This window comes from Lepidochelys olivacea (genome assembly GCF_965140295.1).
Source record: "Lepidochelys olivacea isolate rLepOli2 genome assembly, chromosome: 7".
Classification (NCBI taxonomy): Eukaryota; Metazoa; Chordata; order Testudines; family Cheloniidae; genus Lepidochelys; species Lepidochelys olivacea.
Genome location: NC_140417.1, coordinates 6147214 through 6435571, shown reverse-complemented (window position 1 = coordinate 6435571; position 288358 = coordinate 6147214). Strand labels below are relative to the sequence as shown.

General features: G+C 44.6%; 1 protein-coding gene and 1 long non-coding RNA gene across 6 annotated transcripts; one reads left to right on the top strand and one right to left on the bottom strand.

Annotated features, from left to right (window-relative positions):
• Nucleotides 1-133043: 133043 nt before the first annotated feature.
• ADAMTS9 (ADAM metallopeptidase with thrombospondin type 1 motif 9) lies at nucleotides 133044-274444 on the top strand. Of its 5 annotated transcripts, none has more exons than XM_084633186.1 (41): nucleotides 133044-133133; nucleotides 133450-133507; nucleotides 134168-134544; nucleotides 137341-137503; nucleotides 157483-157769; nucleotides 160031-160114; nucleotides 160216-160340; nucleotides 160796-160836; nucleotides 160964-161069; nucleotides 163223-163369; nucleotides 164663-164804; nucleotides 165894-166001; nucleotides 176395-176540; nucleotides 192786-192967; nucleotides 193057-193193; nucleotides 194154-194271; nucleotides 194551-194646; nucleotides 200305-200471; nucleotides 200584-200713; nucleotides 201473-201599; nucleotides 204961-205171; nucleotides 206253-206417; nucleotides 207881-208045; nucleotides 209036-209155; nucleotides 213208-213312; nucleotides 213461-213628; nucleotides 213849-214136; nucleotides 215216-215377; nucleotides 215977-216153; nucleotides 236719-236886; nucleotides 243231-243404; nucleotides 251850-252020; nucleotides 255172-255366; nucleotides 257313-257445; nucleotides 257730-257824; nucleotides 257946-258040; nucleotides 258134-258267; nucleotides 259848-259939; nucleotides 263279-263383; nucleotides 268164-268258; nucleotides 269591-274444. In XM_084633186.1, exons 1-40 carry the CDS (start codon nucleotides 133128-133130, stop codon nucleotides 268251-268253), a joined length of 5760 nt encoding a protein of 1919 aa, XP_084489312.1. In that variant the 5' UTR covers nucleotides 133044-133127; the 3' UTR covers nucleotides 268254-268258; nucleotides 269591-274444. The 5 variants fall into 5 exon arrangements, with proteins under 5 accessions (XP_084489312.1, XP_084489313.1, XP_084489311.1 ...); XM_084633185.1 differs by having other exon boundaries at nucleotides 133055-133226; nucleotides 165897-166001; XM_084633184.1 differs by having other exon boundaries at nucleotides 133055-133226.
• Nucleotides 222214-243341, bottom strand: LOC311523327. Its single transcript, XR_014712315.1, has 3 exons — nucleotides 243210-243341; nucleotides 225609-225790; nucleotides 222214-223734 (listed from the first exon to the last, which is right to left on the bottom strand). It is a non-coding gene; the product is annotated as an uncharacterized lncRNA (long non-coding RNA).
• Nucleotides 274445-288358: the final 13914 nt, after the last annotated feature.

The following is a 288358-nucleotide window of genomic DNA, read 5'->3' as shown; positions in this document are numbered from 1 at the left end:
TTTACACTGTTGGCCTGAAAGGTCATACTTGGTTCCAAGCCTTCCTTTTGTACTGAGACCATTTAAACCAGCCCTGTACAATTAGCCTTGCCTGCCACACCTGGGATGGAAACCCTGAGTTTTCAGGGGAAAGGGTTTCAGACAGAGAAAGTCTGGGAGACCCCCCAGTGGAAAGAGAGACAGAGTATGGATGTGGTGGGGATTTCTGAGAGTTTGATTTCAGGAATGATTTTAGTATGTTAATAAATACAGCCCCAAGGAGGGGTGCACTGCGCCAGAGAAGAGTTTGTTGCGGTAGTTTGATTGAGAGCCCTGAGAAGCGGGGAAATGGAGGCAGGGTGACTGTATATCCACACCTGGCCACAAGGGGGGTGTTTGGGAGCTGGCCTGCTCTGTGACAAAGAATCTGTCCAAATTCCTTGGTTCTGAAGACGTCTCTGTCTCCTCCATTGATACTGATCCCTAGGACTCCATCTTGCCTTTACCCTCTTTGCAAATATTTTGAGGCCCTCAGTGCTGATGCACTTCCAGCTTCTGCACAGGACCCATTCCTCATTGCAGGGATCTGAGGGAGTCCACTTTGGAGTCTGGGAGATGAATGAGTCTTCTGACTCAAGGTCTCTGTGTTGGAGCCTGCCCGCATTCTCCTCCATGCAATCCAGACTGGGCTTTGAGGTTCACTTAGATAGCCTTCATGACAAGGACATTGTAATTTCTAGAGGTTCACTTATCCGATGAAGTGAGCTATAGCTCATGAAAGCTTGTGCTCAAATAAATTGGTTAGTCAGTAAGGTGCCACAAGTCCTCCTTTTCTTTTTGCGAATACAGACTAACACGGCTGCTACTCTGAAACTTTTCCCCTCAGGTTTCTCTAAGAGCTTCTTCTATGCAGCCTCTCAAACTGCCTGGACTGAATCTGTGCAGGTGTCTTTTCCTTATTTCTCTTTCTTTAACCATGGATGATGTGTCCATATTGGCAGGAATCTCCTGTAGCAATTTCATAGTCAGGAGACCATAAGATGCTGACCGAGAAGCCTACTCCTTTAACTCAGTCTTCCATCTTTCCCAAAGGGGCTAAGGTGCAATTGCCACCTTTAGCAGCGTAACCTCTACCTCTTGAGCTACTTCTGGCCAGCATTCACAATGATTATCTCAGAACCATATGAAGAGGAAGCAAGGGATGGTGGCAACCAGTCCTCAGCAGCTGACCACATAGCTCCAGGATTTTCGCTTCCCCTAAGGGATACCATTATGTCTGTATCTGTGCCATCACCTTCTCTCTGCTGGCAGTTTCAGGAGTTACAGATTGAGATGGTACTTTTCAAATATCTTTTGAGCAACAAATACCGAGCAGCAATAAAAGCACACAACACTTACAGTATATATTCCAGCAAGCAGATGCTGCGGTATGAATTAATTTATTAGCCATTTAATATGGCAGCTGAAATGAATCACAGCTAAACTCATGGCCTACATGCATTACCTCAGAAAAGTATTAGTATTCCTGTATATTCGCCCAGGTCTTTATTCATTCGGGCTTTCAGGAATGGAGAAATATGCTTGTGGCTGGTGCAAATGAGTGCAATATAAAGTAATGAGACTATAACATAGTTCCTCTTAAAGTTATATTGTAATTACTTCTGGTCAGTAATTGCTGCCTTTGTGAAGTATTAACCCATGCGCAGTTACAACACACACATGTAACCAGAACTTGTAACTAATCAGCAACACTGACTAACCTTGAGTCTCTATCAAAGACCTAGAGCAAAAGAAATATACAGCATATTAACGTAATAAAATAAACTCCGGTGTGATTTGAGAAAGCTGTTCTGAAAGACAAAGATGTTGTATGTTTCTTTACAGCGCAAAGCATTTAGTGAAAAAACTTGGGAGCTGTTTTGCAGCAATATTCTCAAAGTAGTTAAAGTAACAGAACCAAAACGGTATTTGGTTTTGTTTGTTTGCTTGCTTTTCTCCTTGCAGCTGTCTGAGAAAAGCATCGGCATTCCTAGACTTTTTGAAGATTCCCTGTTATTTCAAACTAGTGCTCCAGAATTAGATGGTTAATTAAAATAATCTTTCCTATGGAAATCTGGAATTTGTCAAGCCTGAGCATGAGGGCGGCTCCCTAGTGGATCTGTTTGCTTCTTTGTTCATTTACACAAGCCCCTTCCCTTTAATCAGACATGTAGATGGATACCTAGAGGAGAGAAAAGGCCTGTAAAAACAACAAAAGTCATTCCTATTGATAGATGAACCTTGCAAGTGTCGGAAATCTGATGCAGATGATCATCTGAGTGTATCTGCACCTGTTTAGATTGGAAATCTCACCAAAAAAACCCCCAACCCTTTTCTTCCTCACTAAGATTTCCAAGGCTTGTTGGTTTCAGATGGGTCACAGATACCATGAGAGAATGGGTTTCATAGGGTTTCTTTCCTTCTGCCAGGAACCAAAAGTGCTCTGTTATACCATAAAAAATTGTTTCATTTGAAAATTAACCACATTTTATAAGCTGAAAAAATAATTCTGGTTTCATTCAGTCCCAATTCTGATAGAAGGGTTGGGTCAAATTATCAGAACTGGTTCACCCATCCCAAATTATTTCAGAGGAAATAGGTTTTGGTAGAATGATGCTGTGGAAATTGACAAGGAATCAACTTCTCTCAGTTATTCCGTGACTCACTGGAACTAAAGGTATGCTTACAATACCTTAAAATAATATAATGACACTGCTGTTACTGGAGAAGAGAGGATTGATTGTTACTGCTGTGACTGGACACAGCTGGTCACCTTCCATCCCATCCCATCCCCCGGTGTCCTGGCAGCTGAAGTTATAATAAAGCCAATCTGGATGAAAACTTGAAATCTACTGGTGACAGAAATATGCAGATTGCTGCTGCTGAGAGTTTGCTGTGGACTTTTATTCAGTGGTCTTTGGATGAAGCCTAGAAAGAGCATGAAATAATTGAAAGATGCCTATTCCTCCCCTCCCTATTGTCACATTAGGAGCATGAATAATGCAACTTTATTGCAGATGGTCTGATAATTTGGGGAGATTTTTGGGGAAGAGAGAAGTTTATTGCAAAGGAGAGTTTAATATGTGACATTGTTTTTTATTTGGCAGCAGTATATTTTTTAAATCTTCCTTAAAAAAAAAAGGTGGGGGTGGGGACACAGGTATATGAGAGAGAGAATTACATTTTATTTGGTCCTAGGTCACTCTGTTGGATTTTCCTTTGGTACCTGGCTGGATTACTAGAGATGACTCAGAACAAGAAATGGAAAAATGAATGTGAGTGACTGTAGTGACTCAAGCAGTCGACATCAGATGTTAATGAATCAATATCCTTTAGCTAGCCACCTACCTACAAAGAAAAATCCTCCCCCAGATCAAATTTAATACAGGGGACCATTGTGAGAAGAGGAACTTCAGAGAGTGATGATATATTTCCTAAAACAATTGAGTGACAATACTGATAATGGGCAACTGATTTTCAAATGTCTACATCTGTTGTCACCATTAGAGACACCGTTGAGGCTACAGCTGTGACCCGTAATGGGACAGATAGAAAATTAACAAATATAAACTTATCGTAATGAGCCTGAGCTAAGTGTGTCAGGTGTGGAGAAATCAGCATTGGCTCTTCAAGGAAAAAAAGATAAACCAATAAATTACATTGAAATCAGTGTAGCACCATTGAAGTCAATGGACGTTTTGCCTATTCAGTCCAGGTGAGGGTCAATCACTACATCTGCATGGATTCCGGCTTCTGTTGTTGTTCATGTCTGTTACACAAATGGTGAAAATTTGAGTTCTCATTTTGCTAACTTCAAAACATTTATTTTGGGAGAATGGAATTGTCCAATGTATCTCAAAATGTTTATTAGATATTTGAAAGCCACTTTATGGCTAGGTGAGAGCATACTTCCACCTGTGGCATTTGTATTTTTATATTCATTCATAGTTAACCTTTGTGTAAGAAGAATGCATTAATTTCTTCTATTGGCAGTGATTCTACTCCTGTTTCTTTTCCTATATCAGATGTTTCTGGTCAAAAACATACTCTGCTGATTAAATTGGTTGTTTTTGCCGACCTCGACTGGGTGCTCAGGGTATGTTACTAGCATCCAACGATCTGTTTAAGGAACACACCCTGCTTGTATTTCCAGATATCATGTTTAATCAGAGACCTTTTTATCTGGTTATTTCCAGAACACAGAGGTGCTTTTAATTTGCAGTAATCTATCTGTGCCAATATTTAGTTACGTAAAATAATAATTCATGGATTTTCCTGGTCAATTGCCACAATCTAATGAAGAACGAACAGGAAAAAACAGTGATGTGTCTTTTAATGATATGGAAATGGGTCTGATTACAGATTTGAAAGTCAAACTGCAAATGAAAATAATTCACTCCACTTTATATTTTTATTTAACAAGAATGACTTTATTTTTCTGGTAGCTGTTACTATGTGTATTACGGTAGCACCTAGGGGTCCCAGCTAAGACCAGGGTTCTAGGCACTGTACACATGTATAGCAAAAGACAGACCATGCCCCAAATTATTTACAATCTAGAGAAAGCGTGGGAGGGGAACCAGAGGCACTGGGTGGAGAAGTGCCTTGCCCAAGTTCACCTAGCAGGTTAGTGGCAAAGCCGGGAGGAGCACACTGGTCTCCTAACTCCCAGTCCAGTGCCATACCCACTAGATCAGTGTTTCTCAACCTTTTTGATACCAGGGACCAGCTTGCTGCCTTCCTAAACTGTGTCAGGGAGATCTCAGGGATCAGTGCTGGTCCACGGACCGGTTGTTGAGAAACATGGCACTAGATCATGCTGCCTTTCAGCTGATTTGGATTACCATTAGCTGTAACCCAGTCTGGAGATGGTAGGCAAATATTATAGCAAAAACTTACTGCTCTTTCTGTTTGGCCCTTCCTATTTCTACATTTTGGAGGACTTTATTTTAATGGAGGCACATCAGGAGCAGAATTGCTTTAAATTCCCTTGTTTTGTAAATCTGTTTTTGTTTTCAAAAGTACTGTAAGGAAAAGCTTGTCCTTCTCCCCCTCCCACCCCTCTTTTTTTATGGTTATGCTTATCAAGGGTCTCTGATTGGCACGCCTGAAATCTGCTAGTTATCCTTAATAGAGGCACAGCACTGGCAACCTCCATTCTGGCATTTCTTAACTTTTGAGTGTGCAACTTTGAAAACTTAATAATGTTATTTTAATGTAGGGGAGCTTTTTGTGTGTATTATGAGTCCTTATTGCCTGTTACACTCATGAATATATGAAAATTATATTTTGCAGTGATCAGGGTAAAGTAGCACCTGCTTTCTCTCAACTAAAGGAGAAAAGGGCTCCCCATTAAACTAGGGGCAGTTTTTAAAAGACACAAAAGGCTGTTAGGGACACAAGTCCCAGTAAATATCAATGGGATATGGGTGCCTATCTGTGCCTATGAAAATCTCCTGCTTAAATCTAAGTCCATACATATTGTCCACAAAATCTGGGTTTACTTTTTCTGTTTTCGTGCCTTTAATTTATACATCAGATTTACATTCTGGGGACTTTGCTGCTCTTGCAGAGACAATGTTACTGAAGCCACAAGTACTTGTGTAGATGTGCTATGCTTTGGCATAATTACGGTCCCACCTTTGTCACTTTTACCTAGCTTGCTCCACAAACAGTCCCCCTGGTTTACTCCCAGAGTAACTATTACTCAGCATGAGGAAGGGTGACACAAGCTTGGAATGTCAGGCCCAATAAAAGACGTTGGATCCGTTTGCTGTGTTTCCCACCCCGTGGAGCAGCTTGAACTGTTGACCTGGACTTTTAATTTCCATGTTTTTCACTGATGTTGTTTAAAATGCTCCCCATTATTGTAAATTCTCACCTATTTGTCACAGAGGGAAAAACTGGAATTAACCAGAGTATTTTGCTTTGTGGCTTCAGTTCCTCATTAGGGGGATTTATGGTCAGGGCCGAGTAAAGCCTCTCTTGAATTATACTGAAGTTCTAATGATAAAAACCTCAGAGAGGTCATGAACGTAGGAGCTTTAATACCTTTTCAGAACCATCTGGCATTAGATTACATGCAGGGAAAGAACAAAATCTGGCAGTAATATTCATCTCCATTAACCTAGAATACAGGCTGATATGATTATAGTGGAGAAAATACTCCCACTCTTTTGACAGAAAAGCTCTTAATAGTTGTGGGCTAAATTGGTTTATAAAATGGTAGACCTCTTGAAACATGGCTTTGCCCTTTTACTGTGTGTTTTTACTTTTGGTTGTCATGGTTTCGTTTATAGGTTTTAAAAATCTTGATAATGAATCTATGCAAAAAACAAATCTCAAACATTGTGAGCGTGAAAGACTGGATTGTAGCTACACACTGCTACATTGCAAAATCCTACATGAAGAGCACAAAGTGAGATGGTAGGATACAGTTACGGTTCCCTATGAGATTCATGTTAAGTTGCACTTCTGCATCTGGTAAAGAATGTGGGTGAAATCCAGGCTCCTCTGAACTCAAAGGCAAAAGTCCTCTGAAGTCCCAATCCAGCAAAGCGCTTAAGCGCGTGCTTAACTTTAACCACATTGACTCACACTTTGACTCCCATGGGACTTACTCCTGTGGGTTATAGTTAAGCGTGTGCATGGGTCCTTTTGCCGAGTTAGTGTGTTAGAGGAAAACATACCAGTAAATGTGCAGACCACTCCTAACATCATAGAGGAGACCAGGGAATAGGGGAGCTGTTGGAGGGCATGAAAAGGGTGAGGACTGGGGAGAAATGCTGTGGGACCCACCCAGGCTGCTAAGCCCAGCATTCTATTGCCCCGTGGGCATACCTAGCAGCACTGAACGTTGCAAGGAGTAAGTTAGGGGCCACCAGTCCAAGAAAGACCTCCTTGGGCCCTCAGAAGCAGTCACTTCCCAGCCTGTTGACGTAACCCAAATCCTTCAGCTCTCAGACTGGAATCTTGGCTATTCTCATCACCCTCTGTGCTGCCCCTGACAGTTTGTTCCACCTGTATCCCACCCCTCCCTAGCCTGGCAACGGCTGCCCAAAAGCTTTGCCCCCATCCTCCCTCTCCTCTCCTCCCTCCTTGGCTTCTCTCCTTTTCTACTCTTATTCCCACACTGTCTGCCCCTTCTTGCCATCCCCTTGGTCACAGCAAACCCAGTGGGGCTGATCCTTTGCTCCTTTATACCCGTTTGATGCTGCTATTACTACATGGATATCTGTGGAGTTACAGCAGCAAGAAACTGCTGGAGTGGAGAATCCAGCCCTGTGTGTGCCCACTTAAAAAAACATTCACTGCTAAGCTTGCATAGTGTATCTACTAATCGTTATAACAAAGGCATACAAAACAGTCCACTTAACTTAAAACCCAGTAGAGGTGTGCATCACTCACTAAGGGCCTGATTCAGCAAAGCACTTAAACACATGTTTAAATCTGTCCCTTTTCATCAGAGTAGGGATGGACAGTTGAATTGGAACCTAAACACCACAGAATCTTGTGGTAACTCACATGCCACTATTTAGAAAAGCTGGACGAGCACAAGTCCATGGAGCCGGATGCGTCGCATCCGAGAGTGCTAAAGGAGTTGGCAGATGTGATTGCAGAGCCATTGGCCATTATCTTTGAAAACTCATGGCGATCGGGGGAGGTCCCGGACGACTGGAAAAAGGCTAATGCCGTGCCCATCTTTAAAAAAGGGAAGAAGGAGGATCCTGGGAACTACAGGCCAGTCAGCCTCACCTCAGTCCCTGGAAAAATCATGGAGCAGGTCCTCAAGGAATCAATTCTGAAGTACTTAGAGGAGAGGAAAGTGATCAGGAACAGTCACCATGGATTCACCAAGGGCAAGTCATGCCTGACTAACCTAATTGCCTTCTATGACGAGACAACTGGCTCTGTGGATGAGGGGAAAGCAGTGGACATGTTGTTCCTTGACTTTAGCAAAGCTTTTGACTCGGTCTCCCACAGTATTCTTGCCAGCAAGTTAAAGAAGTATGGGCTGGATGAATGGACTATAAGGTGGATAGAAAGCTGGCTAGATTGTCGGGCTCAACGGGTAGTGATCAATGGCTCCATGTCTAGTTGGCAGCCGGTATCAAGTGGAGTGCCCCAAGAGTCTGTCCCGGGGCCGGTTTTGTTCAATATCTTCATTAATGTTCTGGAGGTATGGTGTGGATTGCACCTTCAGCAAGTTTGCAGATGACACTAAACTGGGAGGAGAGGTAAATACGCTGGAAGGTAGGGATAGGATACAGAGGGACCTAGACAAATTGGAGGATTGGGCCAAAAGAAATCTGATGGGGTTCAACAAGGATAAGTGCAGGGTCCTGCACTTAGGACGGAAGAACCCAATGCACCGCTACAGACTAGGGACCGAATGGCTAGGCAGCAGTTCTGCAGAAAAGGACCTAGGGATGACAGTGGACGAGAAGCTGGATATGAGTCAACAGTGTGCCCTTGTTGCCAAGAACGCCAATGGCATTTTGGGATGTATAAGGAGGGGCATAGCGAGCAGATCGAGGGACGTGATCATTCCCCTCTATTCAACATTGGTGAGGCCTCATCTGGAGTACTGTGTCCAGTTTTGGGCCCCACACTACAAGAAGGATGTGGATAAATTGGAGAGAGTCCAGCGAAGGGCAACAAAAATGATTAGGGGTCTAGAACACATGACTTATGAGGAGAGGGAGCTGGGATTGTTTAGTCTACAGAAGAGAAGAATGAGGGGGGATTTGATAGCTGCTTTCAACTACCTGAAAGGGGGTTCCAAAGAGGATGGCTCTAGACTGTTCTCAATGGTAGCAGATGACAGAACGAGGAGTAATGGTCTCAAGTTGCAGTGGGGGAGGTTTAGATTGGATATTAGGAAAAACTTTTTCACTATGAGGGTGGTGAAACACTGGAATGCGTTACCTAGGGAGGTGGTAGAATCTCCTTCCTTAGAGGTTTTTAAGGTCAGGCTTGACAAAGCCCTGGCTGGGATGATTTAACTGGGAATTGGTCCTGCTTCGAGCAGGGGGTTGGACTAGATGACCTTCTGGGGTCCCTTCCAACCCTGATATTCTATGATTCTATGAAAACCATTTTCTTTTCCATACTCATATCAGAGCCAAATAGACACCTCAGGCCAAAGTGAGTCTGGTTTTTTTCCCCATAAAATGTGCATGCCCACAAGTTGTCATGTGCAAAACTCCAAAACATGCCTTTGCATGTACAAATGTTCGTGTGCAGTGATCAGTTTGTTTGCTTTTCCAATTTAGGTGTGCAGTGACATGGATCTGTTCACTCTCATCCTTCTTTGCAAGTGGCAATGTCAGTTTCTGTGCACACCCAGATGTGTGTGCAAATTTGAAAAGTGATTTTTTTCTCCCAAAGCCTCTTTGGATATTGGGCCCTGAATGAATGTGATAGCATGATGCTAGCCAATTTATGATCCTTCTATTGGGTGGGAGACCCCGGCCAGATTCCCATCTACTCCATTCCTGCACTTGGTTCAGAGCCAGAGAAGCATGCCACAGCCCTCTCTTTATTCTGGGCCCTTAGAATCAGGCATTCCAACCAATACGCCCTAGCATGGGGTATTGAGAGCAGGGTCGTGTGTTGAGCCCTCACACCAGCACGACGCTGCCCACGGAGGCCCTTGTGTAGTGGGGATTCTCGGGGGCTGTTTCCCCATCCTATAAGGCCCCCGTCAGAGCATTTTTAACGGATCCAAGCCTCACTTGCCACTTCACTTTTGCAGTCCCAATCTACTGTGTGCCAAAACTATCTAAAAAGCAACAACTCCTGTTTCACGTCAGAGGGAAAACCTTCACTGCAGAATGAAGGCGATCGCTGAATCCTGTAAGATGTGGCTCTGGTGCTTGAACTGCCGCATCTGTGGTTATATTTCTGCTTTCTTCTCTGGAATGGTAACTTTTTTCCCCTGACTGATTTATGCTCTGGTTGGAAACCAGAACCCAGGACAGCCTGTTCCCTTGGTCTGTGCTATGACAGTAAATATGCACACGCAGCCATTTGTATCTGGTGCTTTCTATCTACAGAAGGGTTTTTATTATCTTTCTCTAAAGAAGCCGTGAAAGAGAGAGAGCGAGAGAGACTGGCAACAAAAGGAAGTGCTCTAACAGGAACAAGAATGAAAAGGGGCAAAGGGCAGGAAGTTGCTAAGAGACCATGTCAACCGAGAGCAGGGAATTAATGGCCAATATCAAAGTGACGACTGGAAACTGCATGTTTTCCTGCATGCGTTTAGTTACTAAATAAGAACTGCTAATGGAATGCTTCAGCTCCGTTTTAAACTGCATTTCTAATGAGTGGAAAACTCGTTTCCATTTCTTACCTCTCTAACTTTCCTACTTTGTAGAATCAAGTACTGAGCTAATGACAAGTCTTAAACATAGTTGTCATGTTGTAGAAACATAGCTAGCAATGTGAATAAAAGGCAAATAAGTACAGTTAAAAAAACCCCCACACAGAGTGCTATTAAAAGACATAGGAGATTTCAATATCTTTCCATTTAGGTGAAGAGGAGACCTTTACAAAATGACATGTCTGAATTTTATTTTGTAACTAATTGGAAACTGATTTTTTGGTGAAAGCCAGAATTTTCAAAAATGCCCAAGCGAATTAGGCACACCTACTTTATGCCCCATTGAAAATCGCAGTCAAAGTTCTTATTTTCTGACATTATTTTTGCCCATCGTACTCTAGATGCTTTCCAACTTCTGCAAAAGAAGTCATGGCCTCTGTCCCAAAGAGTTTACACTCTAAAAAAGAAAAAGCAAGCGTTCAGCAATAGGAGGGTAGGGGAAAAGGGAACATCAAACAAATAGGATGGCCAGGTGGTCATTAACTTTGTCCTGATCATGCCAAGTTTGCATTGACTCCAGAAAGCAGCTATGAACAGCTTGGTACTGATTTAGGCCCCAGCAGAGACTAAAAATAATTCACACATTCCCTAATGGAACCATAAGCACTGTTGGATAAGTGGGTTTACCTGGCCTTACTTGCACAAGCAAATTTATGATCATGATGACGGTCTTGCTTGTAATCTCTCAAATGACTTTCTCATTCTCCCCATGGCCATTAAGTTATCACCAGAAAGCAGCCTCTTCTATTGAGCAAGAGACTATTTTAATGATATCAAAAGGTGTGGAAGAACACCAGGTGACTGATAAAATCTCATGGCACAGTATGAATACACCTGGAAATGTGCCACTATTTCCATATCCTAGACAGAAATTATCTCAGGCTGAAAGAGATGGAAGTAGATTGATTCCTCTAGGGCAGGTTTCAGAGTAACAGCCGTGTTAGTCTGTATTCGCAAAAAGAAAAGGAGGACTTGTGGCACCTCAGAGACTAACCCATTTATTTGAGCATAAGCTTTCGTGAGCTACAGCTCACTTCATCGGATGCATCCGATGAAGTGAGCTGTAGCTCACGAAAGCTTATGCTCAAATAAATGGGTTAGTCGCTGAGGTGCCACAAGTACTCCTTTTCTCCTCTAGGGCAGTGGTTCTTAACCTATTTATCGTTGTTACCTGTGCAGCAGGTTGAGAACCATAGCATGCCCATCTCCCTCACAGACCCCTATGCCCAGTGCCTCCCACCCAGAGACCCCTCCACAGAATGGAGCAAGGAGTGGAGCCCTGGACAGGGGGACGGGCAGCAGGGACCCCAGACTCTGCTGGGCCGACTGGCAGCCCTGGATCCCACGGGGCCAGCTGGCAGCCCTGGACTTTGCAGGGCCGGGCGACAACCCTGGACCCCACAGGGCCAGCCAGCCAGCAGCCCCAGACTTTGTGGGGCCAGGTGGCAGCCCCGACCCGGGTGGCCAGGAACCTGGACTCCAAGCAGCCTGGTGGCCTTTAGCACACAGCTGGGATGCAGCTGTGTGCTAATTGGGCTGCAGATTGAGAACCGCTGCTCTAGGGGAAGGCTATTGAGCTTAGACACAGGTAACTGGGCATTGCTTTTATTGATAAAGCTTCAGTCCGAATATGCAACGTATCAATATATAGAACAAGCTGCCAAACGAGAGATGGGTGCAAGCAGCGTAAAGGAATTTGAGGCTGTGATGGATAATCATTTAGGGGATACAAATAGATTTCTTTTGATTTATAAAACTATTTATCAAAAAGGGCCTCTCTTAGGCTACCTTGCCACAAGTTAAAATGACCAAACCAAGGGTTCCATTTCATTTCAGCCACCTTTGTGATGCAAAGGGTCTGATAAGCAGTTGAATTTCACCAGCTGAGAATTTCCCAGGAATAATAGAGCGGACACAGACCCAGCTTACCCACGTTCAGCCCTGGTGCAGGGGGCATGTCAGGGCTGGGGAGAAGACGTAAACTGCACTCACCCCCACTTTACAGAGTAGTGTAAGTGGGGCCTTAGTGCAAATGAGACTCACACCCGTCAGCTCAGTGCGTTGGTTAAATGTCAGATTTCTGCCTATATGTGGGTTCCCGATCACTACAACTTGTAAATCAGTCAGTGCCTTACAAATATTTGTCCTGCGTTGTGGTGCAATACACAGCACTGTAGCAAGCTGAACGTTTCTCAGGATCTTCAGATACAGTCTATTAGATGTTGCTACGCCCCTTGGTTTCTTGAATGCAATGCAAACCAGACATAGGCAGGGGCTTGACAGTACAATCACCCCATGTTTGTGATGAACAGCACCCTTAGGTAATTTGCTTTTAAAGTTAAAGCCATCCAAAGCAAAAAGAGAGGGAAAAAAAACCCCAACCCAAACAAAATCCTTCCAGATACCAAGCCCAGCCATAAGCTTGGCTGTGTACTGCATCTGGGAGCAGCTGTGTCAGTGTGCGGCACGTACTGTGTGCTTCTGCAGGACCACACAAGTTTACTGTACTTCGTAAATCCTAGCCTCGCAACAGTGAAGCTTCTGCCAAGTTGTTGGAGATAGTGGCACCCGGGAGGTGTTATGTGAGACGCCATGAGAACCCTATTTGCATTTACTTACACGTATTTGTTTCCCCCCCACATGTGACAAGCAAATTGGATTCCCTATCTCGAGAGTGAGAATGAAGCAAAAGGTTTGCAAGGAGAGTCTGGCAGACTGTGTGACTGAGCACAGAGTTCAGACATGGGCAAGGGATCCCCTTGCTGAGTTATAGCATTACACTAATTTCACTACATTTCAAGGTTTTCAGCCTTTTCCATAAAAACACCACCTCACCCCGAACTCCCTTCTTATCTACCGGGGGTCTAACCTAGCAATATGGAAAGGAGGGGGGCACAATCTCTTGACATCTTTTTGCACCCCGCCCCCTGGGGGCATGACCCCCAGCTTGAGAACCCATGCTTCAGCTATAACAAAACTTCTGCTGAGGTGTATTACCATAGTGCTGGTTATTACACAGGGCATGATAATGAGCTCAGCACGCCCAAAGCCTTGCAAGCATCAACCCATGAATCGGATTGGTGCAGCTGCACAATAGGCGTGAAAAGAAGATGGGGCTAGTTTGGAAGACAAAAATAATCTTGGGGCCCATAGTAATGTAACTACTGAGACTGATGATCACTAGTAAGAGAAGGGATATTGGCAGTGTCGCCACGTAATTACTTTGGAAAGCTTCTCTAAAGGGGCACAACTCCATCAAAGTCAATGGAGCCACACCCATGTACCTCACCTGAGGTTCTGCCCAATTTGTTTACTGTGCAGAAAATGACTGGCCCATGAAGACATGTCTGTTTGATGCTGAAACCACAATGTGGGATAAAGCATTCAAGAGAACCTCCCCCTTATCTAGAGCCTGTTCTTGTAATGCTCCTCCCTGTAAGTTCTGCTTCTGAAAGTTAAACCTCCCTGGGGGCAGCTCTAACATGGACAGCCGACTTTTTCAAAAATGTTTCTAAGTTTTTCATGTAGAATTGATGTGGTTTTGTTCTTTTGAGACGAATTCTACCTTTGATGCTCCCCATCATATCCTAGTCAAATGCCTTTGTCCTCCTCCATGAAATCCAGGGTAGGAAGTAGCCTTTCTGTATAGCTTAGACAAATGGGTCACGTTTGGACACATTGCATTCAAATTAAAAGCGAATCAGATGTCCCTGCATAAAGCATGATTCTATTCTAATGGTCAGGCATATATGGGAGCCTCCTCATTGCATGCATTCTCCATCCACACAATGCTAGATTTTGAAAGAAAGCAAAGGCAGTTTTGCAATTCATCAGGAGATATAATGCAATGTGCATGAGCTAAATTTTTGTTCATCCTCGTCCTTCAGTTTTGCAGCTTTTATAACAGAGCGATTTGTGGGGGAAACGTTACATTTGCCTGAAGTAGTATATCCAAATAAAATAGAAGTATTGTAACCAAATAAAATGTACAAGGTACTATCCATAGCTGTTTCCCTGGCTCGATAACTATGCAAATAGTGAATATTGGCTTGGCTAAAGATGTACACCAGGTCCAGCTTCTGTATTGACTTAATCCCTATTCAGCTTTACTGGAATGAATGGAGTTGCAAGAGGTGTCATCAATGCAGAAGTTGCATCATAGGTTTTTTTACTGTACACTGCATATGCATAGATGCCTTTCATGCAGTGTCCAAAATGTTTCCATTTAACAAGTTGTGTGCCTAGACCAATCGCTTATTTAGGCATATTTTTGATTTAGAAATAGGAGGATGAATATTACCATAGTCAAATATAAACTATAAGACTGTTTTTGTGACTTATGATCACTTGTTTTTAGATATTAGATGAATTAACTCTTTGTAATAATCATTAAACTTAATTGCGGTACTGTGTAATGGCACAAGAACAAATATCAGGAGATTTTAAAGAAGGGCACTTTTTTAGAAGCTTTCATTTTTAATTAGATCAGTAAATGAAACATTTTCCCCCTCTAACTAAGCCAGCTGGTATCTTGCCTATTTGGCACAAACAGGAAATATACATGTCTAGCTTTGCAAGTAAGATGGTGAGTCATTGTTGCAACTTAAAACTTAAGTTTTTAGACAGAGGAACACTGTGTCTTTATATAATAAAAAGTGCTGTTTATACTGCAATATATATTTTATAGTGTTAAACATTAAAGTATGTCTTTAATTAAATTCTTAAAAACTTCCTCTCTGTAAAATAAGTTATTCCATTGTCACTTTTTTAAATGCGCTGTAGAATCTAATGACAGTGTGTTTTTCCATCAGTATTATTTGACCTGTGTACTTTAAAAAGTTAAAGTGGATTGATTCTGCTCCAGATCTTCTCTGTCACATGACCCATGATCAGGGTTCTTGGCAAAACAGTGGTTCAGTATTTATCCTGCACTGGGAAAAAGTAGACTAAGAGGATGATCTAGGATCATCATTTATGGTATTGTTTTTCAACCCCCTCTATAATATAGTAAATTAGACAGTAAGGGGATGTTTCCACTACTAAATTCATTTCACAATTAGAAATCTAGTATTTTTTTTTTCAGATTTCAAGATTTAATCTGCTCATGCGTCCTCTAGCTGTTTAATTAAAGATTTGGTACATTGGCCAAGGAATGTTAAATGGAATTCCCATAAAATAACTGTTGTATGACTAGGCTCCAACCCCAGGTATCTAGAATCAACAGTGCATTTGTCAGAACTGTCTCACAGTTTGCATCAAGCTTACTAAAATACATTAATATGGAAAGTAATAATTCAGCTGATAATGTCTGCAAGAGCAAATCACTTAACATTCATTACTGACCCAGGTCGGGGTCTCAAACTCAATTTACCTTAGGGCCAGTCCCACTCCTCAAATCCTCCCAGTAGGCCAATAATGTCACTCATGCCGCCCCGGCTGACTCTGCCCAGCGACTAGTGATGGTATCGCTGTCCCTCTCCCCTGCAGCCAATGGGGGCTGCGGAGGGTGGCACCTGCAGCAGACAGAGCCGGCAGCAAGGCTGCATGGGTCTCTCCTGCCCGCTCCCCTCCTGCACCCACGCTCGGCCGGCAGTCACAAAGGCTGGATGAAAAACTTAAAAAAAAAGTTTCTGAGGGCCGCACTGGAGGGGTTCTCGGGCCACAGATGGCCCGTGGGCTAGGACTTTGAGACCCCCTGCCCTAGGCTTTGTAGAGCCAAGTCCCAGGCAGTGCTTAGGATTTGGCCCTAAAACATAAGATTTACTAGACAAACGCTCATCCAGGATAGATCAGCTTTTATATAACCAGGTAAGAGGCAAAAATGAGAACTACTTTAGTAGATGCCGTGGATTGAGTCTTTATGGGAAACTGTTAGAATCATGTTGCAATTCAAACACCTAAGGTGTTTGCTTTTTAAACCAGACATCCATTGCAAATATTTATACATGTCTAAACTTACTGCTTTGTGCAAATATGAAATTTCAAAATAGTATTTTAGTTCCAGAATTAATATTTCCTGTTTGTGGCTCATTAAGCAAACAAGCAATTGTTGCGATTACTCCTGTGCTTAAAGTTACGTATGTACGTAAGGACTTTGCTGAATAGGAGCATCTGGCAATACATGTGCGTTGCCAGAGACCATCCAGGGACACAAATATTTCCACTTTTCTCTCCAGCAAAGCACACTTTGCTTTTGTCTATGAGGGCAACATATTCTCAAAAGGGAAAGACCTACGGTTACGCCGTAGACATGATATAGTTTGCAGAGCATTCCTCATGCGGGAGGCAACAGACCGTCAGATACCCATCAGAGAGCATGAGACAGTAGTAGTTCTTGTCTGGCTATAAGACAGATTTCCTGAGGCAGATAGATGACGCCCAGCTTTCTCGCTTTATGTGACATTCTGGCCACAGCTTGCGAGCCGCCGCTTCCAAAATGAGTTCTCTATCTGGAACAATGCAAAATAGCTTTCTTAAAAATAGTCCGGGGTATGTTCATTGCATGAGGCTAGATCCTAACTTTCTAGTCTCCTCTGAGCAACGCGCACCTTGTAGCGGCGTTGCTCTGGCAGCAGACCTGAGAATGAATTGTGACTCGTGGTCACCACTCCTACCCTGCTCCTCAGGTGCTCAAGGGAAGTGAGTAAATTACTTCACCCCTTTTTGGAGAGCAGCTTAATCCCGCCCCGCTACTTTGACTGGAGAGTGAGGTCAGAGCTCCTCACCCTTTCCCCACTTCCTTACCGTGGGGAGTACTGGGTTGTAACCCCACTCCCGCCACTGAAGCCAGAGTCCCAATCTGTGTGGAACCAAGCGAAGGAGTAAGGCCCAGACCCACAAAGTGAGTTGGGTGTTACAATGCTGAGCGTCACAACACCTAACTTTTAGGAGCCTAGAATATCACTGGAACAACACTGGCATCCACAAAGCCTGAGTTAGGTGCCTAGGCTTCCCCTGCACAATGAATGGAGAGAGAGACAGGAGCCTTGGCGTGTGAGCACAAATGCCAGCATGGTAGGTGGGGAACTGCCTGAGCTGGCCACTGGGAGAGGGGTGTGTCATGAGCCCCACCCCTCTCTTGAAGTGAGGCACCTCAGTCCAGGCTGGATGGAGTCCTCGAGCTCAGCAAGCACACCTCAGGTGAGAGCCCCTCGCTGGAGCCAGGCACAGACCCAGAGGGAGTTGATGCCGTCTGCTGGGCTCGCTTATCCTTCAGGCAGCTAAGGCTTTGCACTGGGGAGGGGAGAGTGCTCAGACGTTTAAAGGGGCAGGACATCGCGCTGATTGTCTCTGTTATCCCAGTGGGCAAGGTACTCACCAGGGGCTTGCTGGGTTCAGCTCCCCCTCTGCCCTATGAGGAGAAGGGATTTGAACAGGGATGAAGCAATTCTTAGGTGAGTGATGGAGTGATTCTCCATCTCCAGTATGGAGCAATTCTCCCTCTTTCTCTGGCCCAATCATTTAACTGAAGAACAACTGGTCTGGGCTCCATAGGTCAGACATTTCCACCGATCTTCCCCTGGCTTGTGGCCCACCCTGGGACATAGATGTCTGGACACCAGGAATGAAGCAACAGTGCACACCCCCAGAGGGAGAAATTTAGGCAGTTAGGGGGCTTCTGTAGTGGAAATTTAGGTATCAGGTGAGTTTAGGCACCTATAGGGTTAGGTGGCACCTGAGCAGGGATTCTGTGGATGACCGGGAGGCCTAAAAACAGGACTTAAGCATCTAAATCTGGGGTTAGGTGTCTAAGTACCTTGGTGGATCCAGGTCTATGGGGCTTTATTTCCCTGTAAGGGCAGGGACAACCTAACCGCTCATGAAGAAAAACAAGAATTCCCATTTATTCCCATAGTATGTTCACCGAAGTCAGCAAAGTTCATCACATGCCCTGAGCCTAGCTTACAAAGGATACCTGCTTCCTCCACATTCATTCAATTGTTGTTTTTTTCACGTCAGAAAAATGTCTCTCTTAAGCTTTTCACACTATGTGCTGGGTCTCACAGCAGATCCATGGAAGGGCTTTCTATAGCCTAAGGCCCCTAACCTGTAACTGGATCTATGCAGTGGACTCTTAAGCCTGCTTGGCGCTCCATTGATTTTGCACTAATTGCCTGGGCCCAAAGGCATCCAAATCCCCCATGGTTAGGTGGATCAAATGCTGTGTCACTGAAGCAGGGTCAGCTGTGGTTAAACCATTTCCAGAAGGGATCAGAGCCCGGGTTTCATGGTGGGTTACTAGATAGAAAGAGCATTAGCCACCCTAGAGGACAACATTTGTAAGCTGACTCCTGACTTAAGTGGTCAGATCTGGGGCCTAAAGTTGTACAACAGTTTCCATAGTAACCTGATAAAGTCCACAACCTCATCACTTTCTGAAAGTTTGACCTTTCAGGACTAAAATTGACTCTGCCTGGTGTCTACGTTAAAGTGAATTTTTCAGAAAAACTGAAGGGAAAATCTCTCTAATTAATGTTGACTTAAGGGAGAGTTTAATACCATTATTTTTACCCAGTTTAAGTATAAGCCAAACGTTCTGAAGAGCAAAAATAAGCTAAAATTTTTAACTTGCAACGTGGCATGGACACAGTCCTCATTAAGTACTAATGCCTTTGCAGACACCATGTGGTCACACTTACCTTTGTGCCTGCACATTTACCAATGCAAACTAAACTGCTGTAAGCCTGGTTTAAATCAGATTAGAAGTGTCCACACAGGGCTTTGCATTGGTTTAACTAGATCAGGTTTTTTTTATGTAGACCAGGTAAATTCTTTTTCTTTTTTCCTTTTTTTAAGGAAATTAAATTGAAAAAAATATGCATGTCCAAAGTTTCAAAAGGAGTTAAGAAATGCAAGGATCAGGCTTTCAAGTCAGCCACATTGTTGAATGTTTATAGCAATATCTGCCCTGTTTTTTTTTCCTGGTTAAATGTATAGCACAACGTGCTGTATTGTTTCTCGTAAAATATATAACTAAAATAAACAAAATGAGAAATATGGCCGAGTTAAATTGCTGTTGGAACCTTAATTTTTGCTTTTTCCTGTTTTTTAAACCATTCATTAATGTCAATGCTTATTTGCATTTTATATATTATATAAAAGTGTATTTCTAGTGTAGCTTCATTTGGATATTCTTTAATTTTCAACATAATCTGTTGTGTTGCTGTGCGGTGCTAAACAATTGCCACTAATCAGGTAGTTTAATCTGGATAGTTCAGAGGCTTTTTTATCTGGATAGTTCAGAGGCTTTCTAGTAATTCTACAAAAAAATATAGATAAATAGAATCAGGACAACTTGTCCATTGAGGGTTTCTGGAGACATTTTCAAAGTGCATGTTGATGTTTCTAAATGACCTATGACTGTTTCTTCAGTTTAAGTCCAGTGGGGTTTTCAGTATGATATGCTTTCTTTATTAAAATATTCTTGATAATGTGGTGTTCACCTCCAATGGGCAAGATTTATGTTAACTGCGTTAGGAAAATTCTCCTTTCATGACCTTTCCTCCACTGTGTGGCTTTATCATAATCAAAACAAACAATACCAAAATATTTGACAAGATTAGCAAAACAAACTAGTCTTGTGTTTTTAGGATAACAAATGCAAAATCCTTAATCGGAAACAAAAGTTAGTCAGATCCACTTTAACAGCCATGCCAGGCTAACGATGTCTCCAGCAGAGATGAAACATCAATCAGCAATGAGCCCAAGCCAGTAAATTCAGATATGGACTTGCTCAATATTTTGGGGATTTTAAGGTCAGGGTTTTGGTTTGGTTCATTACTGATGGCTTCAAAGTTGATGAATCCAAAGTTTTTTCAAGTTTGGGTGCTTAGGTCAGAGAACTTTGTTTTGGGCCCATCTCTATTTTTTATTTTGGTGAGAGCTGATCCTCCATATCACGTCTTAAATTTCCAAGTCCAGAGAATGGAAGGAAGATCTCTTCAGGCTCTGATCACCAATCGAATGTCACAGTCTTTCAAAATTAACATTGTAGGGCCAGATCCTCAGCTGCTGTAGCAGCCTAGTACCATTTTTTAAGTCAATTGCAGCTGCAAGCCCCAAGAACATGATGAATTGATAAACTACACTTGAAACTTTCAGAGCATTTAAAAAACCCAAATGCTGTACTTAAGAAAGTGCTGTCAACAACCTGACCGAATCGCCCTCTTTGGATGGGCACTGCTCTGGTGGGAGCCAAGGGATTGATCCCATGTGTGTCTATGCCCCCTGTGGTGGGGTAGTAATTAGTCACTATTTTTTTAAGCTCCGTGTAAGGCCCCTACAGGTTTGGAACCCAGGCCTGCAGAGCGTCTAGGCAGCTGACCCCTCTAGGCTACCACCCAGCAACAGTTGTAACCAATTTGTGCTCCACTTCCCACGACCCACTGTGGACACAGACCATGGGAAGTTCCGCCTCAAGGCTTTGACAGACAGCAGCCCGATGGTTCCTGATTGGCTCCCTACCCTATATAAACCCAAGGGGCATTCCAGGAAGTGTCTAGGCAACAGTGTGGATCTTCTGGAGTTGCCATGACCAGTTCTGCTCCTTGCTCTTGAATTTCTGCTTTGGACTCTGACCCTTGGTATCAACCCTGGCCAGGACCTGACTCTGAACTCCTCTGCTACTCCTAGCCTCAGGTTTACCCCTGCTCTAACCCTTGGCCCTGCATGCCCTTGTTGTGATCTTGACACTCTGCGGGTCCTAGGCACACTCCCAGGGGAATGGACAGGAAAAGCCTGTGTAGAGTTTGTTTAAGGAACCCCTGGATGATGACACTGATGCAAATTGCCTATGTGTTGCCTCACATTACATGATGGAGTGATCATTGGCAAAGTGTGCTGGGCATGGACCATTCACAAACAGTGGGAATGTAGCACGACCTCTGTCCTTCAGGTTGCCAGGAGGTTGGGAGCTGGATAAGCTCTGACTGGGAGTGGATATTGCAGGATCTGTTTATCTTCTGTGTGTACAAAATGGCAGTCCTCAAAAGCTGCTGCAATCTCAGACTAGCTCAAGTGGTTTGGCCCATAATTTGATGTAAACTTTGTCAACGGCATCAGCGGTGAGATGCAAAACAAAGGCAATGCTATCGTATGAAACCTTTCCCCCCAGCCCTCTGGGCAGAAATGGATACTGCTCCCTCTCGCTTGCCAGCTACCCAAATTGTTTTGTAATTGTTTAACTTCATGCTGATGAATGAGTGGTAAAACTGAAACAGAGCTGCAGAACACAGTTCAAACAGCAAGATAAAAGGGCATGTATAATGCATAGATGTTTTCATCCAGGAATGAAATCCAGGGGTACTGACAAATGGGAGAAAAGTTTCCATTTGCAGGAAAAAAAGACAGCACATGGGATAGATAAAGGGGAAAAAATAGAGAAAATCTGGATAGCCACATGACCCCAATGGCTACATGTTGTGTTGCCATGTGGGAAGACTCAGGTAAAGACTCTGGCTTCCTGCACAGTGGAGTGATACAGCTCACTCAGAAGTGCTGGAACAATTTGTGTCGTGGGAGTGCTGAGAGCCATCGAACCAAACTGTAAACCCTGTATATGACGGAAACCACTTCAAGCCTGGGGGGTGCAGCAGCACCCCCACCACCCCTACTTCCAGCACCTATGAGCTCGCGGGAGGAGAGCAGAGACTGCTGGTTTTGCCATTATACACCATTGCTAGAGCCTCTTCTTGTGATGGGACCTCAGCTGGGGAACCAGCTTTTGCACTTGGTCTGAAATAGTCCAGGACTTGTGACCTTCAGAGTATGCTGCAAGTCCCATCTGTTTGCCTGAAGTTTTGAAAAGGGTGTGGCCTAGAGGGAAGTGGATTTCTGGAGACAGAGTTTGCGGGGGCTGGAATTGAAGTTTTGCTGGCTCTTCCTATCCATTTTGCTTTGGGTGACTTATTCTTTTTGAAATGGTGCCAAGGGCACCCGTGGCAGATGGATGCCTCTTTAATGTTGTTATAAATAAATTCTTGCTGAGGAAGGGTGTTAGAATTTGCTGCTTGGAACATGCTGAAGAGCTATTTTCAAACTTAATCCAATTAATATAATGTCTTTGAAGAATGAACAAAGGTGCTGAGTACACAATGGCAGTTCTCGTTGAAGCGCTGCTCTGGAGATATCGCAGATGCAGTGCAGCTATTGGTTCACCTTGTGGTTAGGAATAATAGTTTACAGTGGCTTTTTTGGTCAAGAAGAGGCAAATCCTGCCAGCTTCTGGTTGTGTAGGTCCCAATTTAGCCATCCTCACTCATGCGGCATAGTAGCTCTCCTCGCAGATACTTTGATTTCAATGTGGCTGCTTGTGGCCTATAGGATGATTCACTGGGAGTAAGGCTGGTAGACTCTGACCCATAACCAACACTAGGGGAAAGATCTTAGGATATTTGTGTCATATGACGTTTCACAGTTCACAAAGCTGAAGGCCAGAAAGGACTGTTAGAATATCTATTCTGACCTCCCGAATGAGAGAGGACATTAAATTACTCCCAATTACCTCTGTGGTGAGCCCAGTAACTTGTGCTTGGCTGAAGCATGTCTTCCAGAAAGGCAGCCAGTCTGGATTTGAAGACTTCAAGGGGTGAAGGATCCACCATGTCGTGTTGGTTAACCACCCTCACCGGTAAAAACGGGTGCCTGATTTCTAATGTGAAGCTGTCTGGGTTCACCTTCCAGCCATTGGTTCTTGTTACATTTTTCTCAGCTAGAGTAAAGACTCCTTCGGTACCTGGGGATTTTCTTCCAGCCCTTGTATAATTTATGAGGCTCTCTTCTGCCCTCTCTCCAATTTGGCAACATTCTTTTTAGAGTGTGGCTGGCAGAACTGGATGTGGGACTCCAGTATCAGTCTCGCTGAAGTAAATCGCTTCCCTTCTCCCATTTGCTACTCCATGCATATACCTCCAAGGATTGTTTTAGCCCTTTGTGCCACAGCTTTGCACTAGGAGCTCATACTCAGCTGCTAAATCCTTTTCAGAGTCACTGCTTTCCGGGATACAGTCCCCCATTCGTAGGTATGGCCTGCCTTCCTTATTCCTAGAGGTGTAACTTTTGATTTGGCTGTATTCAAGCACGGTTTGAATGGGCCAAGCTAACCAAGCAATCCAGAGAGTTCTATGCAACTGTCCTGTCATCATCATTATTTACCACTCTGCCAATCTTTTTGTCACCTGCAGATTTTACTAGCAGTGATTTTATTTTTACTTCTAACCAGAGGTTTCTAATAAGCTTTCTGGTTACTAGTCTTTGATCAGGGGTTATAGCTAAGCCATAAGTTCTGTATTCTTCCAGACTATGTTTTAGAAACAGAAAATTTCTTGCAAATCTGATGGCTTAGTTTTTACATTTCTAGTTATTCTCTATTTGTCAGTTGTGTCTTTATCTGTTCCACAGCCTATTGCACAGAGTGTAGCTCTACCTGGATCTGGGGCTGTCCAAGAGGTTATGGAAATTATTCATTGATTTGGTTTATGCACTGTAGCTCTCTTGAAATGGGCTGGTTTAGGAGTTTAATTACAGGAGATTAAATATATGCTAGCTAGGCTACAGTTGAACGTGATACCAATGCTCAGTTAAGCATGGCCCTGCATATGTCAACTTGCCCAGCAGAACCAGGTCCTATTCAGAGTCATCAGTTTTAACAAGGGAACTTTTAGCATGGTGTATTGTGTGGGTAGGGTATTACCCTTCCTGATGTACATGAACAACTTGTGGTGTTACATTAATGGTATTTCAGCACTCGGCTCCTCCACTCTGTTCTTGAAAAGTGCCCAGCTACCAAATAAGGTGGCATTAATACTATACACACAGCAACCCCTGCACACCACATGCTGTTCCATTCTTTTCTCACTAACAATGACCCCGATGCACCCACTCTCCCCCTTAGTGAAGTGCAAGAAATTACTGGAGCTGGTGGAGAAATGCATAAAAAACCCTGAGTTTTCAAAAGAATTCAAAAGCACGCAAAAAATTGCAAATCATTTTCATCAAGGATATAAAAAAAACTCAACCTGCTCAAGCAATAACTGATTTCTCCCCCTCACCCCCTCACCCCCCACAGGTGGCCTGAACTATTAATTGACTCATGATAATCCAGGTACTCTTCACTTTACCTGAAGTCCTGGAGACTTTGGTAATTTGAGAGTGTTGAGAGAAGTAAAGAAAGAGACTAGATGCAGGGAAGGTGCTAGGACAGGAGGGCCAAGTACCTGAAGAGGCTGTCTGCATTTTTGTTGGGGTGCTGTCTTCTCCCTCTTCCTTCAGGGTGATTATAGTCCAAGAACACACACCCAGGAATCAGATTTTGTCATCAAGGGCCATCAATGACTGCAGTAGCTGAAGCAGGGTAGCCCATTAAGGCAGCAGGAAACTGTATAAGTGACATAAAGAGGAGACAAGAGTAAGAGGATGGGTTGGCTAGCCCTAGCCGGTAGGTACTGTCTGGGACTTGGCTAGTCACACTGTTAATGCTGAGAACTCCTGGGATGTAGTTTAGTTGGTTATTGTTGTTCTGGCCTTCCCCCCCAACCTGGAACAAGCATAGACTCAATAAAGAAACTTTAATCTTTACTTAGCTGACTGAAGCACCAGTGTTCTGAGGGTATGTCTACACTGTACATTAAGCCTGGGCCTCTGACTCAGGTTTGAGCTGAAGCCCCGCTTCCATCCACACATACACATCAGTCTGATTCAGGTCAGCAAGCCCTCAGGACCTGGGTTCTATGACCCTGAGATGTGAGTGGGGCAAAATCCGAGTCCTGCTGTGACTGAGGTCCAAGCCCTGTCATTTTTGCAGTGTGGACCCAGCTCAAGCCACAGACCTGAGTCACAAGGTCTGTACAGTGCAGTTATGGATGCATTAGCATGGCTGAGAGACCCAAGTCCAGCAACTGTTTACAATGCAGTGTGGATGCTCAAGTGCAGGATTGGAAACACTAAGTCCACAAATGCGGGTCTCACACACCCAGTTTTACAATGTAGTGTAGACATACCCTAAGTCAACCATCTTATTTAGGCCCTTTGACAGGGATTAGGCACTGTGACTTCTGACCAAATATACCCATTTTGCAGAACAGACAGCGCAGAGGTATTACGTTGCCAGATATTTACCCTTGTTCCATTTCTGCCTCTTTATTTTATTTCAATGCTTGAATTATGGCTACAAGTGGTTGACTTTCCTTCAAACCCGCTTCCCTTGGGGAAAAGTCCTGTAGGATTTAATAGAAAATGCTAGTCTTTGTATGAGGTATGTTTTTAACCATCCTAAAGAGTTTCAGATCCTTTCTATTGAATTAACAAAAACCCAAACAACCACCAAGTAGAAAGTGTATCATGGCCTGTTAAATGATAGGGGCTAGACTGTCATAGCCCAGAGATGACCCATGCCTGCTGATAGTGGGCAGGGGGGAGAGCAGAGAGAGGGCAGCCAGCATCAGCAGTGTTACTGAGCATGCTCAGTCCATGTGGGCATGATCACTACAGCCAAGCTACAAATCTGGGGAGACATGTGACCCCGCATGCCCCCACCCCGCCCCATGCATTACCTCTATCATAGACCTTACTCAGCTGTACGGAGAAATAAGGGGAAGTTCTATCCCTTCCTTACATTGTGGCTCCAACACGAAAAGCTGGCGCGACTCACCTGATATTCCCCACTGTGAGCAAATAGGAAAGGAGGAAGTGGGGAGCCGTAGTTCTGCTTGCTGGCCAACGTCGCAGACTGGCTTCACAGCTGGAAGGAAGCTGCTTCACGGAAACACTAAAAATAGATGTGGCGCCGTGGCCGTGCCGGCAGTGGGAGGGGTTAGCCACCCCAAGTGTGAGCTCGTCCTAGGGACGTACTCTGTGTTTAGCCCCTCCCACCACTCACCCCACCATGGCCACGCTTCTATTTTTAGTGCACTAGCTCAGTCAGAGCTAGCATAGGTATGTCTGCCCAAGCCAGAAATGATACCTTCCGCTCCAAGTGTAGATCCCTCCTGAGAGCAAGAGGAGGAATTGTGACTTAAAGTCACAAGATTCATTCTGTGATCTGCAGTGCAGCTACGCACCACCTCTGCGATAATAGAGACTGTGCCTTTGAGACCTCAGCCTCCCAGACAGACAGTCTGGGCAAAGTACTGAGAAGTTCTTGTTAGGCACAGCCAGCTGATACCAGACAGAATAAAGCTAAGTTCTTGCAAGCAACTTCCACTGATTTCAGTGGCAGTTAGGAGCCTACATACCCTTAAGGATCCTGGCTTCAGTTATCACTGAACACCACAGCCCTTGCTCAGAGCAGACTGTAAAGTTATGACCCAGTCCATAGGTTTTGATAGTGCCTTCTCTGAAGACTCTTGATAGCTCTATTAGTGGCATCCCTCCCATGTTCTGTTGGACCTTTCCACCTCTGAAACTTGGAGAAAAGAGTAAAAAAACTGGTGGGAGCTTTGTAACATACTTTCTACTGTCCCTATTTTCTCTAATTGAGCACCACTTTATTATTTAAGTTTGACATCCCAGTTTCCCTATGTTCCCTAAAACCCACTCCGAATTAGTGCCAGATCCTCAGCAGGCATAAATTGGTGCAACTTCCCTGACTTCAGTAGAGCTGTGCTGATTTACACCTGCTGATGGTTTTTCATCTTTAAAAAATAAATTGGATTCAGTGTGCCATGGGAGCTGACATAGTCTGACACAAATCAGTCCTGGCATTGCACTGGATGAGAAACTGAAGGAACTGATGGCTACTTGCTGCTATTTTCTTTTCTTTTTGCTTTAAACTGGTGCCTCCACTCTCCCGCTTGGTGAAATATTCATGGAGTGCACATGCTGATTTGGAATGTGCATGTGTGCACGCAGGGTTTCTGAATGCAGAGTGTGTGGTTCTCTGGGTTTGTAACTATGAAATCCTGAGCGCTTCCAACAGCTTCCAGCCACTGAACGAACAAATCATTTTAAGAAGCACTGAATCAAATGGTGCCCTTCCAGAGGCCCAGTTTGGAACATCTCCCTTTGTGAGTGAGAGAGCTGTTTCTGGAGACAGTGGTCTTCTTCGGTCACTAGCTAAAATAAAAGCCAACAGAGGTATCCTCCCTGCAGCAGTAAGAGAATTCTTAATGCGGTGAGCTTGTGACTAAAACCAGCATGAGATAGGAGATCACATCCGATGCAAAGTGGTAAGTTAGGAAAGAATGGCTGAGTTTTCCCACATGTGCATTAATCTTCGTGTGTCTCTGTTTGCTCATCTGGTCTTGCTGCCTGGCACCATTCATTCTCTGCACACCTTCACCCAGACTCCTGCTGTCTTCTCTCTGCCTTGCTTAGCTTTCTCCACCCTGTGCTCTAACCTGTGCTTAGAACTGGCCCTGGAATGGGGGAGCTGCAACTCTACACCCTACCTTCCCCCCAGCACTTTCTAGGCTCAGCTGAGAATCGAGCTCAGGGGTTCGTGTGCATTTTATTTTCTAGTAGTTTGGGGCTCAAGCCTGGAAGGCTTGAGGTGATGGGCAACTTCAACTCAGCAGTGACTTTTGTGAGCACACTCCCTATTCCCACGAGTAAATCGCAGGGGCTGTTGGTGTGAGTAAGGATTACACAGATGAGTAAGGTTTGCAGAATTGGACCCAAGTGCTTTTACACAGTCGAGGCCTGAACCAGTGAGGTGCTGAGGATCACGTAAATAAAGGATGCAGGAGCTGATCCATGATTTATACATTTAAGGAGAAGATAATGTCATTACATAATTTTGGGACAGCTGGAAAACAATAGAGATTATAAATGAGCTGGTAAAACCTAATGCCTCCTTTGGAACGATTAGTTTATTGTGCAAATATGTATTGTAGGAGTTACATTCAAACACTGACCCCATGATCCCTGACAGTTTCCTTTAGAGCTTTCACGGTCTGTTATATAGCCATGTATTGAGTCAGTTTTTACACTCTCTATTGATATGCCAAGTATAACTTCCCAAACATAGTTACCACATCTGTGCAGTCGTTGGGTTTAAAAGTTAAACATCCCTGCTGGGTTTTTTTAGATGCCAGCAATGATTAGACATTACCATGGGCTAACAGCTTGTATAATTCAAATTTTTCAGTGCAGCTGCTTGAAATTGACACAAACAGGCTCAAACTTGCCCCACCCCCCACAAAAAATACAAATCAGTTTTTAAAAAATCCATTTTTTTTGCCGCTGTTTAGCCAAACCCTGGAGAACTACTTACTTTGCATTTTTCTCAAATTAATAATAAACGGAAATAACCCCTGGGCAAGGCCCTTGTATAGCCAGAGTCAGTCCAGAACATGTTTCGGGCCAAGTCCTACAAAGCAAGTAGAGCATCTTTCAGGATTGAGCCTTCATGCAGGGACCTTACAAAGCCTTGGCAATACAGCCTGATAATGGATGCCCGGGGCAGATCCCAGCCCTGTAGTATTTTATATACGGCAAGTGGCTTCGCTGTCATATAAAGATTCACTTATAACCGAAGCCCTGATCCTGCAATGCACCTGCAGGTGTGTTGGCACCCAGCGTTGTAAATGTTTCCAGGCAGGGACTGACTCCTGCTATATATCTGCATAGCACCAAGCTGCTGCATTTAGGCATGACTGTATTATACTCATTTAACGTACTATATGGAAATAGTATTTAAAATTCCCATGTTGGATGAAACCTCTTTGGGGCAGTATTGCCCAAGGGATGTGCCTAGAAGGTCTCATTTTTCAGAAGGCTGATTTCACTATCAACTGAAATGTCCCTGCTAAGATGGAAAGAACCCATCTCGCTCTTTCTTTTCAAACTGCAGTGAGCCCCTCTTGGACTCAGCTGCAGAAAAAAAAGGGCTAATATCGAAGACTCTAAATCATTCCTAAAACCAGAGCTCTTCGCTAATCCCAAATTTTAGGGCCTTTCTGGTTTTACCCAAACATCAAAGCTCAAAGATCATTTTGGCGCAGCTAGGAAAATTACAAAGAGACATTACATGGCTGATAATGGACGGGGGTCTTTCACAGGAGTGAATGTTCGGTGGTGAAAATGAAAGTTGATATTATGAACAGTTTGGGACTTGAGACTGTTCCAGCATTCATTTATACCTAGCTGTCCATTTTTTCTATCTACATTTCCTCCGCCCTTCCCCCTCTGGAGAGAGAGAGAGAGAGTCCATCCAGTTTCCCTGGGGAAGACTTGTGTTCTGTGTTTTATTTTTTGTTCCTTCCCCCAATTAACATGTTTCCAGTGCTGGTGAACTTGGCTCCTTTGACACTAGGGAGCGTCTGCTCCATTAGCAACTCTTCATCTCGCATGATATTCATACGTAGGGTAAAGCAGTTCGTCTATATGCATTCTCCCTTTTTATGAGTTCAAATCCCCAAACGCAGAACAGTGCACACATGCAAATGCATGCACACATCACAATTTCTGTGGTGAAATGGAAAACTGGTGACTGACTTTATCACAGTCTCTGAACTAGTCCAAAGGCACCCTAGGAAAAATTGCTTTCTAAAGCTTTCATTTGATTAAATATAAATATATTTTGTAATGTCCGTTTCAATAGCTGATTCTATGAATAGCTTTCTACAAAATAGGATGGTTCTGTATACTAGACAGAGTGTAAGTTGCAACCTGAATAAGCAATGAATAGGATCGTTGGACAGCATGGTCTGATGTATAGAGATTGGGCGTTTTCTCTTGTGTGATCCTGCTCTCACTGATGAGAATTTTACCATTGTCGCCAGCAGGAGAAGGCTGTTGGTGGGACCTGTTTGTGATTGCTGGACCCAACAAGTTACCTAAGCTCAATTGTAAAAAGCGTGTGAAAGTTCATACGATGTTACAGTAACAATAAAAAATGGGGCAAGTTATTTACGACGATGAATGTTATGTGTGCAGGAAAACCAGACAAACTGGATTAGTCCAAACAACCATCATTCAAGGACTATGTGAGATGAAGATAATGTGGGAATGAAGTTACAGCCCTATGGAAAAGGATTGGTGGATGAAATAATGAGGGGATGGGCTGTTCCACCCATCACTCCCTTTTTGGGTCCTTATAGGAAGAGACTTGGGAGTGTGTGTGCAGGGGGTGGATCACAGAAAGAACAGATGGAGAGGAAGAACAGACAGGCTACTGAAGCAAGCTTCGCCATCATGTCTTCCTCCCTTTCCCTCTCCCCCACTGGGACTCAGGGCCTTTGCTGTTCTGATCCTGATAGATGTCGTGACCAAGCCAGAGAGAAGATCCAGATGACATCGCCATGTCTATCTGCTCCAGCTGAATCCCAAATACCTCCTGAGATGAAGCAGCAACAGCTTCAGCTTCAGAGCACCTCTCTTCCCTGGAGGACAGTTATTACCAACTTTGATACCATCTAAGAGACTGTCAAACAAGGGGGTTAAAAGGATTTTTAATGATGTGTTTGCCTTGGGACTAAGCAGGCCAAGGTCTCTGTACCAAACCCTGCACCTTATTTAACACTGTTTAATGTTGGACGGTGGCTGGCTTATGTTAACACTTTTGCCCATTTATCTCAACTAAACTAATACTTGGCCACTAGATTTGCACACAACTTGACTGTGCAACTTTGCACACCCTTTTTTATGTGCAGCCAAAAGCCCAGTTTTGGGCATGCAGTTGGCATTTGCATGAGCAAATTGGATAATAAGGCTGCACTGATTTGCATCTGAACTTACTTTATGACCTGGTAATACTATAAGAGGCATCCAATCTAATCCTTGGGCCTGCATGTGTAGCCTACTGTGCCTTTTGAATACAAAAGTAAAACTATGCTTCCTTCTGTCCCTCATCCCTCTCCCTCTAAGTAAATAAGGCCAGGGTGTTGGAATATAACTCCTCCCCCTTCCAAAAAAGCCAGAGCAAGGAGTCAGGCCTAAAGATCCACAAACTCTGTCTGTGTCAGACCTCAAAGATAACTGATTCCAGAGCCAAGGACGCTCCATTGAGAGGGTCACATCCCTAGTTTCATACGTTCACATATTGGAACTCTTAGCTTGAGGGCCACAGGCTCATCTCTGCTGCAATAGCAGTACAGGCTGAGAGGCAGTCTCCCAGCCACGCCTTAAGCCGTAGGGTTCAGGGCTTGATCCAAACTCCCTTTGAAACCAGATAAGGCTCAGATAGGGGAAGATGTAGCAGTATCAAGTAGGGTCATTAGATACTGACCCCTGTCATGTGCTAGGAGTAACATTTATTTTACTGTGAACAATGTCACTTGACTGTGGCCAGGATCTGCTCCGACCTGCAATCTTGGGTTCTACCCTCTTGCTACACCTGTCCCCCGGCTCCAATCTCTGCCAAACAGGGGGAGAGTTGGTGGCTGGCTCAAATGAGAGAGAGAGAAAGCTGAACACTGTCATAAGACATGCTAGCACAAGGTGTGTTGTGTGCCCTCTGGTGGCTGCTCCACTACAGGATAATAGCCTACTACTGCTACCAGCTAATGGAATTATCCCCTTTAATCAAATGATTGAGCCCTGTGTTATGGTACAGATGGGCCTGGTTTCCACCCATGCAAGGGAGTTGTTTCATGAGCATTTTGAGAACACATGCTATTCTATATTAATGTGCCTTTTTTATGAATAAGTGTCCTTTCCCCCACTTACCTCATTAAGGGTCTAATAACTGCTAGCATATTTTTGGCATATAAAGTTGGCAAGAGTCAAGAATTAAAAAAAAAATGTCTGAACCATTTCAGCCTTGACAATAAAGGCTTTTTCTTTTTTTTTGAAAGCTAAGAGGAGGGGATAAACGCTGTTCTGTAACCTCCAAAAAGTGGGATAATTAACTTTTTTTTACAATACGGAGAAATTAAAAAGCCTATATTTTTTCCAGCAGTGTTTTCTGGAGACCACATAACTGCGTGCCATTGGTGCAGCAGTGCACTAGGATTAGTCATTCGGTTGCTGATGGTTCATTGTTGTCTTCTCAAATTTCTGAGTAAGCAAAAAGCAACGAGGGGAAAACATGAGAATATCTTCGCATCAACCATTTTCCTTCCTTCCCAGTGCCAGCGGCTGTGCAAGAAGCCTGGGTAGGCAGGCGAAGAGTAACTGAAATATCTTGTTCTGGTCACAGGAGAAGGTGCACAGGGCTGAATGTTGATGGTCTTGCTTCGTGCAAAGCTCCCGTTGGTTTCTATGGAACTGCTGCTGGAGTAAAGACTTGCGGGATTCAGAATGGGGCAGCAGAGTCCTTGAAATCAGATAGCCGGTCTGATGCTCCCCGTGCTAGAGAGGGCTTCAGTCCTGCTCCGATCATTTGTGGCAATCCTGGTTTTAATGCATTGGAACAGGGAAGTTTATAGTGTTAGCCATTTACAGGGATGATCCAACCAGGAATCCTGCAGCACAGAAGTAATAGGAACAGGCCATGGAGTGGGCACATTCGAAATGAACTGACTTTCTTTCTCCAAGCAAGTCCATGGGCAGGGGCAGAATCCATTCAGCTGGACAGCAAGCTCTTCAAGGCAGGGACCTCGGGCCCCAGTCACTGTTGTTCGGTGACTTGTCTGCACCAGCACAGATGGCACAGAAAGGTTGCAGAGCAGTCACACTGGCCCCCGCTGGGAACTGCAGGAGTCTCAAAGCTGGCAATGCCCTGCCCTTCCTTCCTTCACCTTCAAGAGGCATTCGAGGGTGGTTAGGTAGCAGGCGTGGGGTCGGAGTGCAATGTTCCACCAGAGCAGTGCAAGCTGCTTTCCCCATCTCTGGACTGGTGGGGCAGGCTGTGTTTATGTGGTTGTCTGCACAGTGCTCTGTGCCACTAAGTACCATGTAAACAACCATAGTAATTCCTAACAGGGGGCCCAGGTCAGCCCCTGGGTAATGCCCTGGAAGCCAGTGGAGTTCCACTGGGCATGAATCCAGGCTTGCAAGTTTTAGTATTTCTTCCATTCACAGTTGGTGGTCTCAGAAACTGTGGGTTAAAAGTTCCCATAACCCTGCACAGAACAGTGGATCTTTCGCTGCCCTCTGACCCTTCTGAACAATGTAGGTATTGCACATTCAGGAGGCCTCTCTTGATCTACTCTACCAACAGAGTTACGGACACCTTGTGAATGGGGGTTGTTCGTAACACTGAAATGCTCATAACTCTGAACAAAATCTTATGGTGGTTCTTCCAAAAGTTTGCAGCTGAACATTGACTTAGTACAGCTTTGAAACTTTACTGTGCAGAAGAAAAATGCTGCTTTCCCTTTCTTTTTAGAAGTTTACTCTTAACCCAGTGCTGACCTGTATTTTTTTTTTTTTTTTTGGTCTCTGCTGCTGCCTGGTTATGCACTTCCAGTTCCAAATGAGGTGTGTGGTTGACCGGTCAGTTCATAACTCTGATTGTTCGTAACTCTGAGGTGCTCCTGTATAATCGGAAAGAGGGGTTGCAACAACAAACGTGTCTAAGATTGGGCTGTGATGTGTTCACTTTTTCTAGGCATGGCATCATAGCTTGGCTGTTGTCAACATGGCTGTTGGCACTTTGGAGATACTGGCAGTGAGAGGGTCAAATTCTGCAGTTACAGTGGGGTAAATTCAGGATGAGTCCATTGACTTTAGTGGAATTACTCCCGATATAGTCTCATCAGGGCTAGCCTCCGACCGAATGGCACCCCAGGGAAGCGTCTTCGGTGCACCCCCTCTCCATTTGTTAAACTTTTAAATACCTTACTGCACCCCAGCCTGATGCCCCCAGGCCGTTGCCTCGGTCGCCTGCCCCTAAATCCGGCCCTGAGCCTCATGTTACTGAAAGCATAATCTGTCCTGGTGTATTTCCAACTCAGACCCATCTCTGAACGCATTAATTCTTTGAAACTGCAACATCTTTCTATACCAGAGTAAATCTCTTGTGACAGGTTGTGAGCTGGTGTCAATTTTGCCTTGATTTAACAATGCATTCTGGGAACGAGTTAAAAGTATGTGGCATCTGGCCTGGGGGACGGAGGAGGGGGAAAACGGGGCAGGAAGAACATTGCTGACGTACTCCCTAGCCAAGCTAGCGTTCAGAACCCACTTCCTAAGACACTTGTATCTATCTCATCAGGAAATGACAGGGGGGTCTGAACAGCCCGCTCAGCTGTGCGCTGTCCCATCCAGGGCCTCCTTTCCTAAAGCAGCTACGGCTTTTTACAGCTACCATAGCCAGAATCAAAGGCGGCCGCTTCCAGCCTTCAGACTTGTCATTTTATTATTCAACTTAAATTAAAAATGTCAAACCAAGCAAAGGTGTCAACCGCTAACGGAAGCTGGAAAGTAACGCCCCACCTTAGCTGCTCCCTCCAAGCCAAGGATTACAGGAAGGGGGGGAAAGGCTGTGGTAAACTTGACAGCCACTCTCCTGGTGCTGGTTTGTGCAAAGGAAAACCATATTAAGTTGACAACGGTAGTGAGACTCAAGCCCTAGTGAGCTGCAAATATTTCTCCTCAGTTTATGTTCAACGAGACCCTCTCCTTGCTCCCCCACGCCCTTCTTTTTTGTGTGCGGTTGCTGCAAAGCCTGGTCATGCCCTGGTTCCATGAAGGAGGGGGGAGACATGTCTGAAATGTGTACAGGCTCTGTTGCCTGGAGACAGGAGGAGGCTCCTCAGGGCAGTGAGCCGAGCCTTTAGCGGCTTCCCATACAGGGAGTCGGACTCCGCAGCATAAGAACAGCTGTGCAGAGCGACAAGGCTGGAGCAGGCCTGCCACCGCACCACTAAGAGGAGGCTAGGATGCCATAGGCCCAGCGCTTATGCATCATAAGTCTAGGCAGAGTAAGCCAGAAAAAAAATGGCCAGAACGCTAGGTTATTGCTGACGGTGGGCAGCTTTACAGCTGGGAAGGTTTGTACAGCGTTGCCAACTCCCATGATTTTCGTGCAAGTCTCCCCCTATGTGGTGGCTTTCTCGAAATCCCAGCTCCTGATTTCAAGTAGTTCTCCTGATGATCACTTTAGATAAGCTATTACCAGCAGGACAGTGGGGTGGGAGGAGGTATTGTTTCATATTCTCTGTGTATATATAAAGCCTGCTGCAGTTTCCACGATATGCATCTGAGGAAGTGAGCTGTAGCTCACGAAAGCTTATGCTCTAATAAATTGGTTAGTCTCTAAGGTGCCACAAGTACTCCTTTTCTTTTTGCGAATACAGACTAACACAGCTGTTACTCTGAAACCTGTCGTGAGAATCTCGACTTTCATTTAAAAAAAAATAAATAAAAAAGAGCGAGTTTCTAGTCTTGGTGGTTGTGGCGAAAAACTTGAAAACATCAACTCTAAAGGCTCAAAACCTGGAAAGTCCATATAAAGAATCCAAAGGATTTATTTTTTCAAAGATATTGTGATTTCGGGAGACCTGGCTCCTGTTGTTTGAAGACTAGGGGTTACCAAGACTGCATTATTTGTACAGCCCTGGAATCAAGGAGGAGCAGTAAAGGCAGCAAAACTCCTAGCTTTCCAAAGGAAAACGTTTTAAGATCACCCTTAAAAATAGGAAGAACAATACTGGTGTAAATGCAATTCAACAGAAAGGAGCCAAGGCTCAGATCCTCAAAGGTATTTAGGTGGCTAACTCCTGGGCATTAGGCATCTATATATCTTTGAGGATCTGGGCCCAACTCCTTGAAAGTTTTGCAGCTAATTACTGCAAGCAGAAAGACATAAAGATTAGCCAAGAGACCAATGAAGAGCGTAGAGTTGGCGCGGGGACATGTATGTGATTAGACTGCGCAAATATGTAGGAACTGCAGTCTTAGGGTTACAGGAATCTCCATTTTGATCTTCCTCTTCGGTGCAGAGGTAGCCAGTGTAATTACCTGTATGAAGGAATGATCTTCAAGAGATTAGCAATGGGGAAAAAATGGTGCAGTTGTGTTTTTAATAGGCACACGCAGGGGGGAATAGCAATTTTGAAGTGTCAGGAGTTTGTTAGGAATCATTTGAAATGGCTGCAATCACTAGCATGATATGCTATTAAGGATGGTACGCAAAGGATCTGTCCCCTTTGAAAATGAAGGCAAAACTCTCATTGACTGAAAAGGGAAGAGGGGGCAACAGCAAATTTTGCTAGGAAATTGTTCTTTTCTTTCTAAATTCTTGTTCGTTAATATCAACTTCCTGCAAACTCCCATGGAGAAGCGATTTTAGCTTTAAAAAAAATTCAGGGCTTTTTTTAGTAGACTCCATTGTCTTGCGTCTTCCTTGTTTTATCAAAGAGATCATTGTTTTGTTATTTTGAGCATTTTTTGTTTGCTGTCTCTTTCATGAGAAATCCTGCATAGTCTGTGTTGCGGACCCTCTCCTGCTCGCCAGGAGTCTGAATTCAGCTTACGGCAAGGTGACTCAGTGCTCCGCTACTATCTGTCAGCTCTGGCAGACTCTGCAATTTCCTTAATCTTCCAATAAGTTTCCTCCCGCAACAACTCTGGGTCCTTTACTGGAAGGTCAAGCAAACCAGAACCTAGAGAAGAAAGTCAACAAATTCTTCTGGTTTCTTAGGATATGACCTTCTTTTCCAGTCTATAGCCATTCTCTGTGGCTGTCACAGTTATGTTCTCAAATTACGTACAAATTCAAAGGAAGTGGCCTTCAAATTAATAGCTTCCTTCATACTGTACTTCCGCTACAACTATAGTGGGTCTAGCGTATTCTGTAACTACTCATGTTGAGTGGTAAATAGATAATTAACTATTTGGACAACTGTAAAAATTTGCCCTTGAAGTATTCACCCAATCTTTGCTGACCACTTGTAGGTCATCCAGGATTTAACCAGCAATAACTCAGGTCCAAGAAAGAACAGCCAATTTCTCTTTTCAATGCATAGTGCCAAATGATGTATGCATGTGCTAGGAGGGAGAAAATGGTACAGAAAGTCCACTAGCATGAGTAGTTACAGCATACACTATGCCTGCTATAGGTGAAGTGAAGTATTAAGGAAACTATTTATTAATTTGAAGGCCATGGTCTTGTAACGTGGATGCATTGAATTATAATATGCAGTGGAGGGAATTTTAGTTTGTTTCCCAATATACTTATTAAAAATTATGTCCAAGTATTTGTTCAGAGCATAAAGACAGTGGGCTCAATTCATTCTACTGGGGCCAGCAGTGGAACCCAGAATTTGCACCCAGGGCAGCGGAAAGTCTGGTGGGAGAGAGGACTGTTGGTATAAGCTGAGCCCAACCTCTGCTTCTCTGGGGAGCAGGAAGCCAGCTGGCACAATCTCTGCACTGGCAGGCCCAGTGCTGGAAGGAGGAGGACAGGGCTGCCAGAGGTATGCTGATTTAGAGCCTCTCCAGGAAGCCCTTCTCTGCTGAACGTTTTCAGATCCCCGGCCAAAACTTCTCCAAGGAGAAGCCCTCAAGGAAGGGCTGGGGCAGTACTACCACTGATCTTCCTGATGGGTGAATTCCTCTCTCATGTGCAGCTGCCTCCGGTGGCATTGGAAGCATGGAGTTGGCAGCACCTTATTCTGCTGGGGGTGAATTGGGCCCTTTGTCATAATAAAGCCAGATCAGATCTGGGAGCATTCGCAACTGTCTGTTCTGGCTGCAGGTGGTGGTGATATTGTGCAATCCGCCGGCTGTTCATATAAACCCAGCACCTGACTTTGTGCTATTACATATTTTTTCTGGGCTGAATAAATTACCACTGGACATCTGTAAAACACATTTGTGTGACTAAAAGGTTGATAAAGACATGATGGGTTAGCTCCAGCTCCCCTCCCGCTTTAGCCCAAGGGTAAATTTCTGTGATGGATCCTCTCCAGTGACTAATGGCATTCCAGAATTAACAAAAGGGGAAAGAAGCATTTCTCTCTGTTTCAGAGTAGCAGCCGTGTTAGTCTGTAGCCGCAAAAAAAACCAGGAGTACTTGTGGCACCTTAGCGACTAACACATTTATTTCAGCAAAAGCTTTCGTGAGCTACAGCTCTGTGTTACCCATTAGTTTCTTGAAGTTTATGCCAAACAAATTCTCTCACTGTTAAAGTTGTTTTGTAAGTGGATATACCTCGGAGAACAAGGCAATTATGAGTGTGGGGAAACTGTCTCCAATGGTTTCCATTTTTATGGCCTTGTATATATCAGTGCAGTACACATTTATTAATAAATGTGCTTTCTGATTGCTAATCCCCATAGGGATGAATTTTTGTTTTCCCTCATTCCCTGTGTCTGCAAAACTTACTCACATGTTTAGTTTATGCACTGCAAATAACCCCATTGATGTCCATTGCACTACTCACATCGTATAACGTTACGCTCTGACATCTTTACAAAATTGGGACCTTATTTTTCAATTTTTAAAAATTGTGTGTAAGTAAAGAAAAGAGAGAATTTTATCCAAAGAATATATAACACATTCTGCTCTCCCTTTCACCAGAGTTAAATCTAGACTCACTCGATGGACGTCAGTGGAGTCACTCTGGTGTAACGGAATGACATCTGATTATGAGGTATCTGCCTAGCATCTGAACAGAAAAATAATACTTTGCCCACATAGATATCTCAGTACTAATGTAAGCTAAATCAAAACACACTGAACTGTGTCCACGCAAAGAGATTTCACGGATATAGTTAAAATTGGCTAATCTGTTAATTTCTTTTCCCATTTAAAAAAAAAAAAACGACCCTCCCATGTATGACCATAATCAAGAAGGGAAGCAGGCATTAGTTGACAAACCAACATGTACCAAGTAGATTTGCTGGCAATGTTTAGACTTTGTCAGTATCTCAAGTATATTTCTGGCATGATACTGTGCTCTATTGGGGTCACTTAAAGTCAGGGATAGAGACCTGGTAGGGAGGGAAGATGGAGGGTAAGATTCAGGCATATTAACTTCTAGGCCAGACCTTTTTTTTTTTTTTTAAATTAATCTGAGATTTGGTTCAATCTGGTCCAGTCCAAAAGAGCAGAGGAAAACAAAACTCTCAAGAAGTATTTTTATGAACCCTCGTGTTAAACCCAGTAGCGGGAGAAGGATTGATGCCACCATAGGCAGGGAATTCAGCCCATCTTTCTCATCAGCGTTTTAACCTTTAATACCCTTCCAGAGTATCTGCGAGTTCCGATTTCTCCAACACTTAGGGAACTACAGTAACCCTGTTAAAACAAAGCACGAATGACATTTTTAGTTACTGACTTTTTGTTCCAGACATGCAGGATTTCCAGCAGTACAAGTTCCTTTCTTGGTTAGAGATGCGAGGGCGGCTGATGCGAAAGAGAGAGAAAGGCAGAGAGTGGAGTTGCTCTAGCTGAGGCAGGAAGGACACTTTTGTTGTTATAATAAGTTATAGCTAATGGGGATTCAGCCAGCTCATCTGTCCTCTAATAGCTCACTTGTTTGGACTCTTCAGCCATGTTTTTGAACGCCTGAAGATTGCCCTTAAAGGGGTCTGTGGCTAGTGCTGAGCTGAGATTGTTAATTGCCAATCAGGTTATATTGAAATACGTGGGGCCAGTATTGCTCCTGTGCTGGCTTTGAGACAGAGGGGAGCCAGTTAAGGGGGTGGGGGACTAGTATCGCTCTGTCACAGGCTAGGGCAGCCTCAGAGATTCCCTAAGCTACATCCATGCTGCACTTAAGATCATTTGTATTTCGGTAATATTGAGACGTCCTTGTCATCGGCCGTACTGAGTTTATGAGGCCCTGCAGGGTGCCAAATCACTGGTGGACAAGTCTGACTTGGCCACACCTCTCCCATTCCTTCCTACTCTGGCCTGTCCTGAACACCCGGTACAGCAAGGCTAGGGTGACCAGATAGCAAGTGTGAAAAATCGGGATGGGGGTTGGGAGTAATAGGCACCTATCTAAGGAAAAGACCCAAATATTGGGACTGTCCCTATAAAATCGGAACATCTGGTCACCCTAAGCAAGACGGTGGCCCTTAGCTGATGGAACACCCTCTGCCTCTGGGGGAAGGGGCCTGCTGCAGGAAGGATATTGCTTGGAGCGGGGGTGGTATCCTCTCTGCTCTACAGTCCCTTTGTGCTAGCTAAGGTGGGGCACAGGGCAATATTGATTTGACCCCTGGAGGCCTGATTCTGTTCTTACGCTGGTACAACTATTGGCTTCAGTCAGCAGTAACTCCACAAACCACTGGGTGTAACGGGGAGCAGAATCAGGCCTTGGATGCCAGTCTCTGTTGCATAGCTGTGAAACACATCTAAAACAATGAGAGCAAAAATAGAGACCAGAAATGTGTAATGTATCCAAGGAACTAAGCAGTGACACACTATATAAAATGTTATTGTTCAACAAACACTGTGTCTAGTAAACTCCATTGACTAGTGTTCAGCAGCTCGGGAACTTGGAAACCCCAATGCCTGCTAAGTAAAGAAACAAAAAGCAGAGCCACATGATGATACCAAGCAGTACAGCTGGTTTTATTTTATAAGATATTTGACTTTCCATATTAAACAAGGCTGCTTAGAGTGTATGAAACACATGGGTTTGGGGAAAAGGTGACCAAAGTTCCAAAATCAAATCTCCCTGGATATGTACAGTCATTAAAAGTAAGGGGTGTCCTTACGCTTCTAACTAGTTACTGTCGCATCAGAGCAGAACCCACCTCACTGGCTAGGGCAGCAGGGAAAGCTGTTATGATTATACCAGTTGCACAGCAAGGCCATGATCCTGAGAAGTGCTGTTAAGAGCCACACTGTGCCATGGACTTAAACCGGAGCTGAGCAGCTCTGAAGGTGCGTCCATAAGGATTCCTTTGGGGAAGGACATTTTGGGCCTGTGAAGTTCAGAACACTTTTATGGACTTCAATGGGAACTGAAGGTACTTAGCACCTTGCAGGATTAAGCCCTTAATCTTATGTAGCAAGCAGAACCGCTCTCCAGTCTTTACCAGTGCACATTGGCCAATGCAACGTGTTCCTGACCATATTCAAAGATCTCTGACCCAATCTCTTCTAGCATACCCCTAGGACACCTCAATAAACGTATACAATGGCTCGAATGAATGCTTCTTGCAGGGCAGATGTTTGAAACTGTCATCTTGTTAGATCTCTGATTCAGTTGCTAATAGCTACAGAAATCCCTGCTACTGGCTTTACCCTTTAGGCCATGCTTTCTTTTTGCATTTTTGGTATATTCGAGTGTCAGAAAACTCCCAAGATTTCTGGACTGCCTCCAGGACTGGATTTGGTCCATTGGCTTCTCAGTGGAAGCAGCTGAGAGTATGAGATCACAGCACTGGTCTACCCATGTTGTCAAAAGCTAGGACGTCACGTTTGGACAGACAAAGTTCAGAGGTGCAACTTCTAGGACTAGTGACGTGTGCGAAGGTGGCACCCTTAGTTATGTTGACAAGTTTGCTAGGAAAAAAAATCTGAATTCACAGGTGCCTCCTTGTTAAACCTGTACACACCCAATGTATCGTTGTGTATTCTGGAAATAGGCCCATGCTGCAAAATTTGGATTCTGTTGCAGCTTTTGTACACTCAGAAGTTTGGCTGTTTGTATGCAGGGGTGTGAGGTTGCCCATTATCCATATAGAGGGCTACTTGAAAAATTCCAGTCCTGCTCCAGTTGAGATTTTGAACAACCGCAAGGTTTGGGGAATGTTTGAATCCAAGGCTTTCGTTTCAAGTCTAGCGCTTCTAAGAATATCAGAATTCACAAAGGATGGATTGAGAATCATACCATTTTAGTCTCCAACCTATTGTTTCCTTCTGGTGACTTTTTCCTCTACGTGCAGCTGCGCTGGCAGCATCTGTCAACAGTTTTAAAAATACCTAAGTGATGTTTTATTGTAGGGGTTTTTTTTTGTCCTGAAAGTAGACCATGATTTTCTCTGGCAAACCCTGCTGTAAGTAGCCTTTGATGATTAACAAACCAATTTAAACAGCAGCAGTTGGCTTAAATTTTTGGAGAATTTTTGGCACACTGAATAGTTATAAGAAGAAAATCTTTTCTGTCTCTTGGACGTAAGTAATAACACATCCTTACAGATGTGGATTAATATGGCAGAGACAAAAATTAATTCCATGGAGAAAGTCTCACATACACAATGCCAATCAGTGTGTTAATTAGGCAGCATTTCTTGGTGCTAGTTTGAATGCTATACCAAAATGATCACAAGCTACTGCAGCAAACAGATTATTATTGATTCTGTGTTTAGAAACCACTGCTCTCCAGATAGCTGTCAACAGATTAAAGCCACAAACAGAACAGCTTGTTCAATAAGGTGAAGACATACGTGAATGACAATTGCTATTAAAACAAGGAATAATGAGTTAATACTTTCAGAAGATTAAATGTATTTTGGTGGTTTAGGAACAGGTGAGAGTGACAAGGTGGGTAATGTAATACTGTTTATTGGACCAACTTCGGTTGTGAAAGAGACAAGCTTTTGAGCTTACACAGAGCTCTTCTTCACTGCATATAGGAATAGTGAGATCAGTCAGACTGTGGGATATTAAGGTAATTATGGCTTGAACATTTGATGCATTTGAGCTAAAACGAGATCACTGCCAGTAAGGGGTGATGTATGTTCAAACAGTATAAAGCATGAGTAATTTCATCAAAGTCAACAGTTACATCTCTTCAGTCAAAACTGACTTCCAATATGAGTTGCCCCTCACCCCCATTAGGCACTCTTGAAAACCCCACCCTCAAAGGCATGTGGGATCAGAATCAGGCCCAGAAAGTATAATGTTGAGTCCATCTTGCTAAGCAAAGAGGACCTAGGAATTCCTTTCCAGTTCTATTGCATATGATGGTCTATATTGGAAGGCCTTCAATTTGTCCTAGGGTAAGCAGATGTCCCGATTTCATAGGGACAGTCCCGATATTTGGGGCTTTTTCTTGTATAGTGTCCTATTACCTTCTGCCCCCGTCCCAATTTTTCACACTTGCTGTCTGGTTGCCCTAATTTGTCCAGGGTACTCGGTATACTGTAATGGGACTTTTTTTTTAAAGCAAAATGTGACTATTATTTGTTTAAAAATTACCTTCATTTATTGACAGAAATACTTCTGTCAGGCCCTTAAAATACTTGCTTTGAAAGTCATGAAAGGCCAAAGAGAGATGCTCACAACCACTGAAAGTACGTGGCCCAGCTCCTCAGCTGGTGCTAATCTGTGGGAATGTGGAGTGGGTGTAGAGAGCTGCCATCTTGTTTTTAGGTGGCAGCTTTTCAACATCCTTCTGCACTCACTCTGCAGGTTACTGCAGGTGGGGCAGGCCCAGAACTTCTGAAAACTAATACCCTAGCCCATTGGCCAACAAAATAAAAGCCCTGTGGAGTTATTAGCCTGAGGTATCCTTCAGGTAATGACAGTAGATTCTGCTTATTAGCAACATGGGTTGCTAGCAAAAAGTTGCCATTATCCGGCAGTTGCTAATAAGCGGAAGGCAGGCTTGTGAGGCAGCAGCCAGGGAAGAAAGCCCTGGCAGCAGCCCTGCAAATCTACCTGAGGAGGGGGGCTCCAGTGGGGTGGGGGGCTCTCTATGGCGTTTAGGGGACCCATGGGGCTGCATCATACTACTTCCTGGACTCTTGTGACTTCAGGGTTCAGCCTGTTCCAGCGCTTCTGTTCCTGGTTGCAGCCCCCCTGGAGGGTGGAGAGCACAGGGAGAGGTACTAGGCAGCTCTGCCCACAACCTCCTTTCTTATCTGATGGCCCCTTACCTCCTGGTAAGTCCCCGTGCACAGGCAGAGACATCCCAGTGCTTCCTTTCCAGGCAGCTGCCTCGTGAACCTCCCTGTATGTGGGGCCTGTATCCCCCCCAAAAGTTGCTAATAAGTGGCCTGCTGCTGTCAAGAGCGGAATCCCGTAATGTTGGAGTTAATGGGAGGGGAGTGGTTCCCAACCATACGTTGCCATGAACCAGAAGTTGCTAATATCAGGACTGCTATTAAGCAGAATCTCCTGTATGTTGCAAAGGAAGGTAGGCAAATATTCACCTCAATTCTAGCACCCTACCCTCCCCCCTCATATCTCCCTAACACCTCATCTGATTTGCTTCCCTTTTGCAGAAGCACTGCATAATGTACTGTACTCCCCTTTAATCCTGCAGTCGAAAACAAGAAATCTCACATCTTTCCCCTCAGCTAATGCCTCATCTGTCAGCGTTGTCTATTCCTGGGTTTTGCAGCAGGAGATCCAAGAACGCTTTGAGGGATGCCTTTGACCATGATGTCACCCTGGGCTCTTAGGATCAGAACTCCCCTTTCAACTGCTTGGCAGGGCGGCTGGTAGGAGTCATTCCCCAAACAGACAGAGACCACAGAAGATCCTAAATGCAGAAATGCTTCTTAGAAAACTAAGACAAAAAACCCATTAAATAAAAATGAGTGTTATAAAAGCAAGTGTAGTTTAACCCAGGCTAGTGGCTTAGCTAGATAAATTCCAGGCTAGTAAATAATTCAGAGAATAAGACTCTTTTGTTCTGCATTCAGCCACGTCTGTTCTTCACCCTCTGATATGAACATCCCAGACTCTTCAGCATTACTCCCTTGTTTTCTCTCTGTCTCCCCCTGCTATCTCCCATTACCTACGCACCATGGCAACAGTTCCCACATCAGTTACCTTGCTTAACTGATTGCCTACCCCTTCCAAGAGACATGAAACTCCCCTCCGTTGTTGTATATCCCTTCCTGCACATGTAGATTGGAGCAATGTTTAATCTAATCATGCCATTCTCCTGTTTGCTTAGGCTGCCCTCCATATACAGTACTCAGGGTGTCATTGTCCAGAGATGTAAGGGCTCTGTCTCACTTCCCCACCTAGTAATCATAAGAACATAAAAATGGCCAAAGCGGGTCAGACCAAAGGTACATCCAGCCCAATATCCTGTCTTCCGACAGTGGCCAGTGCCAGGTGCCCCAGAGGGAGTGAACCTAACAGGTAACGATCAAGTGATCTCTCTCTCCTGCCATCCAGCTCCACCCTCTGACAAACAGAGGCTAGGGACACCATTCCTTACCCATCCAGGCTAATAGCCATTAATGGACTTAACCTCCATGAATTTATCCAGTTCTCTTTTAAACCCTGTTATAGTCCTAGCCTTCTCAACCTCCTCAGGCAAGGAGTTCCACAGGTTGACTGTGCGCTGAGTGAAGAAGAACTTCCTTTTATTTGTTTTAAACCTACTGCCCATTAATTTCATTTGGTGGCCCCTAGTTCTTATATTATGGGAACAAGTAAATAACTTTTCCTTATTCACTTTCTGCGCACCACTCATGATTTTATATACCTCTATCATATCCCTCCTTAGTCTCCTCTTTTTCAAGCGGAAAAGTCCTAGCCCTAATGCCAGTATATCCTTTGAGATGAGGAGACCACATCTGTATGCAGTATTCAAGATGTGGGCATACCATGGATTTATATAAGGGCAATAAGATATTCTCTGTCTTATTCTCTATCCCTTTTTTAATGATTCCTAACATCCCGTTTGCCTTTTTGACTGCCGCTGCACACTGTGTGGACATCTTCAGAGAACTATCCACGATGACTCCAAGATCTCTTTCCTGATTAGTTGTAGCTAAATTAGCCCCCATCATATTGTATGTATAGTTGGGGTTATTTTTTCCAATGTGCATTACTTTACATTTATCCACATTACATTTCATTTGCCATTTTGTTGCCCAATCACTTAGTTTTGTGAGATCTTTTTGAAGTTCTTCCCAGTCTGCTTTGATCTTAACTATCTTGAGCAGTTTACTATCGTCTACAAACTTTGCCACCTCACTGTTTACCCCTTTCTCCAGATCATTTATGAATAAGTTGAATAGGATTGGTCCTAGGACTGACCCTTGGGGAACACCACTAGTTACCCTTCTCCATTCTGAAAATTTACCATTTATTCCTACCCTTTGTGCCCTGTCTTTTAACCAGTTCTCAATCCATGAAAGGATCTTCCCTCTTATCCCATGACAACTTAATTTACGTAAGAGCCTTTGGTGAGGTACCTTGTCAAAGGCTTTCTGGAAATCTAAGTACACTATGTCCACTGGATCCCCCTTGTCCACATGTTTATTGACCCCTTCAAAGAACTCTAATAGATTAGTAAGACATGATTTCCCTTTACAGAAACCATGAGCTGAATTCCAGTACGATGGTATCACACACAAACAAAATTGTTTAGCCTCTCCCTGTCCAATAGATTTTCTTCAAATGTTATGCAATGAGACATCTCTTGCAGGCTATCTGCTCCAAAATTCCCTACACCATTCCCATGATCCATTACTACAGAGACCTGCAAAACACTGGGGATGGATTACACCCTTTTCTTTTTGCTTTAGAAAATCTACAGGTTAAACCTGTTAGGAGTATCTTATTGGCTAAACTGACTACTTGCTTCACTAGGTTAATAGAAGAACTGGCTCAGGAAAAAAATAGGAAATGGTCCAAAACCCAACCCATAATTCAAAAAGAACTGAACGCAAGTTCTTTGTAGGTCTGAAAAAGTCTATATGAACCTTTCCCAAACCCTCCAGAAAGCTCACTTCTGCTCTGAAATCCATCTGAGGGTTCCAGGTGGTCTTGGTTCCTGCTCTGCTAGACTGGCTAGTGTCTTCATATCTCACAAGTTCTGGGACTTCCCTGAGGTCAGAAGAGAAGCAATATATTTGGAAGCAGAGATCATTTAAGGAAGCCCTTGAGACTTTGAGGTTTGACTACAGCAACTGGCCCAAAGCCAGCAGAGAGAGGACCAGACCTGCAGAGACTCCCCAGTGCGACATCACCAAATGTAGCAGAACTGCTGAGCGCCAGAGAGTCTGCTAAGGATCAAAGAAAGACGTGTGGGGTGGAGGAGACAAGCAATATTGGGAAGAGGGAAAAGGAGCTGGTTGAACTGGGAGAGAGATGGGGGGTGGAGGGCAAAAGGGGGACTTTGAATGGGGATTGGGGTGTGCTTTCAAACATGTAGAGCTTGTCTGATCCAAAGCTCTATCACCGCCAAGTGACCCAATGTCTGGTTACCAGATTAAAGAGGATCAAATGTCAAGTTGACCTCATTTAGAAGATAATATGTATGTCTAGGTTTTCAGAAGGGTGGGCATGCAAAAGCAGGTATGCAATTTTGTGCTTAATTTTCACCTGAAGTTCAGCCCAGTTGCACGTACAATCCTGGTAACCGCATAAGCCAATTAAGCATCCAACTTTGGGTGCCAGTTTTGCTCATGCAATTGCACCCACAAACCCTCCTGAATGTCTGCTCCCCTCTGCCCTAGATCACATTGTGTGTTACTGTAAAACGTCTTTCATCAATGCCCCAAAAACACCTTTCAAATAATTTCATCACTCAGTTGACATCCAACCCAATGCCAGTGTTGTGGGGGAGTGGTATTTGTTTCTTTGAGCAATGATCCGAATGACCTTTTTCTCTTACCAATCACTTGAACGTCCCTTCTCAGCTCTGGCATTACGAGGGAAAGGATATGCTAGGGTACCTTATCTGTGTAATGCTCTAACTATGTAGCATCTATTAGCATTAATAGGAGTAGGTGTAATTCTCTGCCCATGGTACACCATGACTAAAATACCACCCTATTGCCTGTGTGGAATGGAGAAAAATGGTGAATACCAGGTTTCTGGAGAATAGATTTGAGCATCTGAAACCTCTTTGATTCTTTGTCATCTGCACTTTCTGAGCCTACTGCCTTGCTTTTTCCAGTGTGTATTCTCTGCAGCATTCATTCTGTGATGCTGGCCCCATTGCATCGTCATTTGTATCTCAAAATAAAGGATCAGTTGGGTATTAAACTGTTGTTTGGAAGCTGATGTTTACACACATTGGTCTTTAAAACGCCAAAGATTCGTTTAGTTCAAAGCTTACACAGCAAATGGTGAATGTTGCTAATTAAGCCCTGTTTTAAAAATCAATATTAAGGCCCTGATTTAGAAAAGTAAATATGCATATGCTTAACACCCACTGACTTCAAGTGGGTGTTAAGCATATGCAACCCTCACGGCCAAATGTAGCGTGCAGTGAACGTCTCGGTTATTTTTCATAACCCAGCAACACTCTGGCCACCTTGACTCAAGCATAACATTTCTGCAGACCCCCAAAAAATCACAGAACACCTGCATGACTTTTTTGGGGGGGGTTATTGAATAGAGCTCTGTGTGCTAGTTTCTCTGTCTCCTCCTCAATGATACTGTCACGGATTAATTGGCACCAACACAGATGTTCACAGCTGTGTTCAAGATGTTGGTGAGTGCACCATGTCAGTCAGGCATGCTATCCCTGAAGAGATTCATTTCTTTCATTCTTTAGGAAGACAGTTTTGTAATATGACCTAATAAAATCTTTCAGCTAGATTTCAGCAAGAAAAAAATACCCATCAGTCTACCGCCATGGCTTAGACTAAGAAAGCCATGCTCGGGCTGCTATTGTTGTTATTTTAACTCTCTGGTGCTGAATTTTTAATCAGACAATCATGAGACAAACCCAGTTACCTAAAGGAAGCACGATGTCTATTAAAAATTACACTTAGGTGGAGTGTCTCATCCATATGTCTCAAAGACCGTTACAATAATGTGTGTGTTGTAACAAAATTATATAAAGGGATCTGTAAAGGCTTGGCCTCGCCCCTGCGGCAACTCCTGCTGGTAGTCGTCAGAAATTAGCTCTTTTCCAGCGGAGTGCCCTCTGCAGGCAGGTGATCTGCCTTACCACTGGCCCCCCGTGTCCCTTTCTCTGAGGTGCTGCCCCCCTTGCAGTACCCCCACACACAAACTCTCAGTTTCTAGGTCTCCTCTCCCAAGGGAACGCCACGCTCTAACCCCACCTCGCCTCAGTCTGGGCTACTGCCAGTCCCCACTTAGGCCCCTATATCGGGGGCAGACTGGAGTGTATACACCACTCATCCCAGGCAAGGGGGTTTGGACCTGCTGCCTCCGCCTACCCATGGGCTGCCCCTCTGCAACCCTGCGCCTATTCAGCCTGAGGCTTTCCAGGCCAGAGCTCCCAGCTCCTCTGGCCCTTCCCCAGCACTGCTTCAATCTAGGTGTCCTGCTCGGCACCTTGTAGCCAGCCCTTCTCCCTCTACAGGTAGAGAGAGAGTGACTGGGCTCCTGGCTCACAGCCTCTTAAAGGGGCCAGCTGGGCCTGATTGAGCTGGCCACAGCTGCGGCTGCTCCCTTAATCCGGCTGGGCTTTTTCCCACAGCTCCAGCCCTTTCCCAGGGCTGGCCTCAGCCTTGTCAGGGCCAGAGCAGGTAACCACCCCACTACAGGATCATTAGTGCCATTTTGCATACGGTTGCCCCCTTTCAAGCACTTAAGCCAACACGACTTTATCTTAAACGTATGCCTGTGTTTAAACGCCTTGCTGAATATGCATGCGCTGAGGGTGAAGCACCACTGCACTACACGTTTCTGCAATGTTCTCGAGGCCTAGTTAGGCTATTTGGTCTTGACCCTGATGGCAGCGGGGTGTGGGTATTGCACAAATTGTCTTGGAAACAACATTTTCTTGCTGTGTAAAATAGTTGGCTGTAAACTGCCCGACGCGTTCCTAGATCGCCGCATCAAGACCCTAATCCTGCAAATTTGTCCCAAGGTGCTGAACTTTCAAGCACGTGGGTAGCGCTCTGGAAGTTAGTGGCGTCTTACTGCTGACTTCAGCAGGAGCAGAGTTGGCCGACCTTGAGTGCTTTTGAAAATTCCACCCAAAACCCATAAAAACGAATCCTTCTCTTCAGCCAGTCAAGTCATAGATCCTCCCCAGACATTTGGATTTTTCAGCTGGTACATTAAATATTATGGTGCTTCCTTGCAGAGGTTGTTCGGGGAGCCTGTATGACATAAGCACAGTTCTGTGTTCTTGCTATATGATCTTCGAAATAAAAACAACACACTCTATCCTGTTTAATGTTCTATTGCCTTACTGTAACACTCCATCTGCTTAGTGTAGTTGCTTTATAGTCATTATAGTCCTTTATCAAGTTACAGAAACAAGTAACCTTCAAATGATGTCTACTCAGACTCCTTTTAAAAAATGACAGGGTAATTTATCTAAGAAATGACAGGGCAATTTGGCTAAGAACACTACCCAGATTCACTTTTGGTTTAGTTAGACAGTCAAACAGAGAGCCAGCCTTCATGATGTATGAAATTTGCACGTTTTGGTGTCCAAACTGAATGACTTCAGCAGCTCATTTAACGAGATGCCACTTAAAAGCATATTACCGGCTTATTCTTGTAGCCTTTCTCTTAAGTGAGAAGGCATTACTTCTGACATTGGTACCATCAGTGTCAACATATGCTCTCTCGCTCTCTGTCAGCAGTTTGAGCTTATTGCAAATAAAATACTGGAAAGCATACGGAATATGGGGGAGCTTGCCCCATCAAGGCAGATTTGCTTAAGTTTAAGTCTGCTGCAGAGTCATGGTTTCTCAAACTCCTCACGTGCTTCAGCTTCACATTCTTTGTTGGAGCCTATTAGAGAAGTATGCGCCATCCTGTCGGCACTCCTTTTTATAATCAGGACTGGTACCTTTCATGCAGCTCTTAGCAATGGCCATGATCCCTAAGTTCCAAGTCTCATTCATGTCTAATTTTATCATGTTCCCCCTTAGTAGCCTGTGATGAAAGTCAACGGTTACTGGAAGTAGGTGAATATACTGCTTCAATCTGTTCCTTGCTAACCATTGGTAAAGAGGTACATCTAGAGTAAATGGAAATATCTGGAAACATGCTCTAATGATCAAGGTCACAGACGCTGCAGAAGAGGCAGAATCGCCATTATTTGCACACTGCACAAAATATTCGAGGAAAATACTTTACAGAACAATTTTAAAAATTACCCTAAAAAAGCCGTGGGTGAAATAGAATGCAGACAGGCAATGGAGAAGGGCTTCCGTAGGAGGAGAGATTAACTTGGTTTCACTGAAGTCAATGGGAGTAGGGTTAGACCACCACAGAGTGCTCTTGAATATTTCTCCCTTACGCTGTATTGTTCTGAGAGGAATTGAACAAGAGGGCACAAACAATGAGTGGTTTAGAGAAGATCAGTCAGCTGCTCCTTTTTACCCTTTCTCATATAGCAAAAACAAGTAGTTTTCCAGTGAAAACAGAACATGTTTGAAAGCTGATGAAAGTAAATATCTATTATGTGACTGATAATTAATCTGTGGAACTCACTGCCACATGACATGGAGACAAAGATCTTAGTAGCAGACAAAAAATGTTAATAGGAATGAATAAATATATTAAGACTATTGAGCTGCAGGCTATAAATCAGCCACTAACTGCATAAGAAATGTCCTTCAGTAGGGTTTGTTATAGGGGGTTTTACTCCTTGCATTGCATCAGGGACAGAATGCTGGAGTAGATTGGATGTTGGCCCAATCTAGAATGGCAATGCTGTTGTTCGTTTGTATTCTGTATTAGCAGGGGGAATAGACAAGATGACTTAACACAGTACATTTTTAGCAAGTTTTCAGGTTCTAAATTCTGTTCTTATTCAAATCAAATTTCAGTCTCTTTGCTCCTGTGATTGGCTTTGAAAGCATTTTCTGTCACTATCACCATTCCCCCTGCCTCAGCGTTTTACCAAGTTAGAGCCGGCTCCTCACCGGGTGTGAATAGCCATAATTCCAGCTGTGGCTCTGGTTTCATACTTACAATCACAGTCCTTATCCTACCCTGAAGCTTAGTGGGGGCTTTGCCGTTAACTCCAATGGAAACAGGAGCAAGGTCCATAATTCTCAGTGACATGTGCATTTGCAGTTCCAACTCCTTGTTCTCTTCCCCTCGGCCCCTCTCCAGCCACCAGAATACTTGGCTCCATTACCCATGGCCTCTCGATTAGGGTTATAGGCAAAAAAGTTTGATTCCCGCCTCCTGTGGGACTGAACTAATACTTCTCCTACATGAACTTTGCCCCTCACAAAAGGGCTCTTTGTATTTAGTCTTTAACCAGCTCTTTGTCTAGGCAGGTATTCAGCCCCGCATGAATAACATGCCACTGCTCTCTGCTGAATCAGTGATTTATTCCTGCCCTGGGTTTCAAGGGGAAGAACAAAATGGCAATTCCCGAGCTATTACAGCTATAATTGGAGGTAATAATATAGATAATTGGGGGAGCGGGAGCAACATTTACTTTGGAAAATGTAAACTGGCCTTAACAGAGACCAAACGAAAGGCTCAGGGCATGGCTTTGCAACTATACCCAGGAGACCCTCTCTTGGAAAAGCGTGTTAAACAATATTTTAATTTAAAAAGTTGAGTGCCTGTGATCGGTCAAAGTGGAGCCCAGGGAGCCGAAAGCACGCTGAAGTTACCGCTAGGAACTTTAGCTGACGCTGGCTAGTTGTGATGGGGTTAAAGGAGAAATGGAGGCTCCTGAACTTGTGTGTGTATTGCTAACCCTCTGGGGCAGGGGTGGCCAGCCTGAGCCTGAGAAGGAGCCAGAATTTACCAATGTACGTTGCCAAAGAGCCACAGTAACACGTCAGCAGCCCCCCCATCAGTCTCCCAGCACCTCCCACCCACCCGCAGCCCTGCCAATCAGCGCCTCCCCCTTCCTCCCTGCACCTCCTGATCAGCTGTTTTGTGGCGTGCAGGAGGCTCGGTGGGGGGGGGGGGAAGGAGTGAGGGCACTGCAGGCTGAGGGGAGGGGGCGGGAAGGGGTGGAGTGGGGGCAGGGCCGGGGGCAGAGTCAGGCATTGAGCAGTGAGCACTCCCGGCACACTGGAAAGTTGACGCCTGTAGCTCCGGCCCCGGAGTCGGTGCCTAGACAAGGAGCCGCACAGTAACCTCTGAAGAGCCGCACGTGGCTCCGGAGCCCCAGGTTGGCCACCCCTGCTCTGGGGGATGGACTCAGAGCTTCTTACCTGTGTCTCGTGGACTGTATGGGCCTAACAGAAAACTCTCCTTTAGCTCCAGAGTCGGGTGAGCAGATAATAAGTGTGAAAAATCGGGACAGAGGGGGTGGGGGGGAGTAATTGGCACCTATATAAGAAAAAGCCCCAAATATCTGGACTGTCCCTATTCCAGAGGGAAGGGGCCTTGCTTCTGCAGCAGGGCGATCTGTGTTCTAGCCCAGCTGTTGCTGCCGTTTGGAGCAGCCATGCTGCAGAGCACAGTTCTGTGTGTGAAGCCCAAGATGGCCGCAGTTTTGTTTTGCTACTTTCATTCCACCTCCCCACCCCCCTCGCCCTACATTTGTTATCCTCAATCAGCCATGGCTGGACTAAGGCAGGAGTATTTTTTTCATCCTGTGTATACTGCCCAGTTGGGAGAAGAGGGGAATAAAATGAAACTGCTTTTACATTGCGTTCTTGTTTCTCTTGCAGAGAGAGCCCTTCTAGACTACCCAGGTGGGGATAGAATATTGTTTCCAAAAGAGCCTCGCTCAGCAGAATTCCCTGTTTCGAAACATAAGTCTTGATTGACTGGAGATAGTGGTAAACCACTAAATGTCGTATACCATATCATTGCATCAGGGTTTGATAGCCTTATCGCCCCGCTTGCTACAGCTGTGTAAATAGCACATAAGAATATCTTTAAAAATACTAGAATGCATAATATTGGGGGGGGGCATGGGAACTCAGGTGACTGCTTAGCCATGGCAATGGCCTTTCGAGCTTTTCCTCTGCATCCCTGAGGGCATTGCATATAGTCTCCCATCACTATGTATTTTAACCACCTCAGCGTTTTAATCCTCAGCCCATCCCTGTGGAACAGAGGAGTGCTATTGTCCCCATTGGAGAGATGGAGAACTGAAGCCAAGAGAGGTTAAGTGATGTGCCTGAGGTCTCACAAGAAGCCTGCAGCTGCACTTGGAATTGACCTCAGGTCTCCTAAATCCCAGGCTAGTGTCCTAACCGCTAGACAATGCTTCCCTTCTTGAAGATAATTTTTATCAATGCAAACTGAGACTGTGATCTCATCGTCTGACTACAGGAGCTGGGGCCCGAAGAATAGGTGCTATATATAAACAGTATCCTCCTTAAAAAGTTTTGTGCCATGAAGCCTACCAAGAGTTTGCTAACAGTGTGCTGAGACCACAGCCCAGCATGCTGACCAATACTCTCTCACTGTTTCCACCTACTCCCGCGTCGGTTTCTGTATCCATGCATTTTTCATCTTGTACTTCGATTGTCAGCTGGTTGGGGCAGGGACTATCTTTTTGTTCTGTTTGTACAGCGCCTAGCGCAGCAGAGTCCTGGTTTGGTCCAGGATTGGGTTTCCTAGGTCTTATGATAATATAAATAGTATCAGAGAGAAACATTATTATTTATTAGTGCCTGTGCCTAAATATGGCCTTATCCATAATTATTTTATCCAGGAAAATGTTTGTGCTATTTATAAAGATGAAGGGGGAGAAAAGGCAACCTTCTATTGGTAGGCCAAACATCACTTCTAAATAAACGTATAATCTTCCTTGCACAAATATAGACACATCTCAGCTGTTCTTCAGCATGCAACTTCCCATCCCAGGAAAGAAATGATGCCTGTCAAAAAAAAAAAAAAACCATTTTCCTGTGCTGCTCAGACACCAAGCTGTAAACCCACCATTGACATTTCTTTTCCTAAAAGCAAAATTAATATTTAAGAAACACCCTTGAACACGCGCGTACACACACAGACACAGACAAACACACACAGACAACTTGCATTTACTTCATCTCACCAGAATGTAAACTGAAGTCAGTCTTTGATGTTACATGCACAGATGTTGTGGCCAAGATCTCCCGTGGCAAACGCTAAACAAAAAGTGACTGAACTGCAGGAAGCTGAGCAGACCACAAACATCCAGCGCTACAGGGATGGCTCAAAGCTGCAATCTACAAAAATGCAATGATCTAACCCAATTCTCCTTAATTAAAGCAGGACTTTCCAAGATATCGCACACAGTTGGGGCTGGCCTCAAATTCTCATTTTAGCTGCAGTTCCTGATCACTGTAAAGGAGCTAATGTACTAACTAGGACCCCTATGCATGCCATTCATAGGCACTGTAGTTTGACACAGAGAAGTCAACAGGGCTCCATGAAGGTGCAATAGTCTGCTTGCCGGCAATGAATTGTGGCACGGGGGCCTTTGATAGAGAGAGACTTAATTGAAAGGCTAAAATGTCGATCACTTGTTTGTGATTGGCATATTTTAGCCCTTATTTCATTACTTCTGTATCTGCGTGAATAACTCCGAGCCAATAATTTACTCAGTTAATTTAGTTCCTGTTGTTATTCTCAGACTGTACAATAAGCAGAGTGCAATGTCCTCAAATTTATTAGCAAAATAGAGTAACTTCAAATTATGTAGACAAAAAGAGAGACAGACAGGCTGTCTCACACACACACTTGGAGTTAATTTCAAGCCTTTCACTATATGCATTTGACATTCAATATCCAAAGTGAGATCTGAATTGGCTAGTTGTGGTTGGTCGCACATACATGATCATCACTTTTATAACTGGGAGAATGACTTGAAGCCATAGATAGAGATTTAAGGAGATGAAGCACAGCTGGTAAGGGAAAAAATGAAAATGTGAACATTCTTCCTCTCTGGGTGAAACAGACCTTGCTTTTCCTCATCTCATTTACACAAAGTGAAGATGGATGAGTGCATAGTCATAGTATGAAAATGTACCCTGCTGTATGGTGCCTTTACATACTTTCAGAGTCCTGTCGGGTTTGGCAATCAGCATCTCCCATTGTGTTAAAGGCAGTTATCCATGCTCCAGACCACTTCTGGGGGGGAATTCTTGAACATCCAAGTTCAAAATCCTTACCACAAGCATGTATGTCAGTAAACTCCATTACTCAGATGTTCACAGAAAGAGCATCTGAAATGTCCAAGTATGGCTAAAACAAACTCCCCTTTAAATTTGAATATATGCTCTTGAACACTATTTTTTTTGCCTTCCATGCTGCTCTTCCTAATCACCTACAATTTCTCATGTATAGTGCAGCTTTGATGTGAAATGCCAGTGTATTGTACGTCCCATACTTACAGTAAGGTCCATATAAGAATAATTACCCTCCATCGTGTGCCAGCATTTTGTAATAGGATTGTACCTTGAAAATTAGGTGGCATTCTCTGTAACTGTCCCAGACTTCAATGTAATGAGCTTCTAAAACCCACAAAGAATCTGGTGCCTACAACTGCACATCCTACTTAAATCATCAACTTCAGGAGACATTAGAAAGTTAAAGCCACTAAGAGGAGGATGTCTACAGTTCTGTTAGAACTTAAGACAAAAATGATGTAAATGGCAATTTGCACAGTTTGTCAAAAGACCTGGTACTGCAGTCAGTGTGTGAACACCAACTTTGGTGATCTTTGGCTGATCATATGTATTTAGTCCTGTAATTGTGCATGTATTTTACGCAGAATTATACTGCTTGGGAGTTAACAAATATGGTCAGATAACCAGGAGTCAATAGAGCAAGGAGACCTACTATGTATTTTATGTATCCTAATATATGTAACTGACCCGCTGTTTTATGCAACTGATAGGAAGCAGTGCACCTACGTGTGCATAAAGGGCAGTAGATTTATCACTTGAAATTAACCCTTCAAGTGGCTTTTATTGTAATAGCAGGAAAGCAGTGTTTTTTTTAACTTGCCTTATTGAAATCATCTGGACATGTGCCACCTAATAAAATGGCAGTAGATGGCTGGTGGACTTCCTGCGAGGAAAAGGGCTGATCAGATATGTACAGACCCTGTCAATAGAAATGAAACACATAACAACGTTCATAATACAATGGGGAATAGGTTGGGTCAGATCTTCAGCTAGTGTGTGATGATTGAGCACCAATCATATCCCTGGGGCTACCCTCATTTATATCAAGCAGAGGATCCGGCCCATGATTTCTAAGGTGGACGCTCGCGTATTTGGAACTAGTTAACTGGATATGAATGAACAGTTTAGCAAAAGAATAGCAGCAAGGTCACCATTTGCCTTTCTCTCCTTGTCAGTGAAATAAGCATCTGTGCGTTATTATGAATGGGATGTCGGGTAGGTCTGCACTGCAGTTGTGGGGTGTGATTGCAGCTTGTGTAGACATCCCTGAGCAAGTTTGAATCTACCTAGCTTGGGTACGGGAGCTGTGGCAGTGGGCAAGTAATTACCCAGGGATCTGGGTGGACTTGTTTAGACTGCCCTGAAATGTGCACTGCTGCAGAGTCATCGCTCTGGGACCCAAGCTAGCTAGATTAAAGCTAGCTGAGGTATATCTGCACAAGCTGCAATCCCACTGAGTACAGGCTAGACATATGGAGTTTTGCCCCCCATCCCCCGCCTGCCCCAGTTTAAGGCAGTGCTAGAGTGCTGTAAATTTCTGCCTTGCCAAACACTAACGCTCCAAATGCACAAGCCTTTAAGTTCCTAACTCCATTTGGCATTGCAATGCGCAGCTGAGCTGTACCCACGCTCCAGGTAAGAAATGAGGAACACTACAGACTGGAAGGACTTGATTCTCTTCACTTCCACTGACTTAAACCAGGAAAAAACTCGCTTTAAGGATACGTCCACACTGAAGTCACAGTGTGAGTGCAGCATGTGTAGACATACTGGAACTAGCTCGGTTGCCGGAGCAGTGAAGCCGCAGCAGCTCATGCTTCAGAGCAAGCTCCACAAGCCCACCCAGAACCCTGAATAATTACTTGCCCACTTCCACTGCTCCTGTGTCAAAGTACCGTTGAGTTTCAGTGAGACCCTGCACTTCACTGTGGAGTGAAGCAATATATAAATACCTGTTCAAAGGTGAGACATAACGCTTTTGTTTTGCATCATTTGGCATTCTTAAAATCAAACTTTGAATACTTTTACTCAGTAACTCCTTGTGTTGTTTTAGCCTACAATGGGAGGAATCTCTCTCTCCCTACTTCATTCGGTCTATCTTCCATAAGAGCCTCTCCGGTGTCCTTGTCACCATAGGATCTGACTGCATTCTAGTCATGCATTAGGCCACATGAGCAACATGTCACAAGCATTTCATTCTCTCCGTCTCGCATCCTCTCACCAGGGGAGAGCTGGATGTGTAGCGTAGTGTTTAGCTTTAAAATGGACACGCTGCTCTGGGTCCTCCCCTGAGGTAAAATGGACTCACAGAAAAGTAGAGACCTGTCCCCATTTTGCGTGACATTTTTTCATAAGCCTGGAGGCACATGGTCAAAATGAAGTGGCCCAGACTTCCCTGAAAACAAAGGTCCCGAAATAAACCAATCCTGTTATGCTGATCATCTCAAGGCATTTTTCCTCTTTGGTTATTTTTTTCTCCTTGTACAAGGTCTCCTTAAGCCAATTTACAAATTCGGTGGTAGTAGTGGGTTGTTCCCCGCCCCCCCAGCCCACCCCCAGCCCACAGCTTTCAGAGGTTTGAGCTGGAGCCAATGTTGCCAAAAATGAGTTTGGAACAACAACTTCCTTTGCCCTTTTCAAACAACTAGTAGCTTTTTAAAATAATCACTTCAGCATTGTTACTTTCTGATCACTCGCCCCTCCTCTCTTTCCTCTCTGCTACCTGGAGGATAGCAGTGAATCGGGTTTCAGACAGAGGAAGAAATACATAGAAGGCCAAAATGAAGATAGTGAGATTGTGAGGAGTCCTGGCGGGAGGACAGACAGAAGATACTGGGGAAAAGTGGTGTCTGGCAATGAGATAACGTGGTCTTGTGGTGTCTGCGATCAGATTGGTTTTGATGAATGACCAGCTTATTTAGTGGTGTCGTTTGTATCCAAATAGGTCCCAGTTAAATAGTGTCTGCTGGTCTGCCGTTCGCTTCTATAGCCCACTCTGAATTTTCAGGCAGAAAAAGCAGCAATTTGCATAGTCCACAAAAGCTTTTTATGGAGAGAGTGGTTTTGCATCGCAAACATTTTTTCTTCTGTTGCAAACAAACAAAGCCTCTTGCTATTATTGATGCTAAAGTGAACAAAAGAAAATGATGCCGTCTTGGTGAAGAACTTTCAGTCCTTTCAAAAGAGGGTAAACTTTAATATATAGTAATCTCCTCTGACAGTTAGGTAGTGGGCCCAATTCTCCACTCCACATATCTATGCCAATTTACACCAGCTCAGGATCTGGCCCCAGGAAGCCAAATTTATTCATTGGAGGTCAGTCTTGACCTGTCAAACATTCACATTTCTACATTAACTTATTCTGCTTTGACATCGCCCGTCCAGATTGACAGGTTGCCTAGGAACCTGGTTATTTAATCAGCACTCCCAATCTAATGCAGCCCACAGAGCTAAAAATATTTTGTACCAGTTTCCCAGTTCTCTTCTACACGTTTTTCCACAAAGGGGAGAAATGAAATTATGCATTTTGTGCCAGATCTGAAGCATGTGTACAGTGGCAACATGCTCTCCTTCCTGCTGGCTCACTTCTACTTAAGACCAAGCAATATTCTCCCTTCAACTACGCCACGAAACACACACAGAAGTTAATGGGTGAATGCAGCTCCAAGTACAGCAGAGCTTCACTGGTTTGTACCAGACGAGGATCTGCCCCAAAGATCTAAGAGTGGATAAGACCGACAAATAGTAATAGATGAGGAAAATACTGAAGACCTTTATCTCATCAGTTGTAGTATTTTTAAAGTCTTCCCCACGTCAATCCCTACCCATCCTTTCACTCTGTCTTGTTGGTCTTCATTCTGTTTCCCCAGACTGCCCCCCTTATCTTTCCTGCTCTGCATATGCTGTAACTGTGGAATTACATGGATATTTTTTATGGTTTCAGCAGGAGTTCCTCATGCCCTCATGTGAATTCCACACATCATTTTTCATATTCTTGAATTCTGGCCACAGGCCTCCGGGTGCCAATATAAATGTCTGATTTTTGCTTTCTAATTGCAGCGAGGGTCCATTTCTGATTTGCGAGTGGTTGGGAGGGGAAGGGGAACAAATTGTTATCCAGATGCAAACTGCAAGCATTGCACATTTTTATATAACTTTGTAAGTATGGCCCTGGGGTCCTATTGACTCGTGTAGGATATTTTAAAAACATCCCTCCAGCACACATGCGAAGAAGAGAAAAGATCTCCAGAGAGTTGTCCACTGACAGTAAAAGCCACAGAAGGATTGTGACAGTTAACTAGAACTGAGTGAAAAAATGCAAAGATTCGGGTTGACCGGCATAGTTCACGAATTTGTGTCAATTTCACCTAACTGTGTTGGTAAAAAAAACCCGTATGTTTTGTTCTGACATTTTTGAAACACAACGCTTGACTTTTTTATTTTAAATGACTGTTTTGAAAATACCTTTAAAAAAAAATATTGAGGAGACAAAAGCTCAGAAATGAAAGGCTATGTTTTGTGTTTGGTCAAACTAAATGTTTTGTGTAATCCAAAATTAATTTTTGTCTTTTTTTCAAATGGCCAGCAAACTAAAGAATCCAGTATTTTCACAGCTCTCCTGTGAATTTCTATATCCAGCCTCATCCATAGTAGGTCTCTTTCACCGTTCTTCCCCAAAAGCTACAGTAGTATCCTGCTCCTGTTCATCACTCTTGCTCTATTCCGGACAATCGAAGGGTTTTGCTGTATTGATGAACTTTGTCAATGACTTGTGCCTTCATGAGAAGAAAGCCAGGATACAGAGGCCTCATTAGCCACTATTGTTGGGAGTTGAAGGTATCAAACTGAGTGAGAGGTGTGGTCTGGTCATCTGAGCACAGAACTAGGTGTCAGGAACACCCAAGTTCTAATCCAGGTTCTGCTATGGGCTCACCATGTGCCCTTCCCTATCTGTAAAACAGGGATCCCACTCAGATGTTGTAATACTTATTTTAAGGATTGTAAAGTGGTGTAAATATATAGATACATATATATACACTCCAATGCAGTGTAATTAATTTAGCTTTGAATGATTACCTCATTACAGGAGACAGCAAAACTGGCATTAGCAGTGCAGCTGAGATGAACTTCCACTGGTATCTAACTCTCAGTTCTGTGTTCTGGGGGCTCACTGTGAGAAGCATGGGATCATGGCACACTTGGCTTATCAGGTATTTCTCTTAAATACATCATTCTTTTTGGCACCATTATCCACTTGACTATTTGTACAGTCTGTCTCCTACATACAAATATATAAAAAACTATTTCTCATTCTTTGTACTGGAGCAGGAGTGAAGGGTACCAGTTGGTGATCATAGTCCTAAGGTGCTAGGCATTGTCTTTCATAAGTGTCTGTTCAATCTTTAAAAAGGCAGCCTGCCTGAAGCACCTTCCTGCAACAGGCTGTGGTGTGACAGGTATGCCTGCCTCAGTTTCCCCACACAGGCAAACAACTCCACTTCAGGCTTTCTTGTCTCAATAATACCCCTCATTGGGGTTGATGTATTACAAGATAGTCCATAACAATTGTCTCAAACATATAGCTTATTTCTCATCCCCATGCAAACAATCAGTAAGATCAGACAACATCTCGTCCCACAACACCCCATGCATCACACTAGTGCTGTTGACTACACCTGGACTCTCTGGCAGTCCTCCCCTGTCCTTGCGCCAGGACAGCCAGCCCAGCTTTTCCAGCTGGAGTGCAACCCTGCTGTTCAGCAGGAACTCCCCACAGTCTCCCTGCTGGGGAGCATCCTTGCAATACCCCCATGTCTTCCACCACACCTGGAAGTCTTAACCGTCCTCTTCCATTCTCCTGCCATGACTGCCACCTGAGCTCTTCCAGCTGGAGTGTAAAGATGACCTCCCAGCAGAGAGGCTATGTAGGTTCCCGCTGGGAAGAGCAGCTCACTTCCCCCTGGCCTTCTCCTGCTTCCTTTGGGGTCCAGCTCTCCAGCCCTGGAGATGTTATCAAGTAAATTCCTCTGCTGCTCCTCCTGCCTTCAGCCCTCTCCAGTCATCCAGCCCTGGCTTGAACACCAGCCAGTAACCCCTCTTGCAGCTCTCCTGCCTTCTCCCAGGAACCACCTTCTACTTCCTCATGGTACTTGCTCCACTGCCCCTGGTCTCTGGCAGCTCTCTCCTGCCCTTCCTGGCTGAACCAGTCTGCTCTGACTCTCTGGGTCTCCCCCTCACTGGGCCTCTCTCTTATCAAGGTCTCTCTCAGCAGGTTCCCCCCTGCCTCCCCTCCCAGAGGATTCCCAGAGAACTTCCTGCTTCTGACCTGTCTCCCTATTCCCATGGGAGAGCCCCACGTCTACTCTCTCTGCCACTCTCCGCAGTGATTTCCAAGCCTGCTTTCCCGCACCAGGTCTCTGGATCACTGGATCTCTTTCCTTCCCTGCTCCAGGCCCAGGTGCCCTCTTTAAAGCCCTCTTAATTGGCCAGATTGGAGTGTACTGGTAAGGCACAGGAGCACGTGACACAACCCTTGCCTCAAGGAGTTCACAAGCTAGATTACAAGGTGACATAACTGGTGGGTGAAACCAGCAAATGAGCAGAGGATGGGAATTAACAACAAAAACAGTAAACAAAAAATGCTGAGTTGGATTGATTTTTACGTTGAATCGCCAAGATCTTCCATCCTGGATCAGCCTGGGCAGGGTCACAGGCTCATGTGGAGCCCCACTGAAGGACTAAATCCTCAGCACAGCACAAAAGTCTGACTATAAATGGCCTATGTTCTGGGGAAGCAAAGATCCAGAAAGGAAAACTCTCCCCACCCTACAGCTGCAGAGGAATAGAGGAAGTGCCTAAGGGTTCTAGATTCCCTCACATTGTGCCATAGTCAACAATCCACCCCTGCCACCCCGTTGTCCTGGGTGCATATCTGCTAGCATGCAGTGCGTCTGTGCAGAGCTCAGCAGGATGTGTGCGTGCGCTCTCCATGAGCTCTCTGCATCTTCCGGCACAGCAGAATTGCACCACATGTTCCCCTATATTTTTGTATGTGCCGTCCTAGGATCTGACCCTGCACCCACCGAAGTCCATCGTAACACTCCCATAGTGTTGGGTCAGAGAGGAGCGGCAAGATTTGGGCTGAAGTGGGCTCTGACACGGAATATATCTCGAGAAACCATCCATGAATCCAAACACTAACCAGCCATAGGTCTAATGTGAGGAAACCTGTCGATGACAACAGAACTGCCCCCAGGCTTATAAACAGAAGTCTCCACTAATCCAGGTCCCAATCCTTCATTGCCTGAAGTCAATGGCAGCAGGAAAAGGGCCTGATTCAGCATTAATGACATGAGAAGTGACACTGGATAAAAATGATCCAGTCGTGTGGTCCTTAGCAAAGCTGTTATCTAAACACATGGTGGGGGGGGGGCTTGTATCTGTTCGTAGCTTTACTCTTTTGAGCCTTTCTGGCTGTCTTGTTTGGGTGTTGCCTGACCTTCTGTTTAATTACAAGGGGAAAAGGGGTGTTTTGGCTGAAACCATAGAGGGAAAGTCTCTGTGTAGTCTACACACATGCTATTTATTGTGTCAAGAGACACCGTGTTCAGATGAAAACATTTTCAAATGCCATGAGGGGCAATCGGCACCACTCGCTGCATTAAGCTGAGCCTTCCAGCTGGCTCCAGAAGTAACCAAATCTCAGTCACTGCTGTGACAGCTGGTTACATTTGGGATGTTCAGCATTCTGCTGCAGGGAGCGGGGCAGGAACAGCTCCTGTTCAGAACAAGGGGGCTTGTTCTGGACGATACTGTGAGCATACACTTAGCTCTGAAGCAGAATGAACGTGTAATCATGGATTTTGGTGTGGGATTGGCTCCTTGAATCCAGTTCTCACTTGCAAGCATCTTTTTGTGTGGTGTCAAATGCATTTTCTGTTTCTAAATTGTTCTTTGCACTCTGTCTCCCATACTTTATAGTGTTGGCTATTTTCTTCTTAGAGATGGGAATTTCAGAGTTCTGAGTCCAAAACTTCTTCATTTCATAGAATGGACTGGAAGGGACCTCAAGAGGTCATGTAGTCCAATCCCCTGCACTCATGGCGGGATTAAGGACAAGTCTATGCTACCACTTAAGCCAACGTAACTTATGTTGCTCAGGAGTGTAAAAGGGCCACTCCCCTGAGTGACGCACGTTACAGAGACCTACGCGCTGTCTACACTGGCATTATGGTGGTGGGAGATGGCAACATGCAGGGAGGGGACCCTACAGCACCAGGTGACCAAGTGGGGCCAGCAAACCCTGGCAAAAATCTGGCTTCACCTCTGCGGGGAGGGAGGGTCTCAGGGCTTCAGCCCCACAGAACGAGCCTGCTGCAGCTGAGGGCTTCAGCCCTGCTCCTGCAGAAGCCAAAAGCCCTGGCAGTCACCTCCCACAGGGCTGGAGCCCCAAGTCCCGTCAAGCACGCCCCAGCTCTCGAACTTCTGAAGATTGTCATATGAGGCTTGGAGAGTCAGTAAGTTTGGCCACCCCAGCTATTTAGGCTAATGCTCTTGGTGGTGGAGGTCTTCAGTTCAGTCCCTATTGGCCAAGGTGGTGACCATCACACGTGCATCTCACCTTCGTTTTGAAAGTTAGGCTCAATTTGCAAATAAAAGTATTGTTGTTCCATGGCAGCCATGTTGGGTGTCCCTTGCATCAGCACTCCCCTCCACCTACAAAACCAAAATGAAACGTTATAAATGTACCTTTCCATTCCCCTCTGCTACACTGTTCACTCTAAGTGTGTCGGAAAGAATGTCGTTGTGTTGCCTGGATCCGTCTGCTGTAAGTCACATTAGACCACAATAGATTTCTGCTTCTTCTTCTCCTGTCTGCCTCCTGTCTCCTCCATGTCCATCCCCCTTGCCTTGCTTTATCTATTTTTGTCACATCGCCTGCCCTCTGATCTCCATTTCTTGGAAAGAAGGTATTTTCCCACCAGGCTTTGCCCAGCATGTAAGTCTGTTAGGCCCTGATCCTGCAAGGAATTCTTTGTGTGTGTGTGCGGGGGATACCAATGAAATCAGGGGGAGCATTACACAAGTGCAAGGTTTCACTCACATGAATCTGATTATGAAGTGAGTTCTGGCTTCCTGGGACAAGGTATAAAGGTACATAGGTGTGTAAGGGGTTCCTGCTGGTCATGTGGGTGATCTGGGAGGAGTTCTAAGGAAAGGGGTAACAAGGAATACTATGCTACTGTAGCGGAACTGGTGGCATCTTCTCTCCTCCCAGGTGGCTGAAGTTGGAAAGGTTCATGAGGTTGTTAGCTGGGACTCTGAGTAGATCCGTTTGTGTTTGGAAATAATGCAAGCCCCGAAGACAAGGATGGGAAGTGACCTACGGTTGGCACTTCATTTGGTGCATCCACTCATCTGGTTAAAGTGCCTCGGCCATTTCTCTGACCGAAGCAAGGGCTTCTCATTAGAACTGGGAGATGCACAATGAGAGTGGCTTGTAGAAAACTAGCTCTGAAGTCAAAAAGGAGCACAGATTTTTTTATTTGTGTCTCTTGTATATATATTTTTAAAGGTAGAGTTGAGGAGCATATTTGTTTGCTATTTCTTTAAGCTGATAACAATCATTCAAAAAGAGTGAAAATTACTTACACATGTTCTGTCCATCTTTGAAGTCTGGATTTCAACATGATGACGACTTTGGATAATAGTTTTCTATTTCTACTGGATTGTTCCTGTTTGACCATGGTACTTATATAGGAATATCACAATCAAAGGTCCTTGGTTGTTGTTGTTCCAGGTAAAATGGTGTGCAAATCTGCTCATTGAACACATCTGATATCCTTTCCCCGCTTCCCCCAGCAAGCCACCATCAGCATTGCAAAGCTGCTTCAATACCACAGCTGAGAACACCAGGCTGGCATAGAATCGACACAGCTGGCTTCTACTCCATTCTTTTCTTCCCCCCACCCAGGACAGGGGCCGTGTCAGGGGTAGGCAGGGCACACGGCAGAATCGCCTTCCAGTGCACTGATTTCCCAGTTACTCTACTGTCTCCGTGCCAGCTGCCCTTGGGATCTGGGGCGTGTAAAGGTGGGCAAGAGCCACTTCGTATCCCCATGCCTGGATCTTTGCCAAATGCAGCTCTGCTTTGCTTGCTGACCTGTGCCTCAATCCCCACGTACCCCATCATTTTATTTCCTCTCCATTCACTTATAATGTCTGCAGTGCACTTCTCCACATTCATCCTGCCTCCCACTCTGCCAGTCTCCTCTGATGCCTCCTGCCTGTTCTCGGGTTGTTCTTAGACAACACACTTCCAGAAATCATTGGAAACTGGTACCAATCCAGCCCAGAGCTTGGCCAGTGCCCTGATCTTCAAATCCTTTAGCTCTCCTGAGAGAGGGCTGCTGACTGTGCCCAATACAGGGTGGTTTTGGCATATGAGCAGATGGCCATGCCTACTGGACAGGAACACTTGATCCTGACCTGGATCCAAATATGCTGAGATAAAAGGCAGGTGTATTGCCCATTGTGCCACCTAGCCAGTTGGAGGTTATTTAGCAAGCATTTGATGAAGAAACAGAAGTTTCTGCTCCCCTGTGGCAGGGCTTTGGCACAAGAACAAAGCAATCTTTTTTAGCTGGCTTTCCTTTCCCCAAAGGAAAAAGGATGGAAATGATGTTTAGGTAACACTTGGGTATTGTACATACATTTGATGAGAGGACAATTAATATCCAGACTCTTTCAAAAAGGCAATTCCTGCTTTAGCTTATATTATAGCTTTAGCTTATCGACAGGTTTCCTCACATTAGACCTATGGCTGGTTAGTGTTTGGATTCATGGATGGTTTCTCGAGATATATTCTGTGTCAGAGTTCACTGGATAGGTAGAGAACGGTCATCTATTAATGTGGCGTTTGCAAATGACTGCTTATTGTTTGCATCCTGGTGGTGTAATTTTATCTGGCCTGAACTTTCCATACAGATTGCATACCTCTGTGGTTATGTATTTGTCTCTACGAGGCTGCCAGATACATACAGCGCAGCATGTGCAATCTGACCTCTACTACAGGCTATACAATTTGTTGTTTTCTAATCTACTCCCAGAGTTAGCATGTCCAACAATAGTGCTTCCAAGAAAGATCTTGCCATGCTCGATATGCCGATTGGACACAATGAAGAGGACACTTTGGCTTGGCTATCTGGCATAACAGTACTTGTGCTGCTGGTAGTGTACTTTTAGACTGTAGTCAACTGGAAATGGGAGTAGATGGGCCCCTATATTGTATTTCGGTAACTCTCATTACACCCGACATCTCGTGATTCTATGTGATAAAGATTTCAGGCTTGAGATGAGTGCAGGTTAATTCTAGATGTGGAGAAAGTAAATAAGGCAGTGTTATTCCCTCCTTCTCATAATACAAGAACTAGGGGTTAATAGGGATGCAAATAACATTTTAAAAAAGTAACTCTTTAAAGTATGAAAATTGTACTGGTTACATGTTTAACCATTAGCCTCCACTGCCACCCCGCGGGCCCGGAGCTCACCTGCTACCCTGCGGAGTGTAAACGTTCACCGGAATACTTTACCGATAAGACTGATACTTATCGGTTAACCGGTTAACATTTTACATCCCTGGGGTCACCAAATGAAATTAATAGGCAGCAGGTTTAAAACAAACAAAAGGAAGTATTTCTTCTCACAACACACAGTCAACCTGTGGAACTCTGTGCCAGAGGATGTTGTGAAGGCCAAGACCATAACAGGGTTCAAAAAAGCACTAGAGAAGTTCATGAAGGATAGGTCCATCAATGGCTATTAGCCAGGTTGGGCAGGAATGGTGTCCCTAGCCTCTGTTTGCCAGAAGCTGGGAATGGGCGACAGGGGATGGATCACTTAATCATTACCTGTTCTGTTCATTCCCTCTGGGGCACCTGGTATTGGCCACTGTCAGAAGACAGGATACGGGGCTAGATGGACCTCTGGTCTGACCCAGTATGGCTGTTCTTATGTAGATGCTACATGGGCTACATTATATAGCCCAACAGCACTGAAATCTGCTGATCGCATAGTGCTAACTTGTTGTCACTTACAATATCATTCAACATGAAACGGCCAATCCTGCAAATCTTTCCTCCCATAGGTAGGCCTATTGAAGCCAATGGGACTAATCTTGTGATCAAGGACTTACAGAATCAAGGTGTGATCCTGTTTCAAAAAGACCTTACAAAGTGGAACCAATACCAACCGAATGAAACCAAGCTATTTGCTAATAATGACTCTCCCTACCCCTACACACCTTCTTATCAATAGACGAAGCAGTTGCTTCTGGACTTGACCTAGAACTGAAGACTTACGCACTACACAACTGATTTCTGGTTTCTTTATGAAGGTGGCGTATCCATACTACCTAGTGAAAAGGGAAACCTTTCCAAATGTACCCTAACAATCCTGCCTAGATTACATTCTGCTTATGAGTAAGGCCAGGATTTCGTCATGGATACAGGTCATGGGCAATGAACAAAAATTCACAGAAGCTGTGATCTGTCCCTAACTTTCACTAAAACACAGCTCTGACAAAATGCAGAGGGAGGAGGATCCAGCACCCTGCCCTGCTGGGGAGCTGGGGGGGGGTGTATCCCCCATCACCTGCGGGGGCAGCTGGGGAGCTGCGGGGCATCCCCCACTGCTCTGCAGGGCTGGGAGCTGGTGGGGCGGGACAGCTGGGTGCTGCGGGGGTCCCCTGATGCTGCACCCCTGGAGGTGCAGAAAGTCATGGAATCCGTGACTTCTCTGACATCCGTAACATACTCGTAGCCCGACTTATGAACAATAGTAATACCATCCTTATTGCAAATGTGTAAAACCGACCATCGTATGCAAGGGCCACATACAACTGGGATTGGAGTTCCAGATAAGAAATCTAGGGGGCAGGTCTATCTAATCTAACCAGGCACTTGCACCATGTTCATCCTTTTCTTGTCTGAGCACTTCAGAGTTACATAGGCAGAACCTGACCGATCTTGCAATCAGATCTGTGTAGTGGGATTCCTGGGTCCGTGTGGAGGCCAGCTCGTTTCCAAGGCAGTCTGCCTGGCTGGAGGAGTTCATCCACATGGATCTGGCAGCAGGATTTGGGGTCACACATGGGATTTGAGCCCTATACATTGATTAACATTTACATCCATTTGTGACTATTCCATTTCTACATGTGTGCACCTCCCATTAACGTTCTCCCCATTAGGTGCCTACTTGGTCCCCATAGCATTTGAGTTTCACAGCCTTTACTCTGTTTATCCTCACAAGACCCCTTTGAGATTGGGAAGTGCTATTATCCCCATTGTACAGGTGAGAGAACAGAGTCTAAGGGTAACATTTTCAAAAATGGCTCAAGTGCCTGAGGACCTTACGTCCTACTTGCTTTCAGGCTCTTAGGACCAGCTCTTAAAGGTATTTTAGCACCTAAATATAACCATAGGTGCCTAGTGGGATTTTCACTAAAGGGAGTTAGGTGGCTAGGGGTTTTTGAAAATACTACTAGATGCTTATCTGCCTCTGTAGGCTACTGACTACCTTTTAAAATGCAGCTCTAAGTCACTTTTGAAAATGAGACTTGGGCTCCTAAGTCACATATGTACTTTTGAAAATGATGCTCCACGTAACTTGCAGAAGGTTGCACGGTCTAGAGCAGGGAATGGAGCCCAAGACTCCCATGTCCCAGGCTACCATGCTGGACCATCCTCCTCTCTCGGGAGTTAAGCATGTCGATGTAAGAAGGAGGAAAAGCATTTTTAGTTTTATGACCCACTTTTATTATAAACTACCTTGCTAGCATAATATTCCAGTTCTAGACACTACTTAACTTTCAGAAAGGCCACTGGTAAAATACTGATCTGAAGAATAAATAAATAACTGGGGAGTGATTCCAGACTTTCAACTACACCAAACCCATCTTGAGCATGTTACATCACATAATTAAGCATCTGTAAATGTGGAAATGTTGCCATATTATTACAAAACTTCTGTAAATATTCATTAAATATTCCAACAACATTGTTTCCTGACATCAAATATGAGGAACTGCTGTTACTAACTCTCTGCTTTGGACTACGATTACTTATGAACGTTTAAGGGGGAAAATGTGGTGTGTTTTTAGGGCCAAATGTAATTTTTAGGGTGTCTCTTTCCTATGATATTTCCCTTACGAGGCTTCTTTGCTCTCCGTAATGTTTTATAGAGGAGCCTCTATTTAAATAAAAGATCCCAACTTTGGGGAAGTCCAGAATCAAATGTAGATATAAACATCTAAACTGGTTGCTCCTTCTCAAAGAGCCAGAAGCCAGTTACTCCTAAACTCTGGGGACGTTCAGCTCTGGATTCTGCATTTACAGCTTGGACCAATGTATCAAGTTCCAAAAGGGCTGCTGTGTTTAACTCGATACAAAATGTCGTCATCACTTAGGCACTATGGTCCAGTGCCTTAGCTATGACCGAGCTGGGCTCACTGCTGCTCAGGAAGGGGCAGCAAAGGAATCATGGCCCATCCAGGTCGGTCACCCCAGTGCACATTAGCACAACCTGAAGGCTGCTACCAAGATTGAGCTGCTGCCTCTGGCCCCCAGGGGTCCCTGAGGTAGCTGGGGATTGTCAGAGTATCAGGCTGCCATGGCCAAGTCCACTTTTCCATGGCTACATCGGGAGCTCTGATGAGGGGGGGCAGCGGAGCTGCTATGGTGGTTCTGTGTTCCTATTTCACAAGGCAAAGTCAGGAGAGGAACGCAGGCAAGTGGAAAGCCTTCGCCTTTTGCTGTGTTATGAAACAGAAAATAATTTCACATGCTTACATTTCTGCTTCTGTTTTTCATATGATCATTAAAAGGGGCTGTCTCTTGGCCACCATATTTGAAATTCTTCATCTCTTGCAAACCACCAGAATTCTTTCCTTGTGCCTTTCACATCTGCATTTTTCTTGCACCCAAAGTACGTATCTACATCTAATCCATGCAGTAGATTCACAAGGAAGGAGGCACATGCGCTCACAAATTTGAAAAGAAAAAAGATAAAGCAGTTTAAATGTTACTAACAGGGTAGGGGAAATGTACAAACCTCAACATTTGTTACATACATTTTATAGCATGAATTTAAATTATTTGAATTATTCTGATTGTTTTATGACACATTCAATTATCCTGCCTCCTGCGATATTTTTGCAAATTAAAGTGAGCTAGTAATTATCCTTTAAGTAATACTAAAGCAGGGTTTAATGGCTCGCATGCACTGTATGCTTCTCAGCATGACTGCGGTTAGTTTTGCTTTGCTGTTGATTATGGTCTAACTCAGTGTGTCGGTAAGTATCGGAAACCAGTGATAAATCTTTCTTAACATAGCTAAGTGGGTGAGACAGAGCTGGGCCAAGTGCTGTGCAAAACTGCACATGTGAGTTTGTTATTCACAGCGTGAAAGGACGTCGATGGATCCTTTAGGATCTCAAGTATCCTGTGATTCATCGTACAATTATGACAGAATAATTTCTCTGCCATAAACAGAAATTTTAATATCTTAAGAACAGACTTAAATTTTGCCATAATGTATAATCCTGAAATTCATACTTTCTCCCACCCCCAGAGACAAGGGAAGTTTTGGTTGAGTAATGGCTGCAAGCCTCTCAATCTTTACTCAGGGGAGTAGCCCCATTGCCTACAGAATCAAGCCTTTCTGCTCCTAGGAACTTCAGTGTTTTCCCACATACTGTTGTGTACTTATGGGTAGGCCCATACTTTGCCCTGTGGTATGTCAGCACAACTCCCATAAATATCAGCCAGGGACTTGAAGTCAATGAGAGTAGCATGCATGCATGTTTCCAATGCAGTCAGGCCCTATGCGAAGCCATTAGCATTAAGAGGGTGCTTTGTGTAATCTGACACGAAGACCTCATTTCCATTGCTAAATTTTATGACAATGAAATACTCAGCTTACTGCAGCACATTAAAACTGTTGTCTTCAGGTGAGATCTTCCAAACAGCTCAGCAAAACAGAAAATCTGCCCATTGGTGTCACAAGGGGAGCTTTTGGGTGAGGAGTGTCTTTCAAAAATCTCCCCTCTACTCCAGGCTGTATTTGCCCCGTTAGTGAGTGCAGAATTTGACCCTTCTTTTATTTAACTGTATAAATATACTCCTTACAAATGACAGTTGCATAATAAATTTTGGTTAAATGAGTTTAAACCTTAATTTTTTTCACTGAACTCTGGATAATTGCTGAATAATATGCATGTATTATCATGGCTCACACTCAAAGGGTCTTTAATTATTTTTTTGCCATCTGAGGAAAGGAAAAGAAGTGCCCAGCTAATAGACAACATGTAATCCGTCTGTGTTTGTTTTAGTGCATCCTGGATTTGTGGAAGATACTGACAAGAGATGTTGCCTGGGGTATATTGACCTTTGTGCACGGAAAGAAGTTACAGCTCACCAGACTAATAGTGTAAAACAAGAGAGCTGCTTGTCTTTAGATTATGACCCGGTCACTTAAAGCATGTGGGAAAAATGTGTTCAGATAAAGGCTACAAAATTGTTAACACTTTTAATTATGTTTAGATTACAGACCATTATACTGCTAGCAGAGCCTAAGTTATTGAAAATCTTATCAGCTGCCATTCAGTGAATGGCCTAGCTAATAATGCACTTTGGTGGAGTCTCTTCATGTATTCATTCATGGTGTTTGTCCATCCATGCAGCCCTAGGAGTATTCTTCTGAAGCATCAGGCTGATCTTAATCCTGACCAACAATAGCTGTTTTATTCAAGTTATTCTTTATCACACAGTACTTAAAGAAATGATTTCCTTGCAATAATTTTCAGAGACGGTGTATGTGGATGAAGACTGAGGGTTTTTTTAAAAAATAGTCATTCTGGGTTCCATCCATTCATCAGTTACATTTTTTTAAAGCAGCTAAAATTGCAGTGATGTGGAATTTTCTTACAATATCATTGTCTGATGATTTAAAAAAAAAATTTAAAATCTTTTGTGTGAAGGCAACAAACGGAGAATGGGAGAAGTATACATAATTTAAATGTACTCTCAACATCAGGTGAAATAAACTAAGCACTTAGTGTAAAGTTATTGAAATTAAAAGGGAAAATGAAAGATGTTCACTTCTTGTGTATAGGTGATTGCTCTTTTATTCAAGTGAACAATGGCTAATATTGCAAAACATCAAGGCTAACCAAAGAGGGATGTGTAATGAAACACTTAACACATCCAGGTCTAACCATAATACCCTATGGAATTCAATTAACTTGGTATCTACAAAGTTTGAGTCAGAGGTTTGGTTTGGTACCCAAAGAAACCATCTGGGGAAAAAAATCACTGCCTGGAGCAGCAGGAAGTTTTTTGTTTTGCCTGCATTAGCATTCAGCATCCCTGCCCACTGTATGGAGAGGACTAAATCCCAGTGATCTGAGAAGGGGAGACCAAGATGGAATGAAAAGGAACTAGGAGAAAAGAGAGGGAATCTTGCAACTGTGCTGTGGACTCTTGTGGAAAACTCTCCATATCTACAAGAAAAGGACCAGCTGTGCACAGATAGAGCTGTATATACCTGGCAAATGCTTGTTTGATATCTTTTTGTTACCTAGCTGCACGCAGATTCTTTGGGGGAGGGTCGGGGGGGGGGGTCCACCCCAGACAGTGTGCAGAACAAGAAGCAACGACCAAACGGTCATCTGGTAATGAAGTTACTTCTAGAACTAGTTAGAAAAGGTTTTCTCCCTCCCCCAGGGGAATTTTTTTGACTTTTTATAACCCCCCCACCCAACTAAAATCTGAAATTTTCAGTTGCCAAAACTCAAAGTTTACTATTTTTTTTCAGTTTTGGTTTTCTAGTGAAAACTGGAAATGTTTAAGGAAAGCAGACACTTTCCACCAAAAAAAAAAAAGAAAAAAGATTTTAGTCAAAAATCTAACTTTTCATTGGAGGGAAAAGTTTCACTGTGAAATTTTGGACCAGCCTTGGCTATTTCCCAGGAGACATGGTGCCTCTTTTAAACATTGTCCAACACTATTTGTGGCAATTCAAGGAAATGGCATCCTTGGCTGATATATATATTTTTTTCTTCTTGCAGGGGCTGTATGCAGAAAATGGGAGGCGGAATGGATGTAGTAACAGTGGAGTACCGGGGCAGAATAGCGCCATGTGGAAATAAATGCAAGCACATACATACACATGATCCTTGCTCTTGATGATCACAGCTCCAGCAGTCTACTCCATACTTAACTTGCATTTTAAGGACACAACCAAAGTCTATGAATTTGCAGGTGCCTGGCAAGTGGCTTACTCTGGCACAAAAATTGGCCAGTGTACATCTCCTAGGAATATCAGAATGGCCATACTGGATCAGACCCAATGGTCCATAGACCCAGTATCTTGTCTTCTGACAGTGGTTGGTGCCAGATGCTTCAGAGGTAATGAACAGAACAGAGAGATATCGAGTCATTCATCCTCTGTCATCCAGTCCCAGCTTCTGGCAGTTAGAAGCTTAGGGATGCATAGAGCATGGGGTTGCATCCCTGACCATCTTGGCCAATAGCCTCGGATGGACCTATCCTCTGGGCATTTATCTAATTCTTCTTTGAGCCCAGGTATGTCTTTGGCCTTCACAACATCCCCTGGCAATGAGTTCCACAGATTGACTGTGCATTGTGTGAAGGAGGACTTCCTTATATTTGTTTTAAATCTGCTGCCTATTAATTTCATTGGGTGCCCCTCGTACTTGTATTATGTGAACGGGTAAATAACACCTCCTTATTCACTTTCTCCACCCGATTCATGATTTCATAGACCTCTGTCATATTCCTCCCCATCCCCACCACCATCTCTTTTCTAAATTGAAAAGTCCCAGTCTCTTTAATCTCTTCTCATATGGAAGTTGTTCCATATCCCTAATCATATTTGTTGCCCTTCTCTGTACTTTTTCAAATTCTAATATATCCTTTTTGAGATGAGATGACCAGATCTGCATGCAGGATTCAAGGTGTGGGCGTACCAGGGATTTATATAGTGGCATTATGATATTTTCTGTCTTATTAACTATCCCCTTTCTAATGGTTCCTAACATTCTATTAGCTTTTTTGACTCCTGCTGCACATTGAGCAAATATTTTCAGAGAACTATCCACAGAATTGAGCCCAATGTCCTATTCAACTCCTGACTCAACCATAATTCTGATTGATGTCATTGGAGCCAATGGGAATTTTGCCTTTGTAAGGAGATCAGGACAAAGCCCCCAGTATTATGGGTGGGGAAAATTTCTGAATTATTTTTCATAGTCCACGCTTGTAAGGTCTTTAAGAGAGACAATTTTATCTTTCCTTTGTGAGCATAAAAGATTAATACAAATGTGTGTCTGAGGAGTATAGATTGCTTTTCCAATGACAATTAATCCACTGGGGCACTTAATCTTGTAGATTACACATGCACAGTTAATCATGTGGATTACATAGATACAGATATTTAATGAATAATGTAATTGGAAAAGTTTTATTGGAGTGTGGCTATTTAAATGACTTTCTACTGCAAATACTGGGCCAAATTCATCTCCTGAGGTAAGATCTCGTCTAGGATTAATGCATCCCATAGTCTTATTGAACAGATTGACTTCAGCCTTTATGCAGTTAACTAGAACATGAAATAGTGACACAAAGATTTTTCTCTCTCAAATACAATTAATTCTGTTTCATTTTCTCTTATCTTTTCATAGATTTATTTCTCTGAAAGGGAAGAACCGGTGAAGAGAGAAAGCACATGGAATGTGGGGACAAAACTATTCTCAACATGAGAAGATTTGGAGGAAAATATTTTTCCATGGGTAAGAGGGTAAATCAACATTGCTTTAATAATCTCTCCCTCCCTCAACCAAATCTGTATTTTAAAGAAAAAATCTTTTTAAAAATGTATATTTTTCTGGTCTCATTTCACCCATGGTGAGAGGACTGTCATTTTCATGTCACCAGAGCTGGGTTGAATTTCACTCTTTTTTTTAATCTGAAGAATATGATCAATTTACCACATCTTCAAACACATTCTTGATTTGCAGAATAATTTTAGTAAGAAAATTTGTGCATGATCAGGTTGTTGTGAGTATTTTTCAAAATGTGAACAGACTGTTTTCAGTTGGTCACATGTTATGTTTTTGTTCAGACTGGGGCCCCACCATGCCTCTTCAGGAAAACAATCAAGCTTAACTTTGACTACAATGGGACTTAAAAACATGCTTAATTTTAAGTACCTGCTTAAGTGCTTCCCCAAATAGGACTGGGTTTAAGCACACCCTGTAATGCTTTTCTGAACTGGGGCCTGGATAAACATAAGTCTTAAAATTAGAGCCCTAATCCTGAAAATATGTAACTTTTATGTAACTTAACTCATGTGTCTAGTGTCACTTACTACAATGGGACTTCTGACATGAGCAGAATTAAATATATGGATAAGTGTTTGTCGGAACAGGGCTTAGAATTTCAAGGCTCTACTCAAATTTTATACATGTAAACCTTGCCTTTCATTAGTATTCTCCCATGTTCACTTAAAAGACGGTGCTTCTGTGAAATTAATAGCAGGAACATTTGTATGTAATATATTCAGAAAACTACACAGTTGAAAAGTGGACTCATTTAAAAGCTAGAATAAGTATTCACAGGAAAACACTATAAAGCTGGGTGAATACTGCAGACTATTTCTGTTTCAACACATTTGTAATAAAAAATATTTTGGTGGGGTCGGGGGAATAGTGTTAACTCACTCTTTTTGGATAAGATATTAACTACGTAGACTGTTTCTTTATTGATTTTGGCATGTTGATTTCTACTTAATACCCACAACGCTTAATTAAATTAGTTATGCTGCTAGCAGGTAGAGTAACAACTGATTAAGATATTTCTGAAATATTTCTCTTCAGTTGTATAACTAAGTCATAAATATTTACATTGCCGTTATCAGTAAAATATATTTTTCTGAAAGTACCAATAACAACTCAATCCCTTAATTAAGATATAAAACAGCTGTTTGATGGCACTTCCAGAAACATTTCCCTTTGACTGATAACGTGAAGAGCAGATAATTTACTTTAGGCACTTTTAAATAATTCTCAAATTTTTTGGAAAGGCGTTTTAAATATGAATCTTATATAAATGCAAATCAGCACTTGCGGTAGTTTTTCCCCAAGATTATAAATGTTGTTGTTTGTTCGCAAGGTCTCAGACTTGTGAATGATTATAATAATGACTGACTTATTATGAGGAGTAACATTTTAAAATGTGTATTGGGGTAGCACCTGAAGGACTCGCTCAGGTTGGGCCTCATTGTACTCGTTGCTGTACAAACACATTGTAACATTTATGGTTGGTCATTTTATAGAACTTTTCACTAAATTCTGTATCCTTTTTTATATCGGCTTGAGTTGGAATGGTCAATTAACTGACCATTGTTTGAGCTTATAACATTTCTAATGGCTGCTGGTATAAACCCTGGAAACCACTTAGTAATTCTTTAACAGCAGTTAATGACCAGTCTCTTAGCTGAGAGCTCAGAGCAAAGCAGGTTAAACTCTTCTGAACTGATTGTTAATCCCAAACCAAGAGATCGATGCTACCATGAACTTCATTCAGCAATTAAAAAATGCAGTGAGATTGGGAATGGCAGGAAAATATGGTCCTTCCATAATTGCCCATGTTCAGTTGTTGTCTATAGTTTGAAAACAAGCAGACTCCAAGTCAAAGCCCCTGCTGCGATTCTAAGTGAATTCTGGTGGAAATTTCTTCTCCGAGACGTTGCCCACTGGCAAAAATAAGAGGCAATATATCTTTAAATGTATTTTGTTTTTACTTGCAGTTATATGAAACATTATTTGCTTTTTTGGATTTATGTTAGCCTAAATTTAATTTTCAGTTACCCATCTGACAAATGAATTTACATGGTCTGGATATCTATTAAGGAAAAAATGTTAATTTCAACTCTTAAGCAGAGTGCTTAGTTTGATTAGGAGCAATGTTTCCCCACTAACTGCTTTACTTTGGGCTATTAGACATAGTTGTACCACAGCCAAGCGCTTCCATGCAGCATCAGGAATTTACTTGGTACATGTGTTCACTCCTCCCTGTGGGATTACCTTTCTCCTACAATCTAGCCTGGAGAGAAACTTATTACTAAAATGACCTTGGCATTCTGTATAATATTTCCTTAATTTATGCTTCTTGGGTTCTTTTGGAATTCAGCTCCAGTGGTGTTGTGTCCAGAACTGTGAGCAAAACCCAACTTTATAGCCACAGAGCTTTTGCATAAAAATCACAATTTATAGAGTTAGCAGTTTAAACAATTATTGGTTGTGTGCCATGATATGGAAGAGAAATTGGTTATCAACTCACTTTGTGTATACAGATCTTTATTACTCTCTTGGTGAGTGTTGATACTATGGAAAGAGGGAAGTTTTTTAAGCTTGGAAATGAATTTGTAATCATGGTTGGTCAAAACATCCAAAAAATGCTGGATACATACACACACACACACATATATATATATATATATTTAATAATATTGACCATTAAAAAAAAAGTCAGTGCAATCATCAGGCTTTATTATGCGATAATAAATAATTTTCTCCAGAGTATAGAGTGGCTGTTATGGAATCATAGTCAACTCTCAAAGCAGAGCTTTTTAGTGCTAGGGGTGAAATCCTGGACTTATTGCAGTCAGTGGCAAAATACCTTTGTCTTCACTATAGCTGTGTTCTTCAAAAGACACGCAGGTTATTATAAAAAGAAAAGGAGGACTTGTGGCACCTTAGAGACTAACCAATTTATTTGAGCATAAGCTTTCGTGAGCTACAGCTCACTTCATCGGATGCATTCAGTGGAAAGTATAGAAGATCTTTTTATACACATAAAGCATGAAAAAATGGGTGTTTACCACTACAAAAGTTTTCTCTCCCCCCACCCCACTCTCCTGCTGGTAATAGCTTATCTAAAGTGATCACTCTCCTTACAATGTGTATGATAATCAAGTTGGGCCATTTCCAGCACAAATCCAGGTTTTCTCTCTATTCAAGCCTAAGTTAATTGTATCCAATTTGCAAATGAATTCCAATTCAACAGTCTTTCGCTGGAGTCTGGTTTTGAAGTTTTTTTGTTGTAATATCGCAACTTTCATGTCTGTAATCGTGTGACCAGAGAGATTGAAGTGTTCTCTGACTGGTTTATGAACGTTATAATTCTTGACATCTGATTTGTGTCCATTTATTCTTTTAAGTAGAGACTGTCCAGTTTGACCAATGTACATGGCAGAGGGGCATTGCTGGCACATGATGGCATATATCACATTGGTAGATGTGCAGGTGAACGAGCCTCTGATAGTGTGGCTGATGTTATTAGGCCCTGTGATGGTGTCCCCTGAATAGATATGTGGGCACAGTTGGCAACGGGCTTTGTTGCAAGGATAGGTTCCTGGGTTAGTGGTTCTGTTGTGTGATTGCTGGTGAGTATTTGCTTCAGGTTAGGGGGCTGTCTGTAGGCAAGGACTGGCCTGTCTCCCAAGATTTGTGAGGTTATTATAGTGGAACTTCACTAATGATACTACAGTCAGTGGGAGTCTTCAATGAGATTTGGTTCAGGCCCAGGAAGATGCAAAAATGTTTTCAAATTAGCAAGTGAGGAGCCAGCCAATGGGAGCTGTGGGGGCGGCGCTTGCAGGCACGGGCAGTGCAAGGAAACCCTCTGCCCCCTCCCCCTCCCAGGGGCTGCAGAGACGTGCCAGCAGGCAGCCGCTTCCCAGAGCAGCGTGGGACCAGGGCAGGCAAGCAGCCTGCCTGAGCTCCACTGCGACACCGACCGGGAGCCGCCTGTGGTAGGCGTCTCCCAGCCGGCCTGCAGCTCGCACCCCCTCCTGTACCCCAATCTCCTGCACCAGCCCAGATCCCCCTCCTGCACCAAACTCCCTCCCAGAGCCCACACCCCTCACCCACTCCCACACCCCAACCCCTTGTCCCAGGCCGGTGAAAGTGAGTGAGGGTGGGGGAGAGCAAGTGGTGGAGGGATGGGGGAATGGAGTGAGCACGGCAGGGCCTCGGGGAAGGAGTGGGGCCTCAGGGAAGGGGGTAGGGTAGTCCTGCATTAATCTTAAATTCAAAAAGTGATATTGTGCGTAAAAAGGTTGGAAATCCTGACAGATTATTTTTATCTTATGTTTAAAATCCTCCAATGACAGGGATTCTATAACCTCCCTTAGAAGACTATTCCTGTGCTTAACTAACCTTTACAGTTAAGTTAGATATTAGGAAAAACTTTCTAAATCTCGCTTGCTGCAGATTAAGCCCATTACTTCTTGTTCCACCTTCATTGGTCATGGGGAACAACGGATCACCATCCTCTTTATAACAGCCCTTAACCTGTTTGAAGACTATTATCAAGTCCCCCTCAGTCTTCTTTACCCAAGACTAAACCTGACCAGTTTTTTTTAAACTTTTCCTCATAGCTCAGGTTTTCTAAATCTTTTTTGTTGTTCTCCCTTGGACTCTCTTCCATTTGTCTACATTTTTCTTAAAGTGATACCCAGAATTGGACACCGTATCCAGTTGAGGCCTCTCCAGTGCTGAGAAGAGCAGGACAATTACCTCCTGTGTCTTACATACGACACCCCTGTTAATACACCCCAGAATGACATCAGTCTTTTTAGCAACTGCATCACATTGTTGGCTCATATTTAATGTGTGAACCACTATAACCCTAGGTCCTTTTCAGCAGTCCTACCTCCTAGCCAGTTGTTCCCCATTTTGTATTTCTATATTTGATTTTTTTCCTTCCTAAGTGAAGTATTTTGTACTGGTCTTTATTGAGTTTAATCTTGTTGATTTCATACCAATTCTCCAATGTATCAAGGTCATTTTGAATATGAATCCTGTCCTCCAAAGTGCTTGTGACACTTCCCAGTGGGGTGTTATCCACAAGCTTTATAAGCATAATCTCCACTCCATCATCCAAGTCACTAATGAAAATATTGAATGGGACCAGACTCAGGACTGACCCCAGTGGGACCCCACTAGAGATGTCCTCCCAATTTGACAGTGAATCATTGATAACTAATCTTTTAGTGCAGTCTTTCAACCATTTATGTGCCCCCTTTATAGTAATTTCACCTAGACTAGATTTCGCTAGGTTGTTTAAGAATATCATGTGGGACTGTGTCAAAAGCCTTACTAAAATCAAGATACAGGACATCTACAGCTTCCACCCACCCACTAGCCAGTAACCCTGTCAAAGAAGAAAATTAGGTTGGTTTGGCATGATTTATTCTTGACTCACCTCAGTCCTTGGAAAAATCATGGAGCAGGTCCTCAAGGAATCCATTTTGAAGCACCTGGAGGAGAGGAAGGTGATCAGGAACAGTCAACATAGATTTACCAAGAGCAAGTATCAGCGGGTAGCCGTGTTAGTCTGTATCCACAAAAACAACAAGGAGTCCGGTGGCACCTCAAAGACTAACAGATTTATTTGAGCATAAGCTATCATGGGTAAAAACCCCACTTCTTAGTGGGGTTTTTACCCATGATAGCTTATGCTCAAATAAATCTGTTAGTCTTTGAGGTGCCACCGGACTCCTTGTTGTTTTTGTTACCAAGGGCAAGTCATGCCTGACCAACCTGATTGCCTTCTATGATGAGATAACTCGCTCTGTGGATATGGGGAAAGCGGTGGATGTGATACACCTTGACTTTAGCAAAGCTTTTGATACGGTCTCCCACAGTATTCTTGCCAGCAAGTTAAAGAAGTACGGATTGGATGGATGGACTATAAGGTGGATAGAAATCTGGCTAGGTCATCACGCTCAATGGATAGTGATCAACAGCTCAATGGCTAGTTGGCAGCCGGTATCAAGTGGAGTGCCCCAGGGGTCGGTCCTGGGGCTGGTTTTGTTCAACATCTTCATTAATGATCTGGATGATAGGATGGATTGCACCCTCAGCAAGTTCACGAATGACACTAAACTGGGCGGAGAGGTAGGTATGCTGGAGGGTAGGGATAGGGTCCAGAGTGATCTAGACAAATTGGAGGATTGGGCCAAAAGAAATCTGATGAGGTTCAACAAGACAATGAGTCCTGCACTTAGGATGGAAGAATCCCATGCACTGCTACAGGCTGGGGACCAACTGGCTAAGCGGCAGTTCTGCAGAAAAGGACCTGGGGATTACAGTGGATGAGAAGCTGGATATGAGTCAGCAGTGTGCCCTTGTTGCCAAGAAGGCCAACGGCATATTGGACTGCGTTAGTAGGAGCATGGCCAGCAGATCACGGGAAGTGCTTATTCTCTTCTGTTCAGCACTGGTGAGGCCACCCCTGGACTATTGTGTCCAGTGTTGGACCCCCCACTACAGAAGGGAAGTGGACAAATTGGAGAGAGTCCAGCGGAGGGTAACAAAAATGATTAGGGGGCTGGGGCACATGACTTCTGAGGAAAGGCTGAGGGAACTGGGCTTATTTAGTCTCTGATTATTTCGTTATTTAGAGCTTTGTTTGCCTGTGTGTGTTGGGGGAGAAATATGTGCCTATACAGATAGAAAATACGTGTTTCCAGTTTGATATTACGTACATTTTTCATGAACAAATGTGAGTACATACATGTGTATGTGCCTTTACTAGTCCTCCACCTTCAGAAAACATGGCCATGAGTGTCTGTGGCATGCAGCGCACATCACTAATTTTATTTTCTCTTTTGCACTGGGAAGGAATTTTATATTCATTTCATACATTCTCATTCACTGCACTGATTACATAAGCTTCTCCTATAACTTAGAGAACTTCTTTTGCTCTCCCCAACTCTGTCACTGCAATTCATGTCATTTAAGTATCAGCTAGTCTGCTATCAGCAAGAAGTAGACGCTTGGGGTTTTGGTGTATCGTTGAGGACTGAATGACAAGACAACAAGAAGACAAAGTGTGCACTTAGGAAAAAAAATGGAGACAATTTAACCTCCAGATTTATCTTCCTATAGTTGCCGTCTCTAAGAACAGCTATGGATGACAAGCCTAATAACAAAACCCTGTGATCCCATTGCCTTTCAACCGAGAGCCTATCCTATTGCATCATCCACCGCCCAGGCGCCAGCTGAAGGAAGAGAAACACCTGGGATTCAAGCGTTGAAAAACCCATTTAAAGGGGAAATCCATGCTCAGATGGTAAAAGGTCCTGGAAAAAGAGCTAGGGAAGCAACTGAAACTAGTAGTGGGGAGGAGCAGACATAACTGGAAACAATACTATCCTAGAGTCATGGGCCATGCGAGAAACCATCCCATTTGTTGTCACCCAGTAGTGTAGTAATATCAGGCTAGATCAGGGGTTCTCAAACTTCATTGCACCGCAGCCCCCTTCTGACAAAATTATTACATGACTCCAGGAGGGGGGACTGAAGCCCGAGCCTGCCTGAGCTCCACCACCCTGGGTAGGGGGTCCAAAGCTGAATCCCAAGAGGTTTCAGCCCTGTGTGAGGGGCCTGTAACCTGAAACCCGCTGCCCAGGCCTGAAGTCCCTGGGCTTTGGTCTCGGGCCCTAGCAAGTCTAAGCCATCCCTGGTGACCTCATTAAAATGGAGTCGTGACCCACTTTGGGGTCACGACCCACAGTTTGAGAACTTCTGGTCTAGATGGCCTCCGAACGCCTCTTACCTAGATACAGAGCAGGCAACGTGAAAGGGAGGGGACTAAAAAGAGCAGCAGTCAATTTTCATTGCAGCCCTGATGTGTTGTGCAAGGTGAAATGAAACAGTAGCCCTGAGAGAGAGCCACCACTGGCCAGCCAGCTCCACAGAGCAGGACCAATGCAGAGCTGATCTGCAGATGTGAGCAAACCAATCGGGAATTTGATGAAAGCAGCTGATTCACGTTAACATGTTCCATGTCTGGCTTCCCCGCCCATAGAAAAGGCCATCCCCTGGCTTCATAAAAGTTGCACGCTGAGGTTAACGCACCGCGCTGGGCAAAATTTTTCAGACAAAGCCTTTTCCAGTGAAAAATGAGGATTTGGTGTCACCAAAATGTTTTGCAAGTTCACGTTGGTGTTTTGGGGGAGGGAGTGAAAAGGCAAAACCTTTAGATTTTTTTGTGTGTGTTTGAAATGACTTTTCATCTTGAAAATTCCTTAATTTTTTAAAAACAAAAACCTTTAATAATAGTCAACGTTTATGAAAGGTTTCATTGGACCTGAAAAGATGTTTTCCCAGAATCACCGGTGAATTTAAAAGTCTGATACTCACGCAGTGCGACGAACATATTCTCTCTTGATAGCTGAGCTGTCGTATTAACATCACCATGGATATCTATTCAAATGAGCCATTGAACGTCCATCTCACCAACCTGAGCGTATCGCCTAGTTTGCCAGCTCTGCCCTACCCAGTCCAGCTTCTCGAAAATGTGCAATTTTTTGTATCGAAAGGCTTTGAACAACAACAAAAAAAGCATTGTTCTTCATCAGCTGCAACTGATAAAACAACCGTTTGTAGTGACGTTTAACGCCAAGTATCTAAACCCTGGATTCATGCTGTCCTGCAGTACTAATATGGAATCAGCACCCTCTGAGACCTGTGTACATGGACGCACACTAAGCCTAAATTTGGCAAGAAGACCACCACCTTTCTGTGCTGAAATCTGTAGCAAACTAAAGAGCTGCATCTGTATGGGGTTCAGACAGAAAACAAGGGGTTTCTCCCCCAATTCAATTATATATTACAGTTTGTGATACTTAAGCCTGTATTTCCAAAAGACCTCAGCAAATGGCTAGAATTTCCAGAAGCATTCATTTCATACATTCCCGTTCCTTTGCCTTTCTGTACCTTTTTAGGTTGCTGCCGAATGATCAGTTTTCTGGAGGATTGGGCGCTGGCATGTCACACAAGTAAGGCTCCCTAGAGCCTCTCTGCCCTCTCCCCTGCTTCTAGCTGGCGAGAGGAGATGAGAGGCTCTTCCACATCTGCTGAGAAGGCGTCGGGGACAACAGTGGCAAGGTTGGAGATGGGGCACAGCGAACTGGGGTGGAAGGTTGGAGCTAACCATAGTGGGAGTTAGAAGGGGTCCTGAGGGGAGAGTAGCCATGTCCTGGCTGCAATGTCCTGTGGTGAAGGAAAGGCCAGACAAGCTCCATTTTGTTTAAATGGATTTCATAGCACCAACAGCGGGGGGAGCACCTGGATATAAGAGTGAGATACACGGGCAATTACTTCCCCCCCCTTTATTTTTGTGTAGCAGTTGTGCGCTATGTCTGCTTTCTGGGAATGCCCCGTCAATATTTCCTGACCAGCTGGTGAAACAAAGCTACTAATTAATAGTGTAGCAAGGCAGTCAGTTTCCTCCACAGTCCATCTATCATGCAGTGCCCCTTTCTGATTTTTTCCACATATGAGACTCACCTGTCCCGGCCAGGACTGTGTTGAGGTTCCCAGTTCCATCCCTAAACTTTAACTCTTTTGGTCTTCAGTGCAATAGACAGTGGAAATCAAATGAGAACGTATTCTTATACTTTAAAATATGTGAAAACTCATGGTCCCTGATCTTAAATTGTATGAGACTAGTTCTGCTGGACCGCTACTTGAGCCTATGCTTCTGAAAGGCTGCATGGACTCGGGGTCAAACGCCCATCTGAGGAGACTTGATGTTTAATGTACAGTTATCAGGATCAAAGTGGTATGTGGAGTAGTTGTTGAAAGTCCATCTTCCAGGAAAGTCTGGGATGCAGCTACTTTATTAGCTGTGATGACTTTTGATATCTCAAGAGGCTAACCCTTCACACCTGACAGGGAAGACTGTCTCCTGAAAAAGTAGAGACAGTTTATCTTGATAAATAACTTGGATACAACACAAAGGCCATTTGCTGGCTACGTACCTGCAATTGTCTGCAGTCAAAAAGGGGTAAGACTAAATTCTGAGTGGGTCTGTCTGTAACCTGATTATGTGCTGCTGATAAAGTTGTAATCAAAGAACTAAAACTCTTTTGAAGTTCAAAGGAACTCTGTGTTCATAAAGATATGTACAACGGATCTGATTATGGCAAATGATCGGAAGGTGTCTCATAATGGCAAATATAACTTGGGTAACACACAATGGGTCAAAGTCTAGGAATGACAGGACTTAATGCTACTTCAGAGTGCCATGGGTTGGAAAAATAGATAATTGGTTCACTCAAGACAATTTCCCCTCCATTGATCAAAAACTTTCTAAAACTGAGTTTAAGATTTGACAGGGGTGAGACGGACACTGTCCTAGGAATAAGGCAAATGCTTTGTGTCGTGACACCACGCTGATTTCTATGAAGGCAGAAAAGTTTCTCTTTATATTTTTTGGTAACAATTTTTCTTTACGAATTTGGCCCAGGCCAGAAAGAACCCTACTCTGTATTTTCACTAGGCTTCATGTTGCATGGTTTTAACTTTGTCCTAGTAGACCTAAATATGAGTATTTGTAAGTTCTCCATGACTGACTGGCTTTCCTTAGAAGGCACATGCTAACCAAGATCATAACCCTGTCTGTCTCTTGAGAGGAGCCGACAGAGGGAGCTGTTATCATAGATCACAAAGTTCAAGGAGTCCTTGCCTTAAGATGAAGGCAAGACTGGTGATTGCATGCCAAGGTCAGTACTGACAGGGCATGTGGGAGTGGATGACAGTGTTTGCAATGGATATAGAAGAACTGAAACAGGCTGGTACCAAAATGCCATACAGCTTAAAGACAGCGAATTATGGTTTTGAGAACTATTTTTGAAGCCCAAATTATGGCTAGGGTGCATTAGAATGGAGAGATCTCACTTGGAAACCATCTGTCAAGGATACCTGCTCAGGGGACAGCTATGATGTGACTATAAGGCCTTGGGGAGCACATGGAGAGGAGCAGACTATGAAGTCTGTTGGGGAGGAGATTGTCTCCTCCTTCATGTTTTCCACAGTGGGGCCCTGACCCTGCTCAGAGCTACTGTAATAATGATCGCAGCCCAAGCGAGAGGGTCACTTGGTGGCATGGGCCTATGGCCAAGAGACCCCAGTAGAGGTGTACTAGGGGAGGGAGGGGCACAAGCTTCACTATTCCAAAGCAGCTTTCGATCACTCCCAGTACCTAGTGAAATCATTATGCCTTTCAAAGGCATAACACCTCCAGGAACTGCCGCAGTCCCTCCCCAGCCCAGCATGACATAATCTTACCCCTAATGTAGGGTGTTCTTTCTCTCTCTCTCTCTCTTCCTTTTCCCTCCCTTCTATGCCAGGGAGTGAGCATTCCAAATCACAGCTAGAAAAGTCGTTTTCCAGAACACTTTGTGCTGCGTCAGAACGTTCGGTGGTTGTTGTTCCTCTGTCAGATTTGCTTGATGGCATTTGAAAAACTGGAATGAGAGGGAGGAACTAATAATCTCCCAAGTTATGAAATTCTGGTTCTGGATTGATTCTACCTAAGGTAAATGTCTGGGGGGGGACATTTTTCATTAAAATGGTGGGCAAGTTAGAACATACTGCTCGTTGTGATTCCCTATGCAGTGACTACAGAATGGTCTACACATCTTTGTAAAATGATAGTAACTGACTGAATCCCAAACCCCAGCTATAGGCTGTCTTTGGATACATGCGCTGTGGAAAAGGCAATATTATGACTGTACATCATCCTAGTCGTCACATGCCTCTGGGTGGCAGGACATATTGGGCCCAGTCTTGTCCTCAGTCTAAATAGGGGAATTATCTGGCCCCCATCACTACAATGTTTGAGTGCCTCACAATCTGTAATGTATTTAACCTCACAAAATCCCTATGAGGCAGGACAGTGTTCTTATCCCCATTTTACAGATGGGAAAACTGAAGCACACAGAGGCTAAGTGACTTGTCAAAGGTCACACAAGAAGTCTGTGATAAAGCAAGGAATTGAACTCAAGTCTCTGGCTAGCTCCCTAACCATTGTACAATCCTTCCTCTCAATGTCAAGTTGCAGGAGAAGTAGAATTTTAATAGCTGACTGTCCCCTAGCTCCAATTTTAATATATTCTTATGTAACCAAAGACTGTATCATAATGCATATGAAGAAGGGGGCCAAATTAAGGTTACACAGGCAACCTTGATTCAGGCATATCCTTACATTTGAGTGCTTGACTTTGCAACCTTGATGTACTTTCACAGAAGAATCACATTACTTTTAACATTTTTTTTTTAAGTAATAGCTGTTGATAAGACCAGGAACCCTCTCTTTTGATTAACAAAATTGCAAAGCAGAGGAATGATATTGCAAAATTTAACTCACGCAGTCTGCCAAAGCGAATGCACTACCTCAGCTAGGCAGGCTTCCAGTGCTGAACGATTTAAAGGTTAACTGACACATGCAAATATATTTTCAATATTAATTTTGGAATGGTTTTCTAGTCACCTGGCTGCTTCCCCCCCTCCCCCCGCTTTCTGCATGTAAACCTGGCATGATTCAAAAAGAGAAGAAAATTGTCAGATTTGTGTGTGTATGTGTGTGTCAATCACAGATTGCTAAGAGCAAACACATCAGTCCAACGCCTGCGCTCAGATACTAGGGGCATGTTCTTGCTTCTCAGAACATAAATACAGAAAGCAATAGGAAAAGTTCAGGTGTATGAATGTTTGAAATATCAAAACACGGTTGAGATTAGTACAGATGTGAGACTAGCTTTTGGTTGAATCCGAACCACAGGCATAATGCGATTGGGTCTGCAAGCCACTCTCACAGCCAACTAAGCACATTGCAAACACACATTGAGGTAAGAGAAGAATTTGGTAGAACAGAAGCAGCCCTGAAAATGTTTAAAACTTGGGGCAAACCTGCCCTTATGGCCCACTCTATGAGCCAGTGTTTGCATGGGCTCAGTCCCACACACAATTCCACGGGAGTCTCTGGGACCTGTCAGCACACATCTTGGTATAAAACTGGCCCTATAACTCTAGGATTTCACATATAGGGTCATTGAAGCCATAAGGGTAGATTTTTCAAAGGCATGACTAGGAATTAGGCATCCAACTTGTATAGATTTTTTTTTTTCAATAAGAATTGGGTAACTACTAACCCTTTGCCTTGGAAAATCCCCCCCAGTATAAACTCCAGTGGGATCAGGATTTGGCACTTCAGTTTCTTTTTCCTACATCCAGCTGATGAACGAATTACACAAGGCTTCCTGAGGCAACTGTCAATCATGCTCTGTATTCCAGCCAGCAGGAGGTGCTGTAAGAAGCTGCGTGCATTGGGTTAAAAAAGGATTGAGGCTAAAATATTCGATCTGCTTGCTGGACCTAAAGGTCAGAGTTGCAGAAAACCACTCTTAAGAATGGTTTGTTTGCCAAATGCTGACAGATGACTGTCCCTTTCCTCAACAACTAAACTCTTGTTTAGCTTTATTTCAAATGTTTACATTTCTGCTGTGATTGCAATAAAAGACCTTTTCTTGCAGCAGCCAACCATCCGAGCACAAGAAAGGCCCCTGTAAAACTGGTCTCTAATCTGTGCTTGTAAAATTCTTTCTTTGAGAGAGGCCACACTAGCCATCCTGTGTTTTGCTTTTGGAAGGAAGTTAAACACCCAGCATTTTAAATTATTTACCTTACAGTTAGATCATCAGGAAGAACAAGCTGACCAGTAGCAAAACCAAAATGGTTAAAATGAATGCCCTGGACTTTGTGACCAAAATTAAGATTTATCTTTAATGTCCTGAGGCTGATTGTAATGCAGCTGTATTGGCAACAGCTTCCAATCACTGCAAGCCAGGACCAGTTGTCTTTGGTTCCCTATTATATACAGGGCTATTTGCTGTAACAGGAAACTGTTACTAATTCACTAGCATATTGAGTCCGCTGTGTGGGCTTGGACCGCATTGTATGTTACCAGGCACAGTGCTTCCTCCTTCTCTTTCTTAGTGCCTTGCCATCCTCCCCTTATTGAGTTATACTCTGTGGTCAGGCGGCCTGACCACCTCCCCAGCCCAGAATTAGCACTGAAGAATGTAGCGTCCGTTTTACTCCGTAGTCTCCATTTGGCTCCTTCCATTCATTTTTTTAAACAAACCCCTTGGGGATCTGTGTGCCTGGCCCGGTATCTTCAGGGGATTGCTCTAGTCTACGTAAGTATGACAAGCTCCATGCTTGTCCCTTCTGTAGGAAAGCCAAGGTTTGGAAGCACTGCTGACTTCTGCATGTTCATTTTCCTTTTCCATCTGTCCTTCTGAGGAATGAGGTGATCTAGCTCTGTGGTGAGAGAGATCTGAAATACAGCCTGGAGAGGGGAGTGGCTGAGGAAAGCTTGTTCTCTTATTTAGCACGTGTAACTATGGCCTTTAGGGCTGGTGCCCGCCCTCCCCCCCGGTCCCCAACCCACTCTCCCGCCCCATCTAATTTATTATCCACAGTACTGAGAGGTCCTTGCTGAGATCGGGACACCATTTGCTGCTACTCACTACACAAACATGTAGTAAATTCCTGGTGCAGCTGAGAAAGGGAGGACAAAGGTGGCGTTAAGCTGTCATTACACCCACTCAATCCTGGGGCTGCAAGATGCTACAATGGCCCTGAGGTCCAGCTTGGAGCAGACTGGGAGCTATACCATGTGGAGACTCCCTCAGGAAGGGGAAACTCTCCACAGTAGAAACAATGCAGCGTTGCTACATAGGCGAGGACGGTTTAGACTGCTGTCTCTTGGGATATGGCTATGCTACAAGCACTGTAGCTGCAGTCTTCAGACACTCGCTAGAGCGACAGAAGGGGTTTTTCTGTTGCTGTCGTAAATCCCACCCCCTCGAGAAGTGGTAGCGAGGTTGACTGAAGAATTCTTCCATCAACCTAGTGGTGTCTATATTAGGGCTTAGACCAGCTTAACTACGTCTCTCCAGGGTGTGAATTTTTCATGCCCCCGAGTGACATAGATGGGTCAACCTCAGTTTCAGGTACAGACCAGGCCTTGAAGATGACACACTTGGACCTCATTTAGGAACAGCCATCTGGAGATGGTACCTCCCATATCTCACTTCCAAGCCCCTGAGTCTCCCACTTGCTCACTCTTGTTTAGGCCTAGATTCCATTACCTGTACTCAGCCTGAAGTCAGTGGAGTGCGGTGTTACTCAACATGAGCAGATTCTGGACCTGCGATTATTCAGAATGATTTCTGGAAACACACACTTTCTAGGTATATGTGGTCCTGCCTCCATGTGTCGGGGGTGGACTAGCCGACTTCCTGAGGTCCCTTCCAGCCCTAGCATTCTATGACTGAGAGAGACTTAATGGGTCAGTCTTGTTCCCCCTGAATATATTTGCTTAGATTCATTTTAAAGGAATTAAAGTCTTCCGTACCCACTTATAAAACAAGCATATGCAGTGTTGCCAAACACAGGATATCGCCTGAGATTCACGGAGAGGGAGCTTTCTAACGATGCTTTCGCCAGTGGCGGTGGAGTTAAGATCTTTTTTAAAGCTATGGCAACAGCAGGAGGACACGTGAACTCTTCTAGTGGGCGTCTTTTAAAACCTAACAGTGCTGACTTTCAAAAAGAAAAAGATTTGGGGTGAGGGCATGCGTAGCATGAGAGCACGACCGTGGCGTGCCATTCAGAACCCCCCACCCCGACTTCTGCGCTCTGCCTTTGAAACTCCCAGCACTTTGCAGGAGCTCCCATTGTATTCCAGCACAGCAGCGTTATTGAATTTTACCTCTTTTCTCCGACCTAAGGGGGGGGGGGAGAAAAACCTCTATGCTCCTTCTCCCCCCCTGGTGTTGACTAAATCATGTGTGAGGGATTAAGGAAGAGCTTGGCTCAGTATTTTAGCTCTCCTCTTGCTACGGGAGCCATTGAGGACGGGTGCTGGCACAGAAAGAAGCGAGACTGTTTAACAGTTGGGCTTTTTTTATCAAGGAAGCTACTATAGGACAGCAAGGGAGGGATGAGGAGTAAAGCAAATGATCCTTAATCCAGATTAGGGTGAGCAGATGTCCCAATTTTATAGGGACAGTCCCGATTTGGGGGTCTTTTTCTTATATAGGCTCCTATTACCGCCCCATGCCCTGTCCTGATTTTTCACATTTGCTGTCTGGTCACCCTAAGCCAAGTAGCTCTTGACACCAATGGCCAGGCCATGTCTCCTTTCTGGGGTCCCAGTTTCCAAGATTCATCGTAAGATTTTAAGCTATTCTTATAAGAAATGTGCCATTTTGGAGATGGAAAATGTTAAAGGAGCCTGTCTACTATGAGGCAATATTAATCCTCCTTACATGCAGATTATTTGCAAGGAAACCTTCTCTCTGATCTGGATTCCCGCCTCTACACATTTTGTGGGGAGGTCTCATCTCCCTATCTCGGTCTTTTTTTCCTTTAAAATCCTTACTCCTATTGCTACTGTCACCAGTCCCCTGACTCAGCGCCTCGGAAAACTCTGCCTTTTGTTGTGGGTGCACTCCGAAGTTCGTGCCTTGAGGGAAGGTGATACTTCCTAAAGTGCTCATTTAGCATAACTGGGTGGGAGGCAGACTAGCTGCCCTGAGAGTGTTTATTAAACTGCCCTGGCAAGAAAGAGAACCACAGAATTGTTCATGTATTATTATCCACATCTGTCAGGTACCCATCGCTGTAGTAACTGAAGAGACTGTAGAGAGCCTAGATTAAGGCAGAAATAACCCATGGGTAGGCAGATGAAAATACATGAGCCTGATTCTGCTCCCTCTGTGGTTTTAACAGCCCCAATGAGGATACTGGCAGTAGCTTAGATGGCAGGGGAAAGCCAGTGCAATATCAGAATCTTGTCGTTTTATTGCTTCTATCAGCACTGTGGTCCTGGTTAGAAGCTATGTACAGGCTGGGAGCACAGGGAAGAGAAATGAGGCCATGTGTCTGGAGCGAATGAGTGCACGGGATGTCTTTGTAAATGCTGAATTGATCACCTTGATTTCCGCAGCTCTTCAGGAGGAAGGGTGGTCCTGGCTGTGGAGTGTGAGTCAGGTGACATGAGTTCAGTTCCTGGCCTTGCCGCCAGGACTGGATTAGAAAATTTTGGGGCCCAGTTCACTATGGAAATTGGGGAGCCCTCATCTCCCCTGGGGTGGGAGTCCCGTGGGACCTTGACCCCAGAAGGAGGATTTCAGTTGGGGGGAGTTACAGAAGAAGCCCACCCCCTCACCCTCTGTGCTTAATTTATAATGAAAGAGGTGCTCAAACTCAGAGGTGCAGGGGCTATGAACTGCCAAGCCTAGAGGTGCTGGACTCATTCAATTTTGGTCCCAGCTCCCTGTCATAATGAGGGTGCCCTGCATGGTGGTGTGACCCCTTGCACCATGGCCTAGGTTACAATACCCAGTGCAGGGAGCCCAGACCCAAACGACAGGAGCCACTTCAACTGGGCCAGGACTTTTTTGTGGTGAACATGGAACAGTGCCACAAAACCCAAGACAACTGGGACTTATGGAGTCAGATCCTGCCCCTGAGTGAGACTGAGGGCCCTGAGGAGGGGTGGGGTTGGAAAGTGAATCTGCTCCACACTCACTGCCCAGTGGCTCCTGGCCCAGCTCCGGCCATTGTCCCTCACCACATGTAGATGGGGTAAAACCTCAGTGTGCCACCACTCAAATTTGGCCCAGCCACCCTTCCATCATAATGGGTCAAACCTGGTTGGGCCTCAAGCTTGGTAGGAGGCCTTGTGTCAGTGCACACGAGTTAATCCGGGCCTGTCTGCCATAGATTTCTTGGGAGAATATGGGAATAAGGTGTTTGAATTCCTCACACTGAGTGTTAAGATCTTAATAATGATATAAAGTTCCCACCATTCTACAAAAGTTTCCCATCATTCATCAGAGTAAAGAGCAGCCTTCATATATGCTTCTTTGGACTTTCAGATGCTTGACACATGATATTTCCTGTATGGAAAAATGGCCTGCTCTGTATAAATAGCATAACAAGGTAACTATTGCACTCAGTGTGACAACCAAGAAAAATACTGAGAGATCAATTTAAACGTTGAGATGGATTCAGAAGACAATGCTGACTTTGTGACACGATCAGATGAATCTCGTCACACAAGACCCTAGCAATGGCAGGAGAGGAAACAATAGTCTCTATCACACACAGATCAGCTAGCCTGGCCATGTTCTTTTTATTTATTCTATGTGCTGGCTAATGACAATACGTCTTTTGTTCTTACACCTGCTGGAGAAGGGAAATGAGCTGATGACGGAGTTTTAGTGGCTTTCCATGGGGCAAATGGGTCAGATTTCTTTTCCCCAGTTTATTGCCGTACATCCGGTTTCATACATGTGCTTTTCAGCCCAAGATACACAGGCTATTCAGAGCCTTGTGTTATCGTATTTTAAAGGACAATAAAGCAAGTCATGAAAATCCCCACTAGGGTGAAATAAGAGGGAAGACACTGCCAGTTGTAAAACAAGCAGCTGTTTAAAGTGAATCCGATTATTTGTGGCATTGCAGGTTTGTGCTGCAGAAATGCATCATGTGTGATGGCGGCAGCACCGAATCTCCTTTGCTTTGGCCTGACGTTTGTGTTTATAATGGCTACGCAAACCATAAAAATGCATGGCCAGGTACCATTCCCTGCTCCGATCGCAATCCCGCTGTTCCATTATCCGTGTTTTATCCCTTCTCTCTCTGAGGGTTACTGCACGGCGTGGACACCGCTGCTATTCATCTGCAGTCATCTTCATGCTGACGCCAAAAGAATGAATGGTGAGATGAAGCTCTTGTAGCACAGCTAACAAACCTTCCTTTGGGAGAATTTAGCGGAATCTGATATTGGGGCAATTCACAAAACTGGCCTGGAGGGACTGAGCATGGGAAAACCCAGAGACAGTCAGCAAGGGCCTTTCCTCTGGGAAATGCCCCATCTTGGGAATCAACCCACTCCTATGATTCCTGGGTGTGAGTCCTACCACCTCCACGGCATTCTCTTCTCTTCTCTGGCTCCTAAGCTGCAAGAGAAAGGTAAGCCCCTGGTTCACTGAAATTTACGAAGTGAGGCAATGAAGATAAGCAGACAGTTGGGTAGCGGAGCCCTTCACGTTTCAGTCTGTGCTGACCATGAAAATTCTATCGCTCATTCCACTTCAAACCAGAGCGGACAAAACACTGTTAAAGGTGTTACCTAGAACAGCCCTGCTTTGGTGGGGCAATGGCTAGATAACCTGATAGGCCTTTCCTATCTCTAACAACCCTGTTACCATGTGCAGTGGCATAACGTGCTGAAGTTTGTGTGGCCACAAGTTCAACACTTTTGGCTTTAAAAACTAAAACAAAAGTGTGAGCATTACAGTCCAGTTTACAATATGCCATAGGGGTTGTACTTCCTGGTGAAAATGCCACAGAGACCATCTGTTCCTTCTTACCCATCCCATTTCCTTCCGTACCAGTGACTGACAGCTCACGTCCTTCTACATAGAAAATCCCAACTACAGAGGACATTTGCAAAGATGAATTAGCACTGCCGTATTAAAAAAGCCTGGCTTCTGATTAGACAAGCTGATGAGCATGTTGGAATGGTGCTGAATACATAATATAAACGATAGGTTGTGACAATTTTTCTTACGTGACCTAACTCCCTCTCCCCGTTTACTTTTGGTTGTGTGGCAAGTGTTGCAGCCAGCAGCCATACTTCATATGAAGGATATATTTAGAAAGAGTTGACAGAGGGTTACTATATGAGATAAGCACATTACAGACATGAGAAATGCTAGAGATGGTTCAAAACAAATCAGTAGAAAGTGTTATGGATGGTTATAAACCATAGTAACAAGTAACCTGTTGGACTTTCTAACAATTGATTAACCACCTAATAAACACCTACTCACCCTTCATAAACAGTATTAAAGGTACATTTATAAAGTGTGACTGAGCCAGCTACTGAAAGGCTAACACATTGTTGGTGTGTTTTCTGGATTTTTATTTCTTTTTGTGGGTACTCCAGGAAGGTTAGGAATTGGGGTCCCAAATCCTCTCTGTTTAGAAAAATGTCAGAAGTCTGACTTTACCTCCAAAGCAAATCAATGGAAAGTCCTGAATTTGCCCTCTTAGGAACAACTATTTCAGGGATTTGAATCCAGTATCTCTCTTACCTACAGGGATGGTCCATTTTGTGTGTTGCTCAATCCATTGCACTGTACTAATATGTTGCATTTCTATTATTGTCAACCAAAGATCTCAAAGACTTTTACCAAAATTAATGAACTTTTCTATGTTACAGATGGAGAAACAAAGGCCTGGCGACTTGCCAAAGGTCTGACAGGAAGTACAGGGCAAAGAGCTGAATAGAACCCAGCCATCTTAATTCCAGGCCCTTGCTTTAACCAGTAGACTACCCTTCCTTGATCTTTCTAATCTGAGCTCTGCTCTACTTTAGTTGCTCACAGTCAGCTAAATAACCAAAGCCATAATTCTTGCTTGCTGATCATAGGAAGAGTACTTTTAGGAGTGACATTCAGACCTCAAAAAGAAAAGGAGGACTTGTGGCACCTTAGAGACTAACCACTTCATTGGATGCTGTAGCTCATGAAAGCTCATGCTCAAATAAATGGGTTAGTCTCTAAGGTGCCACAAGTCCTCCTGTTCTTTTTGCGAATACAGACTCACACGGCTGCGACTCTGAAACCTGTCATTCGGACCTCAATGAATCAACACATCCGGCACAGTAACGTCCTTTCCAGATGTGTCTTGCTTTACACACAGCATTCATCAGAGCCTTATGACCAAAAGGGGCACCGCACTGCTCTATAGAGAGCCCACCCTTAGTTAGTTACCAACTAGATCAGATTCCTCTCCCTTCTAGCTGGTTGGAAAATACTAAATATTTTCTGTGGAAAACCATGAAAAAGAAAAATGTACACTTTTCATGGACATCTTCTGCAGAAATGTTTAGACTTGATGTTTTTAAAAAGTCTCTTTTGCGGCTGAAAAAAAGAAATATTTCAAATCAACTCGAGTTACCACAACATTTTGGAAGAGGGCCTAGAACCACAGGTACCAGGATAACTGGGTACAATAAATTGAAAGAATTGAGTGTATGTAATGTAAGAATGTCCTGGGGTTTTGTGTGTGCCTGTTTGTGTGTGTGGTTTTAGAGCTGACCCTTAACATTTTAACCTTTGACTTGTATCACTTTTTATTGAAAGGGAAAGATCTCCATGGAACCGTGTGAGACACAACCCTGTAATACATGGGTCACTGACACAATGGAGAACAGCAGGTCCTGTCCATTGTATCAATGCAGTGGCCATTGCTTCATGGATTATTATCACAGATCATCGAAGGGGCTGTTACAGGTTTGGAATCTACTGGGCCATTGTGTATCTGGGGAACTTTAACCTGAAGACAGTTGACGCTACAGAGTGCAACAGATTCCTCAGTCATGTCAATTGCAGGATTCTTGTAAAGGGAACACTTCTTCCTGATAAAATCCCTCATCCCAGAGGACACAAACCAGTGTGTATCCCTGTAAAAAGTAACAATGGTCAAAGTTTAGCAACTCCGTTATCTGAGACATATCCCCCAAATTCTCTGGTCTGGAAACTTTGTGGGAACTGACTGGTAAGCTTTCCAGCTAAAGCAGAGCTGTGGGAGAAACTGGTGCAAAATAAGCGGCACCAAGGACCCCGTTGTTGCGACACTTCTGCATCTGACTGGTTCCACTGGATTGCTTGCGTGTAACATTTTGCACATAGGTATTGGCAGGATCATGGGCCAATGGGCCTGTTTTTGATGGCTGGAGCTTCTGCTTTTTGTATCATTTTTTTTAATCAGTGAAAGATTTCAAAACTGCGAATGGAATCTGGATCTCCCTGCCTATCTCAGCACAGCGATAGGCCCAGGGCCGATGCTATCATCCTGCAAAGATTCTGCAGTAGTGGTTCTAGGCCCTCTTTCAAAATATTGATCCATGACTGAGTACACAGTTGTTCACATGATGTACTTCTGATTGGCCGAACCTATACTGGGCGCAAAAGAAAGTCAGCTGCCGTATCCAGAGGGTTGGATATGTTATGTGTTTTTCGCTGAGCCAACTGGAAGAAAAGTACTATGTCTTTCCCAGGATCAGAGCCTGGGTTTCTACTTGCAACTGTTCAGAATGTTGTATGGGGCTTGTCTCTGCCCACAGAGCCTGAGCACTCAGCAGCAGCAAGGAGGGCCTCTGTGGGAGGCACATCTACCTGCTGTCCCTTCCCACCTACATACCCCACCCACTCAAAAAGATCATCCTGGAATAATGTGAGGGGGGCATTACACCTACTTGCTGGGAGCACTTCCTGTGGGAGGAGGCCACATTATCCGCCTTAGATGATACCATCATGTAAAGGTAATAGTGGAGTGTCGGAGGCCGGTCTGTCTTGAGGCCCATTGTCTGGGAGGGGGATTTTGAAGGTCTGGTGAGACTTGGACACGTATGTGGTTCAGATAAGTAGCCAAGCTTTTAGGTGTTCACCCACTCTAAACTCTGACCTTACTGAGATTTTCTTCCTTTTCTTGACTTATTGGGGTTTCCACATTCTTCTTAGACTCTCCTCATAGTGCTGGAAGCAAGACAAGACACATTTAAAAACAAAATGGAGATCGTTATTTCTCTGTTCGCAACAGAGTCGGTGGAAATTGTGGGCATCATGAAGGTAAGTGGCTGTTTGGAGTATGAACTGGCAACTACCTGAGCTCTGGTCTGCTCTCTGAGCTTCTGTTCAGTACAGGGTAGGCTCTGTCTGTACCCCTATTGGTGTGATTCGGTTTTGCTTTTGGATGTATATTTGCAGTGGTGACAAGGGATTTTAGTAATGGAAAAGGTCAAGACGCTGTCTAAGCCCCAAATGAAAGCAGGAGGAAAAAAACCATTTAATGATGTGGGATGGTATTGAAGCTAAAAGTCAATAGTCAGAGCTCCGATCCACACGTCTGCGCTGAGAATTCTCACCCCATGCCCCCCAAGTCAAGAGATGAGTGCAGTAGAAAATTGAGCACTAGCTCAAGATGTCCACTTTGTGTTAAGCAAAGGGCTATGGAGTGTCTATGATGGAATTCCTATGAGACAGGTGGGCTAAGAAGGTCAGCATTTTGTAAGAAGAAGCCGAGTTTAGAGGAAAAAGTATATGCACAGTTGCACACACACCAAACAGCATCTTTAGGAGTGGCAGATAAGCTGGTCTGTTTCCCACCAGGATCTAAAGTATTGATTCTTATGGCAGATCTCTATATCCATACAAAGCCCCATTTAGGTCATTGTAGGATCGGAACCACATTATAGGGCCAAGGCCTGACCAATTTTGTTTTAATTAAAAAAAAAATGTACTTGAAATCAATTGCCCAGAGCAACTAGATAAAATTGTGCTTACATAAAGCAGAGATTTTTACAGTCAAACGGGAGATGTTTACTATTCAGTCTAAGTACTTATTTACCTCATAAATAACCATTTTCCAATCTTAATTTTGTCATCTTACATTTGTTTGCTTTAGTCTGATTTACTTATATTTCCCTGGGAATGTACATATTTTAGAGTAACAATGATGATTCACTCAAGATTCACAGAACAAATGATGTATTGAGTGTATTTGCCACGGCTTTTGAAAATCATCCCAGTGTCCAAAGACTGCTTAAAAAAAGTTTTATTCCTCTTAAATGCTCTCTGCTTGCTGCTGCTAAATGTCATCTGCAAAGCCAGGAAGTCCTACCCTGCCAAATATGCAGGATCCAAGCCAGCAGGATTAAATCCAAATGATATTTGAGCCAGCTTTGGAAAACGAATAGAATTTGTGACCCAGAACTCAGGGAAGTATCTAATGGAGTGGCAAATACAGATGGTCCATATGAAGCTTTCTGGGTAACTTCTAGTTTGACATGTGAAATGTTTTGTGTCACTTAAAATATATAAGTATTTTTGGTACTGATTATTTGGTGAAGTACAGATTGATACAACAGAGAAAAAAGCTGTGAGAATAAGAACTCAGTGCAAGTTAGTTAGGCTTTATACAGCTTTCCGGACTTGTGAGTATAAATGTCAGTGTTCTATAATGTGGACATCAGAGACTTCCTCAATGCAAGCCCAAATCATGTGAAACTTGTGTGGTTTGGAGTCTTCTGGAAAACTCAAAGCTGCTCATGTCCCAGTTTGGGAAGATCAGTCATGGAGGCGGCAAGTCTGTTTGCAGGCTCAGGGCCATAAAGGCAAAACTGGACCTAGCCTGTGGTAAATCTGAAGTTAAACCCAGCCACTTGGGGCGTGCGTTGGTGACTGCTGTGGGTCAAAACCAGAATCAAAGGTTGCATGATTAGTCCCGTTCAGACTAAAACAACCAAGGATTGCAGGGCACTGCTGTGGGATAGAATCAATGGCTGACAAAATTGACTGCTGCTAAATTAACAATAATCACTTGTGTTGCTAAAGCGCTTCGTCTGGCGGCCGGAGACTGCTGCACAAAAATAAAGTGGAACCAGACTATTACAAAGGGTGACAAAAAAGTAAACACATGCATTGCACCCATCCTGGCACAGAATGCGGGGGAGGAGGAGGAATCAGGAAAAAGGAGTGCCTGTCCATGCCTCGCAGGAGGTGGATATTAACAAACACCAGCATTAAGCACCTTGTCTGGAACTGGCGGTGATGGCGTGTTCCTCCCATAAACAAAGCTTCCATTGAAACTGATGGAAGTTGGTCTATATAGATCAGACCTTCAGAAGTGTTCAGTACTTAGCAGCTCCCATTATTACATAAATATTGCCATATCAGATCAGCTCCTGGGTCCATTCGTCTAGTATCCAATCTCTCATTGGTCTGTACCAGATGTTTCAGAGGAAAGTGTAAGAACCCTGCAGTAGATTAGTTTTCATCCTGATCTCGAATAGTGATTGGCTTAAGCTTTGAAGCATGAGATTTAGCACCCCTCCTATTTTCAGTGCAAGCTGCTGGGAAGTAAGCTGTCTTGGAAATCTGGTCTTATCCAACCACAATTGGCCTGTCCAATGGGCTACATTTTCAAAAGTGACTTGTGTTTTTGGGTGCCCAATTTGAAACACCTGACAGGGCCCTGATTTTCAGAAAGTGCTGAATACCCGCCCTCTGAAAATCAGGACTTTTTGAAAGTGTTTCCAGTTGGGCCTCCAAAATCACAAGTCACATCTGAAAATGTAGGCCATAGGGGTCAGTGTAAAGCCCGGTGAAATCAATCAGTCTTTCCTTTAACTTCAGCCAATGAGATGAACCACAGAATGCAGTGACTTCCTGGTACTATTCTCACCTCATTTCTAACTAATTGTTTTTAACCCTAGAAACTGTCCAAAAGTAGGAGGTCAAAATACCAACTTCTCTTTAACCAAAAGCTTCTTATTCTGGTGTCTGTAGCCTCTGTTTGCTGGATGCTGGGAATGAGAGACAGGGGATGGATCACTTGATGATTACCTGTTCTGTTCATTCCCTCTGGGGCACCTGGCACTAGCCACTGTCGGAAGACAGGATACTGGGCTAGATGGACCTTTGGTCAAAGACTCATAGAATATCAGGGTTGGAAGGGACCTCAGGAGGTCATCTAGTCCAACCCCCTGCTCAAAGCAGGACCAATCCCCAACTAAATCATCCCAGCCAGGGCTTTGTCAAGCCTTACCTTAAAAACCTCTAAGGAAGGAGATTCCACCACCTCCCTAGGTAACCCATTCCAGTGCTTTGCCACCTTCCTAGTGAAAAAGTTTTTCCTAATATCCAACCTAAAACCTCCCCCACTGCAACTTGAGACCATTACTTCTCATTCTGTCATCTGGTACCACTGAAAACAGTCTAGATCCATCCTCTTGGAACCCCCTTTCAGGTAGTTGAAAGCAGGTGTCAAATCCCCCCTTATTCTTCTCTTCCTCAGACTAAACAATCCCAGTTCCCTCAGCCTCTCCTCATAAGTTGTACTCCAGCCCCCAACCATTTTTGTTGCCCTCCGCTGGACTCTTTCCAATTTTTCTACATCTTTCCTGTAGTGTGGGGCCCAAAACTGGACACAGTACTCCAGATGAGGCCTCACCAATGCCGAATAGAGGGGAATGATCACATCCCTCAATCTGCTGGCAATGCTCCTAAATATACAGCCCCAAATGCTGTTAGCCTTTTTGGAACAAGGGCACACTGTTGACTCATATCCAGCTTCTCATCCACTGTAACCCCTGCAGAACTGCTGCCTAGCCACTCGGTCCCTAGTCTGTAGCAGTGCATGGGATTCTTCTGTCCTAAGTGCAGGACTCTGCACTTGTCCTTGTTGAATCTTATCAGATTTCTTTTGGTCTGACCCAGTAGGGCTGTTCTTATGTTCTTCTTCAATGCTTAGCTGGACAGTTGGCCATCGCAATCGTTCGCTATTTGGTCCATTCCTTTGCAGCCACAAGGGCTTGTCTAACATCAGAACAGACTTGATGAAACCATGTAATAGGGGGGCTGCCTTTGGGCCGCCTCCATCCTGTGATTGGTGTTATTTTTTCACAGATGTTACCAGACGCCCGGAGAATGGCGTTCACCGGAACATCTTGTGGCATCCTCGCGACGTGTTCGAAAAGCGTAAGACACCATCTGTGGACAATGGCCCCCGTAGTCTATAGACCGGAGTGACTGTAAACATCTGCATTACAAATGAAGTCATTCCACTTTATGCCCAATATACGTCACTGGCATTTTGTGTGGAAACCCTCCAGCTTTGCCCAGACTGAGTGGCACAGTGCCCAAGTTTCACAACCGTAAAACAGTGTGGAGAGGCTACAGCTGGCTGAATAATATTTGTTTGAATAACTTGTATCTGACAAACTTCACAATACTGTACTCTAGTCTAAGCATATAGATTATTTTAAAATCTCCTCCCAGCCCCGATCAGTAAGGTGGCTGCAATTTGATTTAAAAAATCCAGCATTAGTTCAAGGGCGTTGAGCAAAAGCAGTAGCTACGATGGGTCAGATTGCAATTCTCTTGCTTAAGTAGGTGGACAATTTGAGTGCAGGGGACTCCTCAGGCACGTAAGTGCTAACTGGCATGAGTAAGGGGTTCAGAGTCTGGATGCATGGAATATATGGATTTCCTGGAGCTGGGTGGCACCTTCTGTCTCAGATGTGCACAAAGGACTATGAAACAATACATGCCCCTATTTGGTTATTCAACCACGGGCAGTGAGAGAGAGAGAGACTATGTCGTGGATGCTGCTGCTTTGCTGGAGGGTCAGGCTGCCTCTCTGTGGACTGGAAAGCGGAGCAGTCCTATTTGGTAACCCTCTGAAGAGAGGCCATATGCTATCCCCTGAATTCCCTGGGAGGCATGAAGAGAAACTCCTTCCTTCTAGCTATCCAATGGTGAATATGATGTGGCTGCAGGCCCAGGAGTGGAGGAATGGGTTGGGCGGGCTTTCTGGGGGGTTCATGTTCTGAAAGAATAGGCGGGGCTGGTTCCTTGCTAGCTGGGTGGGGAAACCAACTGCTGCTTGGACTGTACAGCCGTGCAGACTGGGCAGGGCCAGTCTGGAAGCAGGGCTTGCAGCGGAGCCAGTCTCTGGGCAATGTAAGGAGCACAGCTGACCTGTTGTCAGCCACCTGGTTGGCTACACCGCCTAATTGGTTGGCAGAGTCAGCAGGCCAGCTCTTAAGCCCAACAGCAGCAGGTCACCCATGGCTTGTTCCCAGCCTTGCTCCAGCCTTGGACTCAGCCTTGCCCCTACCTTGCCTCTCTCCAGGTAACGGGGTGCTGACCCTCGGCTCTGATTCCTGACTTTGGCTCTGGTATCTGGTCTCTGACTCCGGGCTCTTGATTCCTGCTCCAACCAGTAGGCATGTCTGCCTGCGTCCCAGCCACTCACAGAGACACAGATTTCTCTCTGTATCCTTGGTTGTGCTGCTCTCCACTGTCTCAAGGCCTTGCTATATGATAGCACAAGACTTGACAGACTGCATGAGGTTGCTGAAGCTGATCAGCCTGGAAGAAGGCAAACCACTTTTCTCAGCTTTGCCAAGTCAGCCTCTCTTCTTCGGAAAGGCAGCCATGGTGGATGTTTCCGCTTTCCTCACTTGACGAAGGCCGTCAAATTTACAATCCTTTGGAATGCTGTATAGTAGTGTAATGCGACATCTCCTTTCGTGTAAGTACTGCATTCATTCATTCATTCATTCATTCATTCATTCATTCTCCACCCAAACAGAAACCTGGCAGTGACTTCCTCACTGCAGTATTTTTGGATCAGTTATTATATCTGCTGTCAGTCCAGGAAATGTCAGCTTACATCTGGCCTCACTTTTACATGTAACTTAAAAAAAAAAAAACAAAAAAAAAAACCCAGCAATTTTGTTTTGGTGTATTTAACAAATTGATATATCCTCTACTGATGTCAGTGATCACCAAGCCACCAGCTTCATCACCAGGCCCTCTCCTAGCTTTGACCACTGCTTTTGGCGCAGCAGATGCCATGTTAATTGCCAGCAAAGACATCCAGCAAGACATAGCTTGAAAAGGAAAGGGCCAGTGTCTGGATTTCTTGCTGTGTTCTTCATTCAACATTGATTCTGTGGCTTTCATTCTCCTACAGTCTCATTTCTATGCTAACATTGGTGGGCTTGTGTCTGGGAAATAAGAGTTAAGTGGGGTTGCTACTTATTTAAATTTTTCTTTTGTATTTAATGTTCTCTCTTAACCCAGGCTAGGGTGACCAGATGTCCTGATTTTACAGGGACATTCCCGGTTTTTGGGTCTTTTTCTTATATAGGCTCCTATTACCTCCCACACCTCCGTCCCGATTTTTCACATTTGCTTTGTGGTCACCTTAAGCCAGACTATACACAGGAACACAACAATTGCCATACTGGATCATAACCTAGCCTGGTATTTCATTTCTGACCATGGTTGGTACCTTAAGCTTCAGAGGAAAGTACAAGAAATCCTGAATGGACAATTAGGAATAATCTCTCCACAGGGGAAGAGTCTTTCTAACCCCCTATCAATTAGTAGATTGGTTTATTAAACTTGAGGATCTGTATCTCTGACATGCTTTTTTTTTTTAATCTTACCTAAAATGTCTCTGGAGGATGCTGTCATGCTCCTAATTTTCCCCCCATGAAACCTACTTCTCTTTTAGCCTTCACAGGATCTTGTGACAGGGAATCCCACAGAGTAAAAACAGTGGATCATTTAAAAACAGTATTTCTTGACTGGGTAGGAAAGGACTCATTGGTAGCAGCATCTTTCTGCAAAGTCTGATGTCTTAGGTAGCCAATAAAAATATAAAGACAGCATCAACCAATGCCTGAATTAGATTCAAAATATTAGCTGCTTAAAGGGAAGAGGCATTTTCTTTGCAGTCACCAATATTGAATTAATGCCAAATCCCCGAGTTATGCTGGTGGCTTTTCCATTTACTTGAAGTATGTACTTGGTCAAACCACTTGGTAAAATTCTCAAAAGTACTTTAGTGACTTAGGGGCTTACGTACTATTTGACTTTCAATAATTACGCCCAACAGTTTAAAATACAAACTAAAAGAGGCACGTCCGGGCAGAGAGAGAGACCGCTTCAGTTCACTTCTTCAGCCACAATAAATGTTAGGGCCCTTCCACAAACGCAAAACTTGCGTAGGAAAAAACACTCAATTGCCGGTAAAACTCAACCTACTTGGCCTAAAAGTAACTCTGTTTGGGTTTCTTCTCCTTTCAGGGCATAGGTTCCCCCTGTGCCCCCCTGAGACTCTGACAGATGAGAGCAGTTTTAGGTTCTGGCTGTGATTAGATAGAGTCCCATCCATGGAGGCTACTAAGGGAACACGTTGAATCTCCCGAACCACAAGCCCCTGTTAGCCTTGCCCACTTTCTAGGCTGCACCCACCAGCTAAGTCTTAGGCTCATCATCAGAACAGGGCTTCTGCCACTGTCCCCTGCCATTCGCCCCACCAGGGACCCAAGTCCCTGTGAGGCAGGCCCCCGTGTAGTCTTGACTTCAAGACACCACAATATTTTGCAGACTTTTATGTTAACAGGAACAGAGATTTCAATGTGTGTCTTTCTTCTCCTTGTGATTATTTATGCACTTCTGGTTTATTTTCAGCCTCTGTTTATATATTTCCAATTTTGTACTATTTTCATTATTGATGTGCTAAAAATAAGTATTTCCCAAAAGAACATTGTGGAAACATGCTTCTTCAGTTCAAATATCTTCCTCTACGTCTTCATCTGGTTGCTGATGACAAGACTAAGATGTTGAACAACTTGATGAGGCTTCCACAGATGCTTACACTGTCTTTTCCTTCATCTCAATGTAAATCTGGAGAATGGTGGGTTGCCTCTTACAAGAGGTATGAAAATCTTATTTATTTCATTACCCAACAGACAACCTTCAGAACTTTCTGCTCATAATAATCACTTTAAATACAAAAGAAAATTGGTGCAAGAGAAGAAATTCTAGCAAGTATTCTCTTGCCAAATACAATGCTATGCAAGTGTATTTCAGATATGGGGTACAGGTTGGTATACAAACAAAACATATGCTTACAAGATATTTCGGGCATAGCGCAATGTTGTTGTCATCCTAGAACCCAAAAACGGAGCATGTTTTCTACATCAGGTCTGGGCCCAGAATTGTCTTCTGATGACTATTGCTAAGACCACATGTCTCTAGCAGATGCCAGGCTGGTTAGATGGTGGTACCAGAGACGTGAGTCTGTTTTCTAGCTCTAAGAGAGCACTAGACCTTTGTTAGTGAACGCATGCCTAAAAGTGTTAATACTTAGCTACCCTTTCAGCTTTTTGAAACTCTCTGGTCTAACTTTGCACATTAACTTATTTGGAGCATTGGTTTAATAGCCTTTAGGAAATGGATTACAAGGACCTGATCCTACTTATGCACATGCTTAATCGCATCTGTGCAAGCAATCCCGTCCTCCCAATGATACTACTCACTTGTGCAAAGTTAGTCATTTGCAAGACGGGGGCCCAAGTTCTGAAGAAGCTTCCCATTGGAAACAGTAATCCAATGGGCTGCAGGGATCTACCATTTGAGGTGATGCCTAATAACATGAGGACAGTGGTTATGATGATTCTCCATTAGTATGGATCTGTTGGAAAATATTTCATGTGACCTTAGGTCATACAAAAGATCAAATCAATGAGTACCGTTGTGGTTTTGGTATTTATTTTACCCATATTACTGTGGTATCTGAGCACTTCACAATCTTGAATATATTTATCTTGCCCTCACCCCTGTGAGGAATGGAGTTACTACTATCCCCATCTCACAGATGAAGAAATAGACGCATGGAGGCTGAAGGCCAGATTTTCAAAGTTATTTATGTGCTTAAAGACATAGCAAGGCGCCTAGTGGGATTTTCGCAAACACCTAAGTGCCTAATGAATTCCAATTGTCTCGAGTGGGAGTGAAGCACCCAGGCATTTTAAAAATCCCACTAGGTGACTATCTGTATCTTCAGGCACCAAAATACCATTGAAAATCTTTGCCTAGCTGACTTACCTAATGCTACACAGAGAGTCTGCAGCAGAGCAGGGAATATTTTTTTTTTTCTAAGTACCAAGCTCAGGCCCGAACCACCAGACCATCCTTCTTCAGTTGTGGATCTGGTAACAAATGGTAATATCTTAGCCATGGGCAGAATTATTTACTGAGGAAACTTTCAGACTGCTCTGTACCAGGAATCAAAAAGTAAGAAAAGAGAGGCCTGTTAAAATACTTGGTCCACCTCCCCTGCCAAAGCAGGATTATTCCTGAAAGCACTAACCAGTATGAAAACATTTGAAATGGAAGTGATAGATTCTCCCAGAACCTTCTCATTTGCAAATTAATATTTTTAAACACCAAATGTGAGTGTATTTACTTGTTTATCTTTCCAGGAAACCCTCCTCTATTCCTTCCAGGAACTCAGCTGTGACTATCTACTTAGTGAGATGAATTTTTTTTTTTTGCTAAAAACAGGAACTGATCTTTAAAACCTTTATTAATAAACAATTTATATTTTTTGCAGTGAAGTATTCATCCTAACCGACACATTACCATTCACTTCACTGAAGACACCATTTACCTCTGCAGCTGCTATCTCTGGTGGGACTGATTCAAAGCCAAGTGAAGTCAATAGGAGCCTTTCCATTACTTCAATGGCCTTTGGATTGATCCCAATATCTCTTTTTAGTGATAATCCATTGGTCAGTGTATGTTACAGATTCACAGACACACACACGCTGCGCCCGATGCACAGAGGATATGACTCTGTTGTAGCCCATGTTAGCAAGCTGTAGCCGCTCATTGTAGAACCAGTGCTCAATGTCAGGTTTCAGAGTAACAGCCGTGTTAGTCTGCCTTCGCAAAAAGAAAAGGAGTACTTGTGGCACCTTAGAGACTAACCAATTTATTTGAGCATAAGGTGCCACAAGTACTCCTTTTCTTAGTGCTCAATGTGTCAACCAAGATGGCGGCTTTGATGTTTGCTCATATGTGAAGTGAGTCCAGATTCCAGCAACCAGGAGCCTTATTCATCACTGTCCTGAAGCCCCTTTGAAATCACAAGGGGGTCACAGGGCAGATACATGGGCCCTGTGGTGGGAAGTTTACCCCACATCCGCCCCTGAAGCTGTTAAGGTGGCTAGGTGGGCCAATTAACCTAAGCTGCACCTGGAGAAGGAGCCAGGGAGCAATGAGGACTAATTAAAGGATGACACTTACCTGGACAGAAACAGGCAGAGCTTCTAAAAGCCAGGTAGTTGGGGGCAGAAAGGGGCTGAAGGAAGGAGGTTGGCAGTCACTCTCTCTGAGGCTAGGGAATACCCAGAGGAGGATGGAGAAGGAGCCTGACAGGAAATGTAGGAAGCAGTCCAGGGAAACAGCAGCAAGAGGTGGGACAGTGTCGACATTGGCTGCTGGTTGTAGGGTCTCTGGGCTGGATACTGGAGAAGAAGACAGGTCCAGGTTCCCTTACCAGCCATTGGGGAAGTAGCAACCTTGAGGGGAAGTGAATTAAAAGGCTGTCCAGAACAGTTGGTCTAGAGAGACTTTGGTACATGCCACCCTGGAAGGGGAAAACTATAGTGACCTGGCCGGAGGGTCAAGCCACAAAGAGGGAACAGTCAAGTCCTCAGAGAGAGATGGAGTGAGCACCTGCAGGAAGGAGTGTCAGACTGGCAGAGCGAAACTCCAGCTGTGGCCACAAGGAGGTGTTCCAGCAGTGAGTAGAGCACCCTGTGCTGGGCCCCCATAGGGAATAACCCTGCTTCAGGGAGCTTCTGCACTGCCTCGGCAGCAGCCCTAGGTGCAAAGGGGGTTTTGGAGTGGAGAGGGTTTTTGGAAGGGACACATGTCTAGACAGTGTCCAGCCCTGCAGCAGCAGTAGGAGATATGACAAGGAAAAATCAAACCAATCTGAGCAAAGTTAAAATGGAGGCTGAACATTGGCAAATATTTCCTAGCGGTGAGATTACGAGGCTGGGGTGTATCCTGTCCAGGGGAGTGCTGGAAGGCCCATCACCTGAGTCATTTGCAATTAGATTGGACAAAACACTCCAGGATACATTCAAGGCAATAATCCCACACTGGAAGGGCAAGGGCTGGATGACTTCACAGATGCTTCCTATCTCTGGGTTCTGTGCTAGCTGTACCATGAAACACAGAAACGTTTGATTTTCCCTTACTCTCTTGTCTGTTCTGTCATCATCCAGCCTCCTGCTTGCTTCTGTTCTCTCTTCTGTTTCTGTGCCCTCCCACTGTTTGAATACTTCCTTGCTTCTCTTCTCTCACTGGGAAGGGAAGTTTCCCTTTAGGAAGGGGCACAGAAGTTCCTGTCTTCTGGACTAGGCTGCTTCTGTTACTATTAATGTTGCACTATATTATCTAATCGCTACTGCTCAGATTTCTGCCTCATGGCTGAGGGTGCAGAGCGAGCTGTCCTTAAAATATCCTCCTAATCCTTGATCAGCAGCTTTCCCTATATTGCATGGGAGGCTTTATGGAGAACTTCAAGGGGCAGCTCGTGGGTTATTTCTATATCAGCAGACAATAGCCGAGAACTAGCATTCTTTATGCTAATCCCTGTACTCTGATTGGTTTGCCAATTTCACTGTATTTGGATATTATTTTCAATAGGCTGCCGTGCAGAAAACAGTCTCCAGAGCATTTTGGCTCACGCGAGACATTGCTCCCTGCAGGCCTGGTCCTCCAAGGAGCTGTGCCAGGGCCCTCAGATGCCACGGACATGCCTAGTGATTGAGCATGTTTTCCAGGAGATGCAGAGCACTCAGCACAATCAGGCCCCAGCTGTGAAAAGCAAACAAGCGACACGGTGCCAGAATAAACCACGATTGTCTTTTTAGGGCTGTTGGGAGAGGTAAAGACCCCTCCCCATAACAGTGCTGGACTTCCCCTCTAGAGCCACCCAGTGCTGGTCTGCCACCTCACTGACTGGTGAGAGTGATGCAAGGCAATCTCTGTGCACCCGCTGGGACTCAGTTTACCTCTGTAGCATAGCAGCCACCCACTCCACGATACTTTAATCCATGCCAGGATTGAGGGAGACACTGTATTTTGACAATAGACAGCACAGGCCATTTTAGAGAGCTAGAGTGAGGAGGAGAAAGTCTCTCTCTCTCTCTCTCTCTAGGTAGTAGCCTTGATGAAGAATCTGATTTAGATTCATGACAACTGAATTCTCCAGCCCCAGAGTGAGTGACCCAGCTTGTATTCCCTGGCGTTGGCAGGGTTGGCCCCAGACATGTTTTACTCTTTTTTACAACTATGGAGTGAATGTGGGACATCCTGGTAATGAGTATTCAAGATACCACTGCTCTGAGGGGCTCTGACGGTCCATTTCCATAGGGATAACCCGCACTGCATTCCCAGGTTCTCATTCACTGGCCAGCGAAGAGGGCCGGAAGTACTATCTCCAGCGGGAAGGAGAGTAATTTGGGGATGGAGTTAACCTCCTCCTATCGTGATTCACACGCTTGAGAGTCAGCATGGACTGGGCGTCAGGAGTTTTGGGTTCCAGTCCTGACTCCCCCACTGAGCTGCTGTGCGACTTTGGCACAATCACTTCCCTTCTCTGGGCCTGTTTCCCCTCCCACCCTTTATCGGTCTTGTCAGTCTCTTAAGGAGAGGGACTGTCTCTTACTAGCCATTTGTGCCAGGGGATCGGAGTTCTCCGGTCACCCCCGCTGGACTGGAGGACAAATAGTACTATAGCGACTGGACTATAAATACAACTTCCACGGTACCAAACAGATGAGACAGCAGGGGCACAGTATCATTAGCCTGAGAAAAAAGATAAAGGCAACCCAGAATGACAGATGAGGTAAAACTCACCCCTTCTTAAAAGTGACCTGCAAAAAAGGGGGGGGGGGGGAGGTGAATTCTCTGTCTTGATGTTCCAAAAAACACGAGCACCATTTTTTTTCTTTCTTTGCAGGTTACCTTTATTGCCAGACACTCTCAAATAACCCTATGGCACATGTGGAGCGATTAGGGTGAGGGTGAGAAGAGCCTGTGAGGTTTGTTGATCTGAGGGAAACTCAGGCGGATGTTCAGCTAATGTAGAATGGGACTGGTAGTATGTGAAACCAAGCCAGAACTCAGGTGTGCTCTCCTCTTATGCCACACAGAATGGACGGAAGAATCCCAGGGGCACCGCTACTGGCTGGGGACCGACTGGCTAGGCAGCAGTTCTGCAGAAGGGGACCTGGGGATTACAGTGGATGAGAAGCTGGATACGAGTCAGCAGTGTGCCCTTGTTGCCAAGAAGACCAACAGCATACTGGGCTGCATTAGGAGGAGCATAGCCAGCAGATCGAGGGAAATGATTATTCCCCTCTATTCAGCACTGGTGAGGCCACATCTGGAGTATTGTGTCCAGTTTTGGGCCCCGCACTACAGAAAGGATGTGGACAAATTGGAGAAAGTGCAGCGGAGGGCAACAAAAATGATCGGGTGGGGGCACATGACTTACGAGGAGAGGCTGAGGGAACTGGGGTTATTTAGTCTGCAGAAGAGAAGAGTGAGGGGGGATTTGATAGCAGCCTTCAACTACCTGAAGGGGGGTTCCAAAGAGGAAGGAGCTCAGCTGTTCTCAGTGGTGGCAGATGACAGAACAAGGAGCAATGGTCTCAAGTTGCAGTGGGGGAGGTCTCGGTTGGATATTAGGAAACACTATTTCACTAGGAGGGTGGTGAAACTCTGGAATGCGTTACCTAGGGAGGTGGTGGAATCTCCGTCTTTAGAGTTTTTTAAGGCCCAGCTTGACAAAGCCCTGGCAGGGATGATTTAGTTGGTGTTGGTCCTGCTTTGAGCAGGGGTTTGGACTAAATGACCTCTTCTAACCCTAATCTTCTATGATTCTATGATCTGAAATGCAACAGGAATCTAAATAAAATATGGTGTGTATGTGGAATGGGGGTAGGATGGGCAGGCTGATTAGCAGTAGAACAGGGATGAATTTAAGGCATAAATAACAGAACTGTTTGAAAAACCAGTAAAAATGAAAATTTTTGAAAATGTTTCCTGACTTTTGAATTTTGAAAAATTTCAACTAGCTCTACAATATTTGAGTAAAACGTTCAATTTCGTTGCTGAAATTCAAATTTTTGAAGAAAAAGCTAATAGACCAATCAAAATCTGAAAAAATTTCTACCAGCTCTGGCAATATTCTAGAGCTGACCACGGATTTCCTCATAGGAGAAATGTAATTTAAATGTCACATGATGGTGAAAAAATCTAGTGTTGCCAGATTTTATTTGGGGGCAGGGGAGGAGGTACAGATTGAAGAAAGGCCATGGCTAGTTTTCCTTGTGATGCCTCTCTTAAAACAACACAAACCCTCAATCCGATGTCGATGCAATGTTAAGGTTATCAACTGAAAGACAAAAGTCAGGAAATGAGAAAGGCTAAGGTTCTCTTAAGAAAATGAATTTACTCAGTTGGGTATATTTTTGATCGCACATTAGAGTGTTTAAAGGAGGTCTGAAGGATGTGCAATGTGAAAGTTAACATTACTGTGAGAATCTAAACCCTTTTCATTTGATGAGTCTCTCTCTACCTTGTATTATTTTTAACGTTAGTGTTGCACTTTAACCTAGATTTTTAAAAAGAAGTTAATTCATTCTTTAAAAGGCATCTAAAAACAAGACAATAGTGTTAACTTGGGATTGGGGGAAAGGGACAACCTTAGCTCTATGTAGCTATATAGCTCCCTATGTCATATAGAACCTGCTAGCTAGAACACCAGCCCCAGTGTTCCCCATTGTCATGATTTTTTTGCAAGTTCCATTATATTTCCAGGTTTTTTTAAAGCCCCAGCTCTTGGAGTCATGTGACTGTATGATTCACAAATTCTAAGGCCAGATGGGACCTTAGATCATCTACTCTGCCCTCCTGTATAACACAGACCATAGAAATCCCCCAAAATAATTCCTAGAGCAGATCTTTTAGAAAAACATTCAATCTTGATTTAAAATAGTCAAACATGGACAATCTACCATGACCCTTAGTGAATTGTTTCAATGGTTAATTAATCTCCCTGTTAAAAATATATCCCATATTTCCAGTCCGAATTTGTCTAGCTTCAACTTGCAGCCATTGGATCACGCGTAAGGCAAAGATTTAGTCATGGGTATTTTTAGTAAAAGTCATGGACAGGTCATGGGCAATAAACAAAAATTCACGGCCTGTGACCTGTCCATGACTTTTACTATATAAATACCCCTGACTAAAACTTAGCAGCGCCTGGGGCCCCACGAGCTGCTGCTGTGGGGACCCGGGGGCTAATGGCTAGTCCCTGCACTGACCATGGTGGCTGACTGCCCCCCGTCACCCCTGCTCCAAGGCCCTGGGGACCGCTGCTCAGGCTCTTCCTGGGGCCAGGCACTCCAGGACCACAGCTTGGGTGCTTTCCCTGTGCCAGCCACCCGAGCATCGGCCACTACAGCTGGCCCCGGGGCAGCACCCTGAACGGCTGCTCAGGTGCTCCCTGGAGCTGCCCCTGGGACCACCATTCAGGCACTCCCTGGGGCCATCCACCCCAGGACCACCTGACCAGTGTCCGGTGCGGCTTGCCCCGGGGCCACTCTAGCAGCTCCTGGTGTGACTGGCCCCAGGACCAGCTGCTCTGGCGGCCCTGGGGTCAGCCGCACCAGCCACTGCAGCTGCAAAAGTCACGGAGGTTGCGGAAAGTCACAGAGTCTGTGACTTCCATGACCTCAGTGACAGAATCGCAGCCTTAATTAGGCACTACCCTTCTTTGCTAGATTGAAGAGCCCATTATTAAATATTTGTTCCCCAGGTAGGTACTTATTGACTGTAATCAAGTTGCCCCTTAACTAGCTCTTGAAGCTAAATCAATTAATCTCCTTAAGTCTATCCCTGTAAGGAATGCTTTTTTAACCTTTTAAACATGGTCATGGCTCCTCTCTGAACCCTCTCCAATGTATCAAAAATCCTTCTTGACTTGTGGACAACAGCACTGGTTGCAACAGTGCCATATACAGAGGTAAAATAACCTGTCTACTCCTACTCGAGATTCCCCTATTTATGCTTCCCAGGATTGCATTAACTTTTTTGGCCACAGAGTCACACTGGGAGATCATGTTCAGCTGATTATCCACTACAACCCCCAAATCTTTTTCAGAGTCATTGCTCCTCAGGCTAGGCCCCCATCCAGTAAGTATGGCCTACATTCTTTATGCCTAAATGTATGCAATTACATTTCACCGTGTTAAAAAGCCTATTGTTTGCTTGCGCCCAGTTAATGAAGCAATCCAGATTGCTCTGAATCGGTGACCCATCATCTTCATTCTTTACCACTTTCCCAATTTGTGTCATCTGCAAACTTTATCAGTGATTTTATGGTTTCTTCCAGCCAGGTCATACGAGAATCTCAGCCTGCATTTTGTTAGAGAAGTTTCTGGTCCTCACAATTATGAAAAGCTTGAATCCATGAACCCTAAAGACTCAAAATCCCAAAGGCAAATGAAAAGAATCCAACATTATTTTGTAAATCACATGATTTTAATGGCACTGTCTTGGTTTCTGGGGGGCTAACTCATGAACACTTGGAGTTGGCGATGCTGCATCCTTGATTCCCCTTCCATGGTCCTGTCTGGCTCTGGTGACATCATGGGACTACAAGTGTGAGAGAGGATTAGTCGCGAATCTTTGTAGGACTGGCTTCTAAAATGGCAATTGCAGCTGGTGAGTTCAGACACAGAATGGCCCCAATTCAGCAAAGAGCTTAACCGGTGATTGCAACGGAACCTCAGCAGATGCAAGTTCTTCGCTGAATCTTGTATTTGGATTTTACTCTTTTATAACACAAGGCCTGCTGGTGTGTAACAAAGCAAACCTAAACACCATGCACACAGAGGCAGCAAAACTTAGAGGGGGGAAAAAAAAAAGAAAATCCCCTGCTTCTACTGTTCATGCTGTTCTTCTAAACTATTTATAGATAGGTCTACTGTAGCCAGTGTTTGCGTTTGGACTGCTTCTCTGTTCCAGTTCTCAAGGCTTCTCTAAGAGCTGAAAGTACAAGTCAGCTTGACTCCCCCCAGTTTTGAACTAAGGAAGGGGAGGGAACCTGCAATCACCAACCAATTAAAATAGAACTCCTGCAAATGAATAGATGTTCACAAGCTACGCATGATGCCAATTGGGTCCCCCTAATAAATTGCAACTGGGGCAGGAAACTGAGCCCTCTCTCTGGCCTGCCTCTCAATCCTCTTCTCTTCTCATTTTTATTAACTCGACAACAGCCCTAATTTCCTGTGTCCTTTTAAAAGATCACTGTCTGTGCACATCATTTGGGATTTGTGCAGTACTGTGGCCTGTTAAACAATGCAAACCAAACACTTTGTCCCTACGCTTGCCAAGGACCGCTTGGATTGGTTTTTGAGCTGATCTCATGATTATGCTCCCTACAGTCTACATCCAAATAATACATGGCTCCATTTTTCCTCTAGTAAATCCATTACAGAAAGTAACAACCTAGTCAGTGAAGGGTTTTTTTCTGATTAATAGATATTCAGATATCAGAATGGTTGACTTCATCAAAACTTAAAATGTTTTTGACATTTTTTTAAATTCTAGAAAATATTCCCTCTCCTGCCTTTGAATTAATGTTTCAATAGCCTTCTTTTGGCCAAGAGTGCAATCAAATATAGGTAATTAGTATCTACAGCCATGCGGGGGGTGGGGGTGGAGGGGGAATAGTTTAAAAATCATATTAATAAACATTTTAAACCCTCTTAATGGGATTCTGCAGTCTTTAATCACACAGAGAAACATGAGTAGACCAATTTAAGCAGTCTTTGAGTGTGATGTCATTCTGCCTCTGCATGGGGCAAATGAGCCTCAGATAAACACTTTCCAAAAGCCTTTAGGCAAAAGGAGATAATCCTTCATGTACACATGCATGGTTCTTAGTGTCAAAACTTCTTCCTGGAGTTTGCATAGGAGGGCTGGTCAAATCTATCAAGCAGAGAATTTCTGAAAGGTTTGAAACAGACAACCGGGAAAGTGTGGTTTTAAGTCAGGATGAGCAGAACTTAAACGGTCAAACCCAAAAACTGATTTGTATTGATTAGTACTGTCTGAAACTCCTGAATGCACAGACCTGGGCTGGAAACGTTTATTTAAAATAGTGTCATGAAAAAGAATGTTTCCACTTCTATCACTAACACTACTCAGTAATGATAATACGAATACTAGCTCTTGTATGTCGCTTTTCATCAATAGATCTCAAAGCACTTAACAGAGGATGTCAGTATTAAGACCGGTTTCAGACCGCAAGGATTTTAAAGATCAAGGCACTGATTCTCTGGTCCAGTTGAACTATACTTGAGGACCAAGGTGGTCTTAAGTTCCTTAATGACAGGTTTCAGAGTAGCAGCCGTGTTAGTCTGTATCCGCAAAAAGAAAAGGTGGACTTGTGGCACCTTAGAGACTAAATAATTTATGGGAGCATAAGCTTTCGTGAGCTACAGCTCACTTCATCGGATGCAAATAAATCTTAGTTGCCAATGCCTTTTTGATCACATGGCCACTTACCCTTCATTTCAGTTCCTTCTGTGAAGACCTGTTCAGTTGCAGAGCTGGGGCATATTTTTGCTGATCCTGGTGTGTTTAATTATCAGTGTGTGTTACTTTTGTCTGCACTAAAAGCATTCTGGATGCCCTCAAGAAATGGATTTGCTTAGATGCCTTTAGTTCCTTGTGTGGTACTGCCCCTCAGGGATGGTTATGTCATAGAATCATAGATGACCTCGAGAGGTCATCTAGGCCAGTCCCCTGCACTCATGGCAGGACTAAGTATTATCTTCCAGACCATCCCTGACATGTGTCTATTTAACCTGCTCTTAAAAGTCTCCAGTGATGGAGATTCCACAACCTCCCTAGGCAATTTATTCCAGTGCTTAACCACCCTGACCGTTAGGAAGTTTTTCCTAAAGTCCAACCTAAACCTCCCTTGCTGCAATTTAAGCCCATTGCTCATACACCATAGCTGTTACGTTGGCAAACTACCATCCAAGCTCTGCTTGAAATCTAACTTTATCTTTGCAACTTGCCAAGGCAGTAACTATATGGCATTCTTGCTATAGCATCTCTCTCCTAGTTTTTGTGCATTTACCTTCCTTCCATTTAGCTCTTATGACCACTTGTGGGACAATTGCCTTAGACGCAACAATCTTATTAGAGATTCACAGTTAGATTATTATTGTTCTGCCTGTAATTCTCCAAACTGGTGAGCCCAATAAAATATTGTGAGGTGTGTTGTGGTAGTCAAACAATCCTAAGTACAGGTCCTTCAAATCCATCAGGTCTTCTGCTGTTTGCATCAACTTCTGCTAACTTATTTGACTATGCATGGGATGGGTTTGATGTAGTGCACTTAAAATGATGTATCAAGGAGAGTTGCCAAAATGAGTTACTTGTGAACTGGGGATCATTTCTATGTTGACAACACATCTGGAACCCCATAACAAACAAACCGCAATTTACTATGTTTTTTTTCCCCATTGTTACTCAAAGAGTTGTGTGACTGCTCAATTTCTAAAAGTGGTGAGTAGTGTCGTTCAGTCTCACTAGTTATAATTCGATGAGTATAAAAGATGCAAACATTAAAGGGCAGCAGTATGCTCAAGAAAAGTACCCATAACAATGTTTGAATACAACTATTTTGTAGTGTGCTTTTTAATTTTGAGAAAAGCAATATATTATTTTAAAGCACTGGGATTTTAAAAATAAACTTTCTACCAATGTGCTTATTATAGAGCCTAACCATAAACATACTCCTAACATCATGAAAGGATTAATTTGCTTTCATATTTCATCTATTTAGATGGATTAAAAGTATGTTTAAATATCACGTTTTAAACAAGTGATCACTAGTGATTTTTTTGTTAGCTTTCCTTCCTTAAACCAATTTTAGACTGAAGTCATTGTTAATCTATGCCCTTGATGTTTTGTCTCCAGGACTGAATTATATCAGTATTTTGGAAGAAGGAATAAATAAGTGAATTTCTCTGGTACTTTTGCCTGTATGGGCTGCTAAAACTGTAGGGTATTTTTAGAGGGTTTTTTTTTTAATAAGCTCATAATTCCAAAATACCTCCTCAGTGGTTCTACTAGAATTCTGCAATAAAGAAACAAGAGAGAGGTCCAATTGGCACAAATGTGGGAAGTGGTGGAAAAGAGTAAGCACCCACCTTTTCAGGAGCATTAGGAGGCATGTCAGTTGGGTCCCATGTCAGCAAGAATGAGTCAGGGATGTATTTCAGACTGTACAGTGTGCATGTGAATTAGATGGCTTCGAACTATTCCTTACACCTTCCCAAGGAAGGGAAAGCCTTTGAGAACATCTTCCATGCATCAAGGCTGCTGAACTAAAGGATTCAGAGTAGCAGCCGTATTAGTCTGTATCCGCAAAAAGAAAAGGGGTACTTGTGGCACCTTAGAGACTAACCAATTTATTTGAGCATGAGCTTTCGTGAGCTACACGGATCCGACGCAGTGAGCTGTAGCTCATGAAAGCTTATGCTCAAACAAATTGGTTAGTTTCTAAGGTGCCACAAGTCCTCCTTTTCTTTTTGTGAACTACAGGATGTGGGAGAACCAATTCCAGCACCATTTATGGTATTGCTAGGTCTTAAACACCGCATGCATTTCTTGCTCTTGTTCCCTTTCAAAACAAGCTGTAGATTCTCTTTCGACTGGTCTCTGAAGCTGACATTTTATTCAGTTATCCAGTTATATGAACTGGTCGACTCCAACAGCCAGATTTTCCAAAGAATTCCAGCCGCCATTCCAGCCAGAATTTCAAGAACTCATCAGGCGCCAAAAGAAGTGGTCAGATTCTCCAAAAGAGCTCAGCATATGACAGATCTATGGGAGTCCGGAACAATCTGGTTCATGGCTGTATTGTGGGGAAGATAAAATCGTTGCTGTGCTGAGTCAGTGGGCCAAAGTCTCTTCCTGAGAGGCCCCTATCCACAGTTTGGGCATGCAGAATTGGCTTGGCAGGGGATTGATGTACTCAAAGACATTGACAACGCTTCTGCAGAATGTCCATGTGCCAGCTCTGAAAGCATGCGAAGAGCTCGTGTGGTGACATTAAGTGCCACGGGCTGTTCGCCAGTGTGGGAGTCAAGGCCTGATCCAAAGATCACTGAAAAGCAACAGAAGGACTCAGTGGGCTTTGAATCAAGCCCATAGAGAGCTAAGAGTTTCCATGCCTGAAGAACTACTGAGATCTCAGACTGAGCATAGCAGGCTAAGGAGAGATTACTTTTTGATTCACTACAATGGTGTCCTAACGTACTGCAAAAAAAAAAAAAAATGAAAAGGAGGACTTGGGGCACCTTAGAGACTAACCAATTTATCTGAGCGTGAGCTTTCGTGAGCTACAGCTCGCTTCATCGGAAACTGTGCAGTTTCCATGGTATGCATCCGATGAAGTGAGCTGTAGCTCACGAAAGCTCATGCTCAGATAAATTGGTTAGTCTCTAAGGTGCCCCAAGTCCTCCTTTTCTTTTTGCGGATACAGACTAACACGGCTGCTACTCTGAAACCTGTCAAAAAAAATGACACCTTTTTACTATACTTCTCAACATATGCTTAAGAATATACATTTGCTACCCATCTTTCTCTGCTTCCCTCTACACTGAACCCTTTGTCTGTGTGGACGGCTTCAGTAACGGAAATTTAAACCTTCTGTTTACATCTATAAACAAGATAAGGTACAAATTGCTGCAATACAAACTTCCTCCCACTGGCCTTCCACTGACCTCAGCCATAAACCAAAGGGAACCTCTTTTTTTTTTTTTCATATAACTGAAGTAGACTCCAGTCTCCATCCCTAAACAGCAGCTGCCAAATAAGCTTGCTGAATTGTGTGTGGCTGTTTTGTCGCTGCTGTCCCCAAGCACAGGACCTGGGACCACCAGATGCATTGCACTTAGCATAGCAAGAGGCCCCTGCGTTAATAAATGGCAGTGGTAGCCCGACCCGCGTGGTCCTGAAGACACTTTACACTGTAAAGTGAGGCTGATTAAGGACACTCGCCTCAGATGAAAATTTAGTATTTCATGTAACTAGTCAAAAAGCATTTCTACCTTACCGCTGAAAAGGAAAATTAGGTACTTTTAAAGTATTTGTGCAACAAATGATGATGGGTAACTAATGACAGGATTGTGATATGCCTTCTGTTTTTTATATGCATGTTTTTCCCCCTCTCTGAAGATCATTTTTGTCAGATCAGGTGTACTGGCTGCAAACTACATGTTTTTAGCAGGCTGTAAAATAAGCAGAAGTACAATTGGATCAAAGAGAGATCCATGTACTTTACATGGTTTTTAATAGAAGCAGAAGGAAATGTTTACTCTGATCTATGAAAGCGACAGCGTAGGTCCCCCTAGAGCAGAGGTGGGCAAACTACGGCCTGGGGGCCACATCCAGCCCACGGGACCCTCCAGCCCGGCCCTTGAGCTCCTGGGCAGGGAGGCTAGTTTTTCTAAAGGAACATCTGGGTAGAAGGTACAGGAAACAAGGTGTCGGAGAATGAAGTGAGGATGGTGTCAGTGACAAAAATTCCAGAAGCTCTGTCCTTCACAGCCTTTGCTGTAGTGATAGCTGTTTGCAACCCGGGCTCTCACCGGGTATCATCTGCTACAAGACAATCAACCTGATAATTCTGCTCCATGAACAGTGATCTGGAGACAGACGATCACTACGACTCAATCCGGAGCATGGCTTTTGATTTGTCAAATGGTCCTTCTAACACCAGCTGTCAATGGCACATATCTGGGATCGCAACGGGGAAGACTTGTGCAAATACAGGAATCATCTACGCCTTGGTGTAACTTCCGACTGGACAGTCCACTCTGCCTCTTGGAGCTCCCTGTGCACCATAAAGAGGAGCTAATAGGCAACCCTTTCTTCCTGAAAAAAATCCTAGTAGATCATTCAATGCTTCCCTTAATAGCTTGATACCGCCCACTGTGTTGCAAATGATAACGCCTCAGCTTTTTTTAATGGCTCGGCGATGTTTAGAAAGGGTGAATAATCCAGAATAAACAATGGCTAATGGTCTCACGCAGCAGAGTCCATCCCGAGGGCCAAACGTCTTTTCAAAGGTCAAGGGGTTGCAATCAATACCTTAACTATTTCTCTAAGCTCAGGCAGAGCCAGTCGAGTTCCAGTGTTGGTCTCCCTGGAGCTCCCACAGCCCGGCAGGGAAGCAAGGGAGGAAAGAGCCAGAGCTCCTCTCCCTTGCTGTCCTCAGTGATGCACCAGGTGGCCTTCAGGTGAGTTGCTGGAACAGAGAAGGGAAAGTAGTTGTTTGGAGGGCCCGGCTGCAGTGGGAGGCAGGTGGGGAAGCAGCGACCCCTGTAGCAATGAGGCTGATTCAAACACTTCCCCTTTTTTTAATCCTGCTCCCGGAGCCCATTTTTCAGTCATCTCATGTAAACATTCGTAACACAGTTGCCCTTGAGGGCCACGGGTTGGACACTGCTGTTCTAAACTGCAGGTATGGTAGTGGGTTGTTTAAAATTATATTCTTATGGCCTTCTAGGTGATCAGAATACTTCACAAAATGGAATGAGGTATTTAAATAAAAAAAAGATGACCAGGATCCTTATTAGAGAGCGATCCCAATGTCACCTTTTCTCTTGCTGAACTCTGTTCGGCATTGAGCTGTTGGCTATTTAATCTCTGCTTCTTTATGAAGTTACTCGCATTGCAGTTGTGCCTAGGAGCCCTGGACCTGTACCCCACTGTGCTTGGCATTGTACAAACACCGAGCATGTTCTGAGGTAACCTCCTAAGGGAGAGGTGAGCTGATCCCAGTAGCTGGCCACAACTCTTCAACCTGTGTGAAGCAGCTGCCAGAGTTGTGCATGGTTGGGGGATGTGGCTACATGGACCAAGGTCAGCCTTCTCCAGTTGGGAGTTTGGATTGCAGAGGGGACCGTGGGCTGGGAGCTGCTTCTTACAACAGGCCCTCATTGCTGTGTTATGAAATGTCTTAGATAGAAATAATGTAGTAATTAAATACAAGCTCTCTGTGCCTTGATAAGTGCAATGCATGACCATCTGGTTAGTTCTAAGTAACCCTTCATCAGATGACAGCATACCCGTTCCGCAGGGAATATAGAATAGTGCTACATGATAGCTGTTTGGGACAGAGACTTTTTCCTGGGTTTGTACAGCATCTATCATGATGGTCCTGGCCCACAACTGGGGTTCCCAGTGATACTGCACTAAAATAATTAATAACAACACTATATCAGCCTTGTCCAGTAAGTCAACTGATCTATTAACTTCAGAGTAATTTACAAGAGTTATGGTATCTTCACTCCGGCATCTTCTGGATTATTCTTTTTTTAATTTTTCAAAAGCAAAGATCATTGCTTCCTTTGCCTTCACTTCACCATGGCCAACTCTTGGGACTTTGTCGTGAATCTCAGCATGTTGAGGTGTTGTTTTTTGTTTGTTTGTTTTTAAGTAAAGTCCCAGTTACTGGATTAAAGTGATTATAAGCAGCTCTTTATTGCCCCGAGCCCCCGCCTGCATCCAAACTCCCTCCCAGAGCCCACACCCCCTCTCGCGCCCCAACCCCATACCCTGCACCCCCTCCCATACCCCAGCCCCCTGCCAGCCCTGCGCCAACCGGACTATAAACCGGAATTTCAATGAAGATCAGAAATGCCGGATTATAGAGCTTTCCGGCTGGTGAAGTGCCGAATAAAACAGCTTTTACTGGACTACTTTATGCAATGAATAATTCATCTGTGGAACAAACTGCTTCCTGAACAGACTCCTGCAGCAAACTGTCATGTTAGGCTTCATGTATCAGTATGTAATTATAAAACTGTAGGAGGAATATCATGCTAGCCATTCTCTCTTAGGAGAAGGGAAGGAAAAACTCCTCTTTGGCCATTTATTTTTAGAAAACCACCTGAAGGTGTGTGTTTACTTGCTAGCTCTCATGTTTAGGTTAATCAGAACTGACGATACTGATAAATTTTTGCCTCAGAAGAAATAGACCATTATAAATATAAACTCCCTAGGTCCTTTTAATCATGGCAACTGAATGGTCTTCTGTTAAATATTCTTCCAAAGCCATCTGGTACCCTATTTTCATGGCCAAGTATTTGGTAACTTTATTGCTCTAAAAGAAGATTATGCTTTCAATATTTGACCCTGGTTCTCTGGGCTACTCACTCAGACAGACAGACTGACATGTCTCAGCAAACTCCACCTGAGACTGTGGGCTAGTGAAGTGAGTCTGTGTAAGTGCTTCTCCACCACTTTCAACCCAGACCCCAAAATGCCAGTTGGGGTTCCTTGCTGATCTCAGTCCCACAGGCTTTACAGGGGGGCTGCAGCCAGAAGTTACGGCTGGTTTAGGATGGGGGTGTTGTCCATTTCTATCTCCACCCCTCTCTGCTCCACAGGGAGGTGCTGGTTCAAGCTTCAGTGCCCCGGCTGCTTCCCCAGGAGCAGTGTGCGCATAGGAGACATGAGAAGAAGGAGGGAACAGAAGTAGCTGGAGAGGGAGAGAGAAAACTTCCATTGCACCTGTGCAATTTTCCTGGTTTTGTTTTTCTTAACTGAGACAGTCCTGCCCTCATCACTCACCTGCCAGTTGCATCCCGCCATCTGAGGAACACTGGCCCGTTGCTACTGGGGATGAGGGAGGTGTCCAGCTGTAGCTCCTCATACTTAGTTTGAGGAGCAAATCTTAGGAGAATTATTGCTGGTCGGCGCTGCTGTCAGAGGAAGTGTGTGAACCACTGAGGCTGTACCAGCTCACTCCGTTTCACTGTCCCACCAGAAGGCTCCAATTCCCAGGAGGTTCCAGCTACTCTCACCTCTTCTTCCTAGCTTAAACCCTGCTTCAAGCAAGTGTACCTCTTAGGCAAAGCACTTACATAACTGCTTAAGTCCCACTGAAGCCAACGGGATGAAAGCTTACAGTGCCTTGCTGAACAGGGTGGGACTTAAGCGCGTGCATAAATGTTTTCCTGAACCAGGACCTTACAGAGGAAATGTACTTTACTGCCACTGCTTTGGCCACCAAGAAGATGCTCCAGGCTGCAGGTGCCACGTGCTTCTGCAAGGTTGCCCTGTGCCAGAAACTGGCTTTGATGCAGATACATTCAGGCCATGGTAGTTATGCAGTTCCGGTAGGTCTTAGACATGGTGGAGCTCGTGTTCGAATTTTCCCCTCAAAGTCCTTAGCTACTTGGCCTGCCTTTTTAAACATGCGGCTGGATTGTGATGAACTCTAGAGGATGCAACCATCCTGGAGAGAGATGGTTCTTTCAAGCCACTGACCACGTTGGATTTCATTACCCAGGTTCTATTCGCTTGTCTAGGGGAATATTAATAAAACTCCCATGACGCCGTAAAATATCAACAGGAAGGCACGCAAAGGGCTCGATCCCACTGCTACTGATTTTCCAGTGGAAACTGGATTGAGCCTAAAGCATTTACCCTTATTTAGCCATTAGTTGTTTTCTGATCATTTTATAATCAGTGCAGATTTAATAACACTCTGTATGCAGTACAACATGGCAGAAAATTTCCTGAAGGAAGATTTTAACACAATTGAGTAAAATGTGACCCCCTTCTTCAAGTCATGTATGGCATACAAAGAGGCTAGATTGTGGAAGAAGAGTTTTTTGCATGCGTGCTGTATCTTGGTTTTGATTTACAAATAAAACAAAACCCGACTAGCTGTTTCCATTTTATAATCATTGGGGAAGGCCTAGTATTCAGGAAAAGCCTGAAAATGTCACTCAAATAAAAATGTAATGGTTTCATCATACTTGCCACTGACATTGCTTTGTATGTTCAAAGCTACATATGGATGTGAATGTGGGGTGCTGTATTCCAGTAGAATGATCACAGGACTGGGTTATGGCACCATTTTATTGCATGGCCTTGGGCAAGTCAATTGACTGACTTAATTTCCCCATCTGTAAGGCGATGATAATACATGTAATATCTGCCTCACAGGACTGTTGTGAGAATTAGTTTATTTGAACATCAGTTAAGTAATACTGTAAAAGCACATGGCTCTAGGGCAGTGGTTTTCAACCTTTTTTCCATTTCCGGACTCCTAAAAAATTTCAAATGGAGGTTCAGATCCCGTTGGAAATCTTAGACATAGTCTGTGGACCACCCCCCTCCCGGGATCTGCAGACTACATGTTGAAAACCACTGCTCTGGGGTGGAAACACTCTGTACTGGGGCAGTTTCAGCATGCATAAGTTGCCTTCTGGTGTGGAAATAAGGAACATCTGCTATATTTACTCTTAATTTGACGGTATTTTTTGCAAAGGCACCTGGAATGCAGATCAGTGCATAATATCAAAAATCGATAGAAATGTGTTCAGATTCTGCTCAATTTACAGCATGTTAAATACACACTATAAATTAATGCAATGTTTAGTTTGAGGTTTTAATTGCCCAAGAGTCAGGAAATGCAGCATTAAGTGTCCCACGGCAACCTTAATTCTGTCCCATTTCATGGCTGCATTAAAATAGAGTCTGTATGTGCTTTCCACTCCTGAGCTCTGTAGTGTAATGGCAAGATACAGCAGCTATGTCAAACTAAGTACAAACTTTCTGGGAACACAACTAAAGGAGGCATAAGCAAAATAATTAAAATACTGAAAATGTACCTGAAAGCTAACCTTCAAAAGTGAGGGATGGGCCAGCACTGGACCTGCAAAATTAATGATGTTAAGGGCCTGAAGAGAATTCAGAGCAGAATTCAGGCCAGAGAACCTCACCCAATTTCTGCATCAAGCTTATAACGGTTGATCCCGCCTGTCCCACTCTCACCCCCAGCTTATTAGTATCAAGCGATCCTTTAGGCTCCATGAGATAAACAAGCTTCTGCTGAGGGAAAACCTGGAGGTATTAAACACGGTGGCACAGATTGTTCCTGATTGTTTGCAAGGGGGAGGGTGTCGGAGGAACTTCCTTTCTGATCCCTCATGTTCCAGGAAAAGCAGGGACTGCTCCCTCCATGTCCCCTGGGGTGGTGGTGGTGGTGTAAAATAGCCTCTACTAGGAGAAGGACAGAACCAACCTATCACCCTCTTTCATCAGCCCATGCAGCTATCTCATTGTGTAGGTTGCATCATCCTTCTTTACTCGGGGTGTGTGCTTCTGCTACCAGAGGCACAATTCTTGCTGCTAAGAAGAATGGTCTGGACAGAGACTAAAGCTCTGGACTAGTGTTCAGGAGACATGGGTTTGATTTCCAGCTCAGCTACAGCCTTCCTGTGTGACCTTGGGCAAGTCATTTAACCTTTCTGTGTCTCGGTTCCCCATCTGTAAAATGAGTTTAATACTTCCCAGCCTCAGGCAGGTATTGAGGATAAAATCCATTAATGACTGAGCTGCTCAGAAACTACAGTGATTTGAGCCATCTAAGTGCCTAGATTGATAGCCCTTCTTGAGCCAGCATGGCAGCGCACCACACCGGGCACAGGTTAGTCCATTATGTGAGCGAAAGTTTGGAGAACAGTGAATTGAATGGAGAAAGCAGAGGCTGGAATGGCTCCTGCAGAGGAGTTAGACCACAAATTGAAATCCTTTAACCAGTGCACCATCAAAAGCTTTTGCTTGGCAGAGAAATGAAGAGAAGCTTGAAAATTAAGTGCATGCCAAGAACCTGCAGGTGTTCAGCTTCCTGGCCAGGTTGGAAAGGCTCAGATGCTGTAGGATTTTAAATAAAGGCTCTGGCACAATGACTGAAAATACTCTTTGGAGGGATAACCATTTTTGGAGGGAGAAGTTACTGAATTCAGAGAAAAGGGAGAACAGGGGCAATATCTTTGCTAAGACTTTGGAGGACAGATGCGATAGAGAGAATTTAAGATCTGCTATGAAACAAGTAAGCTGGTTAAGGGGAATGAGAGCCTTCCATTCCTGGATTTAAATCTGGCCCCGAGAGGAAGGGAAAAACCTGGCTGCTGCCATTGGTTATCTTGTGGCACCAAGGATCTACCATCAAAGGAAAACATTTTACCTTGTGGGATAAGAGTTTGGGCAAGCAAACTGTTGAGGCAGATAAAAGAAGACAGTGCTGATACAGACAACCAGGACAGCAAAGAACAGAGAGATTAAAGTGATTTAGGATCACAGTCACCCCAACATAGAAAGATAAGACCCAGGAAAGATAGTGAAAATAGAGTTATAAAGCTAGAGGCAAGTTTGGTATCCCCAAGAGTATTGTACTTAAACATACCTTTGTTCCTTGAGATACTGTATTGTCTGTGTGTTGTGATTAAGTGCTCTTTCACTCCCTAAATCAAGCAATTACAGTTTGATTTTTTTGGGCCATCTTTATGTAGGCAAAATTCCCACTGTCACTTTGACAGGAGTTTTGCTTGTGTAGGTTTGGGCCTTTAGTTATTCCTTTGGGTGTCGAGACTTTGCACGCTGTAAGTAGTAACAGATCCTCCCTGATAGGAAAGTGTTTTGCTGAGTTTGTATTGATGGCTTAGTTCCTTCAGATGTTGCATATCTATTCACTTATACTAAGATTTTCCTGCTGTATTTCCCAGTCACCAGCAGAAACTATTCAGAATGATGAACCATATATGACTTATTTGTACATTATCCAAAATGCCAATAAAAATACATTTTAAATAGGCAAATACCACATCTCTCAGAATGAGAGATGAACTTTAATACCATTCTGCATCTGATTGTATAAGGGCTTAAGCACAGAACACAGATCATCATGGGATGATTAACATGTATTGTTTGAACTTTAGTGTTAAATTATTTTGCTTTTTCAAATAACATTGAAATTTAATTCAAAATAATTTATCATCATGGGAGGCATTTCTTGCCTTGAACAGGAAGGGGACTGGAATGGATTAGAACAGCAGTAATGCAAGACTCTGATTTTTAATACTGTTGCTAGAATGTGTGTTAAAATTTTGTCCCTTTGAAATTGTATCCTACAATTTCTAATACTGAAAGTATAAAATAAAGGATTATAAAATTCTCCAAGGGAGCAAATAATTTGCTTTAGTAATGTATGATACAATATTGATTTTTAGCTCCTTTTTTCAGGTCCCTTATTTATTCCTCTTTCCAGTTTTCCTGTCTCCTGCTCAGGTTCTGCAGGAAGTGGGGGCTTATTAATATCTGTTTCAGGAGTGGTTGGCTGAGGTTCTTTGGCCTGCAATGTGCAGGAGGTCAGAGTTGATGATCATGATGGTCCCTTCTGGCCTGAAAAGTCTATGGATCTGTTTATATATGTGTCATAAATATAAAGGGAAGGGTAACCACCTTTCTGTATACAGTGCTATAAAATCCCTCCTGGCCAGAGGCAAAACCCTTTCACCTGTAAAGGGTTAAGAATCTAAGGTAACCTTGCTGGCACCTGACCCAAAATGACCAATGCGGGGACAAGATACTTTCAAATCTGGGGTGGGGGAGACAAAGGGTTCTGTCTGTCTGTGTGATACTTTTGCCGGAAACAGATCAGGAATGCAGCCTTACAACTCCTGTAAAGTTAGTAAGTAATCTAGCTAGAAAATGCGTTAGATTTTTTTTTGTTTGCTTAATGGCTGGTAAAATAAATTGTGCTGGAGGGAATGTATATTCCTGTTTTTGTGTCTTTTTGTAACTTAAGGTTTTGCCTAGAGGGATTCTCTGTTTTGAATCTAATTACCCTGTAAGGTATTTACCATCCTGCTTTTACAGAGGTGATTATTTTACCTTTTCTTTAATTAAAATTCTTCTTTTAAGAACCTGATTGATTTTTCATTGTTCTTAAGATCCAAGGGTTTGGGTCTGTGTTCACCTCTACCAACTGGTGAGGATACTTATCAAGCCTTCCCCAGGAAAGGGGGTGTAGGGTTTGGGGGGATATTTTGGGGAAAGACGTCTCCAAGTGGTCTCTTTCCCTGTTCTTTGTTTAAAACGCTTGGTGGCGGCAGCATACCGTTCAAGGACAAGGCAAAGTTTGTACCTTGGGGAAGTTTTTAACCTCAGGTGGTAAAAATAAGCTTAGGGGGTCTTTCATGCAGGTCCCCACATCTGTACCCTAGAGTTCAGAGTGGGGAAAGAACCCTGACAATATGACTTCACCTTTTCCTCTTAATTTCCAAAGCCTAGATCCTACCATCTCTGCTTCTGTCCCTCCTATAGGTTAAGGCTGAGAGGATGGATGGTTGTGTTGTTAAATAATCTGGACCGGGACTTAGGAAATGTGAGTTCTATTCCCAGCTCTCTGCCATGGATGGCATGACTTGGGCCAAATCATTAAGGGCTTGTCTGCGTGGCGACTTAACACACAGCAACCTATAGTGTGAATCTACAGCCGCTAGTTTGTCATGCTCTAACTGGCTGAGTGGACCCTGCTAGTTCTGCAGTAGGGTTTGACGTACTATTGACAGTAATACAGAAAGTTTAGTGCATGGTAGCAGGGTCCACACAGCCAGTTAGTGCCCTGGAGATTCACATGCTGGCTTGCCGTGCACTGAGTTTCTGTATAGACAAACCCTAGGGGGCCTCCATGCCCCAGTTTCCCACATGCACCCCTGTGTCTTGTTTATGTAGACTGTAAACTCTGAGCTAGGGACTCTCTCTTACTGCGTGTTGTATAGCAGTGTTACTCAACAACTGGTCCAGGGACTGACGCCAGTCCCTGAGATCTCCCTGACAGAGTTTAGGAAAACAGCAAGCCGGTCTCTGGTATCAAAAAGATTGAGAAACAGTGTTTTATAGCACCTAGCCCCAAGGGGTCTTGAACCACTGCTGTAATACAAATAATTCTAGCTACCGACGCAATCTCTGATTAAAGCACTAACAGAACCGTACTCAGCAGGGCACTGCTATGGTCTCTCCCCTTTCGAGCTACACCAAGCACCTCTTCTATTTCACCAACAGCAGCTGGTCCAGTGAGAGTGATTACCTCGCCCACCTTGTCTCTCTCACATCCTACCACCAACTGGGCTATCAGCCTACATCCTCACGGCAACATGGGCAGGTTTCTAGCCAAGTGAAAGCAACGCCCAGGTTTCAGCCTGTAGCCCCAACTGGGCCAGCTAACTTGGGATGAAAGCACCAATAAACTCAGGGCCTAGGGTGACCAGACAGCAAGTGTGAAAAATCAGGACAGGGGATGGGGGGTAATAGGAGCATATATAAGACAAAGCCCCCAAAATCAGGACTGTCTCTATGAAATCGGGACATCTGGTCACCCTATCAGGGCAGGTGTGAGAGCCAAGGGCAATATCCAGTGAAGATATATCCTTTGTTACCTGCCCAGGTAGCACTTCCCTTTGTCCCAAGCTGCTGGCCAAGAGTATTTCTCTCAGCCTGACACAATACCAAGAAAATATATTGTCACTCACCGGCATGGCAGTTTCCTGCAATCACAGGGGGAATTCAGGAAACTCACATGGTGACTGTAACAGGCTGGCCGTGTTTTCCTGACACACCCCACTGGGTTAGCTGTGAAAGGGTTAAGCAGGTTTTGCTGACTCACTGATTGAGCGGACAGGGAAGCCTCAGACAGGGACTCCAGGTAGCGCTGTTTCAGATTCCCTTTTGGTCATAGCCCAGCCCCAGGCGGGGTGACTTTTCAGGCCTCCACAAGTGCGTGGTCCAGTGTGGGGACTCCGCCCCCTTGCAGTGACCCACTTTTGCTAAAAGCCAGGCGAGAACACGCACAAACCGTGGGTTTGCATGGAATGCCAAGTGGGCCCAGCAACTTGAAGTTATTTCAGAATGGTCTGATCTCTTTCCTATTCTGAGGGTTTATTTTAACTTGTTTGTACATGCACAATCAATTAACTGTGGGTACATCCAGATGCATGTTGTATAGGCAATTTACAGAAAGAGGAGCAAATGAGGCAAGGATGCAAGACTGAGGCAATTCAATTCATGAAGAAAACACTCCTGTGACGCTGTTCTGACAAAGGTCTGCATTCTGCTCGTCTGCTATGCCATCAACAATGAAACAAACTGCAGAAAGAATCGCTGTCTTCTAACACCGAACAAGGAACTTTATTAGAACAACAACATTATCCCTAAAAAGAAAAGGAGTAGAAGTGGCACCTTAGAGACTACAGCTCACTTCATCGGATGCATTCAGTGGATTTTTTTTTTCCACTGAATGCATCTGATGAAGTGAGCTGTAGCTCACGAAAGCTCATGCTCAAATAAATTGGTTAGTCTCTAAGGTGCCACAAGTCCTCCTTTTCTTTTTGCGAATACAGACTAACACGGCTGCTACTCTGAAACTTGTCATTATCCTTAAAACCATTCTTCACTGTAGACCTGCCTAGAACATTTCCCAGCCCCAGCTGGACTGGGTGACAGATTTAGAGACACAGCATGCATATCCTTGCAAGGGACAATTTGTTGGTCTTCACATTCATGATGTAAAGTCTGGTGACTTTTGCTCCAAGTTCACAGAGAGTAAAGTAGTTTAAAAGTGCTAGAGAGATCATAAGTAACTTGCCTTTCATTTGATTAGGAGCCTTTAAATCTGACAGTATCTTTCCCCTTCCTGAAATCAGGGGAAAAAAATTAAAGGGACCACCTTAATTTAAATTTGGAGCTCAATTTAAACTAGATTTTTATATAAGGGTATAGATTTTTAAGACCAATGGAAATATTTTGAATTTAAAAAAGAGTCACTGTAATATTTGGCACTGCTGGAAATTAAATGGACTATACACAAACCTGGGGCACATCACTGATTTCAATTATCCTAACTCTGAGAAATGTACAAGAAAACAAACAGCATCAAAAGTGGTAAGTTAATTGAATTTTTAACATTCTTGTGCTTTCAATAAACAAAAGTAAAGCAATGAGTTTGTTTACAAGGACTAGTCGTTGACACTTTCATTTTGCTGTTTTTATTTCTTTTAAAGGGAGAGGTGCTTATTCTCACTCCTTCAAATGCAGTTAATACAGGGTTTCTTTTTCAGATGAACTATTAATCCATGGAGGGATGAACTGATACAAGCCTATCAGAGCTGCAACTATTTTTCAGAAATCTAAAGTAACTAGGTGTAGAAGAACAAATAAGATTTAAGGAATCATTAGATTCTCCTGATCAGCTTTAAGTTGAGAAGGGGGGGGGGGAGTGCACAACAGGGAACAAAGTACAGTGGTAGAGTTTAGTTCACAGTGTGATTCTTGCTGCAGCGTTGAGTTTATTGTAAATCTCTCTCCCTCCTCCCAGGGCAAGGAGTCCTGGCCTAGGTACTGAATCGGACAGGGGTCTTTTCTCCTGGGACACCAGAATCAAAAGCTTCCTTGGAAGGGAAGAAAGTGACATGGGAAGAAAGCAGGGAGGAGCCCTCCTTTCACAGGGGCGGGCTCTGGGCATTTGCTTTGCCGGAGACCGCCCCCCTCCGGTCTGCTGAGCTGGTTCCCAAGAACTCCGAGGGCACCGGCTAGAAAGGGGGGGGGGAGAGGAAAAAGCAGCCCACCAAAAGTGCAGCAGGCTCTTCCCTGTTCCTTCCCGAGCCCCTCTCGCTGCACTATGCTGGTGTGTCCGATCCCCCGTGCGCGATTATTCCTCCTCCTGCTGCTGCTGCTGATCTTCTCTCCGCTGGCCGTTGTGGTCACAGCAGAGCCCAGGGTGAACAAATCGGATGCGAGCGGTTCCCACTTCTAATAAAGTGAAGTTGGGGGGGTGGGGGGGGTGGGGAGCGCTCGGAAGTTTTTCTTCCTCCGAGAAGGAGCCGGGGCGGGGGTGGGGGGTGGAATTAAAAGGGGGGGGGAGGGGGAAGGCTGCTCTCTGCTAAGGCACCACCATGCAGCTAGTGCTGTGGGCGCTGGGATTAGGAACACTCTTTCTGCAGGACCCCTTCAAAGGAGCCACCACAGCACCGAGGAAGCAGAAGCTGCATCCAAGACAAGGTAAGAAAGATGCTTTGGGCGCCCCGAGCTCATTCAGGGGAAGTTTCCAGTTCGTTGGGCTGTTTCTTAGATCTCATTTTAATGGGGGGGGGGGGGGGTTCTACGACCCTGCAGTATCGCTTTCATTGATTTTCTCTTTGCTTGTCGTCAGTTACAAGAACTTTACAAAGTTGTGTGCCTTTCTCAGGCTGTGAAAACACGGTGCACTGGGGCGGGGGGGGCGGGGAAGGTGCCGAAGCAGCTGGACATGGTCTTGTTCTTTTTCCTGAAGCCTTTCTGAAGCTCCTAATAGCCTGAAGTTAGAAGCCCATTTTAAGCGGAGGAAGGGTGCAGGGTTTGGGCAATTGGCACTGGCAGACCCTGGTGGGTTTATAGAAGAGGATTCTTTCTGATGCTGCTGGAGGCAGGGACTGTCCTGTTTTTTGGTGTGTGTTTGTACAGCACCTACCTCCGTGGGGGTCCTGGTCTAGGATTGGGCTCTAGGTGCTCCTGCCATGCATTGATTGGGTTTGTAAGTATGGCTACCTATATCCCTCCCCCCCCCGAAAGTCAGGCCTTGTTGCTTTCATCCAGGATAAGTGTGTGTGAAAAAGCCATGCCCTGCCTGACCTGACAGAGAGCGAGTCTTTACAGGGCATGTGCCTGTGTTACTCTTTGCAGCTCAACTGTTGGAGAAACTACGCGAGTTCGAGATCGTCACTCCCACCCGTGTGAACGAATTCGGAGCCCCCTTTCCCACGCACGTACACTTCAAAAGAAAGAGACGAAGTATTAACTCTGACCCTTGGGCCACCGACGCCCTCTCCTCCTCGGCACACTACAGGCTTTCCGCCTTTGGGGAGCAGTTTCTACTCAACCTCACGGCCCATTCTGGATTTATTGCGCCACTTTTCACGGTCAGCCTCCTCGGAGAACCGGGGGTTAACCAGACCAAGTTTTACACCCAGGAGGCCAGCGACGTTAAGCACTGTTTTTATAGAGGACATGTGAATACCCAGCCCCAGCACACTGCAGTCATCAGCCTGTGTTCAGGGATGGTGAGTGACTTCCCCTCCACCTTCCTTCCTCGCTGCGTCTAGGGATTTTCCAGGTCCGAGCTTGGCCTCTTAAATCCTTATCTCCCAGGTGTTTGTGTTTACACGAAACACCTTGATGCGGAGTCCTCTGCGCCTTTAAAAACTTGCCATGGTTTACCTCCTGTTGCCACACAGCTTCTCTGGCTTAAAGAGGAGTAAAACTCCGCTCCATAGGGAAAGTTTTTTTTGGGGGGGTGTCCAGGAGCTCACTGATTGTCACGTGCCCCGGTCCCCTCTGCTTTCTAAGCCGGGACGATCTTGCCAGGGGCTCTCCCCTGCCAGGGGCTGGGTCTCCGGTTGCAAAGGAGCCAGGGCAGTAACTGAAAGCCCCCGAGTGACAGCGGGATGCGAACCCGGAGCCTCTCCTGGGGCTTCGGGGAGGGGCTGCCCTGCTTTCTGTGAAGGTCACCGGGGGCAGGGACTTTTTCACACGCCGGTGGCCAGGAGCGGAAGCAAGGAGGTGGGGTCACCCCGGGGGCTGCTCACAACACGAGCCGGTGCCTCCTGACCGGACGCCAGCAGCATTTAAGGTGGAGCAAGCCACCCGGGGTCTGGGGGGGGGAGACCCCCGTTCTGCCCCCCCCCCCCGCAATCACACCTCGAGTGAAACCCCCGCAACCCAGGCCTCTCTAGCCCGGTCACCCGACGGGCGAGCGGGCCTGGCTCGCAGGAGTCGCAAAGGTCTGGCCGTCCGCTCTGCCCGCGAGGAGTAGAGCTGGGGGGGGCTCGCAGCCAGGGGCAATTAAGCCGCGTCTGCCCCCGACCTGGAGGGAAGGGCTGCGGGCGCTGGATCCCTGGTGCGGCACCCCCCAAAACCCCGGCAAAGCTTGCAGGTGTTGGGGGGGGGGGTGTCTCCAAACTTCCACTGCTTTCTACACCTGACTCCTTCAGTCCCCGGTCCTGGCAAAACTGCCACCCAGTGCGGGAGGGGGCTTCGGGGGCCAGTCCGCCAAGCTCTGCCACCCCCCCCCCCAATTCAGTGGGAAAGAAGAGAAACCCCAAACCTCCGCAGCAGGCAGCCGGGATCCAGAATACTCACCGGGGCGGCCGAGCTGCGCTGCCCGCTGCTGCCGGGGAGCCCCATTGCAGCCCCCCCCCCCACTTCTGCACTTTCCCAGGGGCTGTGCGCTCCCGGCAGCGTCCCCTGGTTGTTGCCGTGCGGAGTTTGGTGGGCGGAGGCGAAGGAGCCGGGGCGGGAGCTGCAAGGAAGCCCAGCAGCAGTCAGTGCCCTGCCTGCAGCACGGGGCCTGGGGGTGTTTGCACCCTCCCCCCGGCACGCCTGTGAGCCGCTCCCCAGATTGAGATGGGGGGGGATTCAATTCCCCTAAACCCCACCAGCCAAGCGGGCCGCCTCACGCGCTCGCTCTCCCTCCCGTCCCGGGGACGACCTTAAGGAGGTGCAAGGCACTTGGCCAGTCCCGAGCCAGGTCTGCTGGGGATTTAAGGAGGCCGGAGGAGATGGCAAGACGCCTTCTCCATCCTCCCGGCTCCAGCCTGGGGAAGGCGCTGTGGGAGGGAGAAGGCGCCAACACAAACAGCTGTGCAGGAAGCTTGCAAGGGAGGAGGGCTTGTCTGGCTGCTTTCCCCTGAGCTGGGGCTCATTCCCTGGGAGCTGGGCTAAGCCAGGGATGGAGGCGGCTCCAGGAGCATAGGGCAGGAGCCCTGTGGGCATTCTGGGTGCCCTCAGCTTGCCTGGGGGGGAGCTTAGCCATGAGTAGGGAGCCCTGTCCAAGGATGATCCTGATCCGTCTTTGCTGGGGGGGCGGGGGTGACCCGTGGGAGACTGGCCAGGGCGGGAGTTAGTCCAGAGCCCTTGGGCACTGTGTTGATACCTTCCATCTCCTGGGCAGCCTCCACCAACAGCCTTCTCGGTTAAAGGGGTTGCCCAGGGAGAATGGGGTGCAGCTGCTGCCTGCCCCCTTTTGGTCCCGGACCGGCTGCCGCTAGCATACCTGTCCCGGGAGAGGTAGGTGGATGCGCTTTGCGGAAGGCCAGGGTGCATGTGTCTTGCGTGGCCGGCAGCTGATGCTCAGACCTGGGATTGTGCTCAGTTCGCTTGAAGTACCTGCCTCTTGGCAGGAGGTCAGACTAGCTGACCCTTGTGGTCCCTTCTAGCCTTATGGTTCTACGGTTCTACCTTTTTGTCCGATGGTGTACTTTTGCCTGGGAGTGGCATTCCCCATGGCCTGCTCCACAGTCATGTGGGCTAGAAGCTTTGATATCCTCTCATGGGCAGTATCTTCACCAGGTGAGTTCCTCCAAGCTACTGGATGCCACGCTCAGCTTGTCTCTGCTCAGAGTTGTTCTTGGCATATTTTATGTATGAGAAACAGAGAGGGCAGAACATAATAGGGCCCACCTCTGCCCGAAGATGCACTCCAGCATCTCCCATTGAGATCAGGAGTAATTTTGCAAACATCTCTCAAGGAAGAACTGGATCTAATATGTGTCCTCTCTTCACACAGGGCTGAATTCTACTCCTGGTGGGTATTCGTGGTGTAAGTTACTAATCTCCCAAGTTTTAATGGGAATAAAGTGTACAGAGTAAAGTGCTACTCAATGGAGCAGAATTGGGCCCATAGCTTTCAGCCACCGCAGGTGTAGGGGTTGCTTGCCAATCTGAACATGGTTAGAAAGTGTAAATGCCCTAGAAACTTCTGCATGTTACCATGTCCGTTTTATATGGTAATTATGTAGGCCTAGTCTCTAGCATGCTCCCACTGGAAGCTGACCACCTGTCTCTCTCTTCGCTCCCAGCTAGGCACATTCAGGTCTCACGATGGGGACTATTTTGTAGAGCCGCTGCTGTCACCTGATGGACAAGAGTATGAAGAAGAGCACAATAAGCCACATGTGGTCTACAGACACACTGCACCTCAAAAAGACTCACCAGGGGAAAGGCACACTTGTGATACTTCAGGTATTCCTTTGACTACTCCCCATACAGTCACTTCCATGATTCTGCATTGCTGAATTATAAACCATTTACTGTGATATGGGAAAGGACGTTGGCACTGTTTGGGCTAGAAGTAATTGTGGACGTGCAGCGAAGGGGCTGTTGTGAATATCTAGGTGTGGTGCTCTTTGCTTTGGGGATCATTTGCTGCTATTGTTCAGGTGAGGTACATCTTGTCTTTGACTTCTAACTTCAGAAGGTCAACCTTAAGGCCAAATTCTACCACTTCCATTGCCACCGTTGATCCCAATCGTGCCTACTGTGAGGTAAAGTAGTCATCTCTGAGCTCTTGTGCCTTAAACAGCTTCTGTGTCTGTACCACCATACTTTTCTTCCCTCCTAACCATAAGCTCCAAAATACACAATTTTTCCTGCACTTCAGCTGAAACTCATTTGTGCTTTCAACTTGCGTCATCTTGCTTGCAAAAATTCCTTCCATCATGGTCTTTCTAGGCCCCATCTCTCCTTACCTGAATTGGTCCAAAATGCAGTGACTAGTCTCTTCTCCCAACCATTCCTCTTCCTTGGCAGAGGTTACTTAATGTTTTCACTAATTAATTTCTTCTTGGGTCTCCTGTTTTCTCCCCATGTTCGGGCGCCACTCCTTGGCGTACTAAATCTACAGATGCCTCTTGTGTGGTATATTGCAACCTAAACACTGTGGGCATGAATCTGCCAACCATTCTCAGGCTGAGTGGTATGGTTACTCTTCAAGTAGGTGGGGTTACTCATGGAGTAAAGGTATGATTTGATGTGAGTAAAAGCCGCAGAATCTGGCCGCTTGTATGTGTTAGCATGTACACAGTGAAAATCTGCTTTGGACTGTTTTGTGATGCGTTTGTATTGTATTAGTGCTCTACAGAATTACACTGTGTTTTACACTTGTGGCTCATTGAGGGAGGGAGGATGTAGGCAGTGGTTTTGCAATTCAAATGTAAGTCGATATAGTTAGACCTGGTATGTGACACAGTGATTCAAGGAGATGTCCCAAGGCACTGATCAAAGACCAAGATAGATTTCATGGTAATGGAAGCATGGTGGTACACACACGTGTACACACGTTGGGGGGGATAATGGTACATCTCACAAGGCTTTTATTGTTTGTTCTTCCAAGGGTTGCTGCTGGACTATGCCACTCTGGTTTCTCTCTTCCAGCTGTTTCTGCTCCCTTCTTTGAGATCAGATGCAGGAGACTCAGAACAGTTGGAAAGAAACATGGAATCTGGCACAATTCACCAGTAACCCTTGGAGGAACGGACCAGCAGATCATGGAACCCATTGAATCAAAGGTAGACGGAAAGGCCCTGAAAACAATTTAGGGTCTTTCCCTTTGTGCAGTGATCATAAATAGTTCAACCTTCTGACGCATCTAATAGTTTCAGGCCAGGTGTTCGTGCTACACTAGCTTTCTCAAGAAATCAAGCTGTATTATTCTGCTTAATTATCCAGGTCTTTTTCTGTCCTCTGCTAATCTGCTGTGCTTCCCCTTTTCCTTTGCTGCTTGTTCTTTATTGCTCCACACGGTCTGGAAAAAGAGAAGCCCAATAAGTTAAAGCTCTGTCCAAATAATAAGGTTCAAAGGACCCAAAATCGGCAGCATGTTTCTGCCCGTCCCCCATTTCTGGTTCAACAATTTTTAAGTGAATCTTGTGCTGGTGACAGGTGCTGTGTTGTTAACTCTGGACATTGAAATAGCAGCGAAAGCACAGGGTGTATGCACTTCCTTCCACTGGCTCACCCATATTCTTCCACCGCCATCACCTCTAGAGGCAAGAGAGTAGCTCAGATGGCTTCAGGGAGAATGTGAAGCCCAGCAACATTTCTCAAGTTTATCTTTAGGAGTCAGTTTGGAGCCACCTTTGGGCAAACTGCCGCGTTCACATAAGCCGGGGGAAAAGGAAATGATCTCATTAGAATTTATGAGCTCAGTTGCATTGTACCTGAGATCTGTAGATGACATTAAATTTATACTGTGGCTGCAGCCAACATGTGAAAAGTCCATTTGTGCTGCAAGTTAATGGGGAAACCGGAAATCCGCCCAAAGCGGAAATTCAACCCCAGGAAAGACGTAGACCCCAAACCTACAATGAGCGTTGCGTGGGCAGACCCCTTTGCAGGACTGTGGCTTTGTTAAATCTCTCTCTTTTAGAGGCTCTTGCGCCCAGAAACAATTTCCGCATGACAGGCAAGCTGAGGGCACTGTACCCAGCCCCTGCACACTGCACAGCCCCTGCCGTATGCTCCCGGAGCCGCCTCCATCTCTGGCTTAGCCCAGCTCCAAGAGTGTTCTTAGCATAATGAAGTAGTTGTAGACATCTGTCAGCGTCTGCGAAAAGTTTTTCCCCCTGAGGTATGATTGATGGATAAAGTAGGGGCTTTCATTTCCAGCGATCTCCATGAAGCATTTATCATTACTCTTATTAGTTTTCACTTGATCAGGTCAGCTAGGGAATGCAGGCATATTTGTCTTTTGGTTCTGCTACATTTTAATTAGCAGTTTCTTATACAGTAGCTGCGTTTTATGCTTTTTAGATAAATGCAGTATAGGCTCTTGTGACCACGACACAGCTTTTCTGCCATACAGGTTACTGGACTAATGATGTGTGTTATAATAAACTATTGCCCAGGCTTTGCTGTTGTTCAGTGTAGCGAGCTGTTGTAGTTATGCTGAGGTCCTGGGTTATGATGCTGTTAATAGCAGCTTCTCCTTGTTCTTTCACTGTTGGCCTGTCCCATATCCTTCTCTCTGTGTCTTGCTTCCTGCCAGAGTAGATCGGGAGTTAAGAGGGGGACTTTGTACCCTCACTAACCCTTCCCTTCCTTCGGCCATCACAATAGAGTCCCAGAGTTTAAGGTGATCTAGTCTGACCTCCTGTATATCACAGGCCAGCAACACCTCCCAGCACATGCACACTAAACCCCAAAGCCAGAGTGAGACCGAAGTATCACAGCTTTCAGGAGACTAGACTTTTCTGTGCCAGAGAATAGGAGGCACCAGTGTCCAACGCACCCACAATATCAGGGAAATGGTTAAATGAGATCTACCCAGATAATCCTGGCGAGTGACCTACACCAACACGCTGCAGGGGAAGGTGAGAAACCCCCAAAGTCACTGCCAAGTTGACCTGGGGAAAAATGCCTTCCTGACCCACATTTGTTGATCAGTTAGACTCTTGAGCGTCTGAGCAAGGACCAACCAGCCAAGCCCCTGAGAGAGAGAATGCTTGGTGCCAGCTCAGAGCCCATCCCACCCAATGTGTCATCTCCCTCTGAGGCCATTCCTGATGCTTGAGAGGAAGGAGTTAAAAACCCGTACACTAGGGGAAAACATCCCTTCCTGACCCCTGCAGGTGACTGGCTGAAACCCTGAAGCATGAGCTTTCAGAACATAAGACATAAACTGCAAGTGAGCCCCAGGGCTGCCTCCTACCATCCTCCTGTCTTACAGTCGCACTCATATATTTTTGTCCAGCTCTCTATTAAAACTAATAAAGTTGGTTGCCCCCAAAACTCCTATTGGGAGGCTGGTCCAGAACCTCGCTCCTCTGATGGTTAGAAACCTTCTTCTGATTTCCGCCCTGAATTTGTTCATGGCCCACTTATATCCATTTTTTCTTGTGCCAAGCTGTCCTTTAGCTTAAGTAGCCCTTCACCCTCCCTGGTATTTACCCTCTTCCCTCCCCCCACTCCCATGTATTTATAGAGAGCAATTCTATCCTCTCTGATATTTATTTATTTATTTTATTTTGCTAAACAAGCCAAGTTCTTCCACTTTCCTCTCCTAAGATTAGGCCCACCATTCCCCTGATCATTCTATAGGCTGTTTGCTGTGCCTGTTCCAGTTTAAATTCATCTTTCTTGAACATGGGGTGACCTGCTGAGGTTAATTCCTCCACTGATTTATACCCCCCTAGGCTCTGGCACAATAACTAACTAGCTAGACTTGCTTGAACAGCATTTAAAAAATGAAGACTGGCCAGGGTGGATTTTAAATACCACTAGGGGGCGCTGCTTAGACATGCTACCCGTAGTAGCCCTGCTCGCTCTCCCTGCTTCATGCCAGCAGAGTGTTCCCACAAAACTCTCCCCTAGGTCCCGATTAGCGAGGTGGAGATTGAGAGTTTAAAAAAAGGTCATTTTAATTCAAAAAAGGAGACTGCCCACTGAAGGCGGAGAGCTGAGCTTCCTGAGTTCAATGGAGGGAGGGTCTGCCGCTGCTGTCGAAAGGAATGAGAATCAGTATTATAATCACTTGAGAGATCACCCAATGGACTTGATGATAACTGTACGCTCACCAGTGTACACTCGCAGGTCCTAAGGCAAAGAAGTTCTGTAGATTCATAGATTTCGTGGTCAGCGGGGAGCACACTACGACTATCTAGTCATGACACAGGCCGGGAAATCTTACCCATAATTTCTGCATCAAGTGCACAACTTCTGATTGAACAAGAGCATATTGTTTAGAAAAACATCCAGTCTTGATTTAGTCCAGCTATGGGTATTACTTCACGGTCACTATATAAATAAACCAGTTTGGTTCATCTCTCATTCCATTCCCAGAGGGGGTTGGATGAACGTGACTTCTAACATATTCATTTTTTTCCAAACACACCTGTATGCTTGTACACATCACACAAACTAATTAGTTGTGCTTATATCTGTGGCTTTCCCCTTCCAGCCTACTGCCTCTATTGAAATTTTTAATTTCATAGAATATCAGGCTTGGAAGGGACCTCAGGAGGCCATCTAGTCCAACCCCCTGACCAATCCCCAATTTTTTGCCCCAGGTCCCTAAATGGCCCCCTCAAGGATTGAGCTCACAACCCTGGGTTTAGCAGGCCAATGCTCAAACAACCCATATGATTTGTTGCTTTCAGAAAGTGAGGGATAGGAAGCCAACCCCTTCTGTGCTGTAGGGTTCCTTATTTCTCTCCGGTGTTTTCTTTTCATCTTTATCTGTTTTTTGCTGCTTACCTTTCTTTCCTTCTCTCTCTTATATCTCTCCTGAGGTGTGTTTTTGGTCAGTTTTGGTTAATTTATTTCTGATCTTTTGCTAGTATTATCCATTCATGCTTTACAGATTGTCTGAAGCTTTCTGTTATAATTCTACCTATCTGCTATGTTTTGTTTTCTCCATATTGTTCTTGCTTATTATTTAGTCCCGATTTGTCCATTTCTTACAGCTTTTACTACAAACCCCTTGCAACAGTTATATTTTGAATTAGCTGTTTCTGTTCTTTCCTCCTTCGCATCCCAATTGTGTTCTGATATCTATCCTCTTACCACGTGACCTTTCATTATGCTTTTTCTGTTTTCTTTCCAGCTTCACATTTAAAAAAACCCAAAAAATCTTTAGCACAGACTCTCCCAGCTACACCTCGTTTTTCCTTCAATTTGGCATAACAGACTCAGGCTGTGGCTGAAATAGATAAGAAGCTTTTTCTCATTTGTAGGAACAAGGATCAAATGTGAGCACTGGCTGCTGACCCCACTTTCATTGCTAGGATAATAGGCCCCTCCCACTCATTTGCCTGGGGATTGGGAAATAGCTGCACTGGGTTTTGGATGGCAGTCACAAGTCATGTTGAGGGCTAGCTCTGTAATGACATTTGTTAAAGCAGAAGCATCCACCAGGGCAAAACTCTCCGATGAAACAGCGACACTCACCTCATTGGTGTGACACTGATAAGAAGATGATCAGAGTCCTCCCCATCTTGAAAGAGAGCCAGGAAAAGGCCGTCCTGCTATTTGTATTATGGTGGTAAGAAATGAGAGCAGTTCTCAGGTTAGTGCAGGACAGAGGAGCCCTGGGCTGTGGGAGAACAGGCAGAACTTGCTCCAGCAGAGCCCCCTGCAGACACGGACTGATAAGAGGAGGAGAGGAAATACTGTTATGTTGCAACCTTTTCTGCTCAGTTTCCACAACCCTACAAGTCCCCAAGCTTTACTTGCACCAACGCTCCTTAGGAGCCGCTCTCGAGCGTAGAATATTCTAGCACCTCCTGAAAGCGAACGCAAAAGTGTCACAAATGCGAAGTCCCAAATTCTGACCTGCGTATTTCGACTTAACCTTCTAAATTCCTGCTTGGCTGTTTAGCTACAGTGATTCAGCAAACAGAAACGTCACCACTCGACTTGGATAGCTAACTCCCAGAGCACCAAAAAACAAACAAGAACGTTCCGAAGACATTCGCTAGCTCTAGCATCTGAGAACTTCTCATTTGAAAAAGGTGAAATGCAAAGTAACTGTGAATTATTTGCTCATCTCTTCAATAGAGAGGCAGCTTTTGCTGCAGTCATGCTGAGTGTCGTCCTTATCTCATAGGACACTGACGCTTCCCAGACTTCTGGCCCGATGAATGCCTGCAGTTCCCAAAGGTGAAGGCTGTTGAATGTACGGTTATCACATTGATATCGCATAGCTCTATTGGATTCAATCAGTTTATATCATAAGTGGTTCTATACCCTAGTCCACAGAAGTAACCTATTACTGTGTAGACCGAATATTATGTGGATTCTTTTTTTTCCTTGAAAAATGTGTCCTTTTTTGATGATGCCACAAGAGTCATGGTGCAAAATATGACTCGCTGTGCAGCTGACGCACATGACACTGAAATAATCAGTAACATGTCACCGATTCTCAGATACATTCATGAGTAATTTGTAATACATTACACTTTCAAAGTAGCTTTTAACGGTCTGTCCTGCTGAACATAACACTGGAGAGTCACGTAGCGTCCTGGGGCCATTTGTACTCTGGCCTCCACTACCAGATCGCTGTACAATTAAGCCTGGGTTAATTTTGGACCTGATCCTAGATGATGCCAAGCACCTGTAATGTGCCGAGCACCCTCCATTCCCATCATCCATTCTGTTGTAATCTCTCTCCCTGAGATTACTGGTGGCGCTCCCTTGATATGGGCAGGAGTAGCTACAGTCAGGCCATTCCCATGGGCCTGTGACTGCCCCTCCTGAGTCTGCTGGAGCCTGGATTTCTAAAGTTTATGGGCCTGCTGCAAAGCCCATATTTCCTCACAAGCTTATAGGGAGGCTGGGGTTCCACAGGTGAGAGGCTCAGACTGAGGGATGACTAGGTGGGGGCCTTGTCATAGGAGAGGGTAGAGGATCTTCCGTTTCCTTTGTACAGGAGAGACTGTAAACCGGTGTTTGTGCGATGGGAAACTGGGGTCACAATATTTGATTGTAAGATTTTTATGATGGGGTGTGTTCAACTTTAGGATGTGCCTCAGGCTGCGGCTAGCCACCCGATACACACAAAAGGTGTGTGTGTGAAAGAGAAAATTAGTCTCGTATGCCAATGAAAGATCTTTAAATGGACACCTGATTCAGGGTAATGAGATTATATGTGACTTGTTAGAGTCCAAATCTCCCCTTTCCTGGCATCCCCTACCCCTGCCTCCATATCTCAGGATTGTGTCTCTTCCCACAGGATCTTTCCTCATCCCAACCTTACTCATCCCTCTCAATCCCACTCATCCCTGAGGAATCATTCCCATCTCTGCTTCTGTGTTTCTAGCTTGCAGTATTGTTGTGAGTCTCACAATATTGGCTGTGTGTTTTAAAGCCCCAGCTCCTGGAGTCCTGTGACTAGGTGGCAATCTCAGCTTTCCTTTCTTACAGAAGTAAGCTTCTGGCCCTTGTGGCTGTGAAGAAAAGCCTGACGTGAACCCAGAAGGCAAATAAAAACATACCTCCCAATGGTTCTAGTGGCTAAAGCAGGGCGCAGTGTCATTCAAATTTGGCCCAGCTGCCTCTCCGCAGGCAGAAAAAGAGGGGCAGCTGAACCAAACCTGAGTGGTGCCATGACCCTATGCACCAGGTTGCAATACCACTGGGTTTGGGAGCCCTCTCAAATGGGGGTCAGGCCCAACCTGCCCCCTTTTCACAATGCCCCCGCCCAGGTGGCCTGAATGCCGGAAACATTCCCAGCTTCAACTGTGACAAGGGCCACATGGGGGTAAAAGAGGGACAGTCCCGAGAAACTCGGGACTATTGGGAGGTCTATAAAAAGACTCCAACCTTTATTATTTTTAAGCCAACCCCATGACTGTGTAGGGCCTGACTCATGAGTTTTGGCAGGAGTGCCCCAATAATCCCAGACGCTCTCCATTCCCCTGCTGCCTGCTGATTGCAACCTCCTGCTGCCCCGCACTCAGACAGACGCTGGGCCCCTGGGAGCCTAGATTGCTGGAGCCCCGTTACTACTGCAAGCAGCCCTCTGTGTCCCCGAGCAGGCATATGGCTTCTTCTCTGCTCAGCCCACCCACCGCTGCCTCCTTGTGGCTCGAGATTGGAATGACAGCTCAGCAGAGCAAGACCCGGACGGGCAGCCCGGCAGAACTTGAACCCGGCAGGAAGGGCAGGAAAAGGTGCCTGTATCAGGGCAGAGGCATCAGGAAGAGGAGAAATTCGGGGAGGATGGGCCCTTCCTCACGCTCCCAGTGGAAATGCAAAGGAACCAGTTGGTTAATAGCAGGCCCAAGTGAGGGGGAACGAAGGGGGGGGGGGTCGTGGAATAGTAGAATGGCACCTGCGCAGCTTAATTTTACTGGGCAGGTGGAGACAGTTTCTGAAGGGGAGGGAAGCAGCTGAGGGAACAGCCAGAGGCTGCATCAGAGTGCAGCTCAGCAATTGCGTCTCTGCTGGTGGGTCGGGTTGGGCTGGGAGGAGGCAGCTGGGCCCACTGGGCACTGCTCTGTCCCCCGGCTGGGCGGGCACCAGGCTGCTTTCAGGAGCCAGCTGGGCTGAGCTCCCTCCTTTGCCTGCCCACTGGCTCTGAGTGCTGAGCCGGCCCAGGCGAGGGGCCTGAGCTGACTCCCCAGGAAAGATTGAGCCCAGTCCACCTCCCCCTCCCATGAACGAGGTTCCAGTAGGAGAGAGGAGAAGTGGGGGAGGTGACTCAGACCTGGGGGTCTGGTGAGGAGAGGAGGGGGGCACAGCTTGGAGAGGAGGGGAGCTGATGGGGATAGAGGCACAAGGGTCTTTGGAAGGGATGTGGGCGTTCGGGAGCCTTGGGGAGGGGCTTGAGAGAAGATACAAGACATTTGGAAAGGGGAATGATAGAGGGGAGGGATGTGGTATAGACCCTTTTTGTTGGGGAGAGGGATGTCAGCAAATTTGCCCTGTCTGGGGTGGAAGGGGTGGGGGGGACTTGTGGTAATTGTGAAGGTCTATATGCCCCCCCCACACCTCCCGTTTAGCTGGCAGTTAGCCCACTGCCTGCAGGAATCCGCTTGAGTGCGTAAGAATTCATAGCACGGGAATCAAGCATCGTAGACGGGAAGGTGTAACGTTTGCAGGAGCGATATTAAATGTTGTTGTGCTTTGAGCTGTTAACATGCTTGATATGTTTCAAGAAGAAAACCCAGGATTCAGGACCAGCAGGGCAACTGTCCTCAGAGGCAGATGCTTCTGGGTTGGATGTTTCTGATGGTCAGAATATAGTACTGCTTGGTCTTGCCACCCAGCAAAATACCCAGGTGCAGAGACTGAAAAGATCTGAGTGGGACAAAATTAGCCACGCCCATTAACAAGGAGATGAACTTGGGCCGTGAGGTCTTAGTCCTGTACCCAGACATCTCAAGAAACGGCACAGTTCGATATTTCAGTCTGAAACGACTTTTTGTTTCAAAATCCTTGCGCGTGTTATAAAAAAGGTGAAATCGAAACAAAGTTTTTTTTTCAGAATTTTTGCTTTTGTGGAGAATTTAGAAAGTTTCTGGTTTTGTTCCTAATCGGAATAAAGACAAATGTTGAAATCTCCAAATCCTTTGTGAAATGGGATTTCCGTCCTCCGCCCGGCTTTAACATGCCTGTGAATGGTGTGCTGTATTATATGGTTTTGCTGTATGACACTTCTGTCTGCACATACGCTATAAGTTAAATCTGTACATTTTTAGTGAATCCTTTTGCCGTTAAAGACTTTAGATCTAATTTAGCTCTATACACTGCTAAGCAAGCTCAGACTGACTTGTATTTGAACTTTCTTTGGTTTGCTGTGCCAGTAGTAATCAGACAATTATCATTTTTGTCTCGTATGTATGAACGAACGTAGAATGTTATTTTTCACTGGATTCTTATTTGGGTTTGATCATTCATTTCCCGTTTCATTTTTGTTCTTCACTCCCACCCCCCAGTCTATAAATGCTGTTTTCTATATCCTACTGTAGCAATTTACAATTCTCTGGGTCCATAGTCATGGAAGTGGAGTTAACATCCTGTGGAGTTAACATTAATTCTGCCTTTAGGCTTGATTGTCAGAATATGCTACCAAGCAAGCCCCTCACCTCCCCCCTCATTTCACTCCTCCATCTCCAGCTGTCATCCTAGCAGCATAACAAACTTCCATCACCAAAACTAAATTCTGCTCTTGGTTACATTGGTGTAAATCTGGAATAAATCCATTGACTACAGTAACTCCAGATTTACACTGCGGTGTAACAGAGAATTTGCCTTGATGTTATTAAAAGGGAAAGATCTGAGTTTGTCTTCTATGACAGTTCAGTGAATGCCCATCATTTGAATAAGGTAGGATTTTTTGGTTTGCTTAATCCGAATACAGAACACACTGTATTTTCTAGACTGGGACTATAAATACAGCTACTATCCTGTCACCATGCATGTGATTTCTCAGTGGGCTGCGGGAGATCCAAAGGGAAATCTTCAAAAATTACAGTAAAAAAAGTGTGCATGTTTCTTGAAATCTGGGGTGGATGGACGGATGGATGGATCAGGGGGTTAGTAATGGAGTATAGCCTCTTCCATCTATAGGTGGCTGGTTTAGATGCCTCCTAAGATGGCAGTGGCCGATGCTTGTGTTTGTGAAATGAAAGTCCGGGTCTCCCTCTAATTCTGGTATCCACATCACAGAAACCGCAATCAAAAATTCACCCCCTGTTAGCAGCCTCAGAGAGGCAGAGGACTCTGCTGGCATGGAATCTGAACTGTTCCTCTCACTCCAAGCAGTGGCCCCATGAGGTCAGGGTTGAGACACATTTGCAATATTAAAGGAGTACTTGTGGCACCTTAGAGACTAACCAATTTATTTGAGCATGAGCTTTCGTGAGCTACAGCTCACTTCATCGGGTGCATACTGTGGAAACTGCAGAAGACATTATATATATATATATATATTGGTGTGTGTATATGTGTGTATATATATATATATATATATATATATATATATATATATATATAAATGTCTTCTGCAGTTTCCACAGTATGCACCCGATGAAGTGAGCTGTAGCTCACGAAAGCTCATGCTCAAATAAATGGGTTAGTCTCTAAGGTGCCACAAGTCCTCCTTTTCTTTTTGCGAATACAGACTAACACGGCTGTTACTCTGAAACCTGTCATTTGCAATATTGCAAAGCTTGTGCTACTGCTCCCCACCTGTGTACTGTACCTGTGTACTGAGCAGAGAGAGGAGTTTTGTTTTCCTTGTGTTCTCATTAGTACCTTTCATGAACTTCAGTGAAAAGACTCTCTGAAATAATTAGATGGTTTTAAAGGGAGGTAAATAAAAAGAGGATCTAAGGGCTGTTTAAAACACTGCTGTGTTGTTTTGAAGTTCACTGTAAGGGTCTATTCTCCTTTTGTTGCATAATTGTCACTGGTAGCAATTGGATTTAGAACTCCTATTGAGAGTTAGAACAACAGGGTTGGATTCTATAGCCTGTACTCCTAGGTGTGTTTCCAGTGATTTCACTGGGACTTCATGTGAGTGTGGGTAGCATGATCAGCCCTGTATATTGAAACCAAACCACATATACAAAGCCATTCTGCAAGGGTGAATTGACTGTAGCTCTCCCTAACAACCTCAGTTCCAGGGAGTCAGGTCACAAGGTGTTTAACCGCCTTGAGAGAACTCAGTTAAATTTTGCTCAGCTTTATGAAAGTGTGCAATAATTAACTTCCTAACTTTAGCTTTAGCATCTGCTTCGCTGGGTCAGAGCAGTTATAGAGACTTTATAGACTAACTACCAAATAGCAAGTCTTAAGTACTAAAACACCTGGTTTATGTATTCAAATTGCATTTGATAATAAGTTAGTTTAAAAGTACTTTTTTTTTTTTTAAACCTGGGAGGGAATTTTAATACTGTTAGCTAAGAAGCTGCTTCCCTTCCCCCTTCCCGCCCCAGCTTTCATGAACTTGAACTGGAATTGCTTTCATTGTCACATGCCTTATTTAATTGTGCAAAATGCTTTCTAGTCCCAAGGGCAAGTTAATGTGGAAGTGGAAAGGATTAGAGCCATTAGGGACAAGTGATCACTCTTTTAATTTTTGATTTTAGCATAACAATAGTTACTACTTCAAAAGCAATCCCAGGGTCTACTCCTGTCATCCTTACTAATGCAATCAGTCACAGTACTCCTATAGGGCCTGATTCTCCATTGCCTTTGGGACTGGTCCAAAGTCCATTAAGTTCAATGGAAAGAGTCCCATTGACTTAATTTCAATGGTCTTTGAATCATCCTTTGGCCAAACTGAGTGCAAAGTAAATCTAAAATGCTACCAGACCAGGATGGTAGCATTTTACTTCCAATTTGCACCACTGTAAATGACTGCACAATGTACAAGGCCCATGTCGTTTGCTTGTGTGAATGAAATTTACAGGATTGGGTCTTTATATCCTTCTGTTGGCTTCATTTCTTCCTTCCTGTTGCAAGTGAAAATTAATTGTTAGAGTTTAGATCCATCAAGTACTGTACTGGGTGGTTGCTAAACTAAAGCAATCATTAAAAACGGAAAAGGAGGACTTGTGGCACCTAAGGGACTAACAAATTTATTTGAGCATAAGCTTTCGTGAGGTACAGCTCACTTCATCGGATGCATTCAGTGGAAAATACAGTGGGGAGATTTATATCAGAAACAGACATGGTTTAAAGAGCCAGTGTTAGGAAATTGTTAGACTAGTTCTTTGACCACGTTTAAATGAATATCAACTGTTGAAGCTGTACAAAGGATAGCTTCATTCATTCTTGAATTATTAATCTAGTGGTGGCTTGGCTTTAAATGCCAGGCACTTGAAAATCCATCACATCATTGGGACTTGGATTTTATTGTGAATAAGCCAATGTCTTGTTTCTTAAACCCATCTAATTACTGTCATGTGTAGGTAAGTGCTTTCCAGTTATTGCAAGGAATTGAGAGATTGCCAAACAAATATTTTGCTTCCTGTTCTCTGTTGATATATCAACTGTGGTAGACAAATGCAAAACATCACACTCTTCCTATAGCTCAAAATGTAAGAGTTTTTCATTGCTCTCCATGTTATCAGAGTAAGCTTGCCATTGTTAAGTTACGTTTTACAGAGTTGGTTCCAGGGTATTAGAGAGACAAGATAGGTAAGGTAATATCCTTTATTGTACCCACACTGTTAATTTATGACAGGTTTCAGAGTAGCAACCGTGTTAGTCTGTATTCGCAAAAAGAAAATGAGTATTTGTGGCACCTTAGAGACTAACCAATTTATTTGAGCATAAGCTTTCGTGAGCTACAGCTCACTTCATCGGAATGCATCCGATGAAGTGAGCTGCAGCTCACGAAAGCTTATGCTCAAATAAATTGGTTAGTCTCTAAGGTGCCACAAGTCCTCCTTTTCTTTTTGTTAATTTATGGTGTTCTGGGTGATGTCTGAGTGTTTCACTTCTGCTCAATTAGCCTGCTGTATGTAGATCTATTCAAGAGGTATGCAACATTTCTATCCTTTGGTGGTCATCTTAATGGTGACAAGTTAGATATTAACAGCTTTAGGCCCATATGGCATTCTCAATCTGCATGCACAATTGCTGTTGGGAGTTTTATGCGTGGCTTGAGAGCAGTATATTGCAGTTAGTGTTTCACTTTTTTTTTTTTTTTTTTACAAAGTGTCCCATTTCTGGCTGGGTTAAGATAACAGCTCATTGTTGTCAAAGTACATGAGTGGTTTTAAATCAGTCGCTGTCTTGCCAGACTGTGCTTAGTTTGTTGGGCCAGGTACTATACTATAAACATATGTCAGTATAATTATGTTGCTCAGGGGTAGTTCACTGACCTTTGAGTAAGGGGTAGTTACACCAACCTTCTGATTAAGAAAAAGCAGAAAGCCGACAAGGAGTGGAAGATGGGAGGGATCAGCAAGGAAAGCTACCTTGTAAATTGGAGTAATAGTAATAGGATGAAATTTAATAGTGAAAAGTGCAAGGTCAGAACATGTAGGGATAAAGTGAGAAAGGCCAAAAGCCATGTAGAGTTGGACCTTGCAAAGAGAATTAAAACCAATAGTAAAAGGTTTTATAGCCATATAAATAAGAAGAAAATGAAGAAAGAAGAAGTGGGACTGCTAAACACTGAGGATGGAGTGGAGGTTAAGGATAATCTAGGCATGGCCCAATATCTAAATAAATACTTTGCCTCAGTCTTTAATGAGGAGCTTAGGGATAATGGTAGGATGACAAATGGGAATGAGGATATGGAGGTAGATATTACCACATCTGAGGTAGAAGCCAAACTCAAACAGCTTAATGGGACTAAACTGGGGGCCCAGATAATCTTCACCCAAGAATATTAAAGGAATTGGCACATGAAATTGCAAGCCCATTAGCAAGAATTTTTAATGAATCTGTAAACTCAGGGGTTGTACTGTATGACTGGAGAATTGCTAACATAGTTCCTATTTTTAAGAAAGGAAAAAAAAGTGAGCCGGGTAACTACAGGCCTGTTAGTTTGACATCTCTAGTATGTAAGGTCTTGGAAAAATTTTTGAAGGAGAAAGTAGTTTGGGACATTGAGGTCAATGGTAATTGGGACAAAATACAACATGGTTTTACAAAAGGTAGATCATGCCAAACCAACCTGATCTCCTTCTTTGAGAAGGTAACAGATTTTTTTAGACAAAGGAAATGCAGTGTATCTAATTTACCTCGATTTCAGTAAGGCATTTGATACAGTTCCACATGAGGAATTATTAGCTCATAATAATTATGAGCCGCCAATGTGATATGGCCATGAAAAAAGCTAATGCGGTCTTGGGATGCATCAGGAGAGGTATTTCCAGCAGAGATAAGGAGGTTTTAGTACCGTTATACGAGGCACTGGTGAGACCTCACCTGGAATACTGTGTGCAGTTCTGGTCTCCCATGTTTAAGAAGGATGAATTCAAACTGGAACAGGTACAGAGAAGGGCTACTAGGATGATCCGAGGAATGGAAAACCTGTCTTATGAAAGGAGACTCATAGAGCTTGGCTTGTTTAGCCTAACCAAAAGAAGGCTGAGGGGAGATATGGTTGCTCTGTGTAAATATATCAGAGGGATAAATACCGGAGAGGGAGAGGAATTATTTAAGCTCTGTACCAATGTGGACACAAGAACAAATGGACATAAACTGGCCATCGGGAAGTTTAGACTTGAAATTACACAAAGGTTTCTAACCATTAGAGGAGTGAAGTTCTGGAGCAGCCTTCCAAGGGGAGCAGTGGGGCAAAAGACATATCTGGCTTCAGGACTAAGTTTGATAAATTTAGGGAGGGGATGGTATGATGGGATAGCCTAATTTTGGCAATTAATTGATCTTTGACTATAAGCGGTAAATATGCCCGATGGCCTGTGATGTGATATTAGATGGGTGGGATCTGAGTTACTACAGAGAATTCTTTCCTTGGTGTCTGGCTGGTGAATCTTGCCCATATGCTCAGGGTTTAGCTGATCGCCATATTTGGGGTCGGGAAGGAATTTTCCTCCAGGGCAGATTGGCAGAGGCCCTGGAGGTTTTTCACCTTTCTCTGTAGCATGGGGCACGGGTCACTTGCTGGAGGATTCTCTGCTCCTTGAAGTCTTTAAACCATGATTTGAGGACTTCAGTAGTTCAGACATAGGTCAGGGGTTTGTTACAGGAGCGGGTGAGTGAGATTCTGTGGCCTGCATTGTGCAGGAGGTCAGACTAGACGATCATAATGGTCCCTTCTGACCTTAAAGTCTAGGATTCTATGAACCTCCCAATGCAGACAGCACTATGTCGATGGAAGGACTTCTCCAATCAACATAGCTAACGCCTCTTGGGTAGGTGGATTAGCGATGCTGACGGGAGAAACTCTCTTGTTGGCATAGTAACATCTTCACTAAGCTCCAGTTGTGCAGTTGAAGCACTGTGTGTGAAGACAAGTCCTCAGTAACGAGATTGGAATACCCAGTGTGTAAATATGACTGACTGGTGCTTTTCTGGTGCGCCTATAGAGAGAGACATGGAAGAATCAGCCATAAATGTCAGTAAACAACAATTTCACCAAACACACACACATCAGTGACAAAATGTTCCCACCGATGATAGAAATTTACAGATCGGTAAAAATGCTGCTTGAGAAAGTATGAGAGATTGATTTTAAGGCTATTTACTGTGTATATTTGACAATTTGTGTTTGAACAGATATAAAGCTTGAACTTTTTGAATCTCAACCTCCTCTATCATTAAATAATTGTCTGACCCCCTTGTCCCATAAGCTTCTGCAACTGTGAATGCTTAAAATAGATAAAAATAAAACAAATCCTTACAACCCATAATTTTGTACAATTGTGAACATTTAAATTGATACAAATAAAAAAGCTTTAAAATCAGTATTGATATTTTCCATCTAAATTCTAAAAATGAAGTCCTCCAACCCTCCCCTGCCCTCTATATAGTCTCACAAATACAACTGCCCTACTCACTTACTTCTAAGCTTGCATCTTCTAATAACAAGAATAAGGCAGCAAGTACCAAACTTCCCTATCCCCTGAACTGTAACTCATTGTTATATTAAAAAAAATTACTTAACACAAGAACATAAAAATGGCCCTACCGGGTCAGACCAAGGGTCCATCTAGTCCAGTATCCTGTCTTCCGCCAGTGCCAGGTGCCCCAGAGGGAATGAACAGAACATGAAATCATCAAGTGATCCATCCCCTGTTGCTTCTTCTCCTTCTTGGATCTAAGGACTTTGCAGAACCTTAACACAGAAATGCTGCAGACCAATAAGGTTCAGCTAACCTGTAAAACCACAGGAAACCATATTGTGAACCAATCCACACATGCAGTCTGGGTTACACCTGTCAGTGCTGTCTTCTCCCTGCAGGGCTGGGCAAACTTTTTGGCCCGAGGGCCACATCTGGGAATAGAATTGTACGGCGGGCCATGAATGCTCACAAAATTGGGGTTGGGGTGTGGGAGGGGGTGCAGGCTCTGATTGGGGGTGCGGGCTCTGGGGTAGAGCCAGAAAGGAGGAGTTCAGGTTGCAGGAGGGGGCTGCGGGGTGGGGTAGGGTGCAGCGGCGGGGGGTGAGGGCTCCAGCTGGGGATGAGAAGTTTGGGGTCTAGGAGGGTGTTTTGGGCTGGGACCGAGGGGTTCAGAGAGCAGGAGGGGGCTCATGGCTGGGGCAGGGGGTTGGGGCACGGGGTGAGGCTCAGGGGTGCAGCTCTGGGAGGTGTTTACCTCAAGCAGCTCCAAGAAGCAGCGGCATGTCCCTTCTCCGGCTCCTGCGCGGCCAGGCAGCTCTGCACGCTGCTCAGTCCACAGGCACCGCCCCTGCAGCTCCCATTGGCCATGGTTTCTGGCCAATGGGAGGTGGGGGGTGCTTGGGGCAGGGACCATGTGCAGAGGGGAGCGCCCTGGCTGCCTGTACATGTAGGAGTCGGAGGGGGGCCATGCCACTGCTTCCGGGAGCCACGTGAAGCCACCCCTGACTCAGCTCCCCAGCTGGAGCACTGGAGCAGGGCAAGCCCCAGACCGTGCTCCGCAGAGGGAAATCGAGGGCCTGATTAAAATGGCTGGTGGGCCAGATCTGGCCCACGGGCTGTAGTTTGCCCACCCCTGATCCAACTGCTGCTCAACTTGGCTGCTAGTTTTGTAACCCTGGCAAGAAAATTCACTGCTGATTAGTCAAGAGCTTCCAACTCCTAACTCAGGGGTATGTGTGTACCTGCAGGAATGTCTGTCCTTAATGCGAGCTTCCAAACTGGCTTCAGAACAGCTGGAGAGCATGGTTAACAGCTTCCTGCACTCCCTCTAGGATGCTCAAATAGCAATTGTTCGTTTGCAGTCAGTCAAGCCTGTATACTGCCCCCTAGGCTGGGAATGTTTCCATATCGACTCACAGCAAGTAGAAACAGCTGCTGCAATTACAGCTGTAAGGTTTTTGGCTGAAACCTAGAAAAGAAAAGGGGATTACGTATAGGTATAGTTGGCCATTCTTAGCAGATGAGGGTGGCATGTGACCAGGATTCATCACCGCATTTGGTATGCTAGTTGGATCATTCGCTTCCCTGGCCCGGGCCAAGTATTGACGGGCAGTGCGACATGACCGCTGATCCATCTCCCCCGCTTCTGCACTGATTTAGACTGGTGTAAATCAGGGGTGTGCCAATGCTGCCTGTGAAGTTACTTTAGCATGAGAGCAGAATCATGCCCAGTTTAACAGCACTGCTTAGTGCAGGATAAGTAGAGTAACCCAGTTATATATGAATGCCATGGGTTTTTTCAGGCTTCTTAATCAAATAGCTGTTATGTGCGGATTGTTAGCTGTCGTAAGGTAGTCCACACCAAACATAAGGAAACATGGTTGGAGTTCATATGAGTTATGTGTTGTTTGCTGTACGGTAGCATTTAATTTTAGAATGTTGTATTTTGACATGGAGGAGGCAAATTAACAGTTCTCAGTTGAACAGTCATTGGGCCATACACTCAGCTGGCTGCTGCTATTTATTAACATTTTAAAATCAGTGCTTTGGAAATTATTACTAAAACATCTGAAAAGGAAACTGCACATGTCAAATAGCCAAGAAGTTCCCTATCGTTGAAATCTTGTTTGCACTCTGAGCGTTCCTTTGTTCCCTAATATTCTGCTTCCTGTACCCTTCTCAGTGGGTCAGATAAGGAAATTGGATATTTTTCACCAGCATGATGAAATTAAAGGAAAGCTACAAAGACTAAGAGGTCTGTAGGCCGTTTGATGAACAGTGCTGATTTGGCTTTATGTTACTTAGCAGGTCTGAGCTGTTTCTCTTGGATGAATCACATTCAATTAGCTACTTCCTCTGATGAGCTGATTAAAACTTAAGTGGCATCAAATACCAGTGATTTTGCTCTTATGCTTAAATAATGCTATAATTACGTACTAATCAGATGGTGAATCTTAATTGTACATGTTCCATATGTGTTTTTTGCCCATGCACCCGCCTCACTCTGTCATCTTCGTATCAGCTTTTAACATACTTTCCAGGTCCTTTTTATGTTTTGCCTAATTGAATATCAAAAGCAGTATATGTGAAACTTCCTGTGTTCTATTCTTTAGTCAGTGGCAGCTGTGTTATTAGATGACCTTTACCATTTTGGTGGCACAGAATAATAAGAGGGGGAAAAATATTTGAAGCACAGCCATGCTATTGTTACAGGCACAAATGAATCATATGTAATTGCTTCACTCATTGGGGCCCAAATCTGGCAGTCCTTATTCCATCCTTCAACTGTGCCTGAGTAAGAGAGGCAGGATTTAGCCCTTAATCTCTTATGTGGGTTAATAGCCACATTGGACACACTTGGAATCTATACGCAGACAGAACAGTTAAAATTCCTGGATACAAATAGAACAAAATTTGCTGATTTTTTAATTCTTCCTACATACAGGATTGCTCTGGTCCTGGTCCAGCAATGCATTTAAAGACATCTGACTTTTAGCGTCATTGACTTCAATGGGACTACTCATGTCTTTAAAGTTAAGAACATGTTTAAGTGCTTTGCTAAACTGTGGCTTTCCCGTGCAATCCTTGTTTTGCATAGCTACTTAGAACAAATCTGAATGAGTGTAGGAGACAGGCTACTAGCTGTTGTATGAACTGAAGTGTGTTCCTAACATGAAAAACATGTGGTTTTGAATTTATTCAATCAGGAATCCATCTTTTTTTAAACCACAGGGCATGAAAATAGTCACAAAAAGAGCAAGAGGAAAAACAGGAGAAGACAATGGCAAGAAAGTAGTCTGTTATCGGACGTGGCAGTATTAAAACATAGCATAGCAGGAAATCAACTTTCTACATATAACAACAAGACTGAGAACACAAGTGATGACAAGACACACCGAAGAGCAAAGCGATTCCTCTCCTACCCTCGATTTGTGGAAGTCATGGTGGTGGCAGACAGTAGAATGGTTGCCTACCATGGAGTTAATCTGCAACACTATATCTTAACATTAATGTCAATAGTAAGTATCAAAATAGAGGAAGACTTTCCCCCTTGGATTTTACTCGCCCCATCCCAAGATGGTGCGATACACATAGCTTGTGTACATCAAGTACTGTACTAAAGTCAGGATTAGGTAAAGATGGAATGTGGCTCAGATGGACAAAACTTCAGTCTTGTCTCGAAAATGTCGGAACCCACAAGAGACTCTTCCTGTCCCGTTGGAGGGGTTCTTCCATCCCTGGCTCCACCATATAAATTAACTATTCCTGGGGATCACTCCTTCAGTTCCCCAAGTCTCCAGCCGTGGGGTTACCACAGGCTAATGCTACTGTCCTTGGGATCTAGTCTCCTTCCCACTCAGGCCCGTGTGACGTACAAGCTGAATGGGAATCTTGCCACATGTGGCTTCCCAGCATACGCAGTGAGGAGTGTGGATCCCCTCCCCCTTTCTACATGCTGAGATTTAGAGGTTGAGTTGTTACCCAATTTTCTTTGCTACTTAAAGCTCGTGAAGAGTAATAGTATCAGTTGACTTTCCATTATGGTGGTCGGAGTCCCAGTGGCAAGTCTTGCCTTGTGTGCAGCGGTAGGGTGGTTTTGCTGGCATCTTCCTTAGCTTTCTCACCCCCTTCAAGGGCAAGTGTAATGCTGACAGACCCCGGTCATCGGTGGGCGGGATCGAACCTGGGACCTGGAGTTTAGTGCGTGAGCCTCTTTCACGTAAGCTAAAAGCCAACTGTCTGTTAGCTAAGGCTGCAGAGCAGACTCATTAATCTCTCTCTCTAAGTGATCTCAGTGCCACTAGATGGGGCAGAACACCACACCCAGAAGGTGTGTGGGTTACACAGGCTCAATGGTTCCAAATGCCACTGGATCTTTGTGCTGAGCTCACTGATCAGCTATGAGCTTTCTGTTCCTGCCAAGCGCCAATCTCTACCCTCAGCACTGAAGCAGAGAGCCATGTGAGCTGATGCTATGGGTAGCAGATTCCGGATTACAGAACTCCACGTTCCCTAAATCAGATGCATGCTCTGAACTCAGAGTCCAGATCCTGGGGCTCAAAAGACACTACCGCTATCTGTCAGTAGAGGAGATTGATAGTAAGAGCATGTTTAGGGTCAGTGTTTACTTAGTGCCCTTGTTTCTCAGAACAAAGGTTTTTTTTCAACATAGCAACAGGTTTCCTCTTGCTGCTTAATGTTCAGTGACTCTCTTCTTTGGTGCATGGGACATTGAACAGCATGGAAATGCATTTGATATTCCCTTGGGTAATTTATGCTGTGCTTTCCAGAGATGAGCTTTCAAAAAAAAAAATAAATCATCAATTTAAGTTCCCCCAAAGACTTACAGACAGCGATATAGAAAATAGAATGTTGTTAGAAAGGTCCCTTGAGAAGGGTGATATGAGTCTCTAGATGACTATGCCAAAAGCTGCAGTTATTTTGGATACAGACTCCCATTTATTTGAAAGTAAATATCCGATGGGAAACATTCCTGGACCAGCCCTCAGCAGCCACTAGATCCATTTGGATTTTTCCATCTCTGATTTCTGTGGGTCAAATTCTATTCTCATTACCTCCCATCAAACCCTCCCCCTCCAATGTTATCCATGGAAAAGTAGAATATAATATAGATAAAAACACACTTAAGTGTAAGGCTTAGCAAAAAATGTACAAAGGTTATCTGGTGAAAATTTCTGCACACCCTCCCGGTCTCCCCCCAAAATGTACAAACTTCATAAAGTATTATTTACAGGAAGAGAATGGCCAAGATCATCAAGTGTGACTAGTGATTTTGGGTGTCCAATGTGAGACTTATTTAGAAGGGCTGGATTTTCAGAGGGCAGGCACTTAACGTTTAAGTCATCTTGAGTTGGGCATCCCAGAAATTGAAGCATTTGAAATCACTAGTCGCTTTTGAAAATCTTAGCTAGCAATAGTTGCAGATGTGTATCTGAGGACAGAATGTGGCCCTGTAATTCGGTGATGATATATGTGTGCAGAACTGAAGATTGGGTCCAGAAGAAAGTTTTGGGATTCTGGCACACAAGGTTTTCCTTTTCATTTTAAAACAATGCTCAAGGTGTTGCTAAATCTCTCAAGGCTTTGCACTGAGATGATGATCATGATCAGATCATTAGATAAAATTCTACAACAAAACCTAGTGAGAGAGTGAAGAGCTGCCACGCTCCCCTCGGTCAGAGAACAGAAGACAAATTTGTGTTGCTTTAATTCTTTGTTTGAAGCCAGCATTAACTCTGAACATTTCTCTTTGATGCAGGTAGCCTCTATCTATAAAGACCCAAGTATTGGAAATTTAATTAATATTGTTATTGTGAAATTAGTCGTGATACATAATGAACAGGTAATGAAAGTATTTTTTCCTCTTTGCATTTGCCACAGGGAGTGAGCACTGAGATAAATAACTAAAATACACATTTTTGTATATATATTTTTTATGGCTAGGATGGTCCTTCAATATCTTATAATGCCCAGACAACATTAAAAAACTTTTGCCAATGGCAGCATTCCCAGAACCACCCTGAAGAAAACAATCTACCCAAACATGATACCGCTGTACTTGTTACCAGGTATATTCAGTTTTCTCATTAATAATGTAGCCATTTGAGTATCACAGTTGGAAGCGATTAATTTATAATGCATGTGATAGTCAGAAATAATTGATTTGGGGAAGCGCAGTAATGGCAATAAGTGTTTGGATTGCAACTGTGGAACTAGTGTAGCAATGGAAAGCCGTATGGTAAATACTTATCCCTCTGTTAAATGCAACTTAGAATTGTTGTAGTATCCAGGACCTGATCTTAATGCCATTGAAGGAAATTGGTTAAACTCTATTTGACTTAAATAGGCAATTGAATCAGACCTCTTTGTTCAGTTCACTGACAGCTTGTGTGACAAAACCAGCTTGAGAATGTCAGCTGGAGAACCAAGAATTGCTTTTGAATTTTTTTTTTTTATTTTTGCATTTGTACTGTAACTTGCGTGTACATGAAAATTAAAAGCGTCAAGTCTGTTCTGCTTTCAGACAGGATATTTGTAGAGCTCACGACAAATGTGATACATTAGGTAAGCTTAATCTATTTTTTTTTTTTTTGTTTTACTCCTTTGAGGTCACAATGTTAATATGTGCTTAACTCTGAGCAATGTTTCTTTTTTTATAATACACCATTTTGTTCTGCCCTTGCCTTTCTAGGTCTGGCTGAACTGGGCACTGTTTGTGATCCATACAGAAGCTGCTCAATTAGCGAAGATAACGGACTAAGTACTGCTTTTACGATCGCGCATGAACTTGGCCATGTGTATGTTTTTATGTAGATAAGTTTACATTTAAATAGCCAAAGATGTATGCTAAGTGGAACTGATGCATAGCTGAGCCTAAGAAATGAGTAGGTAGGAGATGCAAGGACAAGGAGGTGAAACAGCTGGCAGCATCTGGAAGGCGGCTGAAGATGCTCCATAGCACCCAGTGGTAGCGGCATGGAGTGGCAAAGGGAAGGCCCAGCCCAGGGGGAGCACAGAATGGGTGGGATGGTGTGTCCGAGAAAGCCCCCAGCTGTGGGCGGCGATTGAGTAGGGGAGAAAAGAATGCTGCCCTTCTCATCCCCCTGCCCAAATCAAATGAACACATATCGCCTCTCAGGCCTAGCTCACCTCTAAATGCCGAGGGTGGGAGTCAGCAGCAGGGCGTCTCCAAGCAGATCCAAGGTCTCGATGGCCTATGGAGCTGGCCCATTTTATGTCCTAGTGCGAGCTCCGCTCACCTTGCACGCACTCACACTCGTCACGAGGCTGCGATGGTGTGTGGTGGAAGAGCTAAGAGTAAACATGGGCAAACCTCTCCCCTTCTGCCACCTAGCCTCAGGGCTCCTGCCACTGCGTGTTGCTCAGCCTGTCGACCCTACCCTGGTGGGTAACTTTACTGAAGTTAATGGAGTAGTTACGCCAGAGCATGAATTTAGCTTAGTGTGTTTGGCATTCGACTGAGACAGCTTCCACCAAGGCAGTGCTCATGTGGATGAGCATGGCCAGCTATGAAGCTAGGATTCCCAATGCCCCCACATCCTGCTGAGCCCCCAATTAATCGTTGAAGGTAAGGACGAAAAAGAAGTGCTTTGTCTTGCAAGTGCTGGTTGTGTCATCTATCCGATGGCTACATCACCAATTAAAATAACACACTGTGTTTTAGAATAGAGGCTTCAGAGGTGGGATTAGTGAGTTCTAATAAACAGGCTTAAAGCGTTTTTCATTTGGGCAGTGTATATTTAAGGGCAGTTGTATTTTTTTTAATTTGATATCCTGATGGAAATCCCCAAGGTTTGGCCTTCCCCACCCCTAACTTGCAGCAGCTTACTTCACGAGCTTCATCCAAAGGAGGTGGTCCTGAAACGGAGTGCCTCTGTGTGGGAGGCAGGGGGAAGAGTTGGCTCACTGGACGAAATCTTAATGGAAATAGAAACTCGTCAGCCTTCACATTTGGATCACATCAAGTCATTTCCCCTCTTCCACTTCAAATAGCAAAGCAGCTTAAGATGTTTTGTCTCTGTTACATTTTTGCAGCATTGTTCAATCGGTGTGTGCTGCAAATCTCACATGGGTTTATGCTGATATTGATTCTTGATGGCATTCTGTAAACCTACCAGATAAAATATAAGTTTATCCCTGGTGTGACTCCACGTAGGCAACGACATCAGTGGCAAACTTGGCCCTAGATGTCTAAAACCACAGTTCAGTTTCATTAGAAACTTTCCGCTACTAGGCTATTGAATTCTCAGGGCTAAACTATACTAGGGACTTCAGCCATCCGTGGCTTGCAGACCCCTAGAGTAGACACACAACAATGCTGTAAAACACAATTTGCATCAGTGCTGTTTACTGTGCTTGGAACTGGGGTATTCTGCACTGATGCAGATTGCAATTTGTGTTAGCTGGATCTCTCTGCACTAGGGGTGTTCACTGGTGCAGCCCTGCTGGTAACTGGGTGCCAATAGCCATTCCCAGTACAGACAGTGCCTCAGTTTCAAACTCTGTAAGTCCAAAACAATGCCATATTTCATAACTTCACCACAGCTTGTGGAAAGCTGGGATTTACAAAGGAGAGAGTTACGAAGAGAGTTAGGTGGCAAATTCTTATCGACTCTCAAATTCCCAGCCAAAGTCTTTGACTGTTTAGATTGGCTGGGGAAAATTTGTCACTGGCATAACATTGGGCCCAATCCCTGTGAGGTCCAGAATGCCTGCAGGATCACGGCTACAGGTAGCAACACAGAAAACTGCATCTGAAATTTACCCAAAGTGTCTGGCTTCAGAACACCTCGAGTTCACACGTTGCCACTTAGAGTTCTGATGTTGAAAGGTTTTGTGTACTCTGGCTATTATACACCCTATTTCTGCTGTAGTACGAGATACTGGGTCTTTAATGTGCGCTTCATTAGACTTGTTTTGCTTTTTGCAGATTTAACATGCCACATGATGACAATAATAAGTGCAAAGAAGATGGAGGGAAAAATCAACAACATGTCATGGCGCCAACGCTCAACTTCTACACCAACCCCTGGATGTGGTCAAAATGTAGTAGGAAATACATTACTGAGTTTCTAGAGTAAGACATTATATATGGGGTGGTGGTGGTATACAGACCGCCTCCCTCATTTGTTACACTGAAAACGAAGGGTGCATCATTTGGAAAGGAGTTGAAGTGGGGTGTGTGTGTGTGTGTGTGTCGTTTACATAGTGTAGAAATACAACTTCTGAGATTCAGTCCCTGCCAGTTCGGTCTCATGATTAACTGGCAAGGAATTGCTTCTCTATGGGGAAGGCTAAGTCTTAGCCCCCATGGAAATCACTTTTAAGGAACTCATCTCCGCTCACCTGAGCAGCGAGTTTCCTAAGCTTTGTGACCCAGATACTGAGTTGTGTCTTAGGAGCACTTGGTACAGCTAGGAAGGCCGTTGCTAAAGTCCATGAAATCCACCTCTGCAGGCCTTGGAGCTGACCTGGAGCTGACCTGGACCCTGGAATAAATTAGAGAGGCTGTCAGGTTGCTCTGGCTTACACTGACTGCTCGTTCTGGCATCAGAAAATGACCAGGATGAAGGGGGAAAGGGGAGCTTGGCCATGCATCCTTTCCTCTGGCCATACTCCCTATGTGGGCAGCTGGGACGGGGTTAGTATATCAGCTGCTACACCTCTTTAGGATCCCCCTATGCAAAAGGAGCTTTCTGATAGCTTACTCAGGCAGCGTCAACCTGTCGGAATGGCACAAGGTTGCCCTACCGTGGCCCAGGATCTGTGCCCGTGATATCAGTCCAAAGTGCAGAGTTCTTCTGAAGTACAATGAAAAGTTTTGTATGAACGTGTCCTAGGCCTGCCCTCTTCTCCCATTGTTTTTGATGGGAGCAGGTGAAGGCCCAATGTTGTGTATAGTCAGATCTGAGAGCTTATATCCCTCAAGTGGGCTCTTACACTGTTTGTGTAGCGGGACTATTCAATATTGCCTCTCAGTTTGCACTCACTCTTGGTACCCAAAGCATTGTGCTGTATTTCTCAGCAGCTGAAGTAGTGTATGTTAAACATGACAACACAATAACAAGGGAGAAAGCATGATCTTGTGGGTTAAGGCCCAGGCTGGGAGGAAGGCAATCTGGGTTCTTTTCACAGGTCTGTTTATAAACAGGGACCTGGCGCATACCATGTAAGCAGGGTATGCCCCTGAGCAGCCCCGTGTGTAAAATGGATGACAGTCAAATTTTGCTACTGTGTAGGAGTCTTTGGGGACTAATTTGTTAACTTTTGTGTGGCACACAGATACTGCATTGATACATACATTAAAAAGAAATGGGCTCTGGCCCGACAAATCCCTATTTAACCCTGTTGTTGTTCTGTTTTATTGAAGCACTGGTTATGGGGAGTGTTTACTAGACGAGCCTGTATCAAGGACTTACACTTTGCCTCAACAACTCCCAGGAGTAATTTATGATGTTAATAAACAATGCGAGTTAATTTTTGGACCAGGCTCTCAAGTCTGCCCATACATGGTAAGTGCTCTTCCACTTCTTTGTTTTGCTTGCAACATGCAAGAGGAATAAAGCTTTGCTGGGTTAGTCCCCTTACAATATATTTTGGTATCCAGGTTGTTAATTTTTGTCAGTGGCAAAAGGTGTTGCCATAACAACCATTATCCTAGGCCATCGGCAGGGTTTGACTCCAAGGCCTGTGAAGCACAAATCTCTACCACTTTCGCTGAAGGACTGCACCCAGGATCTTCAGGAGTGACTAGCGATTTTGAAAGCCTCAGTCTGGAGGGGTCCCACTTGAGACACTTGAAAGAGGCTTGATTTTCAGAGGGTGGGTGCTCATCACTTCCAAGGTATATCAAGTTGGGCACCTAGCCATGGAGACACCCCAAAATAATTAGTCCCTTTGGAAAATCCAGGCCCCAGATGATTACCTGGGAGCTATAACGTACAGCTGTCCTCTGTGGACCAGCCACAGAGGGGCTATTTAACATATGACTGCCCCGGAGAGAAAAGCCCTCTGTCCACCGAACAGAAGCATATCACAATAGTCCTCACTCTGCCCTGCAGCATGCCTCGCTCCTGTTCTACCTTTAAAAGGCAAATTGTTCACTGCTGTTTGCTGAGACTCCCCATCCGGGTACCAGTTAGCACCAATTCCAGTGGCTATTTTTGTGTTCCATTTCGCACAGCCGACTGAAATGCTATCAGAGGGGAACAGCTTATGATCACCACTAACTTAGGTTTGACTGGAACTGGTAGCAGGAGACGGGGGGGATTTTTCATGATCGTGGTCATGATTTTGGTTCCAATACGCACATGCGCAGCCCATGTTTTGTTAAAATCACCTGTTGACAGAAATTTTCCAATCAGCTCTGCTGGTAACTTGATTTCAGGTGGGCTCCACTCATCCAGGTTCAGGGCTGATTTATCTTTGCGCTGAAAGGCACCCTGAGCTATTCAGTACTTCCCCTCCCAGCCCTGTTTTATATTGCACACATTCATTGTGTAAATGATGGCAGTTCTAGTGTGAAATGTCATGTGGTCAACCGTGTGCGTCACCCTTGAGCCGGGCATTACTTAATACTATGATCATTTAAATAAATGAAGCAGATGCAGTGCCGAAGACTCTGGTGCATTAACGTTGATGGAGCTCACAAAGGATGTCGTACTCAACACACACCTTGGGCTGATGGGACAGAGTGTGAACCCGGAAAGGTCTGTAATACCTGATGTTTCATCCCCTTGTAGACAAAAATGGTGTTAAAAGGCTCATAGTGTATATATCAATTAAAAGTCTTTTCCCCCCCTGAAGTTCAGTTGTATGGAGTGCAATTTACAACTGAAATTCACCCCAGGCTAATTCTATATAGCTTTGATGGAGGCAGAGCTTAATCGTGCTGGCTTGTGATATAGGAGGTAATGTTTTCTGTTCCTTGTCAGTGCTGGTGGTGTATGATGTCAAAACGATAGTGTCTCTCTAACTTGGAATTAATGTAGTAATGTGTCATCTGCAAATGCCTCTAAATTGTTCCTTATATAATGTGATTAAAATCTCCTGTTTGCCTTTATTGTGTTTTATGAAATGCATTTTGCTTTTCGAAAAGCTAATTGTACTTTATGAAATTACTTGAGCAAACTCTGAGACGTTTTCCTGTCCTATTCATTGGAAGTTTAATATGTGCAGTTGGTAATTAGTATGTTTTAAAATTGGCTCCTTGCTTGGACAACTTCAGAGTAGAATACAAAGCTGGTCAAAATGTTTCATTTGAAACTTTCTTTAACAATTTTTTCACCAGAAATGGAAATGTCTGTGGGTAATGTATGATTTCAACAAAATGTTTCAGTTTGTGGTCTACATTTTTCAGTGTTCATGTGCCAAAACCTGGGGTGGGGGTAGTTTATGGGATTTTAGTTTTTTCAGGAGAACCCAACCATTTTGAAGAAAAATTTCAACCAAGACTTTTTAGCTTTTATCAGAATTTTTTGTAAGAACAAAAAACATTTCCCGAGCAGCTGTATGCTTGATGGTTTTCAAGGACTTGCGTCTTAAAAATTCACGTTTGTAACACTCTGGGTAACAATTAATGGTTATAGTTAGGGTGACCAGATGTCCCGTTTTTAAAGGGACAGTTCCGTTTTTGGGACTTTTTCTTATATTACCCCCCACCCCCTGTCCTGTTTTTTCACAGTTGCTATCTGGTCACCCTAGTTATAGTTGTCATTGCCTTGGAAGACTTGCTGTCTCTAATACTGTCTAATACAGGGATCAGCAACCTTTGGCATGCGGCCCATCAGGGAAATCCGCTGGTGGGCCGGGCTGGTTTGTTTACCTGCTGCTTTCACAGGTTCGGCCATTGTAGCTCCCACTGGCCGCGGTTCGAGGCCAATGGGGGCTGCGGGAAGTGGCGTGGGCCGAGGGATGTGCAGGCCACCACTTCCTGCAGTCCACAATGGCCTGGAATGGCAAGCTGCGAGCAGCCGAACCTGCAGATGCTGCGGGTAAACAAATCGTCCCTGCCCGCCAGCGGATTTCCCTGATGGGCCGTGTGTCAAAGGTTGCTGATTCCTGGTCTGATACATACATTCTTTTAAATGCATTTTAATTCAAATGTATTTAGGCCATATTTGACCCATATACTTTCATAAAAGAAATAGATTATTAAATTTTCTGCATTTCTGAAACCTTTCTGGTCAACATGTTTTGCTAAGGGATGATTCAAGGCAATGGGCATAACGTATCATTGTACTTTTCTTTCTGATGGAAGAGCACAGGCACAGAAATTGTACGTCTTCTCATGCATCCATGCAGGGGACGGTGTCATGGGAATATCCTTGATATTCCCATTTTTATACTGCTCTTTGGAGCTGTGTGAGACTGGGCTCAGTCTACCGTTCTAACCGATTTTAATCACTTTTCCATGAGGGTTCCCCCTTGTTCAGAGAGTCGACCTAAGGCCTGTGCGTCATGGCGATCAATTTGAACCCGATTCCGATGACGTAAGTGGAACTTCAGTGGTGTGTAGACCTTGTGGTAGCCCACTGCATCAGGGTGAATTTCACCCTTTAACAGGCATCCGGGCCTGATCTTGAAAAAACTACCATGTGTAGCTCCTACCCCAGTGAGTTGCATTTCAGCGACTTCATTCATTACTGCTCACAATACAAGCCTAATAGATAATGCCTTACTACTCTGTGTGCATATAAGATGTGCTACTGGGTCTGTATTGCACTGTAGTAAATAAAGAAGCTGTATTGCACTGAGACAGGGTAAGAATTAATGACAGGAAAATTAAAGTTAATATCTCCCATGGACTTCAGTGGGACTGCTCAAAGTCGCGGGGGAGGGGGAGCACTAATCCCAATAGTAACTATTTTCATGGTCAGTCCTGGTAAAAATCATGAGAAATCACAAGTCCCATAATGCAGAATCTGGAAGTAGCCCAGTCACACACAAGGTGAGCAGGGAGAAAGGCATCTAAGTACCTTTGTAGATCTGGGCCTAAATCCCACTTTTAGGCCCCGCTGTGAGCCACAAAACTCGCACTCAGCTGCCGTGCACTCCTGTAGGCGCCTCGACTTACTTGCACCCAAGTTTTCAGGGTAGAACTTCCCTGGGCCCTGAGGTTTCTGCCTCTGGTCATGCACGTGGCTGCTTCTCGCCAGGTGCCTGGATGGATGCCTATTTTCCGCCCAAGTCCCAGCGCAATCCACAAAGCAGGATGCAGTAGGCAGAGGACTACCTAGCTCACCCGTGAGGCCCAGTCCTGTAGGGCTCCCTGCTCAGAGTTAACCTACTGGATTGGGTCCCATTCAAAATCGAGGTGGTAATGACGGTGATAGTGCTTCATCTGATATTTTTTTAGCCTAGTGGTTAGAGCACTTACCTGGGTTGTGAGAGACCTGAGTTCAATTCCCCCCTCAGGCAGAGGGGAAGAAAAGATTTGAACAGGGGTCTCCCAGCTCTCGGGAACACGCTCTAACCACTGAGCTATGGGATAGTCTGATGTGGGGCTCTCTCATCAAGTTGTGGCACTGTATATAAACACTGGAGACTGGACTGTGGGTCCAGCTTACTGCTTTCCAGCTGGGTGCCCAAACCCCGTGGCTTTAGAATCATCCTGTCTCTTTGTGTATTGGGATTAAAAAATTCAAAACAAAATCCAGAAATTATAGTCGCATTCCTAATGAATCACAGATGCAAAAAGAGGCCATCCAAACCTCCTCAGCCCAAAATATGTGCCTGAAAATGAAGTCAGGCCAGTGTCCCCCGCGGCCCATGCCATCCCCCGTTCCTCCAATCACAATTCTTTTTTGTTTTCCTCCGCCCTAGCCAGCTACTGAATAGCTGCGCAAATTGTGGGAATCAGCCTTTCAGGTGTGATGTTGCAGGCCCGAAGACAGGCCAAACAGCCACTCTGCCACAGTGGTATAAAACCACTGCATTCACAACTCCCGTACACAGCAAATGCCCATTCTTCCTCATGGAGGCAGATGCCGAGGCCTCTGGTGTCTGAAAAAAGTCTAACGGCAATTGTCCATAAGTCTGGCCATGCATTGGGGGAGACCCTCTGTTCTGAAGCCAGGAAATCTCTACTGGGCATATTCTGCCTGTCTGCCTCTCCCTCCCTCCCAGTGACTCTTTCACTATTTAGCCACAGTGGAACAGCTTGAACAGGAGAGACTGAGGGAGTCCCTCCCCCCATTTGACTATCTCATAGCACTCTCCTGGGAGACCCCTATTCAAATCCTTTCTCCTCCTCTGCCTGAGGGGGGAATTGAACCTGGGTTTTCCGCATCCTAGGTGAGTGCTCTAACCAGTGGGCATTACCACCGCTGCTTTGTATACAGCGAGGCACCTAACTCATTCTTGCAAGGAACGACACTGGCGGCTAAGTGTCCAGGAGAGGGGTTCCTGGCTGTGGATCACTATCATTGATAGGCTCAGACCAGACTTAGGGGCCTATCCCCATAAGGCAGTGGAGTTTGGGATACACCCCTCTCCTCAGCATCTCCCATTGGTGGGTCCTTACCTAGCATGCTGGCTTTTTGCAGATCACACTCTAAGGCACCTATCTCTCCCCATTCATAGAATAGGGAGTCTGGCTATGTGGGTCGCATTGTTGTTCCTGTGATTTTTCTAACCACCTAAAAATTAGGTGTCATAACTCTGAGCATCACAATGCCTTAGTCACTTTGTGGATCTGGGCCAAAGGGCCTTATAGAAAAGGGGGAGGAGGGAGCATCTCTGAATTTTGGTCCGATTTACCCTTCCAAAGTTTGGATCAGCATAAAAATCCTCCCTTGTATTTTGCTGCATCTTGCAAAACACTGATGTACAAAATCTGGAGTTAATTTCTTTGGAATGAGTAGCTATTTTTGTACTAAGCTATGATGTGGCCAGCAGCCTTGTATGTTCAGTAATGCTTGGCCTCAAGTCGCCTTGTTTAAAGTCTGTTATATATGGGTTGGCAGAGAAAATAAAGTGCCATTTTTTTAAGGGAAATATCTTTGGAAACCAAAGAGCTTGCCTGTCCAAACAGAGATAAAACAACTCGGATATCTCATCCCCCACCTTAAATCTTATTCCTAAATCAAAGCTCTGTATGTAACAGAGGAGTATTAACTTATACATATTTTGAATATGAGAGCACTGAAGTTGACACCAAATTAAATCAAGTAATAATCCAACTTCAGTTTTTGGCCTTTGCTAGGTGAATACTTGTGATGATCATTTACTTTTGTTTCACAGCATTGCTGCTTCACCGATTTTTAAAATAAGCGATTGTGTTCCCAATGCAAAAAAAGAGGCTTATAAACTTAGATCCATATCTCTTGCGGTTTTAGAGTCTATTTCAAAAATTGCAAAAAGCATAGAATTACAGCTGTGGTTGCTTTTTTTTGCAACCAGAAGAGGCATAATCATGATTTTTGGTTTCTTATTTAGGACAGTAGGTAGTCATATAGGCTATGCATGCGTGAAGTCTTGGAACACTTGTCTGGCCCCTGCCTATCTAGTCAGTAGCAAGTCACCTGATGCATAGATTGGGTGAATTATCTAGGAGTCTCTTGGAGAGACAAAGGAAAGAGGACTCTGTTATAATGCCTCCCTCCACCATCACGACCTCCCTTTGTGAAATTATGTCTGCGTAAATTATTTCAAAGTTGGTCTAGACATTAATTAGTGGATTAACAACAGCACTTCCACTCATTCCATAAGGCATGGAAATAGGCCCCTAGGAAAGAAAGCTCTGGCAGACACTGTATGTTCTTCTGTTTTAATTCATGTGTTTCCAAAACACAAAAATAATATTTAAAGATCGATGTAAAACAAACAAAAAAAGACATGAAAGTTACACAACTTGAATATTCACAGTATGTTTCCAAGAAACACAACTCTATTTCCTTAATTTAATCTTGCTGTTTATTAAAGTGGAACATCCTTCTCTTTCTTTCCTTAATGATGTGCTATTTATGACCACAAATCCTGAAATTCTGAACATAATCAATAGTGTAATTTCCTGGCAGAGTTCTGTGTCCTTAGCCATCAGATGGGAAGCTTGTAAGTCATGTCAAGCTCTGTTAGTTGCCTACATTCATAAGTTATTCAGTCTGCTTCACTGGGTCATTGGTGCCAAGCCTGTGTGTGGCAGGATATTTCACGGCCGAAGTCAACATTTCTGCAGGAAGTCTCTCCTCTGGGACAGTGCTGCCATCTTGATGCCACATGTCTCTTTACTTTGATAACAGCTGCTGACCCTTTGTGCCTCTGAAAACAACCCAAGATAGGACCCCATCCCGCAGTGCTTAGACCCTGGAAACTTCAGTGGCGGCGATGTATGAATCAGACGGCAGGGTTGGGCCGACAATGGAGAAACAGACGTCGTAGGACTTTTTAATAAAACAGGCTGTACTGCGGCAGGCTCTTATTAAACAATATGGCCCTTGGTAACCAAGCCTGCACAGGAAGGCAAACCCAGGGCATGCTGTAGACTAGAGGACAAGCTCGCCTTCAAATGAATCCAGCAAATAGACCCCATCCTAAATAGTAAGCAGCTAGCCAAACACACCTAGGACCAACTTGCTTCATTAGCAAGTGGCAGGCAGGCAGAGCTGCAGGGAAGAGATCTCTGTTAAATGTGCTGAGGGGCCAGTGTTTATATAAGCCTAGTATGGTAGCAGCTGGCCCTGACTTGTGTTTCTGAGCCCCTGGTGCCATACTAAACTAGCTCCCTCCTGAAACTTGACTATATTTCTCCAAAAAGAAAAGGAGTACTTGTGGCACCTTAGAGACTAACCAATTTATTTGAGCATAAGCTTTCGTGAGCTACAGCTCACTTCATCGGATGCATATTTCTCCAGTTCCACTCCTTATCCCGCACAGCAAGCCAGTGTGTGTGTGCAATGTTCTTGCTAACGGAGAAAGATTTGGTCATGCGCTTTTGCAGCGCATGGTGTGGGATGTGTATGTGCAGGTGAGAGAGAAGATCATACTGTGATTCATCCGATTCCTATTTATTGTCCTCCCATGGACGGAAGTAGATTGACATGCCTGGGCGGTACAGTGGGGACCCTGAGCCTGCAGACACCTGCTGGCCATTGGAACGAGACCTTAATAGTTTGTTTTCCTGGCCAGTGTAACCTGGCGCAGCGCGATCAGCAGGATTTGAACCCAGGAACTCTCCTGCTTTAAAAGCATGAATCTCTCCTATTTAAACTCAAGGTGTAGGAGCCTAAGTATGCTTGCCTCTGATATTCTGTAGCAGAGAGAACTCCTGCTGGCATTCCTGTTCCATCAGAGGAGGGAAACTGATTGCAGGGGGGATGGAGGAGTTGAGAGGATGAAGTTTGCTCTCTCTAATTCAATGATACTTCCCCATTGGGGTGGTTTTTTTTGTTTTTTTGTTTTTTTTGGTTCTGACACGGTGTCGTTCAGGATGAGTAAAAACTAGCCGGGGCAGAGAGAGGGGAAACCTCTTTTCAGATTTTTTTCTCGAGATTGCACAGAGCTTTACCATGGAGTTTTGACTGGATAATTCTGCAGAAATTGTTGAAACTCCCCACGGGTTCTCTGTGGCCGTAGTGATCAGTCACAAATTAAATATGAAACGAACAGAGGCCAGTGTGCTAGAGAAACCGGGGTACATCAACAAATTCTGACTCCCATTACCATGGAGACCATTCCATTTCGGTTTCTTTTCGTGCCAGTCCAGCCTCAGCGGCAATCTAGCAATGTTTGTTGACACAGCATTCATTTGATGAATGGTTTGTGATTTGTCTAAATATTTGAGCAGTGCTACTTTAGTTACGGGCGTGGCAGCATTTTCACTGCAAGGTCTGTTTTATGATAGGCTTACGACTCCCCGGTTTAAAGGCCCAATCCAACCACCACTGATTTTTAATGGGAGTTGAACTGGGCCCTACATTTTCTTTAGGTTTAACATTGGATTTTGCAGATGGCCAGAGCACAGAACAGGGAGGTGAGAATTTCTGGGCTCTGTAACCAGTTCTGTGGGCTTGTGCAAAGAGCTTTCTGTGCCTCGCTTTCCTCATCCACAAGCTAACTGGATTGAGGTGGGATGTTCTAGGTGAATTTGCTGGCCAGCGTTAGCCAGGAGGTTGGATTAAACGGTCACAACAGTCTGAGAAAAGGGAGTGGTCACATTGCTTTCGCTACCTCATGGGGCTGTTTATGAAGAATCATGAGTTACTGTTTGCAAAATATTTTTGTAAACTATTCGTTTTTCTGTCATTAAACGCTCAATCCAGGTATGATCATTTTTGTTATACAGCTACAGTCTTTATTCCTGCATAATTATTACCTCACAGCCCTAGTCATGGATTGTGCTAAGCACTGCACTGACAGCGAACAAACAACAGTGATTTCAATAGGTTTTTGCTTCAGTAAAGGGCTCAGATTGTGCCTGAAATGTGATATAAAACTAATCAGCTATTTTTAAAGGGCAACAAAAATTGCATCGTAGTGATTTTGAAGGTGCCACCCACCATTCCTTGCTGTCTGATTTATGCAGAGTGCTTTACACACAAGCATTCATGGAAAACAGGAGCCATCTTGTTAGGATGAAACCTCTTGCTGATCTCTTTATAAATGCCCAGAAACAGGGACTGTCACTTTCTGAGAAGAATTTTGTGCAAAATCCTTGAGTTTCAAGAAGCTGTCGCAATGTTGGAGGAATAGCCGTACGCGTTGCAGTGGCGCTGAAAAATCCATGGATCTCGAACGAAGTTGATAGAGGGTGTTTGATTTATTTTTAGCCCCAAAGCAAGTAAGCACCTGCAGGAATCCCATTGATTTCCCATGAATAGGGACTGACTGCTGAACCAGAATCACATTTAACACTACTGCCAATAAAGTGGAATTTTTTTTTTAAACATTCAAATACTTTACAGGTTTCAGAGTAGCAGCCGTGTTAGTCTGTATTCTCAAAAAGAACAGGAGGACTTGTGGCACCTTAGAGACTAACCAATTTATTTGAGCATAAGCTTTCGTGAGCTACAGCTCACTTCATCTTTTCAAATACTTTAAGCACTCCCGATTAAGAAATGCATTGATCAGGCTATTAGCTTGCAATCCTTCAAACACTTATGAATGTGAATTGTTTTACACAAGTAACTGGGGGCTTGTCTACACTTACCAGGGGTTTGACACGCGGCGATCGATGCATCGGCGGTCAATTTAGTGGGTCTATTGAAGACCTGCTAAATCGACCGCCGATCGCTCTCCCGTTGACTCGTAGACTCCACCTGAACAAGATGTGCAAGGGAGCGTCTCCAGTCGGCATCACGTAGTGTGGCGCCCGCAGTAAGTAGATCTAAGTACGTCAACTTCAGCTGCATTGTTCACGTAGCTGAAGTTGCAGATCGATCTCCCCCCATAGTGTAGACAAGCCTGGGACTACTTGGTTGCATAAAGCTACTCACACATAGAAGTGTTTTCAGGATCAGGGCCCTATGTCATCCCACTCTTCTTATGTGTTGGAACCTAGGTGATATGCATCCGTTTTTCAAAAACCCCTTCAGTACTGCAAGGCAACAGGATGTGTTGCAAAAAAACTGGTAGCCTTAGCTTTGGCTTCCTTTCCCATCCCCCACACTCTAGGCTCTGGAGTATTGGTTTTAATGTGAAAATAGGACATAGCAAATAGCCACGTTTATAGATTTTAAGTCCAGAAGGGATCATTAGGGTCACTGTGTCTCTCCCCCCGCCCCGCATAGCACGGGCTGTAGAATTTGATCCAGTAGTTTCTGTGCAGGAGCATTTATTGAGCCCAATAACTTGTGGTGGGATTAGACAGAGCGTGTCTTTTGGAAAGACATCCAGTCTCCAATGAACAGCACCAATTGTGAGAGGAACTGATCACTTCCCTGGGCGAGTTATGTCAGTGGTTAATTACCCTCCATGTTAAAAAGTACAAAAGGGTCCTGGTCCCCGAGCAGGGCTTCTAGGGGCTATGGGAACACAAAATTCACGAGGGGTGAAATCCTGGCCCCCTGGAAGTTTCACCATAGAATTCAGGGGATTTGATTCTCAGGCTTTGTCCACACTAGAGAGGGTTTGCCATGCCTCTATAGCTCTACCAGCGAGCCCTCCTAATGGAGGCATGGCTTAGAGCGGCAAAAGATGCGCGCCCACAAAAGACTTTTTTTTGCCAGTGTAACTGCACCTGCTCTAGGGCTTTTGCTGGCACAGCTGCAAGGGCTGGGGGGAGTAATTTTGTTTTTCACACTCGGACCCGATGTAGCTATGCCAACAAAACTTTTACATGGAGATCAGGCCTGGGGAAGTAAAGTGATGTGGAAAAAGTGTTCTGGGGGTGGAGAAACCCCACTTGTTTTTATTTACCATTTTTATTGGCCTACTTTTCTTATGTTTTCCCTTCCCTTTATTCTGGCAGTTTCTAGAGTTCAGGGAACTTTTCTTTCTTTATATTCCTGCTCTTCTGTCTCTTTTTACTGACCCATTGTGGCTCTTATCTGATTTTCTGGCTACAGGCTAAGTAGCTTTTTTTCAAAAGCCGTCACTCCTAGTGTTGCTTTACAGTTCAGGATCAGTAAACAGGGGGTATTTTGCGGCTGGGGTAGCTGTTATCTGTTTCTCTATAAATCACTCTTCTGGCCTCTGCAATCTGTCTGGTCTTCACCTTTTAAGGATGCAAAAGTTTTGAACCTGCTGCTTCACCTTAATCTCATGCAGAGCAGTATAATGCCATGTGACCTGCTCTTATTGTTACTGAAGTCAGAAAAGCCCGTAAGCATGTGTCCTAAGGTTACAGCTAAGCATGTAGTGGTTTCCTGAGTTGGGACGTGTGAGTTTCATCCTTGATTTCAATGAGGGCAGGTTCAGACACCGGGGATTTTAAGCACTCTAGCATTTAAAAATGTTTTCCCAAGTTTTTGAGCCGGTGTGATGAACAGTAAGTGAAGGCTTCTTTTGCAAAATGTTCCTCTTCTTGTGAATGTAGCTGTTGAGAAAAGGCAGGCAAATGAACATGGGCTGAAGACTGAGGGGGAAATTGGATTGCTAACTTCTAAAATGTCAATATTCTGTAATGGAAAAGAGTCGTTCTGTGATGCTCTCTCTTGCGTACAGCACTGCAAGTATGGTGTATGTGTCCCCAAGGAGCGAGAGGCGCCGGTAACAGATGGAGCGTGGGGATCGTGGAGTCCCTTTGGAAGCTGTTCAAGAACCTGCGGAGGTGGCATAAAAACTGCAGTTCGAGAATGCAACAGGCCTGAGTGAGTACAATAGCACTGAAAAACCTACTGGTTTGACCGCTCGAGCGGTGACACTGACGCTGGATTGGGGGCCCAAACTGACCAAAATATTGACTGGGCCACCCAGATCTAAATATTTTAAGAGAGGTGGTGGGTTGCTCGAAAGCATTGGCCTGACTCTGCTCCAGATGACTCAGAGTTTTAAGATACCAACCAAATGTCCACCTAGCGCTACTGTATGAATCAAGTTCCTTCCACAAACACTTCATTAAGCCCTTTTATGCTTTTACATGTGAGCTGGCACAGATTAGACAAGCTCTGTGGAAATCTGGACCCTGTTTGTTTTTTTTGTTTTTTTTAAAAAAAGCATTTAAAGATGTTTATCATAAACGTGTCAAGCAAATTCATATGCCCTTTGAAATCACAGGGAATTTTGCCATTGACTTCAATAGGATCAATACCTGACCTGTAGAATGTTAGCAGCTGGTTTGAAAACAATCCGTTTAACGCAGTGACTGGGCTGATTTCTGCCTTACTGCCTGCACTCAGTCATTGTGAGTGATGAGGAGAGGAAGGGATCATCTGGGGCTCTGATTTGGGGTGGGCAGGAGAGTGTTTTCTGCTGAGTTGGCTGAAAACAGGAATTTGAAAAGGCAAAGTAAGAGTCGAGTGAGCACTTCAAGGCAGAAATCGTTCTACTTTCTTGCCGGTAGTGTCAGAAAGGTTATTGCCAAGGAAATTGGCATTAGCAGTGGGTCCGTGTCAGGTTTTGCATCAGCTCTTTGAAGTCTGTGGTAGATGAGTGTTAATTGAGGAAGGGAGGTTTAGACCAGGGACACTGGCATTAGAATGATACCTGGAGATTGCTCCGTTTGCGTGAGCAAATGTCACAGTAAAGGAAAGGCTGAGGGCAAGGGAATTGGACGTCGACAAGCTCGTTAAAATAATGCTGAGCACAATGCCAGAAACACAAACATCAGAGCGTCCTCACTCCTGACGGCCTCCGCCAGTTTTGCAACAACTGAGCAATGCAGAAACTGGGTGGCTCTTCACAGGTAAAATATAATTCCATGTGTGCAAAGGATGCTCAAAGCAGCCATCCAGTCAAACACTCAGACCTTTCTGATGAACGACATTCCTGGTGGGATGGAGCACTAGGAAGCTGGATGGATAGTTTCTCTGGTAAGAAGTCTCCTGGACCTCAAAGCCTAGCCTCTTCAACACTACCTCCTTCTGCAATTCAGAAGTTAAATTGTGTGTATTTGCAAACATAGTTGTAGGCTGGCATTTTCAAAAGTACCAAAGTGAGTTAGGCCAGTGGTTCTCAAAGCCAGTCTGCCACTTGTTAAGGGAAAGCCCCTGGCACGCCGGACAGGTTTGTTTACCTGCTGCGTCCGCAGGTTCGGCTGATCGCAGCTCCCTCTGGCCGCGGTTCGGCGCTCCAGGCCAATGGGGGCTGTGGGAAGTGGCGCAGGCCAAGGGACATGCTGGCTGCCCTTCCTGCAGCCCCCATTGGTCTGGAGTGGCGAACTGTGGTCAGTGGGAGCCGCGATTGGCTGAACCTCTGAACACGGCAGGTAAACAAACCCATCCGGCGTGCCAGGGGCTTTCCCTGAACAAGCGGCGGACTGGCTTTGAGAACCACTGAATTAGGCGACAGCGCCCATTGAAAACCAGTGGGAGCTGGGTGCTTAACAATCTAATGCACTTTTAAAAACACCACCCATAGTGCAGGCAGTTGTGCTTATTTTCCTGGATTTCTTTCGAGAGCATTGTAACTCCCATTGTCCTCCCCTTGAACCCACCATGAAGTCTCCACAGAGGTTTTTTTTTTTTTTTTTTGTCTTAGGCTGGCCCACGGAGGTTTTACGGTGACTTTGTTTTGCCATTTAAATTTGATATCATGATGGATGTGGGCTGCAAGGACCTACGTTCTCCTCATGAGATTTTTGTGATGTGCAAGTGAGTGAGACAAGTGAATAAGGTTAGAAAGAAAGAAAGAGAAAGAAAGAAAGAAAACCTCTGCATAGCCTCTCACCCTCATTTTAAAACTCACATTCTTCCCCCCTTTTCAAAATGTTCTTTTCTAAAATATCGACTGGCACTAGTCTAGCTGAAAAGCAGTTTTATTCCTAACTGTTTTGACTGTGTTCTGACACCCTATAAAAACAATAACAGACAACCCAAGTTTCTGAAGTCGGATCCAAATGACTTTTTATTTGCCCTTGTATATTAAAAAAAGACTTCACATTTGTAAACAGATTGTTTTTTTTATATGAGCATGCAGGTTGGCGCCTTGAATGCCAATGAAATGGTCTGTTATACTGACTGTGTGAAGAGCCTCTCAAATCCAACATTTAAAATGGAAAAAGCCCAGTAACTCTTAGTTGGAGTCCTGCTCCTGCCTCTGTCTATAATATGTTCTGACACCTACATGGTCGAGCACTTTGTAGAACAGTAGGAAGCTTTAAGCCTACGACAGGCAAGCAGACTGTGCTTTGACATGCACTCAGAGGAATGTATTAGCTGCCCAGACCAGCCCCTTCACCTGGGCAATCCAAGCTGGATGGTAACGCTAAAGCCAACTGCTGCAGCATATCACAGACGGTATCTGTATTGATGGCACAGTGTGTCAAAGAAAGGCACGGTTGCAGTAACAGCAGAAGGAAGCATAGCTCTTAGGACATCAGCACAGGGGGCCCCATTTGCAGGAAAGGCTGTTTGGATCTCAGCATCATCCCTGTCTGTGGTTTTAGCCAGATCTGCATTTCTGGTATGTCACGGGAGTAGCTACGTGTGTTGAAAGCTGGCTGAGTTTGACATGTAAGCATATCTACAAATAAATGTGCCGAGCCGCTTAACTGCTGAGCTGCTGGCAATACGGTTAGCTCGTAATAGAGCTACAGATTAAAACGCTTCTGAGCTTTCCCCGTTGAAATGTGTTCAGTCTTTTTTTTGGGAAAGGGGTGGTCAGATCAGGTTTTCAAAAGGTGGCCTCTGTTGGCGTGCATGCCATCTCTTTCCAAATTTCTGTGTAGTCTCACTTGAGTACAAAAGCTCCACTCCACACACCCGCACAAAGCCCATCATTTGCCTGCACAAGTGATTGGGTGCACAGAGTTTTGTGCATTGAACTGCATGCAGGTGGAGACCGGGTTCATACCCATTGGGAAGACCCGGCCCTCGTGGGTCAGGTTTTGATGCATGTAAAATGGAAGTCTAGCCCTATCGTGAAATATTTGGTCAGGAAGATGGCATGCTGGCAACATTTTAGCTTGAAACATGCAATGCTAAAAAGATCAGTCCCGTTAGTGGAAAACATTGTGGGTGTTTCTGTATATTGCCTCTGTGTGCCTGTTTGCAAATGCAATGACCTTTGATGCATATCATAGAGTTTGCACGCTCAGAACCCCTTTTGTGTATGCCCCGTCACGTGTTGCACATGTAAATTATGTCACTTGTGCCCACAAAGGTGTTGCACATGCATAAGTGCACTTCGTATAATAACTCGGGACAGTGGGGTTGTGTCCAGCTCTCCTGAAGCAGAACGTAATCACGCTGATGCCTTGAGAGGTAAGTGTGAAAAATAATAAAGCTTAGCATTTACATAGGGTGTATTATATAGTCAAAACAAGTCAGTGTGGGAGCACAGAGGAGAACCCAGGTCTGTCTCCTAGTGTGATTTGTTAGGCCACGTACTGAAATGGAAGGATCTTTGAATCTCTAGCAGGGATTTAGCTGGGTGTGGGTGGGTGTGTGGAGCAGAGTTGGGAAGGGAATATTGCTAGACTGGAGAAACAGTCCACAACAGAAGTTACCTGCTAGTACAGATGCTTCAGAAATGGTAGGGTTACGCATAGAATGAGCAGGTTTGTATGCATGAATTACTTCATTTTCCATCATCTGCCACTTGTTGATGGCTGTCCATAAAAAAGTATTCCACCGTGCTGGTTGAGAATGGCTAATGCGCCAGTATTTCTTCATGGCATTAAAAATGTCACATGTTATTGGTGAAAATCCATGTCTGAAAATATTTTATATGAAACTGATTTCCTGGTCAGGGTCAGCCATCTCAGTTTTACCAGGCTCTGTTAAAGTTTTTCAAGTGTGTCTCAAAAATTATCAGAGTGGTTTGGGGCTAGTTTGAAAAAAAAATCAATGTAAGCGTGTTTAAGCCTCCAATACTAGCAGAAGGGAAATTTAATAGCAAAGTTACGAAGCTGACAGATCATGGCAAGTTTTAGCATTCTTTGCTTTATGGTAGGTTCTTGTATGCAGTATATTATCTCTAATCTCAAATATCATGTCTAAAAATTTTAATTGCTTAAAGGTCTAATTGTAGGGGGGGGGAGTGTTGAAGTGGTTAGTATTACATATGACAAGAATCCTGCATATTCTTGTTTACTACCTTAATATGAAAAAACACATCTTCTGTTCATGATATCTGTTTATAATGGGAGCATTATGCTTTAAAGAGTCATAGCTGCAATGTATTTCTCTCTTTAAAACATACACGGGCAGAGGGTTTGCATAATTTAAGGCCATCATGAAATTGTAGTACTGCCTTTGCAATGTAAATGGAAAATAGTTTCAAACTGAAACTAATTCTTGTGTCATAAGAACCCTGTGGGTATGTCTACACTACGAAATTAGGTCGAATTTATAGAAGTCGGTTTTTTTGAAATCGGTTTTATATATTCGAGTGTGTGTGTCCCCACAGAAAATGCTCTAAGTGCATTAAGTGCATTAACTCGGCGGAGCGCTTCCACAGTACCGAGGCAAGCGTCGACTTCCGGAGCGTTGCACTGTGGGTAGCTATCCCACAGTTCCCGCAGTCTCCGCTGCCCATTGGAATTCTGGGTTGATATCCCAATGCCTGATGGGGCTAAAACATTGTCGCGGGTGGTTCTGGGTACATATCGTCAGGACCCCGTTCCCACCCTCCCACCCCCCGTGAAAGCAAGGGCAGACAATCATTTCGCGCCTTTTTTGTCTGCTGCCAGCCAAAGATGTAAATGATAGATGGAGTGGGTCAGAACAAGAAATAGACCAGATTTGTTTTGTACTCATTTTCCTCCTCCCCTGTCTAGATCACACTGCAGTCAGTCACAGAGAAGGCACAGCGAGGTTAATCTAGCCATGTATCAATCAGAGGCCAGGCTAACCTCCTTGTTCCAATAACAACGATAACTTTGGTGCACCATTTCTTATTGGAACCCTCCATGCAGTCCTGCCTGAAATACTCCTTGATGTACAGGCACACCCTTTGTTGATTTTAGCTCCCTGAAGCCAACCCTGTAAGCGGTGTCGTCAGTCGCCCCTCCCTCCATCAGAGCAACGGCAGACAATCGTTCCGCGCCTTTTTTCTGTGCGGACGCCATACCAAGGCAAGCATGGAGGCCGCTGAGCTCATTTTGGCAATTAGGAGCACATCAACCACCACACGCATTATCCAGCAGTATATGCAGCACCAGAACATGGCAACGCGATACCGGGCGAGGAGGCGACGTCAGCGCGGTCCCGTGAGTGATCAGGACATGGACACAGATTTCTCTGAAAGCATGGGCCCTGCCAATGCATGCATCATGGTGCTAATGGGGCAGGTTCATGCTGTGGAACGCCGATTCTGGGCTCGGGAAACAAGCACAGACTGGTGGGACCGCATAGTGTTGCAGGTCTGGGACGATTCCCAGTGGCTGCGAAACTTTCGCATGCGTAAGGGCACTTTCATGGAACTTTGTGACTTGCTTTCCCCTGCCCTGAAGCGCATGAATACCAGGATGAGAGCAGCCCTCACAGTTGAGAAGCGAGTGGCGATAGCCCTGTGGAAGCTTGCAACGCCAGACAGCTACCGGTCAGTTGGGAATCAATTTGGAGTGGGCAAATCTACTGTGGGGGCTGCTGTGATGCAAGTAGCTCACGCAATCAAAGATCTGCTGATATCAAGGGTAGTGACCCTGGGAAATGTGCAGGTCATAGTGGATGGCTTTGCTGCAATGGGATTCCCTAACTGTGGTGGGGCTATAGACGGAACCCATATCCCTATCTTGGCACCAGAGCACCAAGCCGGCGAGTACATAAACCGCAAGGGGTACTTTTCAATAGTGCTGCAAGCTCTGGTGGATCACAAGGGACGTTTCACCAACATCAACGTGGGATGGCCGGGAAAGGTGCATGATGCTCGCATCTTCAGGAACTCTGGTCTGTTTCAAAAGCTGCAGGAAGGGACTTTCTTCCCAGACCAGAAAATAACTGTTGGGGATGTTGAAATGCCTATATGTATCCTTGGGGACCCAGCCTACCCCTTAATGCCATGGCTCATGAAGCCGTACACAGGCAGCCTGGACAGTGGTCAGGAGCTGTTTAACTACAGGCTGAGCAAGTGCAGAATGGTGGTAGAATGTGCATTTGGACGTTTAAAGGCGCGCTGGCGCAGTTTACTGACTCGCTTAGACCTCAGCGAAACCAATATTCCCACTGTTATTACTGCTTGCTGTGTGCTCCACAATATCTGTGAGAGTAAGGGGGAGACGTTTATGGCGGGGTGGGAGGCTGAGGCAAATCGCCTAGCTGCTGGTTACGCGCAGCCAGACACCAGGGCGGTTAGAAGAGCTCAGGAGGGCGCGGTACGCATCAGAGAAGCTTTGAAAACCAGTTTCATGACTGGCCAGGCTACAGTGTGAAAGTTCTGTTTGTTTCTCCTTGATGAAACCCCCCGCCCCTTGGTTCACTCTACTTCCCTGTAAGCTAACCACCCTCCCCTCCTCCCTTTAATCACCGCTTGCAGAGGCAATAAAGTCATTGCTGCTTCACAGTCATGCATTCGTTATTCATTCATCACACAAATAGGGAGATGACTACCAAGGTATCCCAGGAGGGGTGGTGGAGGAGGGAAGGAAAATGCCACACAGCACTTTAAGCACAGCACTTTAAAAGTTTACAACTTTAAAATTTATTGAATGACAGCCTTCTTTTTTTTGGGCAATCCTCTGTTGTGGAGTGGCTGGTTGGCCGGAGGCCCCCCCACCGCGTTCTTGGGCGTCTGGGTGTGGAGGCTATGGAACTTGGGGAGGAGGGCGGTTGGTTACAGAGGGGCAGCAGTGGCAGTCTGTGCTCCAGCTGCCTTTGCTGCAGCTCAACCATACACTGGAGCATTCTGGTTTGGTCCTGCAGCAGCCTCAGCATTGAATCCTGCCTTCTCTCATCACGCTGCCGCGACATTTGAGCTTCAGCCCTGTCTTCTGCCCGCCACTTACTCTCTTCAGCCCGCCACTTACTCTCTTCAGCCCTCCACCTCTCCTCCCGGTCATTTTGTGCTTTCCTGCACTCTGACATTATTTGCCTCCACGCATTCGTCTGTGCTCTGTCAGTGTGGGAGGACAGCATTAGCTCGGAGAACATTTCATCTCGAGTGCGTTTTTTTTTCTTTCTAAGCTTCACTAGCCTCTGGGAAGGAGAAGATCCTGTGATCATTGAAACACATCCAGCTGGTGGAGAAAAAAAAAGGGACAGCGGTATTTAAAAACACACATTTTATAAAACAGTGGCTACACTCTTTCAGGGTAAACCTTGCTGTTAACATTACATACATAGCACATGTGCTTTCGTTACAAGGTCGCATTTTGCCTCCTCCCACCGCGTGACTACCCCCTCAACCCTCCCCCCTCCCCGTGGCTAACAGCGGGGAACATTTCTGTTCAGCCACAGGCAAACAGCCCAGCAGGAATATGTCCCTGAAGAAAAGCACCCTATTTCAACCAGGTGACCATGAATTATATCTCACTCTCCTGAGGATAACACAGAGAGAGAAAGAACGGATTTTGGTTGAATGCCAGCAAACATACACTGCAATGCTTTGTTCTACAGTGATTCCCGAGTATGTGTTACTGGCCTGGAGTGATAAAAGTGTCCTACCATGAAGGACGAAATAAGGCTGCCCTCCCCAGAAACCTTTTGCAAAGGCTTTAGGACTACATCTAGGAGAACCGCAAATGCCAGGGCAAAGTAATCCTTTCACATGCTTGCTTTTAAACCATGTATAGCATTTTAAAAGGTACACTCACCAGAGGTCCCTTCTCCGCCTGCTGGGTCCAGGAGGCAGCCTTGGGTGGGTTCGGGGGGTACTGGCTCCAGGTCTAGGGTGAGAAACAGTTCCTGGCTGTCGGGAAAACCGGTTTCTCCGCTTGCTTGCTGTGAGCCATCTACAACCTCCTCCTCCTCCTCCTCATCTTCTTCGTCCCCAAAACCTGCTTCCGTATTGCCTCCATCTCCATTGAAGGAGTCAAACAACACGGCTGGGGTAGTGGTGGCTGAACCCCCTAAAATGGCATGCAGCTCATCATAGAAGCGGCATGTTTGGGGCTCTGACCCAGAGCGGCTGTTCGCCTCTCTGGTTTTCTGGTAGGCTTGCCTCAGCTCCTTCAGTTTCACACGGCACTGCTTTGGGTCCCTGTTATGGCCTCTGTCCTTCATGCCCTGGGAGATTTTCACAAAGGTTTTGGCATTTCGAAAACTGGAACGGAGTTCTGATAGCATGGATTCCTCTCCCCAAACAGCGATCAGATCCCGTACCTCCCGTTCGGTCCATGCTGGAGCTCTTTTGCGATTCTGGGACTCCATCATGGTCACCTGTGCTGATGAGCTCTGCATGGTCACCTGCAGCTTGCCACGCTGGCCAAACAGGAAATGAGATTCAAAAGTTCGCGGTTCTTTTCCTGTCTACCTGGCCAGTGCATCTGAGTTGAGAGTGCTGTCCAGAGCGGTCAGAATGGAGCACTCTGGGATAGCTCCCGGAGGCCAATACCATCGAATTGTGTCCACAGTACCCCAAATTCGAGCTGGGAACGTCGATTTAAGCGCTAATCCACTTGTCAGGGGTGGAGTAAGGAAATCGATTTTAAGAGCCCTTTAAGTCGAATTAAAGGGCTTCACTGTGTGGACGGGTGCAGGTTTAAATCGATTTAACGCTGCTAAATTCGACCTAAAGTCCTAGTGTAGACCAGGGCTGTGAACCCTAACCTGGGTTATTTTTGGTTTCAGAAGATCTGTAATGTTCACCTAAGAATGAAAACTCTCCGCCCTAATAATTAAACTATTATTCTGATCTATGTTCTCCTGCAACCTCAAGTGTTACTGATTTGAAGGTTGGAAGCAAATTTGATATGCTGCTGGGATCAGCACAAAAAAGTTTATATTTGGTATGCTTGTAAAACCAGGACTGTCCAAGCGGAGATTCCTGACAGTTTTTTTAAATTAAAATAATAATTTTGACTATAAATGACATCAAAAATTTGTAATTCAGAAAATGTTGACCTGTTCTAGTTCAAATTCATGTTCCCAGATGACATTCAGTGGTGTCAAGTCATGTTGCCTGGGTTTGTGTTGGAGTTTGCTGTAGCATGTTGGATTACTCAGATGCCCAAATGCCTCTTGTGCATGGCAGGTACTTGTTTACAAGAACTAGAGCTCTGCTTTTATTTCCTGGTTTAAGATCAATGTGTCCAATTCTATATGAGTCTAAATTGTGGTAACTCCATTGATGTCAATTACATAAGTACAAGTTTCAGAGTGACAGCCGTGTTAGTCTGTATTCGCAAAAAGAAAAGGAGTACTTGTGGCACCTTAGAGACTAACCAATTTATTTGAGCATGAGCTTTCGTGAGCTACAGCTCACTTCATCGGATGCATACGTAGAGGATCTGTCCCAGTTCTGAGTACTCCCTATTTCTCTTTCCAAAAAATTATGCTGTAAGAGGATCAATGTGGCCCTGTCTCACTGCCTGCATTGAGGGCTAGGTTCTGCCCACCACTCTCTGGCCAATTAGCTGAGCCAGCGTGGGAGTGGGAAGTGAGAAAATGTCACTGGTGCTCGTAGCCAGCAGTAGATGACAACTCCTTGGAAACAGGGCAGAGAGGATACTTCCGCAGAAATGTGTTTCCAGGCTTGTCTATGTGTACTGCTTTAGCTAAAGGGTTGATTTTAAATTGATTTACGTATCCCAGTGCAAAAGGCTGGGTGAACACTATATCACATTGACGTAAAGTGAAGTACTGTTGATTGAGCTTCAGGTGATTAGGAACAGGGTTAAGCCAAACCAAAATAAGCCGACTTTAACCTGAACTAAGAGCGTCCGCACTGCGTTTTTCACTGGTTTAAATAAATGGCCAAGTAGCCAAGGCCACAGAGTCATAAGACTGCTCTTGGTGTGAGTAGAGCTTATGTGTCACCCTTTGCAGAGAACTGTGCTGAAAGCCAGAATCTCGTTTTCTCTGTCTAGAGAAGAATTAAGCAATCCACAGTACAGACACCTTCATTTCATTGAGGAGAGGCAATCACTGACAGGCAAAGTGGTGTCTTTTTAGCTACCGATGCATTGTATTTCTTTTGTGGTCGTTGGCTGAGATGAAATGTCTGCCTGCCCGATCTATCTACAAATACGCCATACGTGTGTTAACAATGGTAGGTAGAGCTGGGTAGAACGACCATAATCTCTTCTCCAGTGACCCAGGGTAGGGAATGGCTTATCTGATGCGTAGGAGTCTTTTCACTGGAGAGTGAGTCAGTGGGTGAGCCCAATCTGCAGAGCTCCTATTTTTCTCCTGGAATCATTAGGCTGCTGGAGTGCTGCGACCACTGCTTGTCCTGCTGATCAATGTTGTCTCATTGTTGCCTTATATTTCCCTGTCAGCCTGTCTGTAGCCATGTGTGTGTTGTCTCTCCTCTAATCCTTAGATTGGGGTGGGCACCGTCTTTGTTCTTTTGTGTGTGTACAGCACCAAGGACAGTAGAGTCCTGATCCATGCCTCGGGCTCCTAGGCACTCCAGTAATACAAATAAATAATAATAATGCTCTGGTATTGACTCATCTTAAAAGGGAGCATGCAAGTGAGTAATCTGTACTAGCGAGGCAGTGTTGACTGGGAAGCACAGGATTTGGAGGCAGGCCACCTGGTTTCCATTTCTGCTTTGCCAGTGTCCTGTTAAGAGAGTGCATTTGCCTTTACATGCCTCAGTTTCCCTATCTGTATAATAGATATTACTGGGGCTGCCTCCGCCGATGAAGTATTTTGAGATCTACAGAAGGAAAACACTATATATGAGCTAAATATTATTGCTATAAATGTGGGAAGATGTATTTTTGGTGGTAGGCTGCATGTTGTCATGCTAGTCATTGAAGATCGTCTGACATTTGCACAATTTATATTTGTTTCACTTTCTTGTATTATGGCTCATTAGGGAAATCTCAGAATGTATTTGAATTTGGAAAGTTTCCCTTGCAATTTGTTTTGTTCAGAGGCATACTGAATGGGAAGCAGATGCTACTGTCATTTTAGGGGGAGGTTTTTTTGAGGTAGAAATGGAAGTTAGGCACCAAACTCCAGCCCACAGTCAATCTCCCATTTATATTTTTACGGATCTCCCCCGGAGATTGTGTAACACTGCCTTCTACAGGACAGAACATTTCAGCCCCATCCACTATTTATCTATTTGGAATGTTCTTGCCCTCTTATGGGCTGGTCTAAAAAGAGTGTATTAAATGCAAAGAGTTGGGTTAATGGAGACTCGTGATTGATATTTTCCATGCCCAAAAGTTATGAGGAAAGTTAACTCGGCCCCTGTGTGCGCATGTACTGTTCTGTACAACTTTTGGCTTATGGATACTATTTTTTCAGGAGTCACCTAAATTGGCTCCTCCCAGATTTAATTTAAAGTGTCATATCTTTGCTTCTGTAACACCACAAAATAAAGGAGAGCTGCAGTTACATTTGATTGTGTTATCAAACAAATAAACCCACCTTTTGAATGTATGATCTAGCAGTTCTGCTCTTAAATCTAATGTTTCACCTTTTGGAGCTTTAATTTTAAATTGGTTGTAGATGGTGGCTAGAACAAACTGCTGGTGGATTAGACACTGGGCCAACGGGGCCCGTGCCTCAGGGCCCCAAAAACTGGGCACCCCCACGGCTGACCTGCTTTGCCCGTGGCACTCCTCCCGTGGTCCAGCTCCACCCACCCGGCGCTCCTGCCAGGGAGTGGGGGAAGTCCCCGCGCTCCAACCTTGCTCCCCGGTAGGAGTGCGGGAGGAGGCAGAGCGGGGACTGCAGATGGAAGGCGTGTGGAGGGGCCCCCACTTGCTCTGGCCCAGGGTCCCACAGAAGCTTAGTCTGCCAATGGGCTCTTTCCAAGGTCATGTTATTTTGTTGCTGTTTATTTGTATCATCCTGGTGCCTAGGAGTCCCACTCATCTAACAGGACCCCGTTGTGCTAGGCACTGTGCAAACACAGAGCAAGATGGTCCCTACTCCAAAGAGCTGACAATTTTAAATGTAAGATAAGTGACAACAAGTGGGTAGAGTGGACAGACTGGGAGCACAAGGAGATGACACGAAATACTGGTCAGCATTGTTCTGGTTAAAAGATTGTAATTGGTTAAAACTGGATTGGTAACTGGTTAAAAGATAGGAAACAAAAGATAGGAATAAATGAGCAGTTTACAGAATGGAGAGAGGTAAATAGTGGTGTCCCCCAGGGATCTGTATTGGGACCAATGTCGTTCAACATATTCATAAGTGATCTGGAAAAAGGGGTAAACAGTGAGGTGGCAAAATTTGCAGATGATACAAAACTACTCAAGACTACTCAAAGCAGACTGCAAAGAGCTACAAAAGGATCTCTCAAAACTGGGTGACTGGGCAACAAAATGGCAGATGAAATTCCGTGTTTGCAAATGCAAAGTAATGCATGTTGGAAAACATAATCCCAACTATACATATAAAATGATGGGGTCTATATTAGCTGTTACCACTCAATAAAGAGATCTTGGAGTCATTGTGGATAGTTCTCTGAAAACATCCACTCAATGTGCAGCAACAGTCAAAAAAGCCAACAGAATGTTGGTTCTCATTAGGAACAGGATAGATAATAAGTCAGAAAATATCATATTGCCTTTATATAAGCCCCTGGTATGCCCACATCTTGAATACTGTGTGCAGATTTGGTCGCCCCATCTCAAAAAAGATATACTGGAGTTGGAAAAGGCACAGAAAAGGGCAAGAAAAATTATCAGGAGTATGGAACAGCTTCTGTGTGAAGAGAGATTAATTAAGGGACTTTTCAGCTTGGAAAAGAGATGACTGTCGGGGAGGGTTATGATGGAGATCTGTAAAATCACTGGTGTGGAGAAAGTAAATAAGGAAGTGTTATTTACTCCTCATAACACAAGAACTAGAGATCGCCAAATTAATCAGCAACAGGTTTAAAACAAACAAAAAGAATTATTTCTTCACACAATGCACAGTCAACCTGTGGAACTCTTTGCCAGAGGATGTTGTGAAGGCCAAGACTATAACAGGGTTCAAAAAAGAACTAGATAAGTTCCTGGAGGATAGGTCTACTGGCTATTACCCAGGATGGGCAGGGACGGTGTCCCTAGCCTCTGATTGCTGGAAGCTGGGAATGGGCGACAGGGGATGGATCACTGGATGATTACCTGTTCTGTTCATTTCCTCTGGGGCACCTGGCATTGGCCACTGTCGGCAGACAGGATACTGGGCTAGCTGGACCTTTGGTCTGACCCAGTATGGCTGTTCTTATGTCCTATCCATTGTCAAGTTTTCTGTAGGCATCACAGCAAAAGAGTTTTAAGCGGGATTTGAGGAAGAACACTGCAGATATCTATAGAGATGTGAGGGGCCAGCATAAAAGAAAACATGAAGATGGTTGCTTGAAAATTTAACAAGCAGGTGATCAGGGCCAGTTCTAGGAGTGGACAAGCAGGATGATTGCTCTGGGGGCCAGCTTCCAGAGGGCGCTGTACGGTTGTGCCACTGACCCTTTTTCCCTTCGGGGAGGGAGTGCTAAAAACATGCTCTGTCCTGACCAGCCGGTCTCCTGCCGGTGATGAAGGGTGACAGTTGTAACAATTTTTTTTTTAAACTGGACGATGTCATGGTCTGGAAGGCATGCTGCATCCTTTCCCATGCTCAATCCTCAAAAGTGGCCAGATGGAATTTTACCAGAATTTCTGGAACAATTATCCTTTGAGCTGACAATAAGCACCATACTTTTCATCACAAAAGGTACTTCCTAGGTCCGAAAATGAGTTCCTGTCCTGAAAATGCTTTCTGATCAGTACCTCTAATGTCATAGTGGGATCGCTCATTCTCTCATTACTGCTGACAGCTACTGGCAGGTCTCCTTTGGCTCATGTAGAAGAGACAGGTGGTTTTGGGGTGGCAGGTTGTGAGTAGAGCTGGTCAAAAGCGGTTTGCCGGAATGATTTCCTGATGGTAAGTGCCCTTTCTGTGGGGAAAATTTCAGTTTCCCCATCAGGAAAGTCAAAATGACAGCTGCCCACCTGGAAGGCTCTTGTCAATTTCACTTTCTGCAATTGAAATTGACAAGAGGAGCCTAGACTTTCACCCATGTGAAGAAGCTGTTACTTGGCTGTGCAAGAAAAATGGTGATGGTGGTGTTTTAGTTCCTCGCTATCAGAATCAACAAGGGCTCCTAGGCTCTACAGTAATACAAACAATAAACAATAATTGTCACAGCAAGGTGCTCTAGACCATCAATGGTCATGAAGCTCTTACGGTGATGAGGTCCGGGTACATCTTTCTAGGGATCGTCCCATCTTTATTTGTAGATTCTCACAACATAAAATTTAAAATTACTACAGCAGAGGGGGAATTTATTCCTCTGGGGAATCTTTCTCTCTGCCCACTCTCTCCATCATAATCTGTGTTCCTCAGAAGAGGGTGGAGTCTGCCATGCCAATGAGGCAATTCCCTTAAAGATATACAAAAACTGGATTCATTAGCTAGTCTGCTTGCAGTAGCATGATAAAAATAGCAGTATGGCCGTGACTGCATGCGTGGTGGCTCGGGCTAGCTGCCCAAGTACAATCTCTCCTGACCCCCTGAGCTGCCATCCATGCAGTCTTCTGCCAAGCGCCGTCCCAACTGCTGTACAGAAACAAACTGACCCTGGACTTTGCTTAGTTGTTTTTTTGGATCTCTGAGGATTGTTAAGCATCCCGCCCTGACTCCCTTGCCTATTGATTTTTTTATTTTTTTTTGCACCTCTGCAATTCCCAGCTTTCATTTGTAACCGGAAGTAGGTGAATGGAAATCTCACAAGAGAGCATCGTTTCACTGGATTTTCAGTCCAAAGTAGTTCCGAACTTGTTTGAGGTTTCCCCTTTGCAGCTCCATATTCAGGCCTGCATTCCAGCCCACTTTGAGCTGTGTCCTATTGTGGATCTGGATCTATCTGCCTTTCAGGTATCCCACTAGTCGGTTGAGCAGTGGCAAATTATCAGGGCTTTGTGATGAGCTGTAGGGTGTAGCTCACTCTACCTCACTCCTTCTCCCCCCGGCCCCATCTTTATTTTCCTTTGTCTTTGTTCTTATTTCTTAACCCCTTCCACTTACTGCTTGCAGTAGTTAGCTGTCACTTTGAGATCTTTCTTAAAGAAATGCATGAACAAAATATAGGCTCTACATCACCAGTGACAGAAAAGAAGTGTTGTAAATAATAAATGTCTTGAACTAGTTAGAGGAATGTGATTGTGGGACCGGTCGCTGGTAGCATAGCACTTGATCCAAGGCTCATTAAAGTCAGTGGAGAAACTCCTGTTTGCATCAGTAGGCTTTGAATCAGGCCCATCATGAGCAAGCATGGGAGCGATCCAAAGGAGTTTAAGCTTCTTCCTTTACCCCGTGCGTGCAGAGCAGCCATCGTTGTGTAATGAGGTGGAGGGTGGCAGCAGAGACCAAAGTCATCTTTCCTTTTGGAAGGCTGGGGAAGGCTTGTGGGTGGCTGCAGGCTCTGGTTGCTGTGTTATGGAATCTCTGAATAAAGGAATAATGTAATGTTAAATACAGGCTCTCCACATCGTAATAAGAACACTGAACCTGGTACCCGGCCTGGGGCTCAAACCCAGGAAGAGTAACATACATGCTCATGTGCAATTGAGGCAGCATACACAGTCCCTGGGAAAAGAAAATGGGTAGCATTCTAACCACTTTCCTGGCTGCTGCAGGAATGAGCTTGATGGGTTTCATAGCCCCCAGTCTCATTTGGAAGAGCGTCTTTCATGAGATGGGAGAGTGAGGTTGAGAGGCTCAAAGGATGAAAAGTACCAAAACTTAATATATTAGGGAGAGAGAAAGAGAGAACTCAAAAAGAGGCTCTGTTGATACACTGCATCTTAAGCTTGTGGTTGATCATTGCATCTTAGAACTAAAGTGATTTTTTTTTTCCAGGCCCAAGAATGGTGGGAAATATTGCGTGGGTCGTCGAATGAAGTTTAAATCCTGCAACACTGAACCATGCTCTAAACTAAAGAAAGACTTCCGAGATGAGCAGTGTGCTGACTTTGATGGGAAGCATTTTAACATTAACGGTCTACCTCCTAATGTGCGTTGGGTTCCTAAATACAGTGGAAGTGAGTATGTCAGGAAATTAATGTCAGCCTCCTTGAAATGGCTGCATAAGGGAATAGAATTAAAATAACGTTACCTTTTGCTTTTCCAGTTTTGATGAAAGATCGGTGCAAGTTGTTCTGTAGGGTAGCAGGAAACACAGCCTACTATCAGCTCAGGGACCGAGTTGTTGATGGCACCCCTTGTGGCCCAGACACAAATGACATCTGTGTGCAAGGACTTTGTCGGGTAAATATTTCCTTCTGCTGTTTAACTAGGTTGTTTTCTTGTTTCTATTGAAAAGATCCGTTCTCGATCCCACTTCCGCATTCTGGGCTTCACTGGTGCTAGTGTGGATTCTTCCTGAGGCAAATCAAAGAAGTCCTGCTGTCATGGTCATGTGCCCTGTGACTGGAATTTTCAGAGAGCTTAGTGCGCACACCTGGGCCTGGATTTTCCAGAGACCTCAGCAACTATTTTGGCACCTTAAGAAGTGACCAGTTTTTCAAAAGAGCTCAGCACTGCGCTTTTTGAAAATCTGTCCAGAAGTGTTGCGGTTTCTGGGTGCTGAGCACTCTTGAAATCTGAGCCCAATTTCGGGCAGGGAGCCCATGAAAAATCTAGCCCTGTGCTCTTTTGAAAGTCTGACCCTGCCGGAATTTATTTTCCCCCTTCGCAATTATTTTAATGCTATTCTCCTCTATCTGAGAACAGCCTATTCCAGAGTGACTTCCCAAACTGAGGTTCCCTTGTACACACGGCAATCTCTAAACTGGATAACATTGCCGTCTTTTTCTTCTTCTCCCAGCGGTACAATCCCAGGCACAAGTACACAATCCCTTGATGTTAAGCCTTGTTTGGGAGTGAGGGGCACTAGCATGCATGGGAACCCACTGTTAATTGTAATGAAGTAGGATACAATAAACTGTCTGTTATGGAAAGAGATCCCAAATTGTCGTAATGTTACAGTGTGCAAATTCCACGTTTGATTATAACGAGTCCTTGCTTTTTGGAGACCCTCTGCTTAGAAACAGCTTCAGTGTAAGATGGTTACAATGTAAATTAACTAAGCATGTGGAAAAGGGGGGAAAAAATTAGTTTGGCGGTGGTCTTTGTACACAGATGATTAATATCATTTAATTAGGAGATTTGTAAGTTCTGTCCTATTTAATATTTGTTCAGTCTAGTTTTTAACTTTTTCTCTTAAAGCAAGCTGGCTGTGATCATGTGCTAAATTCCAAGGCAAGAAGAGACAAATGTGGCATTTGTGGCGGTGATAATTCTTCATGCAAAACAGTCGCGGGCACATTTAATACAGTGCATTATGGTAAGACTCCGTCACCAAAAAACTTTATAGAGAAAAATGCAAGCCTATGAAAGCATTAACCACATACAGTCGAGAAAAACACTCATGTAAACTGCAGAATCCCTCTAGCTGTGGTATATTCTGTTCTGTAACTATGTATGCTACCCTCAAATGAAACGTTTGGTTTGTGAAATGCCTGATCGTTTAACATTTTTGAAGATTTTTCCCTCCTCCCATAAAAAAAGACCCAGTAAATGGGATGGCTGAGGAATAGTCTTGACCTTTTGCTCCATCTTCTAGGCTATAACACCGTGGTGCATATACCTGCTGGTGCTACAAATATCGATGTGCGGCAGCACAGTTACTCAGGGAAGCCAGAAGATGATAACTACCTTGGTAAGTTTAATGCAGAGAGACGTGCTATTTATACCGCCCTTTCTCAGCTAAGGAATAGTTAGATTTCAAAAATATGCACAGTATATCTGCCAAACAGACTAGCCTTAATTTTGCTTCATCTGTCTAGGTGTGTCTGGCTACTTATAAGGTCCTTGTTGCTGTCGTACATGAAAGGCTAACGCATTTTAATGGCTTCATCCTTACAATGCCCCTCTGGGATCTGGCAGTAGTAGTATTCCCATTCCACAGGTAGGAAGTAAGGGAGATTAAGTAATTCGCCCAGGGTCACTCAGGAAGTCTGTGACCCCGCTTGGAAATGAGCTCTGATTTCCCAAGTCCCAGAGCCGGTACGCAGATCCCTTCATAAGCTATGTTTGCTGGAGTATAAAGACAGACGTTTACAAGACAAGACGTTTTAATGGGAATTCTATACATATTTTTAGGTAATGTAACCAAAATATATATTATTCCACTGTAAGATAACAGGCCTGATCCTCATTTACACAACTTCCCCTTTACCCCTGCCAGAGCAGTGTAAACGAGAATCAGGTCCCAAGCATCTCTGTTTTATTTAAACCGATATATCATAATGGTAACTCAACCTTTAGCTATTGCACACACACGACAGCAAGATTCTGACCCCCTAGTTCACGCTGAGCAGTAACTTGCTCCTGAAATAGTACGGCTTGAGTGAGGATGGCAAGGATGGCAGAATCCAGCGCTACAGAAATTCACCTATGGGTGAATTTGATACCAAGACAGACGCCCAGTGAGGTTTGTCTTCCACTTCGGTCCTGCTGTCTCCCCCCCAAGTAAGGTTCATGCTGGCCCTTTGCACAGCCGTGAATTTCATCCTGAGAGGGGTGAAATCCTGGCCACATTGAAGTCCAGGAAGTTTTGCCCCTGATTTGCAAAGTGCTCATACTGTGACTCTGTTTCTCTTCCTTTGCACACATCCTTTGTTTGGGTTGGTCAGCAGCATTGTGGTTCGTTCGCATTTATCTAGATCTCTGTTTGGAGAATAGGTGTCATCTTGTTTTCCAAAGGTGGAATAATCAGCTTGTCAAAACAGGCTGGTTTTGCTGTTAGGTTGTTTTTTATTTTAATAGATTTTTAAAAATAACTGAATGAGTGTGTGTGTATTGGCTTTAATGATTAGGGTTATTTTAAATGTTGTCTTCACTTGGGGTGAAATTCATCCCTGTGCAGAGGGCCAGCATGTAACCCGTGCAGCATTTATGTTCCACTTAAGCCCTCAAAGTAGGACATAAATGATGGACGGGCCTTGTGTATAGGAGTTCATTTCACCCATGGATTTTTTTGTAGTATCACTACTTAGGCCTCGATTTACTATGGGAGAGATTGTCCCTTATCCTAACACAGATGCTCAAGGGAAGAATGGGGTGGCTTGTCCATTATTAATGCATGTTTATAAGTGTCTAATTAAGCAAAACTGGATTAATATGCAAGCTTTGTTACCAAGAGAACCGTAAAACTTTCCAAACACTTTGTCTTTCTCCAGAGGGAGAGATTCCTCCCTATTCTTCTCTTTCCTAGAAAAATAATCTTCCATGTATATAGTTCCCTGCTGCGTATTTAGAACAGTCTACCCCGGCCAGGCCCCTGCGCCCAGAATAACCTCTCAGCTCTTTCTGGAGAGCTTTAATCTTCTTGAAAAGCATGAAGTCAAATCTTCTTTAATGTTACAGCATAGAGTATAGGGTCTAGGCCAGTTGTGATTTCTTTAACTGAATATTGCTGGGAAAGCATCTCTTCCTATTAGGCCTGAATAAAAGCAAGTCAAAAGTGTGCATGTGTACATTCATTTCACAGTTCACTGAGTGTGAAATCTTAGGCCCTGAATATTGTGAACCTTGTAGTAGTTACATAACAATCTAGGAGGAATTTGATGTCATCAAGTCTGGGATGTCTAAACGGTCTCCCCTATTGTTGTAGGAAGGTGCAATAAATGGAATGGATTCCTTTAATGTGTTTTAGTGCTGGTTAATAGTATTAAGTCACAGTATGAAGAATTTGGTTGGGGCTGAATCCTGCAGTTTGAGGTTTTCCTTTGGCCATGAACGTGTTAGCTGCTGAGCAATCTTTTGCTTTATTCTCTCTCCTAGTTATGTTTCAACCACACCTTCCACGTTTTGATGGTAGCTTTAGGTTTTACAGTAGAGAGCCTTTGTAGTAATGTAGCTGTGATGGGTGAAATGGTGGGGAAACTAACTTAGGAAATTAGCTACATAATCGCATTAGTGTGAAGTTGTTCAACAGACTGCTGTTTGCAGGAAACTGTTCCTTTTAGAAAACAGTTAGGTTTTAAGCCGTCAGTGCTTTTGCATACCTCAAGATCTGGAATAAAACAAAAAAGGATGATGCTGGCTGAACTCCATTGGAAGGTGAAATCCAGGCAGCTCAGTTTGATGGCGTGTACCCTAACCCTATGCCCCTGAATGCAGGATGAAAAGGGTCTACAGCCTGACAACCTTTCCAGCGAACAGCCTTGCCCAGCCCATCTTTATCTGTGTAATTCTGGTGTTGCAATATTTGGGGGGCAGTTTACATGTTCTATTTAAAGAGCACGCTGGCACATCTTTGCCACCCCGCCTGTGCCCTGTATTGAGGAGCAACCCCCAGCAGTCGGCCTTTCTTCTAATAAGGCCTGGGGCCAGCTTAGGATCTGCCGACGCTGCAGCTGGCAGATGTGACTTCCAGCGCAGCCAGGCATCCCCATGCTAGCTCTGCCTGCGCTCGCGTTCTGACCCTCACAGTCTCGCCATGGCAGCAGGAAGGGCTGCTTGCCCTGCGTACGTACCTAGGGCCTCTGATGGGACTGCACTCAGCATGGCTAGCCCCTCTCGTTGCTCACGCCTCTTGCTCGGAGCGAGGATGGGTTTGTCCACTCGAGCTGGAAATTCCACCTTCCCTGAAGGGTTTGTCTACACTGCACGCCACTGGCAGTGGCCTGTCGGGTCCGTGTAGCTACGAGGCACAGGGAAAAGCCTCCTCCCTGTGGTGTGGAGCGACCCGCGACAGCGAAGGGCTCTGGCATGGGGGAGGCCATAGGGATAAGGCTCGGGTCGCTCGCTGCGGCTTCCCACTGCCAGAGCTGTTCCCCAACTGCTGGAGCCTTTCCCCCACCACGGGGAGCTGCCGGAGCCTTTCCCCGCTGCCTCCCCCCGGCGGAGTCTTTCCCTGTGGTGGGGAAAGTTACCAGCAGTTCCGTATGCCTAGGAAAAGCTCTGCTACAAGTAGCAGTGTAGATGGGGAAGGCCCTGTGTGGGCGTGTAGAGACCCGGGCAGGGTAGGTCCCTGAGGGGTCTCTGTTCACGCTCGGGGGTCGTGCGGTGTCTCTGTTCTGCACGCCGCCATAAGGGGTGTGCAGTGTACACGGCCCCATGGTCTCCCAGGGCGGAGCTATGGCACACCACGATAAGCAGGAGTGCTCCTCAGCTGCGGGCACAGCAGTTGTATTGTCACTGCCCCGGTCCTCGAGCCCCTCTTCCTTGAGAGAACCAACGGGTTTTACTGGAAGAGGATCTACCACAGGGGTGGGCAAACTATGGCCCGGGGGCCACATCCGGCCCTTCAGACCTTTTAATCCAGCCTTCAAGCTCCCGCTGGGGAGTGGGGTCAGGGGCTTGCCCCACTCCACGCATGCCATGGCTCTGTGCGGCTCCCGGAAGCAGCTCCGTACCCCCGTCCGAGTCCTATGCGTAGGGGCAGCCAGGGGACTCTGTGCGCTGCTCCTGTCCCAAACACCGCCCCCGCAGCTCCCATTGGCCAGGAACCGCGGCCAGAGGGGGGACATGCCACTGCTTCCAGGAGCTGCTTAAGGTAAGCACTCACCAGAGCCTCCACCCCTGACCCCCTCCCATGCGCCAACCCCCTGCCCTAGCACTGATTCCCCCTCCTGCTCCCTGAGCCCCTTGGTCCCAGCCCAGAACACCCCCCCTGCACCCGCAACCCCTCATCCCCAGCCCCACCCCAGAGCCTGCACCCCCCAGCTGGAGCCCTCACACACACCCCGTGCCCCAATCCCCTGTCCTAGTCCAGAGCCCCCTCCCACAACCTGAACTCCTCATTTCTGGCCCCACCCCAGAGCTCTCACCCCCTCCCACACCTCAGCACCCAATTTTATGAGCATTCATGGCCCGCCATACAATTTCCATACCCAGATGTGGCCCTCGGACCAAAAAGTTTACCCACCCCGATCTACAAGATCACCTTTAAATAATTCATAGGTTCCAAGTCCAGCAGGGACCATTGTGATTGAGTCTGACCTCCTGTGTAACACAGGCCAGAGAACTGCCCCCAAATAATTCCTAGCGCAGACGTTTCAGAAAAGCATCTGTGATGGGTTGTCACCCACAGGGGTGCAGACAGGTTGTCACCCTCAGGAGGACCGCCTCACCCCTCTACCCGCCCAGATTATCTGGCCCTTTTCTCACACTGCTTTGCTGGGGAGACACAGGCAGCCTCACCAGGCCCTGTTATCGCCCAACGGGACAGCAGATGGCACCCCACACCCAAACTGAGCTATGTCAGTGCTGCACTAACCCACTCAGACAGACGGACAATTTCCCAGCTTCCCAGGTTCGCACCCCCCTCCGTGGAGTATAAACCCAAAATTAGACCGTCTTGCACTGCACAGGGATCTGTACAATGTAAGCTCATTAATAACGTTTGCCTTACCCTCGATGTGGTAAAGATATGCAACAGCCTTTGCTCGCAGAGCAGGGCTTTTTCCCCAGACACTTCACTCAAAGGCACACTGGTTTAGACAAAGAGAAACAATGTATTAACTACAAAAGATAGATTTTAAGTGATAGGAAACAGATCAAAGCAGCTTGCCTTCATCTCTTAACGGATCTTGTGGTCATTGGGTGGTTTGCTCGAGGTCTGCTGTGCCAGCTGTCTGTGCAGGGTTGGAGCTGCGGCGCGCAGAGGGAACACACACATGTGCTGCCAAATATCTATCAACATCTAATCATACATCCAATCTTGATTTAAAATCAGAGACACCATCGTGGGATAGAGTGTTCCCGAGCCTGAGATCCTCTCAATGCAGGAGGCTGTCAGGAAGCAGTAGCTGTTCCCCCAGCCCCTCCGTAAGTTAGGACAACCGAGGGCTCTTCTCACAGAGGGAGGCTCCTTTTGTCAGTCCCAGCCTGGGACCAGAAAAGACCTGTCCTGCTGATTGCTCCCCATCCCCTCTTTGGAAACTACAGCAACTCCCCACCTCCAAAAACTACTTATTTTTCAGGGTTCAAAATAAAGATTTTTAACCCAAAAAAAGGCTCAAAGTTACAAAATTGTATCACTGCCTCGACTTGCCTGACCCTGCTACCTGGCTGCTGGGCTCCACAGTGGGGCAATGTCTCCAGCCTAGGGGCCTGATCCCGTCATATGTGGAGTCTCCCTCTGCTTCCACTGACATCAAGCATGGCGTTTCCAAAACTGTATGGGCAAGCTTCTCAACCTCTGGAAATCAGGGAGTGAAATCACTGAAGCCAATGCTACTACACCAGTTTACACCAGCGAAGGGTCTGGCCCCATAGTGTTAAAATGTGTATATATGGGACCTCAAATAAAGTGCATGAGTTACTTATGTGAGTGTGGGGTTGATTTGTTTTTACCTCTTTTGCGCAGCATTATCAAACAGCCATGGAGTCTTCATCTTAAATGGGGACTTTGTCGTCAGCATGTTTAAAAGGGAAATCAAAGTTGGGAATGCTGTGATCGAATACAGTGGCTCAGACAATACAATTGAAAGGATTAATTCTACGGAGCGCATTGAGCAAGAAATCGTTGTTCAGGTAAAGTGTACTTTCTTCACGCAAACGCACCTCCGCTGGGTTTTATTTGAGTGAAAATAGCGCAAATATTGACTGTTCTTAGTTTATCCGTATGTGTCTTTGTTTTCCCCAGATTCTATCAGTGGGTAATTTATATAACCCTGATGTTCGATATACATTCAATATCCCCATTGAAGACAAACCTCAGCAGTATTACTGGAACATCTATGGCCCGTGGCAAGCCTGCAGTAAACTTTGCCAAGGTATGTGCTTTGGAATATTTTAAATCAGTCACAGCATTTTCGGGATTTTGGTGGTGGTAACAAATGCATTTACACTTGCTTTCTCTGAACTTATTATCTCATATGAGTTTGATCATTTCCGTGAACTGTAGTAGTGGAATGATCTATGCTGCCTTATGCCAGCTGATAATGTTTAGCACTTTTCTGGTGCTTCTCGTCTTCAAAGTGCTTCACAAACAGTCACTCACTGAGCCTCGCAACAACCTTATGAGGTAGGGAAGTGTTGCAATGGGGAAACTGAGGCACAGAGAGTTCCTTCTCGTTCCCAGAGCTGCAACGGGAGTCAATGTCAGAGCTGGGGTTAGCATTCAGGAGCATCTGTCTCTGTACCTCTATATACCTCAAGGTGGGTGACAGGGAATGGATCACTTGATGATTACCTGTTCTGTTCATTCCCTCTGGGGCATCTGGCATTGGCCACTGTCAGAAGACAGGATACTGGGCTAGATGGACATTTGGTCTGACCCAGTATGGCCGTTCTTATGTTGTGATACACTACCTCTCTCTCATTCACCAGTAGTACTAACGTCCATCTAAATAAGGTGATCCTTTTTTGAGTTCATGATGCAGATTTCACCTCTGTACTAGATTCCCTAGATCAAATAGATTTGCAGAGCACAATTTGAATTTTTTTAAGAAGCTATTTTGAAAACAGAAAGAGAGAGAATAGATTGGATCACTTTCCTGTATGTGTTTAAAAATTTATTTTTTCCTATTTAGGGGAACGAAAAAGGAAACCCATTTGTGCCAGAGAATCTGATCAACTCATGGTGTCAGATCAAAGATGTGATCGAATTCCCCAACCTGATCCAGTAACTGAGCCTTGTAGCACAGAATGTGAATTAAGGTGCACTCTACTCAGTCATGTATATACATTACATCATATATTTATTGCCTAGTCGTCTTTCCTTTCACTGCCTTTTGTGGTTCCTTATTTCTCAGTGACCTACACTAGCTGAAGCAGACAATAACATTGCTTTCGTAGACTTCTGCAGAGTAGAATTCTGCCACTGTCAGCCAAGAGTTAATGGTGCCCACAGTCTTCCTTGTAGCAGGGACACGTTTTGCTCTCTTCACTTCAGCTTGCCTTTCTATGGTGAAAGCAGCACTAACTGTAAGGGACACATCCTTTATTTGATGCTGAGAAATGTAGAAACATGAAACAAATGCCTGTGATTCCTATCCTGACGTGATCGACAAGGCTGGGAACTGCATGGCGGTCTTGTCTGTCCAGGAGAAGCCGTCTGCAAACTTTAAAAAACAAACAAAAGTAGGCCCAAATCCAGCAAAGCAACTTAAGCAAGTGCTTAACTTTAAGCATGTGAGTCATCCTACTGGAGTCAGCAGGAGTACTCGTGAGCTGTACCTTAGCATGTGCTGAAGTGTTTTGCTGGATGAGGTCCTTAGCCAAACAGCGGCCTGTGACGATTACAGTATGGCGAAAGATTTTGGGGGGGAAGACTGTTTTTAAAAGAACAATTATTTCTAGACCTGTTTAACTTTTCACAGAATTATAGAATATCAGGGTTGGAAGGGACTTCAGGAGGTCATCTCGTCCAACCCCCTGCTCAAAGCAGGGCCAACCCCAACTAAATCATCCCAGCCAGGGCTTTGTCAAGCCGGGCCTTAAAAACCTCTATGGATGGAGGTTCTACCACTAAATTGTGAACTTTTGAACTAAAGTGTGGGCCGAGGGGGGGGTTAAGTGGCTGCTGCTGAGCCAGGTTAGTTTTTATCTAGATTCCATCTAAGAATGTGATGGTCCTCTCAGATGGTCACTGTAACAGCTGAAAGGCTACTCAGGTGCCATTGTGCAGCTTGGAAGCTCCAGAGGCGGGAACTGTAAAAGTTAGGAACTCAATAACAGATCTGAGACTGACCTGTAAATCAGGAGCTACTGGTTCCAGATCTTTATTTTATTTTCCTAGCTACTATCCTGGAGTTTGGCCTTGTGGCCAAGTTGAGGAGCTCTACATTTTCTATACAGGAGTCTCTAATCTGGGCTCTGATCCGATGCCTGTTGAAGTCAATGGGTCTCATTCCATTAACTTCAGTGGACATTAGTTAGTTCCCTAATTAGGGACTTCATTCTGCAAGGTGCTTGGGTGAGGTGCTGAGTGCCCTCAAGTTCCAAGTGGGCTCTCAGGACCTCATGTAATCAAGCCCCATTCACAGTGTCAGTGTCATCCTGCCAGTCTGCAATTGTAATGAAGTAACCACAAGCACTTCCTCCAGGGATGGGGACAACCGGTGAAGAGGCAGTGATACAGGCAGACCAGTCTAGCAGTCCTCGCCTGGAAAAATGGTGTCTGCATTGGAGGATCTTTAGGGTGGGGACTTGGATAAAACCCAGAAGAGTGTGTGTATGTGTAGAGGATGGGAGTGTGGATTGGGGGTGTTTAAGAGGAACCCTCAAAAGAGTATGAAAGGCCAACTTCTGCTCCCGGATATGCAGGTGTATCTCTGCAAAGGCAGGGTTCTACCCAACAGCTATGAAAAATGTTCCATGCCTTGGGGCCTGGTGCCTCTCTGACGCATGGGCAATATGCCTGTGTAGATCGCATTAATGGCAATTACTTGCATGTATCCTCAGTCCATTGATGGGAGAATAAACACAACTGCTCGTGACCAAGTATGATAGTAAGCCTTTAGGACTAAACATGCAGTTAATTATTATTGGGCTGGGGCCCATTGTGCTAGGATCTGTATAATGGCACATTAAGAGACTAACCTTGCCCCCAAAGAGTTTGCAAGATAAATACAAAGGCAACATGAAGGCTGGGAAACAAAGGTGAAGGGTTTCCCCAGGGTCACCTAGCAGATCAGTGGCAGATCCAAGAATAGAACGCAGGGCTCCAATTTCCCAGTCCAGTGGCCTGTCGACGGGACCGTGCTTTTTCTGCCACCTGTCCAGCACCCTGTGATATAATTTAAGATTTATATCAAGTCCTAATATTGGAAAACATGTTAGTCCCAGATTCTGGAGAGAGGAATCCCAATAGTGTGAATTAAATTCGCCCGTCACCTGCACAGATCTATTCTATGAGGCGGGTATGGAAACATTGGAAAGCACATCTGGACCACTGAGCACCCACAGCTCCAGCTAAAGTCCATGGGAACTGTGAAAATCAGGCCTCTGGTGCCTGATGAAAACTGCACCATGTATGTGGACTTAAATTTAATGCAACCACATGGGAAAAGTCCAGGGTCAGCAGCAGCCACATCTCTCCAGCTTGGGGACTGCATGGAAGTGATTCTGGACTATTCTGGAGAGAATGCCACACACATTGCATGCTTGCCTTCTTGCCATTTCAGTCTTAAAGGAGGATGTCTAATCTCCTAGCTTCAGGGTAGGAAAGGTGACTAAAGCACAAGGAGGTGGCTGTAGATAGGAAAGTGTGTTCAAGAACTGAAAGGTGGACGAAATCCCTGAGGTTCTCAGTTGAATGGCCTTCGTTTTTGCATCGCTGCCTGCGGGCAATAGAAGCCCCCCGGCAAACGCCAGGACCAGAGTCCCACCCACTGAGAGCAAGTGCTTTTTAATCCCTGATAGAACTCTTTCTTTGTATCATCTATCTTGTACCGGTGCACAAATCACTCAGTTCCACTTCAGAGGACTGAAAGTTTTGCTAAAGCATTCTGCTTCATGGAATTACATTTGACGTATGCTTCATGCCCATACAATTTAATACATTTGATGCCAAGTTTTTTTTAAAGCTTTTGGTTTTCTGAGGGTGAGGCATAGTCTAGGGGTCTGAACACAGGCCTAGAAGCCAGGAACCCCTGAATTCTAATGCTTGCTCTGCCACTGGCTCTCTGTGACCTTGGGTAGGTCACTTAAACTCATTGCCTTGGTTTCCCCATCCATAAAAAGGGGCCAATACTGCATATGTACATCCCAAGAGTGATGCAAGGAGTAATTAGCTAATGTTTTAGACAGCACTTTGAAGATGCAAAGCTTTGGGTGGTGTTGTAATGAGTTACAAATCTGCATAGTTAAAGTATGTATATTCCTTATTTATGTAACATGATACTAACTGCATTATACACATAGGATACTAAAAAGCAGTAACCCTTTCTGCTTCCGCTTTTCCTCTCAAAACCACGTGCGTTCCCGTGCTCTTCCAGACTTTCTGCTTTAGATAGTGTAATACTGGCAGAGTTACTGATGGTGGTTTTTGGGGGGCTTTTTTTTTTTGTGTGCCCAGGTGGCATATTGCTAGAAAGAGCGAGTGCAATGCGCAGTGTGGTCTGGGATACCGAACACTAGAGGTCTACTGCACAAAGTACAGTAGGTCGGAAGGGAAGACGGAGAAAGTCGACGATCGATTCTGCAGTGGCCAAACCAAGCCAAATACTAGGGAAAAATGCTTTGGAGACTGTAACGTAGGAGGATGGCGGTATTCAGCCTGGTCAGATGTAAGTATGTCACCTGAGTGGTGACATTTGCCTTATTTCAGGTGCAAATCTACAGCCTGTGTATTCTTGGCAGCTCTCAGTCAAGGGGGGGCAGGCACTTGGTCAGCCTAACCTAGTAATAAAAGTTGATTTGGAAAGTGTCCTGCTTTTGCGGCGGAGCCATTCAACTGTGCGCTGCTGTTGCTTTGAAGCCGCCTGCTGGAATAGTGCATGGGATGGACTCTGCCGGCGGTCAGTCCTGCATGGATCCGTCATCAGGAGGCGCTCGTCTGTGAAACTGGTAGCTATGCATAGCACGTGGAATTGGGAAACGGTTTTCAGCATGTTCTCTGGGTCCAAAGCTGCCCAGTAACCCATCCGCCATTGCTTTCTGCATTCCTCCGATGTCCGTAAGGCCGATCTTGACCGTTCTCTGCACGCACGACTGCTAGCACCATCATCAGTAAGAGTTTGTGTGTGGCCTGAGCATGCAGACTGAACTAAAGACAGGGTTTTGTTTCATGACTGCAATATAAATAGCTTTACTTTTTAAAATACTATGCAGCCTCATTTTCATTTACACTGAGGCCCCTTTACACCGTTTTGGCATTGACACATCTTGAGGCCACGTAAAGTGCCCGAGTGGTGTAATGGCACCTTGGTATAAATGGTAGAGGATGTAAAACAATGATTGGTATTAAGAAGTTAAATCAGGCCACTGCTATTTACCGTTTCTCATAATACAAGTATAAAGAGACACCAGTTGAATGAAATCGAAAGGCCACAAATTTAAAACTAATAACGGAATTCTTTTTTTGGCACAACCCATGATGAAACCTGTGGAACTCATTGCCACAAGATATTATTGTGCTTGGTAAGATTTAATATATATATATATAAGGGATACAAACCTTTGTACTTCTGGTCAAAACCAGCCATCAGCTGCCTAGGATTAGGAAGAAATTTACCCCATGGGGGCGCTTTTGTACAGTTGTTCTTTATGGGGTTTCTTGCATCTCTCGTCCAGGTTACAGGACTAGGTAGACTATTGGCCTGGCCCCGAGTACAATTCCCAGGTGTGTTTACTGAGTTTCTCTTTCAGTGCTCTAAAAGTTGCGGTGGTGGCACAAGGAGACGACGAGCCATCTGCGTTAACACCCTCAATGATGTTCTGGATGACAGTAAATGCAGTCGGCAGGAGAAGCTCGTTGTACAGCGCTGTAGTGACTTCTTGTGTCCACAGTGGAGAACAGGGGATTGGTCAGAAGTAAGTGTCCACTGTTTTAAAACCAAAAAGCTGGTCTCTTTCACCCACAGGTGTTGGGCCAATAAAAGATATGACCTCACCCACCTTGTGTGTCATATCCTAGGACCGACCCGGCTACAGCAACACTGCACTTAGTAGTCAGCCTGCGCTGATGCGCCTGTCTGTACCGATGACTAATGAATGGCTACGAAAGACCAGATTCTTTCCCTTAGAGGGGGCACATTGGAGCCCCTGGGGTTCTGCTGTGAGAAAGGAGTGAAAGATGTCACACAGAGGCCTATGCCCCGTGGGCGTAGCAGCATTCTGCTCTGTGGGGGCTCTCTTCACCCCCGCACACAAGAAAAGTTGGGAGTCAGGATAGAGGGAGGAGTGGGGAAGCAGCGTCCTTGGTCCTAAGCCTCCAGATCCACTGACCGTTTTTCTCTCTGGAAAGCATGTGCCTTCGATAGGGAAATGAGGCATTACTTCAACTCCAGGGGTGCTCTGTAGCCTTTGACAGGGGGCTCATGGAGAAGGAAATTCCTGCCCCCTAGCTCCACAAGCGGAAACCTCAGCAGCTCATCGAAACAAGGCTCACTTCTCCAGGGGTCGTGTTCTTTCCAGAGTCAAAGAAATGAGATGATGGAGGAAAATTCCCTCAATGAGTGGACTCTGATCCAGCTCTGGTTCCTAAGAACATGAGCCATGTAACGGGAAGAGAGAGCGTCAGCCTCTGGAGTTGTGATGCCTTTGGAAAGCTTGGGCTGGCGGGAACATGGAAAGAGGAGCACTTTGCTACATCTTAGCAGAGATGTTGCCAGCAGTCCTGTCACCTAGTGCTTGGGTGTGGCCTTCCAGGCTCCTTGGTCCCTGGAAACAAATCATGGCTGCCTTCTGCACTGGATTGGTTTGGAGGCAAGGGCTTCTGCACCCCTTCTCCCCGGCACACCTCCCATTTTGGCCCTCATGCTACAGCATCCATAATTTGCTCCTTTGATTTCTGGCACTTCTTCAGAAGTTCTAGGGAGCCAACATCACGAATAACAAGGATGTTAGCAATACGCAGGGAAAGTTACACCACCGTAAAGCTGAGCAAGTCCCATGGAAGTTAGTGGAGTTACACCAGGTTTACACCAGAATCCAGCCCATTGAATCCTGTATGAGTTGCACTGTACATTACATTGATTTTCCCAAAAAGGGTGATTAATAATAATCCTGATTTTTCTCCACGTTCTTTGACTTGATGTTATTTTCAACCCTCACTGTATGTTTGTTTTGACCCTCATAGGTGTCTCTAAGCTCCAGTCGGTGCCATGAACCAACTCCTCTTAGTTAAAGACAAACCTCTAAGCAAACAATTGTTTGGTGGCGGTTTCTGGTCTGATTTTAATATCACGGGCAGATTCTCAACTGGTGTCCATCACCATAGTTCCATTGACACCAGCGAAGGATCTGACCTCGAGTTTGTGATTTGCTCCTTGCAGTGCTTGGTAACCTGTGGGAAAGGGCACAAACATCGCCAGACTTGGTGCCAGTTTGGAGAAGATCGATTAAATGACAGGTTTTGTGATCCGGAGAGTAAGCCCGATTCTGTGCAGACCTGTCAGCAGCAGGAATGTGCGGCGTGGCAAGTAGGACCCTGGGGACAGGTAATGTAAGAGACTCTGTTTCCTTCTGCTCCTGGTATAAATGGTCTGTTGTTGTAAAGCTGGCAGCAGTAGCAGGACCATGCTAAATTTCATTTGTGTTTATAACAGATTGGCAAAGATTTTCAAAAATGGGTTTCCAAGCTTAGACTACGAAGTCCATATTTAGGCACCTAAATAATAGCAATACCCACTCTGATGCAGTGCTTGGCATCTCAAAGCACTTCACAAAGGAGATTAGTATCATTACCCTCATTTTACAGATGGAGAAACCGAGGCACAGAGGGGTGACGTGACTTGCCCAAGGTCATCCAACAGCTAAGCTGGAACTGGTGCCCAGATTCCCAGGCCAGTGCTTTATCCACTAGGCAATATTACCTCCTTTTAATAATAAGTGACCTGATTTTCCTAAGTGCAGCACCCATTGACTTTCCGCAGCCCTTTTTCAAAATCTTGCCTTCATTTTTGTTGTCTGTTTCATATTAATTTTCACAAAGGGAAAATAAGCAATCTGTGCTAATTTCTTCCAGAGGATTCTGCCTTCTTGATTTCCACCACAGCTGTAACTTTTATGATTTAGTTATTAAAAAATAATAATAATTAGCCGGACCACACAAATTACTGATTGGCACAATGCCTTTCATTCATGATCATGGTATGTTACTGGAAGCTTGCACAGCCTGCATGCAAAGCAATGTGACAGGGATTACACTAAATTCATATCCCACAGAATGGGAAATCATTTAAACACTCATACATCCATATTTGAAGATGATAAATGAAGCATGCAGGATTCCGACAGAAGCAGTGAATTAAGTTTGACCTCCTTTTAAGCTGAAATGACCGAAGTAGAAGAAAATGGCTTTTTTACTTTTGGTGGATGTTATGAAAGAAATGATGCGCTTCAAATACACTACCCCTGCTTAATACTTTCCAGGTCAAATCTTTATTCAGTCACGTGCACGTCTGTCTTGTTTTTTTCCCCCCTCCCAGTGCACAGTGACATGTGGGCAGGGCTACCAAATGAGAGCAGTGAAATGTGTTGTCGGTGCGTATGTATCAGTAGTGGATGACAATGAGTGTAACGCTGCTACTCGACCGACGGACACACAGGTAAATGTTACACTTCTCTTCATCTCTTGTTCCCGTCCAGACATTGCCTCTTGCGGGAGTGATAAAATAAGCATGCCTTTCCTCTCTATTAATTGTTCCTGGCTTAGTAAATCAATACCAAGATCTGCTCTTTTGAAGATCTCTGGGCCAGGTCCTCAGCTGCTGCAAATCAATATAGCTTTACTGACTTTCAGTGGAACCATGCTAATTTATACCAGCTGAGGGCATAAGGTCTACTCTGCAATTAGACACCTGCGGCTGGCCTGTGCCAGCTGACATGGCTCACAGGGCTCGGGCCGTGGGGCTCTTTAATTGAGGTGTAGACGTTTGGGGACCCTTCCGTCTCGCAGGGTCCTAGAGCCCAGGCTCCAGCTTGAGCCCGAATGTCTACACCACAGTTCAACAGCCCTGTGAGCCTGAGTCAGCTGGCATGGACTAGTCCCGGGGTTTTAATTGCAGTGGAGATGGACCCTCGGTGGCCAACTTGAGTGTTTTTGGCAGATCTCAGACAAGAGCAGCAGAGCTTGTAGATCATGGCCTCTCTGTTAGCAAACCTGGCAGCGGGCAGGGTGCTCCAGTGTGCATTTTTGCCAGATCTGGTGAGGATTTAACGTGTACATATGCCGTGAAATGGATCTGTACAGCCTTGTTGTAGTTGTCACGTGCTCTGTTTTTGATGTCGAAGCCATAGTGGGCTTCCTATTGTCAGTTCTATACCATGGAGCATGCCTAGGGTGACCAGACGTCCCGTTTTTAAGCCCTCCTGCAGCTATACTGGCTTTTTCTTGAAAATGGGCAAATTGTCCCATATTTTCTGTCTCCCGCACATCCGTACTGGCAGGTCCTGCTGCTGGCCGGATCCTTTCTCGCCAGCCGCCCACCAGTGGTGAGTGCGGGCTGAGGGTGGGGTCCAGTGGCCAACAATAGGGATGGGTGTGCAAGGCTGATGATGAGGCAATTTTGCATTGCCGTCAGCACAGCCCCCCACTGCGTGCTGGCTCTTGGCCAGCAGTGCCCTGTCCCCAGTCCCCAGCTGCGGTGGCTGGTGAGTGTGGGCAGGCTACGTGTCGCCCTAGGCACAATAACTCGACGAAGAAGGAGCAGTTACTTATCTGTAAGGAACAGGAGGGTTTTTTTGAGATGTTTTGTCCCTGTGCTCCACTCCCCACCCTCCTTCTCTTCTGCTCTGCTGTCCTTGCATCTGGGCTCCATGAATAGAAAACGGAGCAGTGGAGGGTCTTCTCCTCCCTGCATAACCTCCTACCAGACCATAAGGATGCACAGGGCATTGCTGACAAAAACCCTCTCCAATCAAGAGCATGCAGATGCACACACATCCTGACATGGAGCTCCCACAGGACAAAACATCTTGAAGAACTTCAGTTACTGTATACATAAATAATCTGCCCATGCTTTACGAACAGCATCACAGAGTAGAGTCACGCTACCTATAAATGAAGGAATTTTCGATCTGGCAAAGGATCTCTGGGTTACTCCTGTCTCAGTTGCCACTACTTCACAGTGTGCTGATCATAGATATCCAGTACTGTCCAAGGGTTTAGAGTATCTTTATACTCCTCCGACTCTATCTTCACTTGTCACTGCTGAAAATGCAAAATCAAAACAAATAGGAAAGTCAACACCCAAAGAAAGAGAATCAAGGAGACTAGACCTCTTTGGATGGAAAAATGATTCCTCGCTGTTTACAAGTTAGGATAGCTAATAATCAAGCCATGCTGTCTAAATAAGATATTCTTCAATGGGATATTCGGTCTGATTTTAAGAACAAGATACCTGTAGAAATTACAAATGAATTCAGATCGATCTGTGAAGAAGGTCACTCAGTTGCGAAAACCGCACTGCAGGTTGCATTGGACGCTGCTGATACTGGTGTCCGTTCAATGGCTATGAAATGTGTATCACAGTTGTCTGCATCAGGCTTGCCTAAGGAAGTACAGGCAACCATTGAAGATTTGCCATTCAATGGACAGTTTTTTAGTACTATAATGGATGAGTGTCTTCACTCATTGAAAGGCTCAAGATCCACTATTAGATCACTGAGTTTATACACATTAGTATTTAGAAGGAAGCAATTTTGTCTTCACCCTTCTTCCTCGAGATATTGGAACACTACACCTTTCTGAAACTTTTATCAACAGAGATCGTCTCACCAATCCTAGATGAGATTGAGATATCAAAAGAAGAGAGCTGGTCCATCATCCTCTTTGCTAACATCACAATCAGGAAAGATGCAAAAGCATCAGATTTGATGCCACAGTCAATGATCTTGGACTAATCTACAAGGATCTATACCTTTTCCTCCCTCGCTTCGTTCCTATCTGTCTTTTTTGTCCCAGGAGGGTTGGATTACAGTGGATTCTTCATGTCTTGAGGATGGTTACACCATTCAGTTTCCATCTGTGCCTCCCATCCTTATAGTTCCTTTTTAGTAACTAGTTTCATGAGAGCACTATGCATCAAGAGGGAGATGACGTAATCAATCTCGGAGCGACGGAATGGGTACCTCAAAAATTTGTGGGAAAGGGCTTATATCCCCCTTATTTCCTCATACCAAAAAAGAAAAGAGGTTGTCATCTGATCCTGGATCTCGGAAATTATTACAAATACATTAGATGCACCAAATTTGGTATGGTAACTCTTGCTTCAATTATTCCCACTTTATATCCTATGCATTGGTTCATGACCCTGACCTTATAGGAAGCTTACTTCCATGTGTAGATAAATCCTGCACAGAAGAAACATCTACAATTTGTAGTTTTAGGTGTAGGCTTTCCTTCCTTTTCCATTAATTCCAAAGATGTTAAGGAAGGTAAGACAAGAAGCAGCTCAGATTATACTGATGGCCCCTGCCTGACCTCATCAGTTCTGGCTCTCAGAACTCCTGATACTGTCCACTCATCAGTTTATCATGCTTCCGGTTGAGAAGGATAGAATAACATCTAGTCCTACATCCAAATTCAGCTTCTCTGTGTATCACAGTGTGGATGGTATCTGGATGCAATTAGATAGGGAAAGTTCTGCAGAGGTACAGAATACAGTATCTTACTTCAGAGGCGGAAAGTATGTGCTAAAATTACGTAATTTGCAAAACAGAAGCATTTTTCATCATGGGAAATATGTACAGTCACATTCCATCTCCTTGTTCTGTTCCAATTATTTTGGATTATTTATTACATTTAATACACTCGAGAGACTCTGTTTCAGTCAAGGTACGTTTGGCAGAGATTTCAGCATTTCATTCACCAGTAGAAGGGGGTTGAGTTTTCAGTCATTGATCAGTGAATAGATTTCTAGATCACAGTTGGGGAAACTGAGGCATAGGGAGGTGAAGTGACTTGCCCAAGGTCACCCAGCAGGCCAGTGGGAGATGCAGGGATTGAACCCAGGACTCCTGAGTACCAGTTCAGTGCTCTGTCTTCTTGGCCACACTGCTTTGTGAAAGCCTCATTGAAAGAGGCATAAGACATTGACCAGACAGTTCCCTATTTGGAACGTACTTGAGGAAAGTTAAATTTTCGTCTCATTCTTTCCAAAACCAGCGTGACTTATGTTAAATACATTTGCTCCAGGTCCAGTTTTTTTCCTGTGATTTAAAAACTTAGTTTGGCTGGTATTTTTCAGTAGTGCTTAAGGGTGTTAGGAGCCCAACTGCCATTGAAAATTGTTAGGGGCTGGAATGCCTATTGCCCTCTTGGTGACAATCTCTACTCTTGTCCCCCAAACTCCTTTCTTTGGAAGTTCATCATCATAAATGCAGATGACATATGATTGTGAGGATACTGGCAAATCAAAAGCTAAGTGCAATTCTGCTGTCAGTTCCCCTCTTTTCCCCGCCCCCCACAATGTATTGATTTCAAATTTTGCAGAGCTGTCATGAGGACTTGAGAGCAGAACCTGCCTCTATTAAAGTGAAGAGTCTGTAAATAGCGGATTGTAGGGCAAAGTATATTTTTCCTTCTTTCTTAACCACATTGTGGAGATTACTTACCTGGAGCATATTTTTCATTTTCTCTCATACGTTTGTTTGGTAGGACTGTGAAATAGCAGCATGTCCTCTCCGTCCAGCTGCTCCAGAAACGAAAAGATCTATGCCCAGTGTTCACAGGACACAATGGAGATTTGGATCTTGGACACCCGTAAGTGTGTGGTCACTGGCTACATTTTATAAGATGACACGTTTTTTGTTATCGATTATTATTATATTATTTGATTTTTATCCCAAAATCTGTGCCTTTGAACGACAGGAGATGACTTCTCACTAAACTACTTGTTGATCTTTCCTAGTGCTCGATGACATGTGGGAAAGGTACCAGGATGAGATATGTCAGCTGTCGTGATGATCAGGGATCAGTGGCTGATGAAGCTGCCTGTTTTCATCTCCCTAAGCCTTCAGCGACAGAAGTGTGCTCCGTAATGCCATGTGGACAATGGAAAGCCCTGGAGTGGAGTTCTGTAAGCAAATCCAGTTCTTACCACAGTATAATCTATATGGCCTGTTCCTGCAATTTATGTCATATATTTCCAATGTACTCTGTCATCCAGTGCTCTTCTGAGGTAAAAGGCAAGGAAGTTGAGATGTTTCAACTTCTTTTTATTAGCAAGTGGTTTCATTTTAAAAAACATCTATCCAGGCTGGAAATGAAAGTGTCTTCTTTTCCACTTGTCAATGCAGTGTTCAGTGACGTGCGGCCAAGGTAAGGCAACGCGGCAGGTGGTCTGCTTGAATTACAGCGATCAGGTGGTCGATAGAAGTGAATGCGATCCAGATGATCTCCCGGCAACGGACCAGGATTGCTCTGTGTCTTCCTGTCAGAACATCCATGACTACGGCAGGCCAATCCACCCTTTCCCATACCCGGAGCATCAGCCGAAATCCCACCCGGGGGGAAACCCAAACCAGAATACTGGCCCCGCGCACATACCAGGAGACAACCAATGGAGAATTGGCCCATGGGGTGCTGTAAGTGTCAATTTATTCACTTCAGGTCAAACTATGACCCTTGTGTTCCTTTTCCCCCTGCACAGATGTGCAACAAGGTACCACTTTACTCCCCTGCACTCACTACCCATATGACTCAAGCCTCTGTGTATTCCTCTGCCCGTGTATTAGCTCTGCTCCTCCAAAGCACCAGAAGGCATGGCAGAGTAAGTAATCTGTGCTGGGCATAGGGCTGGCAGCATTACTTCCCTTGAGACAAAGGACTTACTAGAGACCAGATGGTGCCTTTGAGTCATCGTATGGTTCCTGGTCTTCTCCTGGGGCAGCTCAGCTCTGCTTCTTGCTCAGGGCTAGCGACCAACCACAATTGAGACTTTCTTATTTTTTTCTAAAAAAACTTGTGAACGCAGAGTTGAAACAGTGCATTGCTAAGGTCCCACTTTAGCAAGGTGATGGGAGGAATTTTAAATATCTGAGTGAAGTCACTGGAATTGCTCAGGCGCTTAAAGTTATGCCCATGCAGAATTCCTTTGCTGAGCTGGGGCCTAAAGCGTCACGGGGGATTTAATGTTTGTAAAAACAGGCTTTTCTGCTTGATTCACGTAGACTGCAAAGCTTAGGTGCCAGCTTCCTCATTTCACGGGGGGTGCTCAACCCCTGCTCTACCCCAGGCCCTGCCCCCACTCCAAGCTGTCCCCCAAGGTCCTGCCCCACCTCTTCCCGCCCCGCCCCCGAGTGTGCCTGTCCTCGCTCTACCCCTTCTCCCCCCCAGTGCCTCCTGCACGCCACTGAACAATTGATTCGTGGCAGGCGGGAGGCGCTGGGAGGGAGGGGGAGTAGCTGATCGGCGGGGCTGCAGCCCTGGAGCACCCACGGAGTCGGCGCCTATGCTGCAAAGGTAAAAGGATGTTAGTTAGGCTAATGCCAGAGACCTGACATTTGTCTATTAACTCTAGCTCCTTTGGCGAGAGGTGGGGGTTTTGCTTCCTGTTGCGCGAGCTCACTCCCATAGCTGAGTGTTCTGATGGTCCTTCGGGAGAGCCAGTGAAAGCTAAGCACAAACTGGACTTGATGGCATCGTGGGTGATTGTGTGTTGCAGTGCTCTAGTACGTGTGCTGGGGGATTCCAGCGGCGGGTTGTGGTGTGCCAGGATGAAAACGGATACACTGCGAGTAACTGTGATGAGAAAGCAAAACCTGTTGAGCAGAGATCGTGTGAATCTGGCCCTTGTCCGCAGTGGGCTTATGGCAGCTGGGGAGAGGTGAGAACCAAGTTAAACTTTTCCTGTCTCTAAAAAGACATACGCCAAGGTTTTCAGTTGGGGGGCGGGGTGGGGAGTTGAAAATTGGAAATAAAAAATACTGCCAATGGTTAACAAAATGTTTCGTTTACTGAAAAGCGAGTTCTTGGGAACTGAAACAGTTCTGTAAAGAATCTGGTAATGTTTTCAATTAAGCACATCGCAGAAACATTTCCGGACAATGACAGATTTTGAAAACTCTATTTAAAAGGGCCATTTTTTGAGAGAAAAGCTACTCATCTGAATTATGTCAACTTGCTGTAGTGAGTTTAGTGTCCAGCTTCAGACATCTTCAAAAGCACTTGGCTGATGTTTAGCGCTTTCTAAAAGTTGGTCTCATTTAATGTGTCTTATTTTGAGTACCCAAAAATAGCGGCCCCCAAAACCTCTGGTCCCTTCTGAAATTTAAAAAAATACCAACACCCTCTTCTGGGGCCTGTCTCGCCCCACCCTGAAGTCAGTGGAAAGACTCTCGTTGATTTCAATGGAGGTTGGGGCAGACAATGCTCAATATGTAAATTACTAATATTATAACTACTCTGTTGATTTCCTTTCTCTAGTGCACAAAGGCATGTGGTGCGGGAACAAGAACAAGGCTTGTGGTGTGTCAGCGCCCTAATGGTGAACGGTTTCCAGATCTGAGCTGTGAAATTCTCGACAAACCACCAGACCGTGAGCGGTGCAATATGCAGGACTGTCCTAGAGATGCTGCCTGGAATTCTGGTCCTTGGAGCTTGGTATGACCATCACATATTTATCTTTGTGACTCTTTTTATAGATGTTCCATAACAACAAATCTAATACGCTTAAAGCCCAGGTGTTAATATTTTGTGTCATAAAACTGCACTTAAAGAAGATTATTTACAGTAGACTCAGAGTGACGCATTCAGGAAGGGCTTACATTAGCGAAGTAAACTCCTTTAATTTAAAAGGCACTTTCTGCTAGATAACCAACTTTGTACATTTTATTACATTGCAAGCACCATGCATTACGAGTCTTGGTTATGACTGAGTTCTTTGCATGCAAATTAAAACCTGGCATTTTAAGCAGTATATTTAAATTTAAACGAAAGTTTTGATTATATTTAATATTTTATTGTGCACTTATTATTGCCCATGTTGCATTTTCTCTGCAAAAAAAATTATAGTTATGGGAGGATTTTGGTGCTAAGTTGCCCTCATTCGCAAGTATATGTCTTTATAAGTGTGTATGTATTAGTTTATAAATATATACACACCCATACAGAAAACACAGGCACGTTCCTACTTTAGTATAATGCATATATACATGTATATGTATTTCTATATATATACATGTATGTTTATATATATAATGTCCTTTATTCTCAGCTGTGGATCATATAGTGCAACTGATGAGGGGCCAGGCTTAAAGTGGTTTTAAGCTACCCTTGCATATTTCTCTGATCCTTGGTCCGATCCCCAGCCACTGCTCTAAATTACACTAGCTGCCCGTGTGGGACTATTATGGCAGCCGGGGATCAACAGGAAGTAGGGAAGCCCCCTTTCTTTAGGTCACCTTTCCTCTCCAACCTCTGGGAGGGGAGTGGAATGGGAGTGGTGATGCTGGCTCTGTGCCACTGGGATGATTCTCCTGCACTGCGGTATTCCGTCCACGGCTCCAGCTGCGCAAAGTGGCTCTAATGCAGGGGATGATCGGGACCATTATATAGTGTCCTGTACTTTAAAACTCTACCCTGCCCAGCCTGGGATCTGTCTGCTCTGCAAGGTGAACTCCACAGAATAATACTGACTTCCTGTATAAAAGGCCCTCTCCACCTGAGGACAAGTGGAATTCTAGTGCTCCTGGCTGGTTGCTAACAGGTGCTCTTACACCAAAGTGAGTGTGGGACTTGGGACACTGGCTAGATAAAATGAAAACCGTTGATGTGACCATTTTAAAATGACACGCAAACACGTGTCAAAATGTATTGTATATTTTGTTAAACATAGCTGAAGGTTTTTTAAAGGTGATTTGACTTGAAAGCACTTTATAAAAAAATGAGGCCTTTTTGTAATATATTGACTTCCTTAAACACTATGGTTTTAACATCACATTGCTGGAGTTTAATATCATTGTAGTTTCTGTGGATGCTTTTGGTAACATTTCTGTTTTTTTCATACCTCAGTGAATTATGTGATAGCCATAACATTGCTGACTAGTATTTATACGGTGCTTCATCATTACAAGGGACAGTGATTAATTTGAGGTGCTAATGTATCACTTTTATACGGATAGTTGGTGCTGACTGAACGAGCTGAGCACTACTCAGTCCCCGAGGCAGTTGTTTTCTCCCACAACTACGTCCTGAAAATTGCTGCTAACTTCTGTTTCATGTGCTTGAATGTTTGCAAGACCCAAGCAAGATGGCTAGCCTCTTCTGTTGGGTTTTGGTGTCCTCCAGCATTTGGCATTATCACCATGTCTTTTCTGGAACAGATCATAGGGCTGTACACAGCTCTATCATAACTATCGATTTCAGTGGGGTTGTGCCCGCTTCCACCACAGCTGAATCTGCCCCCCCCAGTGTTTGATAGACAGGGCTCCATCCTGCATTCCTTCCCCAGCCAAACCTCCCATTGATGCCAGGTGTCGATGAGCTGGGTCAGATGTGCAGAATCAGTCTTGCAGCACTGGGGTGCATGCAGTCCTAAACTGTGTTCTTAGTCTTGTGTTAATTAAAGTTTGCTCTAACTCGTCAGTGGAGAATCTTGCGACCAAAGTATTCAGTAGCAGCGTCACCCGCTCCTACTGTCCCTTCTCTTGCAACGTTCCCGCTGGAGAAAGATTTTCAGAGCTGAGCCACTATTATTGCCGTATAGGGTCTTGCTTTTTCATGTGAAGTATCTTATCTGTTGTTTGCCCGAGCTCTGCCATAAGTGACTCTAGAGCTGTATTTGAGGACCTGTGGGCTCAACAAGGAACCAAAGTTTTGTCTCTCCTGAAAAATATAATAAATTTCTACGTATCCCTCGTTTTCATATTACCATGGGCTACTACAGTAGGTCGTAGGGGAGAGTCCAACTTTCTTTTATTGTATCACCTCACTTGCTTCTAGTTCTGACATTGATTGCAGACGTCATTCTGTAGCCGTTCAGACTTCATCTGTTCAGGTGGAGTGTCACTACCATATTTTTGGTCACTTTTGAAACAAGAGTATAGTATTAGCTGAAACTTTTCAGCAGTATGGATTTATGTATTTATGTAATAAAGTGTATTTATTTTTCCAGTATTGTTATTTAATTTTATATAAATATTGCATACATTTACAATGTTTAATGTTAACATCAAACAGTGAAAATTAAAGACAAGTAGAAAGTAATCAGAAATGAATTTGTATAATGATTTCTTGAGTCGTATGCTAAACTGCAACAATACACTTAATGCTATAAGATGGCAAGCCTTTCTGAATTGGCAATGTAAGATTATCTTCCGTCAATGGTTATTTAAAAATCATTATTATTTATTTAGTGCTACTCTAAGGAAATTAGTCGTCCATACTAAGTAATATAAGCTATATTTAGAAAGAGATACATTTAGTTACTTTTGAAATAACGCTAGTGCTCTAAAACCTCTCACTGTGACTGTGAAGTACAGATGAGTCCTTTCATGCAAGTATTTAACTGGGTAGTGTTCTTGCATGATTGACTGAAATGTATTATATAAAACATCAGAACTTAGACTGCTCATTTTATTAATAGTTAGTCCTGCAGCCCTTACTCAGGCAAATTCTGTAGTGACCTTTTATGAAATCAAAGTGGGGGAGGTTTATCTCACCTAAACATTTCAGGGTTTAGCCCAGAGATTTTTTTATTTTTTTGTAAAGCTGTGTGTGAAATCATACCATTATCATATGACATGGCTGGTGTAAATGCACCCAGCATTACCTTTGTGATGGACATTCCCGGGGAAGAAAAGAATCACAGAACCATGTGGTACCTTTCAAACTCCTTGTTTATTCAAGAACATTTAGTGTTCAAGCCCTGGGGGAATCATAATCCATCTGATAGACCTGCTTTTAGGACACTTACATATAAAGACTGTTACTGGAGAGAACTAATACTTTCGTAAAATTCACGTGCATAATTAAGTTGGGTGACAAAGAACAACTTTTTATGTACATGCAAATGGTGAAAGGGAACATTCACACACTTTTAAAAACTAGGTTGCCAAGAATCAGTACACTCAGAACCTTGAATCCATTTATCCAAAAGCTGTCTGGGTGAAATCCTGATCCAATTGAAGTCCATGGGAGTTTCTCCTTTGACTTTAATGGGATCAGAATTTCATCCTCCTGAGTATAGAATCCCCACTGAAGCTGATGCGAGTTTCTTACACAGAGGTCTTGGCAAATTGGGCACTAGAGTTGTGAAAGCCAGTTCTTTGAAAGAGTAAACAAATCATAGGGTACCTACTAGTAATATCTCTGTAGTTATTGAGGTGGGTCTCTTATACCCTCACTGCATGAGTATTGTACTCAGTGATTTTAATGGGGGTTATGTCAAATACTTGCAGGAGAGACAGTGGCCCTCATTCTGCCATTGGATCCACATGGGCAGATCAGTCTGGGCCTTGAGTCCTATAACTGCATTTGCAGAACAACATCTGAAAGGCTGTGTACAGTTTATCAAAAGCCTTCCAATAATCTAGACTTTGGTTTGCTAAATAAGGGGGCTACAACAACACTGCAAACAATCCTGTTAAAACTGAGCACTTCCAACTACTGGCATACAGTGATTAGAGGGTAAATAATCAGGGTATATGTTTTCTCAAGAAAATAAATGATTGCATTACAGTGTACCCTAATAGATAGCACAGCTGTACATTGATATGATATCTGTATAATGAAGAAATTACTTATCACAGGCTTCACAACCTGTTCCCTTCTCTTCTGATTAGAAAACACAAAGGGTCAAATGAAGCAGTTATTTTACCCAATGCCATCCCCTTGGTTTCAGTTGCGACATCCCTCTGCCAGGCAGCTCCGTGACTATAAGTCAGTGTTGAATTTGGCTCATGAACTGTATTTGAGAGAACTCTAGAACCGTGTTATCATTTTCAACATGATCTACTGTGTGATTTTGGCAAGCAGGCCTCCTTGTTTATCAATCATTATTATCACAAGACTTTAGCTAACGGAAATGTTCAAAAGGGATTTAGGGCCAGATTCTAAAAAGTGTTTAGGCGCCTCGTGGGATTTTCTAAAAAGCCTCTAGGCACCTAAAACTCATTGATTTCAACTGATGATAGGTGGCGAGATGTCTTTGGGCAACCAAATAGATGCCCTAATTTTGAAAATGAGACTTGGGTACTGCAATGCTGAGTGCAGCAACACCTAAATACCTTCAAAAATCTGGGCTTATGGGCATGTCTACGCTACACCATAAGCTGATCTCTGGTACTACGGTAGCTGATGTCCACACTACCCTCCTCCTGTTGGTGGTGTGCATCCTCACCAGGAGCGCTTCCACCAACTGAAGAGCGGCAGTGGGGGGCCGGGGGGTGCTGAGAACCCTCCGCACAGCTCCCTTCCAGGATCCCAGCTTTCCCTCCTTCCCCGCCCTGCCGCCGGCTCTCAGTTCCCTGTTCCCAGCTGGGAGGCGGGGGACAGCCACCTGAGCTCCTTAGCTCCTTGAGTGGGGAGTCTCCGGGCAGCAGCCTGGCTGGGAGTGGGGAGACGGGGGCAGCCAGGCTCTAACTGTTTGGCTTTTTTATCAATGTCATGACTCCAGCAAGGGACCATGAAATTGACAAGCCAGCCAACAGTTGATGCAAGTAACACAGTGTCTACACAGACACTGCTGGCCCTAACTACACCCACATAAGCCCTACGCCACTCCTGGAAGTGGAGTTGTTATGACGGTGTAGTAGGGCAGTTACATTGGCAGGACGAGGCTGTAGTGTGTACGCTGACATAATTAGGTTGCCTTATCTCAACCTCACTGTGTAGTGTAGACCAACCCTGTGTAACATTTCTGTTCCCTATCGAATATTTTTTCTGGGCTTCCATTGTGCCTGGACACAGCCACTCCCAATCTTCTTCGACTGTTGTCTTTTCTGTTGTTTCCTCCTGAACAAATCTCAACAGAAGATTCCTTGCTATCTTCTAACCTCATACTTAATATCATCCTCCCCTACAAGTTTCCATTTTTTGGAGCTGACTTGTGTCTTCTGCTTCCTTACCTAGTGTCTTCTGCCATGATTCACCATCTAGGTCAGCCCCCGCATCTGTCAGCACATTGCTCTATATGTATGATGACTGGAAGATCAAGAAGCACAAATCCAACCTTTACAAAAAGCATAGAAACCCAAGCATTTTGCAGCTACAGGTTAGGGTCGTTTATGGATTCAGTGAGATTTATGGTAGGGATTAGGTAGGTTGTTTTGTGTCCTACAAGAGTGTGTCCCAGAGAAAGTTGCCTGATCACAAAAATATTAAATGTTTTCATATTCCAGTAAGACCACCTCAGAGTACTCTCTGGGTTTCTCTAGCATTTCATTTCAAGATCAAATTGGAGCAACTTAAATAGACAGAACATACAGGGGTTTCCTCCAGATGTGGTCAGCTTGGTGCTGCTTAAGGAATAGTCCTATATGCAGGGGTGAACATAAGTCTAGAGACTTACCGGTACGGGGCTGGGCTGGGGCCGGCTCTGGCCCCCAGAAGGGGCAGGGCCTCAGGCGGAAGGGGCAAGGCTGTGGGAGGTCAGAGCCAGTCCCGGCCTACCCTTTACCGGCAAGTGCCTCCTTCCCCCTCCCTGGGTTAACAGCGGCAGCCGGGGGCTTTGGCAGCAGTTTAAAGGGCCCTGGGCGGTAGCGGCGGATGGAGCCCTGGGCCCTTGAAATCATCCCCGGAGCCCTGCCACCGCTTCCCCAGGGCTCCGGCCGCCACTACCACCCCGGGCTCTTTAAATCGTCCCCGGAGCCTGCCGGAGCCCTGGGGAAGCGGAGGCGGGGCTCCAGGGATGATTTAACGGGCCCAGGGCTTGGTGCCGCTACCACCCAGGGCCCTTTAAATCGCCACCCCAGCCCCACCACTGCTACCCCAGGGCTCTGGCAGCAGGGCTCTGGCAGCAATTTAAAGGGCCGGGGCTCCAGCCACTTCTGGGAGTCGCAGGCCCTTTAAATTGCGTCTGGGGAAGCCAATCCACCCCGGTACGGCGCACCGGCTCTGGCCACTATGCCGTACCGGGGCCTACCGGCTTACTTTCACCTCTGCCTATATGACAATGGCTATTAGCTAGGATGGGCAGGGATGGTGTCCCTAGCCTTTGTTTGCCAGAAGCTGGGAATGAGCGACAGGGGATGGATCACGTGACGATGACCTGTTCTGTTCATTCCCTCTGAGACCCCTGGCGTTGACTGTTGTCAGAAGACAGGACACTGGGCTAGATAGACCTTTGGTCTGACCCAGTATGGCCATTCTTATGTTATGTTATTTGTACTGTGATAGGGCCCAAAGGTTCCAACCTGGGTTTGGGCCTACTTGTGCTAGGTGCTGTACACACATCTAAGGTCTGATCCAAATTTCACTGAAGTCAGTGGAAGCCTTTCCACGGATAACAGCAGCCTTTGAATCAGGCCTGTACGAAGGGACAGTCCTTGCCCAGAGGAACCATCTCGTTCAGAATATGTTAGGCCCATTCACCTCCTTTTTGTTGCTGCTCCCATAAAGACCATGAGAGAGCACAGTTGCTTTCAGATTGTTATGCCTATTTTTGCTTCTTTGTGTAGCGCGGTCCCTGAATGTCAGTTGACCGCACTGCAGACTAGAAGATCTTTAAGTAGCCTCAATTAAACACGACAACTTAAAATAAAAAAAGCTGTTGTACTGGCTTGGCACAGCTGGATGGTTTGATGTCTGTAGGGATTGGGGGAAGAGATGGCTTTATTTTAATGCAGGCATTTAAGAAAAACAATTCCCCTTATTCTTCTCCATAGACAGGGTGCTTTGTGCCTCCAGAGCTGCGGGTGCTTAGCCCTCCCCAACGGGGATGAGGCACCGTTATGCCATGAGCGCAACACCCCGTCAAGTCTGGTCACTTACACGCTGCGGTGCTGGGTATAATAGTCATGATGATTATGATAAAAGGTGTGTTGCCGCTGAGAGAGCTTGAGCAAAAGCCGCTGGTTCTGGTGTGGAGCCGCTGGTTCTGGCATGGAGACTGAGGCTCTGAAATGGTCACTTGCTGTAATCTGGAGATAGTTCTTCATGGCCTATGGGCAAGTTTGTGATTTGCTCTGCAGTGCCGCACAGGGGAAAGCATCCCTTCATATCCCACACATCACCGCTCTCCGCCTGGAAGAGAGGGAGAAAGCATGTTCAGCAGGCTACAGAGTCCCTGTGCCCCGTGTTAAAGCAGGTGGGGAGAGGCACAGAGGGAGCAGCGCCTCTCATACTCCTGCAAAGTGTGAGGCTCTGACAGTCTGCACATTTGCACCAGCACAGCGGGGGAAGTAATTTGTTACAGTCCCCCACCAGCAGCAAAGTACTGTCTTGGCTTCTTGGAGCAAGGGGGGAAGGTAGGTGGGAAATGTGACTCTAAGTCACAAGTCCATCCCTGAGCTGCTCCTGGGGCCAGGCAGGTGCTTGCCACTCGGAGTAAAGTCATGTAACCGCAGCCCTGGGGTGGGGCTCAAGCCTTCTCCCTGTTGCTTAGGGCAGCTTCTCCCTTCTTCCCTTAGGGGCATGCGTTCTTTATTTTGGTGCCTGGTGCCTCCACCCAAGGTGACTCTTCTCTGTGCCAGGGACACAGCAGGTGCTGTCCCTTGGGAAAACATTTAACACCATGTACTATACTAGGCATGTAGGGATAAAACAACACAACAATAAGGGGACTTTATGAGGCCCAGGGCACAGAAGATAAGGGGTAAGGAAAGAATAGGAGTAACTAGAATAATAAAATAGCAACAATATCTGAAACCCTCCACCTGCCAGCACTTCCTATGCGCCCAATCCCTCCTAGCACCTGCCTGGGCAGCATGTGAGTGGAGAATCAGTTCTTTACTGAGCGATGCAGCACTATAATTGTTGGCCAGCTTAAAACTCATATGCGAAATAAACAGACATGGGATTTCTTATAAGACCTTCGCCCCTAAAAGGGTAGGATTGTCCTGAGGCTCCCTAGTCTGGAGTCCCAGGGAAAATGAAGCTGGCTCTTGGTAGCCTAATCTGGAATTGCTCCTCATCCTCCTGGGTTGCTGGTCTCTTCTGGGCTGTCACCTATCGGTGACCCAGTAACCACCACCAGAGTTCAACATTTCCCTCTGGGTAGGAACGAGAAGTTTCCTGGGGACCTCCCAGGCTGTGATACTTGTTCTGTCTCTGCTTCACTCCAACAACAACCCAACACTTTGTATCTGAGCTCTGGCTAATGTTGATTCTGGTAGTGGCTTCAAGCTTGTTTTGTCACCAGCCTGTACTCTAGGTAGTCTCGGAAATGGAGTCCTGAATCTCTGTGGCCATTGCTGCTATAGTCCAAGTGCGATTCCCTTAGAGGCTTAGAGTAATATGTCAGGAACAACTAATTCCAGAGGGGGTTGCAGTCACAATATGGCCCTATACAAACTAAGCATTAGTTATTATATTGTTTAGCATCTCACAGACATGTACAGTTCAGGCCCCCAGTTCAGGAAAACAGTTAATGCACGTGCTTAACTTTACGCATGTGCTTAAGGGTCCATTGACTTCATTAGAAGTTAGGCACATGCTTAATTGCTGACCTGACTAAGGGTTGAATTTTGCAATGAAAAATCCAAAAGTAGGAAGTGGTAGCTGGACCAGGATTACCTTGATGCTCTGTTATAGGGATTAGTTTACCTTTCAATTTGTGAAGTTTTGTGGACATATGTGTTTTTGGAGGCACTATTTTCATGTTCTTTTCCACTGTATATTTTCTAGATTTAAACAAATAAACTTGGAAAATTCCCAGAAGGAAAAAACGTCTGGAACTGAAAGTTAAAGTGGTTCCAATAAAGCTAACTCTTAGACACAAACTGGTTTAATGCATAATAAATGACCATTGTTTTTCATCCCAAAATGATGATACAGTTTGATTTTATCTGGAATGGAGAATATGAGCAGTTGAAAGTACTTAGACTGTTGAAGAAGTTAATTGCATACCATTATTTGAATATGGATAAAATTACTCATTTTATCACTAGTTCACTTACTAACTCTTCTTTAATATCCCCTCTTCCCATGAGCTGGACGTTTGCTGGTCTCTGCAGCACATTGGCATGAACTTGATCAAAAGGATATTTAGCAGTTGTGTTGACAAATGCTGATGGTTCATTAAGTGATTTCAGAGGGCGAGATACTCACTTCAGCATATTTGTTGTACTGGTGGGCTCACCTGTAGGTAAATAAAATACTGACATCATAAAGAGCTAATCCTCATTCCACCCGGCGGGAGGAAACAAACCAGTAATGGTTGCCATTTATCTGCAAGGTTACATTTGTCTCCCAAAGCACTGAATTCCCGTACAGTGTGTGTCCGATGTGTGCCCGATGGCAGGAAACAGTGAAGGGCAGTAACACGGCAATGGAATGTGCATGGATGAGAGGAAGAATGCTAGCTGGATCCCCGGGCTATGATTTGAAGCCTGCACATATTTTTTTCCCACGTTGCAAATTTATACGTAAATATCCTAGGCTACAATAGTAGTTGTTTCCTCATTGCTGAAGTATTAGAAATAGTAATAGATTTGTTCTTTAGAAAGAAGAATATGCGATTATCATGGACTCTGAGCATGCAGGCCTTTACCGTAAATATAACACACATCGTGACTGTTCGGTTGTTAAGGACATAGTGTTGTAAACCTAGTTGCAAAGACACTTAAGGAACTCTATTCATGTTTTTTATTTTTTGTACTATCTCATCGGTAAGGCAGGTGGGTGTGCTGCATGCATGGTTTCCTTGATACTAAGCTCCACACTTTAGCCTTTGGACGGTACATGATGGATGATGTATTTGAATACAGAATCATAACAAGATATTTTCTGTTTTAAGGGAGCCCTGCTACCAAATCCCTGTAGCAAGTCATTTTGTCTGTCTTGCCTATTTAGATTGTCAGTTCTTCCAGACGGGGCTGTCTCTTACTATGTGCTTGTACAGCACGTATCATAACAAAACCATATTCTTAGTTGGGACCTTTTAGGCACTACCATTATACAAGTACTTAATCATTATAAAAGCGTGATGTCAGTTAAATTAGGCCACCCTCTGCTTTAATTGATCACATCTTAGTTCCTTAGCATGTCAATCACGCTTCCCTGGACACACAGACTCCTTTACACTTTCATACACCAACTTGCTCATGTAACCTAGATGTCACTTTGTCCTGGAGGATGAAGAAGGAAGGAAAACATGCATGCCTCGTGTTGGTGGAAAATACATCAGTAGCAAATGCACTGGGGAAATGGTTCTGGTAATGCTGCCTGCATCAGTGCGACCCAAGGTCCTTACGAGGTATTATTTTTTGAAATTAAGTAGCTTGGACCATGGGTCACATGGGAAAATTCTGCATGTAGTGATACATATGTAGCAGTGTGGTCTTCAGGAGCTGGCAGATCACTACACAGAATATAATGACGGTGCAGAACAGAGAGGCCAGGACAACCATGGAAGGAAATATGGGCCGTTACAAACACGACCTGGATGCTGCAGGGAGAAAGATGGGTACGTGACTTTTTCCTGTCTTGTGGTGTTACTCAGAGCCCCCTGTTGCCCACAGATGCGTACAACTGGGGCCTGATCCAAAGTGTGAAGGAGTCACTGGGAATCTTTCCACTGAACTCAGTGGGCTTTGGCTCAGGTCTTTGAAGAGTTAGCGCAACCTTCCTGCCAAAGAGTTGCTTGACCAAGGGCCATCTCTCCGGGTAGGACTACACTGGGCACTAAGGGTCCGTCTACACTGCAAAATAAAAACCCCGCATCCGCGAGTCTCAGACCACGGATCAATGCCCTTGGCTGGGTTTCAGAATGCAGGCTCCAGCCTGAGCTGGAACATCTACCCTGCTATTTTTAACCCCATAGTGTGAGCCCAAGTCTATGGGATCCGGGCTCGTGGACTCAATGTTTCCAGCCCTGCACTTGAGCATCCACAGTGCATTATAAACCTGGGTTTATGGCTACTGGATCTAGTGTCAGAGCTATGCCAACGTGTCCATACACAGACCTTCTCACTCGCATCTGCGGTTTGAGCTGTGTCCACACTGCAAAGTGGCAGGGCTTGGCTGGCTCTGACCAAGTCCCCTGAGTGTTTGACCCAAGGCAGATTGATTTGTGTATGGACAGAAGGGGAGCTTGGGTTCAAACCTGAGTCAGAGCCCGGGCTTAGTGTGCAGTGTAGACATACCCTGGAGGGCCAGTGAAATGGGCTACATACACGTCCACCCCTGTTGTGCAAATTACATAGTATTCACTTAAGACTTCCTCGAGCAGAGCTAGCATGCGTACGTCTACCCACGCTGGAAATAGCCAGATACCGCAACTGGAGATGTGTCCCGCTGCGGCGTAGATGTGTGCAAAGGCCCTGATTTTCAGCGATTCTGAGAACCCACTGCTCCATTTGAAGTCAATGAATTTTTTTTTCAGGAGGAATTATCACTAGGGTTTTGTCAAAAAAAATTGAGGAGGAGGAGAACAGGGGTGCTGGAACAATTTTTGAAGTGGGGGTGCTGAGAGCCACTGAACCAAACTATAACCTTTGTATATAATGGAAACCACTTCAAGCCAGCATGTACGGGAACACCCACAACACTCATCATTCCAGCACCTATGGAGGAGGAGGGGAAATTGTGAAAATCCCATCCCTTTTTTGGCCATGGTTTTGTCATTGAAATTAAAAACTGATTCAAAAATTCAAATGCCAGAAAATGTCAACCTGCTCTACTGATCATACTTCTGACCCATAGATTGGATGGCAGAAGTCCAAAGAAGCCAAATAATCCATTGTAAAACCACCTTTCATGTGGCCGAAAACCCAAACATGATACAACACTATTGTGTCCGTGACGATAACTTTCCTTATGGAAACAAAGGTAAGTTCTGCCCGGTTCACCAACAAGGAAACCCAGTGACTTCAGTGGAGGTAGAATTTCGTCCAAAGTGTTCTCTAGCACATGTCTACAAACTATTAGTTTTAAAAAATTTGTTCTTCTGTAGCAGGCATGTGCATTTTCTTTCACAAATATATTAATTTTATCCAATTAAAAAAAAAATCCCAGTGTCCATTTACTTTTCACTTCCCTCCTTTCTCTTACAGTGTCTGTGGAAAGGAAAGTATTACCGTGCATATCGCTGGGAGTAGGGTGACCAGACAGCAAGTGTAAAAAATCAGGACAGGGTGGGGGGTAATAGGTGCCTATATAAGAAAAAGCCCCCAAAATCAGGACTGTCCCTATAAAATCGGGACATCTGGTCACCCTAGCTGGGGGAGGATTTGGTGGACTCTGGTGCCATGGAGTGATTTTTGTTTGCCCTGCTTCAGTAGCTCTGTCTCTTCAGTATAAAGATCACTCTCCCCATTTTACTTGTAAATAGCTGACGTGGCTTTTGGCCTGTTCCCAGAGATGGACCAGTAGAGATGCACCACCAGTAGAGATGCACGAGTAGCATTGCACCATGAGTTCCACAAATGTGGCGAAGTCGTTCTGTATGAAAACGAGGGCCCTAATTAAGCAGGGGACTAGACCCACTGATGTCAATGGGAATACTCATGTATTTAAAGTTAGGCAGGCGCTTACATGTCTTGCTGAATCAGGGCCTATGAAATGAGCAAGTCCTTGTCCAGCTGCCGCTTTTGGAGGATGTTTCCGTGTTGCTGAAAGCCATGTAAAGACTTCAATATGTTTTTTAAAATCCATGTAGCCCAATAAACAGCCAGCTGGCCAGAATTTATCCATGCTAATCTTGCTGATGTATATGCATAAGTCTTAACATATCTTCCCGTACCATGCTGAAAATGGGAATGGCGCGGTGTGCTTCACAGGGCCACATTTGCAGAGCACCCGCAGTACCTGTGAGTGGATCTGTCTGCGTGCACCAATGCAGAAGTGAAGTGCAGTAGCTACTTGATTGCCATGATCTGGTTACAGCTGCATTTAAGGAGACCCACTGAATTTCAATAGCTTAGTGTCTAATGTAAAATGAGACTAAGTTGTGTGAAGGGGAAACGTTAACCTCCTTATTTTTTCTTTTTTGTTTCATCTATCATTTGTTTCAGCTAAGCTTTTTGGATAGGATGAATGAGTGTTTACTTTTAGTATGATCCTAAAAGTGTGGAAATGTAAACCTTCAGGAATGGGTTTTAATTGCCTTTGAAAAGTTGCCCATTGCAAAATCTGATAAAAATGTGTTTAGCGTGATTTTTCCCTCCCTTCTTCAAGTAACTGATTATAATTATCTTTAGGAAGCCTTTTTGTTGCAGCTTGCATTTAATACTTCCCAAATTGTAAGGCTGCTGCACAGTATCTGTAAAAACGGCCTTGACAGCACTCTATACAATTTTGTTACTCTGAAGAATTAACCATATTCTTGGTGGGAGTTAGCAGTTCTGCCCTGTAGTTACAGCCAGTTGTCCATTTTCAAAATACAGATAGCGTAAAGTACGCACATTATAAGGGTCAGTTCTTGTGCTGGTATCATTCACATGTATCCAGTTGCAGAGGTTGGTCCTAACTGATCATAATTTGTGTAAATCTTTTATAACCTAAGTGGTCTTTGTGGGTATATATTCCGTTCTTTTCAGGCACTAAGCCAGTCAGAAATCTTGGAATCTATTGCAGACTTTCCATTTTGTAAGAGCCTTAATGAAGAAGGTGGCATCTTATCTTCCAAATTTTATACATAGGAAATGCAGTGAGGAATAAGCTGATGCAATTCACACATACTTGGTAACAATAAAATAATCTTCATAATTCTTGAAGTTTGAAATAGAAAGCAAATTTCTGTGAAAATGAAAATGCCAGCACCTGGACAATGGAACAGAACATTGCATCTCAGGAAATGTTTTGCTTCACATTCGGAGTTGCAGCTTCACTGACCTTGGCGGGAACAACTAATAAGGATATTTATTTAATTTAAGTAGTACATTTTAGGTTTGTTATTTTTAAATAGACACCTTTCCAAGACTCTAGGTGCCTTCCTCTAATTAATCACACAAAAAATATAAGTAAATTAAAACTATGCAACCAGGACATTGATTCTAAGTTTTTCTGGGAAAAGATTGTTTATTCTCTGTGTAAAGCAGAAGGCATGATTATAATGCTGTGCACATGTTAAAGAATAATGATAACAATAAACAATAGAAGTGTTTCACTGTACCCTTAGTGTAGTGGACACAGTTTATTTTTAAAGTAATAACAGTTTTCTACATTTATTTTCTCAACCGCAGCATTGCAGCAACCTGCTTAAGTATGAGAAGCAGAAGGCTGAAACTGACAGCTAACAAAAATGAAATTGACTAGAAATCAGCCTAGGCATGCTTTGCCAGATAACACCACACTTTCATCAGTTTGTGCTGATAAGATCCAAGTTACATTCCCTAGCTGGCAGTGCATTAAGCCTGTTGGGAGCGGATTGGGACTTTGTTGCTATTCTGAAGCACCTCTCTAGCTCAGGCTAGAGCATGTAGGTGCGAGACGGAGGATCTTTGCCGCATGGGGCTTTGGAGGGTGGTAGGGAGTAAAGGTTTGGGGCAGTTCTAAAAGACCCAAGAAAAGTTTCACTTGAACTTCTAAGTTCTCTGTCCATATACGTCTAAAACTTTCATATAGCTACCAAAGGGCCCAACCTCGTCAGGTGCTGAGTGCCCGCTACTTCAAGGGAGTGACTCCATTTTATGCTGGTGCAACCTAGAGCCCAGTTTGGCTTGTAGGGCCTTCTGCAGTCCTCAGTCAGTGTCTAATATCAGTGGCAGTTGCCTATGCAGACTAATTGCAGTAGCTCAGATTGACTTTCTGGGCTATTCTTTCTCTCAGACAAACGGGAATTCCCCATCTAATGTGAGCTCCAAAGTGCATGGAAAAACCCCATGGTATCAACTTCCTAGAGTCTTTCTACTCTCTTAATCCCAGCCAGAGCTAATGGAAGTTTTGCATGTGTCTAGACTGCAAGATCCCTGTTGGATTTTGTTGTTGTTTCCTTTGTTATGCCAGGCATTCTGCCTGGTTTGTAAGGTGTTAGGGTAGAATTTTCAAAAGCACTTCAGTGGGAACAGAGTTAGACTAACTGAGCATGTCTGAGAGTACAACCCCTAAGTCCAGAAACCCAATTAGCAAAAGACCAATACCTCTGCTACAGATTTAGGGCCAGATCCAAAGGCAATTTTGGTTAGTAGCAATCTCTTTATTGACTTAAATGAGCTTTGGATTAGGCTGTTATCCTATAAAAAGAAAGTCTCAATTCCTCCCTTTCCCCATTACTTTGAAGTACTTTCTACAAACAAAACCAAGAAAAGAGGAAGTGTTTTCATCTGTACACTTCACAGGCTTTAAAGAAGGCAAGGTCAAAGCTTACCTCACCATGGAGCTGTTACTGACATAAATTGTAAGCAGACCGTGTTGTTTCCAGCTATAAAAGAATTCTAAATTCTGTTAATGACGTGCAAAGTTCTTCCAGTGTTAGAAAGAAAAGATGAGTCAGGGTGCACCACACTTCCATAAATCACATACAGTAGAAGTGAAGCACATCCTTAAGCCTTTTTTTTCTGCGTCACGTATGCTTAAAAATAGTGCCCCCCAATAACACTGGAAATACCTGAAAAGAATTTTTAAAACATCACAATGTGTGCTCTTGGCAAAGGGATTTTCAGTCCTCAGAGTCTTAGTTGCGTTTGATTGTTCATCCTACTATCATTCCTTTAAGAGTAAAAGAGTTTACAATGAAAGCAAATACGGCTGAGACAGAAAAATGTTTATGCACCGCTGTCTTATGTTCTTGAAAGGGAGAACAGAAGAATGTTGGGTACCAGACAACATCATCTTGAGAATATCGCAACTATATTCAAGCATTAGCAAAATTAGTTAAATGTACATAGACTCATAGACTTTAAGGTCAGAATGCAACTATGTGCATGTAAATGTGTGTGAAACTCGCCTAGCGACATCAAGTTTAAGGCCAGAAGGGGCCATCAGATCATATCACGTATATCACAAGCCACCCATGCACTAAACCCAATAACCAAAATGAGACCAAAGTATTACAGCCCGCAGGAGACTGAACTGTTGTGCTACAGACAGAGAAATTGCAGCAAAGGAGGTTTAGGTTGGAAACTTCCTAACTGTCAGGGTGGTGAAGCACTGGAATAAATTGCCCAGGGAGGTTGTAGACGCTCCATCATTGGGGATTTTTAAGAGCAGGATAGACAAACACCTATCAGGAGTGGTCTAGATAATACTTAGTCCTGCCATGAGTTCAGGGGACTGGACTAGATGACCTTCCAAGGTCCCTTCCAGTCCTATGATTCTAACTCTTTCCCCATGTACAGCATAGGTCTCAGAGTCACATTTTCTGGATATTCTTCCTGGTACTGTGAATGAATTGCATATGTGACCCCAACTGACGTGGGATTTCATCCTGTAAGGTGTTGACCTACTATGAGAGCACTCAGCATCTCACAGGATTGGACCCTGAATCTCTCTGTACCTCAATCTGTAAAATGAGGATAAAAATACTTACCACTGGCACCGTTCCTAGCAGTACCACAGTTCTTGTAAGACAGAATATTTGTCAAATACTTTCAGCTCCCTAGAAAGGTGCTATGCATGAGCATTGTTATTAGTGTCTCTATGTAATAAATGGGAGGAAAATATATAGATTAAAGATGTACATCTCTCCGTTGACTGGGGAAAAGTACTAATCAAGTCTAGGGATTTATTTGATTTTTCACTGTTATGTTTAAGAGCCATGTCTGCCACCATTCCAGATGCAGAATGTGTAATGAAGATAGTGGAAATTTGTATTAAATAATCAATGGCAGGATTTAGTCCAAAGACTGTAACCAAATGAAAATGTTAGACGGTATTTGGTTGTAACAATATTTGAGACTGTTCTTAATCTTTGCTGCCCAGACATGATTTATTTTTTAATTACATTTGCTTTGGAGTTAAGCTGTTTGAACATTTTTCACAAAAACCACTGAGTTTCCAATGAAAAAAACACCATGGGATTTTTTTAACCAGCTCTGGCAAAAAAGCAAGACAAAATTTTGGAAAAAATTCTGACCTTATTTTTTTTTTTTCTGCTGACGTCTGAAATTTTGTCAAAATTGTGAATTTCCATAATTTTAAGCCATCCCTGTGTTGGAGGAAGGAGCTGTGTTTTCTCTCCGTTTTTTAAATGTGAGGCTGAGCTATTTTTTGGCCACCTGGAAACCACAATACACTTCCACAAAACTCTTAAGAAAATTTAAGGGCCCTCCCCTAACTGAAAATACATGTGGTTTTCTCCTGGGTGGCACAGTGGATTGACTCATCCACAGGAAAGTTCAGCCTACTCAGATCCCTCCGCTGTAGCAAAGCATGGCTGAGGTGCTAGGGGTGGGATGAGGTAGCCTAACTATGGTCACTGTGTAGGCACCACTACATCCTATGCTGGTTCATCTTCTCTGCTCTTTGGGGGTCCATAGTAGACTGTATAACTTTACAGTAGACATGGTGCTTGGCTCCCCCTTTCCCAGTCACGCACAAGGGCTTCCTCCCACTCTGATTGCTCAAATACATGAACATTTGAATACCTGACCTCGTAGGTTCAGTTCCCAGTTATTTGGGTTACTTCGTTATTTAGCTTTCCAAGGGAGGTTGTTCACCATGCCATTTTTGATATAGAGGTGGTGGGAGGGTGTCTTCTAGGGGAGATGCTAAATACCAAGGTGCTGGACATCTGCTCTGTGTTAACAATAAATATCCCATGGCTCCTTTTCTATGAGTAAGGATTAAAGCTAATAACTTTGGCCAAATTTTCCATTCCCCCATTTCAAATCTGCTGTGCACTGTCCATTTGATTTCAAGGGGAGTACCAGTTTCTGCAATTTTTCGCGTGTTGAGTAACACTCAGCTGAAGTCAATGAGATGAGCATCGGTAACTACTACATAATGTGTGTGAGTATTTCAAAAATCCGCTCCGTGGATTGCACAGCAGTTTGGGATCCTTTGAGACGAAAGGAACTATAGATCAGACATAAGGAATAAGAAGTGAACAGCCAGCTGGCCATCCTAACAAATAATTTACAAAGTAATGGGCGGCGCCTGAGACACAAAGTTCAAATATGGATCTCAACTCCTTCAAAACCAGGGTGTTTAGCTTCAGGGTTTTGACATAACACGTTACAGTGACTGGGGCCAGGCACGTGGTTTGGTTCTGGACTTCCCCATACTCTGCATCTGCATGATCTACTGGTTAAGAATTAGATAAGTTCATGGAGGTTAGGTCCATTGATGGCTATTAGCCAAGTTGATCAGGAATGCAACCCCACGCTCTGGGTGTCCCTAAGCCTCTAACTGCCTGAAGCTGGGAGTGGATGATGGGAGATGGATCACTTGGCTCTGTTCTGTTCATTCCTTCTGAAGCATCTGGCATTGGCCACTGTCAGGAGACAGGATATTGGGCTAGATGGACCATTGGACTGACCCAATATGGCCAGTTCCTAGCTCCTGTGTGTCTTTTGGCAAGTCATTTAGGCTCTGCTTCAGGGAACAATCCCTATCCAGGGCAGCACTTAAACATGTGCTTAAGGGCTTTCCTGATTCGGGACCTAAAATATCTCCTTGTCTTGGTTTTTACTTTTTGCTTATGTGCTGTCTCCCCTGCTCCCCACTTTTGTCTGGTGTATTTAGTTTGTAAGCCTTTCAGAGCAGGAACTCTCTCTGATGGCAAGTCAGCACAGTGTCCTACACAATTGAGCCCTACTGCTGTAATTAAAATAATAATAGATGGGGTTGGCTCTGGCCAATTTCTAGACCTAATGTAACCTCCAAGCTCCTACATGTACAATCCTTGTGTTTTTATTTACCAACTGCGGGTGAGGGGAAACTTTTGGCTTGGTTTATTTCTTAGTAAAAGCACTGATAAGAGTCCTCAAAAGGAAGGAAGAATCCTAAGGTCTATTTGACATTATTTATCTCCATCTTCCTGCATTCATTCCGTTCTAAAACGAAAACAGGAGAACAGTTATACTGAGAGATTGCAGAAACTCTGTGTTTGTATTGAAGGACTAAATCCGTATGTTTGTGATATAACATGCAATGACTTGCCTAACGTGTAATGAAGAAATTGAAATTGAATCTCTCAGTGCATCATGCTGAGTAGGAGGTTTGTTCTACAAGAAACTGTCATATTAAATTTTTGTCGTGATTCCAGACCTCTTTTGAGTCCTAAATCTTTTGGAGGAGACTAATCTGAAATCAAAGCGAAGTTGCTTAGGGTTGGCATGCCAGAAGTGGTCACATCTGAAAAAGTTCAATGAACCTGCAGAGAGAGGTTGAAATTAGTTGCTTCACTACAAAGCGTACAGCTCACCTACCTGCTGATTTGCTTTTTGCTTTGATTCTTTATGTTCTGTCTTCTCGGCTTCTTCTGAGTCAGTTTCAAACTGTATACATCTGAAGTGGGAGCTTGTCCTGATTTCAGTATTTATTTAATAAAAAAAAAATCCGTCTACACTGTTTAGTACAACATTAAAACAAACATAGCTTTAGAAACGTGGCATTCAGAAGGTTATGGATTTGTTTCTCCACTGCCTCGCTCCTTGTGGAGTCATTTTAATGTGTGCAAAGTGGGCGTAATATGTTGCTCTTCTGATTTCTCCGCCTTTTACTCTCGCTTGGCACATGAGTCAATGGCTACCCAAAAGGGACTCTGTCCCTTTAATTTTTTTAGTGGTAGAATGTACCACTCTAAAGGCCAGATTCTCGGCTGCTGAAAATTGACTTTGGTCCTTTGAAGTCACTGGAGTCATGCTGACTTATATCAGCCAAGAATCTAGCCTGCTGAATGCCACTTTCTATCCCATTCCTTTAAGTTGTTGTTGGTATTTTCTGCTTAGAAAGGCTTTTACAAGCAAGAATAAGATGCAATACATGATACAAATGAGGACATTTCTCATGGGCTAAATTCTGTCCTCTGTTACGACCCCTCATTATTAATGGCTACCATCATGAGACGGAGGGCATAATTTTTGGCCTGTTACATTGAGAATAAATACCCTATTTAGTTATTGGATGTATGTAATAATGTAGCCCTAACTGCATTAAAACTGTCTCCTTGCTTTCCATTTTCAGTGTTCTGCTTCTTGTGGACGGGGACATAAACACCGAAATGTGTACTGCCTGTCAAAGGAAGGAAACCGCTTAGAGAATGATTATTGCAAGCACCTTGCTAAACCGAACGTGCAAAGGAGGTGCAGAGGGGGCAGATGTCCGAAGTGGAAAACAGGAGACTGGGGACAGGTGAGCTGCAACATTTTACCTCTTGCACCATTAGGTAGTCCTTATCTGTTGCATTGTTTGCAAGCGTCATTTCAATCCTTTTGCAATAAAAGTATAAATGTTCTGGGTGACGTGCTCAGCTCGGGTAGCTCGGCATTGCTCCAGATAAGCCTCTGGAGCTGCACTATCGACATCAGCTGAAGTCCTAGCACTGTTTTAGATACAAAAGGGGGTGGTCAACTGCTAACAAAGAAGCACCCGTTGTAAATTTCTTCAACTGCTGCTAGAAAAGGCATTGCTGTGTATGAGTAACCAGACTCTCTTCTCCTCCTTCTTCTTCTTTATTATTGCAATACTTTGGATCCTGAGTGCAATTGTGATTAATTTGGAGGCGTATGAAATTTAAATGATTTTTTGTTAATCATTTTCCTATTCAAGTTGAGAAAATATATAGGAGCTATTAATTTTAAAACGTACTTTTCACTCAGTTTTGTGTTTTTCCAAATGCATTACACGGGAACAAAAGCAGTCTACCTCTGTGTCATTACAAAATCAGGTGCTTCGTGCATAGGCTGGAGGAAAGTAGGAAAGTCTGGATTTTTCAAGGATGCTGTTTGCTGAGAGCATAACTTTCAGACATTTTGGTTCTTTAGTTACATTGCTTTCCCCATATTAAACTCTTGAGAAATATTTCAGGCATGAAAAATATCAGTTTGCTTTTCTCATCCTTTTCTCTCTAACACTGAGAGTGGAGTTTGGTTTTTGAAACTAAAATTTAATATTTTCCATCACACCAAATTGCACCTTTAACCTATTTCATCAGATTTATATTTACCTCTGAATCTCCATTTCACATGGACCTGAATGATGTGCTAATCAGTCAAATTATTGAAGATCCATAAGTAAATGAATTTTTAACTTGGGACATTTTTAACTTGGACATTCACAATCTTTCTTTGCTTTCTATATGAAACCCTAAGATTCTTGCTATATGCATCCTTTCCTAAAAGATAAAACATAAAAATGTATGTACTAATATTAATATTTGTCTACACAGATGCATGTACAGATGTGTTCATCAAATGTCAAATATTAAATTTAAAAAGCATTAAATCCATCATTATTTTCAGACTTGGATTTTTTATTCTCCTCTTAGAATAAATAGAATATGTGCTGTACAATATTTGTATTTCTTTCTTGAAGAATAGGGTAATCATATATTCATCATACACGTTTAGTTGTTTAGGCCCTGATCCTCCAAAAAAAATACACAAGTAGTTAATGTTAAGCATCTGAGCAGCCCTATTGAACTCAATGGGTCTCCTCCCAGATTTAAAGTTAAGCAAAGTGCCTTATTGTTTGCGGTACTGTGGCCTTAATTTTGTCCAAGAACCTACAAGAATAAAGACTCACATGACCATTAAAATGTCTCATCATATCAGATCTGCACTTTATTTAAAGTGACTGCTCCTGAAAGCAATTTTTGCAGCTAATAAAAGTCAACATACCAACACAATGGTCGGTTGATTGCTTAAAAACATGCTAATTTTAATTGATAAAGATAAATGTTTTAAAATTCAAAACATTCTACTGCATGATAGGATTCAGTTTCATACAATTTGAGAAAGAAGCTCAGCTTAATGAGACTATGAGGTGATTTATGGCCTAAAGTAATCTGTTATGACGAGGCAATTAAAGAATATTTGTATTCTTTATATACTAGAGAGCATTGCCAGCGTGACCAGCTGAGGATCTGGCCCTAAAAATTAGCTATGAAAGCAAAGATGAAAATGCATCCTATAACAGCAAAATAGATCATTTAAAAATAACAACGTTATGATACTGTTTCCTTATATTCTGTGTGTAACACAGAGCCAGTCATCAAGTAGTAAATTGGAGGAGTTTGTCTACGTTTGATGTAATAAAACTGGAACAGGTAGAAGTCTTGAATAATGTCATGCCATAATGGCATGCATGCCACACTTCTAGAAGTGCCTTTTATGCTAAATACTTTTGGAAGTATACACGTGATTTGTTTATAAACTGCTGAACAACAGCGATTAAAATGCTTTCTCTGTATGATAAATCCTGAAGCCTGCTAAATAACAAATAAAAGCATAACTGGTCAACTGAAGTCAGCTTGGCCAGATCCCACACTGGTGTAAATCAGTGTAGCTTCATTGATGCCTGTGCAGCTGTAATGATTTACACCAACTGAAGCCCGGGGCCAGAGTTTTTGAAACATCAGCTCTCTATTTGGGCTCCAAGATGTCACTAGAATGGTTAGAATGAGTTAGGAAATTGATTTCTGAACTAGACAGCAAAAAGTAAAGCTGTGCGCTCTGTAACACTTAACACAATTCTAATGTGTCTGGATTCTAAAACAGAAGAAATTAACAATCACATTCTGGATCCAGTGCCTACTGAGGTCAGTTCAGTTGTTGATTTCAATGGGTTTTGGAGCAGGACCTTAGAGATACAGGATACAGCCCCAGGCACGGTGGCAGGAAAGTATCTGGAGTGCATATGCAGATGGCTCACTGGCTTCACTGGGTTTGACAACCAGGGGGAGTTTGGCCTCACTTAGAACTGCAGGATAAGGTCCTCAATTAATACAAATACGGGCAAAACTACAGCCAGCTATATACGCCTTTTTCAAGGAGAGTGACATTTAGTAGCAGGCCAGTTCAAGGCCTGGGCACCATTCCCACTCCATGTTAAAGTGAGAGGAGAGAGCTGGTGCGATCCTTCCACACCATGGGTGAAATGGGCTATGTGCTGTTTGAAATCTTAGCTATGAACAGTTTGGATACCACCAAAGAAGCATTGAGTTGTTTCGTAGATCTTAACAACTGTAAAAATAAGAACGGTGCTACATTACCATGAAATTGTCTCTTTCCGTAGCGGGTAAACCAGCAATAGACTGTGTGAGATGTAAGACAGAGTTTTAAAATACACATACATTTTCTTTGTCACCACACGCCCACAGTGTGTTGTGTTGTGTTTGTGTTGTGTGTGCCCGTGGCTGTTTCCTTTTCCTTTTAGGAACAGTACGTGAATGATTAATAATGAATACTAGCCAGCACAAAGTGCAAGAGAGTACTCCAGTCCTGTATGTTTTCTATTATCTGGACTGGCTTGTATTTAATTTCTGGGCAATTCTTTTCTAGATAATTATAAATCCTCCTTCCTAGAGCAAAACATTTTTTAATTTATGCATTCATATGAAAAGGTTTGTCTCTTCAAGTAATGAATGGACTTGTGTTTTTAACTGAGAAAATGCCGTGAGACGTGGGGGAGGGATAGCTCAGTGGTTTGAGCATTCGCCTGCTAAACCCAGGGTTGTGAGTTCAATCCTTGAGGGGGCCATTTAGGGATCTGGGCCAAAAATTGGGGATTGGTCCTGCTTTGAGCAGGGGGTTGGACTAGATGACCTCCTGAGGTCCCTTCCAGCCCTGATATTCTATGATTCTATGACAGCTTATGCCAGATATGTCTATGGCTTATGTCTCCTAAGTGTAAATCAGCACCATTATCTTTTAAGCAGTAAAAATAACAATACTTATTCTGTAGTCTGAAAATTGTCTATTTAGGTAGATTTCAGGTTGAAACCTGGCCCTATATTTTTCTCGGTGACAAACTTGTAACATGAGTTAATATGTTCCATTTTTACTGTTGTGTTTCTCTGTAGACAGTGGAGAATTTGTGCTAAACTACATCGTGTCTATGGTGAAAAAAGTGGCAGGTTTGTTCTGTCCCACATAGATGATAAATATATGAGTATAGTAACAGTCCGCCCTGATCCTTACATGAACAGGGGGAGGACTGTAGTATCAGGTTTATTATGCTTTTAGGGCCAGATATCCAGGAGGTGTAAATCAGAGTTGCTCTTCTCAGATCAACAGAGGTGAGTCAATTGGTTTGATAAAGTAAAACAGTGATCACTGTTAAAAAATATACTGTAGGGCAGTCTCTGTCTAAATGGGCATTTATAATAGTGTCTAATTCTATTATTAGGAATCCAGCTGTAAAATCCTACCTGTACTCTGACAAATATGTAAACGTTATAAACAGAGAGTGAGAAGGCTGCATACTGATTAGGGGCTTGATCCAAAGCAGACTGAAATCAGTGGAATGACTCCTATTGACTTCAATCACCTTTGGATCCGGATGCTAGGTGTGGTAACGCTTTTGAAAGAATTCTTGGCCATAAACTGGCAACTTCCTTGTTTTCAGAACCTCATAGATGACACCGCTCTGATTTGTAAGAAAAATTGTGTCCATCCAATATTCATGTTCTAACAGCGGCAGTAGTTACTCCTCTGTTATCAATTAAGCCAAAGTGGTAGTTTTGGAGCCTCGTGTTTTTTGGCTGTGTTCTGGATAAACATGTACAGTACAGCAGGGATCTCAGGAGCGAAATCCTGCCCCCCTTCAAGTTGATGAAAAAATTCCTCGCCAAATGATTTTTCCTGACTTAAGCTCACAAATGGGGTGAGATCCTGGCTCCACTGAATTAAGCAGGAGTTTTTCCTCTTGACTTCAATTGAGCCAGGATTTCATTCCAGGTGAGCCCCTAAATTAGCCAAAATCTTTTCCTGGGGTCTGGTGTCCACGGCTTAAAAGCCCCTGTCTGGTCCTTGGGAGTGTTATAGGTTTACATACAGTAAACTGGAATACAGTTATTACAGCTTTACATACAATAAATTCCATTACTAAAATAAGACATCACTGTCCTTTTTAGCTCACTATGTTGTATAACAATTTCCTGTTCAATTCAGTATCAAATGCATGATTAGCCCCTTCTAGGACAGAGCTGCAACTTTAACCCCTTCTGTCAATATCACAACATTCTTGCAAATGTGTGTTTTGTAGGTGATAAACTTGGGCAAAAGTTATTTAAAAATGTACTAAGCATCCGGGTGGATGTGTTTCTCCGACTGTGTTTCCACTATTCAGCTCACTCTCTCTTGTGGAATGTTTAAGATAAACCGTGTTATTAATCACAATAGAACCACTACAGCATATGGGATGTATTTGCATCACCAATCATAGGAATCTAACTGCATTGTGCTACTTTTCCAAGTTACACAAACCAGCCTTTCATAAATATTTATAACCAGGAGAATGTTCACAGTCGGGGCGGGGGGAATTTGGTCTCCTTTGCTTTATGATGTGTTCAGATACTAAAGGAAATGCTGCATTACAGAAGAATACTTTTTAAAATTTTGGAAGAGGATTCCTTGCACATTATAAATTGTTTAATTCCATTACATAATAAGGCTTACTTTCGTGGTATTATAAACTTGTTTTCTCAGTAGCTCATATATTAATTAGGTCTTTTCTACTAATTTTTAATTCAACAAAACATTAATCATAATATCTACATTTCAACCATTTCTCTTATACACACTTCTGTCTAATCTTTACTAATCTTGTCCCACATTTACAAACTATATATTAGGACCTAACAATAAAGAATCCATACAGCAGTGAAGTTAAGTATCAGTTCATCATCATATATTGTGGGATGTTAGCAGAAAGTATTTTTGTATGGGAAAAAAATTAAGCTATTGAAAACAGTGAGCTGTAGACATCAATATTCAAAAATCGGAAACAATGTATTTTGCTCATTATTAAAATCAGGCTTATAGTATATGACTAGAAGTGGATAAAAACGTGCTCATGCCATAATGAAGCTAACGTGTGAAAGTAAAGCAACTAATTTACAAAAATAGTTCTGTTTGTGGGGATATGCGGTATGTAGTCATTTGCTATGGTGAATATGTAAATTAAAAGCAATTCCAGAAGTCGAGTACCTACAAATCTTCATTGCTTCAGTTCTTATGCTATATTATTCGCGCTTCCTTTACATTACAGGCTGATCAGTCTCCTGAACGATGTTTCTGGAAAGTGTGATTTATTTATTTAAACTATTGAACTGAGTGTGCAAGGAGTAACATACAATTCCTGCTGACTCTAGCATCTTGTGATTTTTTTTTAACAATGCTGCTATCCTGAGAGATTTTTGCAGTATAAATCTTATAGGTGAAAACCAGACTCCGCTGAGGTTAATGGCAAAACTCCCATTGACTTCACTGGAGCCAGGACTTCACCCTATGTGTTCAGATTCTCTGTAAAATGTTTTCTTACATGGAGAAGAATTTTCTGCATCGAAAAGAATCAGAGTTTTAAATGTCTAGGTGCTATGGCTTGCTCACTCAGACGAGTGTTAAATGTGTTTGCAGAACTCAAAGCAGAGCTCCCTTCCTCATCTGAAATCAGAGAGGTTCACTACAGCAACAAAGAGTTTCACAAGGAAAATAAGGAAAGCTGCAACTTACTTCTTTTTTGTCCCTCTTTAGTGCTCTGTGTCCTGTGGACGAGGAGTTCAGCAGAGAAATGTATATTGCCACCTGGGCACTCAGAAACCAGCCAGGGAGACGGACTGTTACCAATTCACAAGACCAGTCTCTGAACAGGAATGCCACATTGCTGAATGTCCCAGTTACAGCTGGGAAATGGAGGAATGGCAAACTGTAAGTAGAAAGGGCCCGTAGCAGGCAGCTTCAGCGGTATTCAAAGCATACCAAAGTAAGACCTTCTTCCTGACGTTTACCAGGATCACATTACTCTTCTGTGAAGTGTGAACTACAGAGAGACTTAGGAGATGGCTGGCTTGTTCAAAAGATTGTTGTCAGATGGCCAGGGTTTACACTAAACAGGGTTGGAGCTTGCCTTGAGACAGACGGAGGGTGTATTTGTGTGTTTGCGTCTGTATGTATGTGCATGCATTTAAATTTAAAACTTTAGATTGCCAAAAAAAGAAAAGAAAAGAAAGTCTGGCATAAATTACATAGTGATGTATGCAGACTGGGCCAGTTTTTTAGAAAGTTCCAAAGAAAGCAGTGGAGCATAGGAAGATGCATAGTACAGGTTTATATTTGCATGCTGCAGAATGTTTTGGTAGGACCTGCACGAAGCCAGTATTTTTCACATTTTGCTGACGCAGCACCCGATTCCGCCCCACTTTTCCCATTCATTACTAGCTGCCTTTGGGCGCGAGTCTGCCATCCGTACACATGTAGGAGTAGTAACTTGGTAAGTACGTTTGAGCTAAATTTCGCTATTTGCAGAGCTGTAGGAAGCTGTGGAAGCTGTGCATTTAAAAAGTAACCTCCCACACTACATCATCATCTATGTGCCTTTGGGATACTTGTCCAAACTCCCTCCACCCCACCCCCCCCAACGTGATAACTCTCCCCATCCAACATGAGATTTCTCCTCCTTATTCCACCAGTCCAGCATCTTTGAAACACACCTAGGTTCAAGCTGCACTCAGATCTCTTGCACTGTGTTCTTGCACTTACTGTGACTGGTGCGCGTGTAACCCATACCCTCCTGGGTGTGGTGTTGTGTCCCATAGAGTGCCACCGAGACCACTTAGAGAGAGATTAATGAGTCTGCTCTACTGCCTTAGCTAAGAGGCTTATGGCTTTTAGCTCATGCAGTAGAGGCTCATGCACTAAGCTCCAGAGGTCCCAGGTTCTATCCGGCTCGCCGATGACCAGGGTTTGTTGGTGTTACACACGGTATCAGGCATCGTTAGAATTTCAGCGTTACTTGCGGTAAACCTACTAAACTGTGTCTAAGTGGGATGATGATAGTTATCACAGAGATTATGACATACCTGCTGGACCCCGTGAATATAGCAAGGGCAAACGAGGATGAAGCCAGAAGCCTGTTCAAGGCCAGCAGGGAAGCTATGGATTCTTACTGTCTACCAAAGCCTCCAAGTAGATGTAGGCTCCACTTTTCAGCTGTCTAAATCCTGCATTTGGATATTCAGGTTGCCCATTTGATTATCTAAATGCAGGATTTTTATGCCTCTTAGGCCATCCGCATTCAGAATTTAGACTTCTAATGAACCAAAATGAAGGACACAAAGACAATTAATGTAGGAAGCTTAATATGATGCCAGATTATTTTCTGAAGATAAATATGGTTGTCTATAAACCCCAGTTCACAAAAGTTACGCTAGAAATGAGAACACAGAGCCAATTTTGTTCTAAAATGGCCTATGTCTCAAGGCATAATCAATTGGTAATTGACTGGTCACATGGTACTAGCCCTTCCCCCTTATTTCCAGCTGCTACGTTACATTCTAACACAGTTAAAACACATAACTTGCTAACATTACTTTTCTGCTGTAGTTACCCCAAAGTAGTATAATGGTGAATGGGAGGGGAGAGGCCTGGCTCCCAAAAGAATCCTTGTATTACACAATAGACCAGGAGATGAAAAAGGGTGAGCGTAGGACTGTTTGAAATTTTTCAGCTGGATTGTCCAAAAAATCGTATTTTTGAAAAAAAATCTGACAACCTGCTGACTTGTTTGAAATGTTTCATTTATTGGAGACATTTTTGGTGATTTCTAGCAAAATGAAAATTGCAGGGCTGTTTCAAACACTGCACAATGGAAACAACTTTAAAATTTGTCAATATTTAATTATGGGTTTTTTTTAAATGCCATCCCCTACTCATTGAGAACCCTTGAGCTGGATATTTCACAGTAAGCAACAGCTGACAGAAATTTCTGAGCACAGAGAGGTTCAAGTTCAGGGTTGTATTCTGCTGCTTTTGTGAGGAAATTGCTTTGCATCCTCATGTGTAACAGACCTTTCATGAATCTCCTCTTCAGTCCAAATGGCAACCTGCTTAATGTGCCTTTTGCTCTGCCTCCTGCTGCAGGCACATAACACTTATTGATATCAGTGAGGGTTTGGGGCGCATTGAGGACCTATTGAAATCAATGGCAAAGCTCCCAATGACTTTAATGGTGCAGGATCAGAGTCTATGTACATTGTGGTTCGTAATGAAGGCTGCAATGGTGTGGATTCCATCCCATAAGGAGAGCAGAATAATCATTAAGTGATCTAGGGCCTGGTTTTAATTCACACTAAGGCCCCTTTACAGTGCTTTTGCAATGCAAAAGGGTCTTAAAGCAGGACTAAATTCTTTAAGGCCTGTTTACGCTGCCAGAGGGGGTCCTCAGTTTAAATGAGAAACTGGTCCCTTCTATTCAGAATGCAAAGGACAATCTAGCGCTGCCGGTTTACTATATTCACCTGCTCAGAATATTGGTGTGCTCAAAAACTCCCATTTTCTTTATTATTGTGCTGTGGTTATATACAAGAAATAAGAAAAAAAAAATTCACAGACGAAACGAAAAGCATTTCAGTCCTGCAAAGGCTGTGGAATGTTTCATCTGCAGCAAGAAGATGCAAGGTTAAAGCAGCAGCTCCATTCTGCCCTTTTATTTGTTCCTTAGCTACTAGCTCATCCTTGATTCAGTACAGTACAGTACACTCATTCATTGCCGCCAAGAGTATAACGGATTATTGTATATACCTCACAGCCCTGTGGTACTCGGCCTTATGGACTATGTTACAGGCAAATTTAACCAACTTTGTTCCATGAGCTGTGCCATAATCCTAATGTTTGAGAGCTGTAATGATGTTCTAGTCATATGTGGGGGCAGCTGAGGAACGATTCCAAGACTACTAGAAACGTTGGGGATCAGATCTGTAGCTGGTGTAAAGTGACATAAGTCCATTGACTTGAACGGAGCTACACCAATTTACAGCTGCTGAAGATCTGGCCCTGCGGTTACAAGGCTGAGGAGGTAAGGAACAGAGGCAGAACAGAATAGACTATGAGCTGTTTGCCTCAGACAGAAGTGCGTTAGCATGAAAGAAATTTGCAAAAGGCTAAGCTGCTGTCCCAAACAACACATTTTCTTCTACAGAGGACATTAAACCCATTCAGCTAATGAATATGCAAGCAGGAAGCAAAGTAGTTCACCGACCAGCATGCCGTTTTAGTACTTACCAAACAACATAATTAGCCCTTAAAGGAACTTCTCCAACCTGGCGTCCTCTCTCTCATTTTTGCAGCTGGAGAGAATGACCCGCTCCTCTTCCCACCACTTTTGTGGGAGGCGGATGTTCACACTGGTTTCTTAAAGGGCTCCCCACCGGACTGTGTGCACTCTGGAGATCTCAAGCATGTGACACATTGGATTCCAAGGAAGCTTTAGGGATAGAGGGGGGGAGAGAAAACCCTCCTTGCCCAAGAAGAATCACTAATTGAAACCCGCTGCGGATGTTGCCCATTTTGAATTTGTCACTGCTTCTCTTGAAGTAGTTTTCATTTTGTCAGATGTATGGTTAAAGCGAAATCACCTCCTTGCCAGCTATAAATACAGCAAGCACGTTATTCATAGGGTTGTGGCACAGATTGCTTTAATATGCTGTGAACAAGGAATGCAGTGAACCCAAATTAACACTTATGGCATGACCTAAAATAACGTTACAGCACCGTTCACTTTTTGATTTCATTTTTTAAAGGGGGTTTGTCAAGCATTGTTTAGTCTTCCTTTTTTTAAAAACACCACTCTAGTCTTGCCAATGAAAAGCCATAGGGAACATCCTGGAAACCATCTCTTGTTATAGTCATTAATTAACTCTTCTAGCTTCTTGCAGCACTGAGGATGCTGAGGTTGCTGGGTTGAGTGGGCAGGTGCTCTGTGGTGTTGGTGGCCTCTGATGTAGGGGAGACAGGCCTGCCGATGTGGGGGGGCAAAGGGGAAAATTGCGCAGGGGCCCGGGCGATTTAAAGGGGCCTGGGGGGCTGCTGCTGCAGTAGCGGTGGCCGGGAGCCTCAGGCCCTGTTAAATCACCCGGGTGGGCCACAGATTTCTGCAGAAACTCCCTAATTAGAATGGAGCACTTCGGTTAAGGTATATGCTGCATTGGAAAGGTGACAATTAATGCTTTCTGTTGACTGTGCTTAGAGAATCCCGTAACCCACTTTTAAATGTAATTTAAAGGAGTACTCTACTTATACCATGAGGCGATACCTGAGAAGGGCAAATATATAGCACATCTGGTTCGCTCTCCTGGGAAATCACAGTCAAGCAAATTATTCTGTCCCCCTTAGGAGTGCTACATTTCAGTTCAGACCTAGGGGAAATTTCCACTCTTGGGACCTAAAGAGAGTAAATAAGGTTGAAAAAGCACATGTAGCCAGTGGGGTCTTTTTGCCAGGCTGCAGAGTTTTTAATATTGACTCTTGCCTAAGAGCTGCTAAATTACTCCTCCAAAATAAATGCTGCTGAGCGGGGGTGTTTGCTGGTTTGCATGATTGCTATTTACTAACTATTGATGTTGAGCCTTAACTTGCATTTCCTGCAAGCCCTCTGCACCCAAAGGGCTATGCTGCTCCGAACCACAGCACTTCTACTTGTTGACGTTTTATTTCAGCCTTCTCAAGAAATCATTTGCAGTCTGGGTTCTGACAGCTAATTAAAAACACAAGGCTCTAGTAGTACTGCCTTTCACCTAGGGCAGTGGTTCTCAAACTAGGGTTGCCACTTGTGCAGGGAAAGCCCCTGGCAGGCCGGGCCGGTTTGTTTACCTGCCGCATCTGCAGGTTCGGCCGATCGTGGCTCCCACTGGCCACGGTTCGCGGCTCCAGGCCAATGGGGGCTGCGGGAAGGGCGGCCAGCATATCCCCCGGCCCGCGCCACTTCCCGCAGCCCCCATTGGCCTGGAGTGGCGAACCGCGGCCAGTGGGAGCCGCGATCGGCCGAACCTGCGGATGCGGCAGGTAAACAAACCGGCCCGGCCTGCCAGGGGCTTTCCTTGATCAAGCAGCGGCCCTAGTTTGAGAACCACTGCCCTAGGTGTACTCGGTAGAGCTCACTCGTCCTAGGAAAGCCGTGACTGGTTCAGAGAACTTGAAAATGATGTACAAATGATGAAGCTAACCGATGAAACCCGAGGTAACTTCACATGTAGATTTGTGTGTGCGCGCATGCGGGCAGTCTGATTGGATATTACGTCCTTTGCTTCGAGGAAGACAATTCCTGCACATTATATCCAATGATAATTTTCAAGAAATGGTCTGGTAATGACTCCAGGTAGCTGAAAGCTTTGCAGCGCCTGATAATTTTTTATTTTGACTTTTCTGTTGTCGATGACTCTGACCCTTCCGTGCTTTCGGTAGAATGCGCTTTGAGAAGAGAACCTATTTGTGTGAGTGCAGGAAGGAGCCATGCCCTAGTTTAGCACGGCCTTGTTAGCGCAGTGTTTCTCCACTAATAGAGGACAAGGAGACCAGTCCCGTTTGCCTCCTGTGGCTGCAGAAGGTTTAAAAAGCATTTGTTGGGCTTGGCTGAAGTATCCTGCTCTTAGTAATGTGCATTGTAGCAACGGTGGTTAAACCAGACTGAAGCGGTAGGGGGACCTCTCAAGGCAGCAGTCAAGGAGAGAGGGGAGCCTGCTTTACTCAAGTCAAGTTGAGCAGGGGAGCTCTCCTGCTTTCAGCATGGGCCGGGGAGCTGTGCTTTCCCCTTACTTTAACCTTTAAGCTGAGTTAGGTGCTTGATCTTCCAGTCCTTACTCACGGGAGTAGTGCCACAGAGAGGGCTGAATGATTGGGCCTTAACATGTCTGGAAAGGCCTTTTCAGGAGCAGTGGTGAACCTCTCCATCCGTTGGTCAAGGTATTTTCAGAGTCCAGCCAAAGGTGGGTAAAGCATGTACATAGGACCTGTTTGCCTAACGTGTTTTGGCTGATGAAGAGCTCCCGTTCTGCTCTCTGTCACCCTCCCACAATCCAAGCAGTCTCAGTACGGCTGCTTTTTCTTCACCAGTGCTTGGGAAATCAGGGGCGACCTTCCCTTTGAAATGCGGGCCTTGCTACAGTGATCCAGACCTGTGTCCCCTCGAGGCGAGATGGCTGCTGTGCACTCCCCAGGCGGGCAACCCCTCCATGTCTTTTGGAAACCTAAATTAGCGCAGAAGACTACTTGCTCCATCAGACAGTGAAAAGAAAAGGAGGACTTGTGGCACCTTAGAGACTAACCAATTTATTTGAGCATAAGCTTTCGTGAGCTACAGCTCACTTCATCGGATGCAGACAGTGAACGCTCTGTGCTGATGCTCCAAGGTCTGCACCGGCTTCCAGTCAGATTCTAAGTGGAGTCTAAAATGTTGGTTTTGACCCATGAAACTCTCTGTGGTTAGGGCCCAGGCTGTGGGAGAGAGAGCTGCTTCAGCTGACAGACCTCAGGTTTAAAAGAAAGGGGCCTACTGACAGGCTCCCTTCCCTCTGAATGTCTCACTTCCCCCTACTTTTTGCCCAACAAAGCCCAAGTCTGTTCAGCTTTGGGGTGTGTTGCAAAGGACATCTTGGGCCTTGCAGGAAGGGTTGAGTTGGCTGGTTGTAGGGTAGAAGAGGAAGGCTGGTCCAGAGGTTAGGGCTCTTGTCTAGTGGGAACCTGGGGTCAAGTCCTTGCTTTGCCACAGACTTTGAGCAAGTTGCATAGTCTATCTGTGCCTCAGTTCCCCTTCTGTAAAATGGGGGTGATAGCACTGCCCTGTCTCAGAAGGATGTGGGGAGGATAAATATATTCAAGATTGTGAAGCACTGAAATATTGTTGCAAAGGGTGCCAGATGTGTACCGTACGTAACTAGCTTATTGTTTGAAATGAGCGATCATTGGGGAACCTTTCTTCCAGAGTCCTTCTCTGGGCTCCTGTCTTTTGTGTAGGGGAGAAATTATTTTTTTATTTTTTAATATTGGTGATAGATGCTTTTAATAAATCTAAATACATAAATCCCACTTCACTTCAGTTCTCAACGTCTTTTCCCGTTTACATGGTGTCGGAGGTGCCCAGGATTCTTTGCCACTCCTTCTGGTTCATGGCACAGGTTACAGGCATACACATAGTTTGGGGAGGGCCATGGGGGAGCATTGCTCCCCCAAACTGCAAGTCTCAGGAAGGCGCAGAATTTGTCCCCCCACACACTGCCCCGTTGGCCTGGCTAGAATTGTCTCCCCAAATATAGAAGTCAATCTATCCCTATGGTTATAGGCCCTGGAGTTCAAGTCCTTTTCTCTTCCGTCTTCTCTTGGCAGAGTCTTTCCATTGTATCCTCTATCTTCCATTGCAGTCCCTTTCCTTTGCCGGTCATTCTTCTCCCATTCTTGTCACATGTCTAACTCTCCTCAAATGTGCATTCTCCAGCCAATCCATCAGCAAGAGTCCCAGGTTCATCTTCCCCCTAATTTTTCCGTGCACATTCTGTCTGCCTCCTCTTACCTTACCTTACCTGCCTCAGTATATTGTTGGCTAAATCTAAATACATAAACCCACACTGGAGTTAATTCTTTCTTCGGGGTTCCGCACGGTAGCCCAGGACAAATTGGATCCACCAGCATTTAAAAACTAATCAGTGCCGCCCTATTGACTCTTGCCAACTCTTGCTGCGAGCAGCCCCTGAACAATTCCTAGTCTCAAAATAAGGATGGCCAATAAGGAAGCAAAAACATATTTTACATTTATTTGTTATAAAATAGGCAGTTAGAAAGACAATAAAGGCAGGTAGGGTCCAGTGAGTGGGTAGGGCACTGGACTGGGAATCCAAAAACCTATATTATGTACCCAGCTCTTTCACTGACTAGCTGCGTGACCTTTTGAAAGTCATTCAACCTCTTTGTGCCTCTGTTTCCCCTTCTACCCTTTGTCTTGCCTATGTAGTAGGATTGCCAACCCTCCAGGATTGGCCTGGAGTATCTAGGAATTAAAGATGAATATTTAATTAAAAAGATGTCATGTGGTGAAATCTCCAGGAATATGTCCAACCAAAATTGGCAACCCAACTATGTAGCTGTTTGCTTGTCAAGACATGGGCTCTTTCTCTTTATGACTTTGTGCAGTGCCTAGCACAGTGGGGCCTTGACCTCAGCTGTGGCTGCTAGTCCCTACCTCTAATACAAGTAACTAATAATAGAAAGCAACAGCATTCGTAAGTACCATTAGTTTATCATTTGTACTGGGGAAATGTTTTTGCATCACTATGTGTATTAAAATGAAGTTCTGGGACACCTGTGCTGACCTCTCTCATTTATCGGCAGTGCATGAAAACGTGTGGGGAAGGGTCCCGGTACCGGAAAGTTGTGTGCGTGAATCAGAATAACCAGGAGGAGGACAGCGTGAATTGTGATGTCAGCAAGCGCCCCCCTGATAGGGAGAGCTGCAGTTTACCGCCTTGCGAGTACATCTGGATTACGGGGGAATGGTCCGAGGTAAGCACCGCAGGGACTCTACCGCAGCGCTCCGTGGCGACAGTCGTTCTGCTGATTGGGCTGTGAGCCTCAACATCGTTAGTCTGATCAGGGTCTGAATGTACCCTCTGAACAACAAGAGCCAAACCCTCAGCGGGAGCAAATCAATGGAGTTCCTTTGACTTGGCTGGAGCGATGCTGATTTGCACTAAGCTGAGGATGTGACCAAAAAGCTCAAGTCTTTCCACACAGGAGCACCATCCCCTTGCCCCCTCCCCACAAGAAAAGAAACGGGTTGATGGGCTGGAGCAGTAATTAGTGCCTGCAGCATGGTGCTGGATACTTTAATTATTAGTTTATTTGTTTCTATGTCATTTCTCTGTGGGAGAGAGGAACAAAAGAGAGGATATTAAAAAGTAAAGATCAGTCTCCAGTACAGTCCTGGTTGATAACTTGAAGCGTTTTTATTCCCACATGGATTCCACTTACCGTACAGTGTATATTAAATATGTTTTTATTCCCTTAGTACATATAACATAAGTGAACGCAGTCCAACCACAGCCTCCTGTTTGCACAATTCCACTAGAAATGGATCCTTAGCTGGTGGGAATCTCTCTAACTCCATTGAATTCAGTGGAGCTACACCGATTTCATCAGCCTAGAATCTGGCCTTTGAAGATCAGCTTAATTACTAGATCCTTCTCTTAATCTTAAAAAGAAAAGGAGTACTTGTGGCACCTTAGAGACTAACCAATTTATTAGAGCATAAGCTTTCGTGAGCTACAGCTCACTTCATCAGATGCATATCGTGGAAACTGCAGCAGACTTCATATATACACAGAGAATATGAAACAATACCTCCTCCCACCCCACTGTCCTGCTGGTAATAGCTTATCTAAAGTGATCATCAGGTGGGCCATTTCCAGCACAAATCCAGGTTTTCTCACCCTCCACCCCCCCACACAAATTCACTCTCCTGCTGGTGATAGCCCATCCAAAGTGACAACTCTTTACACAATGTGCATGACAATCAAGTTGGGCTATTTCCTGCACAAATCCAGGTTTTCTCACATCCCCCCCACCCCCATACACACACAAACTCACTCTCCTGCTGGTAATAGCTCATCCAAACTGACCACTCTTCAAGTTTAAATCCAAGTTAAACCAGAACATCTGGGGGGGGGGGGTAGGAAAAAACAAGAGGAAACAGGCTACCTTGCATAATGACTTAGCCACTCCCAGTCTCTATTTAAGCCTAAATTAATAGTATCCAATTTGCAAATGAATTCCAATTCAGCAGTTTCTCGCTGGAGTCTGGATTTGAAGTTTTTTTGTTTTAAGATAGCGACCTTTAAGATAGCGCTCCCCCCCCCAGATGTTCTGGTTTAACTTGGATTTAAACTTGAAGAGTGGTCAGTTTGGATGAGCTATTACCAGCAGGAGAGTGAGTTTGTGTGTGTATGGGGGTGGGGGGGATGTGAGAAAACCTGGATTTGTGCAGGAAATAGCCCAACTTGATTGTCATGCACATTGTGTAAAGAGTTGTCACTTTGGATGGGCTATCACCAGCAGGAGAGTGAATTTGTGTGGGGGGGTGGAGGGTGAGAAAACCTGGATTTGTGCTGGAAATGGCCCACCTGATGATCACTTTAGATAAGCTATTACCAGCAGGACAGTGGGGTGGGAGGAGGTATTGTTTCATATTCTCTGTGTATATATGAAGTCTGCTGCAGTTTCCACGATATGCATCTGATGAAGTGAGCTGTAGCTCACGAAAGCTTATGCTCTAATAAATTGGTTAGTCTCTAAGGTGCCACAAGTACTCCTTTTCTTTTTGTGAATACAGACTAACACGGCTGTTACTCTGAAACTTCTCTTAATCTTGCATATCGTAGCATTTGAGGGCCCAATCCTGCTCACTTTCCTGACCCTAGCAGTCTCACTGACACTCAAAGGGCTACTCATGTGAGGAAAGCGAGCAGGATTTGCCACCTAAAATGTGCAGGAGGCTACATGCCAAGGAAAATTGTCTACTTCCCTTTGGAGCCAGAGCTCACCGCAGAAGGAAATGGACTAATCGCAGATTGTTTCTTTCTGCGTCAAGTGAAGGAGTACTTTCCACTTGAAGAGCAACAGACGAACCTGACAAGGCTGCTGCTGACAGAGCAGAGATGAGAGAGAGAGAGAGAGGCAAAGAAAGAAAGAGAGACTAAAAGGTGGGGCGGGGAGGAGCCCACGAAAATACAGGGGAGAGAAATACAGAGAGAGAGAGAGATTTTTGGAAGGACCAGCCTATGACCCAGCATTCCTCAGTCGTCATATGTTTTTTCTGGAAAAATGTTCCTTCAAATATGAGAGGATCTACCAAAATATCTGCTTCAGTAACCTACTGTGGGTCCAATCCTGCGAACACTTATGCACATGCTTACATTTAGCCATTGCCGTGGGGCTACTCACATGCATAAAGTTGCGTGTGTGCAAGTTTGCAGAATCGAGGCCTATGCTCTCTCTCAGATCAACAATGTGTTCACCCCAGGTGCTGTTAAATTCATAGGCTATAAAGGGGAAGCTACTTATTTTTTTTAACTGCAGACAAAACATCGTCCCTCCTTCTGTAGCCTCCTAGCATATCTTCGTTCCAGTGGTGCAGGGCACGTGTTTACCTCCCCCCCCACCAGCCTTTTCTGAAAATCCTGTAGAAGAACACAGATTCACAGCAGTGTTTTACTGATCGCAGAGGACCACATGCTGCTGCCCTTACTCGTGAAGAGAAATACCGCATCGCACAAGGAGTCCCACCAACATCAGTGGACTCGTGCCTGCAGATTGATAGCAGCTGAGGATCTGTCCCAATGAGACTACTTGTGAACTGAGCTACCATTCAGGGAGAGTAAGGGGCAGGGTGGGGGTGGGGGGCAGAGTGTGACCCACGTCTAATTTTAGCACTTGGTTTTGTAGGTTGCGAATGACCACTACAATAATCAGCAGCCACTTAAGTACTGTACTTTAAAGCGTACCGGTCATTTATTGATCATTCTGAGCACAAGCATATAGAATCCCTCCTCCATAACTGGTGTAAGAATACAAGCTAGCCTTTCTTTTTCCCTGTTTGTCAAAGAGACACTGTGAGCGCCCATGCGCAATGTTAACCAAACTCCTTCATTTTCCCCAGTGCTCTGTGACCTGCGGCAAGGGCTATAAGCAAAGGTTGGTCTCATGCAGTGAAATTTACACCGAGAAGGACCATTACGAGTACGGTTACCAGAATATAGACAACTGTCCTGGCACCCAGCCACCAAATGTCCGCACATGCTACCTTGGGGAATGTCCAGTTTTGGCAACATGGCGAGTTGGCAACTGGGGAAGTGTAAGTTTAATGTTGAGTTGTGGTGCCTGGAGAGAGGCAGTATTACCAAGGGGCGAGAAAGGTTGAAGTTGAGCTGGTGGGTCAAACCATTGGCCCAAAATTGATGCATTGGGTAACACACATTCAGGCAATGGTAGCCTTAGCCTTTGAGATTGTTCCCAAGGGTCCCACACCCAGCAGTCAAACAGCTGACAGCTTCAATGATCACAGCACTGCTGCTGAAGCCAGGTGACTGATAACTCCAGTCACAGAACCGTCGTTGCTTCTCTGATCCCTATGTCCCTTCCTTTCCACTCTCCCCTTCTGTCTTAGCAAGACTGCATGACACAGATCTCTTCCTCCCAGCTCCCCTCCGTGCTCGGCTTGTCTTACTCATGCCTTCCCAGGTAGCTTGTACATCCCAGCAGCCTTTGCACAGGTGGCCAAAAAAGAGGAAGTGATCTTTTGCCTGGGATCTAGCAAAAGCGATGGTTGGCCGTGTGTTTTGGAATGAAATTCACTCACGTGGATGTTCAAGGCTTATTATGTGAATAATTGATATGCCAAAATTTGGCCAAATTTTGAGCATCAACACGTAAAGAATTACACTTTCCTTTCCCCCCTTACTTCAAGTGCTGTGACAGAGGAGTGAAAAGAAACTAGCCTTTCAGTGTAACATTATTATAGTGCCAAACCTATTCTGGATCCTAAACCACCTGCTCAGATTTTAGTTAAAAGATGACAATTCACTTTTTTGAAGACTTTTGCTATTCTTTGAAACGCTGTTTCCCCAGTGGCTTTGATTCATTAACACATCTCGGGCATTTAAGGATATGTATCAAATCTTTATGAGGATTGAGTCAAGCAAAACAGTGTGAAATTTGTCTGACTTAATAGCACTTCTTTTGGGAGTTGCACACACTTCAGAAAGTAAAAATTTGGCTGTTGGTTTGCCCTGTTGTCCTTACCAGACATTGTAAACCATCATGGCTTTGCCAGCCTTTGATTTTCAAAATAATTTAGTGTGGAAATAATTCTCAGCTTTGTTCAAATCCTGGGCCCTGTTCTGCTCCCATAGAAATGTTAGGTTCAGGGACTGATGCAGAGTGATCACTGTGACCCAGGGACAGGCATAAATGGATAATTTATGATTGTCTTTAATATGTGAAGAATGTCTTCGCCATCTTACTGTGCACTAGTTGGGAATAAATTTTCAACAGGAACTAGTGATTCTGGCTGCCCATCCTGAGACACCATAAATAGGCCTGATTTTTAGAACTTAATGGGAGTGCTGGTCCTTTTAAGGTGTCTCCGGTTGGGCACCCAAACATGGAGAGCATCCAGAATCACTCTTAGCTTTTGAAAATTCAGGCCTAGAGCTGCGCAAAATGGAATGGTTTCCGTTTGCAGGATCTGGTGTAAACACTCCCTTTGGTTTCAGTCCTTACCCCTAAAATTCCTTTTGAGTTTGGGTTTCAAAGAGAGCCCAGGTATAGCCACCATTTCACCTGCTCTCTTGCACGGTTTGGATATGAAATCATAAATGAACCCATGTTTGTTCAAAGGGGCCTTTCTGTGACCCGGAGCTGAGCTTCACATTCGTAAGCAAAGACTTGCTTGGATTCTGACTCCTTAATGAATGTTTCTCTGTCGCGCATCCCTGCTGGCGTGAAACAATGTCAATCCACTGGATTGGGCAAGTGGAACAAGCAGCCACTGGACTCTTTGCTTGAGCATATGGTTCACTTGAACCATTTCTGCCCCAATCCAGCAAAGCACTTTAAGGCTGGTGAGTAGTCCTGCTGAAAACTGTGGGACTCCTTGTGTGTCTAAAGTTCAATGTGTGCTCGCATGCTGTGCTGGTTTGGGGCCTTGGCAATTTGATTGTGACCAGCCGTCTGTGTTTTACCGGCCTAGCACCATAAGCTCCAGTCATGGCACAATACTTACCGTGCTTTATTTTATAGTGCTCGGCGACTTGTGGCATTGGAGTGATGCACCGGTCAGTGCAATGCTTGACCAATGATGACCAGGCGAGCGCTTTGTGCCATGCTGATTTAAAACCCGAAGAGAGGAGGACATGTCACAACATCTATGATTGTAAGTCTACAGATTGGTGCTTTGCACTTACGGTGGAGCCAGAGAGGCACCGAGCGCCTGCAGCTCCCATTGACTTCCGTGAGGGCCGCAGTCCTCGGCACTTCCCGCATCAGGCCCTTGATTCAGAAAAGCGCTGAACATGTGTGTGATTTCACTGGAACCACTCCCATGCTAAAAGTTAAGCATATGTTTAGATGCTTCACAGGCTCAGGGCCTAAGCGCTCCCAGAAGGAATGGTGATGTACAATGACAACTTGACTACAACTATTTCAGTGTCATTTCAGGTGAATTACCAAGCAGCTGCCAAGATGTTAAAAGACTCAAAGGTGTCATTGAAGATGGTGAATATTACCTGAAAGTGAAAGGAAGGATATTAAAGGTGTGTTTCTGCAATCTATTCTGCATTTCTTGAAGCTGCAAGATTATCTTCCACCATTGCGTTTCCCACCATGCTTTTTACAGTCAGTGTCTGACAAAATTATGATCTCTTTCACTCTCAGATATATTGTGCTGGGATGCAGACTGGCAGCCCAGAGGAGTATGTGACTCTTGTCAGTGGGTATGCGGAGAATTTCTCTGAAGTGTACGGCTACAGGTAAGCAATCTCTTGGTTCTGAGCTTCATGCCGCTTTGTTTTCCATGGCAATATTTTCCTGTCATGAGTAGAAAGGGTTTTCTTTTGATTTAGATTACATAACCCGACCGAATGTCCGTATAACGGGAGCAGACGAGAAGACTGCCAGTGTAGGAAAGATTACACAGCAGCTGGGTTTTCTGCCTTCAGCAAAGTCAGGCTGGACCTGAACACAATGCAGATAATAAGTGAGTAAAAAACAGGGTCTCTCTTAACCAAATGGAGCTGTAAGGACAGACAAAGAGAGGGAATTCAGTGTGCCATGTTCTTGGGCTGTCTTGTGAAAGACCTTCTTTCATTTTATACCTGATCACCCCAAATCATTCAAATGTAGAGCTCATCAGATCTTTCCCCTGAAAAGCAGTTTAGGTGCACTAGGAATGATTAAACTATATCACCTTAAGACAGGAAAAAATACAAAATAATGACTGTTTTCTCATTCCTTTGAATTATCTGTTACCATGCTGTGAACTCAGCCTGGTTTATGCATTGGTTTGTTGATATTTTTATATTAAATTGGAATCGAATTGCAAATATAACCCTGGAGAACCTGGCCCTGCATCTCTCTCTCACTCACACATGTCATTAGCTGCAATTGCAGGATAGGGCCCCAGGGATTCAGAGATGCTCATCCCTGCGTGGAGCACCCCGGTATATAACTCCCAGTGGTGCAACTAAAACTGAACTCTGCACTCTTTAAGGGCCTGATCCAATGGCCATTGAAGTCAATAGGAGGATTTCTCTTGACTTCCGTAGGCAATGAGCCAACCCTAGGGAACCAGTCTTACTCCTGTTGAAGGCGATGGGAGCTGTGCTACTGGCTTCGGTGGGAGGAGGATGAGACATATAAATCCTATGTCTGCCATGCCCATGGACGCTGGGGGTGTATGTCTGGTGGCCCACTGAGATTGACTCCAAGAGGAGCGCCACACACCTACGTCTAAGGGTAGAATTTGGCTGGGTATCACTTTTCAGTAAATATTTTAAAAATACACCATAGTATTAGTACTGGCATTGAGGGGGCAAAGATTGCAGATTTTTAAAACGGCCGGATAAACCAATCTCACATGATTGCTATCACTTCCTTTGCAAATTGCTAGGCACCCTGGCAATATCCCCACCATGTGAGCTATAGAATCTAGGAGGTTCCGATTTTCAAAGGAGCCTAAGGGGATGAGACACCCCAGTCCCATCGAAATACAAAAGGAAATGGCCATTTAATCTCCATAGACGCCTCTGAAAATCCCAGTCTGATTTGTCATACGTTATTTTAAATCAATCAGCTGGAATTTTTCACGAAGCCCTTCTAACTTTGAAACAATAGTTTTGTTCTGTTCCACTGCCTTGTTTTGTTTAAGGGAAAATATACACTTTGGATGTTCATATGTTTTGTGTTACTGGTGGGTTCAGATTACTGGGAAATTTTCTGCTGTGAGAATATAACCAAAACCATTATGTCCGTGTTAGTTGTTTTTTTCTACACAATCAAATTCATCAAGGTATTTGAAGACATGTGCAACTTTCAATATGTGAGGACCCCCATTTGGGTCAGTGCGTTACTCGTGTGCGGAATGTTACACGTGTTCTTAAGCAGCCTGCTGAACTGGGGTTTTACTGCTGCAAAGCCAAGAGACAAGATCTTGCTGAACTCCCTAGAAAAATGTATAAAAGCAAATTGCCCAGATGTCCTGGTTAGCAAATAACGTGTTCAAATTTCTCTCTCTCCCCATCTGCCCTCTCTGTGCTGCTCACCAAATAATTTTCTCAGCAACTGATTTACAGTTTGCACGGACACATGATGGTCGACCTGTTCCTTATGCCACTGCGGGGGACTGCTACAGTGCAGCCAAATGCCCACAGGTATTTGACAATAATATTTCTTAGGGACTGGCTCCATTTATTATGTTCAGACTTTATATTAATTACTCTTGATCACATCAGCCCAGCTCCAACAACTGTCACATTCTCATCTCAGCAGTCTGAAACTTTCTTTTGTCTGTACAAAGTGTACTTTCTGTTCTGCAAACAGCCATTGGGTTTATTGGGAGACAACCAGCGGGGTTCAAAAAGAGACATTCCATAAAGCCAGGCCTGATCCAACACGGGGAGGCAGAACTGACAATAAAGGGGAAACGAGAGTAAAAAAAAAAAAAATGATTGGGGAGGTTTTGCCTGATGCAGTTTGCACTGGTGGGATCTATCAATCTGGGATACTTACCTGGCCCCTGACAGTAGTATCTATGCATCTTGCTTTCTTTAATGCATTTATCCTCACAGCACCCCGGGAGATAGGGCAGTACTATTACCCCACTTTTCAGATGGGGCACAAAGAGACTAAGTGACTTGCCCAGGAAGTCTGTGGCGAACAAGGGAATTGAACCTGGATCTCCCAAATCCCTGGCTAGCACCTTAAGCTCTGAACCATTCTTCTGCTAGGTTGAGCTATTAGATCAGTGGTTGTCAACCTTTTTCATTTGCGGACCCCTAACACATTTTGGATGGAGGTGCGGACCCCTTTGGAAATTTTAGCCATAGTCTCCGGACCCCCAGGGGTGCGCAGACCACAGGTTGAAAACCTCCATTCTCTGCTAACAACAACCTTTTGCAGACCCATTAGACATAGTCTGTGGACCCCAGGGTTGAAAACCACTGTATGAGACAGTCAGAGGTGTGTGATGTAGCGGAATTGCAGGGGTGGGTCTGGGGTTGAGCAGCAGATCTGTGAATCATCAGCATAACAGTGATGCTTCACGCTATTCGAGTGGCTGAGGGCACACAGGCTGGCTGTACAAAGAAAAAAGGGGAGAGTCAAGCAGGGAACCTCAAGGGACTTCTGCACAAGAAGAACAAGAACAAGGATGGAGATCAAGATAGTACGGTCACAGGGTGCTAAGGCGTAGAGAGAGAGGACAACTTTACCAGCCAGGCCAAGAAGAATGCAACCAAAGAGGGGGTGTGGCTGGAAAGGGGACAGAGCCAAACAGTAGGCGATCAAGGAGAAGGAAGTCAAGTGAGCAGGAATAGGGATCATGCACTTGAGAAGCCAAGAGGCAAAATGGAGGATGGAGATGGGCTTGTCATGAGGCTTGCAGGAAGGTTTTTGGAGGCCGGAGGGAATGTGGCGTATCTGAAGGCTAAGGGGAGAGTGGTTAAAGAGGGTGGAGAGCGGGTGGAAGAAGAAGGTTGAGAGTTGGAAGGGAATGGGGCATTTAGGAGAGAGGAGCAAGAGAGACACCTCAAGTTGGAGATCAGGTTGAAGGAGACCGTGCTGGGAAAGGTGTGTGAAGAGAAAGATTGAGGCAAGTGAAAGGCAGTGGAGAGAGTCCTCCTCAGATAACACACGTGTTCCCACAGAAAATGCAAGCAAGAGGAAGTTGAGAGTCAGAAGCAGAAAGGGGCCAGCTGGGGGTGTGGGCACAGGTGCAGCCAGTGAGCAGCAGAGCAGTTTGGCAAGGAAGATGGTGGCGCTGAAGGCAGAATCCATCAGTCTACTGACGTCTGTGTGATCTCCTGGTCTCCGCGGCTGGGGAGCAGTGCGCTGGTGTTGGGGCACACACAGCAGAGGGAGAGGAGGGCAAAGGGGCCAAGTGTGGAGATGTTTTTGCAGCCTGCAGAGGAAAGAGAGGGAAGGACAGGCCCAGTGAGCTGGAGAAGTTTGGTTGTGACCAATATGCACATTTGGAAATGCTCTAGCATGCAGGGGGCGCTGGAATGGGAGGCCAGGGGGTCACGGCCCTCCCACTTTTTACCCATTGACGGGAAGGGGAGGGTGGAGAGGAGCGAGTGGGGGGCGGGATCTTAGGGGGAAGGGGTGGTGCAAGGATGGGGGAAGGGTCGGGGTGGGGATGGGGCCTCTGGAGGGCAGAGGCGGTGCGAGGGCAGAGCCTCCGTTCGGGCGCTGGTAGCCCCTCCCCCACTTTTAGGGACCTTCTGCCACTCCTGCTAGCATGTAGTAGCTTCACCCTGACGTATACAGTGGTGTACACTGTATTGAAATACAATGGGTCAGGAGAAGGCCTGTTTACATTATGTTACAGGTGCCTCATTTAGCCTTCTAGGTGTCATCAGCTTCCAGCACAACCAGCGTATAACACTGTTGAATTCTGGAATAAGAATAACGAGTGATCGGTTCTGAGAGTAAGAACTTGTTTCTCGACCTTCGTCATAGTCGGAGGGTCTGGGAGCGAGGTTTAGTGAATAAGGAGTCCAGGAAGCTGACGGAGGAAGAGAGGTCTCTCCATTTCCTTGCCTTCCAAGCTGATGTCTTTCTGTACAGCACCATGTCTCAGGGATTGACTTGTTACTTCAGGAACGTTCATGAATGTTGATTTCTCTCCACCTAAGTAGATATTTGGCATTTAATGTACTCGCTACCTCGGGAAATTCACATTCCCGAGGTAGTGAGTACATGGAGCACAGCTAGCCGCGATCTGCCTTTTCCTAGCAGAGCAGCCATCTTGGACTCCAGATCAGGCTGAGATAACAGCCAGCAGATTCACGGACTCTGTGTTAGGTGGAAAGGGGTATTTCAAAGCGCAAAGTCAAGTGGGTGTTTGCTAATGGGAGTTATGCATAGGCATCAAGTGTCGACTTACCCCTTCATTTTTTGAGCATTTTTTGCTTCTGGAAATAGAAGGCGAGTTAAGTTAAGGACATACCTAAAAACCAAACAAAACAGAGTTTTGATTTTGATTTAAGTTGGGGTGGGGGAGAAGATAGGACAAAATAAGGTCATGGATGCCCTCTGCGGGTGAGAAGGGAGGAAAAAAAGCTCTGAAGCGAGGCTGAGTTGAATGCAGTTCTCTTCCATGTTCCAGGAGCTGATGAAGCAGCTTGCAATGGGAAGGCCAAGAATGCCCTCAGCTGGCCAGTGGTGGGAAAGCAGCCCTCTTCTTTGAAGCCCCAAATGAAAAGAAATTCTTAATCTGAGTCATGCTGTGATTTGTACAATATGTGCTAATCACTCTCAGGGCTTGGAAAAATTGAAAACATTGCCGGCGAGATCTTGTTAGAAAAATGACACCGTGGCAGGTTGTTACAGAAGCGTGCTTGCAACAATGAAGAATAACATAATTTAAATATGGCTCAGGGGTTATGTGGGGTCTCAGGTCCCTTGTGCATCCCTCTCCGAGCGCTTTTTGATTGAGCCATTTCAGAAGGTATGTCTTTGTGGTAATCGATGTGTTTTTGTGTTTTTAGGGTCGCTTTAGCATTGATCTTTACGGAACAGGGCTTTCGCTAACAGAAACAGCAAAATGGATCTCACAAGGGAATTACGCGGTGTCGGAAATTCAAAAATCCCCAGTAAGAGAATGAGCGTATTAATTCTGAATCTGGTTATACCCGCTAATGGGAGGTACCTAATTTCTGTGTGCCGCATTATCTTGCATAGAATCATTCTTCTAACAGCATATCGTAATGAAATCTAATGTAGGCATTAGATATGTGAAGCATAGCCCATAACTTTGTGTGCGTGTGTGTGGGAGTAGGACAGGTGTCGTAAACTTAACTTGATTTGAATTATTGCAATTAATTAATGGGTCTGTTTAACCGTGAAGCTAAAATCACTGAACACGGTGGTGCAGACGCATCTTTCGTTAGCAGGATGGACCACATTCTGTGACCCTGCCTCAGGAAAAGTTCTTGCTGGGAGCTTTGCCTGAGTCAGGGCTGCAAAATTTGACCTCATCGGCCTTTTCTATCTATAATGTCTAATTTCATGACCAAGAGCAATCAGTAAAACCAATAATGGGGGTGTGGCCATTATTATTTGCTTGCAGTAGTTTTTAGAGGCTCCAGCCTCGAATCAGGATCACATTTCACTAGGCACTGTACACAAATATAATGAAGAAGACAGTCCCTGCCCCCAAGCAGCTTAACTCTTTTGGCTGCTAGAGCAGTTAATCTTAAAGACTCACTTAGTCAGTGTTTGTCCATCTGTGTGGGTAGATATTTGGGTTAGATGCTGGCTTATCCCTGGTAAGTATTAGATGCTGGTTGTGACAGACATGGCAATTTCCTGCAATATGCTTGGAAAACCTTACTGAATTAAGTTTACGTATGTTTGGAGTCCAATGTATTAAATGCCGAGGTTCTGCATTATTGTGGGCTGGGGTGATCAAGGGGCTATATTGAACAATGCAGCAGACAAGAATGATCTTTTGGGACAATATGCAGGATGTGGAATTCCTGGGAACTCTCTGGGAGGAGGTGAATACAGATGCCATCTGCTGGTTCGCCAAAACGCAACCTTTTGAAGCCAGGCCCGGAGGAAGGGGTTGTTGTCTGCTCATTACCTGTTTCCGAAGGTTGGGGATCAAAGGCCGAAGCTGAAAAAAGAAACAGGCTGCTCTGTGCTGTCGGTGTCTTGTTCTGAGCTGAGGCTGTTATGAACTTGTAACCACAAAAACAACCCATTGGGGAGGTTTGAGGGACTAACTCCGATCAGAGCCCTTGTTAGAGTTGGAGAGTGATCTCTGGTCAGCTTATTAGCATGTGTGTGTGCAGGGAACTGTGCTGTCTGGAAAAACCCCGGTCAGGAGGGGGAGAGGCAGGGGTCTCCACCCAACAGAGGTGATGGCCAAAGAGCCTGGAGCCTGAAGTAGGTGCCCCTGAGGGACCACAGAGGTGGAAATACAGGTGCAGTTGCCCTGAAGTGTGGTGCTGGTGTTACTTAGAGAGGGAAAGAGGAGAAAGGCAGAAGGGGTGGCAGACAGTGGGAGAAGAGGGTGTCAAGGTATGAGGTGAGAAGAGAGAGGGGGGGGAAAGTGAGAAAAGATAAAGACTGAAGCTAGCGGAGAGGAAGAGAAGAACCAAGCAAGAGAGTCATTCTTGGGGTGTAATGTCTGCAGGCTGCGTCCTCTTAGAGGTCATGGCTAAGGTTTTCAGAGGAGCCTCAGTGGGTTTCGAGGGGAACTGGACATCTGACTTGCTTGCAGCATGTGGTCAATGGGAGGTGAGGGGACAGCAGCATTCCAATGCAAGACTATCCCTCATCCCTGTGGATATTCACCTCTCACACCTTCCCCCCTCCAGATATTGATCATGCTTTGAACTCTGAGAATCAGTGCTAACTTTTGGAAGCGATTTTGTTCATTATTTCCAGAGTCTGGTATTATCCAGACATCAGTGCCTCAGAGAACCCCCATCTACAACCCCATGTCACCATAAGCATTTCACATATATACCGTGCATTACTTTCCTGCTCTATGGCTTGGTTATTATTAGTACTGTTGCTCCGTGGCCCAAGCGGCTAGCCAGTTATCCAGGTTTTGCAGGATTGCTTCCATTAGGAGAGATGGAAGGTAAAAGTCAGGTATATTCTTTGCTGAAATCCTATTTATTTACAAAGAATGTGCACAACCTCCTGTTTCCCTGAACACAGTAAGAACAAACAATTGCAGGCGGTTACCTTGCTTCCAAGTCTGCCTCTCCAGGCAGTCATGTGTCCCAAGGAACTCTCTCTCTGCTCTCTTTCTCAGGGTCATGCTCACCACTGCTGCTCTCACAGTCTGTTCGCTTCACATGTACACACGTGGCATGTCAAACAAGCCCTTGGCCCTGTGCTTGCAATCAGTCCCAAAGAAACCCTTCTTATTTCCCTCAGTTAGTTCTTGCTCAGGCTTGTCGTGCACCCCAATGCCTTGGGCAGTGGCTTCTACTGTTTTCGCTATCACTATATAAAAGGAGATTAATTGCTTCTTCCAGTTGCCATTTAACCAGGTCTAATGATTAAAGCCCTGCCTGATGGCAGCCATTCCCACCATCCAGCATAACATCATTTATTATTTGTATTGTGACAGTGCCTAGAAGCCATGCCTATGGCCCAGGACCCTATTTGTGAGGACCTCTCTTCAATAAGGATAATGCCACTGGTGTCTGAGCTGGTGCTTTCTTCTGGTTTTAGTCAGTCTGGACTCTCATAACAATGACCTGTTTCGTTCTCAACCTTTTTATCTCACTTTGCTAAAGATTATATTTTGGTGGGAGGGGGGAGAGGGTTTGGATCCGGCAGTCGGTTTTGTGCCTGATTATGGACTAGGGTCAGAGCCCATCCGTAGGGGTGGTGAGGCCCTGTACTGCCCCAGGGCTAGTACCAGGCGGCAGAATACCTCCCTGAACTCCCCCAGCACAAGGGGCACTTGCAGCCACTACCATGCCCGCCCTTCCTGTGCACCAGTCTCTCTCTGCTGACCAGTGCATGGAGTGTGGTGGGGAAACAGGTGTAGCTTTCACTCTTCTCTGCCCCTTCTGGCTCCTCTGAGGGCACTGAGCGCCCCTAGAGTAACAGGAACAAAGCAATCTCTGCTCCCACCTTAGTGCAGGGGAGTCCAGCCATGGCCCTGTCCTCTTCTCCTGCATCCCTTTGCCTCTCTCCTCTCTTTCCTTGCAAGGTTAGCAATTCTGTCTGGTCCTTTGGGGGGCAGCTCAGTGCTGGGGGAAGCTCCTTGTGCTGCGCCCCACTCTGCACCCATGTCAGGACCCAGCAGAATCCAGCCTTAGATTGGTGTTTGTCAGTTTCAGGGTTCTCTGTTTCCCTTGGGACAGCTGATGACATCACTGGTACCTAATACTGGAGCGGAACAGCTGCTTCTGCTCCACTTTAGCTGCCAGTGAGCTCAGGACGCAAAGCCCTGGGTCCGAGTCGTGGCCAGGACAGATCTATTCAGCTCCCCTTCAGGAAGGAGAAGCTTCAGCAGCAAACCTCCAGCAGTCGAGTTAGGTGCTGGGAGAGGCAAATGAGGCAATTATAGTTGGCAGAATTAAAACAGACCCTGAGGCACATGGCTTAGTTTGATTACCCTTTTGGCAACCTGCCTGGCGTACTTCTTGGGGTGTAAGTGCCAGAGCAAACCGAAGGAGAGAAGAAATACCAATCAGAGATGAGAGCAGTCTGCTACAATCACAGATCAGTAGCACCAAGTGCAGGAGAGAGTTCATACACTGCAGTTTACAAATAAGTGCTCTGTGCAGGTTTGCACTGCACTTAAGTCCAATTTTCAGGTCATCTATGGCTTAATTCCCCTCTGAAGAGTATCTGTCTCTGGAAATAACCAAGGGGGGGGGGAAGGATGCTCTGTAGACAATAGGCGGAGGAGAGCACCAGATTCAAATCTCAGTTACTGTGGTGTCAATCCATTGAATCTGATGGGGTTACACTGGTTTAACCGAGATCAGACTCAGGCCTAAGGTCTTCTCATTCTTATCTGTCTTTCATCATCTATCAGTGGTCTACAGCAGGGGTAGTCAATATATGGACTGCAGGTCAAATCTGGACTGCCAGACTCTTGTGAACAGACCCAGAAATCTTTTTTTTATTTACTTGAGCTGGTGGGTGGTTATTGGTGGGGTTATTTGTTTTTTTCTTATTTTCCTTTGGAGTCTGGACCTTGACCAAGAAATCTGGACCTTGACAAGGGATAGTTGACTGCCCCGGTCTACAGCTTAGAAAGGCTGGAGAACGATGTACAAATCTGGGAGAATAGCAGCCAGATCTAGTGATCTCCACATTCCCACAGCATCACTTTTTGTCACATCTGGGGCTGCTGAGCCACACCAGGCTTTTCCCCTGCAAATAAAAACTTGGATGTAGTGTTGGCAAACATTTTTCCTTGCCTTTCACATGCTCGGTAACGTTTGAGGTGCAGTTTCTTTCCAGCTGTCTTGTTTCTCCTGTCTAATCTGTGATCCTGTCCAAGGGGAGGAGACGAGTAATTCACTCATGAGAAAGTTCTTTCTGTGGGGGCAAGCTGGAGAAAGCTCAGGCCTAGAGGACTTCCCAGCAAATGGCCTCTTCCTTGGGTGTCATTTCTTTTGGCAGTTCACAAATACTCTACTTTCTCTGCATTCAAATGGGCCAGCATCTGACCTATTAGCCATAAATGTAATTACATTTGCATCAAAGGAAAAAATAGCTGTTAATTTATACATCGTTATAGATTTTGGGGAGGAATTTTTTCCCTTCCAATAAACATTTTCAGTTTTATTATTAAAACACCCACAGACTCGGGTATCTGGAAATGGCGGCATTTGATTTTCTCTGGTGTGACATGGTTTGAGATATCATTTCTGATTTTTCCCACAGGATGGTACCAAAGTAATAGGGAAATGTGGTGGTTACTGTGGAAAGTGCACTCCATCATCTGGAACAGGCCTCGAGGTTCAAGTGTTATAGCAACGGTAGGTTCCCCTTGTTTTTGGTGCTAAGGGAAATAGTTCCAGGAATGTATTGCTCAAGAAAAACACTCCTGAGTCCTATTGTCAAACCAGATTTAGGCACCTAGAATTCTGTCTGCTTGGGACTTAGGTATTTTTTAAAATGTTACCCTGAGTGCCTAAGTCTCTTTTGAAAATGGGATTTGGGCTTTGGGCTTCTAAGTCACTTAAGTGCTTTTGAAAATGTTATCCAGTATTTAAACTCCACTGGTATTAAAATTTGACTTGTATATAATGCCTTTAATTCTAAAGGGATTATCAAACAACCATATAGATTCATACAGCTTCACAGATACTCAGCCACCATTGGGATGGAGAGGACTGCCAGCTGGCACATACAACACCAGGCAGGGAATTGCTTTATGTCCTAGACACCAGGACAAACCACTCCACTTGAAGAAAATACCAGAGATCATATGGACCAAATTTTCAGAGAAGGTCCACATGCAAAAAGGCATGTTCATTTGTGGACCTACATGTATGCCTGCATTTTCCATGATTGTACGCACATTTACTGAAATTACATGTGCAGAATGGGGATTTAGACATCTAAATATTGATTTGCATGTGCAGCAATTACACATGCAGTCATGGTAAGTGCAGTGGTAAATCACATGTGTCCAGTCTTCAGTGTTCAAATTGCCCACTGAAAATTTAGTCCCCCATTTCCATGTAGGCTGGGCCTCTGTTTTTAAGATGTTGTCCAAAAGACCCCACACTGGAGATAGGTTGATTTTACTCAGAAGTACAAAGAGTTGTGCTCCCTCCATTCTCAGCTGGAGTACAGCCCCTTTGACCATAGCCAGCAGGGGTCAATTAGAGCCCCTCCTCTAACTTACACCAGGCCCTCAGGCTGAGCAGCTACACCTTAGAATCAAGGATCTAGTTACACTTAGGGTTGTGGTTCCTTGATGGCTTCCCCCATCCCGGGCTGAGTGGATCACAGCATAAACCGCTTGATTCTTCACCATTAAACTTCATGGGAATTTGTCGATTTTCTTGAATGGGAGCAGGGTCAAGCTCAGGGAAACAGTGAGACTGACGGTACACACAGAACTGTCATATGCAAACTGAAAGAGGTGGAGAAACAGGTTTTCTCTGCTCTTTTCAACTCTTGCAACCTTAGGTGCTACCTGTAACAATAGCAGATATCACACTTTCACATGGATATTTGATTTTCGAGTTGGCTTCCGCAAGCTGTTCTGGCTCCAAGTCCTTTTCTGATATAAGAAGTCAATGTTTCAAAAGCGAAGATAACCATCTTACTAAACCATGTAACTTGTTTGTATATTTCAGGTTTTCTGAAAGCAGGGAGATGAGATGGATGAAGGATATAGTGTTGCAATACCTCTGCCTTCTACTTTTGTACTTGTGTGTGTGTGTGTGTGTGTGTGTGTGTGTCTGTATATATATATATTGTATATTCTTAATGATGTAAAGTATAATATTTATGGCTGGAATTATTTATTTTGATTTAATATTTTTGTACGTAAAATGTTTATATTAAGGCTGCTTTTGCTGTTTTTTGTGTTAAACCTTGCAGTCAAACCACTGCATTTTACGTACTCTACATTATATGTAGCATTATGACAAAAGTGATACTTCATTGTCACTGTACTCAGTTGTTTACTTTCAATCAGTAATTTTTCGTCTTGTTGCAGGCTGCTTTGGCCTTTCAAGGTGCTACACAATTTGCATAGGGGTATTTTTGGCATTTCAATACAATCTTTTTATAAGGAAAATAGAGCAGGTTGGGGGTTTGGGGCTTGTTTTTTTTTTTTTTACTTATTAGGCAGACAGCATTAAGGGAACAAATGAAAAATGAATACAGCGTTTGCTGTATTATCAGTCATTATCTTTTAGGTATATTTTTAATTTCATATGACCTCTGTGGCCAGTGCTATCAGTCGCTGGTTTGGTGCTATCACAATGTATTTATTAATTCTCTGTGGCTTTAGACAGTTAGCTACAGTACCACCATAGAGAAAGGGGGGAAATGGATGGATGAGCCAATTAAGGTAAACTAAGGTCTAACCCAAACCTTAGGATCTCACCCTGCTAATGGGTCCAAAACTCGAAACCCATTTTTAAGGCTCGCAAAACCTTGGTTACATTTTTTAAATTAATATAGTCTAATTGCATCCGCTGTGGGACTTCCGTCTGGAAATGGGGTGCTGGATTTGTCCAAGACAGTGTGATTGGGCCATATGTTCCCATGGTGTGTATGCTGAAAAGTATAGCAAAATCTGCCTCAAAATTGTAAGAAGCCAAACCCGCCTACTTCGTATTATGCTCTTGGGAGTGGGGTCTGCAGAAATGTGGGAGGGGTCATGGAACAGCCAGGACACCCTGGAAAAACATCCTAACTTACCTGACAATGCATAAGTTACTGTTCTGGGCTATCCTAACTCAATATCAGCAGACATCTGGAATGCTTCAGTGGATTTCTATACATACAGGGCCATCTGCAAACAAGAGGGGATGAGTAAGCTTCATCTCAGACTTACAAGGTGTTTCAATCAGTTCACGTTGTACATGCAAACACCCGGCCCCTCTTACACATGCTGGTTAATGTGTATTAGTGCATTGCTTTGCTCTTCCCCAGCAAAGCATCTGTAATCTTTGGGTTTCTTCCATCCATGCACAACTGATTCTGTAGTCCTTGTTCAAGAATAGCTCCCACTGGAGTCAAAGTTTGGCTGAGTGAGGACTGCAGAAGGGTCTTTGTCTGTATGTCACCAGCCTTGCTGCCTATTACATATAGACCATCTACTCAGAACTCTGCAGTACATCTGTGGTGGTGACTTGGCGAGACTATTTTTGTAGAAGATGACTCTGCCCTTTAATTCTTTCCCTACAGTTTTACTACACATGGGAACATACTGCCCATTCTCACTATATTTTTGGTGTGATCAGAAGCCAGGAACTCTCAGGAACAGTATGGGAGGGAACATCATGGGACTTTCACCAATGTGGGAAACCAAAGAGTTTATCCAAAAAATTGGATAAATACCTTTACTTTCGGGTGCACACACTTACCAAACCCAACCTCAGAACTTTTTGAGCTCCTGTTAACCTGCATTATACTTCAGCCATCACTAAGTAGAGCAAATGTAATCAGTTTGTTGAAACCTATAGTATCGATAAACTACAATCATAGAAACGTAGGGCTGGAAGGGACCTCGATAGGTCATCTAGTCCACTCCCCTGCACTAAGGCGGGACTAATTGTTATCTAGACTATCCCTGGCTGGGATTGTCTAATCTGTTCATGATCATGTCCACTGATTTATAATCCATGCTTTTGCTAGGCTATCATCAGCATCTTTATTCTGCCATCTAAACTTGGTCTATTTTAGAATGAAAATTGCTAGCCAGATCCCCAGTGGGTATAAATTGACATCACGCTATTAAAATCAACAAGGTTATGCTAATTTCCACCACTCGGAAACTCTGGCCTTTGCCTACTTTGTCAAATGTTGCCTAAGAATTCATGCATTTAATGTTTGGATCCAAAAAGAAGATATATTATCCCATATCCATTTTGCATTTTATATTTCACCAAGTTGTAGGATATGGTCCTACGGCAGGCAGATGAATCGTTTATCACCAACCTGGGTTGTATGTTGGTGAGTCATGGTAATGAAATGACACCCGCAATATTTTTTGAGAAAATGCCAAAAATACCATTTCAAAGTATGTTTTATTAAAAAAAACAAAACCAGGGCAAGGGGTGAGAGAGTAGCTATGAAATCATGATTTTGTGATTACTACTCGTCATTAATACTTCTGTCCTGTAGGGGAAAAGGGAAAATTGCACTAACTTTTGGAGAAAAACCAATGGTGCTCAATTAATGCTTGGACAGTACAGGCTGATTTTATTTTCTGGAATGAAGTGAACTAGTATTTATAAAAAAGAAATAATATTTAGACCTGTATGCATTCCTTTCTACCCTGTAGTTTAATAACCGCCGGCAACAGAGGCAAGAGAAAGCTAAAATTATAAAATAAAGTGTAAGGGAATTATTTATAGTTGCTTATCTTTAGAATCACTGATAGATTTAAATAAGTTAGAAGAAAAGGTGGGGACCACTGAGATATTCGTTCTTGTGACGTAAATATAATTCTATTTTTTGCTGTACCAATGCCATTATTTTTCTAAAAATTGTTTTTTTCCAAGCACTTTCCTGTACAAGGTTATTTTTTTCTTTTCTTACCGCCAAAAGGAAATGAAAAGATCTGTAGCATGTGCATTTGTGGTCTCTTTTTGCCATTATCGCGGCTCACTACATGTGCGCTATTGTAGAGATCAAATACTTTGTACACAAGGGAATAATTCGTTGCTGATCAAAGTGAATGTTACACTAACATCTCTTTTCCCAAGCTTTTGATTGCTGGAGTTCTTCAGTGCAAAGGAATGAAGGAACCATCGGAGACGTAGTACGCACATTATCAAAAGTTTCGGAAGGTAGGAATAAGGTGAAATATTATGGGCCACATCCTCAGCTGGTGGAAATAGAGTAGTAGCTCCAATGAGGCCCACGCTAATTTAAAGAGTTAATCAAAAACGGATGTCTTTTGGAAGGAGGGATGGTCCCGGGGTTAGGACACTACACTGGGATTTGAGAGAACTGGGTTCAAGTTTCTGCTCTGCCACAAACTCCCTGTGTGACCTTGGATCAGTCACTTAGCTTTTCTGTGCCTCAGATCGTCTCTCTGTAGAATGGGGATAATACTACGGCCCTGCCTCACAGGGGTGTTGTGAGGATCAATCTAATAAGGGTCAGATAGTGGGTGATATATATGTACTTTATATAGAACTATGAAAAGCTAGATGAACATTAAATATGTAAGGAAGTCTGAACACAAGATAAAATTGGGTTCAAGGCAGGGAGATTTCAAAAAAACATCCTACAGGAGCGTTACCAAACAATGATACATTCCACCGAGAATACTGTATCTTAGGGTTTGTCTATATTATGTGTTAGTCTGCACCAGAGGGGTGTATGTTTTAGTCTGCACAAGTATGTCACGTACTAACTGGCCCATGTGGGCCCTGCTGGCATGTGCGAAAAATTCCCTAGTGTGCATTAACGTAGAACTGTTTGAAACGGGACTATGTTAACATGCAGTAGGAAACTCTGAATACACGCCAGCAGGGTCCACGCAGGCCAGTGTGCAGCCTGTTAGTGCAGACTAAAATTTACACCCTTCTGGTGGGACTAATGCTTTATGTAGACAAGCACTAACAGATTTCCCAGCTTGCTGAAACTGGTGGGTATGCACTTGGCACAGCTAAGCCATGCCTCAGCTGCCACTAGTAGTGTGCTCCTGGGGGAATTCTGCGCCACTGCCCATGCGCAGAATTCATGTCTCCCGCAGATTTCTTTGCTTCCCTGCAGAAAAATGCTTCTGATGGGAAAGTAAAGGGAAGCTGTAAGAGCGGTCATGCGCCTCTCCCTGGCAACACAGGCAGGTTGGCTCGGGTGCCCGGAGCAGCTGGTAGAGACTTAAATCACCACCAGGAGGTGGTGAGCTGGGCAATCATGCAAGCTATTGCAGCAAGCTCAGCATGGAGGGGCAGGGCTTCAGGGTGTTTCTGAGGAGATAGGCATGGGGTAGGCTCTCTCCCCTCAGGCAGAGCAGAATGAAGCAGCCTGCCTGCTTAGTGAATTGTTCCCATTGTCTTTGTGATTTCCCACAGGAGTATAAAACAGGTGCAAAAGTTTTAAGGCTCCTTCGCATTGCCAGAGCGGTGTAAAGGGCAGTGTGGCCTTATAAATGCTTATGGTGCTTTCATGATTAGAACTGGTCTAAATATTTGGACTGAGAAAATTTCCTATCAAAATGTGCTACATGAACTGTTGGCTACTGACCTTTTTGGAGATGGTCAGTAGCCAATACAAATTGTGAGTTTGAGTCCCCAGCCCTCACTTGCTCTTCAGTTACCTATGATGTAACACTGAGCATATGGCTGCATATATTTGTTGACTAATAACTAGAAATAAAGGGTCAAACCTAGCTCCATTACTATTAGGCAAGGGGGTTTGTGGATTTCCCCCAATGCTCCCCACTGCCATTCTCCATCCATTGTATTGTAGTTTAAATAAATTACCTAAATAATTGAAACCAGAGTGATTATATTACGTTATTTGGACAAATAAAATTTGCAGAATTTTGCAGAATTTTAAAATATTGTGTGTAGAATTTTTAATTTTTGGTGCAGAATTTTTAATGTTTTCGTGCAGAATTCCGCAGGAGTATGCTAGCTGTTTTACCACAGCTATGCTGCTATTTATACTTGCAAGGTAGCATATGTACACGCAAGCAGGGGCCCGAGCCCCTAACTCATCGTGTTGATGTAGCCATAGCTGCAACCATCTACAGCAGATAGTATCGTACCATTCAGTGCACACTGTGCTTAATTTCTGCCAGGGCTGAGCCCCGGCACCTCTAGGCTTGGCAGTTCATAGCCCTGGCACCTGTGGGCTTGCTGCATCAGTTATGAAAGTAAAAAAAAAATGCACATAACCCAAGACAATTCCAACAGAAAACCTCTCTCTATCAAATACTCTGGTGAACAAGAGTGAAGTACATTTCTGGGTCCACCTATTTGTTCAAATGCTTCTGGTGCAGTCCATGACAAGGGATTGGAAGTGTTAAAATCACCCAGACAGTTCAGTGCCATGCGTATTGCCCCTCATGCTTTTCACTGCATCGCTTATTTTTTTCCATAAGTTCTCCAAAGTGATGGGCTTGTGAGCTGAGTTTTGTTATCAGTAGCCACCAGTAAGTAAACCCATTAAGACAGCACAGTAGGCCTGAGGGCTGAATTTGGCATATTGGTTTCAGAACTGGAAAGCCAGCGTGCTTCAGTGGTTGGCTGGAGGGGGGGCTGCGGTGCTCAGCACCTTGCAGGATCGAGCTCTTGCTTCTGGACTGTCCCATCTCTTGCAGAGTCATCTTGAGAGCAGTTTGGTTTGGGAGCTGGTTGGCATGTGGTGGCAGGGGATAAGAGTGAGACAAAGCTTATTTAGACTGTAAGGTCTGTGAGACAGGCACTGTCTTTTGGTTATATGTTTGCACAGCATCTGGCACCATGGGGCCTTGGTTCATGACTAGTGCTCCAGGATGCTATGATAATGCAAATACTACTACTAATAATTAATCATAGAACTGCCTTTGATGGGGTGGATGTACCTTGCCCCCTTCCTCAGCAAGGGGAAGAAAGGGTTAATAGACTCTGCAAAGAAAAGGAAAAGCCCTGCCACAAAAGGCTGGCTGCAAGCTGCCTTCACAGAGGAGTGAGGAGCCATTGCCATTTACTTCAGTGGGGCCATGGAGACACCGAGAGGAAGTACCGTCCCAGCTGAAGTCAATTGGAGTTTTGCCATTGACTTCAGTGGGGCCAGGATTTCACCCCCAGATCTTACACCGCCCAAAATCATCTGTGATCTGCTATCACAGAATTGGAGCACAGCTAAAGATTTGTCGACAAGCAGGATGTCTCCTGCATGACTTCCATGCTCGTGTGTTCGACCTAAATATTTCATCCATGCCAGGATTTCATTGATCTCTTGTGTAAAAGAGCTACTTTGCATCTGTTCACATCCTGCAGGAATGCTTTTTTCCTCCTGCTTTTAAATGAGAGGAGTATATTCTATAGATCAGGGAAATCACTGCTTGGAATCCTGTGGTCAGGTGTGGCGTGCACACTTTGGACAATTGGAGAGAGGTCAAAGAGTTGCAAGAGTGATTTGAGGTTGGGTAGATCTATGCTATAGGGCAAGACTTAAGGAGCCAAACCGATTAAGCTTCTTAATATTATTATTTATGTTTATTATAGTAGTGTCTAAGGGACAACCAAGAGTGGGGTCCCATTGTCCTAGGCCCTGTGCAGACACAGTAATACACTGTCTCTGCCCTGAAGAATCTAGCTGGCCTCTTTGCAATTTTATCCCAAGGCCAGAGGGAGCAGAGGGAAAGCACCTCCTGGGTCCTACTGCCTCCAGATTGTGTGGGTATGTGTGAGTGTTGTGGGGGGCTCACAGCAGTGCAGGGGGAGGGAAGGCTCTGTCTGGGCCCCACCTTCCCCCCTCCACCCAATGCAGCCGTCCTTGCTTTGGCTGGAATCTCTGGCTGGGAGATGATATCTGACATAAGAAGGCCCTTTTATCGAGCAGACAAATTCAAACTGGAAATACGACGACTTGTTAACAGTGAAGGTAATTAACAATTGGGACGACTCCCCAAGGGATGTAGTAAATTCTCCATCAGTTGGAGTTGTTACATCAAGACTGAATGTCTGTCTAGAAGGCAGGGGTGGTTCCAGCCTCTTCCTGGTGTGTGTGTGTGGGGGGGGGTGGCTGAGGTGGGCCTTAGCCCCCCCTTATGAGGCTGAGCCCCTCTTGGCACTCAGGGAGCAGGGCCCAGGAGCCTGGGCTGGAGTGGGTCACTCCAGGCTGCTGTGGGGAGCCCCAGACCCTCAACCTGACCTGGACGGTGTGCCCCAGTGGGTGGGAACATGGGCCAGGGGCTGCTCTCGGGCACCCCTGCCTGGGCTTACTTCTCTGCTGCTACTGGAACTGGGCACCTGGCCAGCAGTTGCTGCTCTCTCTGCTATGCCTTTAGAGTTGGGCGGCCAGAGATCAGCAGCTGCTACAGGGGGGCTAAGGCAAATTTTGGGGTGGCTATAGCCCCTGCAAGATTCTCCCCAGAGCTGCCCCGGCTAAAAGATACACTCTTGTCCATCCAAATGTTGTTGGACTCAAGAGTGTTTACCTATGTTGTGTGGGACAATGAGTCTCTCCATTGCAGAAATTCCTAGGTGAGACTCTCTGGCCTGTGCTACGCAGGAACTCAAACTAGAGCAACGGTACCTGTATTTCCCTCTTGTGGTCCAGCAAGGGCACGCACTCGCAGGCTTCTGGCTACCTGGCCATCACCTCTCTTGGGCAGAGACACGTGTCTCCCTGCATCCTGTCTGGGTATTTCCAGGCTGCACAGCTCCTGGCCTATACTGTGATAACCCCAATAAGGTAATCTACCACAGCAGGCCTGCTTTGCCTTCTGTAAAGTTACCACATAGCCTTTTCTAAGCAAGCACATTTATTCTTAAGGTGAAAGCATTACAGAGAAAACAGATGGATAACAATAAAAGAACCTACACAAATGCCAGTATGTTTTTCTGAGATCACCCCAGCGTCAACAAGGGCTCTGGCAGCTGACAATCCTTCAAACCCCACTGAGTGTTTTTTTCCTGTGGTTACAAGCTCAAAACTGCCTTGGGTCAGAACAAGCACACCCATGAATCTGTGAGGCCCTGCTCTACACCTGAAACGTAGGCCAATCTGGCTACGTTGCTTAAAGGTGGGAAAAACTCCCCCTCCCCCCCCACTCCCGCCCGAGAGGTTTAGTTAAGCCAACCAAAGCCCCGGTGTAGACAGCACTAGGTTGACAGAAGAATTCTTCCGTCAACCTAGCTACCACCTCTAAGAGGGGTGGATTTACTGCAGTGCTGGAAGAACCTCTCCTATTCTGCTGCTGTAGCAAGTGTCTACACTACAGCCATGTAGCTGAAGCACTGAAGCTGTGCCACTAACCTCTCAAGGGAGACTGGCCCTCAGTCACTTCTTTATACTGTTTGGGTCTTTGATCCCTCCTCCTTTGGTCAGCAGACAAAAGGGCCCCTCCTCAGGGTGATACTTCAAAGGGCCAGAGGTGGGAAATTTGCACTTCCACACTTCCTTCCAAGCATTTCCTAGGAAACCGACTTACCTCTAAAAGCTTATAACTTCCCAGAGTTTACATTAGTTTGCTCTCCTCCCTAGAGATGTTACATACAATCCCACAATACTACACAAATATTTGCCTTTTTAATAGAGAACGCCTACGATACTGTAACTTAATTCAGTAAGGTTTAATTTAATTCAATGAGGCTGGTCCAGGCTATTGCAGGAAATTGTCACAGCCATAACAGTCTCTGAAAATGGCCCCATTTTCCCTGAGAGTGACAAGGTAGGTGAGGTAATATATTTTATTGGACCAACTTCTGCATTTTTGCATAAGCTGAGTCATATTAGAGCTAATTTTAAACCGTGGTATGCCCATAGCATCGTCAGTTGAAAAATTTCCAACAACATTTTTCCATCAGAAATGTTGTTTTGTTGAACTGAAACTTTCTGCAGGAACATGTTGATTTTGGTGAAATGTCATGTAAAAGAAGTTGAAATGAGGTATTGTGATAAGGGCATGTTGACCCTGTGGGGATGAAATATTTCACCTTTTCATTTTGAAATGATTTTGTTTCTAAATTGTTTGCAGTGGTATAGTAGCTGTCTTGGTCCCAAGGTATCAGAGAGACAAAGTGGGGGAGATAATATCTTTCATTGGACCAACTTCTGTTGGTGAACTAGACCAGATTTCGAGCTACACAGAGAAGGAGAGCTCTGTGTAGCTCAAAAGCTTGTCCCTTTCACCAGCAAAAGTTGGACCAATAAAAGATATTACCTAACCCACCTTGTCTCTTGTTTTAGAAATCTATTTCATTTCAGATTACATAATATAAATGATCAAATACAACACCAAACACTTTGCTTGGCCTGAAATGAAATTTTGCAAGAAATTTCCAATTTCTTTGGTTTCAAATTTCAAAATTGCAGAATGTCCCATGAAACAGAAATTCTGGTTCCCACACAGCTTGGCTTGGACATATCATTTCTAAAATGTTTGGACATACGATAGAATGAATGTGCACAAGATTTCTTTCCAGGTTACATCTTAAAAGACAAAATAAATCATATATAAGCATGTACCGAATCTGTTTAAATGTTTACCTCTCTCTAATGTAAAAATTGATTCTTGTATCCAGTAGCTGTTCCTTTAAGACAAAATCTAGATGGGGTACAGTGCACATACGGAAGCATTGATTAGGCAAGTGGCAAGCTATGACTTAAGATTGTCCATTTTCACCATTAAGGTCCTGGTGTTAGCAAGGCACTTATGCATGTGCCTAACCTTCAGCATTCACTTGCTCAAGACCATGCCTGGCTTTAAGTACCTTGCTGAATCAGAGCCTACAACGATATCCAACTGCAGCTAATTAGTGGTTGGTGTATAAAAATATTCATCTTTGACAAGAAAGCTACGGACAAAACCCAGATATCTAAAGAGTAATCCCTGAGTGCAAAGTCCTTGTGTGTGTGTGTCTGTGGGTAGGGTTACATATGTATTCTTCCTTAAATAAAAATGATTACTTGGCTCCATTCATATGTTGATCATTTTCATCATCCTTCCATAATCTTTAACTACACTTCTGATGAACAATTAAATTAATCAGGTTTTTGCCTCATTGTCCCATATTAATCCAGGCTTGCTAGCTGCTGACCTTCTTTGAAGCTGTTCGCTACTGGGTTTTTTCGCACTACACAGAAGGGAATATTTTAAGTAAAACTCATTAACTGCAGTGTAGCAGAGAATGATGGTTGACTTCATGGGAACACATTGCCAATGTTCTCTATTTTGCAAGGATGTCTGAGGGGGAAAACCTTAGTAATTGCACAGATTCGTCACCAACGTTTCTCAGTACTGGAGATTGTCCCGGTCTCCAGAAATATTTTTAAATGCAGAAACACAAGTGCAGATTACACCTTTTAATGGTAAAAGTCAAGTATACTGGTGTAACAATTTGGGGACAGTTTACAAATACTGTGTGAGATTTTGAACTTTCTGTATGCGACGCTTGAATTAGTGGGGGTGGGAGTGAATTTTCATAGATCCCAAGGCCAAAAGGAACCTCTGTGATCATCTCTTCTGACCTCCTGTAGAACACAGGCCAGCGAACTGCCTCAGAATAAGTCCTAGAGCAGATCTTTCGAAAAACATCCAAACTAGATTTAAAAATTGCCAGTGATGGAGAATCCACAATGTTCCTTGGTCAATTGTTCCACTGGTTAATTACTCTCACTGGAGGTGGGGATAAGGGGGCGGGCTCCCTTCTTTTAGGGACTACCTCACTTCTGTCTTGTGGGCCCCTTACTTCCCACTACTGTTTAAATTAAAGCGAGCCACTTTTTCCCATAATTTAAGCACTGTCTTTACCAAGCTGCAAATTCTGTCTTGTCCTTTCACTTCTGTGTTGGGCTGAAATTCCAAGAGGCGGTGATACAAAGCTGACACCAGAGGACCGTTACATTGGAATGCTCCTCTTGTCAAATACAAACAGCCTAGAGATGATGCTGGCTCACGCCAAAGAGAAACAGTTTGTCAGGGGAGAGCTAGCCCAGCAGTGAAGTCACCTGGTCGGGGTCTGTGATCACCTGAGGAAGGTGATCTGAAGTCACCTGACCAAGGTCATAAAATGGAAGGCTTATCTAGTTGAGATCTTTTGTCATTTTTGCCAGCTCAAAGTAGAGGCATGAAGCTGTGGGGGACCCTGCCGACCTGAACTCAGATGGTCCCAAGGGAAGGGTGAGCTAGAATGAGGGTCACTGTGTGCAGGGTGTTTGTTGTTTTCTAAATGATCTGGTCTCTGTTGTGCTTTAGGTCTTAAGTAAAGAGCAATGGTGCTTTAGAATCCTGTGCAAAGTCTGTCTCTGTGTGTGTGCGCACTCCAGCTATCTTACAGCCCTTGAAGAGTTGATCTGTAGACCCACATGGCTAGAGTTCTGGGAGTGGGTGTGTTTAAGCAATGGGGAAATCTGGGAGTCAGCACTGGTACCAGGGTTGAGGTTGTTGGACTGTGGAGGTCTCAGTTGGTCAGGATGGAAAGCACGCTAGAGGTCCTGCACCCCGAAAGTGTGCCGAGAGATCCCAAGGCAGGGGCAGTGCCAGGACTTGGAGGCTAAAAGCACTTCATGCTTTTCGGGAGCGCTCTGCTTCATTCCAAGGTGTTGGCCAAGATGGTGGCCATCATATATGCATGTCAGGTCTCTTGTACTACAGTCTTCACGTTATGCCAGACCTTTACAGCCTGGGTCAGATTTTCAACGTCTGGAGCATGCAGCTGAGCACATTCATTTGCACATACCTGGCTTCCATGCACATCTACCCATTGTGGCCATTCAACCAGGTATGGCTCTGCATTAGACGTATATAGCTGCATGTACACAGCTACGTGGGACAGACTTTGAAAATATGGCCCTATGTGACATAAATTCAGACGCAAATGAAATGTTGCTGAACTTGCAAACGCTTAACTGAACTCACAAGTAATAAGCCAAGTGTGCTATGCCCCAAATTCTCTGCCGGTGTAAATGGGTGCAAATCCATTGGTTTCAATATGCCAACAGAGAAGAAGAAAGTAAATTGGAACTTTTCTCTACAAGAGTGAAGACTACAGTGTCCTTTTTCTACAACTTTCAGCTCCCACAGAGCCTCCTAGTGTTACTATAACACAATTAATACATCTGCCACTACATCCACGATATTTCCCATGTATGGGACTCCCCCAACTCTACCTCCAGGGAAAGTCTTAGCTTTGCCTTCATTCCCTCTTGCCTGGTGTGCTGACTCTTCCTTCTTCATGGATTTCCCCGTCTATCATATCTCTGTAAACACAAACTTCGTACAGAACAATAAAAGCTGTACAACGGGATCAAGCCATGTCATGACACACCGTACTGCTGGCTTCCAAGCCAAGTAACTTTTCCTCTTCCAATGAAGATGAAAATTTAACTCATTATTAGGCCAGCAAGCACTTGTTTCTGATACCTTCCTTTGAAATGACACTCGCATTTGTAAACTCTGCTGATCAAATTGTACCAGTCCCTTTCAATCATCTTAGAAAAGTGCTTCCAACAACCCCTATCAGCGTCCACGGATTTGTGCTGTGTAATAGAAAACAAACTACAGGTTTTTCCAGAGCTAGTTCATTTCCATGGTTGTTGGCATAACTGAAATTAATAAGAATGCATGCTAGCACAGTGGAGGGCCCCTTAATTATGTGACCTTGCTAGGCTGATAATTGCCTTCTCCTTAATGAGTTTATTCCTGTACTGGGGAAGATGTGTGATATAAATTGGGGCACTTTGATTTCATGATTTGTTTTTTCATTTGACAGAATGAGTTTTCCATGTCTTTTATATATGGTCTAGTGCAGTGCTTCTCAACCAGGGGTACGTGTTCCCCTGAGGGTACGCAGGGGTCTTCCTGGGGATACGTCAACGCATCTAGATACTTGCCTAGTTTTACAACAGGCTAAAGAAAAAGCACTAGCGAAGTCAGTACAAACTAAAATGTCATACAGACAATGACTCGTTTATACTGCTCTCTATATTATATGAATGTTTCTCAACCTGGTGGGAAGGCGTGATTTATTTTATAATGATATGGCAAAAATGAGAAAGCAAGCAATTTGTCAGTACTAGTGTGCGGTATCACTTGTGTATTGTTATGTCTGATTTTGTAAGCAAGTCATTTTTAAGTGAGGTAACATTTGGGGTACGCAAGAGAAAGGGTATAGTCGTCTGGAAAGGATGAGAACCACTGGGCTAGTGGATAAGGCACCGGCGTGAACGTCAGGAGATGATGGGGCTAGTCCCACCAATGCCTCTGAATTCTTGTGTGAGCTGGGTCAGTCACTTGAGTTGTGTAAGTCTCTTTCCCCTCCCACCCTTTGGCTGGCTCATCAAGTTAGACAGTAAAGTCTTTGGGGAAGAGAGAGTCTCTTGCTATGTGTATATACAGCACCTAGCATGTTAGGGCCTCTACGTGCTCATGTATCGTAATCATAATGACCAGGATCTAACGACTATTGCATTACGAACTTATTCTTTGAACTGTATGTTTCGGCTTACTGGTTAATAGGTTTCAATTCACAGCCCAGTAAAGACCAAATTCCAAGCTAACCCACCTCTGATTCTTTATATTTTGCATTTCTGAATATAGGTGACCTAAACATATCCTAGTTGTCTCACAAAAATTGTAGATTGAAAACCCGGCAATGCACTGCACATCAACAAAATATAGAATCATAGAATATCAGGGTTGGAAGGGACCTCAGGAGGTCAGCTAGTCCAACCCCCTGCTCAAAGCAGGACCAATCCCCAATTTTTGCCCCAGATTCCTAACTGGCCCCTTCAAGGATTGAACTCACAACCCTGGGTTTAGCAGGCCAATGCTCAAACCACCGAGTTATCCCTTCCCTTGCCCCCCCCAATATATAAATATAGGCCAAGAGCTTCCAAACTGGGTGCCTGAAGTTAGACCAGAGGCCCTTATTTAAGCACCTTAGTGTGCTGGATCTCCAAGGGGTCGCACTCTTCCTGCATGGTAGGCCATGCAGCCTTATGCTTCCACGACCGAGCCCCTGGCTTCAGCACTCCTTCACACCATGAGCTCAGCCCAGCGAATCCAGTTGAAATAGACGCCTGGTTCGAGACTGCGCTCTCCAGGGACTGATGTGCTGCAGCAAGTGTTTACAGTGACAAGAGGCAGGGTTTGCAAAACAGTAGGAGTGATGAGTCAACCGTCACATGAGGTCGGAAGTCCTTTGGTTAGCACAGAGGAATTGGCATTAAGAGGAAGGCCATCTGGCCAACCCAGAGCACTCCACCAGCCAACATTTCAGGCTCTGTCTCTTTTCTGACTTCTTTGGCAGTCCCAGGCACACTCTTTGTCCTCTGCGTGTCACCTCTCAGTCCTTTGTTCTGGAGCTAGTCTCTGGACAGCTTCCCAGCAGAGAGGTCAAGGGGAAACTTTCTTCCCTTGGTGTTAATGTTCTGGTCATTGAGGCCAGCTGTGGTCTCTTTTTTGCATTGATACCGGTTGTTTTCAGAAGGTTCCATCTGGTTCCTTAACAACTCATTCATTGCAGCCAGACAGCAAGGCGACACCCACCTCTTAGGTCCTGCACTGCCCCCCAAAGCAGACTTAACCCTTGAATCCCCCACTGGATGGCGATTCAAATTATATAGGGAAACTGAGGCACGAGTAGGATTCACAAAACTATGACAAAAAATTTCCACTTTGTCACATGTATAAAAGGAAAAAAGGTTTCTGCAATACAGCTCTTCCTTAGAGTAATGTATTACCTTCTGTTACGCCCACATTTTCCAAAAAACCGGGAGAACAGTCTGTATGCTAAGGACATTTGGTTACTGCCTTGAAAAACATACTGTGTTTTATTCCTAATAGGCAGGTGGTGGGGGCACGGGGCGAACAGCTGAGAGGATTTTTTTAAAAGATGGACCTTTCCACCTGTGGGACTGCAATGCACGATTAATTTGAGACACTGAATAAAGTGACTTTGGCGCTTCCATTGCACTCCCAAGCGAACATCAGAATAACTCTGCTCTAAATAGTTTAATGTCCTTTCCTTCCATCTCTATGGATTTCCCCAAATCTCAGATTTCTGCTTCAGTTAAGATCCAAAACGAAGGTAGTATGGGAGGAGATTGACGAGTAAGTAGTCCTGCTAGGTCACACTAGAGGTCACTGCAGGGAAGGGAGAGAATTATGTACACTGCATTTCCTTTTATTACTCCCAACATATGGCTAGAGAAGGCCCCTTTTCTGACCCATCTCTGTATGTTTATTTAACCTTTGCTTTAAATCTCTAATTAAAACAAATGCATTGAATAGCATACCCCACAAAGAAACGTATGCAAAATTTAGCTATATTCAGAATATCCTATTCTTTATGGCAGAGGAATGCAATTCTCAGAGGAGCTGTTCCCTGTCATTTCTGCTAATTAGTGAGTAATAGCTTAAAAGGACAAGGAAATGTAAAAACAAGTGGTGGGTATTTATGTGGGAGGTGAGGTACCAGCAAAGTGGTAAACAGGATGCAGTCAGACTGAGTGCACCCTGGATGCTAAGCTATACAAGGACTTCTGTGAGTTGGTGCCAGAGGGCACTGAAGATTTGATCTAATGTAGGTATATTATGGGATCTGTTCAGAGGGGCCATGCAAATCCTTGGGATGGGGGTGCAGTTTTTCTGGTTTTGCTTGGCTCTGACCTGCATAGAGTGTGTTTGTCTCCACATGGTAAAAACTGGCTGGTAGGTTTTCTTACGCTCTGTTGTGAAGTTGACTCCCAAATACTATTTATGGTGAAGCTGAAGACAGCCTCTGAAATTAACAATAGATGACTATAAATCTTAGTCAGTTACTTAGCAACTAACCCACTAAAATGCAAAGGTTAAAAGGAGGGGGCTTATTTAGAAATACCTTGGTGTGTACATAATGCCCAGTTTTACATTTCTGGGTGGGAGTACAAAGAAAATTCATGTGATCATTACAAATTATTGTATCGATCAAGGCAGGGAACTGCTGTAAAATTATTCAAAGCGGTTTCGATCCAAATACCCCAGCAATGTGACACAAGTGCGAAAGCAACGCTCATGTGTTAGTCAGAGGGCTGTGATAATGAGCACAACAAGCCTCTATGGCATTCCACGTAAAGGATGGAACACAGAGTGCTCTCGTTGACTCTCTCTAGGCTTACTTTGCTGCTGTTTCAGACATTCAAAGTGTGTGTGTCACAGAATAACTGTGCAGTGAATATTCCACATACATTTTACCAGGATGAGAATGCTAATGGACTATGCAGCAGAAAAGCTACACAGTGCAATAAATAAATACATGAAAGTAAACGAAGCAATATGGCACGATTCATCTTGTTTTGAGTTGCTGTTCTGCCTGGCACAGCTTGAAATTCCCCAGCCTGGTCTTGATGCATAATCATCTCTATTTTCAATAACCGAAAGGTTTTCAGGCCATCACATTGCCTCCCTAATAAAGGACCCAAGTGAGGGCGCATTTAGCCACAAAGAAAGGGTTTGGTGAATAAGCAGAAGACGGTGCTGTAAAATAGATCCCTGTTTTATAGTCCAGTCCTTCAGCGACATGGTATTTAGAGACACTTACTTGGTTTTCTAACTCTCTTTTTGTTATTGAAAGGGCTTAGACAATAGCAACCAGAGGGTTATTATCAATGAGATAGTAGATGGCTGCAGAATTAATAAAGGGCTGTAATTCACCTGAGCTGAAGCTCTCCGTGTCAAGAGCCACAAGAGGGCTGACTGAGCAATATATAAACATCCAGCGTCATTTGTGATGTAAACTATTGTCGTGGGGGTCAGATCTTCAGCTGGCATAAACCAGTGTTGATCCAGTGAGTACAAAGGGGTTATGATGATTTTTACTCCAGCTGAGGATCTGGTCTGCTGCCTTGTAATTTATCCCTGTCAGCAGCTGATGTTAAAATGTTCTCTAGAAAGGCCACATTCTGCTTGCCTTGCTCATGCAATGTATTTGACTTCAGTGGGGCTGCTGGCAGGATGCAGGTGGACAGGAATTAGCTCTGCACAGCACCTGGGGACAAGTATTGGAAGAGCTGGGTGAATAACACTAGAAATTTTCCAGGAACATTTGTCTAAATTTGAAGGGTTATAGTCTATATTTTACAAGTATGGTACGGGGTGGGCAGCAGAAGGGAATTAGGAACCTCCCATTTCTTGCATTGTCCTGTAAAGGCAGGGCCAGTCTTATGGGTGGGCAACCGCCCAGGTCACTGTGGTAGGGCACCATGGTCTAAACAGGCAAGGAGTGGGGTGAGCCTGGGGTGCGAGGCCACAGAAGGGTGTTTGGAGCAATGGTGGGGAGGCAGCAGGGCCCAGGGGTGCAGTAAGAGCCTGAGGGAATGAGTGCAGGGCTGTGGGGAGCCCAGGGAGGCAGCAGGAACCGGGGGTACCAAAATACAAGTTCACCCAGGGTGTCATTTCCCCTAAGGCTGGCCCTCAAAGGTCAGACAGAATTCCAGTGCCCACCTGAGGGGAGTTCAGAGATGGCACTCTAGCTATTCCCCTGTGTTGCCAGCTGTCCTAAAAGGGGAATGGAAAGGCACTGAGTAGGCAGAGCCATGGTTCTGCCAGCATCCCTCCCACACACACATGCTGAACAGCATCCGTATGGGTGTAATGTCATGCATGCTCCACCAGAGCACGGGGGGCAATGTGTCTGAGGCCGGGAAACATGGCTCTGAGTGCTGGGCCGAAGTCCGTGCACAATCGAGCCCCAAACAAATTAGTTGTGTGAAAACCACTCCCCCGCCCCGTGTGTGCGTCTGCTTTCCAAGCACCTTCGCGCCCTTGACTTTTGCTGCCACAAAGGTTTGCAGAGACAGAACTTTAAATGTGCTCTGCAAAACTTCATGCAAGAAGTGTGCTCAGCTAGTCAGGGCATAGGAACAATACCCCATGACATATCTGACCAATCAGAATTAGGAAACATTTCATAAATTGCTCAGTCCATAGGAGAAAAAACTCCTGAATAAATTCCAGTTTACCCTTGGAAAAGCTAGTAAGGTATGGTACATACTGCAGTATTTGTACACAGGAGTAACGTTTGCAGTGTAACTGGAAGCCATTCAGCCGGGTAACTGAAGTTTAGGCAGGAACTGTCCTCAACCTTCCCTGGAGCTCATTGATTGCATGCACTAGGTACAATAGCGAAGGGGTCAAATGAACTTTCCTCCCACTTTGCTCAACCCAGCAGGTTGAAACATCAAAAGGAAGCAAGAGCTCTGCTCGCTGTGAAAAAACGGGATCAGCCTTAAAAAGGAAAGGGCAGCAATTAGAATGGACCGCTTTGCACAGGGCTGGTGGCGTGATGTGGGGCAAAATGTGTTGAACAATTTAAATAACCAAAAGTCAACCATGTGTCAAATATATTGCCTCTGACAGATATTATCCTACTGAGCCTATTGCTGGAGGTGTCTGTCTCACCAAAAAATAATACCACATCTGAATTTCATTGCCTTCCGCAGAATAACCCGCAGAAGGATGACACTTCTGTACGTAGCTCCAGCGCATTTCCCTCTGGAAGGAGGGTGTTTATAGGGGTATGGGGTGGTGGCCTTCTTATTACATGGAGGCTTGGGAACATGTGGGGATAAACAGCCAGAAAAATCAGTTCTGCTCCCTGGTTTCACCCCCACAAAACCACGGCAGGATGGGAGCTGTGCATCACCCCGCTTTCAAAGTGGTAGAAACCATGCCCTGAGAAGTGTTAACTCCCAGTGGATTTCCTTGGGGGCAGGTTTGATGAGGGGCTGCCTCCTGG

Bases quoted from the DNA above. Each gene is read 5' to 3' on its own strand.
- ADAMTS9 (XM_084633184.1), top strand. From the start codon at position 133,128: ATGCTGGTGTGTCCGATCCCCCGTGCGCGATTATTCCTCCTCCTGCTG. The intron at 133,508-134,167 runs GTAAGAAAGATG...TACTCTTTGCAG, and splicing joins GAAGCTGCATCCAAGACAAG to CTCAACTGTTGGAGAAACTA. The intron at 194,647-200,304 runs GTAAGTTTAATG...TCTTTTGCGCAG, and splicing joins AGAAGATGATAACTACCTTG to CATTATCAAACAGCCATGGA.